This window comes from Acanthochromis polyacanthus, chromosome 9 (genome assembly GCF_021347895.1).
Source record: "Acanthochromis polyacanthus isolate Apoly-LR-REF ecotype Palm Island chromosome 9, KAUST_Apoly_ChrSc, whole genome shotgun sequence".
In the NCBI taxonomy this organism is placed as follows: Eukaryota; Metazoa; Chordata; class Actinopteri; family Pomacentridae; genus Acanthochromis; species Acanthochromis polyacanthus.
In genome coordinates this window covers 33,803,663-34,084,168 of record NC_067121.1, presented here as the reverse complement: position 1 = coordinate 34,084,168, position 280,506 = coordinate 33,803,663, and the positions used below count along the sequence as shown (strand labels likewise).

The 280,506-nt window shown below is 40.5% G+C and overlaps 22 protein-coding genes across 32 annotated transcripts in view; 11 read left to right on the top strand and 11 right to left on the bottom strand.

Annotated features, from left to right (window-relative positions):
* LOC110953246 (zona pellucida sperm-binding protein 3-like) overlaps nt 1-1,676 on the top strand; it is a 2,336-nt gene extending 660 nt beyond the window's left edge. Inside the window, exons 4-9 of the mRNA XM_022197149.2 lie at nt 1-38; nt 122-302; nt 398-503; nt 611-696; nt 1,458-1,549; nt 1,618-1,676. The exon at nt 1-38 is cut by the window's left edge and continues 51 nt beyond it. Coding sequence (XP_022052841.2) covers nt 1-38; nt 122-302; nt 398-503; nt 611-696; nt 1,458-1,549; nt 1,618-1,676 — 562 coding nt within the window. The remainder of the gene's footprint in view (nt 39-121; nt 303-397; nt 504-610; nt 697-1,457; nt 1,550-1,617) is intronic.
* Nucleotides 1,677-4,507: 2,831 nt separating this feature from the next.
* On the top strand, nt 4,508-7,620 carry LOC127535446 (RING finger protein 212B-like). Its single transcript, XM_051953530.1, has 11 exons — nt 4,508-4,607; nt 4,738-4,790; nt 4,898-4,972; nt 5,176-5,282; nt 5,367-5,469; nt 5,578-5,606; nt 5,684-5,719; nt 5,841-5,870; nt 5,956-6,019; nt 7,003-7,054; nt 7,186-7,620. The coding sequence occupies exons 1-11, from the start codon at nt 4,508-4,510 to the stop codon at nt 7,218-7,220; spliced, it is 684 nt and encodes a 227-aa protein (XP_051809490.1). The 3' UTR covers nt 7,221-7,620.
* A 144-nt stretch (nt 7,621-7,764) lies between these two features.
* On the bottom strand, nt 7,765-12,791 carry homeza (homeobox and leucine zipper encoding a). 3 transcript variants are annotated; one of them, XM_022197181.2, is made up of 3 exons: nt 12,315-12,791; nt 11,547-11,646; nt 7,765-11,170 (listed from the first exon to the last, which is right to left on the bottom strand). In XM_022197181.2, the coding sequence occupies exon 3, from the start codon at nt 11,141-11,143 to the stop codon at nt 9,161-9,163; it is 1,983 nt and encodes a 660-aa protein (XP_022052873.2). In that variant the 5' UTR covers nt 11,144-11,170; nt 11,547-11,646; nt 12,315-12,791; the 3' UTR covers nt 7,765-9,160. The 3 variants fall into 3 exon arrangements, with proteins under 3 accessions (XP_022052873.2, XP_022052872.2, XP_022052874.2); XM_022197180.2 differs by having other exon boundaries at nt 11,555-11,646; XM_022197182.2 differs by lacking the exon at nt 12,315-12,791 and adding an exon at nt 11,880-12,241 and having other exon boundaries at nt 11,555-11,646.
* A 1,573-nt stretch (nt 12,792-14,364) lies between these two features.
* dhrs1 (dehydrogenase/reductase (SDR family) member 1) lies at nt 14,365-20,088 on the bottom strand. The gene is made up of 9 exons (XM_022197179.2): nt 19,922-20,088; nt 18,814-18,962; nt 17,267-17,410; nt 16,484-16,563; nt 16,123-16,255; nt 15,835-15,978; nt 15,682-15,751; nt 15,079-15,159; nt 14,365-14,967 (listed from the first exon to the last, which is right to left on the bottom strand). The coding sequence occupies exons 2-9, from the start codon at nt 18,955-18,957 to the stop codon at nt 14,831-14,833; spliced, it is 933 nt and encodes a 310-aa protein (XP_022052871.1). The 5' UTR covers nt 18,958-18,962; nt 19,922-20,088; the 3' UTR covers nt 14,365-14,830.
* A 4,987-nt stretch (nt 20,089-25,075) lies between these two features.
* Nucleotides 25,076-63,978, top strand: acin1a (apoptotic chromatin condensation inducer 1a). The gene is made up of 62 exons (XM_051953689.1): nt 25,076-25,184; nt 25,277-25,350; nt 26,512-26,530; nt 26,705-26,764; nt 26,862-26,951; nt 27,044-27,112; nt 27,228-27,311; nt 27,446-27,532; nt 27,667-27,756; nt 28,856-28,921; nt 29,030-29,119; nt 29,192-29,278; nt 29,365-29,454; nt 29,572-29,661; nt 30,973-31,044; nt 31,292-31,354; nt 31,428-31,490; nt 31,589-31,657; nt 31,773-31,856; nt 32,102-32,188; nt 32,318-32,401; nt 32,497-32,565; nt 32,655-32,741; nt 32,977-33,066; nt 33,160-33,249; nt 33,332-33,394; nt 33,483-33,545; nt 39,586-39,654; nt 40,251-40,334; nt 40,489-40,575; nt 40,690-40,773; nt 40,900-40,968; nt 41,044-41,133; nt 41,227-41,316; nt 41,411-41,500; nt 41,602-41,691; nt 41,778-41,858; nt 42,056-42,118; nt 42,548-42,610; nt 42,715-42,861; nt 42,972-43,118; nt 43,346-43,393; nt 44,083-44,633; nt 45,468-45,543; nt 46,348-46,496; nt 48,060-48,125; nt 48,306-48,417; nt 48,522-48,577; nt 48,757-51,861; nt 52,815-52,946; nt 54,473-54,558; nt 57,754-57,811; nt 59,848-59,887; nt 60,144-60,286; nt 60,448-60,591; nt 60,714-60,909; nt 61,248-61,393; nt 61,682-61,789; nt 61,904-62,011; nt 62,092-62,398; nt 62,481-62,581; nt 62,687-63,978. Exons 1-62 carry the CDS (start codon nt 25,088-25,090, stop codon nt 63,008-63,010), a joined length of 9,387 nt encoding a protein of 3,128 aa, XP_051809649.1. The 5' UTR covers nt 25,076-25,087; the 3' UTR covers nt 63,011-63,978.
* c9h14orf119 (chromosome 9 C14orf119 homolog) lies at nt 44,761-46,093 on the bottom strand. The gene is made up of 2 exons (XM_022197178.2): nt 45,405-46,093; nt 44,761-45,316 (listed from the first exon to the last, which is right to left on the bottom strand). The coding sequence occupies exons 1-2, from the start codon at nt 45,801-45,803 to the stop codon at nt 45,143-45,145; spliced, it is 573 nt and encodes a 190-aa protein (XP_022052870.1). The 5' UTR covers nt 45,804-46,093; the 3' UTR covers nt 44,761-45,142.
* Nucleotides 63,979-72,750: 8,772 nt separating the features above from the next.
* mmp14b (matrix metallopeptidase 14b (membrane-inserted)) lies at nt 72,751-87,336 on the bottom strand. The gene is made up of 10 exons (XM_022197175.2): nt 86,681-87,336; nt 78,495-78,643; nt 78,268-78,390; nt 77,811-78,118; nt 77,211-77,372; nt 76,237-76,397; nt 76,011-76,149; nt 75,772-75,922; nt 74,277-74,392; nt 72,751-74,173 (listed from the first exon to the last, which is right to left on the bottom strand). The coding sequence occupies exons 1-10, from the start codon at nt 86,777-86,779 to the stop codon at nt 73,695-73,697; spliced, it is 1,887 nt and encodes a 628-aa protein (XP_022052867.1). The 5' UTR covers nt 86,780-87,336; the 3' UTR covers nt 72,751-73,694.
* Nucleotides 87,337-89,293: 1,957 nt separating this feature from the next.
* On the bottom strand, nt 89,294-99,248 carry sall2 (spalt-like transcription factor 2). 2 transcript variants are annotated; one of them, XM_022197173.2, is made up of 4 exons: nt 98,841-99,248; nt 97,014-97,166; nt 91,529-95,385; nt 89,294-90,668 (listed from the first exon to the last, which is right to left on the bottom strand). In XM_022197173.2, the coding sequence occupies exons 2-4, from the start codon at nt 97,087-97,089 to the stop codon at nt 90,366-90,368; spliced, it is 4,236 nt and encodes a 1,411-aa protein (XP_022052865.1). In that variant the 5' UTR covers nt 97,090-97,166; nt 98,841-99,248; the 3' UTR covers nt 89,294-90,365. The 2 variants fall into 2 exon arrangements, with proteins under 2 accessions (XP_022052865.1, XP_022052866.1); XM_022197174.2 differs by lacking the exon at nt 97,014-97,166.
* A 10,526-nt stretch (nt 99,249-109,774) lies between these two features.
* Nucleotides 109,775-114,378, top strand: trim110 (tripartite motif containing 110). Its single transcript, XM_022197170.2, has 3 exons — nt 109,775-111,399; nt 111,482-111,577; nt 112,848-114,378. The coding sequence occupies exons 1-3, from the start codon at nt 110,917-110,919 to the stop codon at nt 113,181-113,183; spliced, it is 915 nt and encodes a 304-aa protein (XP_022052862.2). The 5' UTR covers nt 109,775-110,916; the 3' UTR covers nt 113,184-114,378.
* A 5,476-nt stretch (nt 114,379-119,854) lies between these two features.
* On the top strand, nt 119,855-122,807 carry cbln12 (cerebellin 12). The gene is made up of 4 exons (XM_022197171.2): nt 119,855-120,026; nt 120,734-121,336; nt 121,857-121,976; nt 122,053-122,807. The coding sequence occupies exons 2-4, from the start codon at nt 121,055-121,057 to the stop codon at nt 122,248-122,250; spliced, it is 600 nt and encodes a 199-aa protein (XP_022052863.1). The 5' UTR covers nt 119,855-120,026; nt 120,734-121,054; the 3' UTR covers nt 122,251-122,807.
* Nucleotides 122,808-126,198: 3,391 nt separating this feature from the next.
* Nucleotides 126,199-150,324, top strand: chd8 (chromodomain helicase DNA binding protein 8). The gene is given in 40 exon segments (XM_022197162.2): nt 126,199-126,337; nt 127,744-128,884; nt 129,077-129,403; nt 130,477-130,590; nt 130,698-131,019; nt 131,022-131,196; nt 131,646-131,757; nt 132,255-132,461; nt 132,635-132,703; nt 132,799-132,854; nt 132,971-133,088; nt 133,195-133,278; nt 134,486-134,623; nt 135,560-135,681; nt 136,914-137,157; nt 137,241-137,417; nt 137,830-137,973; nt 138,119-138,217; nt 138,727-138,886; nt 139,162-139,372; nt 139,474-139,669; nt 139,858-140,028; nt 140,136-140,426; nt 140,632-140,852; nt 140,936-141,138; nt 141,266-141,422; nt 141,503-141,592; nt 141,738-141,841; nt 141,955-142,078; nt 142,857-142,932; nt 143,024-143,295; nt 143,642-143,871; nt 143,991-144,653; nt 144,744-144,850; nt 144,949-145,170; nt 146,816-146,908; nt 147,025-147,138; nt 147,295-147,396; nt 147,493-147,597; nt 149,042-150,324. Coding segments are annotated over 39 exon segments (7,833 nt in total). The 5' UTR covers nt 126,199-126,337; nt 127,744-127,843; the 3' UTR covers nt 149,414-150,324.
* A 2,353-nt stretch (nt 150,325-152,677) lies between these two features.
* tox4a (TOX high mobility group box family member 4 a) lies at nt 152,678-159,421 on the top strand. Of its 2 annotated transcripts, none has more exons than XM_022197167.2 (9): nt 152,678-153,159; nt 153,271-153,336; nt 153,927-154,223; nt 154,346-154,591; nt 155,639-155,977; nt 156,137-156,217; nt 156,309-157,016; nt 158,462-158,598; nt 158,684-159,421. In XM_022197167.2, exons 1-9 carry the CDS (start codon nt 153,055-153,057, stop codon nt 158,739-158,741), a joined length of 2,037 nt encoding a protein of 678 aa, XP_022052859.1. In that variant the 5' UTR covers nt 152,678-153,054; the 3' UTR covers nt 158,742-159,421. The 2 variants fall into 2 exon arrangements, with proteins under 2 accessions (XP_022052859.1, XP_022052858.1); XM_022197166.2 differs by having other exon boundaries at nt 153,924-154,223.
* On the bottom strand, nt 158,852-165,133 carry LOC110953257 (E3 ubiquitin/ISG15 ligase TRIM25-like). Of its 2 annotated transcripts, none has more exons than XM_022197168.2 (8): nt 165,039-165,133; nt 163,201-163,473; nt 162,776-163,093; nt 162,531-162,599; nt 162,355-162,439; nt 162,187-162,276; nt 161,494-161,550; nt 158,852-160,835 (listed from the first exon to the last, which is right to left on the bottom strand). In XM_022197168.2, the coding sequence occupies exons 2-8, from the start codon at nt 163,462-163,464 to the stop codon at nt 160,333-160,335; spliced, it is 1,386 nt and encodes a 461-aa protein (XP_022052860.1). In that variant the 5' UTR covers nt 163,465-163,473; nt 165,039-165,133; the 3' UTR covers nt 158,852-160,332. The 2 variants fall into 2 exon arrangements, with proteins under 2 accessions (XP_022052860.1, XP_022052861.1); XM_022197169.2 differs by having other exon boundaries at nt 163,201-163,478; nt 165,039-165,118.
* A 1,576-nt stretch (nt 165,134-166,709) lies between these two features.
* Nucleotides 166,710-169,992, bottom strand: si:rp71-1g18.1 (uncharacterized protein LOC559922 homolog). The gene is made up of 4 exons (XM_022197161.2): nt 169,610-169,992; nt 169,207-169,328; nt 168,945-169,038; nt 166,710-168,173 (listed from the first exon to the last, which is right to left on the bottom strand). The coding sequence occupies exons 1-4, from the start codon at nt 169,854-169,856 to the stop codon at nt 167,203-167,205; spliced, it is 1,434 nt and encodes a 477-aa protein (XP_022052853.1). The 5' UTR covers nt 169,857-169,992; the 3' UTR covers nt 166,710-167,202.
* A 3,575-nt stretch (nt 169,993-173,567) lies between these two features.
* casq1a (calsequestrin 1a) lies at nt 173,568-182,399 on the bottom strand. Its single transcript, XM_022197148.2, has 11 exons — nt 181,923-182,399; nt 178,455-178,548; nt 178,187-178,287; nt 177,923-178,034; nt 177,559-177,632; nt 176,308-176,438; nt 176,171-176,216; nt 175,943-175,997; nt 175,548-175,648; nt 175,334-175,408; nt 173,568-174,632 (listed from the first exon to the last, which is right to left on the bottom strand). The coding sequence occupies exons 1-11, from the start codon at nt 182,157-182,159 to the stop codon at nt 174,276-174,278; spliced, it is 1,383 nt and encodes a 460-aa protein (XP_022052840.1). The 5' UTR covers nt 182,160-182,399; the 3' UTR covers nt 173,568-174,275.
* A 2,780-nt stretch (nt 182,400-185,179) lies between these two features.
* LOC110953252 (crystallin J1A-like) lies at nt 185,180-190,540 on the top strand. Its single transcript, XM_022197160.2, has 10 exons — nt 185,180-185,356; nt 186,056-186,122; nt 187,417-187,593; nt 187,822-187,920; nt 187,997-188,089; nt 188,167-188,323; nt 189,051-189,166; nt 189,727-189,804; nt 189,946-190,085; nt 190,174-190,540. The coding sequence occupies exons 2-10, from the start codon at nt 186,056-186,058 to the stop codon at nt 190,270-190,272; spliced, it is 1,026 nt and encodes a 341-aa protein (XP_022052852.1). The 5' UTR covers nt 185,180-185,356; the 3' UTR covers nt 190,273-190,540.
* Nucleotides 190,541-191,536: 996 nt separating this feature from the next.
* eif2b5 (eukaryotic translation initiation factor 2B, subunit 5 epsilon) lies at nt 191,537-199,326 on the top strand. Its single transcript, XM_022197156.2, has 16 exons — nt 191,537-191,742; nt 191,971-192,095; nt 192,174-192,359; nt 193,048-193,225; nt 193,320-193,400; nt 193,478-193,555; nt 193,640-193,952; nt 194,050-194,195; nt 195,122-195,266; nt 195,350-195,451; nt 195,534-195,635; nt 196,563-196,653; nt 197,095-197,218; nt 197,364-197,489; nt 197,631-197,741; nt 199,066-199,326. Exons 1-16 carry the CDS (start codon nt 191,584-191,586, stop codon nt 199,126-199,128), a joined length of 2,130 nt encoding a protein of 709 aa, XP_022052848.1. The 5' UTR covers nt 191,537-191,583; the 3' UTR covers nt 199,129-199,326.
* A 49-nt stretch (nt 199,327-199,375) lies between these two features.
* Nucleotides 199,376-202,752, bottom strand: LOC110953251 (mitochondrial ubiquitin ligase activator of nfkb 1-A). The gene is made up of 5 exons (XM_022197157.2): nt 202,645-202,752; nt 202,366-202,490; nt 201,144-201,231; nt 200,939-201,059; nt 199,376-200,862 (listed from the first exon to the last, which is right to left on the bottom strand). The coding sequence occupies exons 2-5, from the start codon at nt 202,480-202,482 to the stop codon at nt 200,370-200,372; spliced, it is 819 nt and encodes a 272-aa protein (XP_022052849.1). The 5' UTR covers nt 202,483-202,490; nt 202,645-202,752; the 3' UTR covers nt 199,376-200,369.
* Nucleotides 202,753-211,660: 8,908 nt separating this feature from the next.
* Nucleotides 211,661-239,692, top strand: LOC110953249 (vasoactive intestinal polypeptide receptor-like). 2 transcript variants are annotated; one of them, XM_022197155.2, is made up of 13 exons: nt 211,661-211,951; nt 214,641-214,734; nt 215,700-215,813; nt 224,708-224,814; nt 224,945-225,042; nt 227,526-227,655; nt 232,287-232,440; nt 233,446-233,506; nt 234,192-234,258; nt 234,345-234,436; nt 234,655-234,784; nt 235,300-235,341; nt 235,485-239,692. In XM_022197155.2, the coding sequence occupies exons 1-13, from the start codon at nt 211,862-211,864 to the stop codon at nt 235,674-235,676; spliced, it is 1,371 nt and encodes a 456-aa protein (XP_022052847.2). In that variant the 5' UTR covers nt 211,661-211,861; the 3' UTR covers nt 235,677-239,692. The 2 variants fall into 2 exon arrangements, with proteins under 2 accessions (XP_022052847.2, XP_051809445.1); XM_051953485.1 differs by having other exon boundaries at nt 224,708-224,823.
* A 117-nt stretch (nt 239,693-239,809) lies between these two features.
* On the bottom strand, nt 239,810-245,119 carry klhl40a (kelch-like family member 40a). Its single transcript, XM_022197147.2, has 6 exons — nt 243,868-245,119; nt 243,588-243,748; nt 243,225-243,332; nt 241,704-241,889; nt 241,337-241,486; nt 239,810-240,198 (listed from the first exon to the last, which is right to left on the bottom strand). Exons 1-6 carry the CDS (start codon nt 244,987-244,989, stop codon nt 240,087-240,089), a joined length of 1,839 nt encoding a protein of 612 aa, XP_022052839.2. The 5' UTR covers nt 244,990-245,119; the 3' UTR covers nt 239,810-240,086.
* Nucleotides 245,120-248,114: 2,995 nt separating this feature from the next.
* Nucleotides 248,115-257,947, bottom strand: hhatla (hedgehog acyltransferase like, a). 3 transcript variants are annotated; one of them, XM_022197152.2, is made up of 13 exons: nt 257,824-257,947; nt 256,892-257,019; nt 255,598-255,665; nt 255,391-255,504; nt 254,412-254,432; nt 253,468-253,662; nt 253,088-253,297; nt 252,123-252,294; nt 251,108-251,252; nt 250,951-250,986; nt 250,656-250,857; nt 249,510-249,651; nt 248,115-249,286 (listed from the first exon to the last, which is right to left on the bottom strand). In XM_022197152.2, the coding sequence occupies exons 2-13, from the start codon at nt 256,995-256,997 to the stop codon at nt 249,144-249,146; spliced, it is 1,554 nt and encodes a 517-aa protein (XP_022052844.1). In that variant the 5' UTR covers nt 256,998-257,019; nt 257,824-257,947; the 3' UTR covers nt 248,115-249,143. The 3 variants fall into 3 exon arrangements, with proteins under 3 accessions (XP_022052844.1, XP_022052845.1, XP_022052846.1); XM_022197153.2 differs by lacking the exon at nt 254,412-254,432; XM_022197154.2 differs by lacking the exons at nt 255,598-255,665; nt 256,892-257,019; nt 257,824-257,947 and having other exon boundaries at nt 254,417-254,432; nt 255,391-255,466.
* A 4,470-nt stretch (nt 257,948-262,417) lies between these two features.
* Nucleotides 262,418-277,845, top strand: LOC110969466 (CTD small phosphatase-like protein). Of its 3 annotated transcripts, XM_051953483.1 has the most exons (8): nt 262,418-263,565; nt 269,693-269,850; nt 270,076-270,108; nt 271,143-271,244; nt 272,100-272,156; nt 272,597-272,689; nt 273,239-273,428; nt 274,874-277,845. In XM_051953483.1, the coding sequence occupies exons 1-8, from the start codon at nt 263,490-263,492 to the stop codon at nt 274,996-274,998; spliced, it is 834 nt and encodes a 277-aa protein (XP_051809443.1). In that variant the 5' UTR covers nt 262,418-263,489; the 3' UTR covers nt 274,999-277,845. The 3 variants fall into 3 exon arrangements, with proteins under 3 accessions (XP_051809443.1, XP_051809442.1, XP_051809444.1); XM_051953484.1 differs by lacking the exon at nt 270,076-270,108 and having other exon boundaries at nt 262,427-263,565; XM_051953482.1 differs by lacking the exons at nt 270,076-270,108; nt 274,874-277,845 and having other exon boundaries at nt 262,425-263,565; nt 273,239-273,478.
* The last annotated feature ends 2,661 nt before the right edge of the window (nt 277,846-280,506 follow it).

Genomic DNA, 280,506 nt, shown 5'->3' with positions numbered 1-280,506 from the left:
TCAAGATGATCTTGTATTCTTTATTGGAATTATGAATGGTGGGTGAAAACACTTCGTCAGTGGAAATGGCAAAATTCTCCCAGCAACTCGTTCGGCTCTGTAACGTCTATCTGTGCTCTAGATGACTTCTCTGGTCCTGCTGAAACCACCAGTTTTTCTCTGGGCTCCTTCATTCGCATCATGGCCAGTGTGGAGCAGCAGCACCACCAGCCTTTGCTGATGCTTCTAGATGAATGCATTGCTACCACGTCACCAGAGCTGCAGCATGAAGTCGCTCTATACCCAATAATCGCCAATAAGGGGTACCGCTGGATCCCTGACCTACAGATCTTTTTTCCATTTAATTTGTGCCCAGACATTTAAGTAACCCAAATGTTTCATTGCTGTAATGATACAGGTGTCTTGTGGACAGTAAGACCTCACTCTCCAGATTTGAACCAAGAGTAAAGTCATCAGAGATCCACTTGTCCCTTCAAGCCTTTAGGTTTGCTCTGGGAGAGGAGGTAAGCCTGTTTGACAACTGTGCACATTCTCTCAAACTTAAGGCTTCAGGAGAGGGAAACTAAATCCAAGATTATCTGTAAATTCTGGATCACTGTGCATCCAACAGGTATTTATTCACTGCAACCTTCTGGCTTGGGACCCCAATGCTCTTGACCACACCAAGAAGGCCTGTAACTATGTGAAAGCTCATGGGTAAGAAGATAGAACTTTGCTATGTCTTTAAACAATTTGATTCACAGCTATTAGTATCAAGAGGAATCCAGCATTAGATGTACTGTAGATCTTTAAGTTTTTTTTTTTTTTTTTAACTGTATTACCAACTTGTATCAGAAGTGGGTCTTTCTATCTCAGATTGTAGTTTTAGTGTTTTCTGCTCCATCTTATTTGCCTGAAACTTTTATAGCATGAAATTGACATTTGTAGAGATTTGGTAAATTGTAGCTGTCTTTAACATTTTAAAAATGATTGCTCTACTTTTGAACACATTAAACTTTAAGGCTACCTCTTTCAAATGTAAATCTTACAAAAGAAAAGCCTGACATTTTTACTGTTCTATTCAGAATCTGCTAAATTGGACAAGTGAATGTAATGGTAGAGTTAAAAATATGGGGGGGACTTAACCCTTTGTGCAGTGTGGGTCAGGAGAGATGGATTTTTCCATTGGATTTGGACCACTTGACAATGTTGTGCATCAAAGGGTTATGTAGTGAAAATGCCCATCTTTAAGGATGTATTAAGGGGGAAAAATTATATGTAGAAGTCAATTGATATTCTCTAAAGCTTATATAGTTGCATATCGCAAGAACACAACATGCAGAATGCTAAAACGTCAGATATATTTATAATTCATGATAGTTTCAAGAAAACTAGATGTGGTTAAGCAGAAGGCCCCTGATTAGAGAGGGAGACAGATCACAGCTTATCCCCGTCTCTTCCGTTGTTGCTGTATTCAGCTGGGAGTTGCTGGACCACCCTACATACAGCAGTATATGTGCCTGCTGTGAATCCAGCTGCAAGTCCAGGAAGACAAGAAGCCTGACATCAGGTATCTATTTACACAGTCTGCTGTAATAAAATGGTCTCCTTGCGCTCACCTTTAAGTTCTTTTTGCAGGGAAGCGTGGAGTTGAACATAAAGCAGTCCTTGGGCCCATTACCATCAAGGATTCCTGAAATATCAACAACTTGAGTTAACATTGGAATACATGAACACCACTGTCCTCAGCTGCCCTCAGACTCTTTAATTAACAGCCTCCTTCAGTCCAGTTTGGCTTTTTATTTTAAGTTGAATAAGCTTAGTGGCTGCTTGTCTCTTGCATTTCACATCTGTGGTCATTAAAGCTGTATCCACTTGACCTGAATCACTACTGTCTTGTTTCACTCGGCTCTTTAGCTATTTTGTGCATCAACTAAAAGCCAGCAATTGACTAATCCTCTGGGGTGCAATCCTGAATTAATGCATTAAATGTGAAACCATAATTGCACAGCTATATTGGATTCTTATAAATACAAGTCTTACATCTTTACAGAGAATGAAAACTGCAACTCATGAAGCCCAATACAAATACTGGAAACGAGCTCTGAATTACACCTCCTACTCATATACCATCAGTATGCCAAAAATACTACACCTTTCAAGAGGATGGTTTAATTTTATGGGACCAATATTAAGAGCTAAATTACTCCAGTTCATGTCTCTGGAGGGATCAGTTTCAGAACTTCAAAATTAATTTTTGATACACTCTACAGATTTAGATGTTTAGTTCACATTTTACTAATATCCAGTCATTATTAAGTGTTTCAATAATATGAAATTTGGAAAGACATGAACATAAAAACATTCTTTTAATAAATGTATCCCATGGACTTCAAAACTCCTTCAATATTTTAATCAGTTAAGAGTCTTTGTGAAACCTTGAAATGCAAAGAGCATTAGAAAATGCATTACAAAAGACAAATTTAAGGTGGTTTGATAGAGCAGTGGGAGAAAAATGTTAACGCTAAAATTAGAAAATGAAGTATGGTTCAGTCTTTTTTTTTTTTTTTTTCCTTAAATATTTTTGATGTGATATCAACGCGAAAGTCTCATACGTCACTCAGCCAATCAGATCAAAGAACGGATGCGCGAGGCGGGTCTGTTGAGCTGAGCTTCGGTTAATATCGTTTCTCTCTAGAACAAATTTCAGTTTCTCCTGAGCAGAGCAACAGGTAATGCTAATAATGTTCTATAATGTCACAGAATTATTTTAGCAAACGTGTAAAGTTGTTTTTCAATGTCTTGTCAGTGTTTAGTCAAACCAAGCAGAAATGTTCACATTTTAAGCTAGCTAGCAAGCTAATTCGCTAACACTTTCTAAAACAATTAGCATAAACATAAAATTTTGAATGTACAATTATTTATTTTCTGTGTCCAGCTGAGTGTTTGGGCGCATATGTCAGCCATTTGTTTGCTGAATTCAGTCTGGGAAATAATAGAAAAGAATTGTTGGAATAATTTTTTTAAAAATGTAAAAACTCATCTGAAGCCGATATCAGACATAAAAATAACTTTCCAAAACATAAAGTTAATTAAAATTTTAAGACAGAACACATGTCTTTCATACTTTCTAAAGAGTTTGGTGGCATTAGCAGACATTTTTGGAGACAGAATCATGTTGTTGGGCACATCCATCATCATGTCATACCATGCTGTCAGAAATGGTTTATTAGATGATGAATGGTGGAGTTGTGGAGCTCTCACTGACGTACCAGCATCCCGAGAGCTCGTTCTCGTCTCACTCTTGTCGTCTGTGGCTTCATTTCATTTAAGTAAAGCTGCATTTTATGGTAGTCTTTCATAGTCAAAGGAGTGTATGTGTACTGGTCACATTGTCTGATCATTGTCCTTCAAAGCCACACCTGACTAGAATGTGGATTAATTGGCCAGAAATTTGTCACCAGTTGAACGGCTTATATACGATTTTCAAGCTCAGTCAACTACATTTAACCTTTTTCTAACCCTAACAGTAGAAATTAGACTTTTAACTTGCATGCTGTACATTTGTCCAGTGCATTTTAAGGACTTCTTTAATATATTTGTCACATTTTGAAATTAAATACTTTAAAGATGATTACTGAATGACTTACAGTGAGAGTATAATGTCCAAACCTCGGATGTCTTTCTATAATGTGGCCTATCAACCATCTAAACGTGACACTTGCATCCCTCGTATAGCCATGATGCTGTGATGACGGTAACTTTTCTCAAAAGTGACACTAAAAGTTAGAGTTAGATATTTCTGGTAAATTAATTTCTCGTCAAAACTTACATTTACATAATCTGTCTCCTCAAACTTTTTTCTGGTATTTTATTTTATGGGTGATATTGTTGTATCTTTAACTATGAAACTTAAAGTGTACTGATTTTACAATATGTGAGTTTGAGGAAGCTGCGGTGAGAAAGACATTATTTGCTCAAAAAAATGTTATTTATGTAGAAGTATTAATAGATTAAGATGTTCCAGATGCCCCTTATGTGTGCTGGAATTTCTACAGAATGGCTATTCTTCTACCTGAATATTAGAACATCTGTGTGACCACAAATGCTACTCCATCTTAAAACTTCAGTTCAAAAATATTGGTGTTAATGTACTACTTTTAAGTCTCTACATTTTTGAAAGGCCGTTCCACAAGATTTTCACCTGTCTTCTGTATTTAAATCCAAATATGTTCAAGTGGGTGGAGGTTAGACTTCTATGCAGGTCGGTTCTTTGACAACAAACTGAAAAATCTGTCTTCATTACCCTTGGTTTGTGCCTTGGGGCATTATTATTCTAAAATGCTGTTACAAAATCGGAAACACTGTAGTTTAAAATTTGTCTTGCGCTGCTGTTCCATGATCCAAAACCATTAAAAAGTGAATTCAAACTAGGTTGTCATGTAGTGTAACACTGAATCTGACATAATCACATTTGTGTATTGTATCTTGTGTTCCCTTGCAGTCAAGAAATCACAAAGGACTAAAAATGGACTGGTTCCATTGTAACCAGTGCTTCACGAAGTCAGCGTCAAAGTTTGCTGTATCCAGCTGTGGCCACATCTGCTGTGAAGTGTGTATTAAATCTAGTAAGAGACTTTCATTATCCACAGTACTCAATTGTTTTGCTTCCAAATCATGACGAGAATTCTCTTTCAAATTTGAGCTGGTGTTACAGAAAGTTTCAGGCTCCTCGTGTGATTTTTCCTTTTCCCTCAGAGCAGTGCAGCATATGTGGAGCCAGCTGCAGTTATCTGGCCATCACTGATGAGGTTGGTGAGGCTGTCATATTCACAGTAAATTACTGCAGGACGCCACCAACGGAGTGTGACCTGACTTCACAGCCAGCATTTTATACCTGGACAAATTTCTATTTCAGATGAAGCCACAGGAGAAAGTGTTTTTCAAGGACCCTGTGAAGCTCATCCAGTCAGAGCTGGGACATGTATCACAGGTCTGTCCTTTTTACCTGTTGTAGCAGGACATTAAACACCATCAAGTCCACGTGCCTTATAGCAGAATGAAATCTATTACTTTAATGTTGCTGTGCTGTTATATTCAGAAATGTCTGAGCTGTTACCCAGCGACCAAAGGTGACTTATGAATTTTTATTTTCACTGAAATAATCTTTAATAGTGATGTCTTGATGCTCCTCAGATTGCGGTTTTTCAGCAGACACAGATGGAGGGAGTCACAGCGCACTTTAAGCGCAAGTCTGCTGAACTGGAAAGGCGTCTGAAGGAAGTCACCGAGCAGGCTTACAGGTGACTTTAATATCTGTTACTGCTCCTCTGTAGCTGTGTAAATAAAATCCCAACACCTTTCCTCCCTCGTCTTTTTACCGCAAGGCAACTCTCAGAGCTGAAGAGAGAGAACGCTGACTTAAAGAAGCAGCTTTCAGAGCTCAGACGAGAAACTGCGGAGTTAAAAAAGCCACTTTCTCAGAGGAGGGTAAGTGTTTGAAAAGTATATAAAAGAAAAAGTTCACACTGCCAAAATTGTCAATGTCATGTAATAAGTTACAAAGCTAATTTAGTCTGCTCACTTTCTGTGCCACAGGTTTCTCCAGGACAGTTTCAAACTGAAGGGTAAAAGCCATTTACATATGTTTGAGACCAAACTTCATTGTATCGATTTTAAAACTATTCAATTTGTTGACTCCCAGCACTCAGAGGATGTCCCTCCCTGTGGCCGTCACCCCCCAGGTAGCCTCAGTGATTGTAGTCGAATTGTTGCAGTTTTCAATGTTGGTGTTTAGTTTTATATGATTTGACTGAAGTTGATGATGCGCTTGTGCTTGTTTTTTTTTGTTTGTTTTTTTTACCAGTTACCCCTCGTCAAAGACCTGTGAGGTATGCGTTACAGTATGTTGTCATCTTCCAGTTGATTTCATTCTTTAAATCACATAAACACTCAAATATTCTATCTGGGTCTCAGTCATATAGGCTCAGCAGAGTCTCACAGGTGGGCCAGAGACAGAGGTCCTACTCTCAACCTGCATGTAAGTCTCTCACTAATATTCACTTCAAGTAAAGCTAAATTGATGTCATGATTTAGAAACCAAGATGATTTTTCCCCCAAATAAATATATGTATATGTACTTGTTTGGTAACTTTTAAATCCTTTGCCACTGAAACCTTAACTTCAGTTACACTCAACTAGATTTCAGAGGGGTTTCCTGGACAGTGTTGTCTTTGATGGCTTAAAGATTGTATCACTGTGAACAACTAAGTTACTCCATCCACTGATGAACGTTGTCCAATGAGACAAATTCTCTAGCTCAGTCAGAATTACATATTTGTAGACCAGATCCTTAATGATGTAGTGTGGAAACTACACTGTAACTTTAAGAGGAGCTCAGTTTTTCAGTCAGAAGTGACAAATCAAACATTTAGAAAACACTTCATTTAGATATTTATCAATATTCCTGCAAATAAGAATATGTAAAGGATGAGGAAACAAATGAAAATAAGGAGGGCTAGCATTGGTCTGTGTTTTTGGGGTTTTGTTTTTTTGTTGTTTTTTTTACATCAGGTGGTATCAAGAAAGAAATTTTTCTGATCTTCTCATTAAAGGGAATAAAGTTTATATTTGGCCGCCATGCGTCAGTGATGATGTCTAAAACAGCATGTAAGCTGTTACTATAGTGAATTAGTGATGAATCACTCTCATGCATTAATCATACTTCAGTAATGGGCTAATTTTACACGATACATGATGACAACGATGCAGAAAAATAAGAGACGTGGCAAAAATGGTCATCCTGTCAACATCAGGAGCTTTTGTGTTATTATGAGTAGCCACATCTCCCTTTACTTGGCTCATGTGTAGTTCACATGCTGATAGAATTAAGTATTAAATTCCAAACGTCGAGTAAAGATTTTTGTCTAACATACATTACACAGAAATGTACAAATACATTCGATTGGACGTGATTTCTCCATGAAATACAGAAAACACTTTCCTCTGTTGCTGTTTCTCCAGACTCCTGGATCAGCTATCTCTATTTCCAGCCACAGTTCTCTTCATGAATACAGTGAGTGTGACTGCGTTCAAGCTCTTGCAGCTCTGCCATCGCGGCTGCAATTAAACTGGATAATTTGCTTCATCAAATTAGAAACTGAATGCATGCCATCCTCAATCAAAATCCTTCTCTGTTTTGAAAAGGAACACCCACATCCTTCAGCACTCCTACAAGGTGAGAAATGCTTTCTGAATAACCTCTGCCATGAAGCATTGTATCACATTTCTAAATGTTCTTGATGGGAAGATTTTCTCAGGTAACCGAGTCAGTGCATTTCTGTCTCCCTCAGAACGCAGACTCCTAATGTTTTCCAGCTCCAGTTTATGGCTGGGCTGCCAGTACAGTCTCCTAGACATTGATTTGTCACATTATTGGGAACAAGTTTGTTAGTTATGGCGTCTTAGATTTGTTTATTAGGACTCAAACCATGTAGGAGATAAAGCTTTTTAGTTTGCCCAAAAACCTAAAGTGTCTTGTGCATTGTTTTACCTACATGGATGTTAAATTGATACTACCATGGCATTCTGATGTTGCGATATTAAATTGCCATAAAATTGTAGCTGATTTGTGGTATTATTTTGTGGCACTTTATCTTAGAGGTATTTCTGAAGATTAACTTCACAGCCACTTTGCCTTGGCTCACATGGATTAAGAATAAACAGAGATCGTAATCAGCCGGGTTCTTTACAGCACACTGAAATAACTGTCTGCATACACGGTCATAAAGGCAAATCTTTTACTGGTTTCCAGTGACACAATTGTGCAAATGAGAATTTCTTTCAAACAGGAAAAAAAAACACATTAAAAACATCGGCAAAGGAAGACACTACGTGTTATGGACATTTCCCCACAGCATGACACATGTCGCATTAGCTTCTCATGACTAACAGGATGACGAAACAAAGTGATGCACACTGCTTTGACAAGTTTCTGGTCATCTAACCTTTGTCCAGACATTTCTAAGGAACTAAACTCAAATCCCACTTCACCCTTTGTATTTCAGCTAAAAAGTACTTCAGAGTGTGGAGGTTCTCTTCTTGCAAACACAGCTATGTAGGAAGTAACTAATAAATACATGAACTGATAAGAAAGTATAATGTTTGTGCTATAAATCATAATGTAAGTTGACAAAGTAGTCATTTTCTTTGGATTTGAATCCTTTGCTACGTATACAGTACTTGGGCCCCCATCAGTTATCTGAACTAGTGTGTCTACATAAAAACCATGAGGTCACACCCTATACCTATTAAGACAAAAGAGATATAAAAATACTGACTTAATTCATGAGCATGTAGGCAATTCTGACGTCTGTATGATTTTGATGTGGTTACTGCTTCTTAGTACTGTCAGCCTTTATGCAAATATGTAATATGCAAACGACAAGCAAAGTATTCAAATAGTAAGTCAAGTATTACAGCAGAGCGTCAAAAGGGGAATCAGGGAATGCATTTCAGAAATACACTGTAGACATTAGATGTAACGATATTTTCTGTAACATGTTTTTGAAAAAGCATGATCATAGGCTTCAGGTAACAAGAATGACCCATGTATAGCTAAGAATCCATGTTTTGTGAAATGAATGGATTTTCTGTGAAGTTACTGGATGTAATTAACGTAATGGCAGCAGGCTCTAAAACCAAAGTGCAAGATGTCAGTTCAAAGTGTGCATGTCCAGTGTGCTTCTCATGTCAAGGTATTATTGGCTGTTGAAGGAATGATTACACACAGCGACCACTCAACAGATTCATCAATGTAGAGACTTTTTACGGAGCAAGAAAGTACCTGCTATAGCCAGGTACCAAAAGTACAACCAGTTTAAATTATACTGCTACAATAGCATACTGAAAAATCTGTCGTAGTGATATCTAAAAAAAATAATGAGCTCAAAAAAATATAGCAGACCAGTGTACAGGTTACTGTCCTATTTACAGCAACACAGGCGGCACAATTATAATTCAAGTCCAAATATATTAGGATAAGCAGGGAATGCAGCATATATAAAAAACACAAACCTCACTTTGGGCTTGTACTGGGAAGACTGAATGTTACAAACCTGCCTCAATTAAAGCAATATAAACCAAAGACGTGAGGAGACCCCACCAACTTTTAAAAATGTCCTTAAGTAACAATAGGTTCTTTGTCAGTCTCGCCAACATCCTGAGCTGCAAACCAATCCCGCACCTGCTGGTAGCTCATTCTGGATTTCTTGCATAGAGAGTCAAGGTCTTTTTCATGTAGTGAGCCTGTCGAATGATAATATGATATTAACGGCTGGATATCAGGGCAATCTGCGCTTCCGTTTGCTTGAGATTTTCGTTTGCGACCCCCAACCCGAGGGACTGTACCACTTCCATTTGGTAAACCACTGGCACTTTGCTGAGCGGCAAGTTCTGCCAAGAACTGGTCACGGACCCCCTTCACCCAGCGCAGCTGGCCGTTTTTGACAGCGTACCGCGTGTCTCCAAACCACTGGATTACATCTGCCCGAGGTAAACCTGTGAGCTTAACAAGTTCAGTGTAATCTTCGCTCTTGGGCCACTGGCAGCGCAAGAAGTGCTGCTTTAACACATCCAGCTGCTCCTTGGTCTTTCTTGGTCGCCCAGCAGGAGTGAGGGCAGGCGACGTGGAAGGCCCTGAGAAACGTGAGGGACTGGTTTTGGCTGAGTGAACTGACTTCTTTGAAGCGCTGCCTCTGTTTGAAAGCGGTTTATTAGGTGAGGCAGCCGGTGGTGGACTGCCAGAGGGGGAGGAATCGGGAGAGGATTTTAATACATTGGGCTCCTCTGGAATATCTGGCTCAACGTGGCAGGTCTTGGTCAATTCTAAAGGTTGTTCTTCACTTTGTTCTTCATCCTTCAAGCTGTCCCCATCACCAGAAAGATCCTCAATAACATCATACACTTGTGCATCAAGAACCCTTTCTCCAAATGCTTCCAGGCTGTTTGTCAAGAAGGTCTGGAAGAAATGCGAGTTTCTAATACCATTGCTGCGGACTCCCTCGTGGCCTTTCACCCCGTTTAGCTGACGAGACTTTTGAGAAACAAGCGGAAGAGGTTCTGGTTGTTGATCCTGCTTGCCACTAACAGCAGTGTGATGAGAATAGTTCTGGGCTGCTGCCAGGCTTCCTCGGCCAACTCTTAGCTGGTAACGACTGTCACTGAACCATTTACGGATGTCGTTTCGGGTCAGCCCGGTTTCTTCCTGCAAACGTCTGAGCTCCGCCTCTGCAGGCCAGTTCTCTCTCAGGAAGCTTTTGCGAAGGGCAGCGAGCTGAGCTTTAGTCTTTTTGTAACGTCCGTGACGGTGCGGTCGTGTAGCCGACTCTGAAAGATCAAGGGAGACATCAGTTGCCATGGCTGCTGGTGTGTCTGCTGGTGGGCGGTAGAAGTATGAGTCCTGAGGAGGTGGGAGGGTGGAACTGAAACAGGGCGCAGTGGATTTGGCTGGTTTATATGAATCCGGTGACTCACACTTTGGGATCTTCTTCTGGGGCACGAAGGTGGAGAGAGCAACCTCTTCTTCTTCTTCTTCTTCTTCTTCACTCTCCTTCTCGTCAATAACCAGTTCCTCAGAACTTCTGCTCTTGGTCATTGTTTTGGCTTCCTCAGTTGTTGCAGTGGGGTCATCATGAAGCTCAGGCACTGCCAGTTTCCGTCGTGTCTCCTCGATCTCCTCTGATGACCAGCTAATACCATATTTAATCCTCTGCACCATAAACCACACCTTAACTTTGTCTAGTGGCAAGGCACACACCCGGGCCAGAGTGTTGACCTCCCGGGATGATGGGTACGGAAACAAGTTAAAGGCTTGGACGAGCTGTGGGATTGAGTCAAGTTCACGGGTCTGGTCAGACTGTGTCCATACCAGTTTAAGTCCCTCTGACACCAGAGGGAGGCACACCACAGAGTTGTGGTTGGTGGTGAAACTCGCCACGCCACTGGTGTTGCTTTCAGCTGAGGCGGCAGGGTGGCGCAAGACCTTAGAGGAGCGTTTGCCATTGAGTTTTCCTTCACATTCTGTCTCTTTCACTTTTCCTTCAAAACGCTCCTTCATGCTCACAAATAGTCCATTTCTGCTGCTCTGTTCAGTGTAGGTTGCCATCTGGACTATCGAATTAGGCTGCGTCACCTAGAAAAGAAACAAAAGCAGTGATTGATGTGTTGTGTTTGTTTGTCGAGATGTTTTAACTTCACAGATAAGATCATAGCGAGGAGAAGGACAGTTCTTTCTGAAAAGTACGCACTGATGTTTTCAGAACTTTCTGTTCTCATTCATTCTCAAAGTCAATTATCTTACAGCTGCCACCCCTTCCCCCCCTGCTTTGCTCTCCTTATTCTGAACTCTCAATGAAACTAGTCGTATAGCTACTCTGTCCAGACTAGGTCTCCCCTCCCCCATAAAGTGTGGTGCCTGACTTTTGTTTTGTGTGAGAGGGGGGGATTGGTCGCAAAAGGGTGGGGGCAGAGGGGAATGGGGAATCTATGAGAAATCCATCACAGCCTACTTTCTCACCCCTTCTTCCCTCGTCAGGCTTTGTTCCACTTCCAAGTTCTCAGTTGTGGAAGGTAGGCGTCGTCACAAAAGGCAGCTACCACGAGAGAAACCTGTAGAAACAGAAAATGACGTACATTAGTCATGAGCTGGATTACAGAATGGAAAGAAACTGATTTTTTAAGCAACAGGTGTTGGACTAACACTTCAGCTTATCACATATGTGGCAGGAGCCTAAAAACAAGGAATTTAGATGAACTTCTGGATCAGTGTTTCACATATTTGACCCATACACCAAAACATACCAACCAGGTGTTTGAAACTAAAACACTGGACTGTCTCATACCTATGTGCTGTTAATTTTGGAGGAGCTGTTGTTTATTTGGAGCAGGAGACATGTTGCACAGTTAGTTGGGAGGTTACGTCATGGCCCGACAACTCAGGTCACTGGAACCACCAAAGAAATGCTGAAGTGTAACACAAACATTAGCTAACAATTATGAAATCACTCTTAGTCAGTGGTGATGCACTCAAACTAACGGGAATGAGATCATGTGGTGAACCCCTGGGGTGTTCCATGTTTCACTTTGAGTCTCGTGTATAGTTTCTTGTGTTTTATTTTTGTTTTCCTGTGACAAAAAGCATTAAAAGTTGCTGTGTGTGTGTGACAATAGCAGTCCAGTGTCTCCCCCCTTTATGGCGTACTAACTAAAACGCTTCTCACTGCACAGGCGCACTTCGCCGTCAGACACGCTTCACTGAAACATAAAAATAAACTTACCGAAAACGCCAAAACAACCCTTTATCCCCGAGGTCCGTCCAAGCGAAACGATACCAAAAGCACCGCGGAGTTTCCCCTCCACCACTCCGCTTCTTTTATGGCCTAAGTTTAGAGGTAGAGCCGTGAAACAATAACCGTCCGTGTGTTTGTTTGACCCTTGTCTTATTTATAAAGCGCCTCGACGGATTACCGTCGAGCCACAAAGATGCGAGGCGACCAAGTTTGTCGCCTGTCGAAGGAGTTCAGTCGTCGGTTAAATTCCCGGCGAAGAGGGTACATTAAAAATCTCCAATCCGTGGGATTCGGGTCTGAATCCGAGTCGCCGTTTATTCGTCCCCTCCTTCGGTCCGCCCGTTGTTGCTTTTGTTCTTTAACTGAGAAGTGTTTCCCCTGTCCGGCCAGATCGAGGCGAGGCGGAGCTGAGGACCAGGAAGCCCACAAGGCCCAACCGACTCTCCCACAGTGACGGCGGGGTGGGTGTGCCAGTCTGGGCAGAGCAGGCCGTGGATTGGAGGGAGGAGGCGCCTGTATAATAAATCCGTGACAGTAGGCCAAACATTTGCACGTCAACCACCCACCAGCACCCCCTGTATCAAGGCGACAAAACATCTGATGTGATTTTTAACAGGAGGAATCATCTTGTTAAATCTGAACAGTCCCTCTGTTCTCACCAGGAGAAGCAATCAGAGTTACATTTTTCTCATACAGTTGTACAATCTGTTTGAGTTTGACAAGCTCAAAGAAGAGAAAAGTCCAGCCATCAACCGGCCCTGTTGTGGTGGTTGTATCAGGCGCCTTTTGTTGGCCGAGCGTAGTGAGCAGGAGGGAGTGAAGACCTGAATGAGAGCTGTTTTCATTGTAGTTTTGAAAGCAAATGTGAGTTTTGAATTTTATGCGGGCAGCAACTGGAAGCCAGTGAAGGGTCTTCCTTTTAACAGTGCCTATAAAAAGTATTCATCCATCTTTGTTTTTTCTCCTCTTTTTATTTCAATTATTTGGACAGTAATCTACAAAAAAAGACCCTTTCATATCAAAATGAAAACAGATGTCTTCAAAGTAATATCATCCCCACAGATTCTTGAGAACAAATTTCTCTTGGTCAAACATGGGACAGTGTAACATCAGTGTGTGTGTATACGCAAACTTTTATTATTCTATTTATTACTTTTATTATGTCATGCATATTGCATTTGTTTCTCCGGGCACTCCGGCTTCCTCCCACAGTCCAAAAATATGCTGAGGTTAATTGGCTACTCTAAATTGTCTGTAGGTGTGAATGTGAGTGTGATTGTTTGTCTGTATATGTAGACCTGCGACAGACTTGTCCTTGGTGTCCCCTGCCTTCGCCCGAGTTTACTGAGATAGGCTCCAGCACCCCCCGCAACCCGAGTGAGGATAAAGCGGTGTATAGAGAATGGATGGATGGATATTGCATTTGTATTTTTTAAGTGCACTATAGAGAGATGCTCCCACCAGTTTCGTTGTACAATTTTTGTGTACAAAGACAGTAAAAGCTATTCATTTCTATTCTATTCTAAATTTGAAATGTGGAAGTGCATGTCCACAGGGGTGTTTTTACACGTGAGAGAGGTTTCCCAACATTATTAAGCTTGATAGGCATGTCACTAGAGGGCCACCAAGTGGTGTGATTGCAGGCACTTAGCTTCACTGCAAACCAGTCCTGTAGAGACATCTGACCAACATGGTGGCTCAGACGCAAAGTTTCTCTATTATTACGAAAACAATTCAGCGAAAAGTTTTTCTGAAAACATCTGAGGCAAAAAATAAGCTCTGCAGTTGCTAAATCTGTCTTCATTTTAGTTCAACAATGGCTAGTTTATATTTCTATTCTAGCAAATAATAACAATACAGAAAGTCCCACACGGCTTGCTTTGCACATAATTTGCCTTCCAGTACATAAAATTCACTATTTGCACATTTTACCATATTAACAACATGATGGGAAAAAAAATCATGTTCACTGGAGTCATTTAACTATAAAATAATTTACTGAAGATTTGCAAAAAAAGAATGAGAAATATAAACAGCAGCAGGTTTACATTGGTTTATTTAGTTATTTCTTCCTTAACTCGCTGAATACAATAGCTGTAGTGTGTGAATATACAAATTTAATGAAAATTTCAATAAAAGCAAAAAATAAGTGTAATGCTTCTTCATGTGCTTCAAAAAGATCCTTAATATCCGTGTAGTAATTAGGAAATTGCACATAGTTATAACAAGAAATTGCAATTTTCACATTGTATTGCTTCTCCTACATTATGTTAAACAGTCGGTATGTTTCGACATCCTTCAGACAAACCTTGTTTACTTCAAACTTCATAGAATCAGTTAAGCTCTGTAGCTGGAATGTGTATGAGTACGTACATATGCAAAGGATAAGTACTCCCTCAAAAATAATGTCGAGCATAAATCCTCTTGACACCCTTTAGCCAATAGTAATGGTTATGCCAGTGAAATGACCGACCATGCCATGTGAGGACTGATGTAGGGAACCTTTAGAACTTGCTATTTGCCAGGGTCATCACAAAGTGTGGCACGCGAATGAAAGAGGGGACAACATAGGAGAGCCAGGACAGATATGGAGACTGGCTCAGGAGGTATTTTACACAAGTGTAGTCAGCCACGCTCCGCCCTGGAAAGAAACAAATGTACAAAATATTAGAGTGGACTGCACATAATGATCTGTTTAAAGTCTGTATTCTGCAAATTTTTTAAAAAAAGGCAGAAAGAAATACAAATTTACCATCAATATCCTTCACTCCATAGCGCCTTGCCAGGTCACAAGTCAGGAGTATTTTCCCAGTCAGTGACATCAGATTTTTATCTTTCAGGCAAAAAGAGAAACCAAAATTCAAAGTGGGCTTAGGCAAAGCAAGGCAAGGCAAGTTTATTTATGTAGAGCACTTTGAATTACCTTGTGTTGAATTGTGCTATACAAATAACAGTACAGTTGGGTTTTCAGCCCTGATTTAAAGGCACTGACAGTTTGAACAGACCTCAAATCTACAAGAAGTTTGTTCCACAGGTGAGGAGCATAATAACCGAACGCTGCCTCACCTTGCTTGGTTCTAGTTCTTGGGATACACAACAAACCAGTTCCAGATGACCTAAGGGGTCTGGCTTAGTTTGTGAATAAACAGTCCTCTAAAATACTCATCTGTACCAGTATGCAGCATATCAGTTTTGTGAAGCACGTTAGGATGTGCAGAACAAAAATGTGCACACTGTTACTGAACTGTTATCTCCTTTTTTAGATGACATTTACTGGACTGCAGTTGTTAATGCCACGTCAGATTCCTCTAATCTGACTGTGAGGTGTGCACTGTTTTCCACAGTGCAGTCCTACCTTTAGCCAGGTTGACAATGCACCTCCCGCTCAGCTCTGTGGTTTCTCCATGTTCGAAGACAGTTTTAAACTGAAGAAAAGAAAATCCAGAGATGTAGGGTATAACAGAAGGAGTAACCATGAAGAAGGTTTTGCTGCTAGACAAGAGTCTACCTGAGGATTTATACCCTGTGGGGCTTCTTTGTCCACTACAAGCTGAGTGACAAGCTCCGTTTGTACGGCTCCCGGCCACAGGCTGACAGAAACCACTCCTCTGCTTTTCAGCTCGACAGCCATATCAGCTGCCAGCCTGTCACACTGGAAAAAAACGTAAAGAAAACAGATTTTTATTACATTGATGGGATATGAGAGGAGATATGATCAAGTATAGGACTCAGATCTAACTGTGTAGTGCACATACTGGGTTGCAGTGACCTAAATGTGAATGTGAGGACAACTTACTGCAGCTTTACCAACTCCATACGGCACGTTGAAGAGGTACCGCATCCCCCCAAAAGATGAAACGGTCACTATCAAACCTCGGCCTTGAGCAACCATCAACCGGGCCCCAAAAACTGAGAAAAAATAGTGACCCCTGCCAGATGAGGAAAAATTGAAGCAAGTCAAAAAGTTTCTCAGTTTTAAAATCGTAAAATACAAATGACTATAGTTTATATCCCTCACAGTCTCTTGGTAGTGCTGTGATGAGTTCTGAACTAAAAACAGACTAAAAATAATGAAGTGATATCTGGATGACTGCCATTAGATGCATGTCATAAATTTGCTCTCACCAGACATCATTAAGCAGGAAAGAATATAATACCTGAGTCCTGCATTGTTGATACTATCCCAAATAGACGGATCAGTTTCCCAGAACTTCTTCCCCATGTTTTCGAAGATATCCTGGAACAACACAAAATGTTTAGAGTTGAGGTAAATCGCACAGTTCAGGGTTATTTCATCTCATATCATCAGTGGCCCTCTGTTCTAAATCTTGCCCATGTGAAAAAATAATGATTTTCTGAGTTATGTTTGGAAAACCAACTCTGTTCTACTTAGATCAGTCTGACTAGCAATGCTTTTGTGGTATAACTTGTTATACTTGTTCAGTCAGTTATGAAATTTGAGCCAAAACAACCTTTTTTTTGTTTTATATTTAAAAATATTCCATACATTACATTTTGTATTCTTGGTTCAGAAAATGTAACTTGTTGACTTCTGCATTATACATTGTTTTGTTAATGTGTGCTCAAAGATTGAACTTTTCACAGCAGTTTCCTTTTTTCCCCCCATATTTCATCCATAATTAGAGAATATTGCAGATTCAAAATCAATGGCATGATGAGAAATAACAGTAAAAATTCAGGATTTTATATAGGATTATATCTTTAGTAGTTTCTGATGTGGCATGATTCAAACATAACCTCAAATTTCATTTAATTTCATTGTTCTACAAATGTAATGATTTGAGATGAATAACCGTTCAGTTTTTGGCTGCTCCTCTTTCTGTTTCGTACTGTCTGCTCACCGTACAACAATTAATTCTTTTCTATCAATCCGTGAAATACCAAGAAGTATTTCTTGTTAGTGCACTAATGATGCCAACCTGGACTCCTGCGTAGGCATTATTAACCAGTATATCCAGTCTGCCATTCTGTTCACGTTTGATCCTCTCAAACAGCTGCTCGATGTCTTCGGTTTTTGTAGAATCACAGACAGCTGGCAAACACCGCCCACCTCTCTCGTTCACCTGTGTTCAGAATAAAGAGGTCAGTCTAAAACACTGCTATGAAGGAGCAGAAACTAAACAGGTGCAGCGTTTTCTAAGACATCTGAGTCATTCCAGAATTGGAGGACATTTGGGCTTCAATTTTTTTGAAAAATTAACCTTCTCTTTTACAATTTTTTTGCTACATATTCACCAGTAATAGGCAATAAACTATCAAAGGCTTGATTGGCTCAGCTTACACATCAACGGTACTATTTTTATTCTATGTTTTATTTGTTCTTTGCTAACCCTACTCATCACAGTAACAGGGTTGCTTAGCCATGCTAATGTTAGCTTTTTCTCAGGAGTACAAGCTAGATATTTAGCTAGTTGTTACTGCTGACCAAGAGGACAAACTTACTGAAGGAAAAAAGTAAAAAGAATCTATCTTATCCTGATGCTATGCATAACAGGGTTGCATGAGGTAGAGCGAGACATTCAATCAAGGCTGACAATGTTCTCAAAGAATGAAAAATAGAAGAGAAGACATAGCTTTGTATTCTTTTGGAAAACTGTTTGAAGTTAATTCCATCATGTGATTCACTGTTTTCTTCTTCTTCTACCAGCTAAAAAGGTTATGCTAACAGGGTTGTTGTGAAACACACGTGCCATGCAAAATAATTATTATTTGAAATATTGACAATAACCAACTCTCTGAAATGTTCCTTTTCAAGAAATTAAGATAACTGAAAGCAGAACAGAGAAGATTTAAAAAAAAACTTATGGTCCAACTGGAGATCAATCAAGGGACCTTTAATTTGGAGCCCTGTGCTAAATCCAGTGAGTCATATTGGTTTTACAATGACAAGCCTCGCAAAATTGGTTCAAAAGGAGACGCTAAAAGAAAACAAGCATTTTTAACGTAAAAGGTTAAATAATCTTATATAAATAATCCCATTCAAGGAAAAGGGTGCCCTCAGGAGGACTGAATAAGTATGAAAGTGTGGAGTCCATTCTCTGCAAAGTCAAATGCCCAGAAGGGAACTGTGTGGTTTTCATGCCCGGGTTCCACCATCCAAAAGTCGGTGTATTATCCAGTGAGCTAGACAGGTCCGTGGATTACCATCATGATCGTATCGATTAAAAAAAATGCTCCCACAATTACAAGAGACATCAATGAGGGGATAAAAGGAGATTTCAATGTCATAACTGTTTTGAGATTCAATTTGGTCATTATTGAGGTGGGACAAAAGAGAAATGGCATTTTAGGGCGTTACTTAAAATTTGATGGTTGGAATGTAAAATTTTCTCCAATTCCGGAATAATAACACTAAAGGAATTGACGTTACTTTGGAGCTTAGTTGAACTACAAATGTCAGAGATTGCCTTTTCAAACATTCACTTATTAATTTAACGATTGCAAAAGAACAAGCTTAAAAATTCACCTGTGCAGCAGTTTCTTTCAGAGTCTTCTCCTGGCGTCCTGTGATGTAGACGGTAGCTCCCGCCTCAGACAGCTGGAGAGCTATTCCTCTGCCAATACCCCTGGAGGCACCAGTTACCACACACACCCAGCCAGACAGTGACATCTTATCTGGGGTAGGAATTAACAGCATGTAGAGTAAGCAGTAAGCGAAAATACACAGTGTGTAAACGCTTATCAGGCTAAAAGTTTACATTTTTGCTTGAAAATGTGACAAAAATACATACACTACCAGTCAAAAGTTTGGACACACCTTCTCATTCAGTATTAATATTGTATATTAATACTGAAGATTAACACTTTTCTGTTTACAACATAATTCCATATGTATTCTTTTACAGTTTTGATATCTTCAGTATTAATCTACAATGTGCAAAATAAATAAATGAAAAACACTCAATGAGGAGTGTCAAAAACATAATATCATATGTATTTATGCCATCACAGTAAGATTATGCAGTTAGTTGTGAAAAATATACAAAAATCCGACATGATGCTTTCCTAAAATAAATATCCACACCAGGGATAAAATGTCTACGTGGGCTGGGTGTGATCAGAGGTCAGTGGGTGTTAAATATGATCAAAGGTAAATAGCAAGAAACAAGTTGACACATGACACACCAGTGACACTGCATTAATATGTCCCAAGAAGGGATAACTTGCATTGTGCAACAACATTAAGTCCAGTCATTGTTACTCGGCATTTTGCATTTGAGATTTACAGAAACAGAAGTTCAGCATAGAATTAATACCATAAACTAAAAGTTTAGCTCCACTAGCTTCTATTCAGTAACACGCCCCTTTTTACTTCTTTGCTTAAAATAAAACAGTGTCATGTTATACTTTTCTTGTTCTTTAATACTTTAATACTTTAACCATACTGTGTCTTAAAAAAACTCCGACTTTTCACCAGAGAAACTGGCGACTCATTTAGACGGTTAAATAAGCGTTTGTTTCTATTAAAATCACATGCTGTCATGCTGTTATTTAACACAGCAAAATGTCAAAATAAAATAAAATAAATACGTGAAGTCAAAAGCATTAGCAAAGACGCATAAACAAAACAATACCTGATAGCACAATAGTCCGCGGAGCTGGTTTGTCAAGTCCTTCAAAGGAGGAGAGAAGGAAACGTGTCGAGAACAAATGTCGCCGCTGTTATTGCTGTTGTCGAGATTCAACGCTGTGCGACCTGACAGTTATAAGACAAGAATGCCTGAGCATAATATCGCGAGAAGACGCGCGATTAACCAGAGTGGCGGAGTAACAAGGTTCAGTTGCGCAAACTTCCTCCTTCGCCTGGATAATATTTAACCTGAACGCTCTACATTCACACAAGATAGTCGGGTTTGATGTGTGCGTGTGTTTTAAAAATGGACCGAAAAACTGTATGCGCATACGCAGCTGGATACCTCAGGCGCTTGTTAAGTAACATTCAGATTTGATTGCAGTTGTAGGTTGAAGAGACTTTACATAATGATAGAACAAAGGGAGTGAACTATCTTGACAAACAGACATGGTCTAAGATTTAATTTACTGTACAGCATCACATGATGGCGCTGTGGTCTTCTTAAAAATACACCAAGTTCCAGAAATAGTCTATGATCCAGATGTAAGCACAGAGATACATTATTCATTAATATGAGGACAGCTGATTTTATTTTAAACTAACAGACAGACATGCATGAAAAATAATCTTGGCTTGTGTGTGATTTAAGGACTGTCAGCTCAAGGTTTTAGCAGCTATTGTAAAAACAAAATGTAGACAATAAGCTGGGTCCAGTTGCTTTACAGCGGCTGTCTTTCTTTGCGAGATTTCTATGTTGTCCCTGTGCATGTGTGGGTTTCTTCCACAGTTTAAAGACATGTATGATAACTTCTGCAATTCTGCAGTTTCTTTCAGCAGACACTTTTATCCAAAGCGACGTACACCCGAGAGTAGATGCAACAAAAGCAAGGATCTAGTTAGGAGAAAACAACCTGGATAAGTGCCATAAAACAAGTTCAAATGTGACTTCTAAACTGGTTGTGGGTGTGAGTGTGAGTGTGCATTGTACATCTGTTCTCTGCAGGTAAAAGCGAGTGGATGTAGCAAATAATGGACGAATGGATGGAAGGATGGACGGATCAGTCATCAATCTGACTTTTGTATAAGTTTTTCAAAGCAACATTGAATTGAATCCCCATGATCCAGATACAAACTTTCCAAGAATAAGAAACCCACATTTGCAGTGCTATAAAATGGGTCTATATATTACAACCTAGGTTTGTAGCTATGTAAAGAAGAACAGGTATAACAGCTAACATGGGGTCACTTTAAGAGTTTATACTTGAAGAGACTGAAAACAGCACAAGTAAACAATGCAGTCATCACCTTTCATTTTCAATTTCTTTTACACAGTCAGACCCCTCATCTGACCTGCAACAAAGAAATAGAAGTATATTACCCAAATACATTATGGATATTTTGAACAAGTGTTAAATCCTGAAAATACAAAATAAACACTGTTCATTACTGGGGTGACTAACTTTTTAAACTCTGTTTCAAGGAGGCACATTGACACAATATTACGGTGATAAATGGATGTAATTTGTTTTACTTTTAAGGGTTGAGTTTCTGCCCAGTTTTCAAAAAGTTGCATCACAAAAATATGACCTTGAAGGTGTAGTTAATCATTTCCAAACTTTATGGGAAACCAGCAGGCAAAGCTGGGAATACTGCCTACAGATTTTGAAAATGATAAAAAAAGTCTAAACCTCATGTCAACCCAAAACAAAGCAAATACGCCTGACTTTGTTGACCTTAGTTCCCAGCGTAGCTCCAGTAAGTGCCAGTAATTTTACTAAAATGTAAAAAAAAAAATCTGATAAAATATCGTTTAATTTCATTACCTTTTCAGAAGTAGTGGTATTTAAGTATATTACTTTCCAGCACAGAAGACTCAGATTGAATAATTGCTTAATGATCTTTTGTAATCTTTTTCTGTACTGTTTCAACAGACATGCATTTTTGTCTCTTAGTATATTTACATCAGCTGTTGCCTTTTAAAATATTCATATATACATGAAGCCTCTTTACGATTTTTGCAGTGGAAGACTGTTGCTTAGTTAATTGACAATATAACGGGAATTCGGAGTGATTCTGCTTCACAGTCAGTTTGTGGATTGCACAGAATAATGGCAATGAGTCTTTGTACTTTATCCGACAGAAATCTAGACATGTTCTTGTTATTTATGACCATTTGATTCCAAAAACTTGTCTGCTTGTGCCAATGAAACCCCAATTAACACAACAAGTTACATTTATTCCTACTTCTTCAGCCATTTTCTGCTGTTGTTTTTTTCTTTGGGGCACCTGAAACCTCTCTGGGAAGGGCCTCAAAATTCCTCTGTGCTGGTAGAGTTATATTCCGTCAACAAAAAAAAGAATACCAGGATGTGTGTTTTTGTTGGTGGCATATTAGCTCAGCGGTTTTCACTGTGTTATATTGAAAGAAAGTTCAAAGTTCAAACGCATCAGCTAGCTGTGGCCTTTCTGTTCGGAGTTTGCATGAGATCCTCGGGGGTTTAGCACATGGAAGTGTCCTCTGGTCTTTCTAGTTGTAACCCACACAGAGAACCAGTTGAGCCGACTTGAAAATGTTTCACCTGACTTAATGTCAGTATTAGACGACATAATCACTACACACAAAACAAAACAGCGATTTGTTGAACACATGCCATTATTTTGATAGGCAACTCAGCAACTTGTGGTTATTGGCATCATTGCAAAAGTCATGATTGTAAATTGAGAATACTGAGAGCTTGTAGGATGTAAACGGAGAGGAATTAAAGTCCCATTTTAATCTGAGCTGTTAAGTTGTGTGCACAGGTAACACGACAAAACATTCAAGTGCAGACAAACAGGCAGGATGATGTAGCAATTAGTGGAATGATAATGATGAAGGCGTACAGGTAGAGCAGGTGCAGGGAGCAACAACAGGATTGTACAATGTGAAAAACAAAAACTTTGTCCAAGTCTTGGAAGGGAAGGATAGAAACGGAAGAGTTGATGTGATGAATCAGGTGAGCTGGAACCAGTGGGGAAACTGAGAGCATCAGGTGGATGGATGGACAATAACTGGATAAATATGTAAACTGGAGAGTTGGAATGTGGCTGCAGTGAGGGTTTGAGAAGTGGAAGGAAAAGAGTAGAAAAAAACAGGACAGGAAGTGTGACACAAATATAGCAAATGTTGACTTGAGATAGGTTACAATCTTTCTGTTTTGTGGGTGAAATAAACTGCTATCAGCATCAAATGTAGGATATTTTCTGAAGGTTTAGGGTTAGGTGTTGGGTGTCTCTTACTGCGAGATTTCTTGTGTAGTAAAACACCCACATGTCAGTCATTTGTCAGTGGAGAAGAGCTGAAGCATTTTATTTGCCGAGTATCTGTTTACACACACAGACATTGTATTTATACAGTCTACTAGTCTGGACTTTCTCCGTCCTTGAAAGGTTTCAGGCCAAACATCATACACTCACCTGGATTCATTTGCATTTATATATTGTACAACAGTGGTATTAAAAAAAATATTTCCATCCCTTTTCTTAAAAACCTTTCACAATGTTTGGTGGCTTGTTATCTCAGAGAGGCAACTGTGTAGTTCTACAGAAAGCACCAAATGTGTCTGAAATTTTTCAACAGCGTTTTTGAGAAGTTTCTTGTATTCATGTCGCAAGTACTGTCACTGAAATTTTAGATTTTAGTCTGTATTTCAGAGCATTTTTCCTTTATTCAGTAGCTCACAGAGGTGCACAAGTACAATTTTAAGTTAATTGTTTTTCACTCACATGCATAATACTTTATTACTACTCATTAAGCCAGTGTTTATAATAGCACTTGTCATTTTCAAATAGTCATTTTCAGAATTTAATGCCATTAAAAGTTTGTAATTGAATAAACATCAAAGTTCATGATTACAAAGACATGTTAGTATATATTTGTCTAAGGATACTTTTTTTCTTTTGTAGAGAGTTGTAGCCTTGAAAAATGTAATTTTTGAACTATTCTATTTGCTTCTGTCAGCAGACATTTTAACTAAAGTCCCTGTAACTGTAGCCGCTGTCTTAACCCTCGTGCCGTCCTGTTGGTCAAAATTGCCCCATTTTAAAGTTTGAAAATGTGGGGAAAAAAATTTCACAGTGAAATATCTGATCTCTACATTTTCAGTATTTTTGGGAAATCTTTGAACATTTTTTGGTGGAAAAAAGAAATGTTAAAAATATTTCTTAAAAACATTCACATAAAAATCAAAAACAACAATTGGTTGATTTTTTTGTGAATGTTCTTTAAGAAAATATCACAAGTTTTACTGATATATATGGAATCACTTTAAATATTTTTAGGATTTTTTGGGAAGATTTTTACTAATTTTTTGAAAATATTTACAAGAATTTTCTTGCCAAATTTGGGAGATTTTTGTTTAAAAATAAAACTCTTAAAGGAAACCTTTAAGGAATTATTGATATTTTCTAACTGAAAGTTCTGCCAGTTTTCAGAAATTTGGGGAATTTTGTCAGTAAATTTTTGGATTTTTTTCAGACAAGGGAACAATATTTTTTGGTGCCCGTAAATGAAGACAACAGGAGGGTTAAACATGTATTAGACCTTTGTATATTGGAACTTTACTTGGTAGTTCTAATATGCTGTTTATTGCCATAACTGAAATTTCTGTTTAGTCATGTTCAATGTCAAACCAATGATAATGTTCAGTGATTTTATTATCTTAAATCACATTCTGGAGTTGGTTAAAGTTACCGTCAGGGTCAAATTTGTTGAAGTAGAACAAATTAATTCCAAAGTGCGATAACTTCCCGCCTCCATCTGACCTAATTTGGACATGATATCTGAATGTTGGCTTCCTGGCACTCTGCCTGTCATTGATTTTTGTCCATTTCCACAATGTTTGCCAGAAGTAACAAAAAAAAAATGAATCTGCAAAAGTGAAAACAAAGAAATGTCATCTCTTTTTGCATGTGCACAAATGTTTCTTTAAATACTGTCAGTTTTAAATGTTCTCATATACAGTTTATAATTAGCTTTAGCCCTCATCTGTGTGTATAGTTGAGAAGGACTTTGTAGATGTGAGTTATTCGCTCCTCCTCTTCTGGGAAGCTGATACTACCCCTGAATATTGATTGCTTTAGTTGTGTATAAAAAGCATTACTCCCGCTGAAAGAAGAGCAGAGTTTTATGACCAAAAAAAACAATCCAATGGCGGGAGGTTCCTACTTCGTTTGGATTCTTCTCCTTCTCACCTGCATCTTTTATGCTTCGGACAGCAGTCATGGTAAGAAGCAGCAATCAGTTTGTACATAGTGGCAAAAACATGAATTGCTGTTGATAGTGGTGGTTGATAATGATTTTTCTCTCTTTTCCTAGTCCATCAGGATCTCAGGACTTTAGCCAGTCATAGAGGAGATTCGTATGTGACCCATCTCCCTTCAAAACAGCCAGTAAGTCTCCAAGGCTTAGCAAATATACAGAGACAAATAGAATTCTGGGAATTGCTCATAGTGATACATGATGTGTTCCTTGTTACTTACCTCAGATAACCCCACTGAAAGGAACTGATCCCACGAACATAAATATAGCGGTATCTAATGATGCTTTTCATACTTATTTCGGTCTCCTCTGGTTTGTTGTCGCTGTGGTGGTGACAATAGATGTGGAAGAAGCACTCAGAACATTTACTTAAGTAGAAGTAACAATACCACAATATCGAAAAAATCTACAGGTAAAAGTGATGCATGGACTTTTTCAGTCACAATACTTATATCAGTAAGTAAAAGTACAAAAGTATTAGCATTAAAATGTAATTAAATTACCAGATAAAAATGCATATATATTATATTATTTGATGATGATTACTGATGCATTAATGTGTTCATCACTGTAGCACTGAAGCTGGTAAAGGTTGAATTAACTACTTTATATCTGCTGGGCAGCCTGTATATTTCCTTTCTGGGATCAATAAAGTTTTGTCTTCATCTGTGATATCACATTATATGTACATTATTTCTTCATTTCTTTTTATGAAGTACAATGTTTGCCTTTGAATTATAATGGAGTTAAAGTATAAAGTACAAGCAAATTCAAACACTTAAAGTATAAGTAACTCAAAATCATACCTAAATAAAAAGTTGAATAAAAGTACTTTGCACTGGTGATTAATGTTTTACTTTTAATGCATAAAATGATTAAAGATTTTGTGAATATATGTGTTGTATTTGGGCTGCACAGTGGTTTAGTGGTTAGCACTGTCGCCTTGCAGCTAGAAGATCTCCGGTTCCTGGCTTCCTGGGATCTTTCTGCGTGGAGTTTGCATGTTCTCCCTGTGCATGCAGGTTCTCTGGTTTCCTCCCACAGTCCAAAAAAGATGCTGAGGTTAACTGGTACCTCTAAATTGTCCGTAGGTGTGAGTGTGTTTGTTTGTCTGTATATGTAGCCCTGTGATAGACTGGTCACCTGTCCAGAGTGTCTCCTGCCTTCGTTCTTAGTCAGCCGGGATAGACTCCAGCCCCCTGTGACCATAATAAGGATTAAGCAGTGTATAGATAATGGATGGATGTGTTGTTTTTACTCCAACTAATGCAGTAAATTTTGTTCTTTTACAGTCAAGTCAAGCCTGCGCTGGTAAGTGCTCTTCTTGTACATAGCTAATAATACGTCAAACACTCTGTAATAAATGGAATACACAATGCACCAGTGATCCATCATGCAACATAAATACTCTGTGATATAGTCTCTCTTTAGTCTTGCTTACTTTAACATCTGCCACTGCTCACATGCCTTTTCTTTGTATTAAAGACCAGTTCGCGTCGCTGAACGGGCAGCTTCAGCAGACGTCTCTCCAAAAAAGCCAGTTAGGTGAGCATATGTGCCTCGTTTGAAGACTTGAGCTGCGTCACTGTGACCGGTAGGTTCGTTGTTGCTCTGATACTCTGTAAAATGTGCATTTTGACAGGTGAAGAAGCCTTTGTGTTGCGGGGGGAGGTCAGACAGCTGAAACTGCAACTTGCCACATGCAGTGCGACTGCCTCAGCTATTACCAACTGTAAGCTTTATATCTTAAATCCTGCGTATGTGGAACCAGTGGAAACGACTCACAGAAGCAAATGTTAAAATATAGCTGCAATTTCTTTACAGCGTATCAAACACAACTGCAGTCAAAATTGAAACAGCAGCTTGAGATATTTGACAATGATGCGTTTCTAAGTAAGTTTACCTCAAATTTTTGTTCATATTTTTGCAGGATCTGTCACATTATATTCTTTAACAAATATCCACGCCGAGTATCATTTTTTTATGTAATAATAATGCTTTTCTGCAGTTCTGAAAGTCATGGCGCTCACCAGTGAGGTTAATGCTTTACAGAGGAAGGTCAGACTTGCTGCAAATTCGACTGAAATCAGCGGTGAGGATGATGCATTTCTCCTACTATTCATGCAATTTTTATTTGAAAACATTTGTCGTCAGTGTTCTGTGCTTCTGTAAGAATGGCATTGTTAGCATAATATATTAAGATGTCTCATAACTTTTGTTCTACAGAGCTGCAGAGAGAACTGGAAGAGAAGAGCGCTGAACTGAATGTTAAGAAACAGCAAATAGAAGAAAACATCACAAACTCAATACTCAGTAAGTGTATATTTAAAGCACATTTGTGGAACAGAAGAAGAAGAAAAGAAAGTGCTGGTCTCTTAATGATTAGTGCAGACTCAGTGTCTATAATCAGTATTAAGGGGTTCAATGTTTGCTGTTTGTGTGTTCAGTTCTGCAGATAATCACACTGCAAAATCAGATCTGGGATTTACAAGAGACTCAGTCAACACGAGGCCTTCAGTCTGACAAGACAATTCTGGGTAAACTGCTGTCTGTTTGACTGTAATACATGGATGTCAGTGAACAGAAATGACCTTTTCATGATTCTAGCAACTGTAAAAGTACTTTGTTACAAGTAAAAGTCCTACATTAAAAATGCTGAAAAGTATCTTAATATCACCAAATAAATGCAGTAAATATAGAAAAATACCCCCTGTGACTGTTATAGTACCATAAATTGTGTCATGACAACATTATTACTCGTGCATTTATGTAAAAGCAGGATGTTGCAGTTGTAGTTGGTCGAGGGGACGCTAATTTTGAGCTGCTTTGAGTTGAACTGTATCGAATGAATATTTTCATTGTGGATTATTCTGCTGATTTTTTTCTCCAATAATCGAATGATTATTGCCTGAAAAACCTGACAATAGTGAGAAATGCCATCACAAGCGCTAATTAAAATGATTGGTTTTTATATGAATTATGATCAAATAATTGTTTTAGTTTTGGCTAACTTTAGCCGTTCTAACATTAACAATTGGGTAGTTTAATTTGCAGCAAATAATAACAAGCTCTTCTTGTGTTTTATGTGCAAAAAAAATATCTTAATTTGTGTCTAAAGCTGCCAGATAAATGCGGTGAAGGAAAAGGTGTGACATGTCCTTCTGAGATGTGGTGGAGTAGAAATAGAAAATGAAAGTAAAATAAAATTTGTGGTGAAGTAAATCAAATCTACATGTCACCACTGTCAGGCAGTATATCTAAAGCAAAATTATAGAATGTTAAAACAAGAAACTAAACCACTCAACCACATGTTTGATTTTACAAATGAAAGCATAAAAATAAAGCACATAATAAGAGAATTCATGACAGTTCACAGTGGCATTTTGCTGCGTATAACCAACAACACTGTGTCAGTTTAAGAACAGCTAAGCATGTGAGCAAAAAGAATTGACTAAAAGTAGCATTTTAAAATTAGTTATTTAGTTAAATAATCCCAATTTAACATCCTGTCACATTTGCAAAATACTCTTCCTGTTGAGCAGTTTTGCATTGCGGGAATCCATCTTTAAATGTTTTTATTTCTGTATTGAAAATGAATTCTCATGCTCATTTACTTTTCTTTACATTTTTAATCAGCTCTACAAGAGCAACTGGACAGGAAGATCAGTGAGCTGCGAGGCTCAGCAGATGTCATCTCAGCAAGTACGTGAACTCATCCGTTCACATCTGCCAGTATTTTCTTTGTAATTAGTTCTGTTAAAGGCCTGTTGTCAAATCTTTCCTGACACATATTTTCTGTTGGCCTCCCAGTGCTGGAGCTGATTTCTGTGCGCCGTAAGATTACTGTGTTGCAGAGGAGGGTCAGTGTCCACATTGAGGAATCCAAAACGAATGTTGCCGGTGAGTTTGTGTCTGTAGATCCTATCACTACTTTTAACATGCAGAGCATCATTTTTATTTGTTTCTTTTTAGATGTCCAGAGGCAAATAAGGCAAATAGCTATGCTACTTACAAAGAAGATTTTGCTGTTAAGTCGGGATGAGAATAACAAAGAACTGAGTAAGTTAGCACCAACTTCATTTTTTTTTTTTCAAAAATTGTTTTTACATTTACTGCAGCATTAATGTGGCGTCCTTTCTCTGCAGCCAGAGAAATTCTGATGCTGCAGGGCCAGTTGGAACGTCTGGAACAGCTGACAAGGAACGCCACAAAGACACGCAATTCCCAGCTTAGAGGTGAAGAACTGTTCTCATCAAGACACACGTGTGCTTGTCTTATTTTAGATCCACAAATTGTATAACTACGGCAACAGCACCAGTGAAAAGCCCTAAACAACTGTTTCTTCATTCTAGAGCTAAGAATTATTTTGGAGGAAGAAAGGAAACGACAAATAATTTTACAGAAACAACTGGAGGAACAAGATTATGCCCAGGCACAGCTCTGTAAGTATGAAGGGAGTCAGCAGACTGATCTCTGGCCTTGCTCAATGGATTTATACACTTTATTATATTATAGCCATGGCTTAATAAACTGTCTGATTAAATGTTGTGTCTCCTCATCAAGACGAAAACAACAAAGCATGCCTATCTATCTATCTATCTATCTATCTATAAAAAAAAAATATATATATATATATATATATATATATATATATATATATCCATATATATATATGGATATATATATATATATATCCATATATATATGTATATATATATATATATATATATATATATATATATATATATATATATATATATATATATACATCCATATATATATATGTATATATATATATATATATATATATATATATAGGGGGCTGCACAGTGACGTAGTGATTAGCACCTTCGCCTTGCAGCAAGAAGATCCCTGGTTCAAATCTCGGGGTGGGCCTGGGATCTTTCTGCACGGAGTTTGCATGTTCTCCCTGTGCATGCGTGGGTTTTCACAGTCAAAAAATATGCTGAGGTTAATTGGCTACTCTAAATTGTCCGTAGGTGTGATTGTTTGTCTGTATATGTAGCCCTGTGACAGACTGGTGACCTGTCCAGGGTGTCCCCTGCCTTCGTCCGAGTCAGCTGGGATAGGCTCTAGCACCCCCCGCGACCCTAGTGAGGATAAAGCGGTGTATAGAAAATGTATGTGTATATATATATATATATATATATATATATATATACACACACATACACAAACAGGCCACAAATGAAAAAAAAAAAAAAGCTAAATAAATGAATGGAGAATAGCAACGAAACCAGACTTTTCCAACCAGGTGCACAACGTGGTTTAATTGAGCATTTGGCATCCGATCATGCTTATGCGTAAGAAGGCTGTGCAGACCGAGCTGATTCTGTTTCTGATATCAAGATGGGAAGAACAAAAGCAAAGTGACTTGAACAGAGAGGTCATTGTTGGGGCTCGGATGGCAGGAGCTTCAGTCACATCAGCGGCTCAACTGTCTTCAGTAGGAACAGTGACTAAAGTGATACCTGCAGTTAGATTGCTGGGAAGGACCTCAGTAAATAAGAGTAAAAATTGTGATGCTCGTGCTTTAGAGAGATATGTAAGGTAAAAGAAGACAGAGAAGAGCAACTCTTCCTCAGGCGACTGAAAATGCATGAAGAGATCAGACTGTCAACAAGAACAGTCTGTGGACAGTTACATAGAAAGATATATTATAGCAAGGCTGCACTGCTTAAACTCCAAATTATATAGATAACAAGTGTTTTTTTTTCTTTTTCTTTGACCAGTCATGAACATCATCAGTATAATGGAAGAGGTGAGAGAGCAGCAGCGGACAGCATCAACCGGTCAAACCAAATGTGAGTCCTACTCTGCTTTTTCCACTGTTAAATTCATATGGACAATCAGATAATGAAACTCTAAAACATTCACTCTTTATTCTGCATTTATAGTTATTCACACCAAGGAAAGACAAAGGTCTAGCACCTGCTCATGATAGAGTGCAATCATAGTTGCAAAATAAGTGTCTCATTTTGTTCCGTTACTTTCTCGCTCGTTTCAAATGTATAACAGCCTTTTCTGACTTTACATTTCCTTGTAAATCAGCTCTTTGGGATCTGCTTCAAGCCAAAGAAAAGGACTATACCAAAGCTCAGGCTGAAATAACAGGTAAGTAAGATTTTACTCAAATGTTTGCCTCATAACTTCAGATAGCAGTTTTGATAACCTTTTTGTTCAACAGATCTGCAGAGGAAACTCCAGCTGAAAATTGAGGACTGTTCTGGATCTAAGGACAAATATGAGCGTAAGCTATGAATCTGACTCCAGCTTAAACCTTTCATTCCATTCATGTTTTAGTTTCTGTTCTGACATGAACATTGTGTCGGGGTTTTTTTTCATCAGAGGTAAAAACTGAATATGAGCAGAAGATTGCTGAACTGAAAAGAACAGGAGAATCCACAGCAGCACTCAGTGAGTTATGTTACATTACAGCTGAAATCTCTCTACTTCACTGTAGTAGAGTGTTTTATCTGATTGTTGTAGATTTATATTGTGAGGATTGATGTTTACTTTGATTTTGGGTCAGTTCTGGATGTGGTGAAGCTGCATGATGAGGTGAAGGTTTTGAGGGAAGAGATCTCCAACTCACAAGACAAAGACAGGATCTCAGGTGAGCAGCAGTGGTGATAGCCAATGTGGCAGTTAGGATTTCCTGTAGTCCTGGGCAATTTTATTTAAAAAACTTAGCATGGGAATAAATATTTGACATAATTTCACCTTTTGAGTTCTATTTAGACTCCATTGCCATGATTAGACTGCTTCAGATTTTTTACTGTTGAATGAAGTGGAGACACTGATAAACTTTTTATTTTATTTAAATGTCCCCTAATTATTCCTGCTTCTGTTTAACTATAGAGCTCCAAAAGCAACTGGAGAAAAAGCAAAAAGATCTGGACTCCAAGACTGCAGACATAGAGAGACTGACTTCCAATCCAAGAATTGGTGAGCTTGTTGATTTGATTCTGTGATGATTATCACGTCATTGGTGTGCGACACAAAGACACTTTTTGTAGTCAGCTCAGGATGAACAGGATTAGTGATAAAAACAGATTCACTTCCTGTTTGTTTTAGTTTTAACAATCATTGAGCTGCAAGACGAGATCTGGGACCTTCAGAGGACAGATGTCAATGGGACCACAAGTGGTGATGTAAAAAGTCAGTTGTGTTTAAAATGCCAGTTTATCACTTCAGTGTGACTTTGTTTGACAGTCAAGTCAGAAATACATTGGAGACTCTTTACTTTTTGGCAGAGCTGCAAGACAGACTTGCTGGGCTCATGGGTGAAATCGAGGACAAAGATGGCAGCAGCACAAAACTGAGTGAGTCTTGTGAGAAATGTTGTCCAGTTTTATTGTAGTATCTCTTGCAGTGAACTACATCTTGTCTTTTCTGCTGTGTTGTGCTTCAGTGCTGACAATCATGACCCTGCAGAATCATGTGAAGTACTTGGAGAGACAGCTGTCAAACCTCCAGATGCCACAAAACAAAGTGACCCGTAAGTATCTCCAGCTAACCTTAGTCCTAAGAGTGTGACACGTAGAGGTAGTAGTGGAATGGAGGCAACAGATTTGGGACCAGTGTGGTAGAAATACCTAAAAAAGTGTGAGCGTCAAAGGTACAAATGCTAGTAATGGACACTGATGCCAGTGAAGTACTGTGGTATTGTTGATAGTGTAAGTGATCTATTGTGAATTGAAACATGTGTTTTAACTACTTTAAAATATCCTCAGAGCTCACAAACGACCTTGCAACCAACAAGAAAATGTTGGAGAAATATGTCAATGAGCTGAAAGAGAAGAACCAGACAGCTGCCACACTGAGTAAGTAGAGAGAGATTATGATGTCTGCATGTCTTTGCTGAGGAAATGGAGTGAAATGTTTCCTGTTTTATGTCTTCTTTGTGTGTTTCTTAGTGTTGAGCATTGCTGATCTGCACACCCAACTCAGAAACCTGGAAAGAGAGAAACAAACGGAGAGCCAAACCACCTCTGCTACAATTTCGAGTGAGTATGCTCCTTTCCAATATTGAAAACGTTTATTTTTGGTGGTTCTTTCTGAAACTGAATTATGCTTTATTGCTTTTAGACCTGAGGGAACAACTCAAGATCAAAGAGAAGGACCACTCTCGTGACCAGGACTTGATCAGAGGTGGGTTCAGTCCTGACATGTTTAGGTTCCAGCAAGAAAAAATATTGAGTTGATTTGAAATTGCTAATGAATGATATTTCTCTCGTAGCTCTGCAGAACAAACTGAACCAGACGGAGGGACAGTGTTCTGATTCAGAGCAGATAATTAAGGGTGAGTGTCGTCAGTGTTCACTTTCTGTCTCTGCTTGACGTAGGAAATCTTTTTGTGGGATCAACTGCTTTTCTAAATGTTTTCTTGCAGATCTGCAGAACAATCTGGATGCCAAAATAAAGGAGCTGCAGTCCAAATCTGGCACAGTTACGTCACTTTGTGAGTGGTAAAGCTGCACTACTGTCCTGTATTATCATCAAATGTAGTTTCTGAACCTTTACATTTTCTCTCCTTACCTATGAGTGGAAGTATGGATTAAAGTGGCAGACATTTAGGTTCTGTTAATCTTATCTTATTAGCTTCTTTTGGTCATTTACGTTAAAGAAATAAGTATCACAAAAGATCTCCACTCCCCCCTCACCCTACCTGGCTGAGGCAGATGGAAGAACCTGACCCTGGTTTGTTGAAGGTTTTTCCTGTTAAAAGGGAGCTTTTTACTTCCTGTAATTCCCAAGTGTTGCTTAAAAGTGAATCATTGGGTTTCTCTCTATATTGTGACGCCTTGATCTTAACGTGTGAAATACCCTGACTTGACTTGGATTGTAAATTGGAGCAATATTAATGAATGGGAATTAAAATTGAATTGAAGAACGCTGTTATTCAGTTGATATTCCACAACCTGCTCCTATAGATCATATTTGTCCAAATTAGAGCCTTTGGTAAAAATGCACTTTACAGGACTCATGTACAGATGTTGATTAAGTTTCAAGGATGAGCAAAACTCTGAATATTGATCATTATTCTGATTGTTTCAGCTCTTCAAATTTCCACGTTATCTCTGGAACTGGAGGGACTGAAGAGAAAACTACAAAACGCTGAATCCAAATCCAAGGTTGAAGGTGGGTGTTTTTCACTGTCAGTTCAAATCAAGTATGTATTTCTCTTGTGACACGAAACACTGCACCAGCAGTGTACTGTTCATTAAAGGGCTACTACGTAGCTCAATCGCAAATACACAAGACTTTTTTAAAGGTTTTGCCTTTGTTCTTTAGAACTCCAAAAGATTATAGATGAAAAAACTAAAGAACTGGACCAAAAAACTGAAGAGCTGAGGAAACGTAGTTCTCAACCACAAAGACGTGAGTTGATTAACAACCGACTGAAAGAAATAAAATCAGTGTTATATGTATTATCAGGATGTGACGTAATACTTACTACCTTATATGATTACTGATGTTTAAACTTCCTTTCAGTTTTACAGATTATTTCAATACAAACAGAGATTGAGAAACTGGTTAATGTGGCATCAAACGACACAGACTACAATAAGATCAGAGGTGAGTCACAGCAGCGACTAACGCTCTACAGCAGTAACACTAGAAAACCTCCATTTCTTTGAAGTAATAGTAACACATGGACTCACATGAAATCCAATAATAGCTTTCTCCATCTCTTGTCTGCAGCACTCCAAGACCATCTCAATTATCTGATCAGTGGAATTCAAACTGAAGACAATGAAAATACTAAACTGAGTGAGTCATGATCAAAAATATGAGTTGTGTTCTTGAATCCAGTAAATTTGTCTAACTGAAAAATTCTTTTGTTAGTGTTTCAATTCTTGGCACAACAAGATGAAATAGCCAGACTCAGGAAGCAAGAAGAAAGTCAGACACGGGCACATGCAGAGAAGATTAAAGGTGAGATACTGTTGGCATTCGCCAAATTTATTCATTTTCTCTTTACATTTATTTAAAGGACATAAAATATTCTTTTTCTGTATATTTTTTTGAAGATCTGGAGGATGAGCTGGAGGACATCAGAAATCAAATTAAAGAAAAGACACGCATGCTGAATTCAAGTGATACGAGGATTTCTCATCAGAGTAAGTATTTTGCTTGACTTTGGTGGAGAAAAGACAAAGTAAATGATCAAATAAAATGAGATTACTAACAGCAGCTTGCTTTGTCTGTTTTTAGCGGTTCAGATTATGGAGCTTCACAGGAAAATCAAACCTCTGGAGGATAAAATATCAGACCTCAAAGAGACCCACGCTGAAAACCTTGCGGGTAAAGAATAAAATATGACAGTTAAACCACATGAAGTAATGCAGCTTAGCAGATTTTGATTCAATGCTGATGAATTTCATTGATCTCTAAATCATTTTTAGAGCTGCAAGGGAGACTCAATTTGACAAGCAGGCAACTGCAAGTCAGTGAACTTCAACTCCAGAAGTCAGATGCAAGAAATTTTAAATTAAGTATGACCATATTTTATGGACAAATGTTTCAAATCGTGCTTTGTTTTGAAGTGCAAAATAACATTCTGTGTTTGTGTCTCTGCTAGTCATGGAGGTGGCTGATCTGAGGGCGCAGCTGAAAACGGCTCAGAAACAGGCATCTAAAGTTGCTGGAAAAAACATCAATGGTTTGTCAATCTGTTGCTTCCCTGCTTTCATACAACAATTCTACATTATATATGCTAGAATAGATAGTATAACTATCCCTAGACTTGTCACATATCGTGACTACATCCTGCAGTCTTCCACATTTATCTGAACTTTTGCCTGAAAAGTCATTTCAGTTTTTCATGCATTCCTGATATTCTTTTGTTTTCTTTCTTAGACCTGGACCAACAACTAAAAATGCAACAAAGAGAGAATGCAAAACTTGAACGCACAAACAAAGGTGTGTATTGTACTTTGCATTTATTTGGTTTCTGTAAATAGTTGGATACAAAGACCAGTACCGTTCTCCCATCTGTACACTGTAAGGTTACCACAACCAATGCTAGCTTAGCTTAGCACGAAGACTGGACATAAGAGGAAACACGAGCCTGGCTCTATTCAAAGGTATCAAAATCTGCAGTGGTTTTTTGTCTGTTTTGTGCTGCTGGACAAATTCTTGACATAGTGCAGAAATATTTCAACACATAAGCCCCAATAATGTGTTGTTTTACACTCAATAAAAATATAGTTTTTAAAAACAGTTAAATGAATGAGATCAAATTGATAGATGGGTCATTCCAGGTGAAATGACCAGATATTCCTTGGGGGTGTTGCTGTACCATCTTCAAATTAGTCCTAAATTTGCATGCCATTAGATAGTCACAAAAGTACTTTCTATGTAAAATTGTGGGCCTGTAGCTCAAATAGTTTCTGAGTTGCGGGGGTCTGAAATTTTCAGAATTTGGACTATAAAAAGCCTCGCCAGCATTTTTTGCATCTTTAAGTTGTTATTTCTCAGCCTCTAGACATACCAGAGAGCTGTAAGTTGGTAATCAAGGCCTCTGCATGTAGCTAGTGCCCCACAAACATCCCCAGGTGTTTCCCACTCTGCAGGCTGTGGGGGCTTGCTAAAAATGCTAAAAAAAATTAAGAGATACCTACTCACGAGTGGGGTTTGGGACCTTAAAAGTACTAGAAATACTGCACAGAAGTGTTCTAACACCCCTGGGTTCCATTCTACACAAACTTGTGTGATAACTTAGCAAAATGGAGCTTTCTAGGTACCTCAGTTTGGAAAATATGAGCTCCCAAAGTTGGACGAGATTTTTAATTGGCAATTTTTGGTGGCAAAAATCTCAGTGTGGGACAGGTACCAGAGACCCCAAATTTTTCTACAAGACAGTTCCATCTGTCTTCTATCACTGTACAAAAAAGCAGCAGGGTTATATTTGTAGTTACTGAGATATTCTTACTCAAAATGGCATGGGTAATGTCAAAATTGTTTTTTGCTTTTCAGTACTTTAAATTGGGCTACAAGTATTAGTAGTCATTCCAATGGTAGTATTATGTATGTTTTGTTCTTTTTGAAATGTTAGTTGTTAAAGGTGACTGCCTTCAAAAAGTTTAATGGTATAACTTAGGTATAACTAAGCTATAACGTAGGCATAGGTTCTTTTGCTTGTAACATGACATTGTACAATTAAATTTAACATGTTTAATCCCACTGTAATGATACTGTAAAATTCAAAATTATTGTTGTATTTTCAAGTTAATCAGCCATAAACTACTACAGAGCTCCCTGAATTCAAGTTAGTACATGTAATTTGTATGTGTATGTTATAATTACATGGATGCATTGCAAATGGGTGTCAACATGTCATGATATCTACAGGTATGACTCTAAACTAGACCTTGTGACACAAAAAGGGCATTACACTTTTTGAAGGTATTTAGAAATAACAACAATAATGTTGAATTTTACAGTATCAGTGCACTGGGATTTAACATGTTAAATCTAATTGTACAATGCCATGTTTCATGCAAACATGACAGATAATATTTTGCTACCTACAAGCAAAATAACCTATACCTAAGTAATAACTTAGGTATACCTAAGTTATAACTTCAAATAAACTATACCTAACAACTAAAATTGTCCTGGGCAATTTTATTTTAAAAAATTAGCATGGGAATAAATATTTGACATAATTTCACCTTTTGAGTTCTATTTAGACTCCATTGCCATGATTAGACTGCTTCAGATTTTTTACTGTTGTTTAAAGTGTAGACACTGATAAACTTTTTATTTTATTTAAATGTCCCCTAATTATTCCTGCTTCTGTTTAACTATAGAGCTCCAAAAGCAACTGGAGAAAACGCAAAAAGATCTGGACTCCAAGACTGCAGACATAGAGAGACTGACTTCCAATCCAAGAATTGGTGAGCTTGTTGATTTGATTCTGTGATGATTATCACGTCATTGGTGTGCGACACAAAGACACTTTTTGTAGTCAGCTCAGGATGAACAGGATTAGTGATAAAAACAGATTCACTTCCTGTTTGTTTTAGTTTTAACAATCATTGAGCTGCGAGATGAGATCTGGGACCTTCATGTCAATGGGACCACAAGTGGTGATGTAAAAGTCAGTTGTGTTTAAAATGCCAGTTTATCACTTCAGTGTGACTTTATTTGACAGTCAAGTCAGAAATACATTGGAGACTCTTTACTTTTTGGCAGAGCTGCAAGACAGACTTGCTGGGCTCATGGGTGAAATCGAGGACAAAGATGGCAGCAGCACAAAACTGAGTGAGTCTTGTGAGAAATGTTGTCCAGTTTTATTGTAGTATCTCTTGCAGTGAACTACATCTTGTCTTTTCTGCTGTGTTGTGCTTCAGTGCTGACAATCATGACCCTGCAGAATCATGTGAAGTACTTGGAGAGACAGCTGTCAAACCTCCAGATGCCACAAAACAAAGTGACCCGTAAGTATCTCCAGCTAACCTTAGTCCTAAGAGTGTGACACGTAGAGGTAGTAGTGGAATGGAGGCAACAGATTTGGGACCAGTGTGGTAGAAATACCTAAAAATGTGTGAGAGTCAAAGGTACAAATGCTAGTAATGGACACTGATGCCAGTGAAGTACTGTGGTATTGTTGATAGTGTAAGTGATCTATTGTGAATTGAAACATGTGTTTTAACTACTTTAAAATATCCTCAGAGCTCACAAACGACCTTGCAACCAACAAGAAAATGTTGGAGAAATATGTCAATGAGCTGAAAGAGAAGAACCAGACAGCTGCCACACTGAGTAAGTAGAGAGAGATTATGATGTCTGCATGTCTTTGCTGAGGAAATGGAGTGAAATGTTTCCTGTTTTATGTCTTCTTTGTGTGTTTCTTAGTGTTGAGCATTGCTGATCTGCACACCCAACTCAGAAACCTGGAAAGAGAGAAACAAACGGAGAGCCAAACCACCTCTGCTACAATTTCGAGTGAGTATGCTCCTTTCCAATATTGAAAACGTTTATTTTTGGTGGTTCTTTCTGAAACTGAATTATGCTTTATTTCTTTTAGACCTGAGGGAACAACTCAAGATCAAAGTGAAGGACCACTCTCGTGACCAGGACTTGATCAGAGGTGGGTTCAGTCCTGACATGTTTAGGTTCCAGCAAGAAAAAATATTGAGTTGATTTGAAATTGCTAATGAATGATATTTCTCTCGTAGCTCTGCAGAACAAACTGAACCAGACGGAGGGACAGTGTTCTGATTCAGAGCAGATAATTAAGGGTGAGTGTCGTCAGTGTTCACTTTCTGTCTCTGCTTGACGTAGGAAATCTTTTTGTGGGATCAACTGCTTTTCTAAATGTTTTCTTGCAGATCTGCAGAACAATCTGGATGACAAAATAAAGGAGCTGCAGTCCAAATCTGGCTCAGTTACGTCACTTTGTGAGTGGTAAAGCTGCACTACTGTCCTGTATTATCATCAAATGTAGTTTCTGAACCTTTACATTTTCTCTCCTTACCTATGAGTGGAAGTATGGATTAAAGTGGCAGACATTTAGGTTCTGTTAACCTTATCTTATTAGCTTCTTTTGGTCATTTACGTTAAAGAAATAAGTATCACAAAAGATCTCCACTCCCCCCTCACCCTACCTGGCTGAGGCAGATGGAAGAACCTGACCCTGGTTTGTTGAAGGTTTTTCCTGTTAAAAGGGAGCTTTTTACTTCCTGTAATTCCCAAGTGTTGCTTAAAAGTGAATCATTGGGTTTCTCTCTATATTGTGACGCCTTGATCTTAACGTGTGAAGTACCCTGACTTGACTTGGATTGTAAATTGGAGCAATATTAATGAATGGGAATTAAAATTGAATTGAAGAACGCTGTTATTCAGTTGATATTCCACAACCTGCTCCTATAGATCATATTTGTCCAAATTAGAGCCTTTGGTAAAAATGCACTTTACAGGACTCATGTACAGATGTTGATTAAGTTTCAAGGATGAGCAAAACTCTGAATATTGATCATTATTCTGATTGTTTCAGCTCTTCAAATTTCCACGTTATCTCTGGAACTGGAGGGACTGAAGAGAAAACTACAAAACACTGAATCCAAATCCAAGGTTGAAGGTGGGTGTTTTTCACTGTCAGTTCAAATCAAGTATGTATTTCTCTTGTGACACGAAACACTGCACCAGCAGTGTACTGTTCATTAAAGGGCTACTACGTAGCTCAATCGCAAATACACAAGACTTTTTTTAAAGGTTTTGCCTTTGTTCTTTAGAGCTCCAAAAGATTATAGATGAAAAAACTAAAGAACTGGACCAAAAAACTGAAGAGCTGAGGAAACGAAGTTCTCAACCACAAAGACGTGAGTTGATTAACAACCGACTGAAAGAAATAAAATCAGTGTTATATGTATTATCAGGATGTGACGTAATACTTACTACCTTATATGATTACTGATGTTTAAACTTCCTTTCAGTTTTACAGATTATTTCAATACAAACAGAGATTGAGAAACTGGTTAATGTGGCATCAAACGACACAGACTACAATAAGATCAGAGGTGAGTCACAGCAGCGACTAACGCTCTACAGCAGTAACACTAGAAAACCTCCATTTCTTTGAAGTAATAGTAACACATGGACTCACATGAAATCCAATAATAGCTTTCTCCATCTCTTGTCTGCAGCACTCCAAGACCATCTCAATCATCAGATCAGTGGAATTCAAGCTGAAGACAATGAAAATACTAAACTGAGTGAGTCATGATCAAAAATATGAGTTGTGTTCTTGAATCCAGTAAATTTGTCTCACTGAAAAATTCTTTTGTTAGTGTTTCAATTCTTGGCACAACAAGATGAAATAGCCAGACTCAGGAAGCAAGAAGAAAGTCAGACACGGGCACATGCAGAGAAGATTAAAGGTGAGATACTGTTGGCATTCGCCAAATTTATTCATTTTCTCTTTACATTTATTTAAAGGACATAAAATATTCTTTTTCTGTGTTTTTTTGAAGATCTGGAGGATGAGCTGGAGGACATCAGAAATCAAATTAAAGAAAAGACACGCATGCTGAATTCAAGTGATACGAGGATTTCTCATCAGAGTAAGTATTTTGCTTGACTTTGGTGGAGAAAAGACAAAGTAAATGATCAAATAAAATGAGATTACTAACAGCAGCTTGCTTTGTCTGTTTTTAGCGGCTCAGATTATGGAGCTTCACAGGAAAATCAAACCTCTGGAGGACAAAATGTCAGTCCTCAAAGAGACCCACGCTGAAAACCTTGCGGGTAAAGAATAAAATATGACAGTTAAACCACATGAAGTAATGCAGCTTAGCAGATTTTGATTCAATGCTGATGAATTTCATTGATCTCTAAATCATTTTTAGAGCTGCAAGGGAGACTCAATTTGACAAGCAGGCAACTGCAAGTCAGTGAACTTCAACTCCAGAAGGCAGATGCAAGAAATTTTAAATTAAGTATGACCATATTTTATGGACCAATGTTTCAAATTGTGCTTTGTTTTGAAGTGCAAAATAACATTCTGTGTTTGTGTCTCTGCTAGTCATGGAGGTGGCTGATCTGAGGGCGCAGCTGAAAACGGCTCAGAAACAGGCATCTAAAGTTGCTGCAAAAAACATAAATGGTTTGTCAATCTGTTGCTTCCCTGCTTTCATACAACAATTCTACATTATATATGCTAGAATAGATAGTATAACTATCCCTAGACTTGTCACATATCGTGACTACATCCTGCAGTCTTCCACATTTATCTGAACTTTTGCCTGAAAAATCATTTCAGTTTTTCATGCATTCCTGATATTCTTTTGTTTTCTTTCTTAGACCTGGAAGAACAACTAAAAACGCAACAAAGAGAGAATACAAAACTTGAACGCACAAACAAAGGTGTGTATTGTACTTTGCATTTATTTGGTTTCTGTAAATAGTTGGATACAAAGACCAGTACCGTTCTCCCATCTGTACACTGTAAGGTTACCACAACCAATGCTAGCTTAGCTTAGCACGAAGACTGGACATAAGAGGAAACACTAGCCTGGCTCTATTCAAAGGTATCAAAATCTGCAGTGGTTTTTTGTCTGTTTTGTGCTGCTGGACAAATTCTTGACATAGTGCAGAAATATTTCAGTACATAAGCCCCAGTAATGTGTTGTTTTTGCACTCCATAAAAATATCTTTTTCATTCCAAAAAAATATATTTATATGGCATTTTGTGAATATGACAAAGTGCCTAAACTTAAAAACAGTTAAATGAATGAGATCAAACGGATAGATGACACTTCCTGTTTCAGTGTTTCGGCTTTCTTTCTCTATCAGACTTAACAGAAGAGGTCAAACAGTTGAAAAAGTGCTGCAGTGATGCCGACACCCAGTGTGACGGTGAGATCCTAAACATCTCTGATTATCACTTTACACATAAACCTGTCCTCAAGATCAACTGAGTCATTCCTTTTAGTTTTTGAAGTAAATATTTCATCAAACAGACTTAAAGAGACAACTGCAGCAGAGCCAGGAGGATGAAAATCGTCTGTATCAGCAGCTGAATGACAAAGACACCAAGCTCAAACATGTGGAGCAGGAGTTAGAAGAACGCACTAAGGAGGGTAATCTGCTGCAGCAGGAGCACAGCAGTAAGTTTATCTATGTGCCCCTACACAAAAAAACCCACAATTCTTTCTTTGGACTTCAGATCCACTGTGGCATTGGATGTTGTTTTTGAACTCTACGTTTCATCTGACAGAGCTGGGATTACAACTGAAACAGGCCATGGACAATGCTGAGTACCAACAGCAGCAGCTGGATGACAAGGATGCCAGACTCAGACAGCTGGAGCAGGAGTTAGCCGAAAAAAACGAGGAGAGTGCCAAACTTCTGGAAGACTACAACAGTATGTTCCTCTCCCTGGCAGATTTATTCAGTATGAGAAAAGACATGATTCTCGGTGAAACATGTAAATCTTGCTGCCTTTTCTTGTCTCACTGTCAGAACTTCAAAATGAGAGGAACAAACTTGAGGACAGTGTACAAGATAATTTTTAGTTTAGTTCAGCAACATCTGGATTGTGATATTACCCAAACCCCTTTCACAAATGTGCTGTTCTCACTCTTTCCTCAGATCTTCAAAAGAAACTGAATGATGTGGAAGATCAAACAATCCATGCCAGTAAGTCACACACAAGAGTTCCTTCAATTTCTTTGAATTTTTCAGTCTGCATATCCCTTGATATTTGTGTTTATCATCAGCATTTCAAACTTACACAGTCAGTTTTGAAGGTGTTTAAATTTCATTATGTCACAGAAAATATACAAAGTTTTTCACTGGATGAAAACATATGGTGGACTTTAAAGGAACTGTTTGTATAATTTTATGCATAAAGGTCAATTTATCACGGTTCCTTGTCCTGCTCAGCCTGTGAAGAAAGTTGTTCATATCTTTGTCCAAATCTGGAAATAATTACTCTGTTATCAAAGTTGTCTAATTTTTTAGAAGACATGATGAACTACTCAGGAAGGGTCTCATTAGAGGTGTTACAATGTATGTTTTCTTTCAGATCTTTACTTTGAAATCTTTCGGCCAGAGTAATTGTTTAGCGGAAATTTGATACTGTGACAGTCCTCGGTAAAGACGTAGGCCAGTTGCATTATGGGAAACACACAAACTAGCATTTTGGAGACAGCCTCATGCTAGGGACTGTTGGGCCTGTACTGCTTCAGTTTTGGCCATCATGTCTTTAACTGTGACTTGTGACTCATCCAATTTCATATCAGCAACTTCCTAAATCCCTGTTGAACTGATTTTGACCTTCATAAATTTGGTAGAAACACTTAAAATTTACATTTCTCTGTTCACAGCAAAGATGACTTTTGATCCAGATACCGCACACCCAAGGATCGTTTTGTCTTCAGATAACACTGAGATGCACACCACTGATAACATACAAAACGTCCCCGACAATCCGGGCCGCTATGATGTGATTCTCGCTGCCCTGGGTGCAACCGGTTACTCAACTGGTCGTCATTACTGGGAGGTTTCTGTAGCTGGGAAGTCTTGTTTCCACATTGGGATGGCCAGTGAAGCTGCTCCAAGGAAGGGATCATTGAGATTCAATCCAGCAAATGGTTTCTGGACTATAGTCCTGAACAAACAGGGTCAGTACAGAGCTCTTGACAGGAGACCTGTTCCTATTCTTACTCAGACACAACCTGTCACACTGGGCATCCTGCTGGACTATAAAAAGGGACAGATCTCTTTCTATGACACTGGGGCCAGATCGCATTTGTACTCTTTTGTAGGCCAAAGTTTCACAGACAAAATCTATCCATTTAGCGATTATTGCGTTGAGAGTGGTGAAAATTCAAATCCAATCATTTTAGTTTCTCCTGGATCAGTTGATTGGATAAACTAAGAAACACTGAAAGTTCTATTTGGTCCTATATGCTAAATTTAAGTGTCTCAGTTATGAACATCTGCAGAATAGTTTCCATACATATTTCTGTAAATCTGCTGTTGCTGACAATAAAACAAAAATATACAACAATGCATTGTTTATTCTCATTTTTACAAAAGCTATTGTCCATGTCATTCCATGTGTGTTAACCACCAGTAAAAGAGAAAAAAATGTAAGTTCACTCCTAAACTATTTCAAGTTCAATGAATCCTGAAATGGCAAAGCATTAGCTATGATGAACTTTATTTAAAAAAAGTAGTATACTGTATGATGCAATCTTGAAGAATCTATAGAAAACTGAGTAAAAACAGCTTATATTGAATGAACACTTATCTTGAAATGAAATTAGGCTTCAACAACAAGTCTCATCATATTTATACCAGCATTTCTCTGAACATAGCTACCTCACAACAAATACGCTTTCTCAACCACGTCACTCTTTTCTATGCTAATGCACACACTGCTCAGTTGCGTCCTGCTGTCCCAGCTACACTCCTGTAAAAGTGTGCAACAAACTCTGGGTCTTTCTCCTCCAGCATGTGCAGGAAATGATTCCTCTCCTCTTCTCCCCAAGTTTCAAACCACTGAGTCCACAGGCGTAGCTGGCATTCAAAGATGTTTGGTAGTCTGTCTTTAACCTGGTCAGGATGCAAAAGCAGAAGTTAAATGTTTGAAATCATATATCTATCTGGACTCTATGTTTGTAAGTGACAGTGCAGAAAGTACCTGAAGAGTACTGAGTGAATCCAGGAGGGTGCACACTTTCCCCGGCACAGCTTTCCCCAGAAGGTCCTGCAGGAACCGCTCCCTCTGAGTGGGGCTCCATCCCTGGAACCAGCTCAGGACGCACCGCTGCTCCTGGAAGGTGACATAGGAGATGGGGTCCGGCTCTCTAACTTGCCCCGAAGTACAGGACAGATTCTCGAGGCTGGGAGGGCTGATGACACCCTGGGGAGCTGATGGAAAGTCATCCGGGCTGGGTGAGGAGAAACCGGTCCAGCCGTGTGCTGCCGTGGTGGTTGATCCCTCTACCGGACTGAGCCTGGAGTTGTGAGAGCTGCACAGGATGTCTGCGGCTGGAAGTTCCTGATTTGAGCCTTGGCTGACATGACTGAACCACGACATCTTGGAAAACTTTTGTTTCCGAGTGATTCGAGTTAGCTCTCCCCCTGCTGTAAGTTAATTGGCGATGCCAGCTTCTGAGAGAGACGTTTGCGTGTTGCTTAGCTTAACCACAACCGTTGGCCAGCATTACCTTAAAAACGGTTCTCAGCATACATGGTTGTGAGTATCCATTGTTTTAAAGACTGTAAATCACCTCGATGTTGACATATTTGAAGTGCAACGACGCCGAGCAATCCTCTCGTTAATCTCCGGCTAACAAATATACACAGGAAGTGGACGCAGTTAATTTGTCTTGTTGTGTAGGGCGTTACGCCTGCGCAGATTTTACGCATATTCAGCCGCTGGCAAAAAAAAAAAAATCAAAACAGCAGTTTGCTCTCTATATATTCACCAAATACATTTAATGTGACTGAAAATTAATTTTGTGCGTTCTGGACGTTAAATGTGCGTGTGATTTATTTGATATATGATTCGGGGGAAGTCGTCGCCGGTGACGCTGGGTGGAGGAAGGCGTTGCTCGTCGCTCTCGCTGGGAACTGACTAGAGGAACGGAAAATGGCGGACCTCGAAGACGTTACGCTGGACGGGAGACCGCTCCAGTCCCTTCGAGTAGCGGACTTAAAAGCCGCTCTGGAGGAGAGGGGACTGTCGAAAAGCGGGCAGAAGAATACTCTCATTAAACGGCTCAAGGGGGTAAGCTCTACCGTGAAACGCGGGACCACGGTTGCCTGCGAGCTAACGTTAACGATGAGACGGGCTGATGCTCTCTCAAGGGCCGACAACTGAGTATCGTTACTGCCGAGCGTAGTAGAGTTAACGAGGCTAACGTCAAGTTATCTGCTGAAAAATGCACCTATTTCCTCAGGGCTGTGCTTAGGCGGTGTTTTGACTGCGCAGAAATGCTCCAGTCGCAGCAAGACCGGGAGTTCAATCAACTTGGTTGCTAATCTCAAAGTGTATGTTGGCTTGATGTTGTCCTGTTAGCTCGTTAGCTTCCCGGGCTAATGCTGTGAGTTGAGCAGTGGCCTTAGCGACTGTCTGTGTATGTTGCCCTTAACGATGTGTACACTGTCGGAGTGCATGAGTTTAGCCGGGAAATGAACACTGCCATGGTTGACATTACTTACTAGCTCGAATACTCCAAGTAGCTCCAGCTCCTGACGTTTAATTGACGTTAATGCGTTTCATTTCTATAGACAGGTTTCGACAAATTAACGGACAGTTTACCTCCAAAAACGTACCCCGGGCTCGGGAGCTGCCGTCAGTAGTGTATGAGCCAGTTTGTTTACATTGCGATAGCTATTCAAACTGACATGCTCCGTGAGGAAAGGCATTGCATTCTTTATTAAAGTGGGTAGTCTGGTTAACATTTTCCCGTCGAATTGCACTATGAAAGCTGCAACTCGTGTTTACTTTTTCTTTTCCATAAAAGCGCTCATTATATCAGATACGCTCCATGCCACACTTTTCTGGCATGTTAATTCCAAACAATATGTTATATTACATGCTTCATTTAAGACACGCATTTTGCAATTGTTGCTGTCTTATCTATTTGGTACCAGCTAAGGTGCGTGTATATACCCTCTTAATTCTGGATGTTTGATTGCACAGGTGTGCGCAATTTTGGCTTCTTTGCATTCAGTGTTGCCATTTTAAATAGAGAGCATACAATTATGGAACCCTATGCAACTTCTGTGCACATGTAAACTGAAGGAACATTGAAGTTGGAAAGGTACTGCATTAATGACAGTGGGTGTTAAGGCTTCATGAACATAGTAAACATTTTACTAGTAATGTTTGAAATTCAAATTGAGTTCGGTTCAGTAGCTGTCGTTTGTAACTTTTCCCACATTATTAACAGTCTAGTTTGCGCTTCACCACTACTTGTGATGCCATGCTGATCAGTTTGATTGGTTCTTGTGATTTTAACATGTCTTACTTGTTTGCTGCTGTTCAATAAACTTTTCTATTCTTCTCTCTTTATCTGTTAATTTGCTGGTTGCTAACTACTAAAACTGGGTCGAACAGAAATTTTTCTGTATCTAATTTATTAAGAAAGGGAGCCACTGATACCTAATGACATTGGTCACATTTGTATGTATGGCATTTCAAAAATAACAGAATTTTGTAATACTTTTTCACAGATTTAAGTATTTGCTGACATGATAAAACATATATCTGAATATATGACACAGCAGACAGGTTGTCTCAGAAAGAATATTCTCTTATTTGCTCTGCATATTATCTCAATAACAGGCTCTCATGCTGGAGAATTTGCAGAGGACCTCCACTCCTCATATTGGATTGCAGCCAAACTCTCAGGTAAGAGTCTCAAAGATGCTTTTTATTAATTTCAGAGGTTGAGGCCTCTTGACAACTCATAGCTCCTCAGTTACTATAAATGAAAAATGTGCATTTGCACAGTTGTAAATGTCTGCAAAAAGTAAGCGCTCGTGGCCTTGAAGGCTTGCACCGTAGTTTTCATTTTCTCTTTGTTTTTAGATTGGTGAGGAAATGAGCCAGAACAGCTTTATCAAGCAGTATCTGGCTAAGCAACAGGAGCTCCTGAGGCAGCGTCTGGAGCGAGAGGCACGCGAAGCATATGAAACAAATGGTAAGTTTTATTAGAATTCACTGCTGTTGTTGTGTAAGTTACTGTTTATATTGTAAGTCATTATGAAAAGAATTTTTGTGATCCCATGTGTTTTTTGTGAACAGATCAAGATGACCATGCAGACGTTAACAACAGTACATCATGTCCTCCTCCAGCCCAGGTTAGGCAGCACTTTGCCTTTTTTACCTCTTTTGCAGACATGTTTTCCACAGAGTTTGTCTGCATTGTCTTAGTTGGAAAAGGTGTAAATACTTTTAATAATTATGGTAGATTATTTCCATGGAGGATAGTTGCATAATCCTTCAAAATATATCTCAGATTGATTTGTCTTCTCATCAGGATGTCACACCAGCATTGGCTGAGCAGCACAAACCGCCCGGTCCCTCTAGTGGAGACGGCTTGTTTGGTGCTGTGAATGAGGGACAAGGTAACAGGAACCAGGAGGCTGACATGTCCAATCCACCTCCTTCTGGCTCTGTGGCCATGCGTGTTCCTGGCGTTGAACACCGGCCAGAGAGAGGCTCTGCATCCAGCGAAGTCGCAGGTGACAGTGATGATGACGATAGCGAGGATGGCGATGAGGATGGTGACGATGATGACTGGGACAGCAGTGCTCGAAGAAGAAACCTCAGAGAGCCAGCTAGAATGCCCACAGCAAGAGAAAGGTCTGGAGCATCCTGTCAACCTCAGCAGCAACATATCCCTTCCCTTTTGTCTCCTCAACTTCGCCAACCAACACCACCTCCTTCCCCACCTCCAGAGTTATCATTCCCATTGCCTGATACCCCTAAACAGAGCCCACCTAGTCCAGATGTTGCCCCAGCTAGGGGCTCACCCAGTACTTCCAGCTCTGGTTCCTCCAGCAGCGACAGCCGCAGTAGCAGTCCCGAGCCGCAGAGGAGCGGACATGCCGAGCGAAAGCCCGGACCCCTGACCCTTCTGGCTCGTAAAATGGAGTCAGAAGGTGCTTTCTCCGGAGCAAGTTGGCATGGTGCAGATGGGGAAGGCGATAGGCAGGACAGCAGTTCACTTTCAGCTGCAGCGTTTCCTGGCAGAGGGCCTCCAGAGGTTCTGGTATCTGCCATCACCCACACAGCCAAAACTGCAGGCCATGTGCCATTCCCCATGATTCCAGGCACTAACCAGGGTGTCACAGGAGCACATCTGGCCCATATTCAAGCACCCGTGAGTGTACTTAAGGCCACTGCAGCAGAAGAGAGGGACAGGGAGAGGGAGTTGGAGATAGAAAGAGAAAAGGCACTTGAGCTGGAAAAGCAAGAGAAGCTGAGAAAACTTGAGCAAGAGCGAGCAATGGAGGAGGAGCGGCAAAAGGCTCTGGAGAGAGAAGAAAGAGAGAGAACTCTGGAAAGAGAGAGATTTGAGCGACAGCAGGCCTTAGAAAGAGAAGAGAGAGAGAAGGCTTTGCAGCGGGAGCGGGAACTTGCTCTAGAACGAGAGAGGCAGGAGAGGGAACAAGCTTTGGCTAAAGAGAGGGAAGAGCGTGAGCAAGTTGTAGCACGAGAGAGGGCCTTGGAGCTGGAGAGGCAGAGGGAGCTCGAAAGGCAGAGGGCCCTGGAGCAAGAACGCCTGCAGAGAGAGAAAGAGGAGAGGGAACAGAGAGAGAGAGAAGAAAGGGAGAGAGCGATGGAGCTGGAAAGAGCCAAGGCTTTGGAGCGAGAACGGGAAGAGAGAGAACGGGCTCTGGAGCAAGAGAGGATAGAGAGGGAAAGAGCTCTAGAGGCTGAGAGAAAAGAGAGGGAAAGGATAGAGAGAGAGAAAGCTCTGGAGCAGGAACGGTTGGAAAAGGAAAGGTTAGAGAGGGAGAAAGCATTGGAGCAAGAGAGAATAGAGAGGGAGAAAGCCTTGGAACGGGAGAGAATAGAAAGAGAGAGGGCTTTGGAGCAAGAGAGAATAGAGCGAGAGAGAATTGAGAGAGAGAAAGCCTTAGAACGAGAGAGACTAGAAAGAGAGAAAGCTCTAGAGCAAGAAAGACTGGAGAGGGAGAAAGCCCTTGAGAAAGAAAGGTTGGAGCAGGAGAGGAGGGAGAAGGAAAGGTTGGAGCAGGAGAGGAGGGAGAAGGAAAGGTTGGAGCAGGAGAGGAGGGAGAAGGAAAGGTTGGAGCAGGAGAGGAGGGAGAAGGAAAAGTTGGAGCAGGAGAGGAGGGAGAAGGAAAAGTTGGAGCAGGAGAGGAGGGAGAAGGAAAGGTTGGAGCAGGAGAGGAGGGAGAAGGAAAGGTTGGAGCAGGAGAGGAGGGAGAAGGAAAGGCTTGAAAGAGAGAGAGCACTGGAGCAAGAGAGGATAGAGAGGGAAAAGGCCTTGGAACGAGAAAGGGAAGAAAAAGAGAAGGCGGAGAGAGAAGCAGCTCTGGAACGGGAGAGGATGGAGAAGGAAAGAGCTGAGAAGGAGAGGAAAGAGAGGCTGGAGAGGGAGAAAGCTCTAGAGCAGGAGAAACTTGAAAGGGCAAGGGCCTTGGAGAAGGAAAGAAAGGAGAAGGAGAGGGCTTTGGAGCAAGAGAAGGCAATGGCTCTTGAGCGTGAGAGGTTAGAGAAGGAGAAGGCCATGCAGAAAGAAAGGGAGGAGCAGGAGAGGGTGCTGGAACAAGAGAAAGAGAAAGTGAGGATAGCTGAAAAGGAGAGGGAGAGTCACCTCCCTCCAACCAAACGTGGCCGTGAGGTTGGTCTCACCCCTCTGCCCACTCCTCCTCCCCCCTCCACAGGACTAGCTACAAAGTCATCGACAGAGGCAGGAGAGCAGGAAGATGCTCCAGTGTCCCAGAGCGAAGCCCAGGCAGCAGAGTCTGGTACACCCATGTCACCTACACCTCCGTCACCACACTCCTCTTTCAAGAAGTTTCGCTTCTTCAGGGACTCCCCACTTCAGCCCCAAACCTTATCCACTTCCATGGTTATTAAGCGACCCCGTACATTCTCTGATAGCCCCCAGCCTCGAGTCTCACCTGTCTCTTCACCCACCAGTGTTGGAGAACGACCACTGGGAGAACACCAACCCTCCACTGAGCAAGAAGATCAGCAGATACACGCAAACCAAGAGGTCGCTGCAGGGCCACCTGGATCTGCGAGGACTCCGTCTGAGAAGCAGACCGCTGTTAGTACTGCACTGGGCCAGAGTCCCCAAAAAGAAGGGGCCACAAGGATTGTATTGGAGGAGAAAGAACAAGCAGCTTCAGCTAAGAGTGAACAGGCTGCTAAAGACTCCATCAAAAAAGCTAAAGAAGTAGATGAAATCAAGAGTTCTTCAAGCTCAGTGGATGCTAAAGAGCGGAGGGGAAGAGATGCAGAAAAGGAGGAGAAACGAACAAGACAAAGATCATCATCTAATGATTCCTCTTCCTCAGAATCAGACTCTGGGTCCTCATCATCTCAGTCCTCCAGCTCATCCACATCCTCTCAAGAGAAAACCCGCTCCACCTCCAGAGGTAGACGGGTAAGTGATTGAAAAGTAGGCTTTATCTGTCCCTGTCACACTGAAATAATAACTTGTGTGAACGCAAAGTTGCATCCAATTTGACAAGATCAAGATGCACTTTCATTCATAATTGAGAAAGAAAAATCTAAAAAATAAAATAGAATGCACACATCATTCTTCTCCTTAAGTTACTATAGTAAATTTGGAGCATTTGTGGCAGCTGAATATATTCTGAATTTTCATACCGTTAAAATAACTCCACTGTGTTCAACATAAGTACTCACAATCACTGCTCTTGTTGCAGGATCGGAATCAGAGTTTTCCATACAACAGGCAGTTAAAATGTAACAGTGATTCAGCTGTTTATTCACCCGTGTCAGACTGCTGTGCCAGAGCACCACGGCAGGCAGCTAAATATGATACTGCCATGTTTATTAAAATATTTGAAGTCACTCTGTCACTCAGGTGGTATTTTCACAACAGATGCACCACTCCAGTGCAGCTGGCCTCATTGTTTTGTCGGGATAAGCAGTTGTTGGTTGGTGCATTCAGACATAGTATTGCAAAGCGGCAAGTGTCTCTTACCTCTCTGACATGCATCGTATTTTTATTAGTTCCTTTTAATATTTCTTTTATTAATTTCTTGATGAAGAACAGAATTTTTCCTGACACAGCTGTGTTTTTATGCAGCTTCAGCTGACAATGAGTTTTTTTGCCTCTTGTATCCACGGGTAAAGCTATTGCTGATAGTTTCTCAGCATAACAGCCATGAGCCTACATCCAAAGTTGTCCTTGTTATATGTATAAGACAAGTCAGATGATGAAGTAATGCCACAGAATTTTAGGACCTACTTTACTGTAAAGCACTGAGCTCTGTTAGTAAATTTCTCCTGCACAGATGCACTAAAAGCAAGCGTGGCATATTTCTGGTTCAATGCATCAAATGTTGCACTGCTCTCTTTTTCCTTTAGGAAGGGAAACCTGAAAGAGGTTCACCAGTAAAGGCTCAGGCTCAAGGTTTAAAGGAAACCCCAAAAGCCTCCCCTTGCAAGAGAGAGACGTCTACCGAGAAGAATAACACAACTGCTGACAGTCGATCCAAGGTCAGTTGCTTATAAGTCAATACACCTTCGGATTTTCTTTCATGTTTGTGTGACAGTTTAAGTTATAGAATCATGATGACAAATGTATCTTGATCTAGTCAAAGTCTTCCATTCCAAACTGGTTATTCTATCAATAAAAACATTTTAGATGCTTGTTGTGTACTGTATGTAGCATATGTGTGCTTTTTGTGACTTATAGGAAATGTTGTTTCAACACTGCAATGTCTGATATGCAGCTTTATTATATTGTGTTGAAAAATTGTTAAATCAAGTGGCTGTGACCAGAACACACAGCACACTTTTATGTGGACCCTGAATGACAGACTGGACAGAAAAGGACATAAATGGGGCCAGTAGAGGCATTATGGATGTCCTGATGGCTGGTACAACCCTTGGGTCAAGTGCAGGTCAGTTACAGACTGATGGCATGGTTATGGTAGGGTCCTATAGCTCTGGTGAAAACTTGCTCAGAATGACACCAGTGGGGACCTGCCAGGCTTTTTACCACACTGCCGGAAACTGTGGTTACTGTTTGTTCAGCCAGTGTTCCTCCAGTTGTCTTGTGCTGAGATCAGCAGTGAACGTTGGACGGTGACTCACATCAGGTTGTGACACATCGTAAGCAACAACGGCTTCGTGTTAGTGAAAACAAGACAATATGCACAGATGTCAACAGCTAATAAACAAATTTGTTGGCACCTAATTCAGTCAGCTACTGTCAGTTATGTTTTTTGAACCACTAATCTAGATCAAGGTCATATTTAAAAGCTGTTTAATTACAGTAGTGCAAAAATGAGTAGTTGGTTAATCAGTTGGTTGAGTGACAGGAAAATATTCAGAAAATGTTTTGATAATTGATCATTTCAGGCATTTTGCAAACAAAAAATAACATTTTCTGATGTAAGTTTGTCAAATCTGAAGACCCGCTGTTATTTTTGTTGTTGTTGTATTAAAGTAAACTTGAATACCTTTAGTATTTTTGGAAACTGCATTCTTATTTACAACCAACTGAGAATGTGTGATGATGTTTTATTTTTTATTTTACTAAAAGCTAAGCACATCTGAGCGAGTTCATGTGAGATTCCTCAGAAGTCCAGGACCCCGATATCTCGTCACCCCTTTGTTTCTTTGTCCAAACTGCTTTTGGACATGAACTGCATGTTTTGGCAGCCAAACTTGCACCGTCGAGCTCCTGTAAACTGTGTTGTCTGATTAGACATTCTCTCTATTTTCTGTGGACTAAACCATTTAATCGTAATAATATTCTATATATTATTGAATAATGATGATAATTGGAAGCTGCAGCCCTAAAATATATTATTATTATGTGATGTACAATGAAATTCTGCCAGATTGACAAGTAAATGTAAACTTTTCACCCGACCTGTTTTTATTATAACATTCTTTGGGCGGTACAATCATAGAACTGGGTTTAAATTGCATTGTTCGTGGTGTTAAAAATATCTTGGGTTGAACTTTGCAGAAATGCTGTACCATAACTACAAATGTACCTTTTGAATTCTCAGAAACTGTTCACTGAAGCTCCAACCACAGGGGAGACGCATAGGAAGAGAAAGGACAGCGAGGAAGAGGAGGAAAAGGACAAAGAAAGGTCTGGTTTTGAGTTTTGGCTTTCTGAATTCCGTCTTATCCCTTTTTTGTGTCCGTCAGATTTACACCCAAGAGAGTGAATCTTTGTCTTTACAAAGAATAAGTCTGCAGGCTTTGAAAAGTGTCTAGTGATCATGGAATTCTGTTGGATGTCTAACTATATTGTCAACAGTTCATTCCTTAAATCAGATGTTCAGCAGCTACTAGTCATGAGCAATCAGGACAAAAAATTTAAAGCAGACTGAGGTTTTACTTTTTCTTTTTCACATCCGTTCTGGGTCGCTTGCATTTAATTGATCTGTTTTGTACATTTGGCTCTTTTCCTGGAGCATATTTTTTAATATCACGTCTTAATAATGTACAGGTAAAGTTTCAGTCCTTTATGGGGGAAAAAGGAATACTTTTTATGATTGCTTCCTGTGTGATATTACATGCACAAATCTGCTCAAATAACACAATTTAATAATAATTTGCAGAAGTAGTATAGTAAACATTTAATTATGCTCTGCATGATTGTGAAACATGTCAGTGCTTTCTCTAGGGACTGATAAGAGTGTATTTATTCTTTATTAATAGGGATTACTGTAACTGAATGTGCACAATGGAAATAAGAGTGATGACATCAGTCATGTGACACTTGGATGCTCTCCTGTGTTTTTTATGAGATCGCGTGTGATTGAACACTTTGCCTTGTCCTGTTTTACATCTGCTATGCATTGTTTCTTATTGTTTTCCAGACACTGCTTTGGAGTAGTCTGTGTCTGCCACCTAATTTAGCAGTTAGCATCACCAAGCCTGTTAGTAGTCACAGTGAAAGTCGAAGAAGAAAAACAAGAAAGGCAGATTGTGTCTCTACTAGATGGAAGTGTCTGTCGGAGCAGATTACTTAAATTAATCCTAGTTTGAAAAGATGTCGCAGGTACTCCAGGTAGTGTTAGCCACAAGTTAAGACGCATAGCAAGCCTAATACTGTCAGCAAAATAGGTTCCTATTGCACTAATGCCAACAAGAGGTGTATTTGGGTATTATCAATGTTATGCTTGTAGAAGACTGTGGTGTTTTATTACAACTTCACCATAATCTGCTACCTCACCTTCGAAACACATCTCCGTTCTGCAAATGTGCTCGTCTACTGCTGTAAACAGAAGCTGTCGTTGTTGACTGGGTGTTAATCCAGACATGTAACCTGCATCACTGACTGTTACATACCATATGAACCTGAATGCCATTAAGCAGTGAGGTACTGGTTCGATTCCCAGCAGATGAATCCTCACTGCATACCTCTTTGATTCCTGTCTGTGTTAAAAGGTTCTGTCAATGCTTGGCAAAAAAAAATAGAATACAAAAAAATACAAAAGTTGTACCAGGCTATTTCTGGCCTTGTGGAAGGTTTTGGGTTTGATTTGATAAAACTGGATCATTGATAGACATTTCTGCCCAAGGCTGAAGAGATCTACATTATTATACATTTTCTACATTGTGCAGAACTAAGTGTTTTGTAAGAACTGATGTGAAAAACAACGAAGCCAGTGTTTTGATCCCCTCTGTATTTTCTCATCAAAGCGCTTGACCGTGAAAAAATGTGAAGCTAATTACGTGTCCATTTCTTGTATGTTGCTAAGCGCTTCTTTGTAATCTCACTTCAACACCTCCATCGAGTCATATAATGTCATGGCATTGCGGTTTGCTTTGTGCATAATAATAAAGCAAGGAAATAACGGTGTCACTACAGAGGCCGGGTGTTCAATTTGCCATCAGGCGATTGATGAGACTACCTTGAAGCCGGCGTGGTAGAGAAGATGCGGGTCCTTTATGTACATGATTAATTTTTTCATTCGTTGCAACATGGCTGTGCTCCGTCGGTGGATCTAGCGGCCGACGCCGGCCTGTGGTTTCCACCTAGCGGCTCAGCTGAACAGCAGGCGACGCTTTTCGTCGGTCGCAGGTGTCGGTTGTCCGCCGCTGCGGTCATGGATGCGTTCAGAGCCGAGTAGTGTTCAGTGGGAGGCAGCTCGGAGGAGGGAGGAGAGGCGGCTCGGTGCGACGCAGTCGTTTTAGCAGCAGTTGCAGCACTGTACGCTGCCGTGTTTTCACCGAGCACCGTGTGTGTGTGTCCGCGTTTGTGAACTTCTCCAAGTTAATTTTAGTCGCAATGAGCGGCCGTGTTCACGTGAGCGTTCACGAGGAGGGCACAGCAACTTGAGGCGCGCTCGTTTGTCAGGTATTGTGTAGCTGCGTTTGTTCGGGTCCGGACGGACTCAGCAGGGCTGCAGGAAGACTGTGGTGGCTCTGCCCGCCTCCAGTCTCTCCTCAGTGCTCTGACCCCGTTGGAAAAATCAAGAGCAGCGCATTAGACTGGTCAACTGTGAGATGCATTTTAGGCGCAGTTATTTCAGCATGACCTGGCTGCTGTTTGCTCACCTGCTGAGCCTTCAAACACATTTTTAATGCTGTGCTGTAGTTCTTTGATGTGTATGTTTCACTGTGCTAGATTTCTTGCACAAATGTCATATATGATGATAGGAAATTTAAAGGAATGCATAAGTATTTAACTACAAATATTATGCACTTCAGACAATTGGCAATAAATATCCCTTCTTTTTTTTTTTTTTTAGCAATTTCCCTACAGGGAATAGTACAGTTTTATCTTCACTTTCATTATCTAGAAATTTGACATTTGATTTCATTGCCATGTTAAACTTTAATATTATGTTTTATTGATTTTGTTAAATTATTAATTGATCTTATGCTTCATTAAATTAGCCTGGATAATTTAATAGTTATAACAATATGTTGTGACCTGTTGTGCTTTTGCAAACACACAATTTAACAACATTTATGCTTACTTCGCACAGTTGCTGACAAATGAGCCTATTTTTAAGCAATGTTCCTGCAGGGGTCAGCAGAATTTTACCTTTATTTTTAAACTGATTTATGTTTTTTGGGAAAGGAAATTTTACACTTTTTTATTTTATTCGTATATTATATTCGTATACTCTCAAATGTTATGAGGATGGTTGCTTTTGTTTATGTATTAATTAGACGCTGTGCTTCATTCTGTTGTCCTCATTAATGTTACACTTATAATAATGTGTTCTAACCTGATTTTTTTTAAGTGAATGTCATCCTTCATGCTCATGGTGTTTTTAACTCTTCCCTCTTTTCCAATGCTGTGTTTTTTTTAAACACTTTATAGGCAGGTGAAGGAGACTGCCATGGCAGATCCAGAGAAGCTGCCAGAGACCAGCGAGGAGGTAAGACACCTGAAGAACCACGAATAATGTTGTTCCTCAAAGCTGTCGATAACTGAGGCCTTGGGTGCGTGGATCTTTTAAGCCTTTTTAGTTGCACCTGTGATGAAAGGGTTTTGTTATCCAGTTTATGTTATATTATAGGTAATTTGATGATATGTCTATGTTCATTGTTGGAAGTCTTTGCTCTTTGTTTTACAAAAAAAAATCCTTTCGGTGGCTTAATGAACCCTTTTCACAAGTGGTAGACTGTGTGTAGGAAATGACGTTTTTGATTTGGCTGTTTTTAAAACCTTTGTTGACACTGTCATAGGCAGAAACAGCAAGGGTGTTTTCTCACTGTGGCTGATGTTTAAACCCCAAATGATTGCTTTGTTACAAAGGTGCTCATGCCTCTTCCATTGCCCCTAATGGTACCTGCATACTACCTCTGCCACTACTACTGCTACTGCTGCACCTGTTCCACTGTCCCCAAGAATCCAGAGTTGACTACAGATAAGCCCCCAATGCTGCACTACAGAGGGACACCCCTGGCAACAAAGGCAGCCTCATTTTCATCGATATGGCCGACGAGCTAATAATCGGACTGAGAGACTCAAAGAAGGGGTTGGCTAGTCAATATTGCCCACCTCTTTTAGCCTGTTAATAATCTGGCCCTGTGGCCTTAAAATGGACTTGGAGAACACAAGCAACAAAGTGTGCTCACATCAAGTCACGTTCAAAGCTGCTGTGAAGCAGTTCTAAGAATGGAGTCTTTTTTGGTTGTACACTGAAAGACTTTGTTGCGTGCAGAAAAATGTGGGTATTACGGAGTATGAACTGGAACCTGCTTGAAAGGACATTTGGATTTTGTTCATTTCTTGGAATGAGCAAAATACCCACAAGTGCACCTCTTGGATACTCGGTGATTCTTCATATAGCTTAGACCTCACATGTGGACTGCTGCGGGCTGGATACATTTTTCCTTATAATGAAGAAGGACTTGCCATTTGACTGCTCTTCTACAACAGCTACCGTCTACTGTGACTGTCTGTATGAACTTCCTGCTTCCTACATACAATGAAGATTTAAATCGAAATTCTGGATTTGTGTGCACAGTGACTGTTGACAGAATTCATCATCAAGTTTCCATCTAATTGGACTCTCGTCGTTTCTTTCCGATATAAGAACCTGCCTCGTCTCTAAAAGGACTAATGCTAAACACCGGATGACTGCTTCGGCCAAAAGCATTTCAAAGCCCCAACCTAAATGAACAATTGAACCCATCCTGCCAGCCATCGAGCTTTCAGATTTTCATCCAAACATCTCAGCCACCATTGATTGGACCCTTGTTGCCTAGATACAGTACATGCAGTCGTGATTGGGCCATATCCAAACCAGTAAGGATCAGGTGTCAGTGGTACCAGGGAATAAGTAGATGTTTACTCAATGTTTTCTTTCATAGCGTTATATTAAGTGTGTTTAGATTCCAGTGATTTTCTTTGTAGTCTTTGCTGGAAAAAGCAGCTGTGAAACAGTTTATCTGATTGTGGTTACTGCAGTTTAGTCCAGATATTTCTAAACATCTTTTAAATTTTAGAACTTTATTCTTGGTTAACCGTTACTTATGTAAAACTAATTGGAGATAATGTGTCTACTCAGACACAAAACATTAAAATATAAATATTTTAGGACTTGAATTTAAACTGTAGTATTTCCACTAGATCATGTTTGTTTGACAGAGACTGCAGCTGCACTTTAATCATGAAAAGGAATTTATATTCGATAATCTGCAGTTGTGGACGATCAAAACATTCAAATGGCACAGGGTTAACCTTAACACAAAAACAACATAGCATGGTGCCAACACCAGAGATGGATTTAAAAATTACCTTGCACAGCAGTCTCTATCATTCATTCTCAGTCCCCACGTGTCCCCCTTCCAGTTATTGTTCCACCTTTCCTCCACCCTGACGTTGACCATAATTTGTCTCTGCTGTAGTGTCTGCCTCTCACCTCTCCCGTATATGTCGGGTTGTTTATATCTTCTTGTGTTTCAGACTCCAAAGGCCTTCTCAGCTCGTAAGATCTCTCTTAGCAGTGAGTACACCCTCCCACCTTGCTCATTCCTTCCTAGCACCTATAACTCGTCATTTGTGGTAATATTGTGCCTTTTTACGTCATTAGTAAAGTGTGTATCAATCGCATTAAGTTTAAATTATGTGCATCACAGGATCATGATGTATATTTCAACACAGTCAGAAGACTGTTATTACCTTAGATTTACAGTACATTTGTTCTTCACACCTACTTTTACGGTGTATTATACAGTTTACATTTTGTAACGTTTTACCAGGTAGTAAATCGTCCCCAGGCACTGGCAGTGCAGAGGGTGACCAGGAGTCTGCAGCTGTGGCCGGTCGTAAGAGGAGGTGGGGCTCTAGCACAGCTGTCACTGCCAAGAAACCTTCCATCAGCATCACAACTGATTCACTAAAGGTATTTGCAGCGCATTTAAAAATATACTATAAGTTGTGGATTATTTGTAATGCTCTTGTGCATGCATAGATGCACTATCAGGCATCTGCACTGCATATATCTTCTGTGTTAAATGTAGGAAGCTTAACCAACTTATGCTTTTACTCGCTTTTTGCGTTTAGTCTCTGATCCCAGACATTAAGCCGTGTCTCGGCCAGGAGGCGGTAGTGGACCTGCATCCAGAGGAAACTGTTCTCTCTGGAGCTGAGGACGAAGACAGGGAGCGCTCTGACCAGGACCTTCAGATTCGACGCACTGTCACACAGGTGAGTGTGCACCTGCTAATGGTTTTGAATGATTGATTGATATGAAAGTAGTATCGTTACTTTGAAATCCTCTTCAAGAGAATCTGAAGTTATCTCTGAACTGGTGATTGCGTGTATTCAAGGTGGTCCCTTTGGAAAACCAGGAGAATGGACAGAAAGAGGCAAAGAGGAGCAGGCATGAGGAGTTGGAGGAAGAAGATCTTCGGGGAGACAGAGAAAGGACAAAGGCTCAGGAAGAGCCGATGGATTCCTCCATTTCTGGAGCTGTGGAAACCCAGTCACCAACGCATATCAGCCATGATGTAGAAATGAACACTGGTAATAAATCCACCACAAAATGCTTTTTTCTCTTGTATTAAATCCATTGATTCCTGAGTTATAATTTAGATATTTACTTTGGTGTCACCTTTGTGTTGTAATAACAACAGCAGGCAGAACACAATTTACATGAAGTCAAACTTATCGGTAGCAGGTCGGACTTTCATGAAGGAATTTAATAATTTTTTAAAATTGGAACTGTTGCATCTGATTACAGGGATTATCTAGCAAGGTTTTTGAGTTAAATCCACAAAAGTATTTAAGACGTGTTGTCTTTACATGAGAAGAGCGATATAGACAGCAATCGAAATGTTATGAACTGTGCCTCTTTACCCCAGTGACCCCCAGCGACACCCTCATTCGTCGCTCCATCAGCCAGCAGAAAACGGGTGTTTCCATCACCATTGATGACCCCGTTCGCACGGCCCGGCAGCCCTCACCACCTCGTGGCACAGTGTCTGCTATTGTTCACGTCTGCAACCTGGTGAGAGAACAGTTCTAACTGTTAACCATAGCCTCTACTTCAGTACCTAAACTATCATTCACCTTTTGGGACCAAACTATATCGTCACTATCCAAAAAAAATGTGTGCGTAAACTTTTTGTCTTTGCAATCTTCTTCTCTATTGACATGTTTTGTTTTTGTTAAATTATGTATGTAAAGAATTTATCTTTGTTCAAGGTAGTTTATATTCTAATTATGTACCAGGTGTTATTACTTATTTCAGGTTTAAAGCAGTCTTTTCTTAACTGCCCTTTAATATTTTGTTTAGGTGAGACCATTCACTCTGGGGCAGCTGAAGGAACTTCTCAGCAGAACCGGCACCCTAGTGGAAGAAGGCTTCTGGATCGACAAAATCAAATCCCACTGCTACGTCACTGTGAGTAATTACAAGCATTTGTTACTTTGAGGACTGCATCTTAGAACTAGACTGCTTTTGGACATTAGAAGGCTCTTCTGTCTCATGGAGCTCCGCTTTTCTTTCTGTGTGTAGTATTCTAGTATAGAGGAGGCAGTTGCAACACGGGCAGCTCTTCACGGAGTGAAATGGCCTCAGAGCAACCCAAAAGTCCTCAGCGTTGACTTCTGCCAGCAGGATGAGGTAAGATCATGTCAGTCTGTTTTCTTTGTTACACCCAGAACGCTTTGACATCTGTGGCCTGAACATATCTGTGCTTGTAGTTGGATTTCCATAAAGGCTTGGGTGCCGCTGACAGACCCGGAGCAGAGGATCAAGGGCCTGGTTCTGGCCGTGGTCGAACCCTGGGCCTGCCCTCTCTCCTCCCAGAGCGAGACCAGTGGGCCGAACGCGAGCGTGAGATGGAGCGCAGGGAGCGTGCACGAGCAGAGCGGGAGTGGGATCGCGACAAGGTCAGAGAGTTTGGGAAACCTGGGGAGGAGAAGGAGGGAGGTCCCCGAAGGTCACGCTCCAGAGAGAGGCGACGTAAAGAGAGGGGAAAGAGCAAAGAGAAGAAAACGGAGAAGAAGGGTAACGCTTTGAGTCATGGAATTAGACTGTATATACATTTAATAGAAGTTTTGTTTAATATTGACTCTGTTTGCTCTGGCAGAGAAAGCAGCTGAGGATCCCCCTGCAAAGCTGCTGGATGACTTGTTCCGCAAAACTAAAGCAGCTCCATGCATCTATTGGCTTCCACTCACAGAGGAACAGGTGACACAAAGAGCAGTTTATTGAATCAGTTTGCTACCTTTTACACATGCTCTAATGTAAGTCTTGACTGTAAGTTTTAAAGTCTTGTACGTCTCTTCATTTTAGTTCCTTCAGAGGGAAGCTGCCAGAGCAGAGCGGATGAAAGAGCGTGAGAAACGGAGGAAGGAGCAGGAAGAGGAGGAAGAGCGCAAGGAGAGGATGAAGGCTGCAGGTGGCACAACGGGAGACCGGAGTGAGGGCGAAAAGGACAAGGACAGAGACAGAGAGAGGGACAGAGACCGAGGTAGAGACAGAGACAGACACAGAGACAGGGAAAGGGAGAGGGAGAACGACAAACGCAGGGATGGCTACCGTAGGGCAGGGGGCAGTGGGGCAGGCGGCGGCCGGCGCTCACGCAGTCGCAGTGAACCACGAGAAAGACGGCGCTAATGGTCAATCAGCCGATGGAACTGTCCAAGAGACCACCCTCTTTCATTTGCCTTTCACTACATGTACTTCGTTACAACTACGACCCAACAGAGGACCAACTGATGTCGCTACCATCTCTCAAAATCTGTCACCTTTTTTAAAGCACATCTACGCCTACACACAGTCATGCTTAAAGGGGACCATGATTTTTTGCAGTGTTGTTTCTCAGAGTGCTGTACGTCTCGCTCCTGTCAAGGTTTGATATAGTTTTCTTTATATGTTTGCCTCTCTCGTTTTTCCATGAGTTTTTTTGTCTTGACGGCATAGCAGTATGGCACACTGGGTAATTTTAATTATTTACCTCAACGTTCCCCATTCGCCGCTAAGTGTAGGTGCCAATTATGATTTGCAATCAACTGTCGTCGCCTCAGTGTGTTTTTGGATGAGGGATCCTTCTGTTGCTGCATGTAGTACAAGGCTACTCCTGCCAGTCCTGCCTAAAGAGAAAACTCGGTCCTCTGTGTGGAGGCTTGCAAAAATCTCAAAATATTGGAATCTGTGTTTGGCGTTTTGTACAGACATGTAAGATTACTAAAAAAAAATTACGTCTTTAAATGAGGCAGCTCTGGGGTATTTTTCAACAAGCGTGGAATAACTACTAAGGCAATGCAGTGTTCCTCTCCCTCTGTTAAGAGACGGGGTGATTCTCTGTGAGAGAATCCGTCACACTCGACACAAGTTATGATTATGTCTATTGATTCTCTTCTTCCTCCCTGTCCTCCTCTTCCTCCGATTCTCTTACCCTGTAGCGTCAATACAGGCCCAAGAGGGGAGGTTGCATTATGAGTTTTCTCACCAATGGTTTTAATATTGTTTTTTAATCGTTATTTTATCATCTTAGTACAAAGATTTGTTTTTTGTTTTTTAATTTCTTCTTTGAGTACGCCTATCAGTGGTGAATGTACAAATAATAAAATTGAAGTTTGAAATTATTGTGACGTTTCTTTTCCGGTCTGGATGGAAATTGCGTTTCAAGTATAATTTTTTTTCGACGCTCTTGAATAGTGCAAGAAAGTGAATCCTTTGCAGAGGCACATACTGGGAAAGTTACTTCAGCCGTTATGCTTAGAATCCACAAGGTGTCAGTCACACCACGTTGTAGCTCTGCTCAGTCAAGACACATGAAACAAGGAGATTGAAACTTCGATTATAAGGGAATGCTTGAGGACACATGCAACATGCCAGCAAGGGGCAAATCCCTCTATTAGTGCCATGTTACGGAGCTGTCCAATTCCTTAACCTTTGCCTTGTGTCCTCAGTTTTTAGCGTTGATCCTCTTTATCGCTACGTTAGCCACACTTCTCTCGTTCTATTCTAAATCATGCATTTGCCCTCTTCCTTCTTCAGTTGCCTTGTTCCACCTCTCCGGTCTTGACGTTCATCCTGCAGAGCTCAGCAGTGCTCCTATGTAATTACAGCCCTATGGTCGCTGAGCCGAACATTTTTCTGCCCTGATGCAACTCGATGTGTCTGGACTCTTGCGAGGACCAGTGAATCTTTCACGTTGGCATCTCTCTGGCAGCCTCAGAACACATTTGTAAGTGGGGCAGTGCTGCAGGAATGAGAGCAGTTAGAGAACGGTTTAGTCTTTCATCTCTGTTAGCTCTGATATGAAGACCATATATATGTGTGTGTGTTTGGTTGTGAGAGGCAGATTAAGATGTTAAAGTGATGATGTCTTCATCAGTGCTGGAGAGGATTGTTTCTTTTGAGATTGACGGAATGTGTTGAGTAAAAAGTAGGAATGTAAGGTTTTGAGCTGCTCAAACTTGCAAAGTCCTTTTTTTTTTTTTTTTACTCCTATGAGCAGCACATATAAAATCTCATTTAAACCCTTAATGTTATACATACAAATAATATAACAAGTCATTTATCAGATGTTTATATGCTGCTCATAAATACTATGTGGGGCAACTTGCAATGAAATCTATCCACAGATGCTCCAAACGAGCATAAACTACTGAGTTTAATAGAAGAGAACGTAACAAGACGTGAGGTAGAAAGGCCTTGTTTGGGTGTTGGATTGATTGGCAACATGCTTTGCTGCTGGAGAATTTAACAATATGGATCGAGATGTAATGAAAAAGTTTGTCCATGTTAGAGAATGTATTTGCTCTGTGTATTTCACGTGGCTTGTTTGAGGAAAAGCTCCTAGATTATCCAAATAAGGAAGCAGTCATCTTCTGGAGAACATAAATACACCGGGGAAATTTCAGTGACACGAACATATCCTGTAAATTTTGCTTCATGTCAGTGTCTCGGTGCAAAAAACCAAAACAGTGGCCTGAAAGATGCTGAAATGCTTCTCTGTGGAGGTGTTACTCATCCAGTGTTGATTTAAAAATACTGACTAAACACACGGTAATGCACTGCAGGACAACCAAAAAAGGTTAAGAAATCTGGCAAGTTCTAAAACACTTTGTAGACATGAAGTCGTTAATGTTGCTGCTTTGAGTGTATTAAAGTGACGGCATTCTGACAAACATAAGCAACTTTCATGCAAATGTCCCTCACAGTTTGATTCAGACATAGACACCAGAACATAATGCTTAGTACCAAAGCAAACTTCAGCTCCTCTTCATGTCTTGCCAAAACCAGAATGATTATTAATGAGTCTCATTAATCGGATCTGTTCTCTTTCCAGTAAAGCTGCACATTTATGGATGTTTTAGTTAGCATTAGATGTGAAATTGATTCTTTTATGGACCAACACTGGTGCTAAAATGTGTAAAAAAAAAAAAAAAAACTTTCTCCAACAGGCTTCTTGCAACTTAAAGTTCATTACTTGTGCGTCCAATCCGACTTTGTAAAGTGTAGAGAAGACATTAACTGCAAATTGCAAATTTGTGAAACTACAAATTTCTAATAATTACTAGACCATGACAAGTTGTTTTGATCACAAAGTAAAATACTAGTTTGCTCATTGTTCTTTTGTCATTTTTGTGTCTCATTTTTGTCATATTTTGTCTTGTTTTTGTCTCTTTTACCGTTTGTCGCATGTTTTTGTCATTTTGTTTCTCGTTTTTGTCGTTTTGTGTTTCCTTTTGGTCTCATTTGTGTTTTATGTCTCATTTTTGTCATGTTGTGTTTTGCTTTATTCATTGTTTTGTGTAGCTTTTTTGTTGTTTTGTGTCACGCTTTTGTTCTTTTTTTGTCTTGTTTCGTTTGTCCATTTTTTGTCGATTTTCAACTTTTTCGTCCAATTTTTGCCATTTTTTTGTTCTGTTTTGTGTCGTTTCTCATTTTTGTCTTTTTTTTCTCACTTTTGTCACTTTTGTGTCTCCTTTTTGTAACATTTTGTCTTGTTTTTGTCGTTTTCTTGCCTTCTTTTTAAGTAAAAATACTAGATTGTTCAGTTCCAGATACCTGTCACTAAAGGTGTTCCTTAGACACTCTGATTTGTAAGTTGCAATGTGTAAATGATAAAGTGAGGCATAATATTGCTGAGACTGAACTTATTTTTCTTAACAAACTTCAGTTTGTTCATCAGTTTTGAAGAAAGACAGTTTCTTAAATGTGAACATTTTCAGAATGCACTTTTTTGCACTAAAACAAAGAAAAAATTAGGAGTTGTGGTTATTTCTAGGTTATTATGCTGTGATTTTACTGGTCCAGGGCACTGCAGAGCAAATTGGGCTTAATGTGGCCTGTGAACTAAGATGAGTTTGACACCCCTGGATTAAAAGAAAGAAAAGGAGCTGAATTTACTGCTATTTTTGAGCTTTCGGCCACTAAACCGCATGCCGCAGCTTTTACCTAAGATGAGCAGAGCTTTTCTCAGTTCAGCTCGTGACTGCTGAGGGCAGCTGTAGACCGGCCCAGCTCTGAGGAATGCCAGATTTGCTCGAGATCCTTGGACAGATGTAGAGATGACTCAAAACAATGTTTCTGCAGGTGTGGGTCTTTTACTGAAACCGTGACTGGCAGCTGGAGGACCACGGCGGACCACCTGCGTCTGGCGCAGAGCTCAGGTCAGAGCTAGGAGCCAGTCAGCTGAGCGAGGCCACTCATGTGCCGGTGAGTGGGCTGTAAAAACAATATGTTTTCGCTCTGTAAGCACTCCTCCCCTCCTCAGTGCAACCACATAGGTCTTTGTGTCCATAGTGGCACACCAAGCTCCTCTTTCAAAGGCAGCCTCTGATGTGGCCTTTCTGATCTCTGCATGTCTCTCTGACTCTTGCTTGCTCTGACTGGGAGTTTTCATTGCTGTCTCTCTCATGTTCCCCTCAGTTCTTTCTAGTTCTTGCTCTTTATTGATGATTTTCTACCCTGAAACATACGCAAGAAGAGGTGATAAATGGGCATTGTTATTTTGACAGTTGCCACTCCTCGAAGTTCATAATTCCCTTGATATACACACCCTTCCCCCTCCTCTTACAGTCCTCCCCTCTCTTTCTCCCCCCCCTCCTCTTCTTTGTGATGACATCTATGCACTTATGGAAAACAGATGTGGCCCTGTTGCGATGGAAGAGGCAGCAAAAGAGAAAAAACCCGAGCATGAGTTGATGCGGTAGTTCATTAACAGCTTGCAGGAGATGTGGGGAGGAGGGAGAGTTTTGGGGTCTTTGCTGATTCTCTCTTGTGGTCTCCGGAGTTCAGACAGTGACTGTACACATGTTTGAATGTCAGGGCAAATCAGGAAGGGGGGGTTTCCTTGCGGATATAGCTGGGTCGAAGCGAGGGTAGCCTCAGCTTGCTCAGACTGAATCAGCATCTCTTGTAATGGAGGTGTTTCCCTGCGGGGTCATGTGAGACACGGCTCTGAAAGGAAAAAAAAATTAAGATGTTAAAATGTTGATTGTTCAACTTCCTCGCACTTATATATTCTCGCCCACACAATCACCAGCTCTGACATTTAGACGCTCGCTCTGCGCCACGCCCGATTTAAAGTGCAGACATTGTGATAAGTGTAATGAAGCCAGGCATTTAAACTGATATCTTTTCAGCAGAGTCAGCACTGAGCGGGTAGAGACTGGCAAAAACAGCATGCCTAGGAAAACAAAGATCACAAACCCCTTGGTGAAGCTGAAAACTGAGATTGGGACATCTGGGGCACACAAAATATGATTAAATAAAGGGGGAATTTTATTTTCCGCACATAGCTACACGGGTAGCTAAATGGAATAATACGCACTTGAAATGGAAAGAAGTATTAGGTATTAATCCCTCTCCTTCCATTGGCAGGGCACACCACAAATAAACTGTGTGTGTTTGGAGATTGCAGCAGCTCAGGAGCACTATTGAGCTCTTCCTGAGTTTGTAATGCCATACTTAAAGGTCACCATGTTTTCTATTCTGACACCAATAGCAAGAGAGTAAAGCTCCACTGAGCCCCAAAAGACCTTTTCACAACCCTTCACCATGACCTGTATCAGCTTGTTTCTGGATCCTGGCATTGTGTGAGCCAGCTCAGAGAGGTTCTTAAGTGGAATGAAATGATTGTTGATGTTTTTAATTACATCTGTGCTTTTCCTGTTAAAACATGTCAGAACACCCATGACACACCAGTTACTGTATGTAGCTACAAAGCTGCTGTGACGTCTGTTTGATCATTTTATTGGCATCTGTTTGGGTTAAATGGTCAGTGTTTCTTTTTAACATGTTAAAATTATCTCCATTATAAACAGCAGTGCAATTTTCACTGTGGTCAGGCACTTTAGTTTCCTATTAATCCCTCTCTGCTCACTGATTTAGCGTCTAAAAACTCTCTCTCTGTATCAAAGTTGCATATTTAGAAGTTTTTCCGTGAAAATAATCTCTTCCTGCCTTATAATGGTCTAGATGTAACTCTACTCCATTCTTCCTCTAGAATGTGTGGATCTACGCAGCTCATCTACATCTCTGCTCCCTGTAAAACTACTCGATACGACACAATGGCAAATTCTAACACTAAGGTAATTCAGCCGTTCATGTTGGAACCACAAACCGATTCTGAAGGTTCGTAAAGTTTGTTACGCATGAAATCCCAGAAGTCTGAATACGCAATTTAATGTGGAAATGCTTAGTCATGCTGTTGATTGCTTTTTCGCTCATGGTGTGTCCTGCTGCGTATTTTAAAAAAAAACAACAAAAAAACACCACATAGATATGTTAACAAGGTAACATTTTTTAAAAAGTGCACTGGTGACACAAAATACAAGGGAATAATTATCACCGTTTCAAGCAGGCATTTAAGGTTGTTCTTGATTTGTCTGATTGTCACCAAAGTAGCGCCTAAAACTGTATATAAAAGATCAACATAGCCTCCGAGTCTGAAAAGCGAAGCCAAGGTTGAACATGCAGACATCTTTTATTATTTGGTTAAAAATAAACAAAGTCTGATCATGAGGAAGTGAGAAAATGATTCGACTTCTCACTTAATTTGTTCCCTACGTCAAGACTTTCCTCTTGATGTTATGGTCTCAGTTGTTAGTTTTAAGTCTTCTTCAAGACAGAATGATGTTTATTTTGTGAATTTTGTTGCTATTTAAAGTAAAATAGACAATAATGCACTGTATGTTCTTACCTTATGATTGACAAGTTGCTACCTTAGTGACAGGCATAGCAGCAAAATCCACACCAACAATTTTGGTTTCAAAACATGGCGACAGACAAATTAAAAAAAATAATAATGTGGCAATATAAAGCAATATTAATAAAAAAAATAATCCATGAAAGAAAAGGCTAATAAAAGTAGAAACATAAAGACAAATAAATAAGAACTATCATTAAATGTTGCCTTAAATATCAATTTAAATGTCGCTTTAAAAGCAAAGGAAAAGCACGTTTTGTATTTATTTGTCTTTATATTTCTATTTGTAGCAACCTTTTCTTTTGTGGATTTATTTTTTGACTAATATTGCTTTCTATTGTAACATTATTTATTTTTAGTTTTATTTATAAGTACATTTCTTCTTATTTTTAAAATAATTGTATTTATTTGTCTTTATACTTTTATTAGTCTTTTCCTTTATGAATTCATTTTTCTATTAATATTTCATTATATAGCAACATTGTTTGTCTTTTTTTATTTGTTCATCTTTATATTTCCACTTTTATTTGCTTATTCTTTTATAGATTTATTTTTGGAATTTGGCACTGTCACTACTCCATAGACGTGGATTTGAAAAACAAGACGTCTGCCAAGCAGTATCGAAAAAGCACTATTTTTTTGTACTTAACTTGTGACTATTAATGATATTTCTCAAATTCTGCTGCATCTACTGCGAGTTGTTTTTCCCCTGAAAATCTGTTAGTCACAAGTTTCCCAATTTTGTGTAATAATAACACTGAGTTACTGGATTCCCCCTTTGAGGAGTCACAAGTCAGCAACATCCTTGTTTTCTATTCTCAGACCTGCATTAACATGCATTACATAATTCCAGTTTCCTCTTTGTTTTAGAAACTTTTCGGTCACAAACAAAAGACAACCACACCGCCTCCGAACCTTCCATCTGTATATGTGGCGTTTGCGTGTTTGAGAGCAAGAGAAATAAGATGTTAAGCCCTTTTGTTCCTGTTTGTTCTATTAGCGCTCGGTGCAGGATGTGGCAGCGCTTTAACTGATGCAAATGAAAACCATGTGTAACCTATATAGCCACTCACCAGTTCCCACCTTTCCACCATCCCACATCCTTGTTACCAGGCAGAGTGGTGCAACAATAGCCGTTCCCTGTTCATCACTCTTCCTCGTTTCAGTGGGAAATGTGCAGTTTACAATATGATGGCTATTATGAGACACAATAGGCAAAAGCAGGACTTCCCCTGTTGGGAAGTTTCTATTCATCAGCCTGCAGCATGGACAGCCCAAAACATAAAAGGAGCTTGTTAGTGACGTTTGTTGAGTAGAATTTGACCGCATTTAAAAGAGCTGATTGTTGAGATTTGATGTGATGTGAGAAAAGAGTTTCAGATCAGCCTTTGTCAAGAAAAAACTGAAAAAAGAGGACAGTGTGAACTGCAGTGGCCCTGCAGGACAAGGAATTACCTTTTCATTTATCTGGGTGAAATGTGAGCGAGTGAGGCGATGGTTGGATGAGGCCGGGGCATTGTGGTGTGGTCTTTTGTAGGACTTTGTGAAGGAGAAGTGAGTCATTTCGCAGACAGTGAAGAAAAGCTCTCCGGTTACACACAGAGAGAAAAGAAAAGAGAGGACTGTGGGGAAGAATTATGCTGAAGCAATTCTTTTCTCCGCTCTGCAGAGTCAGCTGGGCAAGACTGAAAACATTAAACTGTGACCCACAGCTAAATGTCTGACTTGTGTGCAGGTCACAGAGATGAGCAGAGCAAGGAAAACACTGTGCATAAACAAATATAGACACACCAAAAATCCATTACAAGACAGAAAGCACAACTGATTCTTTCTTCACGCATTCTTTATGGTGGCTTTATCATCCTTTTACATCGACACAGTCAGAAAAACTCAATTAAACTAATCTCAACCGCCTCCCATCCCCCATCCCCACATTGCCGTATCCTGCTGTGTGTCTGGCTCACATGATGCAGTCGGAATTCCAGATGTTGCTCATGGAATTCTGCTCCATCTCTGGCCTCCAAATGTGACTTAACTCTTCTTACTCCTCCTCTTTCCTCAACCCCCCCCAAAAAAGCCTCGTGACTTCTCCCTCCAGCCCCAGCTCTTCACAACACTGCAGCAAAGTGGAGACAAATGGGCGCCCTAAATCTTTCTGGCACAATAGGAAAATACCTCATCACTTTTAATTGCATAAAGCCTTGTTGCTGTAATCATAACATATCATAGAGCCGCTGACCCCCCACCCAGTCTCTCTCTCTAGCAGTCAGTCATCTTCACAGAGGGTTTAATGTGGCAGTCGTTCATTAGTGGGATCATTAAGGAGAGAGGAGACGCCCAAGTTTGCTGTTTGAGTTTTTATTGGCTCACTGTTGAAGGGAGTGCACACATACACGGCACATAATACACAAACACAGGCATTTACAGCCGCGCAAAACATGCACAAGTGTGTGTTTGTAATGCTGTACTTGTGAGGACATGCGTTAATCCCATTCGAAGAAATCAGTTTCTTCACTGCTTGTCAAATCCAAGCCTTAAATCTTGAAGAAAAGAACATCGTCCACTTTGAGTTTCTTCATCTTCCTACGCTTATGGAGGCTGTGTGGTCCTCATAAGTATGGAAACACCCTGTTACACACACACACCCTCTCTCTTAGCTGTATAGTTGAGATATGTTTTCCTGCTGTGCAGCAACGGGTTTATACTGTCGTCTTCATCCCTGTTTCTACTTAAGCTTTGGATCCAGTCCGCATTTTCCGACCCAGTTTCTGGCCTGCCAGTTTCCGAGCCCCAGTAATGCAGAGTGGTGCAGTCGGGGAACAAGAAACCTGGAGGTCCAGGAAGACTGGGGGAAGATGAGGTGGAAAAGAGATGCGATCAATGCTGCAGATAGAGGAAAGGGATCCAGGTAAGAGCTGGATTATAGGACGGTTAGAATACTGAAGAGTAGATGGCAGAAAATCAAAGCACAGAAAGACTTTTGAAATTACTTTATTTTCGTAAGAAAAGCTTAAAAAATATAAGTACACAGACAGTCTCACTGAGAAAATCTAGATGGTTATCATTATCATGATCATCACTAGTATTATCATTGTTGTTAAACTACTTTCATAAACCCCTGACTGGCAATGTAGCACCATTAAATTGAAAACTGTACAAGTACAAAAGTAAGTACAATGACAAAAAGGAGTCATTTTCAGATCTTTGATTTATTTTCATTTGAGTTGGATTCAAGGTATAAAAAAAGAACAATCAAGTTTCAAGAATACATAACCCCTTTCCCCATTCACTGTCCCCACATATAAAATTAAAGGCCACTTTCAAAACTGTATGTCACTGTCCAGCAGGACTTTTTAATGACAATATACAAAAAACATTCTTTACACGGAGAACAACAACAACAATAATAGTAATAGTCATAATAGTAATGACAGCATCACTTATAATAATAATCAACACTAAAGACATTAATGTAAAAGGAGAGGACACAGTTGTATTCATTGCTCTCGTCTGATATGAGCGTTTCTCATGCTTCATAAGGATGCAGGGTTATGTTTTGTTTCCCTTTTATGGTCTGCACAGGCTCTGACATGTCGTTTTACTGGAAGATTAGGAAACACAATGACTGTGCCACTGTGGTTTCCATATGTGTGTGTGTTTTTATGGGACTGTGTGCATGTTAATGTGGCGGGGGTTGGTGGGGGAAATGAACAATCAAAGACGCCGTTTGCTTTTGCAAAGAAACACGCTGAAACAAGCGTCGAAAAGATGCAGGTTCAAAGTGGAAATTCCAAGGACACAAACTGACCACTGACATAAACTAAAAATATGACATTGAAAAAGGCTAAAACAAACAGCAATGAGCTGGCGTCAGTAACCGCGAGAAGAGAGGCCGAGACAGAATGGAGAGGAAAGAAAGAAAACATGGAAGGACTGAGTGGTTCAGAGATAAAGAGTAAAAGGAATCTGGCAGTGGTAAGAATATTTTAAAATGCAAGTCTGGCACTTCTCCTTCCGCTCTTTCTCCTGTTTCACCTCCTGCTCTGTTACCTCCGTTACACATTTTCTCCCAATTTTTCTTTTCTTTCGCTCCCCGTCTTCCTCTCCTCTCTACCTCCCCTCCTCCTCCTCCGTCTACACCTTGTCCAGTAGAGATCGTTGGCAGTAGAGGAGTCGGCGTGGGGTACCGTACCGACGGAAAAACACCAGGGCTGCCAGCACCGCGATCACACACACTAACAGGAAGAGCGGCACGACCACCGCCGCCGCTCCACTGCCTTCCCCTGTCTTAATAATGGTCACATCGATGTCCTCCTCAATCACTCTGTCTCTATCCTCCCTGTCTTGGTCCTCCTCCCTCTCTCTCCCCCTGTCTTTGTCTCTAGTTCTGTCCTTGTCCTCTCTGTCCCTCTCCTTCTCCCTCTCCCTCTCCCTCTCCTTGTCCCTCTCCTTGTCCTTGTCGTGTCCTCCACCTCGACCTCCGTCCGTCTTCGGGTCTTCGTTGGGGCATCCCATCCAGTCACGAAGGGCTGATTTTGGGTATCCGGGCTCCACGCGCATCACCTGGTTGTTGAATTTCCAGTATTTGTTGGCTTTGTAGAAGTAGGTGTATGCTGAGGGGTCGAGGAAAGAAACATGAAAAACACGACTCGTGACATAAGCTCACACTAAGATGTGCTGAAATAATCTAGGCCATGTACTTCACAACACCCTTACCTTGGTCTTTACTCATGAAGGTGGCCTTGATATTGTCAGGAACGCCTTGCCATATACTAACAGATTTTGGATAGCCATCGTCAACTGATTGGGATTCTTCATTGAAACGGTAATACCTGAACAAAAAAAGGATAGAAGAAAGGTGAAGAAAACAGTAGTGGTGATGAGTTAATGGTTAATTGAAAGCTTGGAACATTAAGAAAATTGAGACCTGAGACATGTTTGGACAGACTTGAGACATGACTTGAACTTGTCTTGCATGACTTTAAACTTGACTTATCCTAAAAGACTCAACAACTAACTTGGCTTTTAAACATTGCCCCGACTGAGACTAAATATATTTGGATTGGATTTGTCTTTAATATCTTGAGGGTAGACTTGCCCACAAGGATTTAGGACTTATCTGAGACATTTTTTGACACTCTGGAGACTCTATTTGCACTTGGGCTTCTTATAAATATCTTAACACTTGGGTTTTCTTTTGCCTAAGGGACTTGTGATTTGTTTTGTAATGTCCTGAATTTGCAACGAGGCAAGGACGAGAACTTTCAACTACACCTGAAAGACTAAATACAGTGAATTGGTTGGAGCTTGTATTGAATGACTTCAGCGTCAACTTGAATTTGACCAAACGGGTTTAAGACTTTTTTAGAGACTTAGTTTGACAGACTTTGCACTTGGTTTCAACTTGACCTGATTCTGGCAGTCTTGACTTGGACTTGTCATAAATGTTGTCAAATTTTGACCTTGAATTTGTGGCTTTACTTGAGACTTCACAGACTTCACTTGAAACTGACCAACAGAACTTGAAGCTAAATTTCAGACCTGACCTAGACCTTTCCTATAAGACTAAATATCTGACTTTAATCTCGATTTGGACTTGTATATAATGACTTAAAAAATGACCCGGACTTTCCCTAAACACTTGAGCTTAGACATGGTTTCACGAACTTCACATTTGGCTTGAAAACTGTTCTGACAGATTTAGACTTGAGTTGAACCTTTCTTAAATTACTTAATCCCTGGCTTGCTTTTGACCCCTGAAAGCTAAAAGCTGCTCTGATCCAGCGAGTTTGTTTCTACTGAGATAAATCACAGAGCAGACCACAACATCAGTGTTGTGTCTGTAGAAACATGTCAGATGGAGTAGCATGAACTCTTCAAAAAGACAGACTTGGACCAAAAACTGAGGTACGGGCAATAATGTAGGTGGCTGTTTGTACTTTATAATGACAGACTGTCACAGTTTATCCCCTTTTTTATACTAACTGCTGTATTACATATGGGAAAGCTTAGCAAGCATTAAAGTTGCCTCAAGGTTTATTTTCATGCCCAAATGAGTAGCAGTTCTGTAATTCATGTTTAACTTTATATGGTCAAGATGTAAACATATCTTTTGGTGGTCGTGACGGAGTAGGATTTTCCTTGGCATCGTTATTTTATGAACTTCAGCACAGTTTTATTGTGGCACACATACACAAGGATGCTGACTCACTTGTTTGCTCTGAAGTAAAATGTCTGTCCAGTGGGAGTATAGAAAAGAGCAGCGTCTATCCGATCTTTGGGAAGCCCACTGCCCATTTCTTTAAGACTCTTAGGGTATCCAGAGTCCAGAATAGATTCACTGAACACCCAATACCTGTCCCCTGCAGGGAGAAAGAGGCAGTGAGAGATGAGATATGTTATAGATTGAAGCTGTTACTTGTTTAATCATGGAGGCAAAATCAGACTTACCTTTAAAGAAAGCAAATTTCCCGTCTTCCCTTTCAAAAGCAGCATTAATATGAGTGGGCAATCCCCTCCAGAAGTGACCAATTGGCATGGGGTATCCATCCAGCACATGGTTGTTACGTACTCGCCAGAACCACTTATCCTGAAAGGGGAAAAACAAAAAAGAGATTCACTAACAGCTTCTTAAAGAAAATCTGGTCAAAACTCTCGCCTCCTTAGCTTGGCTTACCTTGAACACAAACATTTCTCCTCTGAGGATGGCAATGGTGTCAAAGTGCCCGTCACAGATGTTGGGGCCAAAGCGAGGCTTGTCTGGTGCGTTTGTGGGTTGGGGGTTGTGGTAAGGCGGACGTGGTGTTACAGGAGGGGGCTGAGGGCCTGATCCAGACCCTGTGTGGACAAGGACATATGACAATTCTTTAGAAAACCAAACCTTTAATGGTATGTGACAACAGGAGTGTTTCCTCATGCAAGGGGTTGTGATGCTTCGCAGAATTGGACATTTAATTGCCGTACAACGAGACAATGTCACCAGATGATTGGATGTTTTCAAACAAGAAGCAAAGACAGGCTATACCCTCCTACAGCAAACCTTGGCTACACCTTGTTTGATGACAGCTTCTCTCATTGGCTGTCTGCTTCCAGATTTTGAATGGGACCAACATGGTGACTCATTTGGAAACCTTGTCTAGTGTTTGAAGCCAATAAACAAGCAATGCATCTGTCTTTATTTTGGTAGTTGGTAGTCTTTGCTGATAGTTAAAAAGTTTTTTGGAATTTTCCAGAGGTCCTACATTAGCCTTGACCTCAACTTCTTGCAAATGAGGTTTAGCCAATGCAACGCTTTTAATATTCTTTCGAAGTGTGACATGGCACACCCAGAATGCATTGCTTGCTGCTGGACAATTATTAGAGAGTGTGGAAATGATGGATCCTGCAGACACATACTCGTACTATAACTCTACTTTTTAGTATACATACTTTCCACTGGTGAATTTGTCAGTTCAAACAAAACTTTACCATAGCAACTGTTTGGAGCAAAAATCAGTTTTATCTATCACCAGAAAGCTGTTGCTTAAAGATGCAATAGTTTACAGAGTCTGTGGCAGCGCATCAGCGAAGCTCATTTTGCTCTAAGCACTTAATAATGAAAAATGTAACCAGAAATGAGAGCGTTTAGTCGTGGTTTCAGTAACCACTCACCATAAAGTTGCTGTATGCCTCTGCGGTCGTCGTCAGGAAGCTGGAAGTTCTCTGTGTCCATCCACTGGTAGAAAGGAGCCATGATGGCTGAGGGATCATTGGAGTGCTCAAGACCCAAAGCATGACCCAGTTCATGCACCGCAACAAGGAATACATCATTACCTGAAATGGCATCAACACCAAAACACTATTTAAGGACTTTGAGAGTAAAGTGTTAGACCTTCATTTTATCTGGATGAGAGAAAGACTTGAACAAAAAAAAGAGGAAATTCTGCTGTTTCCTCATTTTATTGTGACTCAACAGCACACATTTACCTGATCAAAAATAAGATCATCTGCAAGTCATGTGATAATGTGTTTTGACTCAAAGGGCTGACACTGCAAATTTTTAAGTGAGCTGCTCTGACAAAAATTCTTCCAAACAGGCGTTCACCGCCTCAAATGTCCTGACACAAAACTGGGCCTGTTGCAACAACTCCTCACTAAAAACATGCACAGTAACTGCCAACCTTTAAGCTCTCTTGTGTCATCATTTTTCAGGGATTTGCTGAAGAAAAAAAACGTATCTGTCCAAATATCCATTTCAACATAGAGCCTCACCTAACAGATCCTGGTTTCCAATCGTCCACGGCTCGGCTGCATCGAAGTGGGTGTCTCCACCGATGCCAATACCGGGAAAGTAGGCGTGTGCCAGGAATCCCCCCTCACCATCGAAAGGGCTGCTGTCACCATGGAAACCCTCTGCGAAGAAGAGCATGATGTCGGCAAACTCTTCCACCTTGTCACGGATGTAGCTGTAGGGAATTTCCCGGAAACGAAGCGGGGTGACGCTCTCCCACACCTTGAAGGCCTTCCTGATGGCTTCATGGGTCTCGTACTCACCCACCTTCGGAGTGTAGTTCTGTATACTAAATAGTGTGTAATTGTGGGTGTGAGAGGTAGAGGAAAGAAGAGGTAAGACAGGGATTTCGGATTGCTCAATAAATGTCTCATCAGTTTAAGTTTTCTCAAACGAATCTACTGGATACAAAGATAAATTGAAGCTTTGTTGACTTACGAGAACGTGATCTCTCTCTTGTTCCACTTCAGGCCCTGGATGGCGTACCGCTTCCTCCTCAGGTTGCTCTTGAGTTCAGCACCAAACTTATCAGGAACGCCACAGCGAGGTCGATTCATCGCCCTGCCAGACAAACAAACATTACTCTCAGAAGAAGATATCAAATTGAGCCTTTCATGTGTTTGAGCGCCGCTGCACATAGACTAAAGCTGTTTGATGGTACTCACTCAATGGTGTTGTCGTCAAAGGTGCCAGTGATGGTGAGGCCGTAGAACCTCTGCATGGCGGCGATGGCTGAGGAGACGGAGTGAGGGGAGCGGAGGGCGTGAGTCCTCAAGTCTCCTGGAGGCAGGTAACCATACTGTTGCAGCCATGACTGTAAATCAAAGCAAAAAAAAAATAGACTGATGAGACATATTCCAAAATGAAGCCAAGTAGACAGACATAAAAATACTTCTTAAACCACCTGATGTTTGTTTTTGAACCAGGGCAAAGTAAATGTTTGGTATGAAGGACAAAAAGTTCAGGACAGCGAAAATAATCCCTTAAGTAACTTCTCTCTGTGTTTTGGTATTTTGTAGCTAGCGGGGAAATCATCAGTTTCAAGCACCTGGCATGTCTCCATTTATTGACTAAACATGAATGGAATTCAACCATCAACAATGGATACTCTGGTGAATGCGTGGACTAGAGTTGATTAAAACTAAGGTTGGCTTGAAAGAACACTGCCTCAAATAAAGATAGTTTAGGTTTCAACAGAAACTGAATGAGGAAGTCCTCCTCTAAGAGTTAAAGATTAATTTGAGTTTCAGCGTTGACGCTATTCTGTCGCTGCTTGTGTGACAGTTCAGTCGAAACTAAATGACTACATAAAAGTGTTTTTTTAAAACATTTAGAGCAGACACTCTGATGGTCATGAAGGCCAAGCTCCAAATCCCTCGGTGTCTGCTCAGCTTGACCTTACTTTCCCCTGGAAACCCATTTTACTGCGGTGCTGGTTTGACATCTGGACCAGTGCCAGAAGCTTTGCTCTGCACCTCTCCCACACAGCTTCTCCCAAACTCTTTCCCTCTCGAAGCAGAGCTGAAAAAATAACACTGAGGCTATTGTAAGCACAGTGTAAACCGAGACCACTTTGATATTCTGCTGTACACAGTGACTTTGTGAGCTTGTCATGCACTTTCAGGACGTGTTGCATGGTTTGGACATAAAGGGAGCTTGACTGATAAAGCCTACCTGTCTCGGTGGGATTTGTCCTTGCATGATGGGGCTTGATTTGACACAACTTAATGTGATCTGTTATTTGTTTTGGTTGGTTTGGATTCAAAAAGTATGGCCAGAGTAGGTGTGTGTGTGCAGAGAAAGGGATGGAGGGAGAGAAGAGAAAAAGATAGGGAGTGTCCCAGGGTGAGACTCAGGCCTTGGGCAACCTCAGCCGATTTGAAGCAGCAGCGTCAGTCAGTAATTTAACTGGGAATTTCTTCCAAGTCGCATCCAAACCTCAAAGTCAAACTCTTCCCCCCACGTTCATGTCTCTGTCTTCGCCTCTTCACTCCACCCCTTCTCCTCTCTCTTTATCCCTCTCTTATGGAAAACCCAGAGGCTGGAGGGTAAATACTCATGAATAACCACACCCTGAGCTGCTCAATTATTGCTGTAATGCAGATCTGCTGCTAACAGTTGGTAAATGCAATGAGGGCAAAACTATTTTTACTGCCTTGTTTCAGCATTTTCCACTGAAAATGTACAGCAAGTGAATGTGCTGGCATAATTGCTTCTGCGCTTTGGGTCTGTATGTTTTAATATAGTTGTATCGAAGAACTGATGCTCATCCAGTTTGGCTGGGTTTGAGTTAGAGCTCTGGAGGGCCTTGAAGGTTTAACCTGTCCCTCTATGTCTGTCCGATGGAGACATGGAGGTCTCAGTGTTTAGACTTCACCCCTGAATGAGCTCTTTCTGGTTCTGACTCACCCATGGAGCTCCAGTGGACACATAAAGACTCACTGTTTACCACTGTTACACCATAAGCTGGAAAATGAGGAGCAACAAGGAGGGAAAGATGAAGCTCTGCTGGATCTGGAGGTTGTAATTAAGAGTCACATTGAGACTCCTGCAGTTTGTTCGAATCAACAAATCTACCTTTTGCCTTTCCTGAAGTCAAACACACACTGTAGAACTGGATCATTTACGGTGAATTCAAGAGTTTTGAAGGCCTCATTTGACTGGGATTGAAACCTTATTCTTCTCCTTTACACACTTGCTGTTTTCTTTCCGAGAAAATCCTGCATTTTGCCCTCAGCTCAGTCAAAAGGCTGCTGTTGAATGACACTGAACACTTGTTTTAGCTTTAAGGCTTCCACACCTCATTCATGGGTCCCTCAGGTGACTTGACAAAGTCTTATTCAGCGGCTATTTTTGACTACAGTAACGGGCAGGGAGACTAAAGCAGCAGCAGGAGGAAGTGGTCACTGTTTACAGTAGAACAGGAGATGACAGTCCAGACTAAAACAGCCTTTTGAAGTCAAGCAGTGGTTCCCAGCATGTTCTGTTACTCACACAGCCATGTCAGACTTACTACTTCACTGATGACCCAATATCGTAATTATTTATCATTTATTTTAAGCGCTTTCCCCATTTACCATTTACTTAGACTAGCAGTTGAACCAAGTATTCCTGTTTAAAGTCTGTGGTTGTTGATTTAACCCCTAAAAACTTACCTTTTGGAGTAGAAAGTTACATATTTTGAAGTTTCTATAGCTTCCTGTTGAATGTGCAGATCTATGAATTTCGTGTCTTCACCTCAACCCACTACTCCCAACTGACTGCAGCTTGAGCATACCAGCTCACCATCGACTCTGCTTAACCACTGTAAAGCTAATCTGCGCTAAAACAAAACAACTTGGAACACTTAAGTAATTCAGAAAGACATGTTTGAACTGCAAGCCCATTCTAAAGAACAATGCTGATGACTTCAAGGTGGATTCTGTTACTAATTGTTAGTAATCATGGAGACCAATAACTGATATTTTAAAACAGTATCAGTTTTGTATTAAAGTTCAAAATACTGGCGTCCAAATTTCTAATAACTCAAACTCTAAAGCCAATTTTTTTCAAAATGCCTTGTTTTTTAAATTTGTGTTGTCCATGTTTAGTTAAAATAGAACTTTTTAACATTTATTCTTCAGAATTGATTCCACTTTATGACTCAACATACAACCAACCAGGTAGTGCTGTGGGCAGGACATTGCTCAGCACCACAGAGTGACGGATACAGATAGAGGTAGCCGCATAAGAGCCAAAGCAGGATATTTAAAATTTAGTTATATTATCAGGAATTGGTTAGAAAAAATTGCAATACTGATATTCTGAAAAATGCTACCAGATCCAATAATTAGCCAAGGCAGTAATCAACTCCTTGTTCCTCAGGGTTGTTACATATGAAACCCTGTTTTTGATTCAGTTTTTTTAAGGTGTCCTTTACTCAGCAATGATGCTGACTGCTTATTTCACACATGGTGTGTCTTCCAGCACATAAAACCACCATATTGGCATGTTAACAAGTTAAAAACTTACCAGAGAGAGTCTTTAAATGTCTCTCTTTCATGCAATAAAAACCTTAGAGGTGCTATAACTAGTTTGCAATCAGAATGCACTTTAAATTCTTGTAGATCTTCCATTAAACCATAAACTCACATCATTTTGAATCACTTGAGCCCTTTTAATGTTTTCACGTATCTCCTAGAAACTGTAAAAATTTTCCCTTTGGTTCCAGTACCCTCGGTTGGGACTTACAAGTGATGGATGGAGGCGTTTTAGTGCTGCAGTCACTCATGATCCCTTAATATTTAACAACACAAAAACTTGGAGCGAAGGCACCTCAAAGCCAGATCTGGGGATTTTTACAGTAAAGCTCGCTCACATGCAATGATGTGGGTTTATGGTTTAATGGAAGATCTACAAGAATCAAACAATGGTTGCTATGGGTGTCACCAGGCAGAGCGCTCATTTTGCATAGGATGAGAAGAGGAGAAGAAGGGATGGAGAGTCAGTTGTTCCATTTGGTGAAGGCCAAAGGAAAGAAACTCTGGTCAAACTGAGGCATGCTGGGTATACGGCACGCACACACAGCTCCTCATTACATGTCCACTCTCTCTTGCAGTATTATGTCAGATGGCACAAACATGTGAAATCCACTTCACTTGCAACAGTTCATTACTGGCTGTTACCGTGTGACTGTGTGTCACCGAGTTTTTGTGCAGAGAGGCAAATCCAACACCTTCACCAACTTCTTAAATTCTTTCTCGCTGTACGAAAGTTTGCCCAACGCTTACGCTGCTCCTCAAGGAAGGCATTTACGACCTCTCCGACCCCTCTGGCCGGGAGCTCCTCTGCACACATGTAGAAACCTCTCTCAGTGTGTGTAATCCCCCAGCTGCTGTCTATTTAAACAACCCTTCTTCAGCCAACAGCAGTAAGACCCGGTGACACAAGAGTGGAAAAACACACATTTCTGCCAGTGTCATTTGAGGAAGAAGTTATTCCCAAGAAATTCTCTATGGCTGGATTTCGTCAAACAAAAAGAAAAAGGAAAACCGTTTTCAAAATTTGGCTCATTGTTGGCTGCTTTTATGAACCGGAAATGAGGTAATGACTTTGAGTATTACCATAGTTCCTTCAACACCTCCTATCTTTCCTCAGGGAAGCTGCCTCAGGCCACCCACTGATGATTCTAACAAAGGCTTTGGCTGAAAACTGCACACTCTTCCCTTCCTTCCTTCCTCTAAACGACAAATTAGACTTACCCAAGAGTGAAGTTACTAGTTTAACCAATCTGACTAATCTTAACCCTCGTGTCATCCTGCGGGTCAAAAGTGACCCGGTTTAAAGTCTGAAAATGTGGAAAAATATATATATATTTTTCACAGTGAACCTTCTCATGTCCAACTTTTCAATATTTTTGGGAAATGTTTGAGCATTTTTAGTGGAGAAAAGAAATGTTAAAAATGTTTCTTAAGAACATTCACGAAAAATCAACCAAAATCCAGCAAATTTCACAGGATTTTGGTTGATTTTTTGTGAATGTTCTTCAACAAAATATAAGTTTTACTGATATATATATGTAATCACTTTAGATATTTTTAGGATTTTTTTTTGAAAGATTTTTACTCATTTTTTGAAAATATTTACAAGAATTTTCTTGCCAAATTTGGGGAATTTATTTTAAAATAAAACTTCAAGGGAAACTTTTGAGGAATTATTGGAATTTTCTTCCTCAAGGTTTTTCAAATTTTCAGAAATTTGGGGAATTTTTTTGGCTGAATTTTTGGATTTATTTCAGACAAGGAAACAATATTTTTTGGTTTCTGTAAATGAGGACAACAGGAGAGTTAAGTCACTGCTTCGTCTCTTTGAGGGCAGCAGAAATGGGACACACAGTGTATTGATGCAGGATGTCTGCCCGACAGCAGTGATTTACATCCTGTCCTATTGAGTAGGATAATTGCTTCATTTTCCTTCTTTTTCCCAGATTGCATCACTCCCACCACCACAATGCCTCCCTTTCTGGTCTGCAACAGCCTCTACACTGTCCTCGCCGCGTCACTTTCATCATCTCATTTTACGAGCATATATCTTCCTTCGCAGCAAATGATCTCAGCTTGCAGGAATGTCTTTATATGTATACAGAAGGACCAATCTGTGCCCATATGGAAGATCTGTGTGTGCGCTGCATTCAGGTGGTTGCTGACACACCGGGGTGTTTTAGAGGTGAGGCTGCCCACGTCCTGTCTCCGCCGCAAACCAAAGGAAATGACTCGTGTATGTCCAAGTAGCCTCCAGCTGTTTATCTCGCCAGAACAGGCCCACTGACCAACAAACAACCTAGTTAGATTTATTCTTAATTAAAGCACAAACATCCTACTGAGCAGCAGAACTGTGCGCTGATGCTTCTGATTTGTGGTTTGTGCAGGCGACGTGTGGAATCAGAGGCCACAAAACTTTAAAAAACACAAAAATCTTGGTCATCTTTCTACGTAAAATTCTAATTTTTGAGCAGCACTTTTTCTGGAAGAAGATTTGTCTTACGTGAACATTAGAGATGTAGCTGAGATTCTTGTTGATAGTCATAACAGAGAAAGTTCAACTCAAACTGAAAGACTTTTTTTGTGACTCAAACTACTTGCAAAACAAAATGTAGTTCGTTTTAGTTGCTTTTTCTGATCATATTCAGTCTTACCTAATTTATACCTTCAAAAAAAAGACCTTGCAGTCCAGTAGTATCACTTACAGTTGTTCATATTTGGAATTGGTCTGGCCATTTGTTGAATAGTGATAAAGAAAAATTTAAGCAAAACCAAAGTGCTAGTTCAAAAACTTTCATCATGTCTTCTTGGTAACACATTAGTTTTGAGATTTTGTTCAGACATAGCATGATTAGATAGATTTTCTTTACCTTCTTGACAGTTTTGGCAAAAGCTGATGAAGGCGAGAGCTTTCAGTGAAACTGTCAAGAAGGTAACCAACATCTATCTAATCATGCTATGTCTGAACAAAAGAACTTAAAACTAATGGAAACCAAAGTGCTTGTTTGCAAGTCTCGCCATTTGGCTGCCATCTTTGTAACATCCCCACTTAGTTATGTTGGCTAAACAGGACAAGGTTCCTATCTCAATTAATGGAAAGAAAGCCGTAGCTCCAATTTCAATGGTTCTCAGGACAGAACAACTGCTAAGAAAGACTTGAAAAGCTTTAAAAGTTTGGTGACTTTGCCCTACAGGGTGTAGTTCTACAACATGTGCACAGTTTCACGACCCGGTGCTTATATTAGTGCGATGACATGATTGACTGGATGTTTGGTTATTATAAAGCATTGGTTTGGCTACGGAATTCTATTTAGGGTTCTAAATGTGCTCTTTTTGACATTTCTGGTGAAGCTGTTACTTTTGTTATTTAAATTACCAGATTTCTTCTTTGGTTGGACTTTTTTCGCCGTAACGTCACACCAGTAGATTAAAAATCCTGTTGTATGCTTCCTGCAATGAACTTTAAGTCTATTGATTGTGAAAATGTGCTGATTGATTCCTTGAAATTTGCATCCGTAGAAGCCACAAGTTTAGCCGCTAGCCTGTTTTTCCAAGGATTACTGATGCAAGCAGCATCATCACATACTGACTAGTCAGATTTTATCATTGTCAAGTGTTGGTTTGTGTCATGACATTTGAAAATGTTCTGAATTATGGTCGGAGGCGACTCCCTGTTTACATTTTGCGGGTTGTGCCTCAAAGTATCCAGTCTAATGTAGGTCAGTGGAGTAACTCAACTCCACTTTCTTCCACTGGCACAGCTGGAGCTATAATTCCATAGGCAGGATACAGCGATCAGGAGAGACGATCGGCGCCACGGGTGACCTACTAAAATTTATATTTCTTTGATGGTATGTGTGCATTCGTTAGACAAACCCTGCACACACAAACGCACACACAGTATTTCCTGATACTACTAAAGGAAGCAGGTGTATGGGATTGTCAAAACAAAGGCACATCCTGCACCATTAGCAGAAGATCCTACCACTGCTGACAGAAACAGATCAGTACAGATTTCCCTGAATGGATCAGATCACAGAAAGTAGCAAAAACCTAAATCATCACTACTGAATCTTCCCCTCAATCTGGTACTTTTGGAAAATCTACTGAAAGATTGTTGTTTTTCCACAGCGGAGTGAGATGCTGCAGGACCTCTCAGATTATAAAACCCACCTTCCCTTCGTCCACTGCACTGATACATAGCTCAGGACAGATGTCAACAATTACATCCTTTCCCCCCTCCTCACCATCCCTCTGCATATATAACAGCACCCACAACTCTCAATCCCTCCATCCATGCCCACAAAAATTGCCTGTGTCTCTGCCCCGACCACAATACAAGCTAATGCATTTTTTTTTCTCCTGTTCCCCTGCTTTTGCCCCTCTCAGCATTTCTCATTGTTTTCATGAGCGCTATCATCATTATGGGCTGCTTCCTCTAAACCAGGGTCAAAGCCCTGGTTTAGAGGACCCTGTGCCAGGAATGGCAGAAATTATTATCCATCAGATGGAGTTATAACAAAGACATTATGGCAGCCAGGATAATCATGAGTATAAATAGGAGCATGACCATGAAATCGCAGTGTTTGGAATCACATATTTAGATAATTTTATGTAGAAACCCTAAACTGCAAATTATGTAGCTTTCCTAGTTTATTTTGGATAACTTGGTGAAGTCTATATTTATTTATCCAGCTGATTATTTGCCCTGTTTTTAAAAATCTAATGCGCCTTTATCTAACTGGCTTCATCCATCTTATGTGGACTTGTTTATCTAGCATTATCCATCTATCTTGGATTTATTTGTCTGAATTTCTGTAAGTTTTCCTCACCTCTGGGTTCATCTGTCGCTCCGTGGCCCCCTGTGCGCTCAGCTCCCAAACCACCGCCAGCAGCAGCAGCCGGACAAGAGATTTCAGCTCTGGTGCCATCACTGGACTCTCACAAAAAAAAGAAAAGAAAAGTTGGGTTTAAAAAAAATAGGCAGATGTCCCTGCAGCAGCTCGCACAGTCTTTTCTTTGCTTTTTGTCAGAGCATCATGCGTGAAAAAAAGTTATCCCATGCGCGAATTTCCGGGGGGAAATCAAGCTTTGCGCAAAAGTAGAAATCAAGAAAAGCAAATGTGCAGCTTGTTAGTGGAGTCAGTTAAACTAATAAAAGTACTGGTCCCACTTTGTGCATTCTTATCGCGGTTTTTTTTGGTGAATGGTCGCCAGATTTATCGGACGTTACTGGAAGCAGGAAGTCTGCTGAAAAAAGAGGACTGTGGAGCGGCAAGCTGTGAGTATTTTATGTCCAAATTCTGCTTTGCGCTTTGCTCCAGATGTTGCAACCGACTTTGTTTTCATGAAACTCCTCCTGTCCTCCTCTTCCCTATCCTCCAGTCGGCTTATTTTGATCCTCCCTCTCTCTCTCTTTCTCTCTCTCTCTCTCTCTCTCCCTCTCCCCTCTGCAGACGTGGTAGTTTGATTCTCCCTGGAGACCTTCAGCTGGAAAGTCGAGGGTTGTAAACCATCCCCCTCCAGCGTCAGACCGCCTCTCCGCCGTGGAGGGCTGGAATCAACTTGGTGACCCTGGCACTGGACTTGGCACAGGTTTGCTCTGGCTTGCCCTTCGGCAGTGATTTAATGATTTAGAGCTCATTAAAATGCACGAAGCAGTTATTATTTACGGAGCAGAAAGCGAAAACACAACGAGAAGGACAAAGTTGTCAACAAATTACGCAGCTCAGATAGTTTGGGAGCGCAGTGAAGGAAGAGTTTGAACTGAAGATTTGGTAATTTTAAGGCGGTTTATCAACACAGACATCTGCTGGCATAGAGTGAAGCCTCAATCTTCTATCAGTCGAATCATTTCTTCAACCAAAAACACTAAAGCTCCACCTCAATCCCAGGACAACAGCCAGATATTAAGTATTATTTACAAAAGAGTTCAACTGTTTATGCTGAATACGTGATAAAGTCATTATCAGTTTATTGCAGTGTATTTTCCACAGGTTGTTTTTCTATCTCACAGACCCCTAATAAGTGATGCACAAATACCATATGCAGCGTCAAACTGTGCTTAAAAAGGGGGGATTGCGCCCTCTAATGCACACATTGCATATACATTCAAACAGCCTTATATAGATGTGCCTTGTTGGCTTTGCATTAGTTTGTATTGCATGCTTTTCTCTTTCTGCTTAATGCTGTAAAAACCCACTGTTGCAGAAATACATTAGTTTTATTTTTTTTATATTATTTTCTATTTTATATATATACATATATATTTGGGTCTATATTTTTTGTAGATTTTTTTCCCCCAGTTGTTTTCTGTATTTGGGTCTTGCAGGGTTTACTTCTTCTTTTCCTGTGAAAAGATTGTTTGTTCCACCTTATGTCAACTGAGTGTTGCAGTTACGATCTAAACCCAAACCAACACTGTCTGTACAAAGGCAAAAAGAAAAAAGAGACAAGCATGCAAAAATATTCATATTTGTTTGTAGCAATGGCCTTTTTAGATTTCACATAACACTGAATGGATGTTACTTGATGCTTAGACAAATGTGAATCAACACTGACAGTAATTATTTAATTTTCAAGACCTGAGGCACATTTTTACTTCCTGTAATCTACCTTACTACGTGCACACACACTACAAAGAAAAGACAGCTGGCCTCCTCCACAACTCTCCCATTGTCCTCTCGGCTTATATGACACCCGAGAGGGCAGCTTTGATTGTCGTGACAGGAAGCAGGGATCAGCAACATCTGCATGTGATGCATCTTGACAGTTTGGCTCAAAATGGCTACACTTCAAAAATAAAAACTGCAAAAAAAAAGTTATATTACGGCATCTGAGGTGCCCAGAAAATACTGTAAAATAATAATCTTATAAGAATTCAGTGCTCTTCCATGCTTAAAACACAGCTTTTAGTTTCACTTTTAAATGAAATTGTGTTTTTTTTCTTGGCTTTTTCATGTTTAATGACAGATATTTACATTTGTAAAAACAATGAACCCAATAAACACGGTGGAATATTGCTACAGGACATTTAATTAGATGCAATACTAGAGAAAATGTCATTATTAGTTGGGTTTTATTATGTAATTTCACTTTAAAAAATCCCATTTTCAAAAAAATAAAATTCTGTTGTAAAGATTCAGTTAGAGATTTTAAGATTATTCTGTTATTTATGAGAAGACTGTTATTTTAAGATCATGCATGATTTTAAATGTGCATTAAACTTCACATAAAATATGATAGTTAACAGTTTTAATGTAAAAATATAAACTTTCACGATTAATGGATTTACCTTAAACTGCAAAAAAATATGATCATACTTCCAACAATCTAGTGTTAAATGTCGGTCAGAGCATGTAGTTTTATGTATGATTTTTTTTCTTTACATCCACCAGTTCCATTGTTTGTAGTGGAAAGCTATCTTAAACAAGAACGAGCAAGAATTTCTTCCCAAACTGGTTTTTAATGTGGATATATTGAAAGTACAGCTTACAACAAACAGACATAGACTTCTGATATATAGATAGAAACTGAAAGTTTTAGTAACTTTAGTAACTGAAAATGTGGTACAGATATTACTTTTGGACCAAACAACAGTCATAATATTCACAAAGCTGAAGGGCGAACATCACACAGAAGATCAGGTCCTCACTGGGCTCACAAACACTGCGAGTGTGCTTCTGGTTTGACAGGACAGTATTAGTGAAAATAGAAACCACAATGACATGAGTGAGTAGTTTTCAGAACCACAGGATGAGGACAAGAGACTTCACCATCCCTCCTAATAACACATTCATGTGGTTGGCCTTGTTTGCTCTTACAATGCAGAATTTAGTCACGCTAACCTAATTTCCTCTCTTATATCATTACAAAGAGTGTTCTAGGTTGTAGCATTTGCCAAATAAATTCTTTTGGTTAGCTTGAGTCTCCTTTGGTGCCAGTTGGATGAGATTTGGTACCATGGCACAACAGTCATAAAATGTTTACAAAATGACACACAAGTATTTAAGCTAGTTCTTTTAGTGTACTTTCTGGTGACTGATCCTGATCACGTCAGCTTCGTTCAACGTGATAAACCGAAACCCATCTGGGCTAGTTGGTGAGTTAAAACTAACACTATGAATTATTTGATTCTGGTCTGCTATGAAACACTGATACAACAGGGATACTTTTTTCCTCATATCCAAACAGATTTTTTTTTCTATTAGGATGTGCTTCAGTCTGTTTAGAACTTCAGCCAGTCAAAGACAGCGTCACTCATTTTGTTCCTCCTTGAAGATCTTTTATATTTATTTGTACAACAGTTGTCTCTTTTTTTTTTAACACAACAGGACCAAGCTGATTGACTCACAACTTTCACATACAGACATATTACTCTGACTATCAAACTGACAGGCTACCTGAAATGTGTTAAGGAATCAGTACTATGCAAATGTCCATACAGTTTCACCAAAAGGTAAGCAATGACTGAAAACACCAGAACATTTTTTTTCCAGCCAATCAGCCGTACTCTAGTTATGACCCTTTATCGCACTCGTCCTCGGCTTCCTCAGAGGCCCTCGGATCAGCCTGCGACTGACCGGGTGATTTTGCCGACTCGTTTTCTCCTCGGCTTGCGGTAGTCGGGTCATCGGTTGGCTCAGTACTGGTGTTGAGGAAGGCTTGGTACTGGTTCCAGAAGCCCGCTGAGCTCCTGGTGGCTGGAATGTTTAAGGAAGTCATAGATGTAGAAGAGGGAAGCTGGTCAGCGGAAGAACGACTACTCCGGACTGGTGGACGTGATGTCTTGGTTACCACACCATGGTGCTTCATGTGCCCCTGAAAAATAACAGAAATGAAAGAAGTGAGAGTAAAGGTAAATATAGCTATTTAAAATGTCCAATACAGTAAAATCCATGCCTAGTTTAGTTTAACATAAGACTTGAGTACGCATTATTTTTCTTCAACCCTCCTGTTGTCTTCATTTACGGCCATCAAAAAATGTTGTTTCCTTGTCTGAAAAAAATTCAGCACAAAATTCCCCAAATTTCTGAAAATTTGCAAAACCTTCAGGAACAAAATTCCAATAATTCCTTAAAAAGGCCTTCAAAGTTTTATTTTTAAAAAATCAACCAAATTTGGCAAGAAAATTCTTGTAAATATTTTTAAAACGCGAGTAAAAATCTAAAAAAAATAAAATCCTAAAAATATTTAAAGTGATTACATATATATCAGTAAAATTTCTAATATGTTCTTTGAGAACATTCACATAAAAATCAACCAAAATCCTGTGAATTTCGCTGGATTTTGGTTGAGTCTTATGTGAATGTTCTTAAAGAAACATTTTAATTTTTTTTCTACCAAAAAATGTTCAAAGATTTCCCAAAAATGTTGAAAATGTGGACATCAGAAGTTTCACTGTGAAAATGTATTTTTCTCTACATTTTCAAACTTTAAAACAGGACAACACAGGGGTTAAGATGCCCTCTGACTAATATTTCAACCAAGTATGGGTCATTTCAAGTTTGATGATGCAGATACTTATATTAAACTTTCTGTCCTGCATTGCTATTTCTATTTCTATCATGAACAGTTCTGTTGAAGCTGAAAAATTATTTTCACCTCCTGAAAAAACTCTACAATTACTCTAATACACCTTTGATAGAAATCAATTTTATGGCACATAATTTCTAACTAACCTTCAGTCCGCTGCGACTTGCATACTCTTTTCCACACTCGGCACAGCAGTAGGTTTTCTTCTCAGGACGAGACATCGGAGATGGGAGCGTTGGAGCGAGGCTGATGGGAATGGAAGCATCCAGCGCTTCACTTGGAGCCAACCCACTGATCTTAACGCCTTCCCCTCGATCCTCTCGCTCATATGAACCAAAATTGAAACTCTGACGCGTCTCCCTTGCAAAACCGGATCCTCTCTGTGGTCCACCCCTCACTTCAGCACCTGTAGTGTCTGTAGTTTCCGAAGAGGCCGTCATTTTGGGGTCCTCGTCAGGCACAGTTGCTTGGTCTTGCTTTGGTGATGCAGGTGGAGGAGACTGAGCTTTGTCTTCTTCCACAGGTTCTGGTGACTGAGGCCTTGCTGAGATTGAGTCTGATTCCAAGGTTGCTGTCGCATTAGCATCAGAAACATCTTGACTGGGGGTGGGACAGGTGTAAGCAAAGGGAGCACCAAGAGCAGGTGTGCTTTGTGAGTCCTCCAGGTTTGATTTAGAGCCAAGGAAGGCATCAGAGGAGGTAGATGCTTCATCCTCGCCACAGTCTCCTGCCGGAGAAGTAGGCGACACTGTAGTTTTGGTAACATTGGAGGGAAGTGGTGAAGGGGTAGATGTAGGAAGATGGACATCAGCAGGGGCTTGTTGTTGAACTTGGTTGTCTTCTGGAATTGGGGAAGCTTGATCTGTCTGCTGGGAGCCTGGCAAGGGGACACTGACACAAAGGACAGGGGGGTCTGCACTGCCTGGTGGTGGAGTTTGTGTGGTGGGATTCATGAAGGGGTCAGGGCTGAGGTCAGAGGGGGGAATGTGGTCTGGGCTGCAGGATGGAGACTTGCTGGGATTTTTAGTGAAATCAGCTGATTTCATACTGCCAGAGACAGGGATGGAACCAACTGCTGGAGACTGAAATTGTGAGCTTGGTGCTGGGCTCTTAGTGTGGCCGGCTAGAGGAGGTGTTTTACTAGAGGCAGCGTTTGGGTCAGTGGACTGAGACTGAGATTGTAGCAACGGTTTGGCATCAGATTCAGATGGCATCTCATGTGCAGAATCCTCTGAACCATCTGGGGGCAACTGTCCACCAAGGTGCATTCGGATGTGGTGCTGAAGCACCAGGGCATTAGTGAACTTGCGCTGGCACAGTGGGCAAGAGTTCTGGACACGTGCATTGGGTGGTCGGGCGTGATGAGTGGCGAGATGTGACCGCAGGCTGCCTTTTGTCGAGAAAGATCGTCCACATATTTTACATGGAAAAGGACGTTCTCCGAGGTGCGTGGCCTGGTGCAGCCGCAGCGCTCTGGGACAACTCAGCACCCGAAGACACACCCCACACTGGTTGTTTGTCAGGTTAGCAGCTGGACCTGGGATGCTGAGCGATGGTAGCATGCCTCCTGCCATGGCACTTGCTCCATTTGCACTCATGCCAAGGGCAGCAACCATCTCACGGGTGAAGTTGGAAACAGAAGTGGTGACAAGACTTGAAGACTGTGGGGATGCCATGACATATGTAGTAGAAGTGCTGGCATTTGTGAAACAACTGTTGGCAGACAATGCTAGGGAGGTAGTGTTACTGCTAGATAAATTCTCCAGCACTGAAGTGGAAGTAGAAGAAGTCCATGGAGAGGAGGAGCAGGGAGGAGCCTTCTCTAGTTTCTCCACCAGCCTCTGCAGCTTAGAGGTTTCAGATGTAGGAGTTGGGGTAGCTATGGAGGAAGGCAGGGAGGATGAAGTGGTGGTGGATGGAACTGGGACTTTAGGAAAGGAAGAGAAGGGGAAAGAGAGTTGGGAATGACTGGAAGAAGTAAGTTGGTGGGAGCCTGGTGTAGAGGGTAACGCAGTGCGTAGCAAGCCTAAGGCTGGGTGGTTGTAGAGGGATGAATGTCCAGCTGGGGTAGAGGATGAAGTAGAGACAGATGGGAAAAGAATTTTAGGCAGGTGAGCCAACTGGGAATAAGCTGCAGGAGAAAGCATTGGGGCATGAGGGGGAGTGTTTTCATCAAAGTGCTGCTGCTTGGCACCTTTAAACAACCCAGTGATGGCGGAAGACGAAGACAGGGACGGGTTTGAGAGGAGGGAGGTAGCCAGAGAAGAGGTGGAGGATGAAGAGGAGGATGCATGGGATGAGCCAGACGCAATAGAAGCTGCAGCAGCTACAGCTGCAGCCCTATTGAGCTGCAGGAGAGAATGGGAAATTAAAGCCAGATCTACACTAGGAGGCAACGGCAGTGTAGAGGGGGCAGATCCTCCAGAGGCCCCTAGAGAAAGCCCAGTGCTCGTGCCACTAGCCTCCAAACTATCTCCACACGTTTCATCCTCACCTCTGCTTTTTCTCTTCTTCTGTATCATACTCATGCCACTACTACTGCTGCCACCGCTCATGGTCTGTCCCATATCTGATCCTCCAGTGGCTCCTAATGCTACTCCAAACAAAGATGGTGGCAGAAGTGAGAGTGAGAGCTCTGGGTTTTGTTCACGGTGGCGAAGGAAGTGCACTTTGAGGTTACCCCGTGTGGTGAAGCGGCTGAGGCAGACTGGACACTGATAGGGTCGTTCTCCTGTGTGAGAGCGGAGATGTATCTGCAGAGCAGAATCACTGCTGAACATTTTTCCACAAAAGCGACAGCCGTGCTGGAGACGGCCAGTAGCAGTGGAGCTGGATGCAGATGAAGGGTCTCCTCCTCCAGAGACAGACTGCAGAGCATGTGGTGAGTTTGAGACAATAGATACTGATGTGGGGAGGGATGAGTTTAGGAAAGACAAGCCACTGTGCCCACTCACTGAACTGGTATTTGGAGATTTCTCATGAAGATAGCGATTGGGTAGAGCTAAAGATAGGGCTAGCGGATAGGTGGAGGAAGCCATGGAGATGGCAGCAGAGGAAGAGGTGGAGGGAGCTGAGGATTGAGAGCTCCCCCTCAGATAACCATGAGCTCCTGCAGTCCCTCCTGTTCCTTCCAGCTGTGGCTTGTGAGGCTGCAGGATTTGAGACAGGGAGCTGCCAGACTGTGAGGGTTTATTGACTGCTTGAGAGGGGAGCAAGGAGGAGAAACATGCCAGAAGAGGAGCAACAGAGGTGGACGGCTGAGGTGCACTGGGCTGGGATACTGGGCTGGATGCTCTTTTGCTACTTTCCAGGCAGAGCTGTGGCAGAGGGGGCAGGAGATGCTGGGACGGTGCATCTATGCTGTAGGAGGCTCCACCAAGACGCAACACCTGTCTACAGATCTCCTCTGTTATCTGCATCTGGTGGATCTGCCTTTGCTGCAGCACGCGGAGCTCCTCCAGGATCAGGGCGATGCTCAGCTGGGTCCTAGAGGGGGCAGCTGAGGCAGATGTGACTCCTGGGCTGGGGGTGGGAGTAACGGGACTTGGGGGACCCTCTGGAACACGACTGGGGCTTCCAGGGTGCGGCGGAGGACATAGGGAGGCAGAGGAAGATGAGGAGGAGGAAGAGGTGGTGGTGGTGGCTGACAGCCCCAACTTGGGAGAGGCCATGTGTGCGCCTCGGGGGGAGTGGTTGAGGGTATTTGGAAAAGATGTGGAATCGCACCCGGATAGTTGAAGGGCAAGTGGATGCTGCGTTTGGGAAGAGGGAGGGAAGTCAGGAGAGACGCAAGGCTGTCGGTCTTTGAGGGGTGGCTGGGGAGGCAGTCTGGGTGAACAAGGTGGTGGCGAACCTTTAGTGGGTCGAGAGGAGGCCTGAGAGCCCTTGAAAGATGAACAAAGAGCAGAAGGCAGCTGGGAGCTTTGAGGAGAAGAAGACGGAGAGCACAAAGGAGAATCCACGATATTTGGAAGGAAGTCTGACTTCACTGCCAAGTTGTCATCTGGGGAAATTGAAAGAAAAACAAAAAAATGGTTATAATCTGTATAAAATATATTTTAGGGAATTCAATAACAGCTCCTGAACTCCAGTAGTGAGAAGTAGGTGACTTTTTTTAGGCAACAAGTAGGAAATGAAGGAATTCAGTTATCTTGGAGGTGACATTTAACCTCTTGGTTTAATTTCCTCCACCTTATCATCCACCTGTGTTTGTTTTGTTGCTCTTTGTCCTGTCAATCCTCATCAACTGCACACACAAACACACACACATCATGCAGATGGAGATTCCACTGGTCTGCAAGAACACACCGCTCACCCGCAGAGGAGCCCACCTTGTTTCCAGGGCAACACACACACAAGACAATGGACTTCACCTCGCCCCCACCACCTCCACCACAGCCGCCGAAATGAAAAAAAGAAGCCACATCCTAAGACACTCTTCTGTCCCTGCCTCTTTCCCTTTCTTTCCACTTCCATTCAGTCTGTCTTCCTTTCATCCCCTGAAGAGCCCCACCCCCTCGGCAGCTTGATGGGGGTTCGGGGTGACGTCCTGGTTGGATGCTGGACACTGGACACTGCGCTGGACGCCCGATTGGCCGGCTGACTTGACCTTAAACACAGTGGGGTCGCATTCCCGATACGGTTTAGGGGGAGGCAGAGGACGTGAGGTGACGTGCAAAGAAAACAAGTAGACAGACATGATGACTCACAGGCCATTGGCGAGCAAAGTTAGCCCAGGGAAGCATAGGGGGACACACACAGCTCACCCATCCCCATCAGCCCGCAACACAATAAAAGCTAAACCTTTGTACGCCTGTGCACACACATACACAACTCGGTGCAGTTTGCTGGGAAGCTACAATCTTATGACACAATGTGGTCCCTATTCCTGTAACTGGAGTGGACAGACACACACACTGTCACATACACACTTCTTCGTGGGTATGTTCATGCTTCAGTGGTCAGCAACAAAGCTGAAAAGGGACAATGGGGTCTAATGCTGTTGCAGTTAGAGCACCTTGTACAGCGCCTCACAAAGTTTCCTTTTCCTTCACCTTCTTTGTTCATTCGCTTTTTCCAAACCCAATCACTGCTTTTAGTGTGACACATTTTAAAATTCACTACACGTTGCTTTTCCACAGATATTTCTGCATGGATTTACTGTACATCTCTGAATCCTGGGTGGTCTGTGTCTTTGAACCTGGCAGTGAAGGGGGGGAGTGAAGACACTTGGGTTTTTATGGTGCAACGGAGGCTGCAACCACAGCGAATGAATTAAAGACTAACAATTCCAACAAGCCTTAATTTTCTGAGCATAGTAGCACAACATAGACCTAAATATAGTTTAACATTCAATGCAAATAGGTTGAAACCAATTATATAAATGACTGAATTCCAAAACTGCTGTTTCCTAAGCTTTGTTCAAAATATACAATGCAATACGAGATAATAAAGCCCGGTTTAAGTCTACAGGTTACACATATACCATAACAATAATGCAGGCCTGCTTGCACTAACATTTACACAAACTCTGCACCCTGAGGACTTCTGTGAGGTCAAAACTTCGCTTCTAATGTAAATCTCATGTGGCTGAGTGGCCAGTATTCTGCTGACACACAGTCCATGTCTCACCATGTTCAAGTATCCGACAGGCACCGAGGGTCAGGCTCATAAGCTGCTGGGGTCGTTTCTGTTTCCGACGGGACATGCTGCTGCTGCTGCAGGATGGCACCGACGCAGGGGCGCATTGGCCAACACACAACTGTGATTCTGTCTCCCTGCACACTGGAAAAAGTATGTATCTAAATTACTTAGACGAAAAAATTAAGACAAACTAAAGTATTATTTCCAAAAAAAATAAAGAAGGTGACAACATGTTGATCCGGGTCGGTTAGACTAAATAAAGTGGATCCACGTTGGTGGCATTGTGGTGCAGAAAGAGTGGAAAAAAACACGACTGAAGAGCCAAAGAGGCATGTGTGACAGTTTCTCTCAACAAGTCTCCCTTTTCTCAAAAAAAAACTCACCGTTGGCCCTCCTTCTCTACACACACACACACACACACACACACACACACACACACACACACACACCTCACTTGTTCATCCACTACTTTGCATTCAAATGGCGAGTGAACACCCCGTCTTTTGAGCCAGGAGTCCACTGCCTCTCTTCAGTAAACCCTCATACATTGAAGTTCATCACTCTGTGGCCCTTTGCTGAGCTTCCTATTATGTGAATAAAATAAAATAAAAACCACCCTTGTGCACGTCTGTCTGTGCGTAAAAGAGGAGAAACTGTGCGTACAGGTGTGCGCAAAAGCCAAAAACATCTTTTTCTTTAAAACATGTATTCAAACATACTGTGCCACATGCCGGACACCTTGTCGCACACACACACACACCTCTTGAAGCCTTTTCAAGGTGTTTAAATGGCTTTGTGGATTTCTTGTTGACTCCCATACAGGCTCAGTAAACAGAGCGGCTGAAACGAGGTGGATTTTTTTTTGTTGTTGTTGCAACAATGGCGTTGAGGGAAGCACAGCTGAGTGAACATCACCCTCTCAGAGCCTCTCCAACACATAAGGCCACTGACTGGAAGCACAATGCTCCCTTTTCACCCTCATCCCGACTGCTTAACCACGTGGAGTTTAGGTAGTGAAAGAAAAGACACGGGCAGAGTGAGGAGGAGAAAAATAATTTTTCAGCCCGGGCCCTGTGACAGCCTTCCTCCTCCACCTCCCTCCCCGTCTCTGTGGGACTCGGACAGAATAATAAAACGCACCCGGGGTTTGATGTAAAGTCTGAATGATTGAAATCAGATAATGATTTGAGTCTGAATTATTGAAACAGGTCCTCCTTTGTTGCACAGTGTCGGCCATCAGTTCATTTCACAGCCAGTAACAGACAGTTAAACACTGGATTAATGTCTCATTTCTGTGTTGGGCCTGTGAGTACACTTGTCTATGCAAGCCAATCAATGATTTCCGAACAATGTAAGCTGAGGACTAAAGAGGAAATAATTTGGTTATAAAGCTGTGCGTCATTGCGCAATCGATAATATTTATCCAAACAGAAACAAGTCATAACTCCAACTGCTGTCAAACAGTCCAAACAGAGAATATCATCGTCTTTTAGACAAAACTCAATCGTGCCAACAAGGCATTCCTGTTGTTTTTTTCTCTTTCGTGCCATCTTGCCAATTTTACCGCGTCCGCGATGCTCGTTTCCACCAATGTTTGGAAACGAGCGCAAAAAACCGGCGGAGAGATGCGCGTCCCCGCTACTGTACGGAGACCTGTTGCACGTTACGCGCGCTCCTACATCATAACAAGTTATGATTCATAAAATATTATGACTCCTCCGACAAAAAAACACAGTCCCGGATGTGCATTTCCCCCGCAGGCCGCGCGTCGCCGACACAATCGCTGTGCAAATACGGACACGAAAAACAACTTACCATGTTGGAAAACGATGATTTTTGGCAGCGATATTGTGTAGCCCGATGACAGGAGGGAGGGAGGGAAGGAGGGGTGGGCGGCTCGGGGAGAGCTTCTGTTGGGGGGAAGATCGGCTCCGTCTCTCAGCCGGGACACTGGCGCAGCATTTCTCTATTCACTCCCAGGGATGCGCAGTCGGACAGCCGCATTTTTTTCAATTATTTATCTCCGTCGCAAATCGCGTTTTTCTCTCCCCTGCTTATGACAAAAGGCCTATTATGGCTGAATGTATTTACTCAGAGTCCGGCGGCGGAGCGGGAGTGGGGCGGCGCACGGAGCTGCACTCGCCACAGGGGGAGGATTATTTTTCTTGGCTGTACGTGCCGCTCTTCCTCCTCTCTCTTTGTATTTGTCGGGGCCTGCTCCTGTCCGGCCTGTCTGCGCTCGCTGCGGTACTGTCTGTCTGTCTGTCTGTCTGTCTGGTTAGCTGGTTATCTGTCTGTCCGCCTGTCTCTTATAATTAATGGTCCTTCGCCGCCAGACGGTCCTCTGGGAAACAGTGACCACAGTTACCTCCACGTTGGCTCTCAGTGTGCATGTCACATAGGAGAGCAGGCCCTGGACACGCACACCTCCATTAGTGTGACAGAAATGTAACACATCATCATCAAAATCACACATTTTGCATCTTTTGGAGTTGTCCTAAGATTCATGTATTTTGGAAAAATATCTGTGTTTACTTACAACAACTATTTGGTAAACAGATCTCACTATCATGTTTGATTCTCTATCTGGGTGACATTCCAGCAGGGATGATGAGCAGTGACAAATACCTTCTAAAAATTTTGACTGTTAAAAAGGCAATTACTCGCAAATGGCTACAGACTGATCCGCCTACAGTGGATGAATGGCTTGGAATTATTATTATGGCTTGGAAGAGATCCACGAGATGGAAAGGCTGACCTTCCTGCTGCGGTTGAAAAGTGAATTGTATGTCGCAAGATGGTCAAAATGGACAGCTTTTTTGCCTAAAGTGAAAACATAAAGGGTATAACTTCTCCCTTCCCCCTCTGAGATATGGCTCCTCACTTTGTCTATTTACCCTTCCATCCAAGAAATATATGTTAGGACATTGAGATATACCCTGATGTAACCTATAAAACTTATTTGATGGAGATATAGCAACGACTGTTATGTACTGTGACTACTGAATATGTTATATTTTCCTGTACTCATTCCTTTTATACTATTTGTCTTTTGTTCTAAAGAGAAAATAAAAAAAATGAGTATAAAAAAAATCACACATTTTGACAAATACACATCCATTATATGAGATGCTTTAAAAACTGTATATGGATGCACTTTATGTTTTTTTCCAGCAGATCTTTAACTCATAATTCTCAGGATGCAAGTACCCTTATGAATTATCAAGAAGCTAAAGTGAGCTTAACTGCAACCTCCTGGCCATCCTATTTTGATTATTTGGAAACGTAGTGACAATAAATAGAGATAATTGAAGCTAATAATGGGTCTAGCTACACTCTAGAAAATAATTTAAGGGACTTATTTCCAGCAATTGAATGAATGCATGCTTGCAAAAGCACAAATGTAATTTACTGATCAAGATAAACCTTTAAAGGTACAAATGACAGTGCTGGTAATTGGATCAACTTAATATTGTGCGCAATCTAAGCTCAAATTTCCACATTGATTGAAAACTATCATTCAAACTGATGTCATCTGATGAAATTGGCTTCAGAATTTAAAGTCTTCTCCTCTATCCTAACATGCCTAGAAGATTTCAAATAACTGATTACAAAGGAAAAGCTAATTCCTCTAACTCCGTGTAGTTTGTTGGTTGAACATAATTTAATGAGAAGTTGTTTTAACTCCAAAATTTTGACACAAAATATTGGGTGAACTTTTACTGTTGAGGCCAAGCATTACTTTTGAAAGTGTAGTATTCTTCTTAGCATTTGTAGTGATAAAAAAAAGAATAAAGGGTTGCAGATAGGTTCCTCTGTAGTGTGTAAATGGTTAAACACTGACAAAAAGTGAATTGTTGGGTCAACTAAAGCTACAACAAAAGACTTCTTCCTGTGTTTGTATATGACATTACTGCAACACACCACTTATCCTGTCAGTTATTGATGTTGCTGTGAAAGAACAGACAGTCTAGTTACTGAATCTAAACTTGCTTGAACATTTTCCCGACTTGACACTTTCTTTCTCCATCATGACACTACATCTCCTCTCATCTTACCTCAGACCTGTTTCCTGACGTGTTGCGGCCGACAGGTGCGGTGCTTTGAGTCCTACAACAGTAAAGCCACTAGGTGTCTCTCAAAGTCAAAAATTAACATGAACCTAAGGATCTTGAGTTTAGATGTTGCAACAGTTTCGTCAAATCATTTTACATGGACCTCAAGGGCAGATAACACGTGTGTTTAAAAGAATCTGAGAAAACATACAGAAAAAATAGAAAATAAAAATATGTTTAGCAAAGAGATTTTTTGTTCTAATTCACAAATTATGTCCAAATAGGCATCTCTTTCACGTTACTTCTTAATTTTGCTGTAGATTTCCTTTGCATAGCAATCATTATTATATTCAGGTATTAGTCAGCTGCCATGCCCCGGGGTAGACCCTGAGGGTTTCATTTCCCCTAAAAAATGTGTGCAGCGTTATTGTTATGTTTAAGTTGAATGGAGGGGCTTTCCTCTGTGCTTTCTCTACCTGATGTCATTTTTCCTACTCGGTGAGATTACAGACACTTCTGGTTTGTGAAGTATTTTAGAACAATGTGACAGCCAGGTGACGATCCAGTGCAAGGGGTGTGATGGAAGAAGTCACTTTTAGACGCATTTCCCTTTTCAAACCACTTATCGATTTAATTATAAAGCTGTCTCTGTGCAGGAAGCGTCTGTTACCTTGTTCTGAAAGTCTCTGAGCTTTATAAAAGGGGTTTAGAGTCGATCAGAGGGCTAATACAGATTACAGCACTGGTCAGACACCTGAAATATTCCTCAAAGAGTCTGAGGAATTGCCGCGTTTGAGAGAGCAGAAGAGCCCAGAAACAGTAGAAAATGTATAAATCCTGACAGCCATACTCCCCAAAACCCTCCTCATGTTTGTTATTTCACGTCTGTATTCTTGTTGGAAGATGTCCATGTGGCCGTGAAATGATTCAAGAGCAGATGATGGTTAAGAGTAACAAAGAGAATGTGGCCTGGAACAAAAAGACATTCATAGTTCAATGAGAGTAGTATCTTTGTTTTACCACACTCCTACAGGCGATACGGTAAAGAAGGTATAATGTAATGAAAATGTGTTTAACCCAGAGATAGAAATGATCCACAGCGCCTCCATACGTATCTGAGTCAATATATAATTGTGTGACTTCTTGTAACATAGTTGACAGGTATCATAGTTGATATTTTTTGTTGTTTTCAGGCCTAAAATCAACATGGCCGCCTATAACCAAACATCACATAGCATTTTATGAACAAGATTCTTCTATATATTATATATACAATTAAAGTAAAAGTAAAGTAAAATTGAAATTGATTTATTGTAGTAAACCTGTTGACATGCCATAAATCCACACTGACTCACACACTACTTTATATTAAATAACTCAGAAAGTGTTGGAGTCTTTCCAGTCTTTTCTTCAGGAGGAAATGACATCAAGTGGAGCAGGTCATGTGATCTGGAATTAACACTCTTCCTTGAGAGGTGTTTTTATAACGGGGAACTTAGTTTAAAGTGATTTCTCGGACACAATTTGTTATTTTCCACACAAAATTTGATATATTGCCAGAAAAGTAATATTTGTCATGGTTATCCCAACTTAATAAAAAGAACACAATCAAATATTTTTTGAATAAACTAATTTTATTATTGTTTAGCTGATTAGAAGGTGGTTGTTATTAAGTTCGAACGGTTATTTAGTTCACATTTTAGTGATATCCAGTATTTTTTTAATAATAAGTGATTGTTTCCATCATAAATAATCCTGGAATTCGTAAAGACATGATCATAATGAACATAAAAAACATTATTTTTTATTTGTAATAAAAATGTATGTAAGATATATCCCATGGACTTCAACAGTCCATCAATTATATACTGACCCAGCCGTACTGTAACTAAAACCCACTGGCTTAGTGGATACCAAGGCTTCACTCACAGCAGTTACATGCTTGAGATTGTGTAATTTCATCACCAGCACTTCTGTTACAAGCTACTCAATGCAGTCAGTTCTCCAATTCATTTACTGCAATTAATTAGTTTTTAAAGTGTAGCTGTTTCCAATATAATAATATTATGCTTTCTGCTGCCTTCACATTGTTGTGTAAGTAGAAGTAAATGGTGAGTTGTGATTCTTCAAAGTGTGTGATGGATAGGAAGAAGAATCTCATTTTGATGGTTCTTTCTTAGTGCTTTTTTTGTTGTAAATGTTTCACAAAAGCTCACTTTGACCAGACAGGCCACCATGAGATCGCCGGGCTCATGTTTGTCGCTCAAAGGTGATATTAAAGAATGTGCTCCTTATAAAGAAAGCCGTTATTCGGATCCGTGGGAAGTCACAGATCTGAGTTGCGTTGTCTTTCCTGAGTAGATCCGAGAGAATGCAGCAGGAACAATGAACATCATCCAGTCCAGTCCACTGCAACACCTATGATGTTTGCATTATAAACAAGGTCTTTGCCAATGAGATATCAGCAGAGTATTGACCCTCAGTGCTATCAACTCCTCTATTTTTCATTGTGAAGTTGTATTTTATGCCCAGGAACTTAAGAAAAAAGCAGCTGGACTTCTCTTTTAGGTTCTTGAAGATGTTTTGCCTCTCATACAATTCATGCTAAACTTTAAAAGCCGTTTGTCCGAGGATTACCATGGCCTGGATTACTGAGAATGTCTAATTTTGTGTTCTCCGTTTGTGTGTGTTTACCTGGGGTGAGAACACATGACATGCCCAGAAAACATGATAAAGTTGTGTTCATCTTTGTGTGTCACTTTCAGCGACTTTTCTTGACGTAAAAATTAACACACAAATTAGAAAACCTGTTGAGTCAGAATCCACCTGTCAGGCACACAAAAGTGTTAAATTAAATCACTGAGAGCACTTTTTTTTTTTTTTTTTTTTTTTTTTTTTACAATATCTGTTTAAAAATTGTGTTAAATTGTGACATCTTTCAGTTTAAAGTGACATAGCACTTGCTAAACACCCACATTGTAAACTTAGAAACTGTCGAGACTATGTGTCAGAAGAACACTAGTTTCTGTAATTGGATTACTCGCCTTTCCATCTGCTTTATAGCAGTTCTCTCACCTCTGTCTCCCCTGTGTATTTATCGTGATGTCATTCATTTACAGTTGAATGTTTCTAAGACTTTTCAACCTTTTCATAGCAGAAGCAGGAAAAATGGATCGGAGCAACTTGACAAGTTGTAATGGCCGGATAACTGGGTCCAAAACAGCTGGTGTTCTGGGATGTTTCTAGTTAGTTTCTGTCAAAATGGTCCAAGCATTACAACCATTGATGGACGAGGTTTGTTGATGCATGTGGGGACCTGAGGCTGGCCCGTGTGGTTCAGTCCCACCGAGAAGCTGCTGTAGCACGAAATGCTAAAAATCTTAATGATGGTCTTGATAGAAAGGTGTCGGAACACACAGAGTCCATTGCAGCTTTCAGTGTACAGGACGGTGTAGCTGCAGATCAGAGTCCATGATGCACCTTATCCACCACTGAAAGCACCTATAATGGCTACCTGATAACTGCGAACTGACTACAAATCGACCGCTGTGAACTTATCAGGACTTATCTGTCCAAAATGATACAAGGAACACTTGATTAAATTGTGGGGGCGTTTCCGAGTCCCATCAATTCCCGTCGCCTGCTACATATTTAGGTCATGTGATTCAGTATCCGTACTTAACGTACACATACATGACACACGCCTGTGCTCAGTGCAAGGTCATTTTGTTTGTGGTTACATTTATATTAAATGGCCACATTCTGTAGTGCTGTGATTTCTGCCACCATTTTTTTCAAGAATTTGAACTGTCAGAATTGATGCAACCTTGGAGGAGTACTGCGCTCTCTGAGTGCTTTTCTTGTTCAGTAATGTGCTAAGTTAAGAGAGGAGATAAAGTGTTCCTGCTGTGATAACATGTCAGACAAGGTCAAGCAGGTTAGCAAGTGAAGCAGAACAGAACTGGAGGCATAGGTGTCCTCATCATCAGCAGAACCACATTCCCAAAAGCTCCAAGTCTTCCTTTTCTCTCTTCGTGATCTTCTCTCCTGGTTTGCTGTCTGAGTCAAGGACCAGCAGGAAGCTCTGTGGGCCTGTTTTATGAAACTTGCTAAATGCAATCTGCGACTTGCAGCATGAGATCATCTTCTCTTGTGTTCATTTAGACACTTTTAACTCAACAGAAAAAAAACAGACTGGTGAGCCTTCAATAGCGCAGAAGATTGTAGAGCTCCTGTATATGTCTGTAATTTGTGGATGACAACTATTTGTTCAGCTGAATGTTGGCACCATTTGTGGTCTGCATGTAAGCTGTGCTGTTAAATCACTTCAGTGAAACAAACCCCAGGAGCTCAGAGGGACTCGGTCTGGATCAGTGCCATCTTCATTAGCTTCATGGTCACATCAGTGACCATCCAGATGTGTTCACCAGGGTCACCCTCCATCTGCCTGCTAGCTCCTCATGTCTCACTGCTTTTCCTACAGTGTCATGTTCAGGCTTTAAGCTCTGCTGTTTCCTCTCTCACAGTCAGTTCCCTCTATTCTGAGATGATGATTTGAATGTCTCAGAGAGTTTGATTTCTCAGTAAATGAATCTTATTCTTCTTAATAATTGCACACTTTGTTGTCACTTTGGGATAAAACTGAAAACACCAACTCAATGCTGCTGAGGCATTACAGTGGAAAACAATGCAGCATAGTTAAACTATAGACCAAAATGTGTGGGCTGAAGCTGAAGCTGATGGGACCTAAATGACCGTGTGGTGAATTTTAGCTGTGTGGTTCAGTCTGTTGGATGGATCGCTGCAAAAGTTTAAACACACATTCATGTTCCCCTCAAGATGAACTATAATCACTGTTGTCACTCATTAACCATCATCAGGTCAAAATTTAAATTTGTCTGCAACTAATGACATTCTTTGCATTCTCAAAGGCATGGACGCAGGTTTAATTTGAATACTGAGGGTTCTCCTCCAGGAAATACTGAGCAACACTTTATTTTCTACATTCTGGAGAACCAGATGACCATTTAGAATGTAAATTATGGATTTGATCGATTTTTTTCTCAATAGTTTCAGTGGCTGGATGAATTCAGAATTCATATTATTTGCTGCAAATAAAAGCCCCACTGCTAAACAAAAAGCATTTCTTCAAAATAAAAGTCTATTTTTTGTTTCATGTGTTTATTTTATATTCTAAATATTACGATAGTTGTAACCTCTGCAGATTTCAAGAAAATAAATTAAAACAAAGAACAAAAATGTGATGTTGAGAGAAACTTCCTTCCCATTAAGGTGCTTTAGATCTCAGCACCTTAATGGGACTTTACCTGAAACCTGTGATTTCTCAGTTAATTTTTTTGTGAATGTTCTTAAAAAAAACATTTTTAACATTTCTTTTTTCCACCAAAAAATGTTCAAAGATTTCCCAAAAATGTAGAAAATGTGGACATCAGAAGTTTCACTGTGAGAATTTTTTTTTTTCTCCACATTTTCAAACTTTAAAACGGGTCAATTTTAACCTACAGGACGACACGAGGGTTAAGATACCTAAAAATAAAATAAATGAACAATGATTACCTCATTACAGTTGAGTGTTCTTCTGGTAAACCTGCAATTCATGTCATGTTGCTTCGACATGTACCTACATATTGTTACAGACCACCCCCCACGGCAGCGGCTTCCCCAGGAGGATAAGGCGTCCTGCCAAAGCGGCTCAAGAGAGGCTAAAGGAACACGACAAATAGCTCAAGGCACTGACGACTGTCGAGCTTTTGAATGATGTGTTGGATGAAGCCAAATCCACGTAGACCCCACAGACCCCAGAAACAAAGAGAATCCGCAGCCAACGCTCCAGCGTGAGACCCTGCAGGACACCACCAGAGATCTGCTTTAGTGGCACGAGGGGGACCTACATAATAATAAGAAGGTGTTTGAATGTGGCTGTGGTATAGGCGGCCTGGTGTAACCCTTAGAGGTCAATAGGACAAAAGCATGGACCCCATACATGTCAATAAATAAATAAAACAAAATAAAATCATGAATCCAAAATAAGGCATAATAGACAGAGAAAATGGATTTCCACTGAGTCTGGATTCCTGAATAATAGCTTTGTGTTAAATAGGACAACTGCTACACTGAACCAGGCCATAATTAACTAATCCCATAGTGTTGTAACCCTTTGTCCCATCAAAGACATATTTTGATTTAAAAAAAATGAAATTTATCAGAGCAATAAACCCATTGACGTGTAATTCTGTCCTTAAAAATAACCAAAAGAAAAAGTTTAAAATTGTGATATTTTATCAAAATCACTTTTTTCTTCAAGTCTCAGTCATGTTTTAAATTGCCAAAACAAAGAGTTTGCACTAAATCAGTGAAAAACAAACAAAAAATCCGTACTACAGAATCATGACTGAATCAGCTGTGACAAACAGTCACATGACAAAAAATTTTGCGTGTTTTCAGGTGAACTGCAGGCAGTGTTTACACAAAGCTGAGAGGAGAGGAGAATGAATCAGGCTGGATCAGTAAAATAAATACAGAATTGCTGATAAATGGCATCAGCAAGTTTCTGGAAGATACATTTGACAAGGTGGAATATCTTGTTGGGACTTGGAAAATGTTTTTACTTGATTCTTTTTTCCCCATTTCTTTTGTAAAACCATTAATCAGAGAAATTCCACTTTCATTTTTGTCATTTTTATGATTTATGGCAATACAACGATATTACACTGCACAAAAAAACATATTTCTAGTCGTGGTTGGTCTGTTTCCATTAAGGTAAAGGACTTTATATTGCAGTAAAACAATGAGGCCATACTAGTGAGTCAAAATGCGACAGAAAAAACACCCAGAAACAGTTTGAGATTCAGGTGATTTAACAGAATTCAGTGGAGATGAGTAAAATGAACAAGACAGAGCCTGTCAGAACCAACTTGTGTTGACTTCAGAGCTACCTGATCATTTGCCCCCTCCCACCTGAGGGTCAGCTGATCTCTCTGACTGCTGTGAATCTGTTGGGATTATCCTCCGATCAGCATACTGACCGAACACGACACACACACACACACCGATGGCTGCACGCCGCACACACCAGGACAGCAACAGGTAACAAACCCACTGTTCTCTATTCCTGTTTTTAATGTTAAAGAGTTGGGTCTGGATTACATGAGCTGGTGGTTTAACATAAAAAACAGAACTCATGTAAAGGAATCAGGCTGGCAGGCTGTCAAGGATGATCTCCTGATCCCTCTGCTGCAACAGCTTGAGTCGAGTTAAAGCTCCTCCGTGGTCCGTGTTACACTTACTTTAATAAAAGAGACATAGTTTTCTTTACTCGTCATGTAATGTGTCCCTCTATTTGTTGAACTACATGGTTAAATTTAATGATGTGGCTGATGATAAAAGGAGAAATAAAGATCAGTTTACATGTCAAAGAGGTTTTGATTTTATTTTTAGGGGCTTTTTATGGAGCTGATATGATGTTTGACATTAAATTATGGGATGTTTTTGTAGTTTTTCTCCACTTTCTGTCCTTTTTCACCCAGTCAGAGTACTGTGTTAAGCACTCTATTCATAGAGCACAGAAGGCAAAATCTGAGTAGACAGGATTACTGGTCACAGTTGGAGTTAAACAAGAGCTTCCTACTTGTCAGCAGCTCAGTGCTCGCTGTGTCTTTATCAGATCATTAGTATTTCCTACATGTAACTTATGTCAGCTTTCATTTGGGGCTGCATCGACCCAAACCCAAAAAACTTATATTATCAGCATCTCTGACTGCAGTTCTGATCATTTGTGGGTTTTGTAATGAGGTTTTGTAGGTTTATGCAGCTTAATTTATGTTTTTAGTTTCTCTCTCTTGGATATATTGTCCACGACAGCATTTAAAACAAAATTTAACTGTATATTTTAAATAATAAATTACTGTTTTCTCAAATATTTTCCTATTTTGTTCAAATACAGACAATATGTGGTAAAATCACAGAAAAAAAGGCAACCATTTACATGTTAGAGGTAAAAATGAACATAAAAAAACAGGATAAAATATACATGGTATCCACACAAAAAATCTGGATTTTCACAGTGAAATTAGGAATGATGTGTTAATTCCATGACAGGAGATATGTGATGTTACCTAAAATGATGTAAAATAGCCCACATATATCGGTATCAGCTGATATCGGAATAGGAAATTGAGAGTTGGACAATATCAGCATATTGGTTTTGTCAAAAAGTCAATATTGGACATGCCTTAAAACTCTGCCTGTTAAAGTTTTCTTTAAATGACATAGTTTCTATAAATTGTTCAGAAATTTGTCAAATTTCATGTATAAATGTCCAGTAAAATCACAGAAAAAATATTAATTTACAAATAGTAATTTGTTTGTCACTCTAAATATACACTGTTTTACTAAAAATTTAATTGCTTTACATACTATATTGCCAAACATATTTGCTCACCCATCCAAATAATCAGAATCAGGTGTTCCAGTCACTTCCATGGCCACAGGTGTATAAATCAATGGCATGCAGACTGCTTTTACAAACATTAGTGAAAGAATGGCTCGCTCTCAGGAGCTCAGTGAATTCCAGCGTGGAACTGTGATAGGATGCCACCTGTGCAACAAATCCAGTCGTGACATTTCCTCGCTCCTAAATATTCCACAGTCAACTGTCAGCTGTATTATAATAAAGTGGAAGTGTGTGGGAACGACAGCAACTCAGCCACCAAGTGGTCGGCCACGTAAACTGATGGAGCGGGGTCAGCGGATGCTGAGGCGCATAGTGCCAAGAGGTGGCCAAGTTTCTGCAGAGTCAATCGCTACAGACCTTCAAACTTCATGTGGCCTTCAGATTAGCTCAAGAACAGAGCTTCAGCAGAGAGCTTCATGGAATGGGTTTTCATGGAAGAGCAGCTGTATCCAAGCCGTACTTCACCAAGTGCAATGGAAAGCGTGGGATGCAGTGGTGTAAAGCATGCCACCACTGGACTCTAGAGCAGTGGAGACGCCTTCTCTGGAGTGACCAATCGCACTTCTCCATCTGGCAATCTGATGGACGAGTCTGGGTTTGACGGTTGCCAGGAGAACTATACTTGTCGGACTGCATTGTGTCAAGTGTAAAGTTTGGTGGAGGGGGGATTATGGTGTGGGGTTGTTCTTCAGGAGCTGGGCTTGGCCCCTTAGTTCCAGTGAAAGGAACTCTGAATGCTTCAGCAGACCAAGACATTTTGGACAATTCCATGCTCCCAACTTTGTGGGAACAGTTTGGAGCTGGCCCCTTCCTCTTCCAGCATGACTGTGCACAAAGCAAGGTCCATAAAGACATGGATGACAGAGTCTGGTGTGGATGAACTTGACTGGCCTGCACAGAGTCCTGACCTCAACCCGATAGAACACCTTTGGGATGAATTAGAGCGCAGACTGAGAGCCTGGCCTTCTGGTTCAACATCAGTGTGTGACCTCACAAATGAGCTTCTGGAATAATGGTCAAAAATTCCCACAAACACACTCCTCAACCTTGTGGACAGCCTTCCCAGAAGAGTTGAAGCTGTTCTAGCTGCAAAGGGAGGACCGACGTCATATTGAACCCTATGGATTAGGAATGGGATGTCACTTATGTTCATATGTGAGTAGAGGCAGGTGAGCTAATAATTTTGGCAATAGAGTGTATATTTGCCATTATTTTTTGCAGGAGCATTACTCTATTCCATCTTTACTTAACCTATTTTTTTCTGTTCCCTTGCCGCCATCCTTTCAGCTTTTTTATTTGATTATTTTTCTGTTACAGTGCACAAAAACACCCCGGCACATTATAGACCGTCTATCCGCCCTCCATGGCGTCACTGGACGAGGAGATGACCTGCTCTGTGTGCAGAGACAGCTTCAGCCACGCCCATCCTCTGCCCTGTGGACACAGCTTCTGTCCCGCCTGCATCCGCGAGGCCTGGAGCGGCCAGGAGGAAGGTAAAGGTCGCTTCACCTGCCCCCAGTGTCAGGAGGAGCGAGGGGAGGTTCTCTGTGACTGCTGCCCTCCTGAGGCAGAGGAGCTGGCGTTGGCGGTGAAAACCTGCCTGAGGTGTGAGGTGTCTTTGTGCACCCAACACCTGCAGCCTCATCTGGAGAGACCGGCGTTCAGCACACACCTGTTGGTGGATCCTCTGGGGGACATTTCCCAAAGAAGATGCCCGACGCACGCAGAAATATTCCGCTACTACTGTGCCGACGACAGAGCCTACATCTGTGGAGACTGTCTGCTGGAGGGAAGCCACGCTCAGCACAAAGTGAAGGCTCTGAGACACGTGGAGGAGGATCTGAAGGTCAGCTGCATGGATGTGTAGAAAAGTGTGCTTTCATGTGACAGGATGCGGCTGCTGGAGTACTGAATGTGTGATTTCACAGGTTATTCTTCAGACGCTGCTCATCAAAGCGGAGGAGAAGCTGAAAGACGGAGAGCAAATCCTCAAAGACTACGAGAACGTTGATTCCACCATGACTGTGAGTGAAACCCATCATCCCATCAACCCATCATGCAAAAACCCAAAGTCTTACCGAGTCTATTTGTCTTATTTTTAGTCAAAATGTCTCATCCCACTTGATTTAAGATAAATTCACTTATCTTGGGGCCATTTCAGCAAGATGGAGGGACTTGTTTTAAGATGCATCTTAAGTGCATCTTAAATATCTTGTTAAGTCAAACAATCTTGAAAATATATTGTTTTGAGTTGAATTTTTTACAAAAAAATCCCTCAAAATAAGTTTAACCTTCAAGTCATCCTGCAGGTCAAATTAACCCGGTTTAAAATTTGAAAATGTGGAGAAAAAAATATTTTCACAGTGAAACTTCTGATGTCCACATTTTCAACATTTTTGGGAAATCTTTGAACATTTTTTTTGATAGAAAAAAGAAATGTTAAAAATGTTTCTTAAGAACATTCACATAAAAATCAAACAAAATCCAGCGAATTGTGGTTGATTTTTTTTTTGTGAATGTTCTTAAAAAATATAATAGAAGTTTTACTGATATATATGTAATCACTTTAGATATTTTTAGGGTTTTTTTGGAAGGTTTTTACTCATTTTTTGAAAATATTTACAAGAATTTTCTTGCCAAATTTGGGGGGTTTCTTTAAAATAAAACTTTTAAGAGAAATTTTTTAAGAATTATTGGAATTTTCTTCCTGAAGTTTTTGCAAATTTTCAGAAATTTGGGGATTTTTTTTTTTTGCAGATTTTTTTTCAGACAAGGAAACAATATTTTTTGATGCCTGTAAACGAGGACAACAGGAGGGCTAATACATCTCAAATTAGGAGGTTATATGAAAGCGAAAATCTATTTTTGAGTGAAAATTTGCTTCTTTTTTTTAGCATATTTGGCTTATTTTAAGACAATTCTGGTAAAATATAGCTTAAAATAAGTTTTCCCTGCTAATTTGTAAGATCTCAAGATTCTAAATATATCTTACTTCAAGAAATATTACCAAGCCATTTTTCATTTGTTCTACTGGCAGATTTTTTTTATTTATTTCAAGGTGAAAAGTTCCTTGAAATAAGTTTCTCTTTCTTGTTTTGAGAGGGACATTATTTCCAGTTTATGTCTCTCAGTAGAACCTATCCACCTACACGTCACTGGGTCACAAAAGATCCAAAACTTAAATCCTTCTCATGTACAATTCTCAAATTTGCATCATTCCACTAGAGATTTAGTTCAAATAGATGATTTAGTTTGATTGTATTTCCATAATAATCCTGTCATTGCTGCTTCCAGGACTCTCTGAAGCAGGACGACGCTCAGGTGGAGCGGCTGGGTTCAGACCTGCAGGTCCATGTGAGGAGGCTGGTGGCGGCTCTGAGGGAAGTCACCAAGAAGGAGAGGCAGCAGGTCATAGAGCGAGTCCACGGAGACTGCTGCAAAGTGAAGGACGACATGAGCCAGACGCTGAGCATCCAGCACTACCTGTCCTCACTGCTGGTGGAGACGGACCCCTTCCTGCTCATCTGGGTGAGACATGGAGCTGAACAGACACTAGAAATGGATAAACAGATTATTATAGATGTGAGGCTGCAGCTGTTGATAATGATGGCACAACATTTTCAGATGTGAAAATTAACATAACTCCAGATATGTTAAACAGAATATGTGCATCACTTCAGCTCTTTTAGTGAAGCTATTTCAGCTAAAATGTTGCTGCAGTCAGGACTGAAACTGTTTATACCGGTAATTTTTTTAAATCTATTTATTGGAATGTTACTGATTTTGCCATTTTTAATTTAAAATATAAATAGCATCTTGTAAAATCACAGAAAAATAGAAGCATTTACATGTTCATGTTAAAAAAGAAACAAAGAGGCCAAAACTGTAAAATCTGTCAACATTAAAAATCTGTGTCGTATGAAATGGAAAGTCATCATTCCTTAATGTGTTTGGAAAATGACACCGCTTTTTTGTTTGTTTGTTTGTTTTTTACAGCTATTTGCCATAATTAAAATTATGCATATTAAGAACTGGAAAATCATACTTTTTTTTTTTTTTACAAAGTGTTAGGTTACAGATGTTCCCAGTATTATTAAACCACACATAATAACATGTTGACAAATGGCAAATAATTTAAATGGGGGGGGAGGAAACAGATTATTTTACATATTTACTGTTATTTGAAAGAAAAATATGCATGTTCAAGATTGGAAAAAAAAAATCATCCAAACATTTGGTACTTTTAAGCTACATATTTTCTGTTTTGTTAAATTTCCACTTTTCCCCAGATATTCATGTTGTCCATGGTTTTAACAATCCTGAGAAATATCTCAACATCTTTTGCAACTTTAGCACAGATATTCATGCTTCTCAGAGGATAATTCACATAATGATCCTCTGATTTTTCTTCTATTACCAACAATGAGTCAAAATTTATGGCTTAGGGTGAAATGTGTTGATTAATATTAGATGAATGGTGTAAAATATGGTTCAGACATTCATGATTTCCTCAGGGTGACTTGGATTAAATGGAACCATATTGGTGATCCCTTAATGTTTTATTTAGCTCCAACATTGGGTCAAAATTCATGTAATCCTCGGAGCATCAACGCAGCTTAGAGGCTCAGATGTCAACTTGTGTGGTTCCTAGTAGCCGAGTGTTTGGGTGGAAACACTCTGAACTACAAGTCCATGTAGTTCGTGATCTTCTTGCTCTCTCTTTACTGTTACGATAAAGTAAAGCTCCAATAAATGATCTTTAAAAAAGTCCATCTCCACGGCAGTGTCTCTCGTTCCTAATAAACTCATAAAATCCTCCCAAAAAATAATTAGTCCAGTTCTTTGGTTTGTGATTAAATACCATTAATATCTCGTAATTAGCATATGTTAGCATGCTAACTTGCAGAATTTGATGGTTAACACTATACACGCTAAACAGACAAAAGCCTTGCTTTTTGTTTTTTCTGTCATCTTTCTTGTGTCGCCTCATTTAGAAGAAAGTGAGACAGCTGAATCAGTTTATCACGTTGCTGGAGGCAATAAGGAATATTTAAACTGTCGCAAGCCGCGTTAATCAGCTTACAGAAAAGGAAATGTAGCTGTGATCCATATGATTTTCTCGCATTTTACAATCTTAATCTTGCCATTCTTCAAACATGGATTTGTCTTTTTGTGATGAGGTGACGTCAGTGCTATTTTCAGTAATGTATGATGTGGATCATAGGATCTGCTGGCAGCTGCATGATGACAAGCAGATAAAACCTGCAAAAACAAGGTTTTTAATGGTGTCTCACTGGTGAGAATGTGTAAAATGAATAAGCTGACAAATGGTTGCATTATATGCTCATTCTGTAGTCGTGCACAATGTATTTTCAGGAATGTGTTTAAGGAATGTATTGTGTTTTATATGCATTCAATGGCTTTATTCAGATAAATGTTGTCAGTGTTTCCTTAAAGAACCCCCATCATCGGTTTTTTTAGTGCTTTAAAGGGGTTCAGGAAGCTGCTTTATGCAGCAAAGCCATGAGTGTTATTAATGAAGTTGTCAAACCTTTTATCTAAAAGAAAAATCAGTCACAGATGGAGTAACCTTGTGGGTTTTGTGCCTTTTTCATCCACACTGTAAAAACAAAATCTGTAAAAACTGAAGAAGATCTGGCAACAAGGATGCCACAAAACATGGTAAAAATGTAGCGTTCAAAACGGTGAACAAAAAATAAATATCTGTAAAATAATGGCAGATTTTTAATGTGGACATTGGGTACAGGTTTATTCTAAACAGTCAGCATGTGAATTAACACCTAATTTCTGTAATTTCACTTAATAATATGTGAAATGCTTCAAAACAGAGAAAATGTGTAGAACAGTTTAAAAAAATACCATTTTCTCAATCACTGATATTCAGAATTTTACTTTCAAAAGATGCAAAATATCTAATAAAAATGCACGGATTTTGCTGTTTTAGATACACTGAAAATAATTTGATTTTACAGTCAAACATTAAATGATAAAGAATGAATTACTGTTCATAAAAATGCTGATTTGTGGAGCAGACATTAGATACAGTTTTGGCCTGGTCAACATGCAAATTAAGCTTTTCTTTGTGATTTTACTTGATATTGTGTGAAACTTAACAGACACACCAAATTAAAATCAGTGAACTAACAGTAAACAGTTCAAAAGTTTAAATCTTTTTTGAAAATGTTTCTTTTTACAGAGCACCTGAGCAGATTCACACTGAATCCTTTCGGTGAATAAATCGTGTGACACATTTTTCTCAGCTGTCCTTGATTTTTCTTTCCTCAGGCCTTTCAATCAGAGGACACAAAGTAAGTCCAGAACAAATCAGTGATTCTGTGTTTGCTCATGTACTGAACTGTGTTGATGTGTGTGTGTGTGTACGTTGGCATGTTGTGAAGTGTTTTTATGTGACAGACAGTAAGAGACAAACTGCTAATGTTTGTATTTTTATTCCTGATGCTTTGTTCTTTTGTAATGCAGGTTATTGGCGAACTTGAATGGTCCAGTTTTCACCCCTGATCCCATCAGTCTGGACAGAAAACACATCCTGGAGGACATCGAGAACAACTATCGAGAGTTCATCAACGCCACCCTGCGCTGCCTCAGTGAACTGAAGAGGGAGCTCTGTGAGTGGCACATATTCGCTATAGGTGATACCTGCCCACCTCCTCAGTATTTTAAAGGATTCGTTTGATGTTTTGAGGGAATGTTTGCTTTCTTGTAAAAAATTAAATGAGAAGATTGACACCGCATCACAATTTAATGTGCTCTATAATAAGACAATAAGGCCTTATGAATTGGTTTATGTGATGTGTGGTTGTCAACCGGACGCATTTCTTAGTTTGTAAAAAATAATAAAAGCTTAATTGGTGCTTCTTTTTCTTTTTTTTTTTTTAGAAGAGTGGCCATGTACTGTAGGTATTGTAACCAGAATCTTCAAGTATCACCATATAATTTTACCTCCCTGTCTGCCCACAGTAAGCAGTCCTTTGACTCTGGACACAAACACAGCTCATCCACTACTCAGCATCTCTGATGACCTGCGTTCGGTTGCACGAGTTAAAAGCCGACTGCCCTGCGCTGCTCATCCTGAACGCTTCGACCACTGGCCTCAGGTCCTCACCGTCCAGACCTTCTCCTCTGGGACTCACTACTGGGAGCTGGAGACTGAGGGATTCTGGGACGTCGGCATCTGCTATCGAAGTATTGGACGGAAGGGGAAAGAGGCCAACGCCTTTGGTAACAACAAGGTAGGCAGATGTGCTGCAAAGCTGTCTGGTTTCCTTAACATTATTAGCTTGAATGTGTTGTTTCTGTACATTAATGAAACGAGTGGAAGCCTCTGTGTAATACCGGTGATATTAGTAGCACGCTCATGTTTCGACCATGTTTCTCTCAACCCTGTTCCTGGCATCACTCTGAGTTTGCTCGAAATTGGCTTTGGTGAAAATAAAAAGGCTGTTTTAACTGATTTTTCCTTCAGATTTTTACTCATTAAATCAGAGGAGACACTAAATTTAGGCTCAGAACAGAACCTCCTGTGTCCTTGTGCACTAAAGCACCTCAATATTTTCAATCAAGTTCTATTAGATGACATATTTATCCTGGTGTCTTAAAAATGTCACAGCACTGGCGAATTTGTACTTTTATGAGCTTTTAAAGTACACAGTGGTGAAGGACACCAGTACATGTCTTTATCAAGCACTTAAGATTTCAGCTGAGGTGGCAAAATTGCTGCAAATTAATTTTCTGTCCATTGTCTAATCACTAGTTTTTTCAGTTCTCTATTTCACCTGAACATGTTCCTTGATTGAAGCTCCTTCGTTTAACTTCCAGGTGTCATGGAGCTTGACTCAGCAACACGACAAAAAGCTGGCAGCCTGGCACAACCGCAGGAAAACCCGCCTCATGTACCAAATGACCGGCAACCGACTCGCCGTGGCGTTGGACTACAGTGCCGGAACCATCACCTTCTCTGAGGTTGGACCTTCTAACAACCTGATCCACCTCCACACCTTCTCCACGACCTTCACTCAGCCGCTCTGCTTGGGCTTCGGACTCTACAAAGCTGAGCTCAACAGTCGCGTCTCTATTATCAAAGTCTGAGGTGATGGAAAGGACGACCAAGATGATAACTGTGCTGACCTGAGTTAAACAAATCCATTCCAAGATGAGATGGTGTTTGGTCCTTTCCAACCTCAGTAACCACACAAACATGTGTTGGAACCTTTGCCATGAGCTTCTCTACTGTTTCCTTCCTGGGTGGAGCTCAACTTCTTCGTCAACAAAGAAACAAAACTGTGATCAGGGGGAAATTATTTGGAACATTTGATGCATGAACATGAAGCAGCAGATGAAGAGGCTCTTTACAAAGTTAAGCGGTGTCAGTTTGTTTTGTGTTTTCATTCCATAGTGATTAGATCTGCAGGTGACTGGTGATACAGTCATTCAGAAGACTGTAGTAAATATTATATACTAGAAATATTGAGACAAACCTGGGCAGCAGCTCATCCAATCCTTTCTTAAGCATCTCTGACAGTCTACCTCAGTTACATTTTATGAATACCAACAGTGTACAACAAAAGTGAGGACACCCTGTGCAATATCATGAAAATGTCAAAATTTTAATACCTCTCAAAAACTGGATTATTTCCTAGAAGAACAGTGGAGTGTTTCTTCTTTTAAACAGTCTAAGTGCATGAACATGTTTGCAAAATGACATTTAAACACCAGAACTTTCTCAGTTTTAGACCTCGATGACGTACATCTGCATGTCTACATCATGGCTTCACATGGAAAAGACTGATTATGAGACTTCACATGGGAAACGATACAGATAAATTGATGAACAGTGAAAACAATCAGCCAAAACACATTTTACAGCTGTTATCAGGGAGTGAAAGTGGGCCATGGTGCTAATCAGAGCCACGAGGACAACCTTCTAAAATGATGCTCCAAACTTGGTGCGTGGTTTATCAGTGAAAATCAGAATTTCTGTGACAGTTGAGACATTGAGAAGAACATTGCAGAACAGCAGCAAAAACAAAATCCCATGCTTGCTGCTCGAAACAAAAAATGCACCCTTAACTTTTTCTAGAGAACCCTGATGGATGCTGGGAGCAGATTTCTTTAGTCAAATGGTGTTCACGATAAATTTATTTGGCTCAGATGGGGTCAGATGTTTGGCATGAACCTGGCCTGAACTACCACAGCCCCAACAGTGAAGCACATAGATGGGATTGTGATGATATGGGGCTACAAGCTAAAGATCCAGGGAGAGAAGATTTATAGATGGCACCATGAATGCCTTTGAATATACCAACGACGGACAAGAGAACCTCCAGTCTGCAGAATATTGGCAGAAGAGAAATTTTCTGACATAACGACACTGAGCACGCTGCCAAAACCACGACAATCAATCAATCAATCCAGTGCCATGTCATTCAGCGTAGGCGATCATTTCTTTCCATCTAATCCGATCTTTTTCTTTCCGAATTGTGACTGCTTCTCTCTTCATGTGTAGCCATGATGCCAGTCCATCTATCATTTTCATCCTCTGTCTGCTTTGTCCTCTCCAAAATCACATAATTGTTTAGAAAAAAGAAAAAACTGAAAAGTCTGAGTGGGCCAAGTAATGTCATCTCTGTACGTTGACACGGTTTGGAATCATTTCACATTTAGGTGATATTGCACATGTTGTACACTGCAGCTTTAACTGACATTAAATGTCCCTTAATCGGGGTCACATTTGTGTTGATATGCTCAAATCAGAATTAGAAAGATTTTGTTGCCAAGTAGGTTTTCACATATGAGGAATGTGACCTGGCATTTTAGTGGATAACAGTAACATACAGATAAAAAAACAGAACTGTTGCAAGTCAGTGGGCAGTAAGTGTTAAAAGACAAATAAGAAGCAAGTGTTACAAGTCAAATTAGCACAATATCATTACAGATCACCACTGCTCATCACCTCAGCTGCAATGACTTATAACAGGAGCTACCTGGCTATAAAAAAAAAAGACTGAAGGGGTGGATATTCTCACATGGAGGTGAACAAGCAGCAAGAAGGAGCATTTGATCCTTTAACTCGAATTGCTCTTTAAAGTGGAAATGACAGAAAAAGGGGGAACAACTCACTCTACAAGCGTACCTTAAAGCTGCTCAGATACCCGGCTCTTTTCCTCATTTTACTGTAAAGGTGAGTGGGCGGATGTAACATAGAGGGTGAGAAAGAAGCAGACGGAAAAGGGAGGGGGGGGGGGGGGTAGCTGAGAAAGAGAGGAAGAAAAGACACACTGGGAGAGATCAGAGCGTACTTCGACTCTGTTGCGATCAGCACGACTGTCGAGCTCTGAAATAATGTGATAGAAGAGAAAAAGCGGGATTACTTCTTCTGGGAGGAACCAGTTTTTCCACTTGATATGGAATACAAGACTGTTCAGACGGAAACAGGTGATAATCTGCTTTTTATTCACTCACATTGTGGTTTTCCTGCATGTCGCACAGTCAGATCATGTCAGAGCACCTGTTTTATGATGAATAATAGATCATGTTGCCATAATGTGAATGCTTGTCCTGTCAATAAACTGTTGTAAATGTCTGTGTGATTAAATAAGTTTTGTTAAAGCTAAGAAAGAGGTGCTGTTGCTGATTTTGGTCAAAGATAAATGGATTGTGCTTCAATATACGGTAAGTCTAATTTGCATCAGCTGAAAGAAAAAACAAGGGATAAAACAACAGAAAGGTGGTCAAACCTGCAGAGAAAATTTAAAAAGATGCAAAAAAAAAATAAGTGCCATTCTGTGCAGCGCTACTCTGTATGTATGTGTAAGTGTGAAACAAAAGCACAAGTGTGAAAGGGAGCATGTGTGCGTTGTGTGAGGGAATGCGTGTTGAGCAGCGCTGGGAGGGAGGTGGGTTTGTGTAAAAGACAGATGGTCACTCAGTGGAGTTGTTCCCCCACTCCCTCTCTCTTTCTCACTCCCTTCTGGGTCCTACATCCTTCCCCTGTCACCTCTCCAGAATCTTACCTCATCTGTTTTTTTTAATCTTCTCCTCCTCGCACTTTTTTGCGTCCTTTCCTGCATCACTTCTAGTCTGAACTCCCTTCTCTTTGCTGTGCCTCATCGCTCATCCTCTTAACTCTCTCTCCTCCCCAGTTACAGCTCAGCCTCCTCCTTAGTTTTTGCTGAAGGAATCAACTTGGAAATATCAAGGGATTTTTTTGTTTTTCTGGTGATTGTCATTCTGGGCCCTCTTGACTCGGCACGTAGGGCGCTGAAGAGATTTGGGGTCAAAGAAGAAAACTAGAAAGGCTGTGATTGACAGCTATGACCAGTTCTGTTGCATTACTGATGGTTCCAGTCAGAGGTTGACATTTACAGCTGCAGCCTCAAGAAGCTCTGAACTGTTGTCCAAAGTGACACTTCTCCATAGCATAGTCAATCAGAGATATTTACCCAGACATCGCAGGTTCAGCCATGCGCCTCCCGTCGGTCCACTTTGACCTCCTGCTCCTGCTGGCTGTGCTCCTGTTGTGGGGACCTCTGGGGTCCAGGGGCCAGAATGACACAGAGCCCATCATCCTGGAGGGGAAGTGTTTGGTGGTATGTGACTCCACACCTTCGTCTGAGCCCGCCGGCAATGCCCTGGGCATGTCTGTTCGCTCCGGCTCTGGCCGAGTGGCCTTCTCTGCCAGCCGCCAGACCAACCACGAGCCCACAGACATGAGCAACCGCACCATGATCATCTACTTTGATAACGTGAGTATGTAGCTGCAGATGTCCATCTTCAAATGATGGCTTTGAGGGTTTTTTTTTTAAAAAGCCCATGACAAATTACTGTCAGTTTACAAAATTGTGAAATGCTTCTAAAGGTTCGAAGTCAGATTTTGATCATGAAAAGTATCTTTTTTACAGTGCAATGAAAATATATTGATCACTTCTTTTCTGCTTCCGTCAGTTATATTCCAAGTATTTCTCAGACAGAAGCCTTCAAACCAAAACATGCACACATGATTAGAGAGCTGACAGTGAGGAAAATGATAATGAGGTATTGGATTAAACACAGGCTGCTTCTTGTGGATGTTTTTGGCTTTTTTGGGAATGGAAAAGTATGACTTGGTAGTTTGGAAATAACTGAATGGGCAAAAAAATTCACCTACGTGACCCTTCAGGTGTCTTTAAAAACGCCTTTACAACTTGTATATTCATTACAGTTTCATGTACATATCACACATCATTTGTCCTGTCTCCTTTCTTTTCCCTTTCACCTTCTAATCAGATTCTGGTTAACGTTGGGACTCATTTTGACCAAGAGAGCAGCGTCTTCCTGGCACCCAGGAGAGGGGTGTACAGCTTCAACTTCCATGTCGTGAAGGCCTACAACAGGCAAACTATCCAGGTATGCTTCCTCCACCATTTCTGCTGTCATTCTAGTGGCTTAACATGCTCTATCTGATCCTGTTGTTGTCTCTCAGGTCAGTCTGATGGTGAACGGCTGGCCGATGATTTCGGCTTTCGCTGGGGACCAGGACGTGACCAGAGAAGCTGCCACCAACGCCGGCCTGGTGATCATGGAGAAGGGGGACAAGGCCTACCTCAGACTGGAGAGAGGCAATCTGATGGGAGGCTGGAAGTACTCCACCTTCTCTGGGTTTCTGGTTTTCCCCTTGTGAGGAAGGCGGCAGGTGACGCGAAGTTGATAGGTGAAGAATTTGACAGAACAAGAGTGAGAGTCAGTGAGAGAAACATAAGGAGGTGGTGGAAAGTCTTCAATCTGTAGCTCTACACAGCACGAGAGGGAGACTTTATGCAAAAATAAGATAAAGATTGTACAAAAATTCTCACCTGAGACCAAAAGAAACGTATAAAAAAGAGGCAAACACAATAAGTAAACATGAATTGTCTGTGGAATTTATTTGCTCTGTTTCTGTGTATCAATACATGTTGGGTTTGTATAAGAGATATTTTAATTGTGACCAAATTCTAAAATAGCCATGTGCAATGTGGGCTTTTGTGCTAAGAATATGTGAAAGCCTTTTTTTCCTCTCTCATACAACATGCTTAAAACACTGCTGTGCTCCACATGGCATCTTGTCTAGCTTCAAACGAACCGTAGTGTGCTGTATGACTGATGCTCCTCTATATGCCTGTTAGTATCCTCCAACAAATGTTTATTTACAGAGAAATTTCTATTGAGAACAAAGAATTAAAATAAAGCCATCTAAATTTGTCTCATTTTATCACTTTGAAGGAACAAGGTGTGGCAATATGCTGACAGGAATATTTAAAAATTAGATAATAATATATTGTGTAATAATAATAATAGTATCATAAATTATCCAGTGCCAGTAACACTCTGATTGACACTTTAACACAGAAACAACATATAACCTGTTTTTGCTTCCACATTCTCTCTCCAACTTACTACACTTGTATTTTGGGGTAATTAATTTATGAAAAAAGAGACAAAACACACAATAAACAAAATAAATTTGATATTTGGCTGACAGAAATGATTATATTTTATTATTTTACATAGATTTTGCAAAAAAAATTTATAATCATGAATTATTTTGACCACGGCAATCTTATAGTGAAAACTCTGATACTGTGACAACATTATCTTAATCATTGTTTGTGTGACAAGTTTTAATCTGCTTATCCAAAGCAATATTTCTCCTCCCTTCCGTGGAACCCTACGCAGTGCCACGGCAGCTGTTTGTAAATATAGCTCCCACCAGCAGAGTTGGCGTTGGCGTGGAGCAAGCAGAGCAGCATGGGACAGAGTATAAGTGTGGCGTATAGCGGATACTCCTCGCAGGGTCGCAGACAGATGGAGGCTTTGGCGAGCAGGCAGGCTCATCTCTGCAGGGCTGCTATGGATAAAGAGTGGTGCGCTGTCACATGTTGTCACTTACGCTTCCCTGCTTTCACGGCCACCATCTCTTTCTTTCTCTCTCTCTTCTTTCTCATATTCACTCCACGACCGTGCTTTTGTGATTTTATGATGAACCAGTAAGAACTCCTGAAAAAAGAAAACCAGGGCATTAATCCATGCTGTCATATTAATGCACCGACTGCAGCTTTAATGGTAACAGATGGGAGACTGTGCAGACATAGTGTATGCTCTTTTCTAACCATAATTACCTTAATTCATATGAAGAAAAATGTGCCCTTTCCTTACCGTTTACATCTTTATTGCTCTTGTCCTTATGCAGCTTTGATTTTATTGAACCCAATAAGGAAGACAAATGGAAAATATTAGGGTTTAAAATCAGCGCTTCATAAATTAGAAAAGCAAAAGGGGGGAAACTTCTTCTGGATTCTGAGGATGCAAAAGTGGGACATTCTCTCTGAAGCAACTGGTTGTTCATTGGAAATTTATTTTTTGATTTTTACCATACTGATCTGACATGATTTGGCTTTCATGTGACATTTTTACCTGATCTCAGTTTATAAAATCTAAACTTAATTTTGAAACTTTATTATTTCAGCTTACTTTATGCCTTAACAACCAACTTGGAGCCCCCCCCAAAAAAACAATTATTACAAACAAAGACGCAAATAAATGCCAGAGCAAAAGGTTAAACTAATCTGTTCACAAAACCTTATTAATTACGTAAATAATGTCGACTGAAAAAAGAGGGAAGTAAAGTTTAATTTCATGTTGTAAAAAGCCAAATTGTAAAGTTTGCTTTAATCCAAACTGCAGTTTTTATCTCAGTTACAACCTGCATTAGCAGCTACATGCTAATTTACCGTATTTAGTTCTGCTGTCATTTAATCTTCAATAATTTCAAGAACAATATATGAATTATGTATTGTGTTTTGAAATTACAGTAGCACTAAATTAGATTAGTCTTGACCTGCTTGCTAGTGTTGCCTGAAAAAACAACACTGATGTCTTCCACAACTAAACTACTGACATATATTCCAGATTTATTACAGCCAAACACATCTTCTTGCATGCTTCTCCTTTTTACTCCCCTTCCTCTGCAGTTTAACAGCTGATTACATTTGGGCTTTTCCCTACTTGCACCATGTCCTGATCATGCTCTGACTGCGTATAAATCACATGCATGAAACACTCATTTAAGTGTTATATTGTATAATAGAACATAAACATTACATGTGATAGTCATGTAACTTTTTTTATCATGAGATTATGTATTGTATTTCTTACTTTTAACGTAATCTTACTTGAGATATTTAGGATTGTGACCCCGTGACCTCACATGATAGAATGTGACACTCATTATGTAACACACATAAAAGAAAAAAATAAATAAATAAAAAATACAGCGCTACAGACATAAAAAACAAGGTTCAAGGTTCAAGGTTTCTTTATTCGTACCCGTGGGTAAATTTGTTTGCAAAAGGGAAAGCAGCAATCCCAAACAACCACAAGAATAAACAATAAAAACACAAACACAAACATCGTCTACCTGGTGCACTATATCTACAGTCTTCATAAAAAGTCATGATACATGGAGGCCTACAGAGGCCTCAAAAACAAGAAGATCCATCTCTACCGATGAATGAAAAGTTCTCCAGGAAAACTTATTCTCGAAGACTGTAGGTAGATGCACCTCAAAAAAGTCACATAGGCAAACTAGGATATAAAATACAGGATGCCAAAAATTCCCCTTCTGACGGTCGCAAAAACAAAGACAATTAGTACTGACTGGGTTAAACCTACCCTAAATAAATTGCTACTATTTTAGAAAAATGCTTTCTAGGTACAGCCTGTCATAAAGTGCATATAGTTAAAGAGCCTATTTTTAAAATGTCTGATTTTAAAGTGCCTGATTAACTCAATAAATGGCTCAATTTAATAAACTAAATAGTTGGAACTGGGTGCTTTTGACCGAAGAACCCTGATACATTTTTAAAAGCATGAATTAAACAGAAAACAATGATGAGAGGTCATTAGGAGCGAAATGACTGAAAAGGTAGTGGAATTCTTATATATGGCAGAAAGTGTAATCAGGACATGCTTCAAGTAAAAGTGGAAAACATGAAACTGTAATAATTATGTCTGTCTGTGGGCACTAGAGGACGCCAACCTTCAGTCATGCAGAGCTGAACACTCATAAAGCTCACAGACCATCTCATTGGCTCTTATAAGACACCGGTGACCAACATCTCAGATGCACCCCACTAATAATCAGCAAAAAATGCCATAATGTGCTCCTGTGGTCTGGATTTACATTTTTACAAAGTAACAGAGTAACATCCCAACAGGTCTCCATTCATTTATTGATGTGAGCTGACTGCTCAACTGTGACCAATGTAATAAAACGATGAAAAAACTGCTGGTGTGTCATTTACAAACAGGCCGGATTATCTGTGCGGTGCGTTAACCCGTTGGGATCATTAAAACACCGCGTATTTTTCTCCAGTCAGCTCTAGGAGTCCAGCGTTTTCTAATGCGAGCTTCTACGCCAGTAAAACATCAATGTTGAAGATCACTGAGTCAAATGATCCCAGCTAGGCCGCATTTATTGTTTTCTCAACCTAACAACAGCGCTCATCCCGCCCTGAAGCGGCTGGTCCCATGACGGATAGCCACTCGAGCCAATGAGAGCGCCATATGCTGCCGGCTCGAGAGAAAACAGACCAATCATCGCTCGATAACTTCCGAGGGGCCCGCTTTCTACGCTTTCTCTGGCAAGAATGTTAGTTCCTGCTCTTCCCTGGCCGTTTCCTGTAATCGTACAGTGTTGTGAGACGGAGAAAGCCATGTGTGTCGATGCAAAGGTAAATTTAGCACCCCGAAATTATTACTGTGAGAGTTGGGGCAGTGGATGTGGTGGTTATTTTCAGGTATTTTTGCCGAAAAATAGACGCAGACCAAGCGAAACAGTATTGCGGCCTAACGTGTGTCTGAACGTTGACGGGCAGTGGTTATTGTGGCACGTTGCTTTGGTTTGGTCCGGTTTGTTGATGAGATTGAAGGAGTCCGGTGGGCTGAATGGATCATAGTAAATGACAGAGAAGCGAACTAACGCCTGCAAACCCGCAATACATCGTGTTTACGAGACCGAATGTAGTTTCGGTGCCACACAGGCTTTTGTAAGAGGCACACTTTGGTCGCGGTACGAGCTAATGCTAGCCGACGGTTTTGTAAGAAAGACTGCAATACGACCAGAAAGGAAAGCATCCTGCCTCTCCAGCATCAGTACCCTCCTCGTCTGACTTCCTTGCCCACTATTTTCATTCACTAAATCTTCTCTGGCTACTTTATCTTGTTATAATACTATTTAAGCCGGCTAATATTGGTTATTAATGTTTTTGAAAACCTAAGATATCACTTTGAGAGCGTTTCTGGAAAGTGTGGCCACGAGTTGGTTTATATGCTGAAAAACAATATTAGTAATATATTCCAGAAGCAGTCTGTAGTTTTGAGGGCGTTGTATGTCATTTAAACGTTCTTTTACAAACTTCGTAGCTGTTTTGAGATGCACTTAATTCCAAAAGTGAGCTTCATCGTTTCTATCAGGGCTGCTGAGATAAATGTAGGTTTGTTTTTATGAAAGCTGTCTGTTTAACAAATCGGGCACAATTTTCCTATGAATTAAAAGCCAAACTTGTAGGAATAATGTTGATGTGCATCACAGAATGAAAAAGGAAGAAAAATGACAAGAACCACAGGTTACAGGGTTTCATTTCACTCATCGGGTCACATTCGCCAAGCTTCTTTCTGTTATTTACTTTATTTATACTTAAATATCCCGAAACTTAACATTGAATAGGACTCATTCGATTTTGTATGTTGTATACGTGTCTGAAACTAGTTTGAGCTATATAAAAACCGTTGTGATGCTTCTTTAAATGTATTATATTGCACATTTAAGTATTTCAAGTGTTTTTTACTGGACAAATAAAATTGTGATCACAAATTAACCTGACAAATTTAAATATAGAGCTTATTTACGGTGTGAATTCAGGATTAAAACTACACCTAAACATATATAAAACACAGCTTGACCTGACTATAAGAAATATTAAGGCTAAGACTCTACAGTAATCTTAATTATTGAAAACAGTCTGACTAATGTAGATCTGAAGTTCTGACTCTGAAAACTTACATGAAAGCCAATAATTCTCTATGAGCAAGCATTTGCTGTGCTTAATTGATGTTGGTGTTTCTTTTCTCTTTCCAGCTGTTTACTTAGAAGTCAAGAGAATTGGACAACGACAATTTAGTTTCCATCTCGGAGTCTTTTTAACGTTGTGCCCGTCTCCCTGTGTGGAGTGGGCAAGATGGCAGACCCCATAATGGACCTCTTTGAGGACACACCGTTGTTTAACCTGGATGCCCTGCCGGATGACTCCTTCTCTCAGGGCTCCTCAGACCCTGTGGAGGAAGCTCTCAAGCTGGCTTTGGGACAGGTGGATCCACCGACTGAGCCCGAGTCCACCCCTGAACTCACAGTCAACACAAGCCTTGGTGTTCCTGTAGCAGCTCCTGCCATCCCGGACCCTACCCCTGTTCAAGTCCCGACGCAGCAGCCGGTGCAAGTGGCAACTGCTCAGACGGTTTCCGTAGCTGCAGCTCCAGCCGTGACCCCAGCCCCTGCTCCTGCCTCTGCTGATACTGTACCTCAAATACAAGCCCAGACCACCATACCCATTGCCAGCAATGCCAGTGGGGCCACTAGTAGCACTGTCCTGCTGAGCTCACCTCTGACTGTTTCTAGCTCCCCGGCTACCACCACTGCCACCACACAGCAGATCACACAGATAGCCCACCAGCTCACTCCGCAGCAACTAGCTGCCATCACGCAGCAGGCTGGTGGCAAAATTGTCATTCTCAAAGGTCCCCAGGGTCAAGCCCAGGTGCTGCAGACTGTATCAGGAACCACAGGCCAGACCAGCGGAAAGGTCATCCGTGTGTTGTCTGGCACTCCACTCAAACCTGGCATGTCCATACTGCAAGGTGGAACAGTCTTGAATCAGACGAGTCCAGGACAAGCTCAGATCAAGGTGGGTGCTACAGGGGTGCAGAGGCTGCTGCAGTCGCCCAATGGGCCAGTGAAACAGGTGTTGCTCACTTCCATGCCTCAGCAGGTACAGCAGACGCAAGGCCAGACAGTTCAGGTGCAGATTCCAGCCCAAGCACAGATAACTCAAGGCCAGACTCAAGTCCAAGTCCAGCCCCAGGCCCAGGCTGCCCAAATCCAGGTACAGCCCCAAGGCCAGGCTGCTCAGATCCAAGTCCAGCCACAAGGCCAGGCTGCTCAGATCCAGGTCCAGGCACAGGGCCAGGTGCAGCTTCAGCCAGCCATGCAGGCACAGACGCAGGTAAGCACTACCTTCTCTGCCTCCACAGGCTCACCACAAGGTGTCAGCCTAACAGCTGCACCACAGCAGGTGATGCTTGGAGTGGGTCGTTGGTTTGCTGTCGGGGTAATTGCACACTTTCACAAGCTGTTTATTTAGGTCGGTCTTTTCTTGACTGTCATATGAAGTCTCATTCTGTGTATCTGATCCTAGGGTGGTGAGGCAAAGCGCATCACCTTGGTTCTCCAGCAGCCCTCCCAGACTGGCTCTGCCACACCAGTGAGTCAAGCTGTTACAGCCCAGCAGCAGGTCGCACAGGTCCAGCAGGTTCAGACGGCACAAGGGGGCCAACAGCAGCAGGCCCAGGCCCCAGCTAGGCTAGTACTGGGTCAGCTCCCTGGTGGCAAACTGGTGCTTCAGGGAAGTCAGCTTGCAGCCCTGACCCAGGCTCGGGCTGCAGGCCAGGCTGGAGGGCAGCCCAAAGTCCTGACAATTCAGCTGCAGGTGCAGCAGCAGCCCAACCAACAAGGAGGAGTTAAGGTGAGACAAAAGTGTTAGAAGATCATTGTTACTAAATTACTCTGAAGTCTGTGTATTTTGAGATCGAAGGTTGTTGTTTTTTAAAGCAAACTTCCAGTTATTTTCTGCTGATACGAGTGAAAGCGGTCAGGAAAGTCTTAAACATTTCTGATACAAAACTAGTACAAGAAAAAGTTCCTTCCCAATATGGTGAATATCTACGTCTGTCTGCTTTCAGTTTCTACCATTCCTACGTACTCGAGTTATTTCAGATTCTGAAGTCTGGCACCATGTGACATTTTGCTACCCAGCAAAATTCTCCGTTATCACAGCAAATATGCCTAACACTTGTGTTGGTGTAGCAGAGTAGTTTCAGATGTGCAAACTATTATTGTTTGTACTGTTGCAGTGCACTAGAAAAGAACAATTGCTACTTTTATGTAACCACAACAGATCATTTCAAATAATAAACATTCTCACATTGAATCTGCTGACTAGTATCTATTAGCAACTCCCAAATCTCACACACTTTCTAAGTAACTAGCAGATAAAAGGAAGCAATATGCATTGAATTAAATTTACTGGTGTTCTCGATTCATAAGATTTAATTGTTTCAGGTTGAAAATTGGCAATCTGGCCCTTAAATATCTAGCAATAGTGTCAAGTTTACTTAGAATAGTTAACCAATGTAAACATAAAGTTCCACAGGACTGTAAATTGTTATTAAGTTTCTAAAATATCACAACATTATTTAAGGTACAGCTGTATATCCTAGCAAGTGTGATGCTATTTTAGTCATTCACTTAACAGACAGAAACAGTCAGTACCTCTGCTGCCTTTCACAGTTCAAATGCTGCTGAATGTAAAATCATCCTGAATTAGGAGTGGAAATTGGGACAGACTCAGACTGTCAATGTGATGCCAAGCAAGCAAATTTTATACAATATCCTGTTCTTTAATATTGTTCTAAATTTCAAGTTCATGTACCTGATTTACTGTTCCTGTTATTTTTTGGCTTTCTAGGTTTGGGAATCTATTGCTTTGATTGTTTACAAATGAGACTTTGACCTGACCTGTCTTTTTCACACTCACAGTACCAGCTGGTTTCAGGAGCTGGCGGTACTGGCAGCCCACAGGTGTTGCAGATCTCCCAGGGCCAAGGAGGACAGAGAGTTGCAGTACCGCTCAAAATGCTTCTACAGCCACAGGTAGACCTTCAGATGTGCATGAATGTTTTGTTTTCTACACATGGCAAGGCTTTTTGTACGAGTAAGAAAGAAACTGTAAAATATTTCCTCTTTTACTTTTCCCTCAGACAAGCTCAACCTCCTCTGCTGGTGGCACGGTTTCTGTGGTGAAGGTCATCAACACCTCGACAGCGGGCCCCTCTACTACAACCACCACTCCATCCCAGGCCATCCGCATCACCAAGGCCCCCGGCGAACCTGCCTCCGTTCGACGAGTGGAGATTCTGTGCAAGCAGGAGAAAGCAAACCGCATAGTGGCCGAGGCTATAGCTCGGGCCAAAGCGCGAGGTGAGAAGAACCTGCCCAGAGTCCTGAACCAGGACGAGCTTCCGAGCACACAGACCTCGCCAGAAATGGCGGGCACTTTGACTGTGGTGTCTGCTGCAAAGAAAAAAGCAGCAGCGGTGGAAGCAAAAAGAAAAGCCCTGTAGGTGGAGGAGCGGTGCCCAAAACTGCAGGAGGGGCTGACAAGAAGGGCAAAGTGAAGACACCAGGAACCGCTACAGTGACTGCCGGCACCGTAATACCTGGTGCAGGGAACAAGAGCAAAAGCAAGATTAAGACAAAGTAAGTGTATATAGCAAGAGGAGATGAGGGAGGAACTCATTTCAGTATAGCTTCTATCCGTATGTTTGTAAATGTAGCCTTCAGGGTTTTTACTGTCTCTGAATGAGCCTCTGGGAATGTGACTGCACACAACATGACTATTATCAGTCTGCATACAACAAAGGCAATGAGTCTGTTGCCTTTTTTAAGCAGAAATCTATGCATCTAATGTATTTTCCCGTCATTTCTCACCACTTGATCAACAAAAACGTCTTCTCCTTCAGTAGATGAAAAAATGTGCTTATTCTTAATCCATATCCATTTGGCGCTGGTTCTTTTCCTTTGGCACTGGGCCACCAGAAATTCCTCTATGCAGGAAAAACCTTGACCTTGTACAAAGCATTATGTATTACTGTCCCTCTGCCGCTACTTCATTTTTGTCTTTCCTCTCTCCCTCTAACTTCCTGCAGCACTATCACTCTAGTGGGAGCAAAGAAAAGAAAGAGAAACGCATCCTCGGACCACTCTGATGGGGAGTTGAGCCCGGCCTCACCTGCAGCACTGGAGGATGACATGATTACGGTACAAAGATACACATCCTCCCATAAATAACATACATTCATGTAGTGACAGAGGAGCAAGCTGTCATTTGTATGGAGGCATTTTTTCTTTAAGTGTCATCAAACTTCGGTCTTTATTAAAACCTGAGAAGCTTCACTGTTTTTGCCTACTTATATTTGCTGTAATAGCTGACTGTAGTGTTCATAGACACTGTGTGAACTAGTTCAGCGGTTTAATTCTTGACCTGAAGAAACCAGTTTGGTAGCTGCAAATGAGTAACCCCGGTTGACACACAATAAAATGCAATTTATATGATAGGACATCCCAGTTATTAAAAATCATGCTTGATAAACCGGTTAAATGAGCCAGAATGTCTCAACAGAAGCTTAATGGTCATATTAAACCTAAATTCTGAATAAGCCACACATGGTACCTGCTCCACAGCCTACATCAGCGTCTGTTGTGTGATTTAAGAGAAAATAACAGTCACATTTAACTTACCTCTCTCTTCTGGCCAGAAGAGGCGCTCCAATCGCGTGGTGAAGAGAAAGAAGTACACAGAGGACCTGGACATTAAGATCACAGATGATGAAGACGAGCAGGAAGATGTGGATGTTACTACGACCGCAGCAGCAGTGGCCTCCATCAGCGGTGGAACAGCAGCGCAGCTTAAACAGGAACTGGAGCTGGATGGGGATGGACTGCAGAGCATGCAGTTCTTTGTGGTGAGTGTCGAAAAACCTGTAACGGCTAATTATTTATTTAATGGAGAGACTGAAAATAACGAAAATCATAGAGAGATGGGTGTTTTTGCATTTGCAGTGTTCAGTGAGATTCTTAAAATTGTGTATGGTTGAAGATGTTTAACAGTCTTTCATGTGTTAATTACATTTTACAGGAAAACCCAAGTGAGGAAGATGCTGCCATTGTAGACAAAGTGCTATCTATGAGATTAACCAAGAAGGAGGTGTGTTTATATTTTTACACTGTGATCTATTACAATATTTATTTTCTTTTTTTTTTATTTGCAAATCATATCTTAAATCTGTTCTTCTCTCCAAGGTGTCTCCAGGCCAGTACACTAATGTTGAGGAATTCTTTGTAAAATACAAAAACTAGTAAGTTTCAGCGTCTCAATGAACAGCTTTAACCTTGGCACTTGACATTTTTTTGTCGCTTGAGGGGATGAGCGAGCAAGTAAAAAATGAGCACAACTGCACTCTTTTGTTCTCAGTTCATACTTACACTGTGAGTGGGCCAGTTTGGAGCAGCTGGAGAAAGATAAGAGGATCCATCAAAAGATCAAGAGGTTCAAGACCAAGCACGCTCAGATGAGGCACATTTTCCAGGAGGTGAGTGGGAGGCACACGGCGAAACCTGGTATTTTGTGCGAGTGTCGCTCGGCTTGTTGAACCGAAGCTTCATGCCTTCTGTCTCTCATACTGTTGTTCTCGTCAGGATGAGGAGCCTTTTAACCCGGACTACGTGGAGGTGGATCGGATCCTGGACGTGTCCCACAGCGTGGACAAGGACAACGGCGAGGTGAGAGATGAAGCCTGGCCAAGAGGTCGCTTTTACATCTTGTCCAAAGAGATGACTTGCTCCTCTTGTGCCGCTGTAGATGAACCTTTGTACTGATTTTTCTTTTGAAATATATGACCTTTCTTTCTTTTATGAAGTAGTAGTGCAGTACTACTGGGCTGACTGCTTGATATCTTGTATTTTTTTAATATCAGTGAGTTGCCAGTAATCCAGAATACTTCAGACTAAACACTGACTGCACTGGATTGTCAAAATTTTACCATTACGACTTAAATTGGCTGACATTAAGTATAACCAGCTCGGGAAAAGGTGCACTGTTTTGCCATTTGTTTGCCAAGCCTGGCATGAAAAAGATTTTTTTTAACAGTTTTGAAAGAATTGAAAAAATTTATATAAAAATCCCTTTATTAAATACGTTTGTTGGGAGAAAAAAAAAGAATCCACACCAGAGTTGAGGGAGTTTAGGGGAGTGATTCTCATTTACATATTAACATTGATTTGGTCGACATACAACCGAGTGCTGGGGTCCTTCCTCAGATCCCTCATTTTCTTTTCGAACACAAACACACCTGAAAAGAAAACTATTTATCAACAGGAAGCGGCACATAATCTAAGGCTGCATTCAGCGAATTGTAAAAAATATATGATCAATCTAGCAATTGTTTTGTGATTAGTCGATTGATTTAATGAAATTTGTCGATTATTGTGAATATTTTCATTATTACTTGATTAACAATTACAGTTAAGCACAGAAAGTCTGTATTTTTACTTCAGCGCTTTATTCAAAACTCAAAATGGTGATAACATAGATTCACTCTCACTGGCATAACGTGCATTTAAATTTGTCTCTGTGTTGTGCTGCTGTGAACTGCCATTTCCAGAGTGTCTCACTTTAAAATCCTCCCACACACTTGATTGTGGGCATTTTTTTTTTCAAAGCTGCAGCTTGTCCTCTGGGGTATTCATGCTTTTACACAGTTGTTGTAATCGAATATGTTGTTCCGTCTCCGAGTCACCCTTAAACGACTTTACGCTCCACACTGCACCTCTTGGGTCTTGAGCAACACAACTGCCAAGTTTGAAGTGTGTAGAATGTACTGATGTTGAGATATGAAGAACACACACACGGACACACAGCTGCCCGGATTTATTAGTGGGATATTTACAGTAGTTAAATAAATACTACTACATCTCTCATCCCCTCCAGCCTGTTATCTACTACTTGGTGAAGTGGTGCTCTCTGCCATATGAAGATGCCACTTGGGAACTTAAGGAGGACGTGGATGAGGGCAAGGTTGAAGAGTTCAGCAAAATTCAAAACCGACAACCTCGCCTGAAGAGAGCGGTGAGTCAAGTGCAAAATAGCAGGAACATGTCTGTTTCTAATTGCATGTTGTTATTTGTATTTTCAATTTACATATTAAGAAAAACCTACATAAGAAAATCTATTACACTGGGCTCCTAGTGGCAAAAAATGTGCATAAGTAAAGAGAGAATCCATAGACCTAATGATGAGCGGTGCTTGCTTCTGTTTCAGTGTTAAATGATTGCATTTTATCAGAATAAGCAAAAAGTAAAGGGTAAGGGTTGCCCACAACACACTTCATATCTTGCTCAGATCTAGTGTTGTCATCCTGTGTTCTGCTGCACTGCACTCTACACCATCACAGTTAATGTGAACCTTTTCTCTAAGGAAGTGAAATGCAACCAAACCGCTGGTGAACAGGTGCAGGTCATTACTTGGTGGCAAAAAGGGCATCTTTCCTCCATTTGGTAGAGGACTTATAGATACAGACTCAAGTGTGTCTGTCATCCTGGTGTCATCTGTCAGATCAGCTGTCGTTTGTCTTGGTGGCTCAAGCTTGTTTATATTTGCACAAGACACCGTGATGCGTCTTTGGGTACACAACGGATTGTGTGTCAGAAAGCCTAGATGTGTGGACTGGTAGATACTTTGTCTGCCATGCTAAATAGTGCGGCAGTATGGGTATTTAAACGTGTGTAAACACTGGATATGTAACAGGTCTGCATTCATTGTGAGCTGAGGATTTAAAAAGATGCTGACCAGTTTGAGTTGAATATGACTCAACTGGAAATGTTGTGAAAGTTTCGGCTTTATGCAAGTTTCAACTGACGCAAACTTTTCACAGATTTCCTTTCCGCTTAGAAAACATGTATAAAACATAGCATAGCTTCTGATATCAGGAACCACATAACGATTACAAATGTGTCTCTGATATTTTGTTTCAGTCAATTTTTTTTGCTTCGCGTTTCTCCACAGCCTCGGCCTCCAGCCAGTTCATGGAAGAAGTTAGAGGAGACCAGAGAGTATAAGAACGGCAACACGCTCAGAGAGTATCAGCTGGAAGGAGTCAACTGGCTGCTCTTCAACTGGTACAACAGGTATTTATCCCACACAGTCCTGTGCTTAATACACTCGCCGATCATCAGCAACAAAATGCACTTTGAAATAACCATCATTTACTGTGTTAAGTGCTCAAGCTGTAATTAACCCTTTAAGCTTCAGTCAATTCCAGCCGTTTTCAGTACAAAAAATCGCTAATATTCTATTTTTAAATAAAAAAAATGACAGTGAACAATGAAAATACAGGGAATATTGGACGCGCATCGCAAGGTGCATTTCCTTGAAAACGACCTATTCGTGGATTTTATACCGACTTCAGGACATGTTTTGGACAAAACAGTTTACTGGCTTGTGTCTTCTGGATGTCCAAGGTTGGATTATGGCCGTTTTTTGTGGAATCTTTTTTTCTGTGTGTAATAATGAACCCGGAAATGTGAGTCGCGCTGTGTGCTTTGAAGCCGTGTATTGAGAACGGATGGATGAGTATTTGTTTTTGTCGGACAAATGTGTTTTTCTCACCCGCTGTGGTAATCACATCTGAAAGTGGTTTATACCGGCGGATTCATGAGAATCTAAGCTTTCCATATAGTGTTTTCCGTATAGTGTTTGTATAAGCGCGTTTGCAGCCTTCGGACATTCTTGAAATTCCTATGCAAATTAGTAGGTGTACCGCCGGCGGTACACTGAAGTTTAAGGGGTTAAAGTAATGGCAGTATGGAACTGGTTTTACTGAAGTTACACAAAGTGCATGTATTTCTTAAAAGTCGTGGTGAAAATCCGTTTTTATTGTGTTATGTGGTTGTGTTAAGCTTGAAAGTGTAAAATGAATGCAATAAAGATATGAAGATGTGGCCAGTCCTCTTTTTATAACCTCATCTCACAAGCTTGCCATACGCAGAGTTAAAAATTACTATACTGTAATTTTGGTGATATATATTCAAGTAAAATGATCGTTGACATCTATGTCGACTTCTGTGCAGTGAAATGTTTTTCTCAGGCTGTCAATCAGACACAGAGAGAGTCTTCTTCCTGAAAAGGGCATGTGTAGCAGCAGCTTAGGTGCATTTAAAGCTCCATACACTGAAACAGCCCCTTTAGAATAGGAGTTAAACAGTTATGGTGAAATTATTTGCAGTGTTTTGTGCTTTAAAATTTAAAGACGCACTATAGGGACATGTAAGACTTGCAATAATTTGTTCAAAAGGGTTACAAAGTGGGAATTAAATGCCAGATGTTTCAGTACTCACACTCTAGGTTTCTTATTTTTCAGGCAGAACTGTATCCTGGCAGATGAGATGGGTCTGGGGAAGACCATCCAGTCCATCGCGCTGCTCTCAGAGGTGTATGCTGCTAATGTCCAGGGTCCATTCCTGGTCATTGCTCCTCTGTCCACCATCACCAACTGGGAAAGAGAGTTCTCCACATGGACTCACATGAATGCCATCGTCTACCACGGCAGCCTGGCCAGCCGACAGATGATCCAGCAGTATGAGATGTACTGTAAAGATGAAAAGGTTGGTGTTGTTGCTAATGATCGCTGTTGGATAACTTTACTACCGTTAAACATGTCGAATGAAAATGATCATTCTGTGTACAGGAGCATTTGATCCCAGGTGCCTATAAGTTTGACGCCCTCATCACAACTTTCGAGATGGTGTTGTCGGACTGCCCAGAACTGAGGGAGATCTCCTGGCGCTGTGTGATCATTGATGAGGCTCATCGTCTCAAAAATCGTAACTGCAAGCTGTTGGACAGCTTAAAGATGCTGGACTTGGTAAGTGGACCACAGCAGATGTTGCTTTGTGCCTGCTTAAGCTTCTGAAATGTACAGAGAATAATAGCCAGTCCAACAGTCATGGTGAAATGATGTACTTTAGTCACACGCCCAATTTGTGTGACATTTAAAAATGATGCTGTCGTTGGCATTTACCGTACCCAAAATGACTTTTAAAAGAATTATGAGATTTGACTTCAGCTGTCCTCATTTGTTGTGTTCTTTTTTTACTCTCTATTCTTTTTTCTCGGTTCTCCCTTGTGTTTCTTCTGATTTTGTTGCCTTCTTTTAAACGTTCCTGCTCACTTTTTGCTTCATTACTCATATACCTGTTTTTCATTCTGCCCCGCTTTAACCCCCTCCTCTTCTAACCATCCTTGTCTTTTTGCCTCTATTCTGTGGTTTCTCCCAGGAACACAAAGTGTTGTTGACCGGCACTCCTCTTCAGAACACTGTGGAGGAACTCTTTAGTCTGCTGCATTTCCTGGAGCCTGCTCAGTTCCCCTCTGAAACTGAATTCCTTAGAGACTTCGGAGACCTCAAAACAGAGGAACAGGTGTGAAATCCTTCCTCATAGCGACACTGACACATGTACCAATTTCATTCATTGTCGCTTTGTACTTATGCCACATCTATATGTAATGTCAAACTGGTAACGTTCCACTGTTGTTGAGCGAGTGTTTTGTTTTCTGGTCCCGTAGGTTCAGAAGCTGCAAGCTATCTTAAAACCCATGATGTTGCGAAGACTGAAGGAGGATGTCGAGAAGAACTTGGCACCCAAACAAGAGACCATTATTGAGGTCAGTTTATGCAGTGTGTCTCCTGTATTACTGAAAAGGACTAAAAATCAGGTTTAAATCATTAAACTTGTGAATAGGGATTTATTTGTAATTTGAATGCAAATTTTAGGCAATATTCTTAACTGATAGTCAACCATGTTACCAATTAGTTATCAATTAATTGTTGAAATGGATAACGTAGCATGCATATTTTTCCAGTTTTGAACCATTGGCACTTTGTGTTTGTCATAAAATTAGCTCAGTAATACTACAAATTTGAAGGAATTTGATGTCAAAACAACGCATTTGTTCAGTACCCACATGTGCTGAACCAAAAATATAATTGATACAAATTTTATTTCACTCATAATAGATGGGATGTGAAAAAGATATGCATCAAGACAAACCAAATTACTCCCAAAGAACAGCTTTTTAATTTTTTTGTTTTGTTTTACTGTAAACGATAAAAAATTTTGTGAGTCACAGTGATGTCCTGTGTTTTAAGATGACTGGTCTGTGTTTCCTACCAGGTTGAGTTAACAGATGTCCAGAAGAAGTATTATAGGGCCATCCTGGAGAGGAACTTCAGTTTCCTCAGTTTAGGAGCAAACAGCAACAGCAACGTCCCCAACCTGCTCAACACTATGATGGAGCTCCGCAAGTGCTGCAACCACCCCTACCTCATCAACGGTATTTAATGACTATTCATTTGTGTTTTTCAGAATAAGAACATAACAATATTTATCCCTTGCTTCTGTTTTAAAGTTGGTTGTCCGCATGGAGAATCTTTTTGTGTGTCTTTGTTTGTTTGTTACATTCAGGCTTTTAAACTGAATGACCCGAATTCTGCCAGTTCTAAATGTTAACTTTTCACTTGAAATGCAAAAAGAGCACATTAGGTGGCATCAGTAGTTACTGTACAATGTACTGTAGTCATTTGGTGCCTCTGTGTCTGTCATGTCCAGGTGCGGAGGAGAAGATCGTAGCGGAGTTGCGGGAGGTGTACGACCCCATGGCCCCTGACTTCCATTTGCAGGCCCTGATTCGGTCGGCCGGCAAGCTGGTGCTACTGGACAAGCTGCTGCCTCGCCTCAAGGCTGGCGGCCACAAAGTGCTCATCTTCTCCCAGATGGTGCGCTGCTTAGACATTCTGGAGGACTACCTCATCAACAAGAGGTATGAAGATGATATGGTGTCCATAATGTTATACTGTAAAAACGATAATCGATAGAAACAAGAACGATCAGTGATTAACTTGATATAACCTGCTTTTACAGATACCTTTATGAACGAATTGATGGCAGAGTGCGTGGAAACCTGCGACAGGCTGCCATCGATCGCTTCAGCAAACCTGACTCAGACCGCTTTGTCTTCCTGCTGTGTACCCGTGCTGGTGGCCTGGGTATTAATCTCACTGCTGCTGACACCTGTGTTATATTTGACTCTGACTGGAACCCTCAAAATGACCTGCAGGTACAAAACTGCACTGTCCTGTCTGTTATATAGTTATTTTATCGAGACTATAGAAACAGCAAACTATCTTTACCTTTTTTCTGTTGCTTACAGCCACTTTATGTTGAAAGCTTGAAACCATATTAGTCTAATTGATGTAAGCAGCTGAATGTTTTGCTCTATGGTCACTTCTTTATTTGTTATTTCAGGCCCAAGCACGATGTCATCGTATCGGCCAGTCTAAAGCCGTCAAGGTCTATCGTCTCATCACTAGGAATTCCTATGAGAGGGAGATGCTGGATAAAGCAAGTTTGAAGCTCGGTCTGGACCGTGCTGTCCTGCAGAGCATGAGTGGCAACAAAGACAGCAACGTCAACGGGGTAAGAAGACCCGTCAGTTATTAACTGCCAAGTCATTGATGGAGCTCATTTGTTTGGAAAAACTTGGGAACATTTGTGTAAATGACTTCCTGTGTCACCTTCAACAGATCCAGCAGTTCTCCAAGAAGGAGATCGAGGATCTGCTCAGGAAGGGAGCCTACGCTGCCATCATGGATGAGAATGATGAGGGCAGTCGGTTCTGTGAGGAAGATATTGACCAGATCCTTCAGCGAAGAGCAACTACTATCACCATTGAGAGTGAGGGCAAGGGTTCCACGTTCTCCAAAGCCAGCTTCGTGGCCTCTGAGAATCGCAACGATATCGCCCTCGATGATCCTGAATTCTGGCAGAAGTGGGCCAAGAAAGCCGACATTGACATGGATACGATTAACCGCAAGGTAATGCTGTGGTTTTGTCTTTTTTTTTGTCTGGTGAAGAAATTCCTCCTAAATTTACACTGGCTAAAACTATTACTAGTCATGTACTGTAGTTTAATCTAAGTGTAAGATCTAGGGACGTTTGTATAACTGGATTCATAAATTCAATATATGTATTGCTTGGATTGATGTCCAGCTGACTCAAAGTTTCTCTTCTCTCTCACAGAACACTCTTGTGATCGACACTCCCAGAGTTCGCAAGCAGACTCGTCAGTTCTCCAGTTTACGCGGTGAAGGTGGAGATCTGTCGGATCTAGACAGCGATGATGAATATCCACCCGCCAATTCTAGACAGTCTCGTGCCTCTCGACGATCCGACCGCCACAGCGGAGGGGGTTACGGCCGCACTGACTGTTTCCGGGTGGAAAAACATTTGCTCGTCTACGGGTATGGAGACCGTACTTGCCTTTTGTCGTATTTTTTATTTGTTCTTTTCCCTTGTTTTCACTCTTATCTGTTTTGGTCTTTAGCTGGGGTCGCTGGAGGGACATCCTGTCTCATGCCAGATGCAAGCGGCGTCTCAGTGAACGTGACGTGGAGACGATCTGCCGTGTCATCCTGGTCTTTTGTCTGCTTCACTATCGCGGAGACGAGAACATTAAGAGTTTCATCTGGGAGCTCATCACGCCACCAGAGAACGGACGTGAACCCCAAACACTACTCAACCATTCTGGTAGGGAGCCGAACACTGATCCACTCAGAGACATTTTATGTCAAATGTCAGTTTCATACTCCTGCTTTATCCTCATCTGCTGAAATGTTGCATAAATGTTCATTAACTGTTTATTCTGTCTGTCTAGGCCTTTCTATTCCCGTTCCAAGAGGCAGGAAGGGTAAAAGGGTAAAGGCTCAGAGCACATTTGATGTTCAGAAGGTGGAGTGGATCCGTAAATACAACCCAGACACTCTGCTGCTTGATGACAGCTACCGCAAGCATCTCAAGCACCAGTGCAACAAGTTAGTGAAGTCCAGTCAGCTGCATGTTTACATAATTTGTACCTTGGTTCATTATTACAGCCTCTGTTCTCCTCTTTTAGGGTGCTGCTGAGAGTGCGTATGCTCTACTACTTGAAACAGGAGGTGATTGGTGAACATGCCGATTCTGTCCTGAAAGGGGCTGATATCAGGTATCAAACACGCTCTATTGTACATGTAGCCAAGAGTGTACACACACACACACACACACACACACACACACACACACACACATACTCGGTCATTAAACTTGACTGTAACTTATGCATGTATTGCTTTTTGTTTATTTTCTCCCAGGGATGTTGATATCTGGATGCCTGAGATGGAGCAGCAGGAGGTGCCTGCTGGGTGGTGGGACTCTGAAGCAGACCGCTCCCTGCTTGCTGGTGTTTTCAAACATGGTGGGTTCTTTCTATGTGTAGGTTCCACTATGTGACTAGGGAAGGCCTTTGTTATGGCTGTGGTGCTTTTTTTTTTTGTAATTTACCGGCCTTGATTTTATTTGTGTTACCAGGTTATGAGATGTACACTACCATGCGTGCTGATCCCTGCCTCTGCTTCCTGGAGCGAGCTGGTCGGCCCGATGACAAGGCCATTGATGCCGAGCAGCACACTGGTGATGCTGAGCTGGGAGACGAGTGAGTTGCTTTGGTTAACGGGGTCAATTAAAACGTATTTGGTTACAGATTTATAGCAGACATTTATAGTACATTGTCAGGGTGGGGGAATTTTCCGGTTTTTCGATGCGTTGTGATTCAGACATGAAAGGATCTGAATTGATTCATAAACATCCAAATTTCGATTATTTAAATCTGTTAAAGTAGTACAGAAGGTTCAAAATAACGCGGAACAAAGAAGCGCGGTATCCGTCATCTGCGGGACACTTTGGGATGCGCACCTGGAGCGGACGAGCCGACACGCAAAGAGTGAAACAAACCAGGCTGACCGCTCCTCTCCTCACCATGAGATCCAAACAGCTCCTTCTAGGTTAAAAGCAGACGTGTAGAAACACTTCAGCTTCTAAAACGTCGATGGCAGAAGCGAACTGGACAAAAACCACATTACATGTAATCTATGAACTACTGCATACATTGGAGCCCAGATACACCATCCCATCCTGATGATATTTCACCGACGCCTCCATCCCGACACTCTACAAGATGCATAAATTAAAGATGCATCAATAATTGATTGTAATCGAGTCGTAGCCCCTGAATCGTAATCGTTAGCGAATCGTGATTCCCACCCCTAGTGCATTGTAATGTTGTAGACATTTCCATAGTTCTGTCACTTTCAAAATTTCTCCTGTCTGTCATTAAGTTAAAATCATTTTCTTTAGAACTAAACCTCTTAACTATCTGGAAATGCAGGCCTTGTCTTTTTCCTTCTTGACAGAGTTGTGCTTCTTTTGTGCAGTGCTGACTACGATAAGTATTCCGAGGACCCAGAGTTCAAGCCTGCATCAAGACACACCAAAGATCTCTTTGAGGAGGTACGACTCTGAGCCCTCGTATCACTTTTGATTCTGGCGGCTTTAGTCTTCTAGCATATATTTGCTTATGTGTTTTGACTTTGTGCTGCAGCCTGACTCTATGAACGTGGACGATGAGATTTCTGTGGAAGACAAGGCGGGACCAGTGGTCACAGAAAGCTTGGCGAGCCACAGCGGTGCCTCCAACTGGCCCTCCAGCTCATCGCTTACGGCACGGTTGCGGAGGTTGATCACAGCTTACCAGCGCAGCTACAGACAGGAGCAGCTGAAGATTGAAGCCGAGGCGAAGGGTGACCGCAGACGCAGGCGGTGCGAACAGGCCAGCAAGCTAAAGGAAATAGCACGGCAAGAGCGACAACAAAGGTATACTTGTGTTACATTAATCTGTCTCCAGTGACTCAGAATTAATAAAGTTATACTTTAGCATATACTTGAGTAGTTAAAGTTTTCACAAAGCTGAACTTGTTAATTCAGTGTATAAATTCATACAGTTTCTATTCATTTGTTCTAAGTTTTTCTGGAGATTTTATAGAATTTGAGCTCAGCCTTGTTAACGTTCACTTCTGTACGTGCAATGCTTAGTTGGCTGCCACACTTGAAACACTGTGAATATGTTTTTTAAGCAGATTTTTCAATCCAGTATTTCCTACCTCAGAATGTCGCACAGAAAGCCCTCCCTCACCCCACCTGCCCTCTGTGTTTCTTCCAGGTGGACGCGTAGGGAAGAGTGCGATTTCTACCGTGTAGTATCAACTTTTGGTGTAGAGAAGATGAAAAAGGAGCCAGGCCTTCTTGAAGGTGGAGACAATGAGTTTGACTGGACCCGTTTCCGTACCTTTGCTCGTCTGGATAAAAAAACCGACGAGAGCCTCAGTCGATACTTCCGCTCTTTTGTCGCCATGTGCCGGAGGGTGTGCCACCTTCGCCCCGGACGTGAAGGTAACTACTGTTTACTGCATCGTCATGATACGTAGACACATTTATGAGCAGTTGCAGTGTTTAGTTTTGCAGACCTCATTGTTCACATGACTGCAAACTCCATCTTTGATCCTTTCCAGATCCAGCAGAACATTCCCAGACTGTGGCCCCCATCACTGAGGAGCGTGCTTCCCGAACTCTTTACCGAATCAGCCTCCTTCGTCGCCTCCGTGAGCGCGTCCTCCCCCACCCCTCCCTGGACGAGCGCCTGCCTCTGGCTCCGCCCAGCTCGGAGCTGCCTGCTTGGTGGAATATTCCCGACCACGACCGTCAGCTAATGCTGGGTGCTGCGCTGCACGGTGTGAGCCGCACTGAGCTCTCCATCTTCGCAGACCCGCAGTTCACTTTCAGTCAGGCCCGTGATGAGTTCATCCAGAACCAGCAGGCGCCACCGCCACCCCCTCCACCGCCGCCACCGCCCCAGGCACCGCCCATCATGACACTCCTTCAGCCCAAGACTGAGGAGGACTTGGCCGGAGTGAAGGAGGAGAGAGCTGATGAGAGCGCCCGGCTGCTTGGAGGCGAACTCCGTGCTGACCTGCAGAGTACGCCGCTGAGTCACCATGACGGCAAAGTGCGAGGTCAGGACTGGAGCTTCAAGAGGAGCAGGGTGAAGGGAGAAAGAGGAAGGAAGGGCGAGGGAGTGTCTGATTCGGATTCAGATTCGGATTCAGGCTCATCATCGTCTGAGCGATCAGGCAGCAGCGACGATAGCGGAGACAGTGAGGAGGAGATAGAAGGAGGTGAGCTGGTAGTTAAAGACAGAAAAATAAATGCTGGGGGTGGAAAGAAAACAAGCAAATTAATTATTTTTCCCTTTTCTTCCTTCTTAGCTGTCATGAAGGTGTGTGACGTGGATGAAGATAATAGTTTACTCTCCATGACTCCATCTCAGGACGGCATTCCTCCTCCTGATCCCCTCAGAGTTGACTGGCCAAAGGTAAAGAACGTACAGTTTTCAGTATGTAAATCTGCTGTAGAAAGTTCCAGCTTGTGTGAATTCTGACTGACTCATGGTGTTACTTTTTTATTTCACAGGATCGTGTGTTGATCAACCGCCTGGACAACTTGTGTACACTCATGCTGACGGGTCAGTGGCCATCGGGGCGGCGCTATGTGCCTGAGGCTCAGCTACACCCGAGCTCAGAGCTGGTGGGAGATGAGATGGCGTACACAAGGATCATCCGTAAACCCAGCGGCCTGCCCAGTGGCCCCGGGGCAGAAGGAGAAGATGGAGAGTTCACTGTTAAACTCCTCAAGGTGAGAAGGCAGATAGCTTTTATTTTTTGAGGCAGAGCTGCACACGATCATGATTTTGAACCTGAGGGCTATTCTGCAAAGCCAGTTTGACATAGCTGGGCTTTCTTTGTCCAAATCAACTCAACAAAAACTAAAGCCTCACTCAGAGTTAACGGGTACCACAAAGATGGTTATCAGCTTTCTTTTTTAACTCAGGCTTTCTCCTTCAAACTCTGCACATTTGCACAAAAACGGGCTTTTAACACATCATTTGTCACTCCTCCTGCATAAAATGAAGCCATCATCTGCAGCTGCTTCAGTCAGCAGGGTTTTTTACTGGAGAACAATGAGGAATGTAAAAAAATGATGATGGTAAAATGTGATGCTCCTGGAAATAGTGCAAGAAAGGAATGCTGCTAGAAAACTGTTAAACATGTGTAATGTATTTATTTTATCCATCAGTGCTGCCGCTTATAACTGAGAGATGCACAGTAAAGCTATTAAACTTTAAACTTCATATATTTAAACACGATATTGTACTGAAGCACATTTAGGTTTGACACTGTCCCATAGAGCAGAATATCACTTTAATTTGTGGCCAAATCAAAGTGAAATTAATGTTACTGATTGAATATTCTTCTGTAATAAATACTAATTGAATGATCAGTGTTGTAATCTGTGTTCCATTAGCTGCAGAACCGGCAGCGTAAACGGACTTGACAGCAAACATTAAAGCGTATTCATGTGATTTCTGCATCTCCAGCTGAATGCATGGTGGTTTCCCATGGCAACATGATGCATACAGTGCGCGATACTGTAACTACAGGACTGCCTTCAGTGGTTTTAGTAATAAACAGTTTCCAAATAAAACATATTCCCTCAGCTGACAATGTGTATTGCTCTAAAATAATTGTCAGGAAACAATTTAGTTAAAAGGAGACGCTTGTTACAGCCAATTTATATCCAAAAGTCTGAACTAAACCTGCTCCAGACCAGGTTAGCTCCACAGCATCAGTTACCATGGAGGTCTAGCCAGGTAAAGAGATCCACCTTGATGATACTGAAAGCTCTGACATGAAGCTCAACACACCTGCTACCCCACTAATGTCGCTTGGTTTTACAGCCCTCTGACCAAGTGGAATATTTATGTTTAGAATGCATCAAAATCTCTGCACATAAATAACAGGCTGTGATATTTCAAATCAGGACAACTTGACATTAAAATGACTTATTTCCTTTTTTCAAAGTAAAGAAAAACTTATTATGCACCTATAATGAAGTGGGCAAACTCGAGGCTTCACTGCCACCTCATCAGTTTACCATGGCCTGAATGTGTGGTGCTTAGGGATCACTGGTGAGCTACAAACAGATGCTCAGAAAGTAAGGTGTTTTGGAGATACAGTGCACTGATTTTTGGTGGGAGGAAAAAAATGATCAGAATAATTGTAAATATCTCTTTGGCCATAGTTGTGCCGCCCTAGTTTGAGGCATGTGCAGTCAAATTAAAACTCGTTATTGCTTTTGTTGGCTCATAAAATCAACTGACTGTTATGAAACATGGCTTATCAAATATACTTCACTTTGTGCTTGATATTAAATGCAATTTACAGCTGTCACATGCAGCTCGTGGCTAAATTAAATGCCTTTCTGTTTGTCATCCTGCCAGGAGGAGGGTCTGAAGCTGACTTTCTCTAAGCAGGCCCTGATGCCCAACGGCTCAGGGGGAGAGAGCAGCCGCAAGAAACGCAAAGACCAAGAGGTACGTCTGAGGTTTACATGTGATCCTCAACAGCTAAGAGATATCATCACTGCACTGGATTTTGTTTGCTTACTTTTTTTTGCCTACTCTTCTCTTTTTTATTTTAATTTTTTTAGCTGTCGGACCTGGATGGACTCCATGATCCGTTGGAACGTACTCCTCGACGCAGGGACCCGCCCACATGGCTGAAGGAGAACCCAGATTATGAGGTGGAGGGAGACATGCTGGAGGTAAATTCACATCTTATCCTGTTGGACCAACAGGTCATCGAGTTTGGTCTCTGTAGTCGACCTTTTTAAATGTGCTATATAAATGAAGTTGACTTGATAGTGAACAGTTACTGCGTTAAGTTTTTGCTTTAATGATCTTTTGACTTGTTTCTTTAGCTTCTTGTGAACAGGAGCAAGAGGAAGAGAAGGAGGAGGGCAGATAAAGTCCCCACAGGCAGTGAAAAGGTCAAACTCATCAACATGAGGACAGGGAAGAAGGTGAGTTGTAATTAAACACAACTCCAGTTCAGACGTGTTTGACGTGTTGGCTGTGGGCTGTCTCCTGATAACAAACATTCAAACGTTTCTCTGTAGGTTGGAGCTGCTTTCTGTCCGATGCTGCAAGACTTGAGGGAATACCTGGAGGAGAATCCTGACAACGCTGTAGCACCTGAGTGGTCTGAAACCGTTCGGAATTCTGTACGTAGTCGAGATATTTTAGCATTACTTTGCTTCGATGGGAAGTCTTTAGAAATGTGCTTTTACATTTTTATTGTTCTGTCTCTGAGGCTTTATTTAGTAAAAATTATTCTGAGTTATATGCAGTGAAATCTCATATGAGGGATATAGTATGCCATGTTTCCATGAGATAGCACCTTGTTAGCTGTGACTATCTACATATTTTAGTCTCTTTCAAAAGGGCGAAACGGACACACTAGCTGTATTTCTGCGATATCTTTATGACTATGAGGAAGAGCTGCATTTGAAAAATTGAGTGAAGACGGCAAAATTTGAAAAACTGCAATTTTGCATGAAGGTTTTTACGCTTATTGAGTGTTTTTTGCCACTTTTGAAAGGGTTAGTATGCATTTAACTGACATGACGGCTCAATTATTAGCAGTTTCTTGGTCGTCTTCTCCTACGGGCAGCGTTAAACATGTCTGATACCAGCTAACATGAAAGAATAATTACAAGTTGGCTGACTAAAAATACATTCTGAAGACTTCTCTCCTTATTTCTCTCATTGATGGCCAAAATTCTCATGTTTTTGTTCTTCATGGTTTTAGTCTTTTTTTCAGCTTCTTCTACTCCGTTTATTGCAGTCATATGCAACTAAGACTATACTGACACCCTCTGGCGACACGACACAATTTAGTTTATCGCTCCAAAGCAGTTAACCCTCGTGTCCTCCTGCAGGTCAAAATTGACCGTTTTAAAGTTTGAAAATGCGGAAAAAAACAATATTTTCACAGTGAAACTTCTGATGTCCACATTTTCAACATTTTCGGGACATTTTTTGGTGGGGGGAAAAAAGAAATGTTAGAAATGTTTCTTAAGAACATTCACAAAAAATCAACCAAAATCCGGTGAAATTCGCTGGATTTTGTTTGATTTTTTGTGGATGTTCTTAAGAAAATATTAGAAGTTTTACTGATATACATGGAATCACTTTAGAGGGTTAGAGTTTAGAAATATTTTTAGGTATTTTTGGAAAACCTTTACTCAGTTTTTTTTTTAAATATTTGCAAAATTTTCTTGCCAAAACTGCTCATGGGGAGTTATGTTAAAAATAATACTTTAAAGGGAAACTTTTTAAAGGAATTTTCTTCCTGGAGGTTTTGCAAATTTTCAGAAATTTGGGGAATTTTTTTTGCTAATTTTTGGGATTTTTTTTTTCAGACAAGGTAAGAATATTTTTTTGCGCTCGTGAAAGAAGACAGGAGGGTTAATAGGAACAAGCCTGATTACCTTCTTTTTTTTTTTTTTTGCGTTATTTCAAAAATGTGCTTCTGTTTCACCTTTGTGGCTCCTGTTAACACACACTCATTATTTTATTTTCTGAATGAACTTCAAGTTATTTCCATCCCTAATACAGTAAATAATGATTTCAGTAATGATGATGCCCATTTGTTTTCCTTTGCAGGGCTTTCTGCCGGAGACCTTCTTCCACCGACTGCTGACTGAACACTCAGAGATCCCGAAGAAAAGCCGACGCCGCCATCACCACCACCACCACCACCACCACCATCACCACACACCAGAGCCCACCCACGAAGACCCCAACCTGGACGGAGTCGAGGAGGAGACTCTGGTGTCAGACGGAGCCTACATGATGGATGAGGAGGACCTGGAGACCACCCACCACTTCCTCACCAGTCCGGACTTTGACGTTAAAATGGAGGGCGGCGACAGCCTTTCCCAAGGTGACTATGACAGCTCGGATCAAGAAGCGCTATTGGACGATGTCATCATAGCACAGAAGGACTCCGACTCCTCATCGAGCTCAGAGGATTGACTGAACCTCCCTCCTCAAACACATCTGACTTAGTCCCCTTCTCAAAAGTAAATCATGTTATTCCTCATCATTTATTTTTACCATTATGTATCGAATTATGGATGAATGTGTGTGTGGTTTTTTTTGTTATTGTTGCTACTTTTAGTCATTTATTTTATATATTTTTTTTCCATTTAAGAAGCAGGTTTGCACCCATCAGGTTTTTTTTCTTTCCATCATCACAATTGTGTTCCATCTTTTTCTCTCGATCTTCCTCTCTAACCTCTGACAAAATGGCAAAAAGCTGAGCTTTCTTACTTTGTCGACTCGTCATTCTCCTCCTCCTCCTCCAAACCACGACTTCCCATCACATTCCCAACCGTGACCAAAAGGGGACCCCTGCTGTACAGATACACTTTTCTTATCTAAGAACCTCAAAGTTGGTCTTCTAGCGCTACATGAAACTGGACATGTGTACTGAGCAGAGCCAGATCCCACAATCCCCTGCCCGATCTCGTTTTGGTCGTATCTTCTGTCCAGACGAGCCTGTGAATCCAGAGGGGATCCAGTGTGTGGATGTACTGTTAGTGTTTTCACTCTGTGGGAGGGGTTGGGGTTGAGAGGGAGGGAGAGGGAAGGTGACGTAGTAGTTACTGAAGCCGTGCTAGGAGGATGGGTGTATTGTACAATGTAGAGCTGGTCAGTTGTGTACTATGGTGAAAAGATGACGGCAATGAGTTACTATTCTTGTTTTATGATCTGACTGTATCTGTGATATGAATAACAGCAATCTACAGTGAAAGCAAGTTTGTGTGTATTATTGTGATTTTCACAGAGCAGAAGCAATAAGGTTTTCTGTTTGTACACAAGATTGATTGTCCATTTCTGAACTGTTGAATATTTGTGTCCTAATTACAGCAGATGATAATGTATATGAGCTTAATTACTCCCATTTTTTTTCAAACCACTGATATCCGACACACAGTAATACATCCAGTTATTTAGAATTATCTGAGAGCAGACATTTTCCATGTGATCCAGTTGATATGCTAGTTATTTAGATGTATTCAGAACTGCATTGGTACTTCTTTAAGGTTTAACATATGAAAAATGATGCCGAAATGTTACCAGAGAATACAGTGAGCTTATAATTGGATACCACTAAACTAAATACAATGAAAAAGTAAACAAATACTGTGAAATGCACTGATGGGCCGCTTCATGTGTTCCTATCATGAAGGACACCTGTGTTCAAAGGATGGACCTTGATTAGGATTCACATAGCAAGGTGGTAATGGATTGTCCTGCTACCTAAACAAAAAGAAACACTTTCACAAACAACTGAGGTCTGATAGAATTGATTAATTAAAAATCTTTGTTAGAAGTGGAATGATGGAGTTAAGACAGGTAAACTGTCCTTATGGCCAAAAACTGGGACCACAAGTATAGATATTCACACTAAAAAAACTCATACCAGAAAATAACATTTTGAGTTTATTAAAGTCGCCAATTAACAAATTAATTTTCCACTCAAGAGAACAAGTTGGATTCTGGATGTTTGGAGAAAAAATGAATCTGATACTAATCATCAAAAACTGCAAACATGAGAAAACAATAGATGAATACAATCTTACTTTTCATTCTTAAACCGCAATAAAACATAGATATACATAATAGATGAGTCTGAGCAAAAAGTGCTAAAGTAATTTCCCAACACTAAGGAGCCTTTGGAGCACCACCACAGTGAAGGTAGGCCTTTGTTACTTTGTTTATTTACTTTTAAAGTAATTCTTGAATTCTTTGACTGACTTTCCAGGCTCTCAATCCGAAGTAGCATTGCCATATAAATTTCTGACAGAGTCTTGCCATCCAGTCTAATCAAAAACAGCTGTGACAGACTTTTCATGCAGACCACATGCACAAGTGTTTGATTTCACTCGGCTGTAAAGATCTTAAAACTGCTCAGAAAAGTGTGTCTATATATATATATATATACACAGTCAGCGAACAGGAGGATTTTACTAGAGGAAGTCAGACACAGTCACACAGAGAAACAGAGCTCACACCGAAACGGAGCTACAGCTCTCTGTCTTGTAGGTTTATTTTCAAAGCTACATCCGTGAAGAGCAGACCTCATAAGCACTTCCGCTAGGTCGGCTAACTTCCGGTCACCCCAGGGACGCTGTTGTCGGTAATGTCATAGACAAATATAAAGATATCATATATAATATCATGGAGGACACCTCCCACCCCCTGCAGGAAACGGTAAGATCACTGGGCAGCTCCTTCAGTGACAGACTGCTTCACCCGCGGTGTCTACAGGAGAGATACCGCAGGTCCTTCCTTACCGCTGCAAGTCAGACTTTACAATCAAGCCTGCTCCCTGTAGTTTCAGTTCACCCACTTACAAACTGTGCAATAAAAATGTAAATAATGATGCTGTGCAATTTCATAAAACATTTGCTGTAAATACTGCTTTCTTCTCTTCTTCTGAAGAAAATATTTTTATTTATATATATGCACTGTGTGCTGCATTCTTTCTTTGATTCAAGCGTTCTATTTGCTGCTGTACACTAAATTTCTCCGCTGTGGGATTAATAAAGGTTTAATCTATCTATCTATCTGTCTATCTATCTATCTTTGGTAATTGTGGTAATTGTAATATTTTCTGCTTTAGATGAAAATGGAAATATGAGATTCTGATAGTACACGTGTTGTTTCGATCAGCCAAACAAAACGTGAAGTGGACAGAAATGGTTGTGAATTAAACACGAGTTTCATCGGCATTTCAGAAAAAATGGGAAAAATGGAATATATTTCTATCTTTAGACAAAGCTTAACCTCTTGTGTTGTGGGTTTTTTCATACAGCTGGAAACTGTTTGGTTAGTTTGACAAACTGTATTATCGCTGAAATGTAATGCAATTTTCATTTTAAGCTGACATTGCATTCTTAAAGAGTCTGTATAATCATTGACTTTGATATACAAGATGTAAAGAACTGTAACCGGGATTTTTTTTATTGACTTTTTTGTTTTTATAAGGCTAGTACCCTCCTCCAATGCCTCCATGTTTATTGTTCATTGTTCATTGTTTGTTTTATATACTCGTCGTAAAATATCAATAAAAAAAGTGACAAAAAATAAATAAACACGAGTTTCAACTTTTCAGGTTACTCATGGTTCTTTAAACGCTATGTCTTGAATAGTGCAAAGCCAGCAAAATCATAAAGCACACAAGCATCATGGGTTTGACTCGGGGTTTCGAGTATTACTTTATTTTTCCGACGACCTATGAATGCAGCACCAGCGACAGCCTGGGGTCTGGGGAGTCGCAAACAGCAGCAGCTCTCCGACGTATGAATGGGTTTGTTTTGGGCCTTAAGAAAACTTTGGCCCGTGGGGGAGATAGTGCTCAGTATAGTATTTTGTCCACATTTGGATAATTTCGCTGCTGTCGGTCTCACATTACCCCACCGTCCAAGTTCTCCCAAGGATAGTTTAGCATCATCTCTTGGACGTTATGCTAACCTATGGTGCTTAGCTAGCTAGCCGCTAGCAGTTCGAGTTCACACACGGATAGTTGCCCTTAATGGGTAAATTTTAAAATCTAAACAAAGAACACAGTGGGTGTGATAGTTTATTTTTGAGCAAGTCAATTCAAAATGGACCTTAATTTTTACTCCGACCTCTCGGACGGTTGTGCTCAAAATGTTGATTCTGAGTTTTTGGACTCCCAGGCGTACGGTGGCTACTCTGAGGAGAACAAGGTAAAAAAAAAAAACTAGCATTCAACCGTTACTTTCCTGAAAGAAGCTATATTTGACTGAAGAAGCTTGAAGGTGCTTGTAAGTTAGTAAAACGTTAACGGTCTGTTTTAGTTTCCAGAAGGCAGCGACAGTTACCTCACCATCAGCGGCGCGGGCCATCCTTTCTTGTCCGCAGAGGTGAGTGAGTTCTCTGAAGCAGCGTGGTAGACGCAGAGCAACACTGTTTACTGTACACACGTGTGTAGTATCTGGTCTGAGACGTATGTTACTTAATACGTTAGTAGAATGAAATGTGTTTTGTCTGTTGTAGTATCTGACCAGCGATTTGTTTGAAAACAGACGTTTCCCCTTTTTAAGTGAACAGGTCGTCTGTGACATGAGATGTATGTGTTTTTTTTTTTGTTTTAGTTCTGAGAATGTTTATGTTGTAGAGGCTTTTGTGCCTGGGAAGTTTACAAAATGAAGTGGGGCCTGTCATTGAAGGAAGCCATACGTTATGTTTTGTTCCCATACACAAACCTATGTAAGTGGGTGCATATTATTGTTCTAGGAGATTCATATTGGCTCTGAATTCCCTATCAGGCAGACCACGGAGTCTGATCAGATGCTGGGTTCTTTGCAATAAAGTAATTATTGTTATTATTATTATTATTAAGCAACTCAGTGTCAACAGATGTTTTCTTCAACATCTGCACGTCCTCGATGTCTTAGAGAAACTACACATGTGTCATCAAAGACTGAACTTCTTTCTCTTTCACTTACAGCAGACATTTCACACTCCCAGTCTCGGAGATGAGGTCTTTGAGATCCCCCCCATCTCCCTGGACCCAGGTTCGGCTCTGAGCATCAGTGATGAGGTGTCTCACTTTGAGCTGGCAGATGGCTCAGACGGCACCGGAGGATCTTCAGGTGCCCGGAGTCTTGTCAGCAACCTAGTGGTGGAAGCCAATGACCCTTCCTTTGCTTCCACCTTTGTGAACTCTTGCCCTCAAGGCCTGGAGCAGATGAATCTTGGGACAATGGGCCAGTCAGGAGGTGGAGCCCTGCTGAGCTCCTCTGCACTGGTGAGTATTGTACCTGTGGACCCTCACACAGATTACTGCTGGGGTTGTTTAAATGTTCATTGATGCAGTTAAAAGCTGTATGCAGGAGGGTTTGTTTTCTATGAGTTGTAATCCCTCTGCAGGAAATGGGGAACTCCAGTGGTTCACATTTCAGCAGTTCCTCCCCCATGACCATTGATGTTCAGCTTGGTGACATCGGTCACGGCCTTTTGGGGAGTAGTCAGCTTTCCACTATTAATCCGTCGGAGCTGGCACTGGGTCTCGGAGGGGAAGCCATCGGACATCATTCAGGGACGCCTGAGCAGCCGCTGTCAGCAACACCGTCTCCTGCTGGTTCTTTGCAGGATGAGGACATGGATGACTTTAAGGTGAGGAACAACACTTGAACAGCCCAGTGTCATTGTCTGGATGCTCCGCTCACAACTTTTAGTTTGTGATCCAAGCTACAGTTACATGCAAGCTACAATTATCTTTATGTAAAAGTAGTAAGCTGTTAGTTTTGTTTCAGGAAAAGATAGTGATGGGATGCAACAAATAAGGGATGTCCATGTAGTGACAAACCAGAAAGAAAACACAGATGTCCAAGGCAAAGTTTTACAGACGTCTATGTCTTTTCTCACCCAGGCTAAAACGCAACCCTGGAGTTTTCAAACTAAAACAGGGCCAGCAACGTTTCCTAAAGTCTCGTTTTAGAAGTCCTAAAATGCCAGAGTAGTGTGGATGGTCGGTGTAAAACTGTAACAATCATTAAAAAAGCCCAGGCTTTTGAGGAGAATGGTCTATGGACTAATACGTCAAAATGTTTGGGGGTTCCACTAAAAGAACATTATGTCTGTGGTCAACCATGGAGGTGGCGGTATCATGTTGTGGGGATAACTGAAGGATGCATATATGTCAGGTCATCCGTCTGTAAATTGAAGCTCAAGTACAGTTGGATTATACAGCAAGACTCCCATCCCAAACATAAGTTTGTCCACTTCTGAATGACTTGAATGGAATAATGTTGAAGTTTTGGTGTGTCCTGTTCGAAGTCTGGATCCGATTCACATTGAGATGCAGTGACAAGACCTAAAAAAAGCAGTTCGTTCTTGCACAACTTGCACAAAAATCAGCTCTGTGAGGAAGAGTGGGTCAAAGATTGACCACAGCAACGTCAGAGGCTGTTTTGTTGCAGTTATTGGTGTTAAAAGTGGCAAAACTAGCTGTTAAGTTCAGGGGAAATTACTGGGGGTTTTTTTACATTGAGGTGCTGGTGATCATTTAACATTTGTGTTTACTCGATTTGCTTTTGTTTTATGTCAAATTTTGGTTGACAATCTGGCAGTTTAGTGTGAAAAATAGAAGATGTAGTTGTTTGTTTCACTGCCGCTAATATCTACTCTCCTGTCTGTCCCGCTTTCCTTTTCCCTCCTCAGAGGAGTGTGCTGGTGGACTCCCCCATGTCTCTCTCCTCTTCCTTTGTCCTCTCCCAGATGTCCTCCCACCACGCTCCCCCATCTTCTGTCTCCACGGCGACAGCCAGGAGGGGTGGGGGGAAGCCTGCTGCGCTCGCTTCGGCGAGTGTGGCAGCGGGCGCAAAGAAAGTAAGGAAGAAGAAAGATCCCAATGAGCCACAGAAGCCGGTTTCAGCGTATGCATTGTTCTTCAGAGACACGCAGGCGGCCATTAAAGGCCAGAACCCCAATGCCTCTTTTGGGGAGGTGTCGAAGATCGTGGCCTCCATGTGGGACAGCCTGGCCGAGGAACAGAAACAGGTAAATGTTTATATCTAAACAAAGGAACATGGGTGAAATCACACTTTACACAGAGCCTCTTCTGTTTTTATATGTCAAAATTGTGGGGAAAAAAATGATTGTTGTAAACATACAAATGCTATTTATTTACAACTGTGGTGCTTGTTTTGTATCCTTTAGGTCTATAAGAGAAAGACAGACACAGCCAAAAAGGAGTATTTGAAAGCGCTTGCAGCTTACAAAGCCAACCATCTGTCCCAGGTAACATCATCTTCAGGTAAAATCAGGTGATTGCTGTATTTCATTCAGCTCACTTTTCTAATTTCTATACATCTATCTGGTCTGATCCCAGACTGTCACTGAGGAGATGGAAACCGCCCCTTCACCTCCTCCGTCTGCGGTTGACCCGACTCCTGCAGCGCTGCCCTCTGCCGGTCACCAGGCAGTTCGCTCTGCTCACACCATTGTGGAAGAGAACACCATCACCAACATTTGTGCCTCCAACATCATCCTGGACGTCCCGGAAAGGGCCACCCGTTCCCGCACAGGAGCAAGCAAGCCCTCCGCTCCTGCAGCACCTCCAGCCCAGACCATCACCAAGATCATCATCCCAAAGCACATGCTGCAGGGCGCGGGGCAGGTGGTGACCGTGCTGCCTGGAGGGGTCCGCGCCTTTCAGCCGACCCTGGTGGTCTCGGGCGCCTCACGTCAGCCGCCTCCGCTGCAGCAGATGCAGAACGCGCCGCCTCCGCCTCGGCTCCAGCAGATGGCCCCAGCACCTCCGCCCTTACAGGCCAAACCCCGCGAGGGAGGCAGCGCACCAGGCCACCCTGTCTCCATCACCGCTACGCCTCCACCTCCACTCCAGATTAAAATAGTTCCTTCCTCCATCCAGGGCAAAGAAGCCCTGCCAATAATCGTGCCGAACACGGCGGCTACATCATCGACAGCGACGACATCCACCCAGTCTGCATCGATGGTGTCGGTGCAGGTGGTGAACTCTGCTGAGACGTCGGGCAACGCAGACGAGGATGTCGTTACAGAAGTGCTGCCGTCAGAAGCAAGTGGATTCTTAGTTGTTTTAGTAAATGTAGCTACTACCTCAAGCCACATTTATTCACAAATAAATTGTTTATCTCAATTTTATTATTGGTGATTGACAGGATGAATGATTACCTCAGGTTATGGCTTTAGCAAATAACTATTTTCTAATTGATTAAGCTATCAGTTAGTTTCTTGAATATTTATTTTGTATGCAAATGTAAAGGTACAGCAAAAGCTCCAATGATGAACTTTCACCATTGGATTTTTTGTGTTTTTTTCTTTCTTAGTTTAATAACATTTGCTCATAATGGGTGTTATTAATTTGGCGACACTGATCTATATAAATCTGAAACCAAAACAAATCCACAAATTGATCTAAACATCTTAAAAATTGCAAGGAAAAACCAAAAGTCCTGAAAGTGGCGTACTGTCATAATTAGTGTAGCCATTCACAAGGTTACTAAAGTGTAATTAAAGTGTGAGTAAAGTATGATTAACTTCGATTTTACAGTTTGTAAGTTGGATAACCACCTGTGATTTCTTAAGTTCTTGTCTAAAACAACATCCTGAACTCAAAGCAGTATTCCTTTCGAATCTGTGAACAGTTTCTCATTTGGGGTGTGAGTCAGAGCAAGAATGCAGGAAAACGTTAAGAATATGTCACGGCTATAAATCCGTCTGTGTGGAAGAATGTGTGGAAAGCTACAGAAGCTTACAGTAGCTCTAACAGAATTCTCAGCAGCAAGATGAGACACGGTGCTGCCAGAGACGACTGTGACCAGAGGTGTTATGTTCTCAATTTGTCCTATTCTGATAAATGGCAGGAACACCTTGAGAGAAGAATTTCTTCAGAACTGGCACAAACCTTCACTTGAACTCAAAGACACCATCCCAGTCTCCACCCTATCAGGCCCAAACACTAAATCCTCACATACTTTACTGATGTCACAGCTGTAGCTTGAGAGTTCATGTTTTTTTTGTGAATGTTCTTAAAGAAACATTTTTTTTAAACATTTCCTTTTTTTCCACCAAAAAATGTTCAAAAATGTCCCAAAAATGTAGAAAATGTGGACATCAGAAGTTTCACTGAGAAAAACATCTGTATTTTTTCCACATTTTTAAACTGTAAAATGGGTCAATTTGACCTGCAGGACGACACGAGGGTTAAGAGCTGATATTTAGCCATTTTCCATGGTTTTCTTGATAATAACCAAAATCACTTAAGTACTTACTAGCTATGGCATTGTTCTACCAAAATCAGCTTTTGGCCATTCCATGTTTTCTTTTCTGTCTGTTTTAGTTACATGATACACACAGGAGTTAGTACTTGATTGCATAACCATTGTTTTTTAAGACAAGGGTGGTTTACTAATTTTTTTCCATGACTGTAGATCAATGTGCAGAAAACACTGAGTCTGATATTAACGGCACTCCTCCAAATCTTTCCTTTTTTTCCCCCAGGATGAGATGGAGGTGAACGGGTCCGGTGACACCATGAGGAGTTTGTGTGTGAGGGCGGGCTGCAACAACCCAGCAGTAGAGAGTGAAGACTGGGACAAAGAATACTGCAGTAACGAATGTGTGGCCACTCACTGCAGGTATGTGAACGTTAACGTCCGCGTTTCCAAGTGTGTTTTCATCAAAGAACTTTCCTGAATGTGGTTTCTTTCTTTTTTTTTTCAGTGATGTTTTTAAGGCGTGGTGCTCCATCAGGAGTCAGAACATGGGAACAGTGAAGTAACAAGTAGCTGCAGCCAATCACGTAACATGATGCTACTAGCTGAAGGATGGATGCAAGACTGATGCAGTACAGAAATCTGAATCATAGTTCTCACTATTGTGTACATAAAGTGTAGGTTTGGCAGTTGTTTTATTTCAGGAGGACAAACAATAAATACTGCTAACATAGAGCAGAATTAGGACATTCCATGCTAATATGTTACAACACGAATGTTTGCAGTGTGGATATTTATAGAGGGTGATGTTTGTACACGACTTCCAGGCAGGCATCAAGAAACTTAAGGCAGCTAGAGAAGAAAGACAGATGCATAAGACAATGATAATCTAGTTCTCTTAGGTTATAGTTGTTTGTATAGGACAAAAGAGGACGGATGACATTTCAAACTTTTTTTTTTACAGCAGATGTTATTGCACAGTGTTCATCATCCTTTTGTGTACATCAAGGTTTCAAAGGTTTCTGTGTTTAATGTCTCTTGTATTAAGAACCAACAACTGTTTCAGTTGAATTTAGCAGAGAATGCCTTAGTTTGAGGAAAAACTATCTCTGTATGACTTGTTTTGTACTGAAAATAGTGGCCTTTCTTGGTTGATTATTGTCTCATTATTTTGTAAAACATTCATTTCTAAAAAAAGCTCAGCCTTCATGTTTTCTTAATAAATGAGCAAAATTGCTCAATCACATGTTTTTCCGTTGATGCCAGATTATTAAACTAAGAAGAGACTGAATCAATTCTTAATCTGACCAAAGAAAAAATGGAACTCGTAAGGAATTAAATACACCCAGACTCGATTCAAAACACTCAGGTTTTTACTGCCGTTGTACCACTGCAGCCTTGTCTGGTATGAGCAGTAGGTTATAGTGGCTAATGTTAGCTGGTGTTAGCAAGCTTTGAAGCCAGACTGCAGTTTAATAAAAGCAGCAACTGAATTTCCAAAGCAGACTTATAAATGTCCTCTCTTTCCACATTTTCAGAAACAGAGAAAGACAGCAAAGAACAAATTTTTACATCGTTATCATTTTATATTTGTGTCTATTGAGCATATTTTCTTTCTGCAATACTAACTGAAATAAACAGTGCCTCTCTCTTTCTCATTGCCTTCCACACCTCCATGATGCTAAAAGACACGCAGCAGTGTCTACTTTTCACCCGTTTTCTCATTTTTATTGATAGAAATATGACAAACGGAAGCTAAATCCAGCGCTTTATAAATGTTACCATGGCGTAGTTTGCACACTGATTACAGGAATATTGGTTCACTTTTTGTCTCCAAAGTATTAGACCAAAGGCAACAGAGAAGAAGAGCTGCTTTGGGTGCAAAAAAGACAGTTTTTAGAATATGTTCAGAACTGAGTCAGCCATAGCTTTGTGTTGGATTCTTTAAGAACCATCAATCTGGAAGCCGGCAAGCCCAATCTGATACACAATTTGTATTAAATTACATTTATACTGAAATATTTAATTTAATCATGCATACACACACTTGGCAAAATAAAGGTATAGTCCTGAGGTGTTTTTTGGCTTTGGTCTCGACTCTCAGACATGTTCTCCTTCAGTCTGATTGCAGTCTGTATGCTGTGACGATGTGCAGGATTACTCTTGAAGCTCTGACAACAGAAGCTCTGCTGGGCGACGCCACAGACACACAGGCCGAGTAAGTTCAGTCTTGAACTCATGCAGCTGCGTGACGGTGGAATCCACAGCGCTGAACGTGATGCTGCCTGCCTTGAAATTAACCGCCACTGTTATTCGGCTGCTCCGCAAAGTTTCAGACAGTGCAGTTTTTCTATTATTATGAACGGCATACAGTTTGCCTGTGCCACTGTGCGTAAGGCTCCAGGACTCTGTGGGGTCTCCAGAGGTGCTGCTGCTGTCCTGGATGCTCCTGTAGGACACACCGATGTTCCAGGGGCCCTCAATCTCCACCTCCCAGACATGAGTCCCAGAGGAAAGGCACTCGGTAGGGAGGACCTGTGGGGCTTCATCAAAGTCACTTTTAGGATATTCCAGTTGAGTTTTTAATCTCTCTGCTGTTGGGAGGTTAGGAGAGGCCCCAATGAAATGACTGACGATGTCCAGGTCCGACAGGAGGGTTCCTGACAGACAGAGCATTTGAAGTAAATACACACACACTATATTGATTCATGCTTAGTTATAACACACACCCATACACAGTAGTGACTGTGTGACTCTTTGGATTTTAGGGTATTCAGTGTTTTGTGTCATGTTCAGTTGAAGCCATCTGACTCTAACCTGAGGTTAAACTCCAAGCAATAAAATCTTAATTTAGTACATTCAGTGGCTTTGCTGTTGCGGCCTCAGTCTGGTGGCTCATGATATTCAGCCAGTTTGGTGAGTTTCCAACAGGTTTTCTATTTCAGCCGTTAGATTTGGTTTTTGCCTTCATAATTCTTGATTGGTTGTTTAGTGAAAGTTATCAGTGTTCAGCATTTGTGTACAGAATTTGATCTCAATAAGGATGTCCGATATTGGCTTTTTTGCCAATAAAAGATACGCCGATATTGTCCAACTTTCAATTTTTGAACTGATACTGATAGATGTGGACTATTTAACTAATTTTAGGGAACATCACATATCTCCTGTCAACAAATTAATACATCATGCCTAAATTTTATTGTGATGCCCCATTGGATGAATTCTCAAATGCAACAAGGCTTTCCAGGCTAATCCAACACAAACGGTTTCTCTCCGACCCGGTCATACTGCACGTCTCATGAGTTTAATCCCTCATACCTTCATCTTCCGTTTCCGGTCGTTTTTGTGTTTTCATTCGGTGATCAACCATGAGTTCTATGTGGGGAAAGAAGAAAAGTCGTTTAGACTTTTGAGTGAAATAAACATTAAGAGACTATACAGGTTTGCCCACATCTTTGCTCTGCTCTTGGAAAGGATTCCAGCGAGACCATTAAATGAAATAATAAATCAGACTGACATTTGAGAAATTTAAACCTTACTTGCCAAGAATTATTACAGTCATTGTTCTGCTTATAGAAATACAGCGGTAGGATGTGGGAAAACAAAGGACAGATGATGTAACTGTGCCATCTGTCATGTTTAACTGACAGCTTTGAGGTGAGGATGTCTCATTTTGCTAAGTGTCTGTTTCCTACTCTGATCTCTGCTGGGAGGAACTAAGACACAAGGATAGAAGGTAAAGACATATAAACTAGTAGACAAGAAGAGAGTAACAGAATGAAGTGAGAAGACCGAGATCTGCCAAATAAAAAAATGATCCCCTATCATAAGAGGCTCAGTTGGTAGAGCAGGTTGTCTCTTAATTGAATGCTACATTCATATACCCACTACTTTCTACTTTTAAAAGAAAAGCTGGGATGTCCTGAACAAACTGGACAAAAACTGAGAGCCAAAATGCATTACTAATAGTCTAAATCATACTGAAAGTGGGACTGAGTGAGGGCTTCTTACCTGCAACGGTGGAGTAGATGTGATGCACACGGCTCTGCTGCTTCTCCAAGGCTTCTGTGAGCGTCTGGTTTTCCAGAGAGTAGTTGTAGGCTGGTAGGAAACAAAAGCCAATGAGTTTGCGCTTACACACAAGAAAACACAAACTAGTGCTGCTCAGTATTCTCTTACCATAATAGAGGACGATGAACCAGAGAAAGAGCAGGACCACCGTGACGCCGTTGAGGGACGAGTAGGCAGGTTTTACCTTCTGTTTCTGGATACAGGAAAATATATATTATTAAATATGCTGGAATAAACTTTAAAGCCTTTAGATTAAGATACCGAGTTGACGAAATGGGGCTCACATTACGTCGAAGGTCTGTAGATTCTGTAATTTGCTGCCTCAGTATTTGGAAGTTCTGGTCCATGTATTCCTGTTAAATACACACAGCATAAACTCCTCAACTTTAATTTCCAAGCATTTATTTTCTCTTTAATATTAATATTTTAATTATTGATGCTGCCCTCCTTTGTAAAATCGGCCTCATTGATATCTTGATGCCCTGAGTTTTTCTGTGCAAGATCGAAAAAAAGCTGTTATTAAACTCACAGTCAGCTGCCTCCGCAAGACAGTGGAGGCCTCGGTGGCCGCGTTGAGCTGCTTGAGTTCCAGGGCACAGATGTTGCAGATGTAGCGTCTGGAGGAGTTGCAGTAGTACCTCAGAACCTGATCCTTGTGCTGTGAACACTTCCTGTCCAGGAGGTCTCCTAAAGGCTGGACCAGGGGGTGTCCTGTGAACACCGGCAGCTCCAGGTGGTCCCTGACGTGTTCTGTGCACAGTGACACCTCACACTTCAGACATGTTTTAACAGCCGGAGTTTCTTTTTTCTGGCAGCAGTCACAGTGCACACTTCTTGTCTGCTTTTCCTGCAGAGAAGAAGCAGATATTGGCATGTGAGGGAAGACATACTAGTCATTTATCCTTCAAGAGATAACATTAAATGAAGTTTCTAAAAAGTGGATTTCTCTGATACCCTCCTGGTCTTGTTCACCCTGAAGTTCTCTGCGATATTGGACAGCGCGTAGCTCTTCTGTACCCAATGTCCGTCCCTCTCATCGAAATGTGACCGACAGTCTGGGCAGACGAACTGCATCTCTGTGGCTTGATCCTTCAGGTTCTCCAGACAGTCCAAACACAAGCAGTGTCCACAGGGCAGCAGCCGAGGATCCTTTAAGATGTCCTGGCACACCGAGCACATCAGCATTTCCTCCAGCCAGGTTTCGTCTTCATCCATCATTGTTGATTCCTATTCTTCAAGGAGGGACAATGAGCATAAAAGAGCGAAGAGGAAGGAGTTAACAGCAGAGACATAACAGCACTCCACTGCAGCCCACTATGGTATTTGTTTGAATAAACCATGAGCCTTAGTGCAAAATGGTCGATGTATATCCACTAAAAGTTGGTTTAATTCCTACCCTGAAAACCAAAAGTGAGTAAAGCCCTCAGTTCTGCTTGTTGTCTGTCTTCATGCACACATTGCTGAAAGTGAAAGCAGTTTCTTTGTGCTTCCTGGAGGGGCGGAGCTTAAGTGGAGGAGTCAGTAAAGTGTGTAGCGCCCTCTTTCAACACAGCCAATCTAAATACACCATTATAATTTCAAAATGTAATACAGAATTACAAATTATTAGCAAAACTGTTCAACTTTAAAAAATCAACGAGTGCTTTCCAGGTCCAGTGTGCACATGCTGCCATGACTTGAGGTGATTTTTAACTGGTACAGAGCCATCACTTTTACGTTCACCTGTAGGTTTCTTCAGAGTTAGTCCAGGTGAGATGAAGACACCTGTGTGGGTATAACAGGACTATAACACTCTTAAGCTGACCTCAGGTTGCTGAATCGATTACTCCCTTCAACACAATTTGAATGAATTACGGAACACTGCCACTGTCTATGCAGATGTGTCAATTAAATTACATTTCAGATATTCTTATTACTTTATAACAGCTTAGTTTTTTGCCTTTTGCTATATTTGTAAAGCCTAGTGACTATATAATTTGCAACACTTGCTTTTATATTCTTTATCCTCCTTAAGATTTTCTACTTGTCAGTGTTTACTGTCAGACACTAAGTCAAACTGTATGTAAAAACCTGATTGGCATCAAAACACATTCAGATTCTGAAAGCACACCAGTGTAGCTGTAAGAAAGCTAAATAATACAAAAAACTTATTTATATAGCATCTTGTTATACACAGAGGTTATTCAAAGTTCTTTACAAGCACATGTGAAAAATGAAATAATAATACTGAATAAACATGTTATTAAAATAAAATACTAAACGAATTAAAACTATGCAGACAAGTTAAATAAAACACACACAGGCTCATAGAATATTTAAACTGACCGAATAAAGCAGGTAAAAATAAAACCATGTAAGATATAAAAGTGCACAATAAAATAGCAATGAAATGAATTAAAATGAAGTGAGTATGTCGTCCAGGTTAACCGTAAATAGCAATGGGCTCTTCATGACGACAGGTTTGACAGTTGGCTGCTATCGATGACATAGATGACAGCAGTAGCTACTGGCAGCTAAATTCATGCTAAATTTTAATAGCGGAGTCTTATTAAAGGGAGTAAATACTAAGCGAAAAGCACATTCCTCTGTCGAAAATCGAAAGTGACAAAGTTCGTCAGAAAAATCAGACACAGCCACGAGACGTCGTCTTTTAGTTTCTCGGTTAAAGTTCATCGAACCCGACCTCGGCTTTTTGTGTCATTTAGCTTAACCACATTAAACTGCACACAACTATAGCGTCTCTACTATTAATTAGTTTAATATGTTAATGTCTAAAGTTTTAGACAACAGACCTGTGCCTCCTTTATTTACTCCTGTTTCTTCAGTTAGAACTCCATGTTTGTTGACGTCAGTTCCTCAGTGCTGCGTCGACTGCCGCACACTGACCGTCTCCATGGCAACACTAAACTTCTCTTTACGACACAGGCTAAATGATAATTGAATCGATTAGACATTAAATAATTGATCCATCCATCCATTCTCCATACACCGCTTTATCCTCACTGGGATCGCGGGGGGTGCTGGAGCCTATCCCAGCTTGAGGATCATATATATTGTATGTTTTTTAATTGTTTGTTAAAAAAAAATCTGTTGTCATTTGTTTTTCCTAATTCTTCTAAGTAGACTGAATACTTTTCATAGAGACTGCACCTGCAGCTGGTAAACTACAACCCTGTGTGAAAAATAACCTGTCTGAAGGGATCAGAAAGGACACGGTGCTTGTATTTGCAAAAGTTAATCACTTAAAAATTAATAATTTTTTTAGTGAATAATGTGTTGTGCTTTTTTGTGTGTGTAAACATGCGCCGACATGTATCCTGCTCTTGTCTGATGCTGCAGATATTTATTAAACTCAGATGTAAATTTCTTACAAACAGCTGGAAACAACAAACTCTGAAGTGTGACTGTGCACCTTTGGCAATTAAAGTCACAAAACGGGTGTTTTTTGCTTTTTAAAAAAGTTACGATTATTGTTTTGGGTTTGTTTGGTTTTTTTGCCTTATAGGACCGTGGAGACAGAGACAGGAAACATGGGGAGAAGACTTGCAGCAAAGGGCCATGGACTGGATTTTAACCCATGACCGCTGCTTTGGGGACCACGCTTCTGCGTTTGATGATTTTACACAGGTTTTCAATTGGATTTAGATCTGGTGATTGAGCAGGACAAGACATGGCTCCAACGTTCTGGTTCTCCATCCAGGCTCTAAGCCTTTGCATGTGCAGTGCTGCTTATGACATGAATTGGCCTCTTTTTTACCCTGGGAATACAATTAAGCTTCAGTATGTCCTATAGGACAAAGTATTATGGAATCAGCTGCATTTTTTGTCTTCATTGTATTCTTCAGGTAATATACCTTTAGTGGTACCAGCCAGGCATTGAAATAAACAACAAATTGAAGAAAACAAGAGTGGTCTAATCATTTTTTCCATAACTGTGTAGTGAACTTGATCTATTAGATGTTGCTGGTCAGTGAGACTTCAGCAGTGGTTAAAACTCCTCTGGCCCCTTCTTGAAGGCACTTCTGGTTCCTGAGAGTTTACATAAAATAAAATTCTGTTTGACACAACAATTTTTTTTATTATTAATACACAAGACAAATGTAATCTAGCAGCAAACCAAAAAAACAAAGACTAAAAACACATTTGTTAATCTGTATACATGTATTTAACAAATGTAAAAACTTTCTTTTAAAAAAGTCTTGAAAAACGAACTACAAAATCAGAGTTTTTTTTGTCCACAGGTAAATTTAACATTGCAGGCAGCGAGTTAACATCAAATCCAGATTTCTTGCAAAATCATCTTGACAAGACATCTACAGACAGTATAGTAATCATGAATAAAAAGCAAACATTCAATGATAAGATACATGAGTGTAAAGTACAAAAAAATGTATAAAGGAATAAAGACTTTAAAAACAAACAATCAGTAGAGTATATGATAGAAAACAGGCTGACAGGTGAAGGTCTGTACCACCAGATGTTTAATGTGTAGCCATAAAAGCATAAAACTTTACTGGTGTGTTTACTCCTGTTTACAAGACAACAATCTCCACAGAGCACTGCTTCAGCACGTATCCCTGCTCAACTGTGCAAAGGGATTTCCCTGCAGAACGACCGTGTGTTTCTCAGACAGTCTAATGCTGAAAGTTTAGTAAAATTGTTCTTCTTTTGGTCCACAATCACAAGAGGCAACAATAAAAAAAAAAAAAACATAGGGGAAAAAAAGGCAGAAGCATCAGTAGTATGGGTTGAATGAAAAACGTTTCAGCATAAACTGCAACCCCAGTTACTGTCATAACAAGATAACGCTTCTGGAATGGCCCAAAAATGTCAAGAATCGAGATGGATCGCAGTTTCTGTCTTTATTGTTTTAACTTTCATGTGAGCTTTAGTGGAAAAGTAATTCAGTGTGTTTTCAGTCTGAGGTAGATATCGGTGCAGCCTGCCATAAACAGGCTACAGGCCAGCGATCGTCCTGAACGAGGGAACGAAGTAATCACACTGGCTGAGTTTGTGCTTCTCCATATTCCTCATGATCCTGAACATCTTACCACACAAGTCACAGCTAAAAGGCTTCTCTCCAGAGTGAAATCTCAAATGTGCTTTCAGATTGTCTCTCAGACGGAAGCTTTTGCCGCACTGTGTGCAGGTGTGCGGCCTCTCGCCTGTGTGGAACCTGACGTGGCGGCGGAGGCTCTTTCTCAGGGCGAATGTCTTGGAGCACACTGAGCACGAGTACGGTCTCTCTCCGGTGTGGAAGCGCTCATGTCGCCGGAGAATCTTCCTCCGTTTGAACGTTTTGGCACAGATACTGCAGGCGTATCCGTCGCGGGAGTGGGCGATGACTTTTTGGAGGCGCCAAATGCCGTTTCCGCACTGGGTGAAGCAGCAGAGGCGGTGGCCTGTGTGCACACCTTGATGGCGACGGAGGTCTTTGGGCAGAGGCCAGCCTGTTTTCAGGTGAGAGCTGTGAGCTTTAGCAGCATCAGCCTGATCCAACATCTCTGACTCGGGCACTGTGAGCAGATTCACCAGCTGCACCGCACACGGACGCAGCAACTTTTGATCTGGAGACGCAAGTTTCAGTTTCATCTGGAGAGAGTTCTTCGTCTCCTTTGGGGTGTGGATCCGTTCCCACACTTCGACCTGTGCAGGAGTCACCGCTCCGTCTGACGGGGATGGACTGTAGGCGGTGCCTTTGGCGGTACTGACGCAGGCTGGCTGAGGTTCGGCTTGAACGGGCTTCTCTACGTTTTCATCTTTGGGTGCAGGAGACTCTGGCCTGAGGATCAAAGGACAAACAAACTTCACCTTCTCCTCGGAGGTGGAGTCACTCGTATCTGGTTGGATCACAAGAGGCTTCGGTTTCGCTGGTGAGCTCTGCGTAGATTCACAATTTGACTTCTCTGTCCATGTTTCTGCAGGCACTGAAAAAGATCAGATACATTTTGAATGATTTGGCACATTCCCTTCCTTCTCTCATTTAGGTACAATTTGACTGAATATAATTAAGATATTCTCAGGCGTGGGGCACCTGATCGGATCAAAATAAATAATGCCACAACTGTCAATATCAACTGCTTTTAACAAGCCCTGTATCTTGTCATTGCAACTCTGGATTGAGCTTTAGGGGAACTACTCCTGGCACAGAAGTTATGTTTTTAGAGCCATTTGTTTGTATGTAAGCAGCAGGATTACAAACAGCCAGGTCAAATGGCTTGAACCCTGATGGAGAAGTGGAGCAGAACCAATTCAATTTTGGGTCACTTTTTTTTTAATTGCGAGAAGTCATGGACCTTAAAGTACTGCTCTGTAAATGCCCTTCTAACAACAGCAGCAGTAAAACTATAAGTCACAATATAAAGTTGAGCAACATGTGTGGTGAAATATGAATTTAGATATGTGTGGATTATGGAGCACCTACAGTCTATTATACTGCTAGTTATAGTTGAATTTAAACTGCTCCTTACAGTTTTACAGCTTTTACAGTAACCTGACTGCATCTCATTTCCATCTAGAGCTGATCTGAAAGTGATCCCACCTGGTAGGACTGACTTTTACTTCTATTTAACTCGACTGAATGGCTCGTATCATCAAATTTCTTCTAAAATTGAGGCTATGTTTGGATGATAATACCTCAAGAACCTCAAGGAACCTAAAACATTAAGTTATTTCTCATCGTGCCATTGAGCTCTTACCGTGCACAAGAACTTCAGTGTGAGCGTCACCACCTGCCTGATGTTCTGCTTTAAAGTCGCTCAGCTCCACCTTATCCACTGGCTCTGCCACAAGCTGATTTACAAAGAGATAAATTTGCATGTATAGAGTGCATTCAATGCAATGAGGGTCATACCTTCCAAACAGAGAATATGTTGAATGGTGCTATGAGAAGACGAGTTTCACCAGGCCTGTTCTTGCTCATTCCACTGCTGACTTGCAGCGCAGTAAATTCCCACTAACCTCATCCTTCAGAGGGGACCACTCGAGGTCAGCGTGGCCATTATGTTCAGCCAGGATCTCTGAAGGAAGCAGACACCCCTCCACCACCACCTCCTTCCACTCCCCATCTGAGAGGAAAGGATCTATAGAGAAGAGAGGGGGAGGGGGTTCAAGCAGAAAAACACACATTCCTCAGCAGCAGTAGTTTTCCAATGGGCAGCATTCTGCAGGAGTTCAGGGGGAAGAAATACCCAGGAAGGCTTAATGCATGCAAGATATGCAAACATGCATCAAGCAAATTGTGTACTGATGATGCAAAACTTTTTTCCTTTACACGTAAACTTAGCAAATCTCAATTCATTCCTCGCTGCAGCCGAAGCAGGATGTCGCAGCTCCAACAGAGCTTGTGGTAGCAACAACCTACCACAAAGCTCCAGCGGTGGAAAAATGTCCACTTGCACTCCGATGCTGCGCTTCGTGTCCCCTTTCGGTAAACGCTCCGGTGTCTTCTGGCTTTCATTTTCCCTTTGGTGCTCGTTGCGGCCCGCTTCCACCGCCGCGGCTCGGTACCTGCTCTCGAACAGTTTGGTTAACTCCGCCGTGGCCGCTTTCACCAGCGCCCCAAGCACCGACTCCACCTGCGCCTCCAGGTTCACCACGTCCGCCGACATTCTGGCTGCTCCGGCCGCGCAGGAGTCACAGTTAAAACTCACAGGGAAGCTGAAGTTCAAAAAAAATTTAGTGGACGTTCGTATTTACCAACGACAACCACATGGCTGCAGAAAGAAGGGGCGTGTCCTGAGCTTGCGCATGCGCAGCAGATGCCGAGGCAGCAGCTAGCTCCATGCTGCGCAGGGCGGAGCCGAATCTTTAAAGGAACCGAAACTGCAAGAAATAAGTCATGCCTGTCAACATTGTCCTGTTTTTTTAAAGCCTAATCCTCTCTTTTATGGCTTGCTGTGTCTGTTTATTTGTGTTTTTCGAATATTGGAAGCACTGAAGAGAGTCATCTTCATTAAAAATGTTAAGGTCTGGATATGAGAATGGATTTTTTGTATTCTTAATAAAATCTTTATTTGGGTCAGTATATAACTGAGGGACTTTTGAACTCCATGGGGTATATCTTGCATACATTTTTATTAAAAGCAAAAAACTAATGTTTGTTTATGTTCATTATGATAATTTCTTAACAAATTCTATATTAATTTATTATTATTTTTGATAAGCTTATGCAGTGTCACAGCATTTATTTCTGTCCAGAGATTTAATTTTCCCCCCAAGATCTTATATTGATGATTGGACAGTCGCACCACTGCACAAGTCTTCTCCAAAATATCTCAAAGATTCTCAATGGGGCTGAGGTCTGGACTCTGTGGAGGACAATCCATGAGTGAAAATGACATCTCATGCTCCCTGATCCACTCATTCACAATATGAGCCCCATAAATCCTGGCATCGTCATCTTGGAACATGTCCATGCCATCACGGAAGAAGAGCTCCATTGATATAAAGACCTGGCCATTCAGTATACTCAGGTAGTCAGCTGACCTCATTCTTTGGGAGCATAACGTTGCTGAACATGACCTACCCCAGAGCATAAAACTAAACCCCACAGGCTTGTAGGCACTAGCCATGATGAGTGCATCACTTCATCCACCTCTCTTCTTACCCCGATGCCCCCATCACTTTGGAACAGGGTAAATCTGGACTCATCAGACCACATTTGTTTCACGAAGATGATGATTCTCCACTATCTTTCCAGGTTTTAATGATGCCTTGGACGGTTCTTAACCTGATTTTAGTAGTTTCAGAAATCTCCTTAGTTGTTTTCTTTGCTTGATGCAGACCAATAATTTGACCCTTCTGAGACAGAATAACATCCTTTCCATGACCACAGGATATGTCTTCCAACATGGTTGTTTAAAAAAGGAGAAGCTCCTCACTGCATCAGCTATAGGGTTAAAGAAGTTGTTGCAGCTGAAACGTATTCATCACTGCAGTAATTATGGAAATGAAGGATCTTACCTATTTGCTTAGTTAAATCCAGGTGACGACTTTTTTTTGGCCAGGCAGTGTGTAATATTATCACAGTTTCTCAATGACACACCAACTCCAGTCATGTCTATTTTATCAGTTCTTAGACACAACAGCTTTTGTTCTCACAAGGACTTCTCATGACTGGGAGTGTGAAGTGGTCTTCAGTACCAAATAAGTGTGAGTGTGCATGCAGTGTGCGTGCGTGTATGTATTGTATGTGTGTCAGCAATGAGTGTTGGTGTGTCACGAGTGTAAGCAGCAGCATTTCCTTAAATCTGATCTGGCTCAATCTTTGGTGATTCTATCCTTCAGGGCCTGGGATTGATGCTTGAATCATTTTTATTCATTCAAAGTGAATGAATTAGTACAACTCATTTATTTCGCACATGAAAGCAATGTGTAAACCAGTGTTAAACTAGCAGTATGTTTAATAAAAATAATAGATTAGTTTATCATTAGTATATTTTTAGCACAGTTTTTCTACTGTTCTTCCCATCTTTCCTTGACCTCAAGATATTTTCTACACAAGTTAAGAAAAGCTGTAATTTTTTGGACTATCTGATTGCAACCCAGGACTCTCGCTCTCTCTCACACACACACGCAAATTCTTTCTTTTAACAGTAAAGATGAAGTCTAAAACAAATGAAAGGAGCTGTGGAATAAACATGAGGTATTTTGATATACCGGTTAATCCAATGTGAGTCCACAAATACATTTTTATGTTTGGAAGAACAAGTTTTTACAGTCTTGGCTCCCATGAATGTTGGTTCATTATGAGAGAGGTCACTGTGATCAGTGTTACAGCTGCTTCCAACAGCTTGTTTGATTACTATAAATAAATCTGAACAGATTTCAAGATTTGTTTATTTTACTGCATTTCACTTGACTTTAGTCGGTTAATGATTATGTAGGTAGGTAGATCTGTCTGTCTGTCATCCTTCTTTCCCTAAACTGGAGCAGGTTAACTTTGGTTGAAGTCCTTATAACACTTTACTTCAGCCTCCCCAGTTATTTTTTGATTTTTAAGGAATCACATCTGGCCAGTCAGAAAACATTAGTTAACTGAAGTTGTCCAGATGCAGTCAAAGGGACCCAGGCTTAACCTGGCAGACCAAAATGACACTGCAAAGTGCATCGCCTGATGGTGCACTCAGCAAAAGTTTCTCCTTCCAATAAATGACATATTCATCATTGAAATAAAGTTACAAAATAATAAAGTAAGTTTGTAAATGCATGCTTTGCAACCCCTGGAGAACAGGACCTACTTTACTCTTAGTTTACATTTGAACATGCAACTTTGTAGTGAGTCAAATTTTATTTTTTGTTCCCTTTTCTTTGAATTCTGTTCACAAAAATGAGGAAGAATGCTGTTTGTTGTCATAATAAAAGCAAACCTGTCTGTAAGCAAGTAGCGGAAAGTACAGCTCTTGATAAGAGAAGGACATCGGTGTGGAAAAGTCCCAGTAAGTCCTTCCAATAAAAGAGACCTGATTGCAACTCTGTGAATAGATTATTGAAGAGCATAAGTCAGGAGACGGAAATAAATACTACTTGGGATACGGTTAAAACCATGACTTGTGTAAACCTGACTAGAGCAGGTGGTCCTCAAACAACTTGAGGGACTGTCAAGAAAGAGATTAGTGATAGAGGCCACCACGACACCCAACAGTAGAGATGAGAAAACTGTCCATGCTACTACTTGCTCGGGTTGTTCATCAAAAATTTCTTGAAGAGCAGAAAATAAAGAAAATGATGTTGTTGAAAAACACTCATATTAAATTTCAACTGCAGTTTTACAAGGCATGTGGGAGACTCTGGAGTCGCGTGGGATGAGGTTCTATGCAATGATGAGACCAAAATTCGGCTTTTTGGCTATCAGGCTAGACACTCTCTTTGATGGACACCAAACACTGCACATCATGAAAAACATATTATCCTCTTAGAGAAGCATGGTGGTGGCATCATCATGATTTGGGGCTGCTTCTCGACAACAGGCCATACATGAGATCTGTCCACACAGGCTTGATTCTGTTATGGTAGGCAAGGGTGCATCTACTAAATACTGACTTGAAGGGGGTGAATAGTGAGTAGTGTTGCTACATATCACAAGGGGGTGCTGATGGCATCTCTTTCTTAGTGGCTTTAAATGTCTACTAACTATTTGGAAACAAACTTCTGTCTACTTTGTATCTAGCCTTTCTGCACTTTATTTGGTAAAGATATTTTCAAATCAGCATGCATTGTAAATCATTACACACTTACTATCATTTACATTTCACACATACATCAGTTACTTTCTATCATCACATACACACACAAACACATCTTTAAAAACTATACAGTAGTGGGGTTTCTGTCCAAGCGGTCATTTATTTAAGACTTTACAGTACGTTAAATGTCTCTTGTTACAAAAATAGAATATTGCTGTAGATATTATAAGTCATCATTGTAGAAAACATCCATATGATGTACAGCACTTTCAGTGTACAGCATTACATTGATTTCACAGAGCAGGCGGGTGATACTTAGGACCCGACAGAAAAGCCTGCTAGCACCCTTGGATCTGACCTCAGTTGTTTCAATACTGGGGAAAACAAGAAAATTTGTGAACACAAATAAAAGACATTCAAACGGCAACAGACTCCACAGATGGACTCAGACATAATGCATAAAACAATGCAACCTCTCCAGTACTTAGGAAAATAAAAACTTTAATAATATAAAAATCAATAGCAGTAGATGGCAAGGTTTTGAAAGAATTTCTTTTTTTATTGTACCAGACAGTGTTACATGTGGGAATAAAGGCACTGTGGCATCTTAGAGAGTACTTTCTTACATGAAGGATTGGTGAATATGTGTAGAGGGGAGGGATAAACAGGTAATGGAATATTGTTCTGTGGGATGCAGAGAGAGGATGATGAAAAGATATCAAAATGAGCTGACGAGTTCAACGTAAGAACTTGTTACAAAAGATGATGATTTGATAGAGTAAATGATGTTGACTCTTGAAACTGCATTGGTCAGACTTAACGAGTAAATTATGACTTAATGATTTAGTAATCATCATCGTCATCATCATCATCATCGTCATCGTCGTCGTCATCATCGTCGTCATCGTCGTCATCATCGTCATCGTCATCGTCGTCGTCATCGTCGTCGTCGTCGTCATCATCGTCGTCGTCGTCGTCGTCATCGTCGTCGTCATCATCGTCATCGTCGTCGTCATCATCATCGTCGTCGTCATCATCGTCGTCATCATCATCGTCATCGTCGTCATCATCATCATCATCATCATCATCATCATCATCAGGATCGATTTCACCTGACAGAGCATCCTCAATCCAGTCCTCCAGCTCATCAGCAGAGGGCAAGTCTTCGCCATCGTCCATGTCCAGCCACACACTGTCGGCCTGCACAGCAAAAATAACAAAGAAAAATCACTCAGCTGTGGATTCTCTGTGGAGTTGATAGTCTGTGGAGCAATATTCTTATGAATGAAGTTTCAGCTGCTCGCACCCAGCACAAGTACACCTCACGGGGCACCTGTCAGGTGGCAGTTTGAAGATTGATTGGTGCTTATCATGTTGGTTCTGTTGTCTTAGTACAAACATACTGGTGCATTGTAGACTTAAGCTCTAAGTCATCTTATGGCACTTTACATGGTAAGACTGTAAAATATTATAGAGAGAAACCCAACAAATCCAAACAAGTGACTTTGAGTAAGCTCTTTGATAAAAGTGAGAAGAAAAGAAATTCTCTTTTACAGGAAGAAACCTCTGGCAGAATCAGACTCAGGGAGGGAAGCTCTCTGCCTCAACCAGCTTCAGTGTGGGGAAGGAGACAAAAGGATTCGCTGTATCCAACATGCAAGCACAGTAATTTAATTATATGAAGTAGATTTTCTCAGACCCTTCTTTAAGACATGGAAAAGCCATGTTGGGGCCTCACCATTCCTGTTTGCAACTGAAATTTACTTTTCAATGGTGCATAATACCATTATGAACAAACTTGTCTAGCTTACACCTAACCTTGGGTGCACATGTATATTTACATAGCAATATAGTGCAGCTAACCACAGAAATGTGGATCAATGAAGAAAAGAAATACTCACATCATCAGCGTCGACAACACCGATCTGAGGGTGGGACAGGTCAATTCCGAAAGTCTTTTCCCAGTGAGGGAGAAGCTGCAGAAGGAATTTGGTGAAAGGTCAGGAACCGCTGTCACCAATTATGTCAATCATTTAAAAGGTTATCTTCTTACTCAATGAATGGCATTTTTCTGTGCCATTCATTGCACCATATTGCACCATGTCTCATTTTTACCAGAGGGAAGTCGTCAGGGTCAATCCAGACAATGCTGAGGTCAGGGTTGTCGGTGTTGTCCTCAGCCACTTGCTTCAGGATCTCCAGGAACTCAAAACCATCTGAGGTTTGGAGAGGAAGATCATAGTCAAAATCAAATAATTCAAGATACAAAATTTTCACAATTTGTTGGCCCTGACAAAGTGTACTATAACATCAGGGGTTTGCGAGAGACTGCAAGACAATCATCTGCAATAAATCAACGAATACAAATTTTGTTCCTCGTCCGGTATCTAAATAATGTATGACCATAGAAGATGATATTTTATGGCTCTATCAATACTTTATCACCCCTAGTTTTAGTTTGCCTTACTGGATGAGAAGAAGAAATTGTCATTAATTGAGAGTTCCATTACCTGGGTCAGCCTCCTCTGCGAAAGCAATGATATGTTCACCGTCGACATCGTCAGCCTGTGGAGAGAATGAAGACAAACTGAACCCACAGGGACTACTTTGTTGAAGTTAGATTTTAGTCAGAGTTTACAATTTCAGGAAATTCCTAAATCTTTCTGAAGTTATCATCTCATTAAGCCTAGTTTAGCTCAACAGATTCATCTATCCACTGCAGTTGTTGAAGTTCTTACCCAGATCTCGTACATGTTGTGGGGTTGCAGCTTCCTCAGGGTTGGTCTTGAGAAGCATAGATCAGTTAGATTTTAATGTATTTTGTTATTAATTCAGAAGCTTTTATCTCATGTAGCAAAGCACTGTTGGGACTTACCTGTCATTATCTTCAATGAACTTCACCAGTTCATCCTCAGAGTAAGGTTTTCCAGGGATGAGCACTGGATCATCAATGAAGGGTTCATAGAAGTCGACCTCATTAAGCTTCAGCTCCAGAGCCTTGGCGATCTGTAGCCCAGGACCAAAGCATTAGTCATCTGAGCACAAAGGATGTATTACTTTTGCTAAATATTTCACGACTAGCCTGCTTCAACTTTCTGAGAACAGAATTATTTTCTAAAAGTAATTGACCAACAGTGTTTTTCACAGTGACCCATCAAAGGTGGTTTTTAATGCTCAGGATTCAAAGGTGGACATTCTGTATACTCGTATTTGTCAACTTCTTATTGCTCCTATTTATTTCATTATTGAATGAGGATAGTTTAAAGCTCTGGGTAACTTTTTATCCATGCTTGCTGTTGAGAATTAAAGGATAATATTACTGACCTCTGGCAAGATTGTTATTTATCCATTATTTCACCTGTTTCTTTTAATTTTCTGTGCCATAAGTTTTTAACAAACTAAAAAAATAGAACAAGTTAAAGTGAAGTCTACAAAATAAATTGCACTTGATTAATTTTTAGACCTGCCTAGTTACTGACTATTATATTACAAAATGTGTAATCTTGCCTTCAAGTGTCAAATATATAGAATATACAGACAGATATAGAAATGAGGATGTTATTCTATGATTTTGATTTTGAAGACATTTATTTCTCTGAAGCATGACTACATGTTAAAGACATCTTTCTGGAGTGCCCCAAGGCTCACTCCTGGACCCACAGTTTCTTACCCAGCACCAACTGGTGTGTGCTGTATTTTTAAGTAGAGAACTGATTGCTAACATGTTTGCTGTAATAGCTAAGCTAATAATATATCAGATGTGTTTTCAGGTTGGAAAAAAAATCATTAATGCAGCTTTAGGAAATAATTTTATTACTTTTCACGCAGATTTTTTTATGTTTCCCTTCTTCACGTGTCTGACAATCCCTATAGTAATTTCCCTATAATAATTTCGACGGAGTTTTCCATCAATTTAAAAAAATCCAGCTTTCGAGAACTGTTACAATGACAGTTTGCATGGCTGATGTCTTTAATTAACTTTACCAAAGCAGAATTAGCCATTTCTGGTCATAAAACTCTACAGCATCATATCTTACTTTTATTGTATGTTTTTATTGTGATAATTTAGAAATAAAGACACCAAAATTCAATTTAGAAAAAAAAAGGATATGCCATAATTACTCACCTTGGCATTGAATGTGGCAAAGAACTGGATGTGAGGATGGAACTCTTCAGCAGCATCAGCAAAAGCCTCAAAATCTGAAATTTTACAGGCATCCATGAAGTTGTTTCAGTACCTCGGCTCCCAGTATGAAATATCTAAGAATGTAGACTTTTTGTTCTCATTATTACTGTTGCTCTTTGTGTGCTCAGTGAAACTCACTTTGAAAAATAAAGCAGCAATTTAAAATAGCAGTAAGCATTATGAAGATGATCTTACATCTATGAGGCTGTTGCATTTATATCTAATTATTGGCAATTATGTGAAAAAGCAACTGTAAGAAAGAGACTGAAACAGGTTATCATGCCATCACAGTACAGATTCTTACGTTCTGACTTGTGACTCTTAAAGTAGCCCACCAGTTTGATGTCCTCTTCGACGTTTTCAAAGCCCTTCAGTTCCTTACTATTGTCAATAATTTCCACTGGGTCCTCAATAACCTGTTGAAGAAATGGAAATGACAGCAAAAAGAGAAAAAAAAACCCTGTAAGACTAAGTGGCTCATTTTTGCAGAAAGCAAATGGGTATTTAGAGACATTTTGTCCGCTAAAATAAGGCAGGCTATTAACTGTGAGATTATATCCTCACGAACATCATAGATGAACTCCACAAGAGTGTCTGCTGCAAGCTCGCCATCATACTCTATGATTTCATCGTCTGTGAAGATGAAGATGCTGTCGGGCTCTTCAATGCCTGGAGACAAAGAACAGACTTGTTTGACTTTCAACATGCATTTCTTTTGCTCCAAGAACCCAAACCCCATTGCAAAATAGTGCTGTGTTATCTCTATTTGGTCAGGTTAGTTCAGGTTGGGATACTGGTTAGTCCGGTTTTTTGCATAATTAACTAACTGATTTTACCTAACTTCTTTGCAACAGCCTTGTCGAGCTTTGCATCAATGAGACCAACTCCAATATCCTCATCATCAAACTCATCCAGGACTTGGGCTGCAAGCTGTAAAACAAACACATTCCTTCATAAGTATTGATTCTAGTTCGTCATTTCAAAAACATGGGAATGCAGCCGTGAATGAATGCATTTTATGCATTTTCTAAGACTTTTACACGATTGTTTACACCTTTTAAAAAAGCTGTCTCACTCAGTAGTTTCATTACCATAAAAGCCTGCTTTTCAGAGAGCTGCTTATGCACTTTCTAAATCTGTATGAAACTTGAACCTCATGACTGACAGTCGGCTGCACCAATGGCAGCGCCGTACTGACAGACCAACGGCATTGAGGAAGTGGTTTGAGCACCATCTCAGTGCATTTGAAGGGTAAAAAACACACACACACACACACACAAACACACTCTTGCACTCTCGCACACACGCACATGCACGCTAGTGTCAGAGATCTTGAGCAGCTGCTTTTACTGGCATAAATAGTTAGACTAACTAGGCCGTCCTGCAGTTTGTTGTGCACATGATTCTGAGGAGTTCTTTGATTGAAGTTGCAGGTTGGCGGGGCAAAGCAGTTCACAGTTTGCAACTGAGCAGCATGTAAGGAGGAAAAAAATCTTTTAAATTCTGTATAATACAAAAGTATATACTGCATTTAGTTCACTAAAGCAAAGCAAGTGTTTTTTGTTCTATAGGAATTTTAGTTTCTTTTTTGAATATTTTTTTGCAGACATCAACCTTTTGGCATTTCTATCAGCTAAAATAAAATTCTCAAAGTCTGGGGATTAAGTCTTAACACTAAATGATATATTTAAAGATGAATTTAAATTTTTAAAAAGTCAGCATGAATAAGAGCATTTTATAATTGTGATTTTTAACCAGCATATTAGGCTTGGATATTCATGTCAGTTTGTCCTCCAAAAGTTGAAAGCCAAACTTTTGTGTTTGTTTTCTTTTTAGACTGAATATGTAAAAAGCAGTAAATAAAGTAGAAACATGATAGAAGTGATTTATTGCATTTATATCTGCTAGTCCTCGCTATATAGAACATGCTAAGTTGTTTTTGGACCTTGGTGTTCAGACTGTGTTTCTGCAGTATCGGGAGCGATTTCACTTCTTTGGAGCATCTGAACCTCTACATGTAAAGTTACACCAGCAGACTCAGTATGTGGGATGAGATTTCATAGCTTCATATCTGAATTTCTTCCAGCTACACAACCGCAGAAACTGCACCTCAGAAATACATTCTACAATTTCAGGTACTTTAGCTAAGATTTACCAAAAATCTAACAGTCTTGCAGTGATATGTGATGGTTGTGAACATTATTTCCTCTCCCATTGGGCAGTAGATGTTTTTCCTATTTCGATTTCTAAAGTAAAAAATGATTAACACAATATACACTTTCATTTGTGCTAATTTAACTTTAAAATGCATTTATTCTCAAGAAAGTAGGTGTTCCAGTCGAAATGGAACTAGCATTTGTGATGAAGCACCTTCCACAACAACGCCTAGGCCCTACATGGGTGGCCACTTCAACAACCACATCAGTTCCAAATGACTGAAGGAGAAAGCACTTAATTATGACTTCCTCACTGTCACCATGACGTATTTCATTTGACTTTCTCGAACCCCCACAGACAAAGTTGACCTCTGAAATTTTGCACCTTTTTGCCGTTGCCTGTTGCTATTAATAACATCTCATTAAATGTAAATCATAATACATTCATAAGGAGAAACACAAGCCTTCGGGGAGCTGGAAATCCACCACAAAAGCAGCTCTGGGGGTAAATATAGCACCAGGAGCCACACCAGCCCAGGGACTATTTTGGCGAGGTGGCGGTGATGCTCAGCGCTCTGGGATCCGCTGACAAGTACAGTACTGCAGGTGTCAATCATAGCACGGAGCTGAGGCGGCACAACTGGAGCCAGTAGCTCCAGCGTTGGCCTGCAGCCCCAACGCTGAGCCCTACTGCCCCATACAGAGGCACAAGAGGCAGCGGAGATGAGGTGATACGCTAAGCAGAGCAGCCTCTCTCATGTCTCTCGCTCTTTCTCACTTTCTGTTTTGGTTATTAATGCTTTCCTCTCCATGAATATTATTTTTATCCCCCTTCATCCCATTTCATTTATTTCCTAAACCCGACATGATACACCTATAACTTACGGATTGCCGCATTTAGCCGGTGAAAACTTTTGCTGCACATAATGCTATTTTGTTTGGGCACCGCTGAAGTTGTAACATGATCACATCTGAGTCAGAGAAAGAGCAGAAATATTTTCTAGGAGCTGCCGAGTGCCCCTTATTTCATTCTTACTGACTAGATGCCCAATTCTGTTTTGGAGTTAGGCTGTAAATGTCAAGACTGTTTTTTAGAATAGATGTTCTGCATGTCAATTCTAAAAGGAGCCACCAGCAGTCATTGCAACTCTCTGTAAAACACCATAATACAAGAAGAGTATAAGGTCACTGCCTTTACTTTACACTGTACATGAGCCAGGCCAAATGCAATAAAACATATGTCCCATAAATCAGTCATCACCCCGATGACTTTTTTTTTTTTTTTTAGAGTTGCAACGATCAGTGCTTGAAGAGTTCTTCTAATGATATAAAGTCTGCATAAAGAATCTGTTTGGTCTCTGCTGTGTAGATTTAAATTTGCTCTCTGTGGAAAATTCCTGTGTAACTACAAATGTTGAATCAACTTGTGGCAAAAATAACTTTTTATGGGATGTGTGGTGTGAGATTATGTGACAAGCTGATGTTTTGTCAGCTCAGATTGAAGCTTTGAGCTGAAGGATGACATCATGACTTTCTGTGAGGAATGCCATCAAACTGCTGAGTGTTGAAGCTGACAGGAGGCTTAAGGTGTGATCAGCAAGTGTGTTAAGTGCATCAGCTCCCTCCCTCCATCACACACACACAGAGATGCACACACACATTATACACAGGCCCAGCCTTTGCCAGAATAAGTGATATCTTGGGTGTTCACAGCTCAGCTCTTCACCCACACTGACGACACATCATTGGCTTCTAACACATTTTTCAGACTTCACCAATCAGCATTTTCTGAATCCAACAAATCAGTTTTCCACCATAATAACATCTCCTGTGTCCATTTTCGCCCCAAAAATGCACACATCTGCTGCCAAACATGCAAATATATGTCCATTTTTCCACAGGTAGCCTCTACAATCTGTTTTAACTTGCAACATAAGTACATATATAAGCATAAATACTATATCACAATTCCTTAACCAGCATCACTTGAATGTTTCACGTCTGCTTCATTTTGAATCTGCTCACCCAAAGTAAACTAAACTGTCAAAACTCTCCAGAATCTCCAACCAGAATCTTAGCATCAGCATTCTCCTTCCTCATCAGAAAGCTATCCTCCATATTCTACCCACAGTTCTCGTCTCAACCCACCTCAAGGGCCAACTCTTCGATCTCAAACTGTCTCTGGGCGACGCGGCTGGATCCGGGATGGTCATGGTAGTACACCACCATGACGTCGTACTTCTTCATCACAGACTTATAGTTCTTGGCGTTGAGGTCGTGCACGCGGTCCTTGCCATCATACTCAGGGAAGTCCAGGCTCTCCTTGCCCAGCGATAGCGCCCCAAAGGACAGCAAGACTGCCACAAGCACCCAGGTCCACTTCATGGCTCCTCTCTAAGATAATGTAGATGTATTTACAGTGTCAGGAAGTAAATGAAGGTGGGGTGTAAAAAAAAAGAGAAGCAAAACAAGTAGATGAAAGTATGAAGAATCCCTTCCAATCCGCGTCACCCAGAAGAGAGCAAGACCTACTCCTGCATCCACCTTATTAAAAACCCCACATGGGCAACTGGCAGTGGGGCACAGGGTGCAAGAGGGGTTGGGCTAAGTTTGACATAGGTGTGAGTCCGGTGTCTATGTGGGGTGTAATCGAGCATGAGAAAGATGAGGCAGGGCCGGGGCGGTTGCTGGGGTGACAGCTTTGCGTGTAGGTGTGTACGTATGTGCTTGAGTGTATGTTACAGACCTGTTAGAGTGGGTGGAGTGAGAGGAAGAGGACCAGCCTGCTCTCTTTCTGTCTGGATACAGAACATTGGAAAGGCGGTGATGGAGGTCGAGGATGCCCGAGCAGAAGAATTAAAGAGATAAAAGAGGAAATGTGTGTTTGTGAATGTGCGAGTTTGTTTGTGTCATCCGAAGAAGAAGAATGATATGATGGATTTAGGGGGGCGGCTGCAAATATGTGGCACTCTTTTCCCATATTAAGTGAAGATGAAGGCTTGGATCCCAGCTAAAAATAATGGATGTAGGACAGAGAAGTACATATCAGGAGGGGGTGCTGGTGTCTAATTTGCTTCTGCTGGCATCGCTGCAGCGCTAGAATTTGAGGCTGGGTCAGTCAGGGACATGGAGAGCCAGGAGAGGAGAGGGTGGTGCACCTGCTGAGGATTCGGTGCATAGGTGTCACTTAGCCCTGACTCAAGAAGAAAGTGAAACATAGAGTTATACAGAGGGGGCATGCGGCAGTTTTCTGAATCTTCCCGAGTCTGAACCTGATACACACAGCACACGTGTGTCCTGTGCAATGTGTGCATGTCTGCTTAAGCTGATCGCATGTGATATTGCTTTACAAATTGAAAGGGAAGAGGCACACTATAAATAAATCTGGGCTATGTGGTATCGTAATACTTCTTCGCTGGTCTCAGCACACACACGTATGTGACACACCCCTCTTTTCTGTAACAAGACGTCTTAGCCTTTACAGTAATAAAGCAGAAAGATCTAAGATAAGTGAAGGGGATAAAAGATGCAGAGTGTGTGGAGATGTTAGGTGGTCGGCTGAAAAATCTCTGTTATGGTTTACTGTGTTACTGTAGTCCTCTAACAAAAGGACAAGCTAGAGAGGCTCAAAATGAAAGTTGAAAGTGTGTTAGCCTAAATGATAAAAAGAAAAATTTTAAAAAGTCAGCCAGCTGAAGCATGTGTGGATTAAGTGAATAAACTGAATCATAAAAAAAATGCTTCATCCAGACATCACAGTTGACGATTTTATGCTTTCAAATGTACTGCAATTACTTTGCTGTTACCTTTTTACAATCTGCAGATCTTGAACCTCTAAATGTGTCACTTTTCTGCAAAAAAAACAAAACAAATACTGATGTCACAGGAGGTGTTGATCGAACAGACATGCTGTGACATCACAATAAAGTGAAGCAAAAGGTGCACCAACAATTTTCAGCCTTTCATCCCTCATTGCTGATTTTCCTTTTGATGTACAGAAAACTAGTTTTCAATCATCCATATTAATGGTCAATTTATGCAGGCTGCACTGTAGCTCACAGCATTGTTTTGTCCCAAACTCAAGAATTAACAGTTATGGCACAATTTCATATCAGGTGTTTAACTGTTGAAGTGACGCCATTGTGTTTCAAAAAGGTCAAAGGTCACATCTGGACAGATGTGGATGTAAACTTGACTAGTTGGTAGATGCATACAGCGGCGAGGCAGTAGCTCTAGTACTACATCAATCTTAGGAATATGGATCTGCTTTAATTCTTGTTTTATCAGTTCACCACACATTAACATCCAGTGTCCATGATATGCTGCTGTATAAATGATTTAATACAGAAAACATGGCGTTGCAGACTATGAATATGCTTCTTTCTGTATTGCTTTATTGGAGGCGTGAGCCTCCTCGAACAGACCGCCAATACTTAAACATATTGTAACACTTGATTTACTTCAAAATAGAAAAAATTGCCAATAGTGCTTTATTCTGTAGTGGTCACTTGTGTGCTGTCTCTGGCAGAACTGATAGTCACTTCCACTGTAATCACTAGTTCACTGCTGATTGAACTTTCATTGAGTTGAATCATTTCCTTTTTTGTCATCATGAATGCAACCAAATTTGTAATATTTCTAAAAAAAAAAAAAAGGTGGACAGCACCTGTATGATGCCAGCAGTAGTTACCTCTGCTGGCCAGTAGATGACTCTGTGATCTACAGCTGCACACCGATCAGCCATGAGATTATGACCACTGACAGGTGAAGTGAATAGCATGCGACTTTGCATGTTTTAACACTTTATTTTGCAAAGAAATTAACACATTCTTGCCATCTGCAGATTACACTTTAAAGAAAAGAGCCTTTATTTGTCACGTTGAAATAAAACAGAATAAAATGTTCCCTCTCCAGACTTTTCAGTAGAGCCTGGAAGTTTGCCTGATCTCAGACCAGCTCTGTGTCCCAGCAGGACCATACATTCATCATGCCTGTTTGCCTGCAGTGGGAAAACAAAATATATGTAAATATAAGTAAACGGAGTGCGAGATCTCTCTGTGGCTGTAGATGAAACGTCCTCGCAGTTGGCCTAATGACCACTCTTTCAATTTTACAGGTGGCGCTATGGAGCCATTTTGCCACACGTGCACAGCTCCCATAAAATAAAAAAAAATTTCGCCAGTCCTGATGTGCATACAAAGTTTGACACGTTTGGGGGTGTGTTTAGGCCGCCAAAGTGGAGTTTGAAAAGAAGGGAAACGAGTGAAGAAGAAGAAAAAGAAACCCTGGGGTTACAATAGGGTCCTTCGGCACCGTCAGTGCACGGACCCTAATAATAAACTTATATCCCTCCCATAGACATATACATACATATATATGTCTATGATCCCTCCATCCTGTTCAGAGGGGGGCGGGGCTATATTGTAGCTCCTCCGAGGGCGGTGCTAAGCAGCTAACGCTTTCATAACACCACATTAAGTACATTTTTCTGGATGAGTGAAATCGAAATTGTTTGGCTGAAGAGGAACCGAAGATTGCAACAAGCAGCTGTACCTCCTGCGGTACATTAAACGGAGGCAAAGGTCAGACTTCTCAATGTCATTATATACTAGCACCTGCTAACTAGCTACTTCATGTTAGCTAGCAGCCAGTGACGTTCAGATGTCTGAGCGAGATTTAGGAAGGCTGTGGTCGCTAAAACTAATAAAACCACAAACAATCCTGCATCTAAACCAACGCTGCTGTCTGTAGTTACTGCTCGAAGTCATTGTACACCAAGTAAATGTTTTTACAGTAGTTTGTAAGTTAATTTCTAGCTGGTCTCAGATGATGCAGGACCATTGGTGGATAACAGATACAGTCGAACTGCTCTCCTGTTAGTTTGACCACTTTAAGTCACATCTCTGTCCTGACAGATGTAAAGAATCAGAGCAGTATCATGTTAACGATACAGTCAGTAACCTTTGGTCATGTTTAATCATTACATAAGCAGCTGAGTAGTCGATTAATCATTTGTCATGAGTGTGCTAAAGTGACGCATGTCTCACAGCAACACTCCCAAACTAAACACTAACTTCACACTGATATAAAACAGAGGAAAGCAGAAATCATTTGGGGCCATATTGCAGGAACTGGAACCAGGAAATGCAAAGTGACATAACTGATAATTGTCATGTTTGTTGTTCTTTAATCTAAAGATCTTTCACTTATCCCTTATGCTCTGATTAAAAAAAAGATCAAATATTTGATAAATTCCAATAATACTTTGCATGTTTTAACAGATGGCTTCAGCTCTGGCCAACAGAGCGATGGGAGCCATTGTAGGATCAGCTGTAGCAGATGCAGCAGGTAATAACAATTATAACACCGTGCCATGCTGTTGTGTTTTAGTGTCTCTTGTGCAGTAGATTAAAATATAAAGGGAATTTTTTTCTTTGTACTCACTTTTTTAATAGTACTCAAAAAGTCACATAAATACAATTTTCAGGGGGTTTCTCTTCTTTCCTTTAGTCTTTTCATTCTCATGCCCTGTAACAAGCTTTTTTTTTTTTGCTCAAGTGACTTTTCTATTATTATCTTTTTCAATTATTATTATTATTTTTTATTCATCCTTTATTTAACCGGGTTGATCCCGTTGAGATACAATGACCTCTTTTTCAAGGAAAGTCTGACCAAGACAGCAGTCTGAGAAACATAATAAACAACACCAACTCACTCAACAAAACTAATGAAATAAAAGAAAATGCATGCTAGATACAAGCACATAATTAACAATTTACAATAAAACAACAGCAAGTTTGATAAGTATGGAATAAATTTCCTATCATAATTCAAGAGCATTTTAAATTGACTTGAGGGCAGCATTTATCGATTTCATTCTCAGATTTCGTGATATTGTCTCTCAGAACTCTGTTCTCGCACTCAAATTTGCTCTGCGCATGCTCAAACTGTGTCCTCACACTCGGTTTCTTGCGCTCAAACTCAAACTCTTCCTCTTGCTCTAACAGAACTTCTGCTCACGGATCTCTGCTCTGCTCTCGGATTTTTTGTGTATCAACGCTGTCAACCAATAGAAGGCCGGCTAGCATTGACCAATCACATTATCCGCGTTCGCTGTTTTTCAGAGGAGCGTAGCATGAGGGCGTGCACTCTTTAAACAGATTTTATCCACTCCCTACCTTCGTGGTTGTAATAAATGTGATTTCTTGAGCAGGTGGTCAGTGAGAGCAAGAGGAAGAGTTTGAGTTTGAGCGCAAGAAATCTGCGCGAGCAGCATCAACCGAGTGCGAGGACACAGTTTGAGCACACGGAGAGCAAATTTGAGCGTGAGAGCAAAGTTCTGAGAGACAATATCACGGATTCTGAGAATGAAATCGATAAATGCTGCCCTCAAATCAATTTAAAATGCTCTTGAATTATTATAGGAAATTTATTCCATAGATAAGTAGCTGCTATATAATCTTTCATACAGTTTTTACATTGTATGAAATCAGTAATTAGTTATTCATTGAGGTTGAACCAGTGCTTTAAAATGTTCTCTGCCTTTTGCTCATGTATATTTATCATCACAGCTTGCCAATAAATACTGAGCCACATCTTTTTGTGATCAGAATTAAATTGTCTGTATAATCAACCCCTGCAGCACAGCCCCTCCACTGGGTGTACGACCTTCAGAAGTTGCAGGGGATTTTGGATGAGAATCCAAACCCTGAATTTCGCCCTGAGTCCGCCAACCCTTTCTACCGGATGCAGACGGGGAAGCAGAGCTGCTATGGAGATCAGGCATATGTGCTGCTGGAGTCTCTGTCTGAATGTGGAGGTAGGCTGTTATCTTCAACTTATTTATTGCCTGAAGGACAACTTGAAATTTAATACCCGATTAATAAAATGTCATTTTACAAAACCAGGTTAGGTTTAGGCTGATCTCTGGTCAGGATAGACAGTGTTGATCAAAATCTCGTTAACCACTTGCGTTACAAATGTGAAGGTGTCTGACTTTACTTGTTTAAGTTTGTCTGTGTCTGAGCTGTTTGGCCTTTCTCACCAGGTTTGAAAGTTGATGATCTAACGCAGCGTACGTTGAAATTCTTTGGACCAGGATCAGAGTATGACACACCTATCAATGATCCTTACAGAGATAGATCAGGTAAGTGAGCTTCCCATTAGATGTGGATGAAGGTCTTTAATGTTTCTGATGGGTGTTGTAATTCTGTTTATATTAGGGCCAAGACCTCAGCTTCCCATCGAGGGACCATGGAGACAAGCAAGTCTGAAGAGCTTCCTGAAGAATGTGGATGCAGGAAAGGAGGAGACAGGTACAGCTCCTGTTTTTATTCTCAGTTTGACATTTTGAAGAGAAACAACTCTAACCAGTGTGTTGTGTTCACCGCAGGCTGTGAGACCGACTGTCAGATTGATGGAATCGCTAAACTGGCCCCAATAGTGGCTTTTTATGCAGGACATCCTGACATGCTGGAAAAGGTTGAGCAGGCGATTCGTGTCACCCAGAACAACGATGAATGTGTGGCAGAGACTCTGGCAGCTGCAAGGTTAGTTCATCTGCTAGATACACTAGGAGGCTTTAACCTATTATTCTAATTGTGTTTCATTTTTAACTGCTCAGTCTGAGATTTGAGACAACTGATAAATAAGAAAAGTTTTACTTGCAAGGCATAGCTGGAAATTACACATGGTAGTTATGGAAGTTCTGTGATGTTGAGAGAAGAATGAGGCCGACTCAGAGGCATGGCTCAGTGGGTAGAGTGGCCGCCTTGCAACCGAAGGATTGCCGGTTTGATCCTCGGCCCATCGTGCTGGTGTCGAGGTGTCCCTGAGCAAGACATCTAACCCCTAATTGCTCCTGGGGGGTTGTGGTTAGCGCCTTGCATGGCAGCTTCCGCCATCAGTGTGTGAATGTGTGTGTGAATAGGTGAATGTGACGTATCATGTAAAGCGCTTTGGATAAAAGCGCTATATAAATACAACCATTTACCATTTATCACAGACATAACATTAGCTCCCTCATGGAGTGCAGTATGCCACATATGATAAATGTAACACCCTACATCTGTGTTTTCCCTGTTATCTGTGTCTGGATAAGGTGTCTGTCTGTTGCATTTTAAAACCTGAGGCTGTAAATTCTAAACTGCCAACTTCAGACTTCCAGCTTTGAAAGCAACAAAGTGTGAATCTCACAATGTTTAGAGAAAGAAACGGCATACAGATGGGGAATAAAGTATAATATATCATTCATTTAAAAGTGACTCATTTTCTCAGGTTTCTGGAGCATTTCATCCTGAATGGTCCGGATCCAAAAGCGCTGGACGTGGTGCTCAGTCAGCTCAGTGACCCGAACAGAAAGCAGCCTCAGGATCTGGACAAAGCAGTCATTGGTATGTGAGGCCTGCAGCATTGTTACTTCTGTGTGTTAAAGTCATGGGACTGAGTCATGGGATTTAAAGCTTCCAAACCTTAATGTAGTAAAAAGCTACAGTATTTTTAATATGAACAGACTTTAGCATGACCTGTTACTGCATTCCTCACCATGAAGATAAAGAAACATCTCTAGTAGACTGGATTACTGTAATGGTACTTTAACAGAACTTATCAAAAAGAGCAGCTTCAGCTCATCCAGAACACTGCTGTTGGAGTTTAGCTGTTATGCTGCAAACAAGTGGAACAAACTTCCAGTGGAGATTAAACTTTCACCAAATGTAGACACTTTTAAATCCAGGTTAAAAACATTTCTTTTCTCATACGGCGATGAATGAAATCTGCACGATATCTTTTAGCTATCTGCACCTCACTGTAGTGCTCTTAATGTTTTATGTAAAGAACTTTGAATTGTCTCGGACATGAAGGGTGCTATACAAAGAAACTTGCCTTGCCTTTTATGTTATTGTTTGCCTGTCCTGTTCCATTTGACTCATTCTTCTTTTCTGTCTCATTTCAGGCCACATTCATCAGGTGAAGGAGAATTTGTCCAAGACCCCGAAGGAGCTGATCCCCACTGTGTTTCCAAACACATGAGGTACCTTTATTAAGCTCTTTCGTCACTAGAGTGAAGCTCTAATAAGTAAAGACTGCTAACAGAGAACTGAGCTGTGAATTATTTGTCAGACCAGCTGAAATGCCTTCATGTCGTTCACATCTGGTGCTGATGTTGTTTCAGGTTTGCCGGGTGCGTTCCAAGCAGCGCTGCATGGAGTCCTGACAGCTAAGCAGTACGAGGCGGCTGTCAGAGACAACATGAGCTGTGGGGGATGTACCTGCAGCAGAGGATCCTTTATTGGAGCGTGTCTTGGGGCTCAGGTGCGACCAGTAGCTCATCTAACATTATGTTCACTGTCATAATAGTATTCTATGTCTGATGATTTAGTAAATATTTTTGTTCTCCTAGATTGGGCTTGAAGGAATCCCATCTTCCTGGACGTCCAAAACTCTGCGATACAATTCAGTGTTGGAGCATGCCAAGAAGATTACCAAACATCACCAGTAATTTCCAGCACTGTAATGAATTTTACAGTGTTGAACAACTGAGAACGTCCTGAAAAGCAGTTGAGCTTTTACAGAACCGTGAATGAAGGTTCTTGTCTAAACGTCTGGATGGCAGGAACTGGATGTTTTTGTTTCTGTTCAAGTTAAACATGTTGGTTCAGATGTTCTATGTCTAAATCCTGCTTTCTGCTACTTAGTTGAGCTTATAATGTCTGAACAGTTATTGTAAAGCTCATCATTATGAAATAAAACCAGTAATTTTGGAGCAACCTTTTGTCTAAAGAATATTATTTATATTCACAGTACATGCATCCGTTTACTTTTCTGATTTAGAGCCAAATAAAGGACAGAAATGACAAATTAATAATAATTTACACATTAGCAGAAACATCCATCAAAAACTACAAGTTGTATTTAGTCTTCATAAATGTCAGGATGAAGATGAGAGTAAAAATGGTCAGTCAATGAAACGGGACAAGTTATTTACCTTTTTTATGTCATGTGCTCCTATAATTCACACAAATCTGTCTTTAATTCACTTTACAATCAAAAGATGAGAAAACAGCTCTTTCAAGCCAGCTGAGATAGCTCTATTCACAGCTCTGATACTGTAAAACAAGAATACAGTTTCAGTAGTGCATTGTAGATATGCTGTTGGGCTGAAACTCAAAACTTTCTGCAATGTAAATTGTTGAATATAAAATTATTTTTGGTCCATATTTTACTGTTAAAGAGTTTAAATTCCTCTTTGTTTGCATTTTGGCCAAAGTTGGTAATGAGAATAGATTTCTAATTTCTGTGTTTTTCTTTGGAATTTTAAGGTTTTGGCAACCTGAGAGGAGTTTACAAAAAAATCTGAATATCTTATCGGCTACTTGCTACTTTACATGTCAGAATCTGTTTTATTGCAGAGCAACAGTAAACACTAACATGCAGATTTTTTTTAAAAAAGTATACTAAAATCTTACCAAATAACGTATAAGTTAAGTATTTTATACTACTATTTCACACAGACGAGAGAGGACTTCAGCAATTTGATCTTCATTTTGAAAATACAATTTTTAAACACTTGAATCAACTTAAAAAGTAAATATGAAAAGTAATTTTACATATTTTATATGTGGTTTTATGTTCTGAAGGACCCACTGGTATACCTAAATGAGTATATTACGCTATAAACGAAAAATAACATCAATCAATCATGTATACATTCACACTAATATTTTCTGTCCGAAAACGCGAACACAAAGATTGTTCTTCTGCAGCCGCCGTAGTTGTTTCTGACGCACACTGGAGCACCTGGGACTCAAACATGGCCGGTAAAGGAGGAAAACAAAGTCGTTCGGGCTCCGGCCTTTCGGGTAGAAAGGGTGCAGGCGAGCAGGAGGAAGAGGAGCAGCCGCTGCAGGCCGTTTTAGTCGCAGACAGCTTCAACCGGAGGTTTTTCCCGGTGACGAAAGACCAACCGCGGGTAGGCAGCGAGCTAAGCTAACAGGGATGCTAACGATCGCTAACTTGTGTCCACGCTGTAAACAGTGACAGAGCTGCGCTGATGAATGCTGTTAACACTTCTAATCAAATTACAATTAAGCATGTTGTTGTTGTGTTTGTACAGTTATTGGGATGATCTTTCTCCCAAGTCTGTTCTGTCAAGTCACTCTATCTGCTAACGTGATCTGGCACTTCTCACTGATGACAGGCGTTGCTGCCGTTGGGTAACATCGCTATGATCGACTACACCCTGGAGTTCCTCACTTCCACCGGGGTCCAGGAGACATTTGTCTTCTGCTGCTGGATGTCCAGTAAAATAAAGGCACACTTGCTGTGAGTTTCATGAGTTCTCTGTGTGGAGCTTCTTCTGAGCTCAGGGACAGACTTTAACCTGAACATTGTGTCTTCTAGGAAATCCAAGTGGTGTCGACCCACCTCCCCGAACACTGTCCACATCATCACCTCAGAACTGTACCGCTCCCTGGGGGATGTGCTCAGGGATGTGGATGCAAAGTCCCTGGTGCGCTCTGACTTTGTGCTGGTTTACGGAGATGTGGTGTCCAATGTTGATGTCAGTGAGGCACTTCAAGAGCACAGGTAAGAGATCCTCTCATCTGCTCATATAAGCTTATGGGGAGCCTTTTTTATGTTGTTAGATGAAGTGATCAGTCACATATGTGAAGTGTCAAGGATAGCATGTTCCTACACCTTCCCTCTCCCTCAGATCCTCCTCTTCTATTCACCTGTTTGTTCCCTCCCCCTGTCTCACCACACCATCAGTTGCTCTACTCCCAGTTTCTGAAACTCATTGCCCCCAACTGAGAAACATGGACTCATTCTTCCATTTCAAATAACAGCTCAGAACACATCTGTTCAAAGCTGCATATTCCATCTGATGCAAATTGCCCTGTCTCTGTTGTTTTCAATGTGTAGTGTGTATATGTGGAAATGTTTGTTTGTCCTTGAGTGCCAAGAAAGGTGCCTTCAAATAAATGTTATTATTACAGTTACTGTGTTGATTGTGTTATTGCAGGTATTTGTTAATTAACTGTGACAGATCATCTGTCTTCATCGTTAATATTGTGTGTATGATAGGCCAACAAACATTTTTCCTCTCCCTGCCTTTCTTTATTCCATTGAATTTACGAATAGAATTGCGTCTAAATTGTGAATCGTTTTTTCTTCTGTTTGTTTTCTGGAATTTTGCTTTACTATGAGTGGAGTAAATGTAAATGTATGAAATGAAAAGTCCGTGACTCCCAGTGCTGCGTTTTGTGTGCTTTAGGCATCGTCGAAAGATGGACAAGAACATCTCGGTGATGACGATGATCTTTAAGGAATCCTCACCGGGTCACAGGTCTCGCTGTGAGGAAGATGACGTCGTTGTAGCCGTGGAAAGCAAGAGTCAGCAGATTTTACACTATCAGAAGACACAAGGGCTGAAGAAGCTACAGTTTCCTATGGTAACCTCTAGTTTCTGTGGTACTTTCTGTCTTTTTTTTGTGCACATTTAGGGTTTGGCTGAGTGAAAACAGCGACACTTGTTTGTGTTTCCAGAACATTTTCCACAGTGGAAGTGATGAATTTGAAATCAGACATGACCTGTTGGACTGTCACATCAGCATCTGCTCCCCACAGGTCAGTTTAGTACAGACAGAAAAGATTTTTAACTCAATATTAATGGCAGCAGTAACATTTTTGTTTCATTCTTTCAGGTTGCTGAGCTCTTCACTGACAACTTTGACTACCAATCTAGGAATGACTTTGTCAGAGGGATATTAGTCAATGAAGAGGTACTATGCACTCACAGTTATTTCTTATATATATTTGAAGCTTGTTATGCTCCATTCAGGCCATAATTTATTGTCCTTGTTTAGATCCTGGGTAATCAGATCCACATGCACGTCACCAAGAATGGTTATGGCGTCCGAGTGTCCAACTTGCTCATGTATGATTCGGTGTCGTCGGACCTGGTGAGGCGATGGGTTTACCCGCTCACCCCTGAGGCAAACTTCACGGACCAGGAGGGACGCAGCTGCACGTACTCTCGCCACAACGTCTATCGGGGCTCTGGAGTCAGCCTCGGCCACGGCAGCCAGATGGAGGAGAACGTTCTCATCGGCTGTGACACCAGCATCGGCGCCAACTGCTACATCTCCAACAGCGTCATCGGTAACAACTGTACCATAGGTGAGCTCAAAGTCCAAGTGTAAAATCTTGCATTGTGTGTGTTTGTAAGTGGGCTTTTAGAAGTGGAGTTAACATTTTTTTTATTTTATGACAACAGGTGATAATGTAGTTCTGGACCACGCCTACATCTGGAATAACGTTCACATTGCCAGTAATGTGAAGATCAACCAGTCTGTGGTCTGCGACAAGGCTGAGGTCAAAGAGGACGTGACTCTGAACAAACAGTGTGTCCTGGCATATAATGTAAGCTACGAACGTGTTGTCATCTTTTATATCCAGATTGTAAATGGCACAACAAATACTGTGATGTATGTGTCAGCATGCTTGCAGAGTGACTTTCCATGTTAAAGATGTTCATAGCAGCCTTCACGGTCACTGACTTGAACTTATTTTGAAAGCTCTGTTTTGCGTTATTGTTCGTTTGGCAGCAAAATCTGTCATTTTTAGTTTTCTGGGCGATATACACCGCCCGGCCAAGAAAAAAGTCCCACACTCTAATATTATGTTGGACCGCCTTTAGCTTTGAATATGGCACTCACTGGCTGTGGCGTCATTTCGATGAGCTTCTGCAATATCACAGCATTTATTTCTGTCCAGGGATGCATTCATTTTTCACCAAGATCTTATATTGACGATGAGAGTCGGACAAAGTCTTCCCCAGCACATCCCAAAATTTGAAATAAAATTTTCTACAGATTTTGTTAAAAAAGAAAGAAAAACCACAACTATCATGTAGCGAAAATCTGATGACTCATTTTTACTGCTCATCATTCACTTCTGCACTCAAAATATCATGTCAGCAGACAGTTATAAGCTGGACTACTTCTTGTCTTTTATCATTGCGAGGTTGTTTCAGTGAGATAATTACCATCTTTACTAAATAAATACATCAACATTTTGTTGCCATTATTCCAATTGTTGATACAGATGGGACACTTCTGCCTTGTACAAATAGCATTTTACTTGATTTCATTTGTGAAATCAGTGACATAGATGAGTCAAAACTGTCTGTAAACACTCTTTAGTAGTAAGACACTGTGTGAATGTGTCCCCTACATCGCTCTTTGTAAAATCTGATCTCGGCAGTGATCCTCTTGAATAGTGGCTTCAGATATGAGGTTAAAATTGCAGCTTCTCCAGGTTTTAATTTGTAGTGAATTGTTCCCCAGGTGGTGATTGGACCAAGCATTGATCTACCAGAAGGTACCGTGGTGTCTATGCACCATCCAGAGGAGGAGGAGGAAGAAGACGATGATGAATTCCTCAGTGACGATGCCGAGGTCGGTCAGAGTAAAGACAAAACCAAACAAAAAGGTGCGTATTTATAATTCATGTGCTGTGAAATGGCTGCTTGTGTTTCAGTCAGTTACTCATATTTTTTTTCTTCTGTCGTCCAGTTTTCAACCCTGCTGAGGTCGGTGCAGCGGGAAAAGGCTACATCTGGAAGGCCAGCAGTCTGGACGACACGGAGGATGAGGAGCTGTCTCAGTGTCTCTGGGGTACGACAACGGCTTGGTTCAGTTTATCATTGAGTTAGTAGAACTGTTTTAACTTTAACTGCTTTTGTTTCATGTTCACCAGGTTTGGTTTTGAACCCAGATCCTGAGAGCGACAGTGAGGACAGTGAACCTGATGGTCCCGACGATCCGGTGATTCCCTCCCCTGAGATGGACGATGTCAAAGGTAAGAGAAGACGTTATTTCCCTTAGTCTGAATCGCCGGACGTAGAATGTGGGTACAAGTCACTGCTCACTTCAGCTGGCATTCTCCCACTTCTGCTCACTTTCTTACTACGAGAAACTACAGCCACCACCTCTGGGCAGCGACCTACCACAATGAAAATTCCAAATTTTGTGGTGGATTTCGATCGTGCAGCACTGCTAGGACTTTCAGTAGATGACTCATTTTAGTACTATAAGCATAGGATTAGTATTACCTCAGGACCAATGGTGATTTATAATAATTGCGGAGGAGGTCGGTGATCTTAATCCCGTGAGAATGCGTCATGTCTGTAATTTGTAAAAATTCCATTGCAAATTACCTACCATATTTCACCAAACACCTTCGTCCTGTGATGATACTAGTCCCGTGCGAATCTGCATCTCAGTGATTGGGGGATATTTTAGTTGTTTTTCTACTTCTTTCCCGGTTGAATTATGGAGGCTGCGGTAGAAATGATTGACAGCATTTTAGGTGCAAATGCAGGAGCAGGCCTCTGGACCATTCACTGAAACGACAAAATCAGATCAACAAGAAGAGGGAAATTTTGGAAGATATGTGTTCTTCAAACGGTTCCGCTCATAATGACTGTGATTGGTTTAAAGAAATACAAACAAACCAGACTGTTTTTCCTCCTATAGCAGAATGACAGTCGTGCAGTCGGACTATTGTGTCCTGCAGAATAGCGAGATTACGTGCTCGTGTAACAGTATTACTGCCCTCTACTGGCCAAAGAGACTAAGCACAGACAGGAAGTGATCTTTTCGTGGGATTTTTACTTGAATAAATGAATAAACTCTCCTGAGCTGACAGCGTTGCTTGTTTCGCCCAGTAGTATTTGTACAAACTGTTGGTTGATGTGCGACTTACTGCTTGATTCCTGTTGTGCAGTCTTCCAGATGGAGGTACTCGGGACTCTGCAGAGAGGTTTGGAGGAGAACATCGGCTGTGACAACCTCGTGCTTGAGATCAATTCTCTGAAGTAAGGAGGAACTTGCTCCCAGTTCTGTTGCTCCTCTTTGCAGTGATTGTTGTTAAAGTCCTATGCGTAACAGACTGGCATTTTTTTCCCACCATTTGTGTGGTTTGTGCAAAATGCATGACGTATTTTTGAACTTGAAAACATCCAATCAACACATTTTTTATTAGATATAAAACATGATGAATCCATCCAGCTAAAGTCATTCACAACTTCAATCTAAAGGGCAAAATATGATGCAAGTTCAAAAACATAAATTTCTACAGAGGAGTTTTCTAGCGATAAAATGGCATTAAGAAGCGTTAAATTTGATTGGCTGATTTCTGCAGAAACTCTGAAAACATCTGCAATCCAGTGGGCCTGACTTTCCTCAAAGCATCTTCACGTTCTTTAGTGAGGAAAAAAAAAGTAAGCTACAAATGTTTTTCCCTGTTCTTTCTCCAGGTACGCCTACAATATCAGCCTGAAGGAGGTGATGCAGATTCTAACCAGAGTGGTGCTGGAGTACCCGTTCCAGCAGCAGGGCCCAAATCTCACCCCTTCACAATACGTCGCTCTGCTCCTGCCGGTGAATAACGTAGCGTAGCATTCGTAGCATAGATTCTTTTTATCCTCACAGCCCATTTCTGGTACTGTAGATTTGACAAAGACACGGCAGAGAAAACAAATATACTAATATTTAGTTTTCTCATGCTTCTTTGTACCGATCTCAGTTATTGAAGAAATGGGCTCCGGTGTTTAAGAACTATGTGAAGAGAGCTCAGGACCATCTCGACTGTCTGTCTGCCTTTGAGGAACACTTTCTGGAGCAGGAGAGCCACTGGGCTGCAATGGTGAAGGTCAGGATCAGTCTAGTACCGCACACACTCAGCAGTCTGGTAAAACGTATACATTCTGAGAGGATCCTGAAGTCTAGTGTAATCTTTCCAGAGCTGGACTTAGCCTGGACGGTTGTTAAAGCTGCATTGTTTGTACCCCAGGTCCTGATGAACATGTACCAGCTGGAGATCCTGGAGGAGGAATTGATCCTGCGATGGTTCTCTCAGGGAGCCACCACAGACAAAAGCAGACAGCTTCGTAAGAACCAGGGGGTAGGTACTAAATGAGCAGCAGCACGAAGGACATGAGGCAAATGTGTAATTAAGATTTTAAGTTTAAAATGATCCCAGTGCCAACTTCACATTGATCAGAAGAACGGGCACAGTGCAGTGGGTTAGTTTATAGCAACTTTCAAACATTCGAGCAGTTCTAGGATTTTATTTTGAGAAGGATCCGGTCGTATGTGGTGTTACTTTCTGCAGTCGACGTTATGTCAAGGAGAAGATAGGTAAGTGTCATCTGTGTGCTGTAATGGACTGAAAGGAGACATGCCATTAACCCATGTTCCCCCTTTTAGTTTAAAATACAACAATTTATGATAAGCTAGCAGAAGAGGGGGTAGTGCCGTTAAAAAATGCAAATTAACAAGAAACAGACTTGTTGATACTGTACTGATTCTTCCATATGTAGAAATTCCGATGTTGCACTGATTCCACTGGATTACATCCATTCATATTTGGAAAAATAATGATATTGCCCAGATTCTTTTATGTGGGATATATAAAAATACTAATACTGCACAAATTCTTCCTGCTTTAAAAAATGGATCAGGAAAAAGTAATTATGGTGATGCATAAGAAAAGAATGAAGTATGTTTAAATAAAATAGAAATGTCATTATTGTGGTTTGTTAGTGTTGCAATGTTACTGTGTTTGTGTTTTATTGGGTTTTTGTGGTTCAGTCAGTCTAGTTCGTTTAAGTGTTACGCTGTCAGAGCCGTGAGTGTGAAGCGTGTTTGATGACTTCCTGCCACATCTGTTAGTGCCACACTCTGTCAAAATAAAAGCATCTGTATTCATTTGTAGAAAAAAGCATTTGTAGAGTGATTTAAAGGCAGACATAGTTTTTCCAGTGTTGTTCTTTAACGCAGCTCACCTCAATAATAAATATATAAAAATACCTGTATACTGCAAAATCCCCGGATATAGCCAAAAATCCACAAAAGTAAGAAAGCGAAAAGTGAACCGTGATATGGCAAGGGACCACTGTATATTCAGTTACATCATGTATTTAATTATACAGCTAAAGAGCATAATAGTTTCAATGTGAACTGTGTAGAAAAGAGGCAGCTCACTCTGAACTGAGCTTGTTTTGCAGCGGTGTGTTTGAGGAAACCCACGAGGGTTCGTTGTCACGGCCTCAACTCGTAGATCTGGATTTTTTCCCGTTCTTCCAGATCAGAAAAATTTCTAAACTTTATGATTCACTTCAATGAACTGCAGTTGTTCTCTTAAGTATACCTGCACCTCCAGCACCAAAACTATCAATAAGGCAGAGTTTCTGACAGCGTTGTTTGCTTCTGTTTTTATCCAACAGCTTCAGAAGTTCATCCAGTGGTTGGAAGAAGCTGAGGAGTCTTCAGAAGAGGACGGAGAATAAATATTACTCAGCTCAAGCATGGACAAAGTCAACTTTTTAGCTCTTGTGCGACTAAAGAAGCAGCTTTCTGCCTCCACTAACCATCAGGATCTGCTCTGTAGAGCTGAAAATGACAGATTTTTATCACGGTCACGTTAAGGCTGAGTGCTGTGAACATCTAAATAAAGACGAGAGACCCTCGCTCTGCTTGGACTGAAACATCTCTATCAGGCTTTTTTTTTTTTGTCCACAACACAAAATGCATCACTCAAAATGAAACTGCTGCTTTTATTACTTATAAAGTTGCAAGACTAAATCCACCACCTTAAAAAATGATTGTGTACAGTTTTCTCAGATACATACTGAACACTGATTGTGCGTACGTAAAAAAAATAGTCCAAATACACTCCAAAATGCAGTCTTAATCACAGTGAAGCTGGATTTCAAGTTCAACTTGGAACACTTACAGAGATGGAACAACAATTCTGTAAGTTCCTTTATCAGACTCAGTAAAAGCAAAGATCAGAACAAAAGCTCGGCTGGATGTGTGACGCTACATCATGCCCTAAACTTTCAAATTAAAGAAAATGTACAATCACATTACAAAAATAACATGTTCCCTTGATCACAGTTCTTTCATCTCACACCACAGACTTCTCACAACATTTCAGGCTCAGGGATGGAAGAAGAAATGATTTAGTGACAGGATAGAAGCTACATGATCAGATTTATATGATTTTGTATGTGTAAGCAATCTGGATTTAAACTCAATTCAAGCCTCTCTAAGCAGGCTGTCTGCAGACCGTCTTATCTTTGTCAAACTAAACTGACAGAACAGTAGCAATTGCAGATCTTTAAGAAGGTGCATCAAGTTCAGCAGCTTAGAGGCACAAAATACATTTTAGAAAGCAGCAATGTAGAAAGTATGTAAGTGCTTTAGTTTCTGAGTTGGTTTTCCTCATTTGCTCTTGTGTGTTCTCATTTGTTGTCTTTTTTAAACATTTTTTTTAAATCAATGTCATGGTCTAAAATGTCAATGTTTTCAGAAAAGCTGCTTTCTACTTTGTAAATTTATGTCTTCAGTTTCCCTGATGTCCAAAAAAGGCTTAGATACAGTTTGACAAGATGCTGCCTGTGAGAGCAAATGAATCAGACTGGCATTAAGACGGTTTTCTAGAATCTCCTGAGGCTGCGTTTGGTCACCTCAAGGCAGCGATGCAGCTTTTCCAGCTGACAAACCTGCAGGATCCTCCTCCATTGGTCTACTTGGATCTGTCGTCGCGTCTCCCCAGTAAGTCGTAAATGACGCCAGCGAGAACAGCAGCTCCTGTGAGGCCTGTAACAGCAGTCAGTGTCTTCCACATGCTGGCCGTTGCCTCATGTCTTTCCATGAAGCTCCGGTGATTTCCAGGCACCAGGACGAAGGATCGGCCGTCCTGGGGGGCCCGAAGCCTCATCACCTCGCCTCCCTCCAGCACCACCTCCCCAAACCCGGTCAGGGTGCTTCCTACTCGTAGCAGCTCCTCGCTCTCCTCCATCGCCACAGGTTTCTCCCCACTCAGGCCCTGCAGCGCCACGTTCGCCAAATTCTTCTCAGCCGGTCGCACTTTGTGGTAAACCCTCTCCAGGTAGCACCCAGAGGCCTCCAGGGGATTCTGCACCTTCACATAGAAGTCAGTGATGTAGGCTCCGGGGCTGATCAGACTGAAAGGCACAGAGTTGCTGGTCTCTCTTCTGTTCATTGTCCGTGAGTTCCTGCAAGAAGAACAGTTATTAACCGACTAGTAGATTCGTAAATGACCATTTTTTGTGCTTATTTAGCTGCATGTACCACGTCCTGGTGAGAGAGTTCCAGTATTTCCAGTGTTCCTGCACTGCGATCTTCTGAACCACACCGAAGGATCGAGGGACAAACTTGCTGGCCAAAGGCTCCCCGTCCGCCTGGACCAGACCTAGAAACAGACGTGCAGCAAACTGTAAATAGTCTTAAATCGATCCCCTTCATTTAAATGCTAAGTTTCTACACGTGGCGGTACCTTCAACAGCAACATACTGGAGCCGCCTGTGGGGAGTTGCTTTCAGTACTTTGACCAAATGCTGATCTGGTCTGAAAATGGGGATTTCCTAAACCGGAAAAAAAGTTTAAATGAATAAAATCATTCAACCTTTATTGAAATTCTGAATACACTGACATACAAAAGTCTCCTCTGCAATGTAACGGAATAAGAAAATGAAAGATGGAGACACACAAATAAGACATGTGCATAACAATAACATAAAAATAAAACTAAAAAAAAAAGACTGAGTACAGTATTTTAAATTTAAAAACAATGTCAGTAAAAACATCAAATTACTCGCAAATTGTGGAAAAAGTAATGAAAACTGTCCAAAAAATACTTGAAATGTCTCAAAAAAAAAAAAGTTTGAAATGGTACAAAAGTTGTTCAGAATGCCTCAGATTTGTCCAAAAATTTTTGAAATCAAACTGAAAAATGAGTCAAATGACATGAAAGTTGTCCCAAATGACTCAAAAAAATATGTTCAAAAAGTCTTAAAAACTGTCTGGATTTTTAGCGTTTTGGTTTTAGATGCTGCAGATGATAAAAAAAAAAAAAAAAAAAAAAACATCAGAGGAAAGTTTACAGAAACAAAAAATCTAAACATCTGATCGATTACTGAACAAAAGAATCTAGCAAAAAGACTTGATCTGAGGATAAAAAGTGAGTCGAGCTTTAGATGGTTCTGCATGTTGTTACCCGTTTCATTGAGTAAAACTGGATTGTACAAGTTTACAGTCTCCAGCTGCTTTTATCTTGATGATCAGTCATTATAACGTGCAAATACACTGAACTTTGTCTGTGCTTACAGCAAAAGTCTGTCTTTGTGAAACTTTAACATTTATTTTTTTCCCCTTGAAAAAGTTTACAATTTAGATACAAAACTAATAGGCTGTTAAAATATATATATACACACACACACACACACACACACACACATATATATATATATATATATATATATATATATATATATATATATAATTAATGGATGAGGTAAGGTAAAGATATTATCTCTCTTCCAGTTACCCTTTAATGAGTTCAAGTCACCGAGCAGGTAAAATAATGAAGAGACATGAGTGTCATTTTAAAACCTGACTTCATAAAATCAGTTTTACCTGTACTGTAATGCTGTCATTTTAATGTGTTTGCTAGATGATCCTAAAACTGCACTTTAAGTTTATAGCAATGAGGTACTTGCCTTTAGCTTGTCTAATTCTTTCTTCTTCTCCTGGTATAAATGATAAAACAGGCCGGAGAAGGCAAAGCTGGAGCCGACACCGATCAGAACCAGAGGGTTTACAGGGAGGTCACTCATTTCTGTGTCTGTACAGAAAAAACGAACATAAATACTGTAAAGAAAACAAAGTGAACTGCAAACAGCTGCAGTCGGTGAGGAAGTCCGACATGTTTCTTTATTACTGTCTCAATAAACTGCCTCGTAATTACTTTAAAGACATACAAGACAAACTACACTTACCAGTTCAAATGAAACCTGTCAAACATGCCTGGTTCAGTGAAAAGAATCGAAAACAAAAGCTTCAGTCGTATTCACTTCCTGTTTTACCATGTTACGTCACGTTTCATCAACCAATGGGATGTAAGCAACGGCAGTCGCGTTTACACTTTTTGACCAGCAGGTGGCAGCAGAGCGACAAAAGCTCAGTGGCCACTTTATTAGGAACAGAGTGACTCTAATCCATAGACTGTATATAAAGTCAGTGTTTTAATCCCAGGGTGTCAAACTCATTTTTGTTCAGGGGCCACATACACCACAATTTGATCTAAAGTGGGTCGGACTTATAAAATCAAAACATAATAATCTATAAATAACCACAGCTCCAAATCTTTCTTTTGTTTTAGTGCAAAAAAAGTGCATTCTGAAAATGTTCACATTGAAGGAATTATCGTTTTTTTATAATCATCATAAACAACCTGAAATTTCTTAAGAAAAATAAGTTCAATTTCAACTATATTATGCCTCAGTTTATCATTCACACATTACAGCTTACAGATCACAGAGTGTCTACAAAGGAACAAAACATTTAATCACAGGTATCTGGAACTGGGTGATATAGTATTTTGTTTTATGAGCAAACAAGACACAAAGTGACTAAAAAATGAGACAAATGACACTAAACAAAACAAAAAATGACAAATAATTTGACAAAAAAGTTACCAAGCGACAAAAAATGGACAAACCACAAAAAGAAAACAAAAAATTACACAAATGACAAGAACAAAAATGACAGAAGTGAGAAACAAAATGTCAAAAAAGTAGGCAAACAACACAAACGAGACAAAAAACACAAAACAACACAAACGATACACAAAGCAACGAATAAAGCAAAATACAACATTACAAAAACAAGGCAAAAAAACACAAGTGAGACAAAAAAGAAACACAAAACAAAAAAAGCAAGAAACAAAACGACCAAAACATGAGACAAACAACAAAAATCAGATAAAAAAACAACAAAAACGAGACACAAAACAACAAAAGAACAAGCAATCTAAACCAAGAGGTTGGAAAGGTTTTATTTGAACAGGAAATAAGAATTCTTTAACAGGTTCTTCTCGTGGAAAACTGCATACTTTTACATCCGAAAATGCTTCAAAAGGTTAAAAATCCCATTGTACCTGAACTGCTCACAACTCGTGGCCGTATATCCCACAGATGTGGTGCTTTACTTTGTATGAACTCAGATTACCGTGAAATAACTCATGTTTGACTTCTGCTTCAGACCAGATCCAAGGACAACAGAGGACAACAGTCACTTCTCAGCAGCACAGCGTTTACTACAACTCGTTGCCATGGTGACGCTGATTGATGCCGCCAATCTTAATGATGCAGTCCTGACGCTGATGATTTGCAGGTCAGAGACTTCAGCATGATACTAGTGTTTAGTACAGGATTCATGAGTCTGTGTAGCTGTAATGTCTTCATCCACTTAATCCAATACTTTATAAAAGATGAAGAAAGCCTAAAAGCCTGGTAGCTGTATAATTAGCCGAAAAAGACTACATCGTTTATAATAATTTAGAGCAGAAATGTCGTTTTCTTCCCTCCAAACCTGCTCTTTAACAAATGTTTCTGGAAAATTACAGTAAAATACCTGCAGCTCCAATATTTTACTATATTTTTACAGTTTTGCAATTATATTTATTTAAACACTTAATTGATTCCAGCACGGTGGAGTAGTGGTTATCACTTTCGCCTTGCAGCAAGAAAATCCCCGGTTCAAATCCCGGCCTGGGGTGATTGTGATTGCGATTGTTTGTCTGTATATGTAGCCCTGCAACAGACTGGCGACCTGTCCAGGGTGTCCCCTTCCTTCGCCCGAGTCAGCTGGGATAGACTCCAGCACCCCCCACAACCCCAGTGAGGATAAAGCGGTGTATAGAGGATGGATGGATGATTCCAGCACTCTACAGGAGTTAACTGTTTAGTACTATCACTGTAAATATTCTCATTTTTGTAGTTTTGTGCCTTGTTTGTGTTGTTTACTGTCTGTCTCTGTAACAGTGTGTTCTTTTTGTGTTGTTTTGTGTCTGATATTTGTTGTTTTGTGTCATTCATTGTCTCATTTAGTGTCATTTTGTGTCTTGTTTTTGTCATTTTGTGTCTTTTTTGTCATTTGTGCCTGATATTTGTTGCTACGCGTCATTTACTGTCTCATTTCTGTTGTTGTATGTTGTTTTGTGTCTTGTTTGTGTCGTTTTGTGTCTCGTTTTTGTTGTTTTGTGTCTCGTTTGTCATTTACTGTCTGTCTTTGTCATGTCGTCTGTTTGTGTTGTTTTCTGTAATTTTGTGTCTCATTTAACTTGTGTCTCAGTTAACAGCCTTCTTGTTTTTAGGCGTAGTTTAGACAAAGGCACACTGCTGTTAGGACTTGACTGTATGTTTGCATTCATTTTGAGTTCATTATCTCATCAGCGCTCAAATTTATGCTGAGCTGCTTGCTGAGGTTCAGATCACTTTAGTGCATTCCCCTCTGCAGCAGTAAATCCTCTGATTGTGTTTCTCTTGCGCTGATGAGCGTTGACCTACGTAACACACTCGTGCATCATAAAGGAAAGCGTCACAGACTCTGCCGGCTTCCTTTTTTCCCTCTGTGTACTGAATAGCACACTCTGCTCTCTCGGCAAACAGTATCTGACTGTGAATACACACCTGTCTGAAATGCGTGGCCGTATTTTCTCATGTCATCTCTGCTATTTTTGCTCCTTTTGAAAAGAGTTGCTGAAACTAAAAATGTACCTGCTCTGCCGGAAGCAATTATTGTGAAGTGTTTTCTCTGCAAGTCATTTCAGTTCTACTAAAATTTGCAGCAAATCTTGAGGGGCACCTCTGTCCTCACAGCTTTAATGCTGTTTTTTTTTCAACAGCTAAGGACAGGAGATGACATACCACGAAAGAACGTCTTCATTTAGAGCCTCCTTTGTCCCTTTATTACACGTATTGCTCCTCTTCATGCAGCTGTTACTTCATTTCTTTTCAGCCTGTCTGTCCTTGACTGCTCACTGAAAGCAAAAATGGCATTCATTTCAAACTAGTGACGTCAGCTGTCTTATTGTTGAAATATAAAACATCCAGTACGCAACTTTCCCGCAGCATCTCGGAGCCTGCATAGAAAAAACCCCTGTGATGGCAACATGGCCTCAGATCTTTGACCACACGACCTGACGGCTGCAAAACTGTGGCTTCACAAAAGGACTGAAGCAAGACAAGAGTGTTAAATCAGGACAAAATAAAAAGTCTTGCATAATCTTCTGTTTGGCTTCTGATCAGCTGTTATTTTACTAGCAAATATAAATGCCCCAGAATCCTCCTTTCTTACTTTCACAGCTCTTAATCCTTAAATATTTGTTTTAAAGTTGCACACACCCCTTGGCTTCTCCTCTCACCGGTGAGTCAGAGCAGATAGAAGACACACCGCATCAGCTACAGTTGTTTATGCTGAACTGCTTCCCTGCTATTTAAAATAACAACAAAAAAAACCTGTCTTTATGTTTGATCTTAGATATTTGGTGAAGTTGAGCTAATTAGCCATGTTATCGGCCCTCAGTGATGCTTGGAGATGCATGCTAACATCAGCTTTACATAAATAAGAACTTGGTAGAAAAACATGTTAATATGAAGCACTTACCATAATATTTGAATTTAATAGAAGGAGATTAGCAGCAAAAGACCACTGTTAGTTTTGAAATAAAGTAAAAATTCCTTTTGCATAGTCTTTGATAGTGAGTAATAAGTTTTTTGTTGCTGAATTTACATTTAAAGTAGGGTTAAGTAACATCTTTCAACTTATTGGCATAAGTTTAGGAACTCTGGACTGAAATTTAATTAATTACTTTACATTCAGTTTCAAGGTTTTTTGGAAACTGTTTCAATTTAATGCATTCATATTCAAATGATGTAATTCAAAAGGAATTCTTATTTTAATTATTCAAGTTATATCATTAATTATTCAAATTCCTGCCTATAAGGAACAAATAAAGGCTCCAGGTTGGTCTGACTCAACATTCATTTAATTCAGCCAGGATGCAAACGTTTGTAAGTTAAACCTGCTTCTTCATTTTTACAGTGTAAGTTTCCCGTTAGCTGAGGCTGATTGTATTTCACAGTATAAATAAAAAAGCTGCTGTTAAAACATGCGGTTCCTGTGAATTAGATGCAGTCACGAACACTTTCCCTGACTTTCCATTTCCAAAGATGGATGACACGGATGTGAAAATCTGACTGTCTAATGACTTAAAGAGAACCCACAAGATAAAAAAAAAGTATTCAACAAACCAAAACAGCACTTTTATTTTTTCTTGCAGTGACATTTTTGCGATTGCAAGTTTGACAAAATGAAGCAATGTTTGTGGTCTCATTGTTTCCTCAGGATTTATGGACAGTCTCATCAACATTAAACCATGCACACACATTCTGCTCTGCTTTTGGTTTCCCTGCTGAGAAGATGATTTCGCTCCCGGATTTTTCATTCCGGCTTAATGAGTTCGATGCATCCTCATAATTACCACCAGCCGCTGTTAAAACATCTCGGGTTTTGACTGACAGCTGCACTCTTGTATCAATAAAACCCACGAGTTGCTGGAGACGAGGCCGAGTTCAGCTCATGCTTGTCTGAAGCAACAATTACCTGCAATACGTAAATCCCACATTAATTTTTGACAGTGTTTTAATAACTGTAAACGAGGTTCTAAATCATCTTCACCCAGACTGTCTGCATGTAGATTTTGCACAAGATGTTAGCTGACTGCGTCTCAAACTGTGACTTTATGGGGAGTTTCTGACAGCAGCAGATGGGAAACAGAAAACATGTTTATTCTTTTCAGCACAAACGGAAGCCTTTGACCAAGAAAACATCTTTATGATGGAGGCTTTATGAGAAATGTGCTCTTCCTCCAATAAAACACCGTCAGCTGCTAGAGGAGAGAGCTGTAAACATGAGTGGTGTCAGGTAATTACATCATCATCGCCATCAGTTATTATTTTTTCATCTCCTGACTTGTGAACCACTTCTGAAAGATGAGGCAAGAAAGTCTGCACATCCAGAAAACATTATAATAGAGAGAAGCTGTGTTTGTGAAATTCCACAAGATTTGCAAAGCAGAACTGAAATGTAGAGGTGGATGGATCGATCTAAATGTCAATAATATCGATACCAGCGTTGGTGTTGATATCGAACGATACCAGTTTAATAACATTGATGCTTTAGTCTCAGTTTCTCTCCTGAATGCATCTTACAAAGACCAGCGCCTTCTGAGCAGCATCTGTCAGTCTGCACTGTGGGACGTTTAGGGAACTTTGGTAAATGTAGTGTCTGTCAATAAGCAAATGTTCACCTAGGGAGGTGTTTCACCTGTAACTATGTCTGTCATGCTTTATTGTAAAAGATGATAACCATAGGAGGAAAATTTTGTCATCTTCAGAAGAATCGGCGACCCAGATTCTTCCTTGTCTGACTTATACAAAACCTATTCAGGAATTAGCCCGATTCTTAAGGCCTCTCCACACTGTGCGATTTTTACAATCAACAATCAGCAATTCAACAATCTTATAAGTTCACAGCTTGCTACACTGAATGACATGAATGTGCAATGTCCACCCATGAAAAATAAATCACCAGAGGCGCCTGGGCAGCTCAAAGGTTTCAGTGGGTGGACCATATACAGGAGCTGGTCCCTGACACAGCAGCCTGGGTTTGATTCCTGCTCACTGCCTTTTTACTGCATGTCTTCCCCCTTCTCTTCTTCCTCCTTTCCTGTCTGTCTACACAGTACCGATCCAAAAAAGGCCAAAAAAATAAACAACCAAAGCACTAACAGAGTACCTTACAATTACAGGGAAACTAGACAAACATGAACGGATTTCATTTTTATTTATTTAATCACATGAACTAAATGCTGTGGCCACTATTTACAGCTGTGTTTTGTGTGTGTTTGCTAGCTGCTAGTGTTAAGTCATTAACCTGGGAGCTGCAATTCTGCCACTATATCCATCCATGCTTTGTCCTTTTTTGTCCGGTTGTGGTACGGCTGGTGCACACGTCAACAAGGCTTCTGCTGCCACAACTCTACTAGGCTGTCTTCTTTGTTTAAATTCCACATACTTGTTTTGATGCCATTGTCGGCGCAAATCATCTATTTGGGTTTAGCGCCAGTGTCGCTCTGATCAGTATGTCATTTCATTCTGCATTTCTGTTGGTTAGTTAGTTGTCATAGATCACAGCAGTAGTCACATTGTGAGACGATCACCCCAAATTTCTGACAATGTTAGAATTTTATGGCAGCTTGTCTTTGGTCACAAGACCATGACAACAGCCGTCCTTGAACCTGTCTCACGGTGCGATGAAGGACCATCAATTTAGAGCCAAGACCAAAGATTTCTCCGCGATTCTCTCATGGTTGTTATCTTTAATCTGGGACGGCCGAAAATCGCACAGTGTGTAGTGACCTTTAGTCCTTGTGAGCATTTACAACCCCATCTTCATTCCAGATGTGGACGACCATATACAGCATCTAACCTTTGTTCTAAACCCACCAACAATTGAAAAAGTCAATCTGAAATATCGGTATCGATATCGGCGATACTGGCCTTGTATTTACTTGGTATCAGATCGATACCAAATCTTGCAGTCTCACACACCACTACTGAAAAGCCCAAACATTTGACTTTTATTCCGGAGGAAGGTTATTCTGACATCCTTCGGAGCTTTCATAAGCCTTTGTGAGTCACCCGCTGATAGTGAAACCAGCAATGCACATGTTGACGCATACGCTGAAACACATGGTGCCACTGAAGGAGCCTATGCATTTAAAACAAGCGCTCTGTCTGTGTATTGTCAGCAGCAATGTGTTTTCCTCATGGTTGGGAGTCATTTCTTCACACTGTGTGCACTGATGCATGAGCGCGGGGACAAACAGACACACACTGGGGAAATATCAAGAGAGCACAAACTGTTTTCATTCTTCCCACACTTCCTTCTTTGGATAAATTATGAGTGTGATTCCCCTTTCACTTACATGTGCTCTCTTATGCATCACTCATCTGTCTGAACACACAGTACAGTAGCGTTATCTTATCTCGGAGCAGTTTGTCTGCTTCACCAGCTTCATATCTGGAACTGAAAGAGGCTGATTTTTATTGCATGTAACCAGAGAGCTCATTTTTACAGTTTTGTGCCTCATTTGTGTCATTTGTGCCTCATTTGTGTTGTCTTGTGGGTGTGGGAGGATGGCCATCTTGCAACCTCAGGGTTGCTGGTTCGATCCTTGGCCCGGAGAGCTTGTGTCAAGGCATCCCTCAGCATAGACACCGAACCCCTAATTGCTCCTGATGGGTCGTGGTTAGCACCTTGCATGGCAGCTTCCGCCATCAGTGTGTGAATGTGGTGTGACGAATCATGTAAAGCGCTTTGGGTATCTTTCAGGTGTAGTAAAGTGCTGTATAAATACAGACCATTTGTTTGTGTCTTGTTTGTGTCTGATATTTGTTGCTATGTGTCATTTAATGTGTCATTTCTGTTGTCGTATGTTGTTTCGTGGTTTGTTTGTGTCATTTTGTGTGTCGTATTAGTCATTTTATGTAATTGTGTGTTGTTTTGTGTATTGCTTACACTGTGTGGACGTCTTATATGTGCAGTGAAGCTGAAAGATGCAGCATTTTCGGATGTTGCGGCAATTTCAAGGGATTCAGTTTGTGGTAATGTTTACTTAGATTGCCTTATGTCAGCACCCTTTAAGTCAACATACAGATGGACGAAGCATGAATGAAAACACATCAGCTGTCTTTTGAAGGTGTTGACTCACATCTTGTTTTTCTTCAGTCTTGTGTGGGAGCTGCTTCCTTTGTGTCCCTGTTCACTCACTGCTGTGCTACTAATTAGTGACGAGCAGAGGTGGGAGAAGTTTTCAGATCCTTCGTTTAAATAAAAGTACCAACACAGCAGCATAAAAATACTTCGTTACAAGTAAAAGTCCTGCATGAAAATCCAGCTAAAGTGAAAGTATGTCAATATCAGCAGCAAAATAGGGTTAAATTATGAAAGCAAAAGTATTGGTTTGAGCCCTCTGACTGATATATTATTATGCATGACATCATTAGTTTAAGGCTCCAGCACCCCCCACGACCCTAATGAGGATTTAGCGGTGTATAGAGAATGGATGGATGGATGGATCATTAGTTTATTAACCCTCGTGTTGTCCTGCAGGTCAAAATTGAACCATTTTAAAGTTTGAAAATGTGGGATAAAAATGTATTTTCACAGTGAAACTTCTTATGTCCACATTTTCAACATTTTTGGGAAATCTTTGAACAATTTTTATTGGAAAACAGGAATTTAAAAAAACGTTTCTTGAGAACATTCACCAAAAAAATTAACCAAAATCCAGCCAGTTTCTTTGGATTTTAGTTGATTTTTATGGGAATGTTCTTAAAGAAAATTCTAGAAGTTTTACTGATATATATGTAATCACTTTAGATATTTGTAGGATTTTTTGGAAGGTTTTTACTCATTTTTTTGAAAAATATTTACAAGAATTTTCTTGCCACATTTGGGGAATTTTTCTTATAAATAAAACTTTTAAGGGAAACTTTTAAGGAATTATTGGAATTTTCTTCCTGAAGGTTTTGCAATTTTTCAGAAATTTTTTCAGCCAAGGAAACAATATTTTTGGTGGTTGTAAATGATTACAACAGGGGGGTTAATTATGAGTCATCAGAATGTCAGCAGCATGTTATTGTTGTAGCTGATGAAGAAAATAGCACACTTGTTGCTACAGATACTTTGTAGCGTCACTTGTCACTCCTCCTGCATTCCATTTCCCACGGTTATCCGGTATCATTGTTAAAAAACGAGGCTTTTCTTTAAGTAGTTTTCTTGTAAGGAAACTGTGTTTTCCTTCTGCACTTGTGCGTAATTACGCCCTCACCTCCTGACGCGGACAGATGATGTGTGATTGGTTACTTGTTGGTAGATGAAGGTGAAGCTGCAGGAGGAGGAGGAAGAGGAAGATGAAGAGGAAGAGGAGGAGGAGGAGGAAGAGGAAGAGGAGGACGGGGAGGACTTCAGGACGGAGCAGCTCCACACTCAGAGCGCAAGGACGCACCGAACCATCGAGGAGAGGCGCTCGTACCTGGCCAGGATTATCTGTCAAACTCCATCTGTCTGCAGCCCGTCTCTCGTATGAAATCATTGAAGCACGTCGGAGGGAATATGCAGCTGCACATTTTGAGAGGGTTTTTCCTGCTTCTGTCCTGCCTGCTGCTGGAAGCGGTGAGTATGTTCAAACTCTTTTCTCACGACTTGAACTTTCAGTCAGCTGCTCGTCTAATTTGATAATGTCAGAAAGAAGCGCGCAGATGTTTCTGGTGGTTACTTTGCTGCAAATGTATCAGCTCATCTCTGAAGGCAGTTTTGGATGCAGGTGGTTTCCAGAAAGAAGTTCGTGGATGGAGGTATGAGTTTGACAAGGGTTTTTTCTTTCGTTTTGTCTGTGTGTGCTTTAAAGAAATAATATTCCATCTCCACACCCCTCCAGCTTAATTTCTTTGTCACAACTCCTCAGTCATCAGCAGCCTTTTGACACCAAAAAAAAACAACAAACAACTCCTCTGCTATGATTGCTTTTCAAAGACATTTCTGTGTTTTTTTCCCAGTCGTTGTCTATTCATGGCTAAAGTTGAGGTGGATTAACAGGAGAAACAGGTGAAGTGTGTGAGGGTCTCCCAGCAGGATGCCATGGCAACGCCTCCTTTGTCTGTTGTCTCTGTGGTCTCCGCCATCCTTAACCACAAACTGTCTCCCGAGACGCATCCGTGGAACCTGCTGGAATCCAGCTGCAGGTCAAACCCCTCAGAATAGCCCAGCAGTCTGTACATTTGTTTGCTCACAGACTCTTCCAGGTGATGAATACAAGGTGATTTCTCTGCAATGATGATGATGATGATACCTGGAAGTTTCCTCCCAACTTGTACAACGTCAGGCAGCTCTCATCCATCACTGACCACACGTCCCAATAGGGGATCTTAAGGAACCCACAAGATCCTGCCCGAGGAGTCGCATTAATAATATCCCCAATGAGGGATTCACCTTGTTGTGTTGGGAGAGTTTGGGCTCATTTTGTGGTTAACAATAGCCACGCGCTACCAGCCTGATTAATGCCCACAGAGAGGAGGCTCATCTAGCTAAGCAAGGGCAATAAATCATGCGGGCCAGCAGAGGGGTCCGTGTAACGCCTGGTGGGGCACCCTCGCAGATTCCACCCCAGAAATCACGATTCCCCTCCACATTTTCAAAACATGAGCTCGCAACATAGCGGCTGGATCACAGAAAAGATTGATTCTGTGTCCGCCTGCTGATGGGATGATTAATGGTGGAACTGAACTGTGGAAGATCCCAGCGGAGACTGAAGATGTGAGGCTCAGAGCACATGTAAAGTAAAGGAGTTTTCAACAAGTCACGAGTTCATTTTAAATACAGCCACCTGTAGCAAACAGAATTTAAAGTGTTCATGCGTAGATGCACCGTTCACTTGATGTGTTTTAGGCATCTATTCACTGCAGTCAGTTGTAAAAATCAGAAGGTTTATTGGCTCAGAATCAGTTATCAGCTGATAATTTACTGTTTTTGAGTCAGTTGATTGAAAGTAGAGGATTGCTCAGAATTGTACCCAGCCACACTCCAGTAAAAGTCAACTTTTAAATCTTGTTCAACATGTCTTTTATATGCAAAATTCTCTTTTTCACTTTGTAACTGCAGTGTACCAATAACAGTCTCAAAAACACAGATTCAGACTCCTGAGGTTTCTTACGTCACACACTTAAAGAACCAATCCTGTCAAGTTGCAGAGTGAACCTTTCATTCATTCTTCCTCTTCAGAATTAATGGCTGAATGACTCCAATATTGCAGCTTGTCACTGTGTAGCGAAAACGAGTGTTATTGAGCACATGCATGGATGAGCTGGTGTGCTCGAGCTGCAGCGACTGGAGATGTTGGTGGTAGAACGCAACAACGACTTTGTATATTTACTCCGTGGAGTCTTGGCGGAGTTATGTGATGATCGGCGTTGGTTTGTCTGTCTGTATTTACTCAACAGATTTGGTTGAAATTTTCAGGGAAGGTCTGAAATGATACAAGGACCAAATGATTAGATTTTGGCAGTGATGTGGCTTATAGTCTGGATCCAAGAATTATTTTAAGATATCATCCGTCAGAAATGATACAACGACTGAGCAGCCTTGGAGAAGTACCGCGCTCTCTCAGTGCTTTTGTAGTTTACAGTGGTGTAACACAATTTTCAGACACCCTTAAATTTTACACAATCTCAAATATTTTCATGAAATATTTGTGGGAAAATCTTTTTTGTGTTTCAAAAGGTGTGGCTGCAGTAGACAGACACAAACAAATGTTACTTTTTTTGTTTTTTTTTTGTTTATCGTTTGCAAGGAAAAACTAACAAAACTAAATTCTACCAATATGACTCAATTTTCAAAATGTCTTATTTTTATGAAATCCATCAATTTTAAGTTTTTAATGGCTTTTTTAGTCTTTTTTTAGTATCATGGCTGTGGTGAAATTGATGTGTGAAATTGCACTTCTTAATTGCAATATTTCACAAATGTAGGGGACGTCCAAAAGTGTAGAGTTACACTGAACCTATTTTAAAGCACTTTTTTCCTGTGTAAATCTGATACACAGAGATGAGTTTTAAGGGTTAAATCAACAGCTAAAGAGGAACTGAAGTATAAAGTGACATTTCAGCAACATTTAAACGTGTAATTTTTTTTGCTGCAGGGATTGTTTTCACTTCTGTTCCCTCTGAAAATACCTAATTGCCCTGTGTGCCCAAAGTTTGGCAAACATCTGTCACTGTTTTCTGTTTTACTAATAGAGAGATGACGGATGATGTCAACGTGTCATAACAGTTGCACAGAAAACACATGTGATATGTTCTCTCTGCAGGTGTTCTCAGAGCAGCACCAGATGTGTGAAATGATGAAGGAATTAGACAAGGAGAAGCACATGTGTGAGGCTCACATCGAGAACAAAACAACAGGTATGTCGTTTTTCTTTGCGTGTGTGTTTGCACTGACCTCGTTTTGGCGTTTTCTGTCTCATCTTAATTTGCCAACTATACCAGTGGGTTCTGACCCAAGTGACACAACAAGCTCTAAAGACAACAAAAACTGCTCGAGCCTCCCCCTCTGGCTTTAGATTACACCTTGCATGGTTGAACACTGTTTTCCATCTAATGCCAGCCCCTTGTCACATGTGCACAGGTTCAGTTTTAAAGGAAACTAACCCAATTCTAGCCTCTATTCACACTGAACGCTATTAATGTGCAGTAATTAAAATCGCTTATCTGATTTGTTGATGAGTTTTGAATTACACGTGGCTGAATGGGGTGTTTCGCTCTCACAGCATGTGAGTATATTTCACACACAGATAACTGTTCTTGATTGAGCCTCTATCGTGACTTGTTGATTGTAATTGAGACTGTTCATTTTCACACCAAGCAAAACTCATTAAACACTCATTATCTTTTTTTAATTTAGAGATCATTTGCAGGCTGTAGATTCCATTTGATTTACACGTTGCCAAATCCTCAGGGTGATGTTGTAAATATCACCTGGCCGGATGGTTCTTTGTTGCGATAAATGTTCAAGCAGGTGTGGATCTGAAGGCGCCTGTGCCCTGATTCTGCACTCCGAGAGCCTCATGCAGTCTGTGGAAAGTCACAGCAGGCCGTCGAGTTCAAATGAAGGATGAGGATCTGTTTTATTAGTCATGGTGGCAGCATGTTAACTCAGGTCATCCGCTGTGATGTGATGGAGCCGCCGTCGCACCGACAGCTGACCTGAGTTTACACGTTTTGGCTGCCATGGGAACTCTGCCGCTCCACCTTCACCTAAATCAAGCTGCTCTTTCTCTCCAGAGCAGATTAGTGTCACAATGCTGGGTTTCATTCAGTCTGTGTTGGGTTAATTAGTAACAACATGCTTTTTTTGGTCTCCTTCTTAGGTTGCAGTGGTACATGGGACAAGATCACCTGCTGGCCCAGTGCTGAGGTGGGAGAGGTGGTCACCATCCCCTGCCCCAAATACCTCTTCTACTTCTCTGGAGACGTACCTGCACGTAAGAGCCCAGTTTACAAAACAGGTTGTGTGTGGGGTTGCATGTGAAAGAGAAAATAATGGACAATCTCAGTTTTTTCTGTGATAGTCAGCAGTCATTCAAGTTTTTGCAGCCTTTTGGCAGAAAAGTGGAGCTGGACGATGCAAGCCATGCATATGTAAACTTGGTAGCTGCTTAACATTCCCCTCTAGTCCAGCCTGAAAGCTCATCTCTGCATATCAAAGTTTCATATTTAAAATGTTTTTTTTTTCATGAAAATAGTTCTTTTAGACCTTAAAATAGCCAAAGCCTTGACTACAGACATTCAGCATTCAACATTTCATCCTGGTGCAGCTTCCTCTCCACTAGACACAAAACAAAGCTGTCCTGTATTGTTAATCAGGCCAGCAAAATCATTGGGTCACCACAAACTCATGAAGCCAGCCTGATCACAGAGGACCTCTCTCAGCCCCTACATCACTACTTCCACTTAACTCCATCACAGAGACGTTACAAAGTCCCTGTGGCCTGCAAAAACATCTGTAAAAAATCTTTTTTTTTTTCCCACTGCAGAAGAATAGAATAGAATGAAAAAGAATAGCCTCTTTATTATCAACCAGAACATACACATCATGAATGAAATTTTGATGCAAAAAGCTCGCCATCGGACTGATAAAAAAAAAAAACAAAGCGGAAAAAAATATTCTAAATAAAAAACAATCCAATATATACATGTAAAAAACGATATAAACCCTGAACAAAATGAAATGAGACACTGAACACTCCATATATATTTTAATTGGCTGCTGTTTCTTTTTCATATTTCTTTTAGACATCTGTACTTTGTGAGCGTGTGTCTTAAGTGTGTTTTTATGTGTCGTAGTTTTATTGTTGGAACCTTGTCAAAGGAGAGTTTTTGTCGCTGTTTGGGAGAGGCAATAAAATCTATCTGTCTGTCTGTCCGTCTGTCTGTCCGTCTGTCTCTCCATCTATCTATCTATCTATCTATCTATCTAATCTATCTATCTATCTATCTATCTATCTATCTATCTATCTATCTATCTATCTATCTATCTATCTATCTATCTATCTATCTATCTATCTATCTATCTATCTATCTATCTATCTATCTATCCGTCCAGACTCGTAGTTGTTAGCATTATGCTACTTTTCTAGCCCCACAGAGTCCACTTTGAAGATGCAGTTTCATAAATGCACACTACAGTTGAGCTGTTGCTCCTGTAGTGTAGCAGACATACATTTTTGGACCTCACACAGTTTTGTTTAGAGGGTCTTTGCAGATTCTTACAGACTTGGGGAGCTAAAAATAAATACATCACGCAGACCCTTCCATACCCACGTACAAGACACTATTACGCCTTAAGTTTAACTCCAAATTGCTGCTTCCTTTAGATTGGGCTCCTCTTTGAAGTTTTTGTCTCTTTCTCCACCCACCTCTTTCCACTTGCTGCAGCTCAAGCACACCAGCTCATCAATAACTCTGCTCAATCACTGTTAAACTGCTTCAGAATAGCAAGCTTTAAAATTTCTAGAAATTTAGCCATATATGTTCATGTTGGATTCCAAAGAAGAATCGTGACACGGAAAATACAGAATATCTAAAGGTGCTCTAACACTCTGAATTTAACAACCAACTAATATATTTTGATTGTGTTTGAGATGAACACACAGTATTATCTGCAACCCTGCAGTTCCACTCAGCTCTGTAAAAGTTTTTGCACCTTTCCGCTTGTTGTTTTGATTTCCTGACTCCGTCCCTTTTCACCAGAGAGCTTCATCATAAAACACAGACGCAGTAGTTACCTATTAACCCATGGCTGTAGGGAACTCTATAACTGCCAGAAAGCCAGGTATTTCCAAATCGGAGCAAAAAGGAGAGTAAATATTAGATTTTAAATTCATCATGTGACCATAAACATGACTTCTGAAGCGCTAACACTTCCTCATATGAACTTTTATGAGGTGATATTATGTCTGTGTTGTGTTTGAGGCTTGTTGTATTGGAGAAAAATGTAAGCTGAATGAATCAATATCATTAAAACTGATTCAAGGACAAATAAGGCCTAATAAAGTTATTTTTCAGACTATAAACATGACACCAATCATCACTATGTTTTTCATTATGCCAATCCTGTGTCCTTCGTTCTGAAATTAATTTGAAATTTAATGAGGATTCAAATTCATGGAAGCTAGAGATAGGTAGAGGTTATTTAAAAGAAGGGAGCTGCTCGTCCTAAACCTTCCCTCACCTCTATTATTGTTCCAAGCAAGTCTTTCCCGGTGTGTTTCATATCTGACAGCAGAAATAGGAACTGTGGAGCACATTGAGTCTCCTGGTGCTTCGTACTCATGATGCCACTCATGTTCACTTATCTTTTCTGACACTCCGTCTCATATATCACGCAGAGTACAGCGAAACCTCCAAACACATGGCACGTCTGAGTGACAGCAGAAAAAACAACTTCCCATCCCCGCAACATCCACTCATCAAAGAGATGTTCTGTTTATTTGTCCTTCTTTAATTTGCGAAAGCCTCACGGGGAAACAATGCTAATTATCTATAAGGAGAAGCTGAGGGTTTAGCGGTGTGTTTGTACTGTAGCTACTGAGAGCATTCCCTACGTGTCTCCATTTGCCATTAATTACCTCGCCAAGTCTCCTCAGTTTAATTAAGACTTGATGGAGTTGTTTATTTGTAGTCAGCTGGGAGAGGAGACTCAGTTTCAAGTGGGAGACTTGAGAAACACTCTAGAAGCTGATTAGAATTAGCTGCAAGAACACAGATGTGGCTGCATCGTGCTGCACTGATCAGTTCTTTAACACTTTCAGTGAATCAAATGACAATACTGTGTGACAAAGAATAGGGTCTTACAGCGTACATTGTTTTTCCTCTGTGTTGCTGTGATTTAAGCTGCCATTTCTAGCCTTGGCATGGCTGTGTCAAAGCTAAATATAGCTCACTTGTAGTCTAAACATTATGACACAGTATTTCTGTCACAAAGCAACTATAAATACTCAAAGATGCACTATATATAAATGTTACATAATTAATTAATTTGTCTTAAAGTGGGTTATAGTGAGCAAAAAAGAGCCTTTGGGTGAGATGAGACATAGACCGAATGTGTCCGGCTAATAATAGGTCGTTTTCCACCGCAGGAACTTGGAAGCTACATCAGTGCTGCCCAAACTTTTGTACATGTTTTAACCACAGGAACTGCCCCTGTACAATCTATTTCAGGTTAGAAAGACAGTTTCTGCACCAGAAAGTCACTTTCATTTTTGACATTGCTCACCTGATTTCAACTTAGATCACTTCTAGCCCAGGCAGTGCAATTCCTGTCACATTTCTATATCATAAAACATCTGCATTTGGGTAAGAAGCACAACTGAGGTCCACATTTTGTGCTTTAATGACTTGGTTTGCTAATTCTTGATGGTGCAGGTACATTAACCCCCCTGTTGTCCTCATTTACGGGCACTAAAAAATATTGTCTGAAAAAAATTTAAAAAAAAAAACTCAGCAAAAAATTCCTCAAATTTCTGACAGTTCCAATAATTCCTTAAAAATTTCCTTTAAGTTTTATTTTAAAAAATCCTGCAAATTTGTGAGAAAATTCTTGTAAATACTTTCAAAAAAAATTGTAAAAATCTTCCAAAAAAAATCCTACAAGTATCTAAAGTGATTATATACATATCAGTACAACTTCTAATATTTTCTTTGAGAATATTCACATAAAAATCAACCAAAATCCAGCAAATTTCGCTGGATTTTGGTTGATTTTTATGTGAATATTCTCAAAGAAACATTTTTAACATTTCTTTTTTCCACCAAAAAATGTTCAAAGATTTCCCAAAAATGTTGAAAATGGGGACATCAGAAGTTTCGCTGTGAAAATATTTTGATTTTCTGCATTTTCAAACTTTAAAACGGGTCAGTTTTGACCCGCAGGACAACATGAGGGTTAAGGCTGTCACTCAATAATAAAATCTGTTTATTCGGTTTTTTAAATATCTATATATATATTCAGATTGTAATTATAGCATTCGTGGTGCATTATGAGTTTATTTTTATGAATCGCTGGGCTGTTATTGAGTCAAACAATCATCCCACTGTCCTTCTAATTTAATTAATGTAACACTCTGGTGTTTGTTTCATCTGTGAAGCTGCTGATTAGCTCATAAGACTGGATTCAGAATTAGCGGTGTCAAAGCTGCTCACTGGGTTCCTAGTCGCACTGCTTCCATAATTTTTTTTCTATCAGCCTCATTCTTGTCTTCGGTCGTGTGCAAGACACCTCGACATTTTTAACAAACTCCGCACCAGATGTTCGACCACCTTTGCCGTCCTTTGATCAAGTTTCAAACCTCAGCTGTAAGTGATTGCGGCGCTCGCTTTCCTCTAGCAACCGTGGCGAAGAGGGTTCTCGTCGCGTGGTGTTTACCCCGCCATATTCAGGATATGAGAGGGAACTCGAACCAAAGATTTATCGTCAGCTCGGAGAAGAAGGCTTGTGTGGGAAGCTGTGATGTGACCCAGATGGGAGATGGTGTGACCTGAGAGAGGATAGCACTCCAGGGAATAGAGAGCGGACACATGAGGAATTGCCAGATTTGTGCAGCTGAAGGCAGAAGACGTATATTTCACTGATATGTCGAAGGTTCACGGGATCAACAGACCCCCAGTGTGCAGGGATCAGGATGAAGGTCCAGGGTGTTCAGAGTGGAGAGAAGTGGTTGTAAGTGACCTGTGGGCTCTGATGTGCTATCTGTGCTGGTTATAGCTGCTGGCGCTCTTCGGTCATGTAAGAAGGACTTAATTAAGGGATGATGAACAGTCTGGGATTCTGTGTATTGTAAATTACCACTGACACTGGATGGATCTCCAAATATTGGCATTACAGGAACTGAGAGAAACGGCTCTGTTTGTGGAGCATTTCAGGTTTATTCATCTATTTAAAAAGCTTAGCGAAATGTTTCAAGAACTTTCTCTTTTGTGAATGTATTACACAGGATGTCAAAAAGTCAATCTGCCAAAACGGCGAGGAGCAGTTGTGAAAGAGTTATTGACACATCCTGAGCCATTCATTTTATAAGCCTCGCGCACGCATGCAAAAACAAGCCTTACGAAACACGGCGCCACAGAGATTCAAGTCGTAAATTTAGCTGAGATAGAGTTTGCCATTCTCATGAACTCTTTGCCTAGTAGGCCGAGCGCAAACACGCAGTCATTCATCTCTTTTAATAACACTGGAGACTCGCCCTCTCTGCATGCTCAGAGTGACAGAGTGCCTCGCTGTCAGTGGCTTCACCTGCCTGTCACAGCAATCATTTAAGCTGAAGTCAATATAATGGCGCTAATATGCGTCTTCCTCTCAGATATAATAAGGAACGATAAACCATTTGACTCTGCAGAAAAGACAAGATAAAAAAAAGCCTCAGAATAATAGCTATTATGGCGGTGATGAACTCATTTGAGCTCTCCTCGTTGTCACGCATGACTCTGGAAATCCTTGCAGTCATGTTTTGGGGGGGATGATGAAAGCATTCTTCTGGCAATCCCTCAAACAAGCCAAATCCAGTGGTGGCATGGGCTGAAACAGCAGGGGCTTATCTTCGCCTTTGTGTCTTGTCATGTTGTTTGAGGAAGCTAAGCCTCCGTCTTCTCTGCAATACGCCACTCAGGTATTTGTGAGCCGACCAAATTTTGATGCCAAACACATTCTAAGACTTTGGATTGTCGGTCGTTTCCCAACTCCGTCTTGATTTGATAGGAGTTAGGAAACATGCGCATTTAGATTTTTATGGTATTATTCAGCGCACACATTGATTTGTCGCCAACGCACACAGGAGAGGAGAGATGAGGAAATGCCAGGAATAGGCATTTCACAATAAGAACAAAAATCACAGAGCTGTCAGTTCGTTGTTCGGCTCCAGGATTAGATAAGCTTCGTGAGTGTTGTAAAACAGGTTTACAGTCTAATTAATTATTAGTGCCTCCACCGAACATCGATGCATTTAAATTCCTCAGTGCTTGAGGAATCTAAAAGCTATACTGATCTGAAACTTGACATTTTGTGGAACACTTGTGATTTGGATATTACCCTAAAGTAATCCATCTGTGTCCTCAATCTGCTTTTTTAGCCTTTATTTATGTCATTCAGCAGCAGCCATTCAGCAACATTCTCTCAACATTTCTGCTTCATGCTTTTTAGCCAAAGAGCTACCAGAATTCATTTATTTACACATTTGCTCAAATATCTCTTATAAATCTGGTCATTTTTATGAAAACAGGGTAAAAAGAGAACGATAATACGACTGAGATCTGACATTCTTCTTGTATTAAAATGAACATTTTAGCAACAAAAATTTTTTTTAACCTTTTTTTTGTAAAACGTGCCCTGCAGTTGTCATGTGTGGAGCTTTAAACAATTTAATAACAAAAGAAAAGTACAATTACATTCAGTTATTGAGTCCCTTTTTCATATGTTTCTGTATTTATTAATTGATTTAATTTAATAATTATTAATCTGTGTTTTTTTGTTCTTCTACAATCCTCTAGCCTCATACTTTTACTCTTCTCTCTCTAATAGGATTGTAACTTTACTGATTTCTACTTTACAGACCTCAGCTTTCTATCCTAATAAGCAGAATACTGCAAACTCTCTATTTAAGCCTTGATTATACCCTTTTGCAGACATGCACATGGACAGTTGTTGTTTACAATGGATGCATAGTTGTTGTTGTTGTTGTTTTACTGCTGTTTTATACCCTTCTAGTCTGCGGGAGTCCTCTTGGAGGCCTCTGTTCCATGAATGTGCAGCAGATCATACTGTAGTATTCTGTACATGCATACTACTGCTGCACACTGCTGCCCTTATTGAGTAGTTTCAATACAATTTGTTATGCAGACCCTGGAGGACTCCCGTGTAATCATGAATGCAGAAAGTAAGGCATTAGGCTCTGGCCTGCTGTGTGCTACAGCGTTCCTCCAGCCTGCACAGCTCTGGTCTGCTGTACACTTGAGTCCTGTAGAGTTCTACACTATATAGAGCTGTGATCTGCTGAGCTCTAGTCTCTACACAGCTCTACTTTCCTCTGCTCAACTCGGCTCTACTCCAAAGGCTCTTCTCCACTAATGTCAAGTCTTCTGTCGTCTGTAGTCGACTTTACAGAGTGCTAACCTGCTCTACTCAGCTCCACCGTACAGTATTCTAATGCTGGTGTTTTACTTTCCACATCTGTAAGTTTGTTTAATGTTCATTTAATCGTCTCACCAAATCCTCGAGAGTTGACTCTGTGTGCAGCACAAATTCGTCAACACGCCAGCTACATGACAAAGGCAAATGTACACATGCTCTGCAGCAGTATGCACAGAATACATATGTACGATGAACTGCACATGCAACAGAGTCTTCCACCTGGACTCCCACTGCCCACTAGAGAGGCAGCATAATAGCAACAATGCAATAGTATCAACACATTTGTATTATTAAAACCCTGTGTAATATCTATTTTTTCACATATACTAGAATGTGTGTGATATTTGTATTTTTCTACCATATTTATCAAAGAAGCGGTGTATTGATATGACGAAAACGCTGCCGAAAAGTTTGAAATTCGCGTAAAGATGGAAGGAAAACAATTACCTACTGTTGCTGTCTAATGCAAAGGATGTGTATAAGCTTATAAGCACCTAGCTGGAATGGGAACAAGCTTTTATGGTGTTTCCTGAAGAAAGCAGTGAAGGACAAAAAGGTGAGTTAGTGTTCAAATTAAGGCTGATGGCTGAATGTAAATAAAGGCTTTGTGAAACATCAATATGCTACACTATTGTCTGGCTGGGATTTGCTACATCGTGACCTAAGTATGTAGCGGGTGATGGGACTCAGAAACACCCCGCAGTTTAATCAGTTGTTCCTTGCATCATTTCTGACAGACAAGTCCCAGTGGATTTGTAGTTGGATCACAATCATGTGATCGTTAGCAGGCAGCTGATGTAGCATTCACTTGTTGTCATGGTTACAATGATGTCGTGCTGCTATCTCGCAATGGGAAGTCTTTAACAAATCCGTGGATCCAGGCGGGTGTCTGTGCTGTATCGTGCATGTAGTATATACATAGTAGATTAAACAAAGCACGTTAGTAATCAGATTACTTTTACCAGAGGAATGGTTTCAGCTCTAGTCCAAAGCTCTCCATGTGCACATTTGCAAATGAGTATAACAAGGCTTAAGGAGTTCTAATCTGGTCTAATCCACTAAGCTTTGGTCTACTGTTGCCTCCAACACTATTCTATACTCCAGAGAGCTCTGTAGTAATCTGCTGAGATCCATTTTACTGAACTTTACTCTATTTAGCCAGAGCTCTGGTCCAACTCTAGACTCTTGTCTTTTCTGTTCCACAAAGCTCTTCTCTGCTAAGCTCAAGCCTGCTGTATTTTTCTGTACTCTCATTTACTGTACCCTGTAGTGGATGAGGACTCTGCTGGTCTAACTCCTCCTCAGTTCAGAGTACCCTCTCTTAATGGTCAGTTTAATGCACTTGGACCTTCCACCTCTGCCCCCATGGACAGGCCTGAGTAAAAATATCTCTGCCTGATCATTGGCCTTCTGCTGCGTGTGTGTATGTGAAGCCTGATAGTAATTAAAAAACAGAAAGAGACAAGTACACGTGGGAACTGTCCCCACGGGTGGACAACCAGTCGCCGTTTCCTTTAGTGTTTGGGAGTATTCCAGCGAGACATATAGAGCTCAGCGTGACATAATTAAATGTGAGTAAATGTAGGGGTAGTTTGGCCTTGCAGCTCGTATAACTCCCCTCTCAACCCACACATACATTACTGCAATTTTATAAGAATCACGTCCAATCTTGTTCTTCTGTCCTTTGTTCATCAGGTAATCTTTCAAAGACCTGCACTGTGGATGGCTGGATGCCGATCAGCATCGACTCCTACATACTGGACTGTGGATATAATCCCAACAACACCGTGGACGATAATACAGTCAGTATGGTAACCAGAGTTTGAAACCACCAAATCCCATGCTGCTGCTGCTGACGTGGCTTTATGTTAAATGTCAAACTCAGTCCAAATGAACTGTTTCCAGTGAGCGTAACTGGATGTGTCGTTGCAGGGAGATTTCTTCGGTGCTATCAAAGTGGGATACACCATCGGTCACAGTGTGTCGCTCATCTCTCTGACCGTCGCCATCATCATACTCTGTCTTTTCCGGTGAGGAGATTCATCAAAATGCTGCCTAATGTCCCTGTATAAAGACAATCAAACACCTTTTCCCATCTTTTAGAGCAATAAAACCCTGTGATCCCTGATTTTGCACCACATTTCCTGCATTTTATAGGGGTTTTACAGTGTTTTTCACACAGTAATACGACCAGATTTTGTTGGACGAGTCGTCAAAGTTTGACACCATCTGCATCAATATTTCTAAGCTGTGAAATGTAAGCAGCTATAAAGTCAAACAGTAAAGTCAAACCACTTAGATGGGCGGCTGTTGTTCACAGCAGGCTCCTTGATGGCATATTCAGTCCTGAGGCTGCAGAGAGAAAATGGTGAGTGCGTGTTTGCATGACACAGCGCTGATCATTTGAATAAGCGGCGGGTGTGTGTGGTTTCTAATAAACAGGTTGGCCTGTTTGGTGGGGTGTTTTTGCATTTGGACTGTGTCTTATCGGCTAAACAACAAGGGATGTGTTTATTCTTTGGAATTATAAAAGTCTGTTGGTTTGCATAGTGCAGCAGAGACACAGGATGTGAACAGCATTTGCTGTTTATGTCTGCAGCCGGTGTTCAGGCAGCTGGTTGATGCTGTGTGTCATTGCACCCGTCCTGCTGAGAAGACTCGCCTGATGGGTTTACACACTTCACCCCATGTCGTTAGCTCACCAGGAAGGCGTTTGTTCGATAACACCCGGAAGAGAGAATTTCTATTTGTGACATTTTCACTGAAAACCCTTCTGATTTCCTCTTGTTTACCTCTGTACTGAATGTTCTTCAACAAGGGTTACGCATTACAAGGTAGTTTTTAAGAGTCCTTGGGTTATTTTTTGTTGTAACAAGTAACTTAATGGGGCTGCACAGTGGCGTAGTGGTTAGCACGTTCGCCTTGCAGCGAGAAGATCCCTGGTTCGTGTCTTGGCTTTCCTGGGATCTTTCTGCATGGAGTTTGCATGTTCTCCCTGTGCATGCGTGGGTTTTCTCCAGGTACTCTGGCTTCCTTCCACAGTCCTAAAATATGCTGAGGTTAATTGCCCGTAGGTGTGAATATGAGTGTGATTGTATATCTGTATATGTAGCCCTGTGACAGACTGGTGTCCCATGCCTTCACTCGAGTCAGCTGGGATAGACTCCAGCCCCTCCACGACCCTAATGAGAATTAAGCGGTGTATATCTGATGGATGGATGGAAGTAACTTAATGTGTTAGTTTTGCAGTTCAAAAGAACCCTTATCTAGTTTCTCTTTCACATTACTCCATTACTGGAGTAACTGTATAATAGGCCACAATTCTACAATTTCATTTTGCAGATGCTTTTATCCAAAGCGACGAACATCTGAGAATAGATGCAACAGAAGCAAGGATCTAGTCAGGAGAAAACAACCTGGATAAGTGCCATGAAACAAGTATCATAAGTGCCATAAAACAAGTTCAAGTTTGATAATAGGACCGTAGTGTCTACAGGCAGTGCAGATGTAATAGAATTTTTTGTCTTTGTAGTCCGTTGTGCTAAGGTGTTCAGTGAAGTGCTGGTTTTTAGTCTTTTCTTAAAGACTAATAGAGACTCTGCAGATCGAATAATTTGGTAACTCGTTCCACCATTCGGGAACCACAGAGGAGAATAGTCTACCTATGGACCAGCCCTGTTGTGGCGGTTGGATCAACCGCATTTTGTTGGCTGAGTGTAGTGAGCAGGAGGTAATGTAGACCTGAATTGGAGAGTTCAGGTAGGAGGGAAGATGTTTTCATTGTAGTTTTGAATGCAAGTGTTAGAGTTTTGAATTTTATGCAGGGAGCAAGTGGAAGCCAGTGAAGCGACCTGAACAGTGGAGTGATGTGCTGTTTTTGGCTGTTTGGAAAGCAGACGTGCTGCTGCGTTCTAACGGGTGACTGTAATGTATGAAGTTACTTTATAATGGCGGTAATATTGTAGTGTAATGAGTAACTTTTAAAAGCAGTCAACACTGGTGAGTGTTCATAAAGACTACTCTCCTCAGTCAGTGAGGTTTCCTCTAGTCATTTTTTGATGTTTATTCCCATTACCTTCTTCAGTGCCATCAACACACAATCTTCTCTAAAAGACTTCCAGGAGAGGTCACTCAAAGAGAAGGTAGTGTCTACAGATACGGACCCGTACCTGTAGCCTGTGGGCTACGGATACGGCACTTTCCATTTGCCAGACAGATACGGACCCGTACGCGAGTCTTGCGAGTCAAGAAGCTGCTAACCACTGCAAACTGTTGAAAGGTAAGCAAAGGTTAAGGTTAGGGTTAGTGTTAGGGTCAGGTTTAGGGTCCGTACCTGTAGTACCGATGCTACGGGTCCGTACCTCCAGCGTCTACTGGGAGTCACGTGACCAGATCTCGCGTATCTGATTGGCAAATGGAAAGTGCTGGTCCGTACCTCTAGCAACTCCCCAAAGAGAAGGGTTAGCTTCCCCTTCCTGATTTCAATCATTTGTTCTTTTGTATTATTCTACAGGAAACTGCACTGCACAAGGAACTACATCCATATGCATCTGTTTGTGTCCTTTATACTGAAAGCTGTGACTGTTTTCGTCAAGGACGTCGTTCTGTATGATGTCGGAGAGACAGAGAATTGCCAGTCATCTGTGAGTACCTCTCCTCCTTCTGTGCTGAAAACTCTGCTTTCACTCACCATCACATCAGTTCAACTTGTGAATCTACAGTGGGTTCTTTTTCTCCTGTCTGCAACTGAAACCTCTTCTTAAGCTTAACATGTTCAACTGTTGCTTTCTGTCCTAAGCTGAGGCAATGACTCACTCGGACTTTACTGGCTTAAATGCATTGTATCAGAGTTTACTTAATGTTCTGGGTGTAACTGTGTTTGCTGAGCCTCTTCTACCCCTGAGACGATGCTTCGCTTTCATCTGTCCAGCAGGATGTTGTGAGAGTTCCTGTTTGCCGAACATTACGCCTGAACTGCAGATAGCTTCAGCAATAAATCACATTAAGAGTTCTGATATGTAGTTTTAATCACTTTATCTCGACAGTGTGATCATAGCCACAATATCACCAGTGTGAAATGAAGATAAGCGGTGTTGATAAGCTCCTGCAGGTGGTACAGTTTCACATAATACAGCTGCTTTATTTTTACGTGATCAATCAAGTCACCGACGTCAGTGTTGTTTTCTCAGATCTTGCTCCAGCTGAATCCATCGCTTTATTACCACAGACGATTAGATCAGAAGACTGTAAATCACCTGCTTTACTGTCTCCCAGTGCTGATAGTTAAAGGCTGCGTTTAGATATTTTCTCTTCCTCCTCTTCAGATTGTAGCGACCCAAACACACCTGATAAATCATTCATATGTTTCTGTTCAGTTCAGTTTGCTCTGAATGGGAAGGAGCAATCAGTTGAAGTAAAACTAAAAAAACATTGTTCAAAATCACAGTGACATTTGTAAGAAATTCCTGAAAATCTAGCTGGAAACAAACCTAATGTTGTGTGATCCATTCATGTAGTGTGAAAAGGGAGAGTGTTTTTTATGAAAACACTTAATTGCCCTTGAGGAGCAAAGTACACTGTAAAAAAAAAGTCCTGTTAAAAACATACATTAAAAAAGGTTGGCATACTGTAACATTTAAAGGCTGTGAAAAACAAACAAACTGCAAATATCTGTAAAATAAAGAGTTTTTTTCTCACAGATTCAAATACATTAAGTAGTGTACAGTTTGATTTAATGGTCCCACGTTGTAAAATAATAAATTACTATTTTTAAAACAAATATATTTTTAATGTGGAATATTATGTACAGTGTTGGCCTGTTTTTCTTTTTCTTTTTACAGATAGCGTGTAAATAAATATTTTTCTGTGATTTTTATTAGTTTTTATCTGAAATTTAATGGAAGAGGAAAAAATCTGTAAAATCACTAAAAAATAGTGTAAACTATTTACCATTTTTCAGTCCTTAATATACATATTTTTCTTTCAAATAACAGATAAAAAAATGGTAAAATACTGATGTTTTACCTGATTTAAACGGAGTAAAAATAGTGTAATTTAGACATTGTAAAAATAACAAATTATCTTTGGTGAAAATACAGGTATTTGATGTAGAGATTATTGAGAGTTTAGGCCGTTTTTATGCTTTATTAGTGATTCAGAGAAGTAATTCTGTGAATTTACTGGTAATTATCTGTAGTTTAACAAACTGTGTGAAATCTGTTAGATAACAAAGTTAAAAGCGTACATTTTTATAGTATCAAGCATATTCAGCTCAACAGCACTGAGACGGTCACACGATGTGACAGATTACAGCAAAAACAAGAAAAGCACTGAGAGAGCACAGTCCTCCTCCAAGGCTGCTCATATGGCATTTCAGAAATGCAGCATATTTTTGTTAGTTACTGATGATCAGAAATCACGGCAGCATAGAATATGGCCATTTAATATAGATGTACCCACAAACAAAATTACTTTGTGCTGAGCACAGGCGTGTGTTTTACGTGTGTACTTTATGTACGGATACCGAATCGCGTGACCTAAATATGTAACAGCCGATGAGAATTAATGGCACTCAGAAACACCCCCACAGTTTAATCTGTTGTTCCTTTCTCATTTCCAGTCGTAGGATTGCAATCCTGTGTAATGTTCACTTGTTGTCATGGTTGCAGTGACACTGTGCTACTATCTCACAATGATACAGAAATCTTTAACAAATCTGTGGATCCAGACTATAAACCACATCACTGCCAAAATCTAATCACTTGGTCCTTGTGTCATTTCTGACCTTCCCTGAAAATTTCATCCAAATCCGTTTCTGGGTAATGGTGTACACAGACAGACTGATTCACGTACGCTAATCGTCACATAGCTCCACCACGTTCCTTGGTGGAATAATTATGAAAAGAATCACAGAAAGACAGCGGTGGCTAACATCATGGATATAGATGAAACCGAGTTCCAATGACGCAGGTACGTGTGCATGCAGTATGTAACAAGTGCTAGATATTTGTTTATCTTAGATAACAGAGAATGAAGCAGAGGTTAGTGGAACAGACTCTAGCTATGAAGTCAGCATTAGAACTTGTGATTCTGTGTAACGTCTGAGTGAAATGACAGGATCGGTACCATTATCACATCTGTTCAATATGAATTCACAGTCGAGACTGAGCAGTGGTCTCAGCCTGAAAACAGATCCTGTATTTTCCAGGTTTGACCCACACAGACTAAAACTCAGGACCTCTTTTGATAATCCTCCATCCTACTAGAAGTTAAATACACTTTCACTGGAGAAGCTGTGAGAAATACGACATGAAAAGCTGAATTTATACGCGTCATTTCTCATTTTTTGAAGTTTTCCTGATACAGCCTCACATGGTCTGATCTGTCCAGGAGCTTTTAGTGTCTAATGTTTGCCAAATTAAGCCGGATATTACTTTATGACATACGGTCAGTTTGCTGATTTAATGACAGCCGGCTAAATGTGTCACTATCATCATCATCATCACTAGCTGACACAGTGGCCTTCATTCAGCACACAGTGTGTGAGCTACGGCAGAGCTAAAACACTTCAGCGTTGTTAGAAGCAGCAGGCACAACGTTAAGAAAGCAATTTATTTAGCTTTTATTTATCATTAGTATGAATAATGAGGCATTTGAATTAGAGCTGCATAATAATAGCAAAAACTGGCATTGCGATATTTTGGGTTTCTTATATTGTGATTTGAAAAAAATACACAAAAATTTCATCAGATTAAAAGAAAATACTGCATGAGATGGCAAACATTACATTTGTGGATCTATAACTGCACAAGCCATAATAAAAAAAAATGCCCTTACCAGACCAGCTGAAATAAAAGAAATATGTACAATCAAGCCTGAAGTTATTCATACTTATAGCAAATTTTAACTTAAAGTTGCTTTTTTTCAAATGGCAAGTTTTTTTTGATTGGAAATGACAGAAGTGTCTCCCAAAAAGATAATAAAATCATTTACAAGAGGCATCATTGTGGGAAAAATCATTTCTCAGCTTTTATTTACATTTAAAAGTAACTTTAAGGTAAAATTTGCTGGAGGTATGTATGAATGAATTTTTAAATTCCAGACCAGAAAAAACAGCTTCAATGCATCAAAAATGTCAGTATCTGGAAAAAATTACTAATTCAAGGATGACTGAGATGATTTTTTAGGGGAATGCATCTGCAAAGAGAATTTTTTTAAAAGCAGAAAACGGTTATTTGCGACCTTTCTCATATGCAGGGATGTGATTTTTCCACGAATTCGCGGAATTCCGCTTTTTTCAGGGATGGGAATTTTCCGCGGAAAAAGGCATCCAAAATGTTGTTGGTTTTTTTTTGCCTTGGATGATATTCAGGCTTTGCCCTCCTCATACAGAACTTCGTACTGCTAATGTATATGGTCAAACTAATTCGTCATGTTGGAGTAACAACAAGACAGTGCCAGGAGAGTCTGTTTTTGGTCACTGTCATCTTTCTGTACTTGGAATATTCCCATAGAGCTGCCTTTTCTTTTTATCAGCTCAATCTTATTTTAGTCGTTCTCACTCATTTTGCTGTGAGCCTGCTTCTCAACCAGATTTGTACCTTGTAAATAAGCAGAAAAGAGAGAAAAGGCTCAATATATTGTGCAACAACAAAATTAAGAGTAAGAAAACAGATGAAAAGTAGCTGCTGCTGTCTGCTTTCACCACTGCTGATGTGAAGAAAATTAGTTGTTTTGACGTAGCGATAGAGTCTACTAGAGTAGAGTAATAGCCTCATTTTATATATGATCCAGAAAAGATACAGATAAATACTGAAAAATAGAAAATCATGGTAACAAATAGCAAATTGTCACTATTTTAGAGACACCCCAACAAAACAAAAACCGTGTTATTAGGAGAGATTGTTTACCCGTTCATGGTGGATCAGGATGCTACTCTGAGTCTTCCCATAGCAATGTGAGCGACCTCAGCTATAACCATTAACACTAGTCTCAAACACACTTGCTGCAGATTACAGATTTAACTACTCTGTTAGTATAATCAGTGCAACCTTAACGGGAATTTCCTCTAATTACGTTATGCTCATATCACCAGTCATTTCCTCACTGCTCCTTTTGATCGGTGACTTCCCACGTCTGACACGTTCATTTTCCAATCTGGGGGTAATTTACTGAAAGCGTTCTCCACACCGCCTCGCCCACTGGCTTGAGTTGCAGCAGGATTAGATTTGCGTACAGTGACGCAGTAATGCGCTAACATGTAAATGCGTTGCAGGTGGGCTGCAAGGCCGTGGTGGTCTTCTTCCAGTACGGGGTCACGGCGAGTTACTTCTGGCTGCTGGTGGAGGGCTTGTATCTTCACGCCCTGTTAGCCGTCTCCTTCTTCTCCGAGAGGAAGTACTTCTGGTGGTACATCCTGATTGGCTGGGGTACGTGCGAGCGTCTGCGCCATACGTTGATGAATACAGATAACACACACAATCTCATTTGCAAGGAAGACTGGCTCCATCCATTCAGCTAAAGTGGCAGCTAGGAATCATCAAATGTTATCAATCAGGCCAACCTGAGTGTCTTGTTTAGTCTTTACCACAACAGCCACAATAAGCTGTATATGATCGAATGTAAATGAATTTACAAGTGAGGCTTTATGCAGCTGCTTCGGGAAAACACTGAGCCTTTCCATCTGCATATGAATGAGTGTAGCTTAGATTAGCAGCAGCAGGCAGCTGGCTCTCTGCTCTTGTTGTCATAGTACAGTCTGACAGTCCTGCCATGTTTTTGATGTGTATTTGAGCCAGACATAATATATGACCACCATACGTTATTTACAGAACAAAGAATCCAAACAAGCAACCTTTTATATTGTTAATAGATGGGTGCTTTCCGTTGAGCGTGCTCTTTTGACAGCTTTCATCAAAATACATATATTCATGCAGAAGAACTGGCTGAACCCTGAACTACTTTGATCAGAATTTCCTTTAGAATATTCTTATTTTTGCCTTTAGGTCCTTAGAGGTCCTTTGAAATTTATATCCAGCAATCATCCCTCTAAATTTACGATGTTTTTCATCCATCACACCAATAAAGCGTCTCTATAAATAAGCCTGAAATGTTGTGTCTGCCAGCAGGAAAATGGAAACAAGCCTGTGACTTTCCTGCAGATACCCAGGAAGAGCCAATATTGGCACAGAGCGCATATGAGTCCGGTTAAAAGTGATAAGCATACCAAAGTGGCAATATTGCCGTAGCTATAAAATCACCCCGAAGATTAACAGTGTACACAGGCTCAAGCCTCGACAGCATATTTGGTTGTGGTTTGAGTCTGCGCTGTGTTTGTTTTAACACAGTTGACATAATTGATCATTTCTCTCTGGGGCATTAAGATTATTTTAATGCTGAAATTACTTACAGGTAATTCTGTTTCTTGTTTGCAGGAGCTCCAACTGTCTTTATCTCAGCATGGGTGATTACAAAGGCTTATTTAAAACATCCAGGGTGAGTTACTTGTTTGCCGTTGCCTTAATCTTGCAGATGAAAGTAAATGTATCATCATTTGCAATTCGGATTAACATAATGTGTGTCTGTGGATAGAAAGAGTCATTTATCCAACCTAAAAAAATTACTAATAATGTCTTGGTTGGTTAGTGATTAATAGTTAGTCGTAGAGTGTTCACACAACTCTGATGCCAAAATATAGTGCATATATATTCATTATTTGTTATTTAAATAATTTCTTTTAATATTGCAGCATATAAAATATATTAGATTACTGTAGGTGTACATAATTTCATAAAAAATAACAGGCCACCCTTTGACACCCTTTTTCTTTTTTGTTTTTTTGGAGAATTTTGTGAATTTTTGCAAATGTCACCACCTTAATTCTAACCAAGTCATTAGATTGTTTGCCACTGACTATTCAAAAATATATCAAAAATGAATTTTGACATGCACCAGTGTGGTATATTACATTAAAAACGAGCAAATTGTGTTTGTATCCACTGTGTGTTTAGGTTTTGTTGATGCAAAGTTGGGCTAACTAGCCTCAAAACTTTACTCTCAACTTCACTGTTTGTGAAGCTACTTCTCTCTTTGTCTTTCCAGATCAGTTCAAGGGTTTGATTCACTGATGTTACATTATTATTTTCTTGAGAGCATGTTTGTATTTCCTCTCTTCTGTCAGATGCTGGGAAATAATTGATGACAGTCCTTGGTGGATCATCAAAACACCTATTTTAGTCACCATCCTCGTGAGTCACAACTCCTCCACATCAGCAGCGTTTCACATCCAGATCTGCATTATACAGCGTTAACCAGTCTGCTGCTCTCTTGACAGGTGAACTTCTTCCTCTTCATTTGTATAATCCGGATTTTGCGACAGAAGATGAATTGCCCTGACATCGGAAGAAAGGAATCCAATCAGTACTCGTAGGTTTTTCAGAGTGTCAACATCTCTATTGTAGTGTGGGTTACAGTTGTTTCTTATCAGGTGGAAAAGAATAAACTATTTCTCTGCTGCTAAGTCTTGGCATTGAGAAATAGCTCTTGCACAGGGACAAACATGGCCTTGACCCTTGCTTTTGTGGATCTTAACAATAGTGACAGCAGGTCTTTTATTCACTTTTGAATTTCCTTCTGCTTTTCAGGAGGCTTGCTAAATCCACACTCTTGTTGATACCTCTGTTTGGAATAAACTACATTATTTTTGGCTTCCTCCCTGACCACATTCACCCACAAGTGCGGATGGTGTTCGACCTTATTCTGGGCTCATTTCAGGTAACATCCCAACTGCATACAAGTTATAAGAGCGACTCCACTTTCTCTTCCGACCTCCCCAAGATTGCAGTTTAGGCAGAATTGATGCAACAATCAAAGCTCCAGATAGATCACAGGAGTCCTTTGCATGAAAACAGCTTCATAATATGAAGACAGTTTTTCTGATTAAGCGAATGGATGGTTCGTTCAGCTGACATGTTTGATTTTTTATGCTCGAAATAAATAGTTTGCTGATTTACCGAGTATAAAATTGAATGTAAACACAGAGAGCAAAGTGCAATGATGGAAAGCTCGCAATGGAAAGTATTCCTAATTTATAAGCGCTTTAGTTAGAATGATATCTCCTGGGAACATTTCCCAGAGATCCAGATGAACCTTCTGTCTGAGCCTGAAGTTGGTCATAATCTCATATCATGACTCATGTACAAATATTTTGAGTGTTTCCCCAGCTGTACTATCACACTGCTGTTTCTTTTCAGCTCTTACTGGCCGTTTTGTGTTTTTCTCTTCGACAGGGTTTTGTTGTTGCCGTCTTGTACTGCTTCCTGAACGGAGAGGTGAGTAAATTCAAACAAAAGGCCGCTCTTAAAGATGTTTACTGTCCCTCTTATGTCACTAAATCTCATTTTGCCTCCCCCTCCTGCGTGTCATACCCTCTTAACTCCGTCCTGTTTGTCCACCTCTCTGTCTCTGCCTGCAGGTACAGGCAGAGATTAAGCGTAAGTGGCGTAGATGGATGCTGCAGAGGTTTCTGGGTGCGGACACCAAGTACCAGCAACCCTCCATCGGCAGCAACGGCAACAACTTCAGCACCCAGATCACCATGTTGACCAAAAACAGCCCATCCACACGACGGGCGTCTGCGTGTCAGGAGCACCTTTCCGACATATAAAGCTAACCCAGTTCTCTGGTTTTGTCATCATATACTCAACATTTGCCTTGCATGCACTGTTAGAACACAGTAGATATCTGTTACTGAGGGTCATTCTAACACTGAAGCTAACATTTGTTTGTCGTGATTGTATCCATTACTGAGTGACACCTGAAACCGCCATGGAAACAGTTTAATGAAAGGGTTGACAGCAACTATTTTCAGGTAGATTTGAAGTTTCGTTGTGCTGGAGGTTGGCTGTACTGACAGTCAGGTGTCTGATATTTACATATAGGCTAACAGATTGGCTTGCAGCACAGTGTAGTGCTTGGTTGTAATCACCGGATGAGTTAACCTGAACTGGTTACTGGCAAGTAGAGTTACAAACTCACCACTGCAGGCAGAGATATCTTCATAACCAATATGGTCACTGAAGTGAATTGAAGGGAAATGGGCTGGCATTTCCCATCTGATGTCAAGATGGATAAGGCCAGAAACAGGCTGTGTCCTATAAGAAGTAAGATGTTTATTAAAAGGGTGTGTTACACAAGAGGACTCCAACCACTTAACCTAATGGCCCATGTTGCTTCGGGGACCGATGGTAACAACACTGACAGGCTGCCGTGAGCAGCAGTCACAGAGGGGGAATCTTTAGCATAAACCAGCGTTCTGGACATTCCTATCCTGGCTATGACAGTTTTATACGAGGAATGCACTCAGCTGAATTACTGCTGGCTAACATTCCAGCAGAGAGGACAAAGCTCCAGCTTGTGAAATTTATCTCAGATTACAGAAGGCTTTTAGTTTTGCCTGAGTGCGCTTAATAGATGGGCCAGATGTATTCCATTAGTCCTCAATACACAAAATTGTAAATAAATGTGTGTTAACAATAACTATCTTCCATTAACTGGATTTCATGGATAATTCATTTTATTAAGTCTTTTGTTTTGTTCTCTTCATCGAACACCACGAGTGGGTCAAAGATCACTAGCGGTAAAATACGTCAGTAAAACACGTCATCTAGGAAAGCGATTGGCACATTTTTACAAGTGTTCCCGATGTTGAATCCAAGTGAATGTTTTCTTAGCCGGACCGTTTTGTCTTGTGCCACCATGAGGCAAGGCACCATGAGACAAGTGAAATGTCTGAACAACTAGAGGATGGATTTCCATCAAAGTCCCCTTAGGATGAATTTTGATACCATGATTGATTACTTAAAGACCTCCTCTGCTGAAAATCACATTTTAACTGTGTTAACTCCAGTCGTGAACTAACCGTGACGTCACCCGTTGGTTTCAACGCCGAGAAAATGAAGCTCGGATTTTGCTACTTCCTGGTCGCCATTTTGGATTTTTTGGAGCCAGTGACGTAAAAAGCGTCATCAAACAGGCTGGACCGGAGAGCAACTCGGGGCAGCACCAGTCTATGGGACTGTCAATCAAGTATAGCCACGCCCCCTGGCTCCTCCAACTTTAACGATTTATTTAAAATTCAGTATTGATTTATTTTAAGATCGGCCACCTGATCTCTCATTTTGACCATGAAAACTAACGGGAAAAAAACTCTGAGCTGTAGAACATCAGTCTATCAAATTTTTTTTTTTTCCAAAAATGAATTGATCTATGGAGCAAAAGCTTTTTGGAGCCAACCCTAGCGGACGGCGTGATATTGCAAGTTTTTGACACTTCCGGGTGGACTTCAATTTTGGAGCCAGATGCTATGTCCACTATATATACAGTCTATGGTTAACTCAGTTTTTTTTCTGCATGTCAAAATGAAATAAGCTGTCAACACCTTGCCTGAGCATTTTCACCTTAAAACTGAAGTGTACCGATGACAACCTACATAACGAACCCAAACAGTCAGTCCTGCCAGCTTGTGGGTGGGACTTCCTGCATCATAATTCTTCTTTGGAGCTGTTTCCTGGTTCAAACATGTACAGCTGAATTAATCCTATATTTAATCTTGCCATTGTGTAGCATAGAGTAGTTTTACATCGTACAAGCAGAGTCATAGGTGAGCTGGTATGCTCAAGATGCAGCAAGAAACAGATATGTGGGTGGAGAAGAGGCAGGCGTTTCATAGAGTTCCACATTTTAAAGAAAGCAACGGTGTACAGTTACATTTAAGCCATTTATAGGCAGAAAGGTGATATTGTCATGAAAAAAAGTTTTAGTATGTCACTTTTATACATCAAGATGAATTTTTAGGGATTTAATCAATGGCCAGAGGGGAAGTTTAACCCTCATGTTGTCCTGTAGGTCAAAACTGACCCGTTTTAAAGTTTGAAAATGTGGGAAAAAATATATTTTCACAGTGAAACTTCTGATGACCACATTTTCAACGTTTTTGGGAAATCTTTGAACATTTTTGGTGGAAAAAAAGAAATGTTAAAAATGTTTCTTACGAACATTCACATAAAAATCAACCAAAATCCAGCAAAAGTTGCTGGATTTTGGTTGATTTTTTTGTGAATGTTCTTAAAGAATATAAAAGTTTTACTGAAATATATGTAATCACTTTAGATATTTTTAGTATTTTTTTTGAAGATTTTTCCTCATTTTTTGCAAATATTTACAAGAATTTTCTTGTCAAAACTTTTAAGGAATTATAGAAATTTTCTTCTTGAAGGTTTTGCAAATTTTCAGAAATTTTGGGATTTTTTTTGCTGAATTTTTGCATTTTTTTCAGACAAGGAGACATTTTTTGGTGCCTGTAAACAAGGACAACAGGAGGGTTAAAGATGGAGTATGCACACATGTAGTCACATTGAGTGAGTGTCTCCTGATTGTCCACTAACTGTCTGTTCCATGTAGGGAAGCAATTTATCAACAACTTTCTCCACAGCTACCAGCCAACCCTATAAATCAACAGCCGATTGATCAGCAACACAAAATGCATTCTATTAAGATCATTGTGTGTCCTGTCTTACTGACTTGAATGCAGTCATGTGATACAGGTCCACCACAGCATTTGTCATATGATTAAAAGTTCACCTTTAGCCCATAACGAGACTGTCGGAGCGCTGGCTGGGAGGCATTAAGCTTCACAGAACACTTTACCATGGTGGCAGTTCACCAGCTAACATCTCACTAACAACACTATTCAGTATGTCCACTAGATGTCTGAGCTTGTGCATGTTCATGCTTATGCACAGGACAGGCAAAGAGGGACAGTAAATCTGTCACATGGTATATAAAAATATATTAAACTAACGACTTCACTAGAATCACAGACGATCGCACCATCATTGGGTTTACTTGCCAATGCTTTCACTTCAAATAGCTGCAGAACTAATGATATTCCCCCTTGTTTTAGATGTGTTTTGTGTTTAGAACTAATTGTGAGTAATCATTAACCTGCTAAATGTCACCATGTTAACATTCCTCCTTGGAGCATGCTCAGATCTTTGCATCAAATTCAAACTGCGGCCTGCTGCCAGCTCATCATCTTGTCTGATGTAAATGTAGTTTATCAAACTGACTAATGTCATGGTTGGTGGTTTTCTGCCTCATAATATTCTCAGACATTATTTTGAAGCCACGTTCTCTTCGGATTAGACATTTTCATTTGCTCACATGTACAGACCGTGACAGTGTCCCTTCTCGTAGAGATCATGTCGATGTTTACTTTTAGTCCCTCTTCTTGTTCTTGTTGTACCAGTGTGTGTGTAAAAGTGAAACTGAAGTAAAATGAACTGAAAGTACCTCAGACTAAATGTCGCACACAGCTCTTGTTGTATATAATGTTCACCTGTAAATATGGATTGGAAGACGTTGTTTTTCGAAGTGTTTTTACGGTGATACTTTTAGTGCTCAGGTTTCAACTGGAAATCAGTGTTTACATTTTAACGTACGTTCCTCACCTGTGGTATTTGTATAATGTCAATGTCAAGTTGATGGCGCTGAAAGTGTCTCTCATTTGTTGCCATGTAAATTTTAAGCAAATACGGTGTACTGTACAGTATGTGGAGTCATATGTAAATATGTTATTGAACAAACTGTCAAATGAAGAGGAATAAAACCATTTGCACTGTGGGTAAGGCTTCAGTACACGTCACTGAAAGAAACTTCGTCATCCATCATCTTCATTTCTATCTAAATAAAGTGTTACAGGTAATAAAGAATAATATAACAAAAAACAGATGTACAAATTAACATTTTAGCTTCTTAGAAAATAAATCTGATGTCATATTCTAACTCATCTTCTACTGATACTTCACATGTATCTGTCGCCCCCTGCTGTAAAACATGAGATAAAACAACTTGATGCTGATTTCATAACACTTCTTTTTTTTCCATCTTCAGAGACTGAGTTCAATTGTTACCCTGAAACATTATATATACCCTCAGCTAATTTGGGCCAGTGTCCATAATGAGTGCACTCATTTACCCCCATCATTAAACTCACGGCACCAACAGTTCGGTTCAGTTATAACTTGGTGAGACGCAGAGTGTTGAGAGACACCGGAAGGATAGTGGATCCCTCTGCATAGCTAATCTCTCGCAAAATCCCATTCCAGCACTTCTCCTTCTCATCATACCTGTAGGAAAGATAACTATGTTAATGTTTGGTGCCCTTATAGAGCCTTAGGAGAGCATACAGTAATAAGAAATGGGATCTCAACAGTGTTAGAATCAAGTAATCATTATTTACTACCTGTAAAAAGAGATTTAAAGTGCTTGTTATATCATCATTTGAGATGGATTGTCCTGCAATTGCTAGTTGAAAATATAAAGTTAAACCTTACATATGCCCATATGTGACTGCTTAAGACTCGCCTCTTTAGATTGATTCAAGTTGACACTGATACTTTGATCCATTACTGTGTTGCATTTTTATTCTTTCTATTATTTTATTTAGCCTAGCCTTTTTGTTTCTCTAAGTTTCCCTACTTGAATTTAAATTTTAATTATTATTTTTTGTTTATTGATATTTTTTTTAAACTCTTGAATGAAGAATGGCTGTTAATTTTAAATAAGCATGGGTATCTCTAAAAGCAGATCACCAAAACATTGTTTTATTTAAAAAAAAGAATTATCCATATTGTTTTATATACCAGCTTGACACAAACGTTACTTAAAGAGGAGATAACGGTGCATTGTGAGGGTCTGTTTCCAGGCGCTGAGGGAATAAGCTGTACCAGGGTTTGACCAACAGACAATGCTTGCTGCTATCAATTAATTGGCTCAGATAATTGGTTTTGGACTCTAAAGGGATTTGTTGACAATTGGAAGATATGGGACTTCACAGGACTTAAAGGTTACTAATTAGACCTTAGATTTTTTTCCCCTCTGACTTGGAAAGGCTCAGTTTGTTTGGGTTAAGTCAGGTGTTTCTATGCTGCTTTGTGCTGAAAAATAATTTGCCCATGAAAAAGGTTAGAAATGATTAAAATGGCATCTAAATTTTATCTCTCACTGGAATTTTCAAAGCTAAACTACATAGATGTCTCCTCTTCACTGAAGTCTTTTTGCACTGTGTGTGGATTTCAGGCAACAAAATAGTTATAAAAGCATCAGTTTGATTTAGATTTTAGGAGAAATCAGAGAAAGTATCAAATTCTAAACACTGACCAAAACATTAGATTGCATGCTTTTCTAAACTTTCTGTCAAACTCATTCTCCTAGTTTCATGTATAGTTCTTCTGGTCACACTCTTTCTGTGTGGTGGCCTCTCACCTCCAGATGTCGGTCATCTCTGTTGGGACTGGTTCTTCACTGGTGTCACTGGGCATCATGGCGAAGCCTCCCACTGCATACAGGAAACCTCCAGCAGAGATCAGACTGAGGGAACTGCGCTCCTGAGGGAACTCTGTGAACTCAGACCACCTGAAGCGTAAAGGAAACAAAAATCAAACACACACAGAGGGAAGTGAAGGCGGTAAATAAGCTGCTGTATCACTGTATGACTCCCGAGTGGTATTTTATGATCTAATGATCTCTTTTTCACACTCATTGAGTCAATTCACTACTGTGGACAGATGCTTCACCTCATAACCACCAGATAAAGTGTGTCACATGGAGAGAAAACAAACAGCCGTCTCACGTGTTGGTGGCGATGTCGTAGACCTCCACGGTGCTGGTGAGGCCTGAGTCTGTGACTCCGGTGGCTGCAAAGATCTGGTCGTTGTGGACGGTGATGCCGAAAAGAGAGCGGGCCGTCTTCAGAGGGGCCAGGTCCTTCCATTCAAACTTGGTGGGGTTGTAAACGCAGACTCTCCTCATACATTTCCTGTAGAAAAGGATTTAATGCACTGTGTTAAAGGTGGTTTTATGCATGAAGTTCAGTTTAGGAGAGGAGAGTCTGGACGCTTTACAAAATAACTGACATCTTCTACTGGTTTAACTTGGGGATAAGAAGATGTAGTTTTTAACAGAAAGTACAAACTAGAGGTGTGTGGTTTAAATGAAAGCAGGGAGGATATAAAGACAGATGGTGTTGAGCTGTGTTACGGAAACCATCGGAGCCAGGGTTTTATAGAAGCCTTGAGCTGAACTAGAGATTAAAAGTCAGGATATGCTGACCTCTGCTGCCTTCAGTTTTTGATTGTTCACTTTGATCTGTGTCTTGTGAATCCCTTAACTTAGAAAAAACTATTACATTCAATTCAGCAGAACTTTATTTATCCACAAACCCAATTATAACTTGGGACGTAAATTAAACATTGGACAGGAAAACAGACACAAGCACAGGCAGATCTGTTGACAGTGCAACTTCACAGATAAATGAACAAGTTAAATGAATGAATGAATGAAATTGGACACATCTTCTCATTCAATGCTTTGTATTTATTTGTATTGCTTTCTAATTGCAGATTAATGCTGAAGATTAACACTGTTTTGTTTACAGCATACTTCCATATGTATTCTTTTGTAGTTTTGATGTCTTCAGTATCAATCTACAATGTACAAAATAACTTCTTCTAATAAAATACGTGAACTATGATTTGCAGACATTTACTATCATCCAGAGTTTACCGACTCTCTAATATTTTAAAAAAAAATGCATAAAACACTAAAGCACCTAAAACAATAGAGATTGAGGACAAGGCAATTTGCATGTTATAAATTGGAAACATTTATTTAAAAGCTGCAGTGTATGAAAAATTATATTGTATTGATTATATTTTAGTAAACAAGGGAAAAAATTAACATAGTTGAAAAAAGAATTTAAAAAAGGGGGAAAATGACCAATCTCAATGCCTTTGGTTCAGTTCATGCTGTGAGTTTTCACAGTAGCCTGCTGTTATTGGTCATTCCTATTATTGGCTCAAAAAAGCACAGATTTTGCTGTTTTTAACCATATTTTGGAAAAACTGTACATTTGGTTGTATTTTTACAGTAATTTATCACAGTTGGTTGTTATATACTACTGTTGGTTGGCTGGTAGAACATCTGTGGAGCCCAAGAGGATCATCTATGATATTACAGCTATAAAGTATAATACTGTGCAGTTGTTTAATGAGGACAGTCAGATCATGCTCTGTTCTCTGAATGTCCCCACAGCTGAAAAATAAAAATCTAGTTTGCAAAAAATAATATAAATTAAGTTTGGCGTGCCACTTACTTGCTTTCAGACTTTCCTCCAGTGACATAGACGAGACCGTTGTGTGAGACAGTTCCATGTCCGTACACTTCATAAGGCAGAGGGTCCGACTCTCCCCATTTGAATGACCTGGATGTTAAAAAGAGAATCATGAGTCAACTCTGTAGACAACAAAACTGAATAGGAAGACTCATGCAAAAGCAGTTCTGAGAGAAAAAAAGGAACTGTGTCTCTTCGCGTTTGGTGATTTTGTGGGTTTTTTTAGATAATCGGAACGATGAAGTAAATGTGTTTCTAAGAGGAGGGTTAACAGAATATCTCCAGGAGAGGTGGTAATAATTTAGTTCTGAAATTTTGTATTAAATGGAACATAATTAAACTTACTGTCTGTCATAGATCATAACTGAGCTCAAGGCGTGCTCTCCATCCTTTAGTTCCTTTCCTCCAACAACAAAGATGGAGTTTTCAGCTTCAGTCAGGCCAAACAGACAGCGAGGGTTGGGTTGTGAGGGCATCCCTAACCACTCTGAACTTACTGGGTCAAACTAGGGGTGAAAACAGCGATGCAATAGGAATTCAATACAGAAGAAATGTGCAAAATGAAACATAAACCATCTGATTTCAGGTTGTAAAGAGTTACAGATGGTCTTCACGGACACATTACCTGCAGAAAGTAAGAGCTGAAGGGTTCGTCTTTGTTCTCTTCGTTGTAGAGAAGTCCTCCAACTACAAACACCTGGTTTTGACTCGTCACCATGCTGCTGTGGTTCTTGGGAATTTCTGTAGATTCTGACACCACAAAACACTCATTTCCTACCGGGTCGTAGGCCACAGTCCCCGTGTCATTGATCATAAGTATCAGTTCCATCTCGAACATCCCAAAGCGAGGGTTGTTGTTGAGGATACCCGGCAGGTACCCTTCCTCATCATCCTCCTCGTCCTCACTCCCCTCTCCCCACTTTGCCCCATCGTTCTCCATCTTCTTCGGCTTGGGGAGCCGCCCCTTGTGAGCATCCTTAACAAGATCCAGCTCCTTCTTGATCTCCTGGCTGAACCGGATGAACTGGTGACGCTCCACCTTTTCTTTGAAATAATCCAAAGGTATGAGCCTGAATCGAACGCAGTGCAGCAGCTCCGGCAGATTCTTAAGCCGATTTGTTTCATCGTGCCCAACCCACTCCATCAGGGATTCAAACACCTGCTCCTCCCGCTCAACGTTGAGAGCATCGGAGGTGATGAGGATGGCCAGCTCACTGGGGCCGAGCTGCAGGAAGTCCTGGTCCCTGACAACAACCGGGTAGCGCTCGCAGATGAACTCTCTGGCAGCCAGAGCTAACCTTGGACAGTCCAGCAGCAGCCCCAATCTGAAGATAGCCAGGCAGTTACCCAGAACCAGCTTCTCCTGGAGGAAGGACACACATACTGAGAAGATGGAGGGGATCTGGTACATGTTGGCAACCATGAAGATGTCCTGGACGTTCTGCTCTGTCAGGTTAATGTCAGATGTGTAAAGGTAGCGCAGGATCATCCCCATAACACCAGGCTCCACATCTTTGAGGATGATCTCCCTCCTCTTGCTCTCCTCCAGGTCCGACAGGAACATGGCCTTGAAGAAGGGGCTGCTGGCTGCCAGAACCAAGCGGTGGCAAGGGAACTCCTTGTCCTGGATTTTCAGAACACAGTCCACAAACTTGTCATTCTCCAAGAGGTCACACAGTCCATCCTGCAGCAGGGTCTGCTGGTACATTCGAGGCTGCTCCACGGGGTCTATAGTCAGGGCAGCCATTTTGTTCCGTCGCCTTGTGCCGGTTGGGTTTGGTGGGCTCCCTGCTTACTCCCCACTACGGAGCAGGACTGTCGGTGCTCTCGAGGGCCGGTCAGATTGCTGTGAACAGCCTTCAGGGGTTGGTTGGCTGGTGGCTGCAGCTGTCTGAGGCCGTCAGTCAGTGTGTAAGCCAGGTTTATTTATAGACAGGATCCTCACAAAACCGAGGAATCCATTTTGGTGGATGGAGAGCAGGACCAACCCACTGCTGCCTGCGACACACAAACAGCTGAATGATCCAGAAGAACAACTCACCAGGCAGCTTTGACCACATGCTTTTTCCAAGTTGTCATCGACTCGATTAGTTGAAATGAACGCACTGACACTGAGCAGTTTTATTGTATTGCACGTATACCAGTGGAGGTGTATGACAGTAAAAGCAACAGCAGTTTCTGAAAGACCCACATTTTACACAATAAATGTCCTCTAGTACCAGAACCACATGTTTTAGAAAAACACACATCCAGTGAGGGTACAACACCTAAATGTACTGGTTATTCACAGAGTTCACTTTATGCTTCCTCAGGTTACAAGAACAAGTGACACATGTGTATATATGCATATATTTATTTATTACATCACTTGAGACAGCTTCCTGCTTAATAATCAACAGATGACACTCTGTATAAACTTGTTCTTTTTATGTAAATCACCACAGTTCCTCTTAGTTTTATGAATAAACTGAAAATAAGCATTCCAGTTCCAATAAATCTAGTAGGTCACTGAATTTATCTTGTTTATCGATTATTTAAACACTTTCTCAGGTCCATCTAAGCTGTTTATCAATAAATGAATCAACTAATAACTCGAATTAATGAAGATTATGATACATGCTCATAGGTAACATGTATGCAGTGTATGTCTGTGCCTTCTTTTAATCCTGTGAATCAGGGATACACCCTCAGTGAAAAACAACACTGGCATCTACTGGTTGAAAGTGAATAACCGGAGAATGTGTTAGAAGAAGAACCACAGATGTTTAAGGTAGAGGACCGGGCCAGTTTTGAAATTAAACAGGATGCGTTCTTCCTTCTCTGTTATGACAAGGCCAATAAAAATAAGAACTGAAAACAGGATGCTATTAGATGAGGTGATACGCAGAGATATTCACAATATGTCACTTGTAGCTAAACTCTTCACGAAGATTCACCAAACAGTTGTAAAGTTGAGGTTTATGACGAGAAATGTTGTATTCTGACTGTGGGAATAGCATTTCAAATCCATTTTTCTGTTCTTTTTGTCAATATTTATGCTGTTCTGTATTTTTTTTAAGATACGTCGATGTAGGGCTGTCGCATTACCAGAAGAAGTCATGACAACAATAAAAGCCTATTGGAAATTGAGGAAAACGTAAATGCTATCAAATTCATCTTTAACTTTGCTTATTGTGCGTTTTGTCTCTTTTTGTGCCAAATTAATTACATTCAAAACTCAAATGAGAGGCAACCAGATGAACTGATTAACAAAAAATGGACGAAGCCTAAAATCTAAAATTACTACAGTGTCAACTAAACTCATTTGTGTGAGCAGAGTCAATTCAGTTTCCCTTTTTTTTTTAACAAGAATTGTCCAAAAAGGCTTAAAATTTTTTGAGAAGTTTGTTATTCTGGTCTCCAATAACCTTCTGGCCCTTCACTAACCTTTTGTATCTGTGATATCACGTGGCCTCGCTATAACTTTTGCATGTCTGAAATCTTTTGCGCCTCGATCTAGATCTGACCGCAAGAACCGTTGTTCTTCTCAGAAAACAGGAAGAGGCTCTGCACTCTAAAGAAAAGTTTGTTTCATCCTGTTTCTCTCACACTCTTCACTCTGTATGTTTGTCTGACACTCTTTGCAGAGAATAAAACTCAAGAAGACATTCTGGTCTCTGTTGCTTTACCACAGATGTCTAAGTAAAATATTTATAATTGATTTCTAAAAGACAATGTCAATTAATGAAAAATACAAAATGTATTATGAGTAATTACAGATGAATTTACCTAATTTTAATGAACTAATCACATCATTCAACACAGGTTCAGCCAATTGGTGCTTAAAGACATCACTTTCTAGATGTCACTGGCTGTTTTTAGTCAATTTTTGTCCAAAAAGCTAAATTATGTTAACCAAGATTTAATGTAGAAAAACCATAAAAACAAATTTCAAGAATAGTAAATGCTTTCTATTTACACTGTAACTGCTCCAGGCTCAAAAAAATAATAATAAAATGAAAGCTTTTCTGTGTGTTTTTTTACTCGCCTTATCTACATTACACATAATTTGTGAAGTTAAGTTTCACTGAAACACATTTTAATAAAGATAATTGCATATTTCTGACTAGCACAAATAAAGAAACATGATCAAAATACAGCATGCAGCGATATTTGTCAGTTTCCAGACTGTAGGACTAGCTAGTTACTGCATCCTATTCTTCTTTTCACTGTTTTTGGCAGCTGGAAACCAAATAGTTACTGGTGCTGGATTATTTAAGATGTTACCACAAGTGTATTCTTAGCATGATATCAATATTTCATTCTTTAAATTTCATGGTAACTGTAAATATGGCATCCAGGGACACCTCTGCTTCAAGTTTATAAGGATTTTGTAAATGTAAATGAGCTGAACCAAAATGTAAGAGCAATCGGATAGAAGCCATTACAGGTTTTTACAGCAGAAAAAACACAAATTCAACTAATTACCTTAATTAAGGCTGGGACTCTTTTAGAGTTTCGGTGGCTCTCTGTGATGGGCAGCACAATGAAATGTGGTTCATCATTCAAATTAATGGGTAGAAAACAAGATTTTTATGAACTTTTCATCTTTCATACAATGGAATAAATTACAACAAAACTAACTGGGCAAACAGTAAGATGCCAACACACCTGGTGAGCCCTGGTTTAAATGTTTTTATGATCTGCTTTGGTCAAACTTTGTCATCTCGTGGTGAAAGTTTGAGACAAATCAACTCAATCACACTGCAACTCACTCATCATGAACATTTTTATCCATTCAAACTGAATTAAAGTTGATATTTAAATGCAGACCTTCCCAGACAAACAACACATTCACTGGAATCTTTACTGCACACAAACTCAGAGCACAGATTTGACTTTTGGAAGAAACAAAACTTTATTTCAAGTCAAACGAGTGAAATGAAAACCTCTGAATGAAGACAGAAAAGGCATTACATTCTCCATAAAGTTTTTTTTTTCTCCCTGTCAGCTGCACTGAAGACACACAGCAGGTTTTGGTGACAGGCGGGATAAGACCGACCCACATTCCCTGCTGGGCCTGTTGCCTTACTGAGGGCCTGAATCATGTGAGGAGGGAAGATTATGAAATGCCAAACCGACAGAGACACGGTGAGGTTGTGGAGTCAGGCAGACGTTCTCCAGACAGTGACTGAACTACATTCAATTTCAAAACAAATTATTACATTCTCAACAGTTAAATACAGTGAACTAACCCATACAGTGTTATTTTTTTGCAAATATACATTACAATCAGAGCTGCAAGCTGTGTGGAGGATCTCCACAGCACCCTTTGTTTTCCTTATTGCACTCCATTTGTGACGCCCTGATTTCAAGTTTTTTCAAGTTTAAACCCTTTCAATATGATTAGAAATTGTTATAAGTAGTGTCTAAGGCAAAAATTAAGAAACTATATGACTAGAATGAATAATAGTAATGATGATGTTTTTAAAAAAAGAAAGAAAAAATTTGAGAAAAATCAAAAATGAACAAGGACACAACCACACAGAGCAAAATAGTTGTTCCTTTAAGATACTGTGTGTCCTTATATATACTCTTAGATATAGCTTCATATTTTTTGGCAGGCTTATTATAATATGCTAAGACAATCTTTTGTTCGGATAAAAGACTAAAATACAAAATGCACCATCGGTGGGTTTGTGCCAAAGAACGTGGCGATTATCTACAGCAAGTGCACTTGAGGATATTTCACAGTTCAAAACATTGCCTTGCTTCTGACAAACAAAAGCAAAAACGTCGGCGTGTGAACAAAGTAGGTGCTGACTGGCTGCTACAGTCCGGTTCTGTTACAAAGGCCGAGGATGGAACCACACGAGGGCCTGTTGACCACGAAGTCTGTGGAGCTCATTTTTTTCTGTCTGATTATTCTGCTTTTTCTTTGTCCCCCTCTGCTGGCTTCACTGGCTCCGGTTCCTCCAGCAGAGCTTGTTGCCGCTCCCTTTCCTTCACCAGCTGCACACCACAGTAGGTGACAAACAGCACTGAGAGGGTGGACAGAGGGAAACCTAGGAAGAAGCAAGAGAAAAAGAAGGAGGAAGATGAGAAGAAAAAAGTACAACTCTGAAGGTGTGCAGGTCTCTTGTGAACAATCCTTTTAATCTCAGCAACAAAGACGACACTGAACTCCTCGACTTTCTTTTGCTTTTGATGTCTTTCTGTGTTCTTCTTGCTTTGACTGTAACAGAAAAAAACACTGTTTCTTTATGAAATAATCCTCTCGTTCCTCACCTTTGAAAATCAGTCTTCGCCCCACCATTTTGGCAAACTCCAAACTGTTGAGGGAGAGAACGTTGTAGAGGACGATGGCCCAGAAGTTGGCAGCGTTGAACACACCGCGGATCCTGCGTGACATGGCTTCACCCATAGCACCCTAAAATCAGAAGACGTACGAGTGCATTCAGGTATCGGGCATAAAATCTGCACAACTTCATGTAGTGACTGTTGGTTTGAAGAGTTGAAAAACAGTGATTTTATGTCACTTCTCTTAAATGTTTGACCTTCACTTTACAAAACGATCTAAACTGGGAGCCTCGAAGTTTCTCTGAGCTCACCTAGCTATTGTTTTTAGGTTGTTTCAGGTTGTTTAGCTGACATCACAACTAGTTTCAAACTAACTCTGGTGGTCCAATGGGGAACTTATGTTACAATTAATACACCTTAGAGGGAAGAAGTCTTGAAATTGCCTCATTTTTACCCTTTGCATGTTCAATACACATAGTGGGGAAGCAAAGAAAACCAACACTTCCTCCAGATTTACTTTGTGGCTTTTCTGTGATCAACAAAAATTCATCAACAGACACTTTACTGAAGAAACCAAAGAGCATAAAAGACACAACAGGTTTATTGTCTTGAGGCAGGGACTTCATAGATCTGAAGGAGGCAACAGTGTAGCGCTACATCAAGCCATTTTAAGGCAGGAAAGGATTATTTTCATAGATAAAAACTAAAGACTGTGCATTTTTCATACACAGAAATTAGTCTTTAAGGATTAGATTCACTATATCAAAAACAGAGAAGCCATACTTGCATATAATTTAGTATGTGGGCTGCTCTGTTGGGGAATTACATGAAAAAACAGCTGTCAAGTTTAAGGAATGAGTTACTGAGTGGGAAATCTGACTTTTTCTTAAAATTTTCCTCATCAGAGATCAATAACCACCACTAAAAAGGAACTTTCAGAGATATAAGGAGACACTTTGTAGTTAATTCCTGAGATTAAAGACATTTAGAAATTTTGTTTTTCATTGTCATTTTCAGATTTTTTTACCCAATTATTGAACTTTTTATGGAAAAAAAAATCAGACACAAATTGTTTTGCAACGACAGTAAGAGCATTGTTTCTGTGGCTTCGAACATGCCTTCATTTTTTCTCACCTCTATGGTAGAAAAAGGTGGAAGGGAGAAGAACTTGGCCACCCACAGCTCAAAGTTGAGGCCGAAGCAGTTGAAGAAGGACCAGATGTAAACCAGCTCACATGGACCCAGCCACAGGGTGGTGATGGAAAAAGTGCAGAAAGTCGCGAGAAGTTCTTTGAAGATTTTATCATGATCCCCACCAATGTAGTCGTACACATACCTGTAAAAATTCAGAGCAGATTTGGGATCAAAGTCACCTCATATGTACCAGGTTCTGTCATTCAAATACATGAATTTAAATCCAAACACTCACTTGCACAGCCAGTCGTTGATGCCTCTGTCAAAGTGCCTACAAAAGACAGACATTTTACTGTTAATATTTTACTCAACTTCAAGGTTGAGCAAAGCAAACAAAGAAACAGTACTGAGTTTTTTTTAGGTTGCACATGACAGCTGTGAGCGACACGTACGTCTCAGCGAAGACGTAGAGCATCGTGATGCATTTCGGAGGCTGAGGAGGGTCCAGGTGGTCCAGAGTGGAAACAGTGTTGATGACACCAAACATCACGGCTGCTTTCACCCAATCGTACACCAGGTTGGAATAAGCCAGACCAGCTGCAGAGTATAAGAAAAAAAAGACACGCTGATGAGCAAGAAATGCCTGTGTTAAGAGTTAAAGTTTCATTTTTTAAAAACGTTTTGATGCAGTGATGTTGAGGAGAGTATTGGAGTTTTATAAATATCAGATCAGCCGTTGTCTAATAACATGGCTATTAGATAACCTCATTCTTTGCAATTTTCAGGTATTGTTTTAAATCTCTAGTACTCAGATCCTTTACTGTAATAAAAGTGAAAACGCGTAAGAAGAGGGAAAAATCTCTATTTGGTGGAGCTGTTAACAACTCAAACATCTAAAATGTGACCCAACTACACACTACTGTTTGTAAGAAGCCAAACAGGTTGGAAAACACTGGTTTAATCTTTATTTAAAGCTCGTTATAATACCCTTTGTGTTAAGTCTTCATCTTAAAAGTAACTAAAGCTGTCAGATAAATATAGTTGAAGTACCTAAAAAGTGCTAAAAAGCACAGTACTTCAGAATATATACCTAATTATTTTCCACCACCTCTACTGCTAACAAAATGCTAGAAATAGCAGCAAGTCAATTAGTTTATGCAGTGCAAAATAATGGTTTCCTGTCATGGTTGAAAGGCTTTTTTTCTGCATCATTTATACCTGAACAGGTGAAGCAAGAAATATAAACTATAATTTCAAAACCAAACTGTACTGTCACTAAGATTATACTGAACAATAAAAGAAAAAGTTGAAAACAAAGGAATGCTGCCTCAAAAATGTAAAAAAAACAAACAAACAAAAAAAAACAAAGTGAAAACAAACCAAAACAAAATGTAAAACAAATACATATTTTGCTGTTTATTTTCTATAGAGAAAAAACTCCACTAAGTCAGATTTTCCTTCACTCACCCAGACACCAGTCAGACAGTCTGGTGGCCAGCTTCATGTCGCTGGGGATCGTCAGGATGTAAAGATAGTGGAAGAAGACGTCGACCACCAGAATAACTCCCAGATGCAGCAGAGCCTTGGTGGTGATGTTCCACATCTCTCTCTCCTTACGCGTCAGCTGAGTGTTGTTGACCTGCACAATAAAACCTTTAAGTTAACTAAATAAACCATATAACACTAGGCAATCAGCACATCATACTCCATAGTTAAAATCACATTAAACAGCAGGTTAAATATGTAGATACTATTACAGTAATAAAGCACTGACAGCAGCTGGATTCTGACATTTTTTTTTTAACTCCAAAGCAAAGAGAAAGGAAACCAAACACATTAAACAGAACTTCAATGCCCATTTGTCTGATGACTGATTGAAAATAAACCTGCCCAAAGAACGATGCCTTAGTATATTAATATCTGTTTACAAATCACAGTCAATATTAATTTCGTATTATTTTGAAGTTTTCTTATAACTCTTCTTTAAATTTTTAGGCCTACTTTTGCTCTTTTTATTATAATTTTATTTATTCTTGATGTTGAAATCTTACATTGCATGCTTTAAGTTTAAATTCACCATTGCTTTTATATTTCATAGTAAATATTTTATTTTCTGTTTTTTTATCCATTGTAACAATTTGTTAGTCCACTTTCAGGCAACTGTGTATTTTATTGTGAAAATTTTATGTTCATTGTACACCACTTAACACTGGACTTGAGTGCTACACAAACACTTTTTTATTATCATTCAAACTACACCCCCTGTCAAAAGTTTTGAGACGACTTCTCATTTATTTGAATGAGCCTCAGGAGCCTCTCATACAATGTTGATGGACGCATCAAAGCTCAACAACTCAGTCGCTGTCAGAGATCAGAAACCTGCTCAGTTTTCACTTTTATTCTTCACTTTCAGTTCGATTTTCAGTCCTCACCTGGACATGAAAGCGGTCGAAGGTCATTATAGGTCCAAAGAAGAAGAATGGGAGGTAGAAGTTGTATTTCAGCAGGTCGGAGAACGTGAAGTTTCCGTCTTTTTTCTCACAGTTCTCTAACGCAAAGCTCATCCCGCGAATGATGCTGAAGCCACAGCCGCCGTAGAACAAGATGTCCTGCAGGTCGAAGGAACCCGTTACCAAGGATTCCTGCAGGGGGAGAGGCAAACAGCACTGCTGTGAGCATGGACAACGATAACAACTTGGCTGAATTATCTGTCTTAAATGTATTTCATGTAGTATTATTGTAAGGTGTGTCGTATTCTTCTGGTCTCTAAACCCTCCATCAAAACAGAGAGTTTAATGGATCCTTCATTCACCTGCCAGGAGTTGTACGGCTCCAGTTTGATGGAGGCCAGCGTGGTCAGACCTGCAGCAAAGCACATCCATTTCCTCTTAACCAGAGCGACGCTGTAGAGGATGAAGCAGTGAGACAGAACCAGAGCCATGAAGGTCCAGCCCATGGTGACCAGGACTGCCAAACCACCGTACACACCAAAGATCAAGGATCTGTGCTGTGGGGAAGAAGGGGCCAGAGTCAGCGAGACATCGAGACGAGATTTACTTCATTTACTGTTAATGATTTGCAGCAACACGTATGAAGAGTAGTGTTAATACAGTGACACTGATGTATCTGAAACAATGGACACACTTCGGGATGGAATGATTAAAAGATGAGTGGCTTTAACCCTCCTGTTGTCCTCATTTACAGCACCAAAAAATATTGTTCCCTTGTCTGAAAAAAAAAAATCCAAAAATTCAGCAAAAAAATTCCCAAATTTATAAAAATTTGCAAAATCTTCAGGAAGAAAATTCCTTAAAAGTTTCCCTTCAAAGTTTCTTTTTTTGAATCCTCAAATTTGGCAAGAAATAAAAATAGAAAAATAAAAATTGTAAATGTTTTCCAAAAATTCATAAAAATCTTCAAAAAAAATCCTAAAAATATCTAAAGTGATTCCATATATATCAGTAAAAGTTCTAATATTTTATTTTATTTTCAACAAAAATTCAGCGAAATTCGCTGGATTTTGGTAGATTTTTTCCCTAATGTTCTTAAAGAAACATTTTGTTTAACATTTCTTTTTTTTCCACCGAAAATTGTTCAAAAATTTCCCCAAAATGTTGAAAATGTGGAAGTTTTCACTGTAAATTTTTTTTTTCTACATTTTCAATCTTTAAAACGGGTCAGTTTGACCCGCAGGACAACACGAGGGTTACTGAAACATGTGACATGTTATAAAATTCCAAAGTTTAATAATGTTACCTTACATCCATCTATACCAATCTTCATTGTAAGCATGAAACAAGACAGAGAACATGTTTAAAACACAGTGAATTGTTTTAAATATGTCAGAAAATAATCAGAATCAGAACTCATGCTCATGCAAAAAAGGAATGATGTATCTTGGGGCATAAAAATACAATCTAATTGCTTAACAGCATGGAAAAGTATAGAATTTCATTGAATTTAACCCTTAGATGTTCCAGTGATTGGACCTTACACTCTTCCATAAGTGGGTCAATAATGACCTGTATGTGTTTTATGCTATTTTTTATCATTTTGGTTATGAATAATAATTTGCATCATTGTTTGTGTTATACTTTTGCCCACACAACAATGATTTCATGTTTGAAATGTGTTTATTTTTCACTTTATAGCAGATTTTGAACATTAAGGTAATTGAAAAATAAGAATATTACACAGAACAGCAATAAAAGAATGTCAACATCAATTCTGTTGACTTTTTTTTCCACTCTTTTCCTCCAGCTGTTGCTGCTCTCTGTCCTTCCAAGTTTGTGTACTTCATCATCTCTTGTATAATATTATCAGTGATAAAAAGCTTGGGGTAGTAATGCAAATATTAGTATAAAAGGTAACTTAAAAAAGTAAATGCAATTATGTCAAAAACATGTAATTTGAGGAACAGCTGGAAAATTAAATGATAGAAACTTTTCTTTACAAAGACATTGCAAGATAACGACCTCACCGGGTTTTTGACCCACTTATACATCTAAGGGAGGGGTGTCAAACATGTGGCCCACGGGCCAAAACCGGCCCTCCAGAGGGTCCAATCCGGTGCAAAAACACACACGTATGTGAACAAATTCAACATATACACACAGCACAGTGTGTACAAATGAAAGAGACATGCATTTATACTTGTATTAAGCCAAAATACAGCAGCAGTCTCATGAGAATCCACACTTTCTCTGACATATAAAACAGATGTACATTCACGCACCTTTGGAGCTACCAGGGTGAATATCTTGGCAAAGATCACGTGACCGGCAAGAGAAAAAAGAATGTGATTGCGGAATGTAGAGAACCACATCATCCACTCGAAGTCCGCAACATCCTGCAGCAAAGAAAGACGCATTAATAACGCATGAGAACCCACTCGCTGATGGCATCTTCCGTCTGTAAAGAGACACCCATATGAGAAACGTACCATTTTCCTGCCAAAGTAATGCCATCCTGGTTTCACACTTTCTTTGAAGGCCTTTCTGTTTACATTGTCTGAACACAGAAGAAGAAAAAATGAAGTTAATCACTGAACAAAATATAAGAATTTGTGCATCATTTGTTTAATCAATAAAGCAGGATTTCAGATCATTATAGAGCCTTTATGTTGAGAAATAATAAGGCATTTTACATCATCTTACTAATCCTCTATTGGAAAAATATAAAGCTTCTGCAGCTGCTCACAGTCTAAACAGCTTTGGTGTAATTGTTGGATTTTTCACATTAGGGTGTGAGAGCACATTTGGTCCATTTGATAACATCAAATCTTACATAATACACTCATTGTGGAGCTTTTTCTATTTTTGAGGCCGACATCTACTCTTTATACGGTCATAATCCTGTTGTAGGAGATTAGTGCTGCAAAATCTGGACAAAACACAGAAATTATAGATAAAATGATGATGAAAGCAATCTCTGTGATAATCGAAAGTCATCATAAACGCAGCAGCGATGTAGAGAACTTCTGTCAACAAATGTGACTGACACAGGAGCTCGTCCAGCTTCGCCTGATTACACTAATGGCTGTGAAAAAGGATATCAAAATGTGAGGTCAGTCGGGGAAAGCCTCTTACTTCTGGGAACGCAGCCAGATTTCTATTACCAGAGTACAGTGCTGCTGTGGCGCGCAGACCTGAGCATCAGGAAAATGCCATAAATGACCATTTCAAGAGGCAGAGAGTGAGCACTAAAGATGGAAAAGCAGACGAAAAGATGACTGACAACAGGCCGATGATGTGAATGCACAGACTGTGACAGACAGTACCAGCCTCCAGATCACACTCAGGCCATTCAGAGGCCAGTTTATGTCTGAATATACACGATTATTTCAGGATAAAGGGTTTGGGATTAGTTGGCTCAGAGTAACTTAAAAATAACTAGAAGGTAAGTGGACCATCTCTAAATTGTCTTCATATTAATAAGAGCAAGCAGTGATCCCTCAGGGGAAACCGCCAAATGAACTAGAAATAGAGTTGAAGAGCCTGTTTTTTTTAAAGCTCACTCACGTTTGCATTCATCTTTCAGTGAGTTATCGGATTGAAAGTGTTGAAGGGCAACATTTTTCTTTGCTCATGAAGTTGGGACTTGGAGTTTCTGCTTGAAATGTGTCCATTCACTGGATTTCTGTACACTCAGTCTTGATTTTTAACTCCCTCTGACTTCAAATGACAGTGTTACGTGTGTGCTTTGGGACGTCTCTTCACGTGTCAGGCGCCACTCACCGCTTGAAGCTTCAAATATCCAACTGCCTGCCCATATCAAGGCCCCGCCGAGCACGGCTGTGTAGAGATACAGCTCATATCTGGGGAGGGCAGCCTTGATCCCCATGGTGAATCTGCACACTGGACGCCTAACGGGTTAAGAAGCAATCAGCAAAAAAGAGAGGCAAAAAAGCACGAGAGCTAGTTTTAACACTGGTAAAGTTCTAAGAAAGTGAGGTTGAATCAGTGTTTGTGGGCAGGAAATAACTCTGAGCATGTCTGAGAAGCAGGAAGTCATCAGCACCTTTCATATACAATAAATCACAAACAACCTATGCTTCCTTTATTCAAAACACACACACACACACACACACACACACACACACACACACACACATTGCATTGTTTTAATGTGCCAACAGATTCTGGCACACGTTCCTCAAGTCTGGAAGCAACCAGGCTGCTTTAACGAGGTGGCATTTTACTAATAAGCCCCTCAGATCGACAGGGCAGTGACTTAAATAGGACTGCAGAGCTGTGGCTCCTCGGAATCAGCACCGTCAGCTGCGCAACTCTACCTCTCCTTCCTATTATAGCTCTTGCAGTTGGTGGTGCAGCTGCAGTGCTATGCGATCTGAGAGGCGCTGGGGACTCACTTCACAGAATATTTAGCACCGACTGGGATGACCAAGAATGGTGCATCGGAGTAGGAACAACAGATTCGACTTTTATAGTGGAGAGAGAGAGAAGGGAAAAAAACGCACGAGGCGCACTTTGAGAGCAAGTTAGAGGAGTTGGAGTGAACAAGTGCAGCCAAGATGTAACCATGGACCCCAGAAAAGCGCCCTGCATACTGATCCACTGACCGCAACAACACACAGGCGCCTTTGCATTGCTTTCCCCCCCCTCTCTTATCTATATTCTAATCTTTACATATAAAGGTTTTTACTAACCTGGTATCCGCTTGTCACTGTCTGGATGAGGGTTGTTTTCTGCTTCAACACAGGAAGTGAGAGAGGAGAAAAAGCAGGTGGAGGCTACAGCAGCTTTTTCTAATTCATTCGTCTTGTGGGGGCTTAACGCTGCCGCTGCCTGCGATCACCAGCCTCGGCCAGTCAGGATGTTGCGGACTCAACGAAAGGAGGAGGAGGAGGAGGAGGTGGAGGAGGTGGAGGAGGGGGATATATTTATCCTTCACTCCTGCACCGCAGTGAGGGGTGGTCCACACCGAGCCCATCAGATCCTGCAGGAGCGCAAGAAAACACACCCTGGAACAGTGTTTGAATATGTGGAGGGAAGCAACCACAGCATCTACAGTCTGCTAGATATTATTATAGTGTGAAAATGTAAATGTTATATGTGTATATGACACACCCGCACGCATGATTGGGATTCCTGTGTGATCTTCCTTTAGTTGCCCAATCTCTTTACCTCAGAATCAGATTGAGAAAGCCTTTATTGCCAAGTGAGAATTTGACTTTTATAGAGAGCAGTATCTAGCAACAATAACAGACAGTAAAAGACTAAATTAACTAATGTAAATCTGAGAATTCTAAATAAGAAATGCTACAAGTATAAGAAGTACTGTGTAAAAAAAGACATAAATTTGTTTAAACCAGGGTAATAAATTAGAATATTCTTTAAATTATAACATTGCACATAAAGGTATTGCACATGAGGCTGAATACCGTTTATGTACTGAATGTTGCACTGGTGGTGAAGCAGGAGTCCTTCATGATTTTGTGTTTTATTAAGGACTCCTATCACAACAACATATCTTGTTGACATCCTTATGGAACAGTGGATGCATTTCACTACACATGTCGTATGTGAATCTTGAAAACTGCATGAATGGATCAGACTTGACAAGTAAACATACGCAAAAATAAACAATTTTGTCAAACCAACTCATCTTTTCTTGTCTACTTAATGTAAATAAATGAGTGTTGCTAATGTCTAGTTAATCAAACTTAAAGTGTCTATTTAAGACCACTTAAGACTTTTAAAAACTTGAGTTCTGGCAATGATGGTTGAGCTCATTCAGTTATTTTTTTCAATATACGTATATTTTAAGGTGTTTGAACAAAGCAAGAACTGAAATGAACTTAAAAAACATATATTCTCAATATATACTGTATATTGTGATGATAAATACTTAAAAAGCACAGAAGATTGTGGATTTTTCTAGTCTGAACCACTTTCTACTGTTTGAAATGTTTGTTTTTCACTTTATAACAGATTTTGAACGTTCTGATAACTGTAAAAGAATGTTACACAGAACAGCAGTAGAAGAATGTCAACATCCATTTTGTTGACATTTTTCCACTCTTTTCCTCCAGCTGTTGCTGCTCTCCGTCCCTACAAGTTTGTGTACATCATCACATCTCGTATGATTTTATCAGTGATGCATGTTTTGGTGAGACAGTGGTGGTAAGGCCCGGTGCAGGCTCTGACAGACTTCTCAGGATATTATGGCTTAGTGTTGTGCTCTGGGTGGGGGGTAACTAGCTCCAGTAAGAGTTCCTTACGACTCATTCAGCTGAACATGGTTTGGACTTTATTCTCTTCTTAAGAGGACTCATCAGAGGAATCTTCTGTGTCTGACTGATCCTGTTCAGTTAGGAGAAATGGATTTTAATTGGATGACTGGCACCTCCAGTTGGACGATAATCTGAGTCCTCATCATCTGAGGTGTCAGAAATGTCAGATTCTGAGTCCAACTCCATAACTGCCTCTCCATCATCAATACAATACAATACAATACAATACAATACAATACAATACAATACAATACAATACAATACAATACAATACAATACAATACAATACAATACAATACAATACAATACAATGACTTTATTCATCCCCGGAGGGAAATTCAATTGCCTGGTCTCATCTATTTACTTTTGAATGAAACAGTCTGATTGCCAATGGCAAGAAAGATTTCCTGAATCTTTCTGTCCTGCAGCACAGGGATAGGAGCCGTCCACCGATGTTTTGTTGTTCATTGAGACAGATGTGAAGTGGATGATTCAGGTTTGTCAAAATGGCCTCCATCTTTCTAAGTGCCCGTCTCTCCACCTCATCCTCCAATATGTTCAATTTCATTCCAACCACAGAGCCAGCTTTTTTAATCAGTTTGTTCAGACGCCTTGCATCCTTGTTCTTTATACTGCCTCCCCAGCAGACTGCAGCATAAAACAGGACACTTGCTACCACAGACTGATAAAACATCTGCAGCATCTTACTGCAGATGTCTGATGATCGAAGTCTTCTGAGGCAAAACAGTTGGCTCTGGCCCTTTTTGTAGATGAAGTCTACATTTGTAGACCAGTCCAACTTTACCAACTGGAAGCCAAAAAAGCAAGATTCAAGTATTATAAACCCAAAATGCTCTCTACACTGTGGTATCAGAATATACTAAGACACTAAACGTCACAAAAATACCTGAGGAATTAGATGATTTTACATAGTTTTTGTCACTGTTTCCCAAAAAAAACCTTTGTGAACACCTCATTGTACCAGCCTACACCAACTGTCTATCTGTGTGTGTCTATCTTAAGACACACACAATTAAAAATGCCATTTGGCTTCAAACCACCCACTCCAAATCCCATACTGCGAATGATGCAGTGAATTTCTGCAGTGAAATGCATCATTATGATCACATGGTATCTTTGAGGCTTTCTCCAGTATTTCAGTGACAATCAAATTATATTATTGCCTTAGACTTGAGGAGAAGACATGCAAACATCATAGAATACATCATTCTTGTGTTAGGATGTGGTGTTTCTATTTACATGTCAAGAAGAAGACATGCAAACATTAAATGAAACTTAACTATACCCACAAATGATGCAGCAACTACTTCCATTTTTTCTTAGATTAAGTGCTTTTATAAATGTACACTTTACACTGTAGCATTAGAATATAGTACCACATTAAAAAATTACAAAATATCTCAGGAGTTTGTTAATATTTTCGTTTCTCATCAGTATTTCTGCACATAAACTACCGGTTCTGAGTCAAAGCAACATCTTAGCAGCCTACGCTAAGGGACCCAACTTTCTATCTTGAGACGCACACAATTAAAAATGTCATGTGGCGTCAAACCACCCACTCCAAATCCCATACTGCGACTGATGTCAGTGAATAAAAATGCAGGCTGTTTTTCTATTATTATGATCACAGAGTATCCTAGAAGCATTTTCCAGTATTTGAGTGACAATCAGAATTATATGATTGCCTTAGATTTGAGAAGAAGACATGCAAACATACAATATATTCAATGAAAAATGCCTTTACATACAAATGAGAAACATTCAAATTTTGGATTAAATGTTTATATACATATATATGTCCATTTTACACTGTGGTATCAAAATCTGAATTATAGCAATGAAAAAGAACATTAAATGAAATATAACTTTACCTACAAACAGGTCACAGCAATTGCCTCTAATTTTTTTTATTAAGTGTTTTTATGTACGTCCACTTTACACGATGGCATCAGAACATACTACCATATTAAAGGGTAAAACATTATCTGAAAAATTTTGTGATTTCTCATAGTTTTTTGTGAATCATTTAGTATCAGTGTATCATATTACCAGCCTGCAAAAAAAGGGATCCAATTTTCCATTTAAAGACATACACAAATTTAAAAAGTTACAGCAACTATTCATAAACCCACATTTAACATCAAACATAAATGCAAGATTCAAGACCTTTATTTATCACAGACACAATTATGCATAGTATAAGGCACCATGAAATGCATTGTGGACCTGTTCCTGACTGTAACAACAAGAATAGAAAGGATATTGAACAAAAACATACAAGAAATGTAGCCTTTTTTATTATTTTTGTCTTGTTTTGTAAACGTTTTTTGCACCTTCTTGTGTCTATTTTTGCACATTTGTGCCATTTGCACATTCTGTCACTCTTGATTTTTTCTATATAATATTTTATATATTTTTATCTTATTTTTTTAATCTTATTTTATTGTACCTTCACATTGTACCTTAATTTCTGTGTTGTCTTATTGTTTACACCCTTTATTGGATATTCATGCTGTGTAACAACGTAACCCTCGTGTCGTCCCGTGGGTCCATTTCAAAGTTTGAAAATGTGGGAAAATGTATATATTTTCACAGTGAAACTTCTAGTGTCCACATTTTCAACGTTTTTGGCAAATCTTTGAACATTTGTGGTGGAAAAAAAAAGAAATGTTAAAAATGTTTTTTAAGAACATTCACCAAAAAAAAATCAACCAAAATCCAGCGAAATTCTGTGGATTTTGGTTGATTTTTTTGTGAATGTTCTTAAAGAAAATATTTGAAGTTTTACTGATATATATGTAATCACTTAGGATATTTTTAGGATTTTTTGGAACACTTTTAATCATTTTTTGAAAATATTTCCAAGAATTTTCTTGCCAAATTTTGGGAAATGTTTTATACAAAACTTTTAAGGGAAACTTTGAAGGAATTATTGGAATTTTCTTCCTGATGGTTTTGCAAATTTTCAGAAATTTGGGATTTTTTTTGCTGAATTTTTGTTTGTTTATTTTCAGACAAAGAAACAATATTTTTGGTGCCTGTAAATGAGAACAGGAGGGTTAATTTCCCAAAGTCAGTCTCTTTGAAGCATTCTCCTTTCTTAAACACGAGGTGGCGCTCTCGGTTTGTCAGAAATCCTCCAGCAGGCTAATGAAAACACACCGAGGGCTTTTGGATAAGCATCAAGTATTTGCTTGGTGTGTTAAACAGGCTGTTGTTTTCCAGGCAGCATGTCAGATCCATAGCAGGGCTTCATATACCTCACACAGCTACACCACGTGTGTTATATTATAAGGATGTGTTTTAATGCTAATAATAACGAGCTGCGTGCCGCCAGCAGTAATTACAGAGCAGGGGAAGCTTGAGAAAGCCGCGTCCAGCCAGCTGCATGGGTTGAGCAATGTAGTGCGGCGAGTTTGTGCTGCTGCCTGAGAGAATCCATCAGAGAAACAAACCGCCCCCTCCCACTCCGAGTGCCCCCGCTTCAGATGCAACTCAAAATACATGAAGCCTCCATGTTGCACAGGGAATGTAGGGCCACTGGATATGAGCCGTTTGCCTGAAAGTGTCCGCTAACTCCACCGTTAAACTACTTACTGCACGTTTATGGACGAGAACAGTCATCCGACGGGCTTCCTAGTGTTTTCAGCGCTGTTCCAGACACGGCCTCATATTTTGGATGATCCGAGCTTCACGGCTAACTCGCTAACCCGAGCTACCTGCTAACTTCACTTAGTCGCTGTTTTTTAATTTTTTTATTTCTATTATTTTTTTCTTTATCCGCTCACACTGTCGGTGTTTGCCCCCAAACGGACTTGTTCGTAGCGATGATATTTTTCGGAAAGCCATAAATGACAGCCAGTCACTGGCTTCCCTTCACCACCGTGCTAGCTGGCTGGCTACCACCGCTGCCACAACACTTTGCCTCGGACAGTTTCCTGGCTTTGTGGACGAGCTGCTCATCCTAAACGGCTAGCTAACGGTAGCTAGCAAACGAAGCAAGCGCGCTAGTACGAATAACATTGTGGGAAACAAAACGGGAATATCTACTCGTCTAAATGGACCACATGTCCATAATAACCCAAGTTTCCAACCCGAAGGAGGAGGAAATAATATCCTTTAACCAGGAAAAAGGTAAGGAAAAGTCAATTAACGATGGAGAACTAGTGCTAGCTGGCTAACTACTTTTCTCAACTGACGTTAGCTTTTATTCGCGCTTGCTAACTGTTGTTGTAGTTGAGGACACTGGTTGCCTGCGTGTGCCACCTATCAAAACATGGGACCGTAACTTGTGTTGGTCATTAAACTCTTTAGCACGCAACAAGTTTATGAGAGAGGCCTTGTCCCGAGTAAGTTACCTAACTACCCTGACGTTTGTTTGCTGCGTGTTCAGTATGAGGAGCGCTGCAGCGTGCGTTTATCACGTTAACATTTGCTAAATCAACAAGATCAAATTTGTCAAACAGTAACTAGCTGTCCACGACAACTTAAGACCAGTTACACTAACCTTTGCTTCCAAATATTTGCATTGTACACTCTTCCTTTTTGTGCTTAGACTACGAACGTGATTTGACAGGTGATTCACTGCGTGATTCACAACCGCAAGAAGCTAAAAAGTTCGTGGTGGTTTAGTTTTAAGAGTGGAAGTTATTCAGGACGAAGCAAGTATGAGGTTGGAAGGGAACTGTCTGCTGTCAGTAATGTTGAGTGTAGAATTTCAAGCAAATTAGGATAGTGTTTTATCATCAGACGTGTCACAAAGGCTTAGGTCACCTCGTAAGATGCATAGATCGACATTGCTGACTGTTTTTGTCTGTGTTGTCAGCACTGAAGCTGTCTGATTTCATATTATTGTGTGACTTGGCTCTTTTGTCTATTACTAAATAAACAGGGAACCAGTTAACATTGCCATTTCTGAGTTTTATCACCACTAAAATGTCCTTTTCACCTCGAATACAGTCCTCATTTTGATTCTCAGGCGTTGTTTATTATTGTTTATTCCAATCTCACTTCAGCATAATCTGCAGTCCAGATCCTGTTTTTTCTTCAAGTCCTGATCTGCTAATATCCATTCATAGTCATTCCTGGGACACTTGAACACTTTCCGGGTCACTCTGGTCCACGGGGTGTGTATCAGTATCGCATCTCAAACCTCACTTTTCAGACCATCAGTAATGTGAGAACTTAAGTCTTTCAAGCACAACAATGTGTTTTCCTCTGAGGCTACAAAAGTGTCCTAAAGTAACTACTGTAGATCCTATGTGACTTGAATATATGTGAGTGTCATGGGGGATTATCATTGCAGGTATGTGGGAGTTGAAGGGGATTATTGCTGCAGGTGGAGGGTGACTTAGACAATATCAATATATGGCTGTACAAATGGGTAGACGTCTCTACAGTAATAAGCAGGTTTAAAATAGCTTTATATCTCAGTAAAAATATCATCAAGATGTGGTTGTTTTTGCTGGTATTATTAAACAGTTATTTGCATATTATGAGAAGCAATTTGGTGCTTGGAGTACTGCTTAAATGATTTGTCAGTTAAGTGGTTAGTAAGTAGAAAAGTTCATCTGCTAATGGTTAAAATTAAATTGTAAGAATGGCGTGAGTCATTTCCAGTGTAAATGCCAGACAGTGTGAGCTTTGTCTTCATAAAAGCAGAACTTGGTTCTTTCCGTAGTTTTTTGTAAATTTATTTTTGGCTCTCGATTGGTGACTATAAGCAAATCTTAAAAAAAAAAAAAAGTGGTGTCATTTGGGGCTATGATGTGTATATCTCCTTATTGTGAGATACTTAGTGATAATTAAAAGACTTATAATTTGGTATTTTTTTATTTAGCAATCAAGTAAATGTGTAGAAAAATATATACTTTGTTGTCTTGTGTAGCTAGTCATAGTAGATCTTAAAACTTTATTTGTGGCAAAGTATTAGCAAATGATTTTTAAAATTGATTGTGTGATGACTACCATAGGTCATAAAATTTCTGTGCTCCTATGGGTTCTATTGTAGCGTGATCTCACGTAGTTTACCAGCACAGGAATTTAGGTAGCAGTACAATCTCACAGTGGTAATTCACTGTTGTGCATTTGATTTCTGCAAGGAAATAACACCGACTGTTGGCCCGAGTAAGAGAATATGTCAAGCAGGAGAAAATTAAATTACCAGTCAAAATAGAGCCTTGATGTTGGAGTATGTTTCCTACCTCTTCTTTTTCTCTTAAGAATGAGTCATACAGAATTCTTTCCTTGGGGCTAATTAAAATATTGTCATCATTGTAAGAATTGTATGGCCAAGGTCGATTCTCCCGTTTCTTCTCAACATTTTGAAATTGACAACATTTGAGTGTGAGGTACATAGGGATGCACATACATATAGAACAGAGTCAGATATATAACTTTGAAAAGAGAGAAAAAGTTTTTTTTTTTTATTCAACATACTGTGTTTCTACACAGTATGTCAGACTCTGATTATGTGTCAGGCTTCTTAGCTTTTTTCCCCTCAGTCATTGATTTGACTGTCCCTTATAAATTGTAAATCACCCAACTTGAAGCCCATCCCACCAGCTGTCCTGCAGGAATTAATAGGTAGTCTACCATTCCTTGAACAGGCTCCAGACTGTCTGGACAAAAATTGACCACCTTTGCTCTTGGTGTTCTTCGACTGGCTGTCTTACAACATGTGCCTGCCTTTCACTCTGGTAGCCTATATATAGACTGGCTGCCCTGCTGGCCAGGGCACCACTGACCTCAGGGCCAAGTATAACTACATACAAAGATGACGATGATCATTTTCTTGACTTTCACAGATATTCTAGGCTTAGTTTAGAAAACACAGAGTTAAAAGAAAAGGCTACCAAGCAATCTTGGTGGGTTTTGTTGGGATTTTGAAGGGTGTTGGGGGTTAAGCCACCATTCTGTTGAGATTGTTTGCATTGGGATGTTATTTAATTCATGCATCTGTGAAATGGATGGATGCCTCTTGCTTGATCCATCCTTTATAATAAATACTCTGGTATAGTCATGTGTGGTGACATTCTTCTAGTTTACTTGTTGGGGTTTGATGTCAGAGACCTTACGAGCTCCTGAACACATTAGGCGTCTTTAGATAGGAAAACGTAAGCATCACATATATTGAAAGTTTATTTGTGTAGCACATTTCATATGCAACGTCATTTTAATGTGCTTTAAATAGCATATTAAAATGTTCACACAGACACAATAATAGCATAAAAACATTCAAATTCAAACAATAGAAACAACAAATATGTCTGAAAAAATACACATTTTATGTTTAATTTCTGAAATGCTTTAATTTAATGTTAAAAATGCATAAATGTATGTTTGCATATTATTTGCCATCAATGTCCCAAGTTTTGATAATGTTCTAATTTCCAGGTGTTCATGATTTAGGTTTTAATCAAAGCAGTATTTTTTTTTTAAACAGCATGTTCCACTTTGTGATGGTGTTTGGTGGTTAGACAACCTTTGGTGATATTGGCATTACATTTATTGCACCTTAAAGTTCTAAGTTTACATTAGTTGTGGAGGCAGAGACTCAGTAATGGTTCACAACGAGATCTGATAGCTGTTTTGCAGACACAACGGCATTCTGTTGCTTAAAAAACTATGTATTTGTAGTAATGTCTCTGGCAATAACTGTTTCCAGCACAGTCTGTAGATTGTGTTCTTCACAGTGTATGACATTTTAAAAAAAACAAATGTTTTCTTACTATTAATGTCACACTCTGTTTTAGAACAAGATCTTAATCCTTTGGTACTCTGCCAATATTTTCATTTATGCTCACAGCTTTTCTCGTTGATGGGAGACTTTCTTTCATCGTTTGCAGATTTACCTTGCTGATTTTCTTTCTAGAGATTAATGTAGCTTAACTTCAACAGTGAGTGTATATGCTGAACATATTCAACTGTAGAAAATTAGTGGACTGAAAGAGGTTTAGTATTATTCTGACAGATGGTCAGTGCATCACCTAGAACAAATAGAAAGCTTTAAGGTTGCACTGCACTGCTTGCAGCCGGTAATGTGAGAGCGATGACGCTTCTCACTGTGCTGGACTAAACCTTAGCCTGAGCTATATGATGTGTCAACAATCACAAACCCACCTATGAGTCCAGGACTGTACATACACTCCTCAGCGAGAGACTGGGGACTGATTCTTCAGACACTTTTCTTCCTCAGACCCTTTCTGAAAGCTGTTGTCACACCTACTGATAAATGAGCGATGGTGTGTTCTTACTGCTGTACTGCCCAGAGCCGGATGTGCTGAAAGAAATCAGACCAATTACAACAACACAGTGAATATTTGTCTAATAAACAGTTGTTATTTTGTGGGAATGTGTTGTGAGAAGGATATGACTAAAGACATTGAACTTTTAATTATTTATTTGTGCTAATTCACCTTCTCATTACTGAATTCCAGCCCTCCATTCACCCCAGGTCAGTGATGTATTTCAGACCCAGTCCTGTGCCGTGTATGACTCAGACATCCTGGGAAATTTCTGAGGGTCTTTGTGTTGGGATCAATACTGCAACTGGTTGTAGTGATGAGTCACAGGAAGCTGCCTCACTGTCCCAGTTTTACACAGCAGCGCTAATACAGAGCTGAAATGAAAAGACAAAGTCCAGTTTAATAAAGAAACAGAAGTGGTGTGGTGCTGATCGGGTTATTTTTAGATTTATCAACGCTTCATATGTCTAGTATGATTCTCTTGCAGTGTTGTGCTCTAAGTAAAGCAAGGACAACACAGAAAACATATGAACTCGTTGATAATGTGCCAATTTCCAAACTAATCTCTAGAACAGTTTATTGCTTTGGTGGTTGTTGTAGTGCTGAATAAATTTTTGGTATTTTGCCTATCGTGTTCTGGAAATATTGGGTAGTATCAGGTATTTTGTGTGTTTCAGTTGCAAGTTGCTCAGAATAGTCACTAATTTTTTTTTAATGTTATTTCTGTGTTGGTGGATGCATGTTGTACTTAACTTGTCTTGGAGTCAAGGAGCGTATGCCACTGATAAGATATATCTTAAATACCCAGCACAGCATGCCCTTGCTTGAAAGACTGTAATTAACGTTACTGGAAATCAGTGATGGAGGTAGAAGACAGAAAGATTGGGGGAGATGGTTGTAGCTGTGATATACTGTTAGTCTGTCAATGCAGATACTTCTGGTGTGATGCTCCTGCTGAATATTTTACCTGGAAGATACAGAGCTGAAGCAAAACTAATTGTATGGTTCCTCTACCTTTTGCCATTGCAATTAATGATAAGAAACTCTGGCATATTATTTTGAGAATCAATAAATATATGCTTGACAATATATGCTTGAATATTGGAGCAATAATTCTGATATTTGTAAGAGCGTTCTAAAGTCTGTTGTGTTTCCTATGACAAAGCTTTAATGGATATTTGTCAAAGGTCAGAACTATTGGATGGCACAATATCGAGATGCCAAAAGACATGACACAATGCTCTTTGCTCTTCACTGGTCTTCAGTTGCAAAAGCATTCTGGTGGGGTGGCGCAGGGGGACTAATGGGTGGAGAGGAATGCAGCCTTGTATAGGCTCTATGGGGTCTGAGGGCCTCCCACCTCCTCCCTCTCCTCCTCCTCCTCCTCCTCTCTTGTGCATGTCCAGGCTGCTTCAGTCACTCACCTGCCAGCTGTAACGTGGGAGGGAAATGTAAGCAAGCCTTCAAAATGGAGGCTTCTAGGCCAATCAGGTGATGGGAGCCACAACAGTGAAAAAAAAGGAGGAGGGAGGAGCATGCAGCTTCCAACTTGTCACTATTAATAAAAGCTCAGTGTCTGATTTAGGCCTGCTTCGTAGTCCTGGTATGAGAGGCGATTTGCAATCGGAGCAGAGCGTGCTCTGAGCTGTCACTGTGTGTGACTGATGAAGTCACCCGGCTAGCCAAGTTATTTTCTGATCAGTGGTTCTGCCAGCGCCAGTCAACAAAACCAACGCTAATGCCATTTAATCACACTGTCAAGGTCTTACCTATTGTTGTGATTGAGTGTAGCTCACGCCGCTTTGGTCACTTAGGAAAATTGTGATGAACACATAACGGTTTGTTCCCAGTTATTCAAGCAGCATTCACACCTTGGCATGCAAATAACCAAATGTAAATGCTTCCCAGCTTTCCGCCTGCTGCGTTTTTTTATTTTATTTTTTATGACAGAACATCAATTTGCATATCCACTTGTTCACCCTCCGTTCTTCCACCCCCTCCTGTTATTTTGACAGCATCCCAGTCAAACAGCAGCCTAAAGAAGCAGAGGAGCCGGAGCATCTTCAGCACATTCTTCTGCTGCTTCCGCAACTACAATGTAGAGCCGCCAGCCGCCAACACCAACACCAGCTCCCTGCCTCCACCTGTTGAGGAGAATGGATCGCCTCCCAAGGTAAGCAGATGTTCCACTGAACACGTGCCAGTCGTCCTGCTTTGGACTGCAGAAATATTAGTCTGCAAGTGTTTTTTATCTGTTGTAAACTGTCTTTTTGTGTGAATAGTGTTTTCTCTTTGTTTTTATCTCTGTGGACCCTTTGTTTTTTTTCTCTGTTTTTGTTCTTCTTCCTACCCCTCACCCTGTTTTTGTGTGTGCGTGTCTGTCTCTCTTGTGTTGTAGTGTGACCAGGTCGAGGTCATCCCTGTCCCTAGTGTATGTATCGCCTTTTTTTCTTTTCCTTTGCATGCAGGCTGAGTGGGCTGGTGCTGGCACATCCTGTCTGTGTGGGTTCCAGCGCTCCTCAGAGAGCTCTAGCTCTGCTACTGTACCGCGGTTCATTTTCAGCCGATCATAGCGCTGGCTGTGTGGAAGGTGTATGCTCACCTATGAGTTTAAATGATGTCTCAGTGCTTGATCTGCTTGAGTGGCACTCGGTGGTTGGTATGCATCCAAAAATACTGTGACACTAACTGTCTAACATTTTAAGTGGTTCTATTATTCACCTCAGGAGCTTCCATGCAAGAAATAAATCTGTTTGTTGTGTTAATTTTCCATGCACTTGTGTTGAGAGTAAGGATTTATCTCCTCACTAGCTCCTGGTGTTTTGGTTTGCATCCTCAACTAAAGGGGGAACTGACTAATCCTGTCACTCATGGAAAGAATTAGATGTGATCTGTTCATCTGTAGCCTCAGCAAGTCTGTCAAATTGCCCACAAGTGCCTGAATGAACTCAACTTTTCAAATACAACTGAGGCATAGTTTCCATGTCAGTTTATGCTGTCAAATTCACACATACGTTTTCAAACGTATCAGGTTTATTCACATATTCACATTGAAAGTAAGACTGCTTTACTGCAGCAGCTAACCTTTGCATGGCTTTCGTCTGTAAGAATGTGTGAAGTTTCATTTAATCTCCACAGATGTGACAAAAATCTAAGGGGATTTACGGAAGCATTGCTTTCTCGAGTCTTGGGCTGTCGCAATCCACTGATGAGGAATTTTCGAGAGTTTCATTTTGACGCTTTGGGCCCATTAAACTCCTCATTCTACAAATGGCTTGATTTCAGTTTGATTGCTCTCCCGAAAATGCTTCTTCCTAACACGGTTTTGGCTTATTTTTGCTCAGCCTTAGACGTTACTTTATGCAGAGTTTATGCTGTCTTTCTCTTTGTCTCTGCCTGTCCTCTCTCATAAACTTTCACTTTCCCTTAGTGTGTGTGACGTTTTCTGCCTCGTCCTCCCCACAGCCACCAGCCAAATACCTCCTTCCAGAGATGAAAATATCCGACTATGGCAAAAAGTGTGTGGTAATTGACTTGGATGAAACACTGGTCCACAGCTCATTTAAGGTGAGAAGAGGTTTCCTATTGATGTTCTGTGTAGCTGTGAAGTAGTTACCCACACAGTGCATGTGTGAATGGGGTCACGCTTTTCCTTTTTGAGTTATGTAATCATCAGTACCTTGACAGTCCTAATTTGTTTCCTTAAGAATAGCGAATGGATTATCCTTCTGTATTCACCCACATCACTGTAAACTACAGTAAGCCTTGTAGTGAGAGTAAAAAATACTCTATAATTATCTTTACCTTTTAAAATCCAAAGCTGAGCCAGTAGTGTGCAGGAAGGCAGAGCTATGTTGAATCCATTAGATCACTGTGTAAACAAAGCAACGAAAGGAGCAGGTGGTGGAAGATGTGCTGTAGTAAAAACAAGAGCAATATTACAGGACTGATTGTACCTTTACAACAAGTGCTGGATTGTAATCGGAAAGGCAGAGTACGAGGCTGATGATGGCCACCAGCTGCTGTTAGTGCAGCGTCTTCTTTAGCTGTAACAAACATTATCATGTGTATAAGTTTTCTGAAGTGCAGCAGATATAAGAATATCTTGTGTCTGGAGCTGATTCTGCTCCTGTTTCTTTCCCCTGTTTTAACCTCAACTTGACCTCTGTTGGTCCAGTTCTGTCTGAAGAAGAACATTCATTGTGTGTTGTGTTAAATTAGTCCAGAGGCTACAGAAGGAGGGAAACCAGGAGGGGCTGTTTGGGCAAAAAAATAAAGAGATGCATTAGTTTCTTCTTCCTGTAGATTTGACAGTCTACGAATAGAGTTTTGGTTTTACTAGCGTGACCTCTGCTGTTCAGCCGAGGTACTACTGCAGCACTTTAAGTGACACCACTGTATGTTTTTTGTTTTTTCTCACAGCCCATCAGCAATGCTGATTTCATTGTGCCGGTGGAGATTGATGGTACCGTTCATCAGGTATTGTACATACATAGTGAAGTAAACCATTTTTGTTAGGGGGGGGATTCCGTCATGTTCCTATAAGAAGATCCTGAAGAGAATGACTGTTATCCAGTTCAAGTAATCCAGGATAGGCTGTGTGTATCCTGGTTGGCCTATTCATGATTACTTGCACTGGATGGCAGCCACTGGACGAATGGAGAGGGATATCTGAACTGTGAGTGAGACGGTGTCAACAAGCCGAAGATGTTTAATAATGCAAGAAATGACTATCAGGGATTCTTTTGTTGCAATTTTGTGAAATGTGTCATCATACAGTCTTGTTGAGCTGTAAACGATTGTGGAAGTTGATCATCCTCCTCACTGATGTTGTGCTAACAGTGTTTGGCTGACACTCCCGTTAGAATACGTTTTTTTTTCTCCATTTTTAAACCTAAAGTCTGTCCTCTGTCTTGCAGGTGTATGTGCTGAAAAGACCCCATGTGGATGAGTTTCTTCAAAAGATGGGAGAGCTGTTTGAATGTGTGCTCTTCACAGCAAGCCTTGCCAAGGTGTGTTTCCACGTGGACATGCTTTCTGCTCTGACACGTGTTTTGGTTACAAACAAAGTGACACGTGTGGAACCATGAACAGCACTGATTATTCATTAACTTTCAGCTGCTCTTGCTTTCTGGTTTTTCACACTTGCTCTGCTTCGTTTTCCATCTGTCTCATTTGTATCTTAGCCAGTAATGCATGGGTAAGTTTCATGAATGAGACCCAGAAACAGCCATGTCATGTGACCAGTACTGTTGTAGCATCAGATATTCCTACGCTGAGCCAAAGGTCGGAGTTGGTGGTGCTTAGTTGTGTCATAGTGTAGTATTTCCTGACGCGTCATTGTTCCTAGCGATGACCGACAAGATGCTTTGCCTCCCTTTGGAATAATAGTGTAGCATTTAGTTTTTGCAAGTTGTTCTGTTTGTAGTTGAAGCATGTGAGCAGAAAAATGTGTTTCTTTTTGCCTAGACAACATGCAACGGTCAAATTGCTGATGCTGTGGAAACATTTATTATTTTTTACAGCAGGTAAACATTTCTCTGTTTGTTTGGCTCTAACAGTATGCAGACCCCGTGGCAGACCTGCTGGACCAGTGGGGTGTGTTTCGAGCGCGACTCTTCAGAGAATCGTGCGTCTTTCACAGAGGGAACTACGTGAAAGACCTCAGCCGGCTGGGGCGAGAGCTCAGCAACGTTATCATTGTGGACAATTCACCCGCTTCTTATATTTTCCATCCAGAAAATGCTGTAAGTTCTTCAAACACAATCAGAACTACATCTCTTTGACATTGGATTTTCCCAAGCTGCCACTGTGTGCTGTCTTGTTATGATGCATGTTCTCAGCTGAAGGCGTTTGTTAAATCTGCACACGTGTTGAGCTGTACGTTAGTAAAACCATTGAACTAAGCTGTGCAGTTAGAGCAGATGAACTGTCTGAGTTCAGTCGGTGATGCAGAAAATGACAAATCGTATTTTTATGATTTGCTCTCAGCTCTTTTTTTTATTAATTGATACTACAGAAAATACAACACAGATGAGACAATTTACTCATCTGACTGTTCTGTTTATTTTAGATGTTCTTTTGTTTTATTTTACTTCTAGCCGCATGGTTCTTTAGTGTGATGTTATCTCTAATTTTTAAATTCTCTGACTTCTTTTACTTTAATTTCTAATGTTAACCTTCAGTCTTATTCTTTAATTTTTAAACTGCCTAGTTCTTTTGTTGTTATGATTGCTAATCAAGCTAATTATTCATTTAATTTATTGTCATTTTTACTATTTTTTTAATTAACTGCTCTGACTTGTCTCCTATGTCTTGTTTGATTGTCTCTGTGTTGCATGTTTTAACCCTTTAAGCTTCAGTGTACCGCCGGCGGTACACCTACTAATTTGCATAGGAATTTCAGGAATGTCCGACGGCTGCAAACACAATTATACAAACACTATACGCCGATGGAAAGCTTAGATTCTCATGAATCCGCCGGTATAAACCACTTTCAGATGCGATTACCACAGCGGGTGAGAAAAACACATTTGTCCGACAAAAACAAATATTCATCCATCCGTTCTCTATACACGGCTTCAACGCACACAGCGCGACTCACATTTCCGGGTTTATTATTACACACAAAAAAAAAGATTCCATAAAAAACGGCCATAATCCAACCTTTTACATCCAGATGACACAAGCCAGTAAACTATTTTATCCAAAACATGTCCTGAAGTCAGTATAAAATCCCAGAATCGGTCATTTTCAAGGAAATGCACCTCGCGATACCCGTCCAATATTCCCTGTATTTTTCGTAATTTTTTTTATTTAAAAATAGAATATTAGCGATTTTTTTGTACTGAAAACGGCTGGAATTGACTGAAGCTTAAAGGGTTAACTGTCAAACCACTTCAAATGTTCTTCTTAAAGGTGCTATATAAATAGAATTATTATTACGACATATGTATTTGTCACAGAAAATATTCAGTCAGTTACATTTAGATAACTTCTATCTGATTTGGCCAAAAAAAAAGTTTTCATTTTGTGGCTCCATATATGTCTGAATCCATGGCTGGCTTTTTTTTTAACATGCATTTCTTTCTTTAAGGTCCCTTTTTTTTGATAACTATTGTTCTCAAGTCACTGCCAAGTCTGGTGTTGAACGTCTGCCTCGTTGGTGACTGTCGGCGGTTCTCTCGTCTCCACAGGTCCAGTTCAGTCCTGGTTTGACGACATGAATGACACAGAACTCCTGGACCTGCTGCCTTTCTTTGAGGGACTCAGCAAAGAAGAAGAGGTTTACGGAGTCCTGCAGAATCTGAGAAGCAGGTAGCAGGACACAGCGCGGCGCCGCCTGTTGCTCTCCATCCTCCCGTCTGCCGATCTCTGCCCCTTTCTACAGCCACATCTCTCAGACTCAGGCAGATCCTCCCACACTGCGCCCCGAGAGGCCCCTGGAGTGTCACTGTGGAAACCTTCATGTCTCTGATCTCATCTCCTGGTGACCGGCTGCCTTCTGAGTGCCATCAACATACGACAATATTTAAATATCCCAGGAGCACTGTGTCTCACAAAAAACCCACACCAGAAAATGCACAGAGCGTCCTAAGCTGATAGTATCGGGGCAAAATATTAAGAGGAACGAACTCTGGTCTTTATTTTCAAATCAAGAAAGTTTTACTATTGGGTGAAGTGCTTATTTTAAAACCAAAAAAAAGAAAAAAATGGGAGCATCTCTTTGTCTGAGACTTGTTTTGTGGTACAACACAAAGATTTTGTCCTCATATTGTTGCTATGCAGGCAGTTTCTGGTCGTAGAAAGGACTGTGATTCTCTTTTCTTACTGAATGAAGTGCCTTGTGTGAATGTTGTTTATATGGGGAAATATTTTGTACGTGGCATATTTCCAGAGTACTTCAGTCTTTTCACACAGTATGCTTTAAAGTGGACACAGAAGTATCTTTATATAAAAGTTTTACTCCACTTTCTTTGACCATCAAACGCTGGGCAATTGACTCATAGTATTCTTTATTTTCTCAGTATGCTTGTGCCATTATATAGATGTGACTTTGTTTCTTTCTGCTTTCATTATACGTAGAAATAGTTCATTTGTTTTAGGCTAAGGAGTATGTTTGCAGTTGTGAACTTCACGCCCCACCTGCGAGTACAGTAGTTTTTTCTGTGTTTGATAATTTGATCTGAAAGCTCTGATAAAACTGTGCCATTTATTTTTTTTCTCTGTCTGTCCCCATTTTATCTCATTTTATTATTTGCCAAATAAGGAAATTATTTTTTAACAGGCTTCATATCTTACCGGGGTTGAGCTACAACTGTTAAACCTTTAGTACTAAGTATAGCATTCTAGGCTTTATTCTTGTTTTATTCTATGTTTTTAATGTCCACAGATCCTCGTCTGTCATTGGATGGGACGCTTTTAGCCCAGTTTTTTTTTTTCTTCTTTTAATTATTTTTGGCACATAATTGGTGCAGCTTCACCCTTTGGGGATGATCTTTCTCCAAAATTGGCAAAAGGTGTCCTTTTGTTGTTTCAAATGGTCTGGGATCTTACAGCAAATAGGATTGAGTGCCATGTTTTTATTTTTTCATGATGTCTTTAGGGAGTAGACTTTAGTGTTGGATGGAGTTTGAACAGTGTTGAAATGGAGCCGCTCTCCTTCTGATTTAAACAGGTGGAGAGTGTTTTTTTTTTCTTCACAGACTCTTTACTTTTCAAACTGCTGTTCACCTCAGTGCCTACGTTTGAGAGGAGCCCAGCAAACTGAATGCTGCAACATCAGCTACCATGGCAATAACCTTTTTGGGAAGGGAGGGAGGGGAGCTTCCATCCCAACCGTTTGGTTTGAGTGTGTGGAGCACTTGACAAAGCTGGCCAGTGGAGGTTTGTTAACAGTGAGGCTGGTCTGGTTATCACAATTGCATTCAGTGTTAATTAAAAAAACATCCAAATATTCATTTTCACATCATTTGATCCAAAATCTGGACGTGTATAGTTTAATCTTTTCGAATCAAATTCATTTTTAAGCGCTGAAACAACTTGAATGTTGCTCGGTCGGCAGCCAAGCGACGTTGTGTAGTTAACTACGTTGACAGGTTTTGTTGTAGAGGGAAGTAAAGCGGACGCCTTCCAAGCCCGCAGATGGGCGCTCAGTCCTCCAAATGTTGGGGTCCAGCTCTGAATCCGACACTACCGGGCCACTGCAAACGGACTGTGAAGAACCTCATCGTGGCATTGATGCCTTACTGCCTGCGGAGGCACAAAGCAATGTTTCTTCATTAATTCCACGGTTGCATCTACGTGTTTGAGCGTTGTCTCTTTAGCATTTTCCTCTGGAGTGTGAAAACAGCTCGGCCATATATGTAGACCGTATGTGGCTCAGGTGGGTGAAACAATCAAACGAAGCTCAGCGGTGCCATCTAGGGATTCAACAAACCTTATTTTATTGCTTGGTTTATGGGTCACGGTGTTGCATTTGAAACACCTACACTACTTCATAATTTCCAACCAGTTTTTGTTGCTTTTTTGTTCTTGTTGAAAGGCTGCTGCTGCTCCTTCTGGCGTATTGAAAATGATCTGTCTTTTACATAAGCATTTCTGTTGGTAGTGAGTGTTCAGCACACGACGGTGGTTTCAGTGCAATGTCCTTTTATAAGAAGCGACTCTTCTCAACCTCTCGATGAAAAACCTTTCTCTGAAAATGTTCTTTGTATCATTGTGATATTTTTCTACCTACATTTTGTCAGTATTTGGTTTGAAAAGTTGCATATTTACCCATTATATCCAGCTTTTTGTCCCCCCCCCTTTTTCTTTTCTTTCAGATCCATAAAGTCCTTCTCTCTTGCCGCTGGTAAGAAATCTCAGTCAGGTTTCGAGTGTGTTTCGCACAGACGTCTCGTTCGTGTTTCTCCTTTGTGTACCACCTCACTCACAATCACATGTTGATCATTTTGTATTCAGTTTAACACCAAAGTTCTGAAAACACTTCAGTTTAAGTCACTGTGCTTTTTTCAGGGGGTCAGGTTCTTCACTTCTTTTTTTTTTTTTTTTTTTTAATAAACACTTGTTGGTTCTTGTTGGCTTACTTTGAGTGTTGGCAGCGTGGTGTCATCCTGAGCATCAGTTTTTTTCTTTTGCTTTCCTTAATAAAAAGGCTTCATCAGAACTATTTTGTCATGTCTGCTTTCTCGAAACATCTGGCATGGCTCATGAACTGATGCCAAAGATCATCCTTTTAGACCGCTGTGACTGAGGATTCTGTTGTTCTATCGACCTGATTCAATCTGTTAACACCACAAGTAATGACAGAGTGTTGCTGTGTTTTATTCAGAGAACTTTACAGTCAATTTGATTTATTTTTGGCATTCATTTCCTTCTAGACTTGTCACAATAAAGCACACTTTTATCGAGAAATGTCGCTTGTTTTCTGTCAGCAGTCCAGCGGCAACTCAGCTGGTTTACGAGAGAATTTATGTCCATTTAACCCTCCTGTTGTCCTCATTTACGGGCACCACAAAGTATTGTTTCCTTGTCTGAAAAAAATCAGCAAAAAAAAAATTCCCCAAATTTCTGAAAATTTGCAAAACCTTCAGGAAGAAAATGTGAATAATTCCTTAAAAGTTTACTTTAAAAAAAAATCCCCCAAATTTGGCAAGAAAATTCTTGTAAATATTTTCAAAAAATGAGTAAAAATCTTCCAAAAAAAATCTTTAAAATATCTAAAGTGATTACATATATATCAGTAGAACTTCTATTTTCTTTTAAGAACATTCACCAAAAAATCCACCAAAATCCAGCGAATTTCGCTGGATTTTGGTGGATTTTTTTGGTGAATGTTCTTAAACATTTTGTAATATTTTTTTTTCCATTAAAACATGCTCAAAAATTTCCCCGAAAATGTGCAAGTTTTCACTGTGAAAATATATTTTTTTCCACATTTTCAAACTTTACGTGTCAATTTTGACCCACAGGATGACACTAAAATAAAAAAAACCCCACTGGTTTTAAGAGGAAGAAGCTGGTTTTCAGAAATGAAAACATGTTCTAAAATGGTATATTCTAACCATAGTTGTTAGACTAGATAAAAATAGTTAGAGCTGATTAGATTTTCTGCTATTAGCTCGTATTGAATTACTATAAAATTAGATTACGGTTGTTAAGCTGTTGAGTTGTGTGTTGTGGTTACGCCCATGTTTGGATTACTGTATTAGTGCTGCTGAGGTAAACATTCATACGCTTCAACTGCCTTCTTGTTTTTGGAGCTAAAATGTTCACTCATGTCCAAGTAACTAGTGAAGGATTCAGTATTCAGATCCTCTACTTCAGTAAAAGTACCAATACAGCAAGGTAAATATACTCTAAGACAGCCAAAAGTGTTGCATGAAAAGTAAAAGTATTAAACTAAAAGTCCTGTTTTGGTCCCTCTGAATGATATAGTGTTATATGTATAGCATCGTTAGATTACTAATAGTGAAGCATCAGTGTGTCAGCTGCATGTTACTGTCGTAGCTGCTGCAGGTGGAGCTAGTTTGAACTCCTTTATATACATTTTATGTACAGAGACAGATAAATATGGGGGGACATGACATGATTAATGGAAGAAAAAGTGCTGATACACTGATCTGGTTTACATTTTGAGTTTTATGAGATATTGGATGATTTGAATGTTCATGTGAGAAGTTTAAAGGGGAAAATCACTGTCTGGTGGAGCTGTGAACAACTAACAGTCATCTGAAATGTGACTTCAGCTACACCATTCTTTATAAAAAAAATAAAAAAAAACGTTTGGAAAGCACTTTTAAAATGCTTAATTTGATCTATTTTAGAAGCTTGCAATATTATCCATTGTGTGAAATCTTCGACTTAAAAGTAACTAAAGCTGTCAAGAGAAATGTAGTAGAGCAGAAAGTCCAAAATTTGCCTCTAAAATGTAGATCATTGGAAGTATTAAGTAGCGTAAAATGGATATAACCAATGCCTTCAAAGTGTACTCAAGCACAGTACTTGAGTTAATGTTTTTAGTTACTTTCCACCAATAAACCTCATGAAATGCATCTCTTTAACGGTTCACTATGTTAACAGTTGGTGCTTTGGCGTAAGCTTACATCTGTCCACTGCTGCAGCTAAAAGCTACTTTATAAGATCAGTCAGGTAAAACCAGAAGCAGCAATTAGGGCCATAAAATCCAGCTCTGTAGAGCTGAGGAGGACTGTGGAGAAGGTGATAATTATCTGTAGTAAAGTGACCTCTTTCATTACAAGTCATCATGTGGTCTGTTGTTTGTGGAAGTTCCTAAAACATGAATGAAGTTAGTTTAAAGCCTTTCAACAGTCAGCTCAGAGTCCTGCATGTATGTGCATCACCTCCTTGACCTTCTTTTGAATGCTGCTCTGTGTACCCGAGGTGTGTCCACTCTGACCTCATGAGGTAATGATGCTATTCAGTGGAAAGGTCGAAGTGGTTCAGCCCCCAACAGGTTTCCTTCTTGTGTACAAAAGAGCGATTCATTACGGTGTTTGGTTTTCCACCTGGAGGCACTGCGGCCTATTATTGAGCTTTTATGACAAAAGGGAGGAACAGATGTGTTATTAAAGGTAGAGTAAGCAATTTGAAGCCAATAGTTTTTTTTTTTCTCATCCATTTACAGTCTGCTGGTTGTCTGTTCAGTGTGTACCATGAGAAAAAAATGTGCATGTGGTCTACCTAACAATCAGGAACCAATCAGATGAACAGAATAAATAGAACATCTGTGACTTTGCTGATGTGTCAAATCCACTGCTTATATATACACAGTTGCTCTTACACCCACTAGTCAACTCACAAGTCT

Excerpts from the sequence above, each read along its gene's own strand:
- LOC110953251 (XM_022197157.2), bottom strand. The coding sequence starts at position 202,482 with ATGAGTGACCTCCCTGTAAACCCTCTGGTTCTGATCGGTGTCGGCTCC. Across the intron at positions 201,232-202,365 it reads AAGAATTAGACAAGCTAAAG|GAAATCCCCATTTTCAGACC; the intron begins GCAAGTACCTCA and ends TTTCCGGTTTAG. Across the intron at positions 200,863-200,938 it reads AACTCTCTCACCAGGACGTG|GAACTCACGGACAATGAACA; the intron begins GTACATGCAGCT and ends TTCTTCTTGCAG.
- LOC110953249 (XM_051953485.1), top strand. The coding sequence starts at position 211,862 with ATGAAATCATTGAAGCACGTCGGAGGGAATATGCAGCTGCACATTTTG. Across the intron at positions 214,735-215,699 it reads CATCGAGAACAAAACAACAG|GTTGCAGTGGTACATGGGAC; the intron begins GTATGTCGTTTT and ends TCTCCTTCTTAG. Across the intron at positions 225,043-227,525 it reads ATCATACTCTGTCTTTTCCG|GAAACTGCACTGCACAAGGA; the intron begins GTGAGGAGATTC and ends ATTATTCTACAG.
- mmp14b (XM_022197175.2), bottom strand. The coding sequence starts at position 86,779 with ATGGCACCAGAGCTGAAATCTCTTGTCCGGCTGCTGCTGCTGGCGGTG. Across the intron at positions 78,644-86,680 it reads AGCGACAGATGAACCCAGAG|TCATGGCTGCAACAGTATGG; the intron begins GTGAGGAAAACT and ends TTTGATTTACAG. Across the intron at positions 74,393-75,771 it reads TTTTACTTCAGAGCAAACAA|GTATTACCGTTTCAATGAAG; the intron begins GTGAGTCAGCAT and ends TTTTTTGTTCAG.
- LOC110953257 (XM_022197168.2), bottom strand. The coding sequence starts at position 163,464 with ATGATGGATGAAGACGAAACCTGGCTGGAGGAAATGCTGATGTGCTCG. Across the intron at positions 162,600-162,775 it reads TCTTGCGGAGGCAGCTGACT|GAATACATGGACCAGAACTT; the intron begins GTGAGTTTAATA and ends TGTATTTAACAG. Across the intron at positions 162,277-162,354 it reads GTTCATCGTCCTCTATTATG|CCTACAACTACTCTCTGGAA; the intron begins GTAAGAGAATAC and ends GTTTCCTACCAG.
- cbln12 (XM_022197171.2), top strand. The coding sequence starts at position 121,055 with ATGCGCCTCCCGTCGGTCCACTTTGACCTCCTGCTCCTGCTGGCTGTG. Across the intron at positions 121,337-121,856 it reads TGATCATCTACTTTGATAAC|ATTCTGGTTAACGTTGGGAC; the intron begins GTGAGTATGTAG and ends CCTTCTAATCAG. Across the intron at positions 121,977-122,052 it reads ACAACAGGCAAACTATCCAG|GTCAGTCTGATGGTGAACGG; the intron begins GTATGCTTCCTC and ends GTTGTCTCTCAG.
- c9h14orf119 (XM_022197178.2), bottom strand. The coding sequence starts at position 45,803 with ATGTCGTGGTTCAGTCATGTCAGCCAAGGCTCAAATCAGGAACTTCCA. Across the intron at positions 45,317-45,404 it reads ATTCACTCAGTACTCTTCAG|GTTAAAGACAGACTACCAAA; the intron begins GTACTTTCTGCA and ends CATCCTGACCAG.
- LOC110969466 (XM_051953483.1), top strand. The coding sequence starts at position 263,490 with ATGGACCACATGTCCATAATAACCCAAGTTTCCAACCCGAAGGAGGAG. Across the intron at positions 270,109-271,142 it reads AGGTCATCCCTGTCCCTAGT|CCACCAGCCAAATACCTCCT; the intron begins GTATGTATCGCC and ends TCCTCCCCACAG. Across the intron at positions 271,245-272,099 it reads TGGTCCACAGCTCATTTAAG|CCCATCAGCAATGCTGATTT; the intron begins GTGAGAAGAGGT and ends TTTTTCTCACAG.
- klhl40a (XM_022197147.2), bottom strand. The coding sequence starts at position 244,989 with ATGGCTGCCCTGACTATAGACCCCGTGGAGCAGCCTCGAATGTACCAG. Across the intron at positions 243,333-243,587 it reads GTTATGATCTATGACAGACA|GTCATTCAAATGGGGAGAGT; the intron begins GTAAGTTTAATT and ends TTTAACATCCAG. Across the intron at positions 241,487-241,703 it reads TACGACATCGCCACCAACAC|GTGGTCTGAGTTCACAGAGT; the intron begins GTGAGACGGCTG and ends TTTACGCTTCAG.
- LOC127535446 (XM_051953530.1), top strand. The coding sequence starts at position 4,508 with ATGGACTGGTTCCATTGTAACCAGTGCTTCACGAAGTCAGCGTCAAAG. Across the intron at positions 5,607-5,683 it reads GGACAGTTTCAAACTGAAGG|CACTCAGAGGATGTCCCTCC; the intron begins GTAAAAGCCATT and ends GTTGACTCCCAG. Across the intron at positions 7,055-7,185 it reads CAGTTCTCTTCATGAATACA|GAACACCCACATCCTTCAGC; the intron begins GTGAGTGTGACT and ends TGTTTTGAAAAG.
- sall2 (XM_022197173.2), bottom strand. The coding sequence starts at position 97,089 with ATGTCCCGTCGGAAACAGAAACGACCCCAGCAGCTTATGAGCCTGACC. Across the intron at positions 95,386-97,013 it reads CTGTCGGATACTTGAACATG|ATGACAACTTGGCAGTGAAG; the intron begins GTGAGACATGGA and ends CAATTTCCCCAG. Across the intron at positions 90,669-91,528 it reads CAAGTCGCAGCGGACTGAAG|GGGCACATGAAGCACCATGG; the intron begins GTTAGTTAGAAA and ends GTTATTTTTCAG.
- dhrs1 (XM_022197179.2), bottom strand. The coding sequence starts at position 18,957 with ATGTCACTGTCTGGCTGGGTGTGTGTGGTAACTGGTGCCTCCAGGGGT. Across the intron at positions 15,752-15,834 it reads CACAGGGTATAAATCCTCAG|TTTAAAACTGTCTTCGAACA; the intron begins GTAGACTCTTGT and ends TCTTTTCTTCAG. Across the intron at positions 14,968-15,078 it reads TGGAGTGAAGGATATTGATG|GGCGGAGCGTGGCTGACTAC; the intron begins GTAAATTTGTAT and ends GTTTCTTTCCAG.
- acin1a (XM_051953689.1), top strand. The coding sequence starts at position 25,088 with ATGACCAAAAAAAACAATCCAATGGCGGGAGGTTCCTACTTCGTTTGG. Across the intron at positions 29,279-29,364 it reads TGAGAATAACAAAGAACTGA|CCAGAGAAATTCTGATGCTG; the intron begins GTAAGTTAGCAC and ends CTTTCTCTGCAG. Across the intron at positions 32,742-32,976 it reads GCCACAAAACAAAGTGACCC|AGCTCACAAACGACCTTGCA; the intron begins GTAAGTATCTCC and ends AAATATCCTCAG.
- hhatla (XM_022197152.2), bottom strand. The coding sequence starts at position 256,997 with ATGGGGATCAAGGCTGCCCTCCCCAGATATGAGCTGTATCTCTACACA. Across the intron at positions 254,433-255,390 it reads TCACCCTGGTAGCTCCAAAG|ATTGGTATAGATGGATGTAA; the intron begins GTGCGTGAATGT and ends CTTACAATGAAG. Across the intron at positions 250,858-250,950 it reads ATCAACGACTGGCTGTGCAA|GTATGTGTACGACTACATTG; the intron begins GTGAGTGTTTGG and ends GAATTTTTACAG.
- tox4a (XM_022197166.2), top strand. The coding sequence starts at position 153,055 with ATGGACCTTAATTTTTACTCCGACCTCTCGGACGGTTGTGCTCAAAAT. Across the intron at positions 153,337-153,923 it reads ATCCTTTCTTGTCCGCAGAG|CAGACATTTCACACTCCCAG; the intron begins GTGAGTGAGTTC and ends TTTCACTTACAG. Across the intron at positions 158,599-158,683 it reads TGTGTGGCCACTCACTGCAG|TGATGTTTTTAAGGCGTGGT; the intron begins GTATGTGAACGT and ends TTTTTTTTTCAG.
- homeza (XM_022197181.2), bottom strand. The coding sequence starts at position 11,143 with ATGGCAACCTACACTGAACAGAGCAGCAGAAATGGACTATTTGTGAGC.
- trim110 (XM_022197170.2), top strand. The coding sequence starts at position 110,917 with ATGGCGTCACTGGACGAGGAGATGACCTGCTCTGTGTGCAGAGACAGC. Across the intron at positions 111,400-111,481 it reads ACGTGGAGGAGGATCTGAAG|GTTATTCTTCAGACGCTGCT; the intron begins GTCAGCTGCATG and ends GTGATTTCACAG. Across the intron at positions 111,578-112,847 it reads ACGTTGATTCCACCATGACT|GACTCTCTGAAGCAGGACGA; the intron begins GTGAGTGAAACC and ends TGCTGCTTCCAG.
- si:rp71-1g18.1 (XM_022197161.2), bottom strand. The coding sequence starts at position 169,856 with ATGTCGGCGGACGTGGTGAACCTGGAGGCGCAGGTGGAGTCGGTGCTT. Across the intron at positions 169,039-169,206 it reads GGTCCCCTCTGAAGGATGAG|CTTGTGGCAGAGCCAGTGGA; the intron begins GTTAGTGGGAAT and ends TTTGTAAATCAG. Across the intron at positions 168,174-168,944 it reads CACTGAAGTTCTTGTGCACG|TGCCTGCAGAAACATGGACA; the intron begins GTAAGAGCTCAA and ends GATCTTTTTCAG.
- casq1a (XM_022197148.2), bottom strand. The coding sequence starts at position 182,159 with ATGAAGTGGACCTGGGTGCTTGTGGCAGTCTTGCTGTCCTTTGGGGCG. Across the intron at positions 178,549-181,922 it reads TCGAAGAGTTGGCCCTTGAG|CTTGCAGCCCAAGTCCTGGA; the intron begins GTGGGTTGAGAC and ends TTTGTTTTACAG. Across the intron at positions 175,409-175,547 it reads ACCCTGACGACTTCCCTCTG|CTTCTCCCTCACTGGGAAAA; the intron begins GTAAAAATGAGA and ends TTCCTTCTGCAG.
- eif2b5 (XM_022197156.2), top strand. The coding sequence starts at position 191,584 with ATGGCCGGTAAAGGAGGAAAACAAAGTCGTTCGGGCTCCGGCCTTTCG. Across the intron at positions 194,196-195,121 it reads AGTGTGTCCTGGCATATAAT|GTGGTGATTGGACCAAGCAT; the intron begins GTAAGCTACGAA and ends ATTGTTCCCCAG. Across the intron at positions 195,636-196,562 it reads TGAGATGGACGATGTCAAAG|TCTTCCAGATGGAGGTACTC; the intron begins GTAAGAGAAGAC and ends CCTGTTGTGCAG.